The sequence below is a fragment of the Oryx dammah genome, unplaced genomic scaffold (genome assembly GCF_014754425.2).
Source record: "Oryx dammah isolate SB20612 unplaced genomic scaffold, SCBI_Odam_1.1 HiC_scaffold_15, whole genome shotgun sequence".
Taxonomy (NCBI): domain Eukaryota; kingdom Metazoa; phylum Chordata; class Mammalia; order Artiodactyla; family Bovidae; genus Oryx; species Oryx dammah.
In genome coordinates, this window is record NW_024070199.1 from 17,936,466 (window position 1) to 18,169,527 (window position 233,062).

General features: G+C 39.2%; 1 protein-coding gene across 1 annotated transcript; it reads left to right on the top strand.

The window, feature by feature from the left end:
- Positions 1-915: 915 nt before the first annotated feature.
- Positions 916-151,085, top strand: LOC120874859 (glycerophosphodiester phosphodiesterase domain-containing protein 4-like). The gene is made up of 15 exons (XM_040256547.1): positions 916-1,108; positions 5,047-5,150; positions 29,726-29,819; positions 35,631-35,690; positions 47,235-47,333; positions 47,404-47,497; positions 48,314-48,391; positions 49,618-49,763; positions 50,146-50,228; positions 70,764-70,914; positions 117,020-117,241; positions 118,152-118,306; positions 125,593-125,775; positions 139,322-139,383; positions 150,610-151,085. Exons 1-15 carry the CDS (start codon positions 926-928, stop codon positions 151,083-151,085), a joined length of 2,190 nt encoding a protein of 729 aa, XP_040112481.1. The 5' UTR covers positions 916-925.
- Positions 151,086-233,062: the final 81,977 nt, after the last annotated feature.

Below are 233,062 nucleotides of genomic sequence, written 5' to 3' on the forward strand. Positions count from 1 at the left end.
TTGCTTCTGCTTCAAACAGTTTATTAAATTCTAAAGTAATTTTAAAAATAAAAACAGTATTTTATATCCATTGATATATTTACTATTTTCAGTGTACTTTATTTCTTTATGTAGATGTGGATTCCCATCAGGTACTTTTTCCCTTCATACTCAATGCCTTTCTTTAAAATTTCTCATAGTATAAATCATTTATTGATCAATTCTTACTGTTTCAAATATCTGAAAAGGTTTTTATTTCACATTCATCTTTTATGTTTTTGCTGAGTTCTGAATTCTAGGTTAACTTGTTTCATTTTTTAAGTTCTTTACAGATGTTGCTCCTCTGTCTTCTGGCTTGTGTTGTTTTCAATGAGAAATCTTTGTTGTTGAAAGAATGTTAAGAAGACATTCTTACCTTTTTTCCTCTACATGTAGTATGTCTTCTTTGCTAGCTAGTTTTTAGGTTTTTCTCTTTATCAGTCTTTTAAAGCATCTGGATTATGAAGGGCAGGCAGCTGTGTGTCTCAGTCACTTATTAGTCAAAGACTGTGTTTTTGATGTAACTCCTTTGTGTTGCCTAAGTTTTCAGGTTATTTCAAGAGCATAATAAAGTTAAAAAAAAATTTTACTTTCCATATTATTGAATTTGATGCCTTCAGTGTCTGTTAGTTGTCTAGGGCAGAGAACATGGTCCTGTTTTTAGAGCTGGGAAAACTAAACTTTGAATGGTGCAATGACTGCAGGAAACACTCAAGTAGATAATGGGAGAGATAGGATGAAGCTCTCATCTTCTACACCAAATCCAGTGCATTATCCTAGATGGTAAAAAAATTTTAAAATCCATCTATTTTGATGGAACTTTCTATAGAATGATAGGGTAGGAAACATTTGAAGAAACTACTAGATCCTGATTGTTTTATTTGTCATTACAGCAAAAAGGTGAACCATGCCTATGAAGTCCAACAAGATTGAACCTGAGAGCCAGACAAGAAAACAAAAAAAGGATACTCCATGGATTTTACACATCTTCAACCACAAATGCTTTGTTACTACCATTATTGGCTGCTACAGCTGCCACTGGAAAATCAAACAGGAGAAAAAATTTAAACATGGACAGTGCTGCTCTTTGGTACAGAGAGATGGGAAGAAGCTGGACCACATTTTCTTAATTTGGGGAACATGGGCTGATTCCTACCCTCATACAGGTTCACTAAAGTCTTCAGGACTGGGCAGGGGCTCTAGCTCTTCTCTGAAAGGTCTGCCACAATTCTGGGGCCACAGTTAATTTTCCTGAAACACGTGCTTGTTTTATTTCACTTTTATTATTAATTTCTTTCTTGTCATTCTGTTATTCACTTATTCATCTTTTCTTTTATTAATAAGTGAACCTGGAAGAAGAAGTAAGATCTAGGTCAGTCAGATGTTCTTGGCTGTGGAGTATAAGAATAGTTGAATTTTTAAATCTCTCTTCAGTGTGAGTTTCCCAAAGGAGCTGTGCTTATGAAAAACAAAAACCAGCCGGTAGGAAATAAGGTGCTCCTTTATTATTGGTCAGGCAAGTATTTGATTTTCTCTAATGAAGGATCGCTGGTAAGGCTGAGTGGTAGCATGTGGTATATCCTCATTGAGCACCTGTTTCTTTAAACCATATTTTGGGCCTCTGTGCTGGGCACTGTGAGGTAAGAGATGAAGTGATGGGCACACTGATGTGAGAAAAGGACGGCCATATTGTGTATCTTCACTTAATTATAAACTCGGTCTAGCTGGGTCTGGGATTCTGACCAGTTGGATTACTGATTTCTATTGTCTGACATGGGGAGCCCAAGGAAAGCATTGGGAATGGGAGGCTTCCCATCAGGCATGAGTGTCCTTCAGTCCATATATCTTCCCCGCCCCCCAGATATTTGGTTTCTATACCAGTGACTGAGGACAACACAAGTTCCTCAGGCATTGTACCTACTCTCAAGGAATTCACAGTCTACTGGAGGAAAAGACAAGTATACATTTGATCTCAATATACTGAGAGAAATGGTATAATTGTGTGTGTGTATTCATATGCATGCACATGTTTGTCCATGTTATAAGGGAGGGAGCCGAAAATAACTTTGTTTAGAATGTGACATGTGATTAAGAATTGGATAGCTAAAGAATAGAGGGTGGCAAAAGAAATGGTATTGGAGGAGGAGTCAAAAGGCTTGGTCTGAGGTTTATTTTAGGTGGAGCAGAAGATACGAATGGAGAAGTGATGGGAAGTGAACGTAGAGAGGAAGTTGGTAGATGTAGTGTGGTTTTAAGAATTTGACTTCTTCCACGTGGGGAATTGAGAGTCCCTAAAGATTTTAAGCTAGTATTGTTTTCTGAGCTATGTTTTGGAATGATTATTGGATCATGTGGAAGATGCATTAGACAGTACAAAAGTAATGCAGAAAGGTGTCTTTGCCTTCAAAGAGAAAAGCAACAGTAGTAATCAAGGTTAGAGATGTTGGTGTCCTGGATTAGTGAAGTGATGGTAAAAATGGAGAACAGCAAATTGATGCAACAAATATTTATTACTTAGGAATGATGAAGTAAGTTATAAGAGAGCTATAGAGGATATTGAGTGAAAGAAAAAGGTAGGTTTCCTAGGAAAGGTGGCATTGGAGGCAGTGTGGTATAATGGAAAAGTCCCTGGACCAGTGCCTGGGAGTACGTTTTGGTGCTTGTTCCAGCTCTGCTTTAGGGCTGGTTATATGCCATCTCTGAGCCTCTCTACAGAGGGAATTAAACTATACAATTTTCAAAGTCCCTGGGCAATTCTCAAGGCCCTGTTTATACTCAGGGGAAGAAGTCTAGCATATAGCATAAGAACAAATTTCTTGTGTTCTGGGGAAAGGCTTGCTGGATTCAATTTATGACTTCATCATTGACTGTCTCCAAACTAGAGCTTAACCACTGTGGGACCTTGGCCAGTTACCTAACATTCCAGTGATTGGTTCCTCATTTAAATGATGGAGAGGGTAGCAGCAGTGACCACCAATGGAGTTTGTTGGGAGGAAAGAAGAGATAAAATGTGTAAATACTTAGAACTGGGCTTGGCATACAGTTAGCACTAAATAAATGTTAGCTGTCATTTTACTGTTCTTGGAGTCACTTATAGGAATGATGGTATAGGGGATTCTGGGTGGAGGAAATGCAGTAGTCAGAAGTCCAGAGATAGAGAAGCACAGTGGTGTGTTTAGGGAAAACAAATTTCCAGTATTGAATTTATGTGCAGGTAAGGTGATAAATGGTAAGTGGTCAGATTGGAAAGGAATATTTTAATCTAATTATGTAGCATCTTATGTCAGCCTAAAATATTTGAACTTCGTCCTGTAAACAGTGGGGAGCCTTTGGATTTTTGAGCAAGCATGACAACAGTGAGAATCAAAATAAGGAGATGTGTTTATTCAACAAGAATAAGTTTATTAAATGTGTGTAAGTGAGTAAGACCACTAAGGCCTCTGGCCTTCCTATACCTCACATTCTAGTGGGATGAGTTAGGTAATAAAGAGTAATGGAGAAAGATGGTTTCAGACAGTGATAAGAGCTTTGAGATAATACATAGGAAAATGGATTAGGTGAACGGGAACCTGGTTAGAGAAGATGCTTTGAAGCAATGTCATGTGAGCAGTCTCTTAAATATAAAGGTGGAACCAGCCATGTATACATCCGGGGGCAAAAATACCCCAGGAAGAGGAGCCAGGAACTGTGAAACTCTTGAGGTGGGAACAGATTTGGTCATATTCTAGAAACAGAAAGCCAGCGTGGCTGGAATTCAGAAATGGAGTCGATGTGTAGAGTGAGATGAGGTCAGGGATGGACAAGGCTTGATCATGTGCACCTTTGGGTCATGGCAAGGAGTTGGGATTATATTTTTGTATAGTGGGAAGATCTGGGAGTCTTGTAAGCAGGGGAGTAACTTTATCTGATACATGTTTATCAAAGTCCACACATGTTTTATGTAGAGTGAGTATAACCTGAGTCAAAACCTGTTCTCTTCAGCTTCCTACACTGCAGAAGTTGTGGTTTAGTGCCTTGATACCTATAATGTCTCTCATCAGAATCAGAGTCTGTCATACTCTCTGTTTTCTGTTTTATTTCTTAATTCTTACTTCACAGTAACCCCACATTTTGCACAAGGCAGGGATTATTAAATCCATGTTTTGCAGAATACAGGCAGTGTGAAAGACACAAAGAAACAGAATTTTTCATTCATGTGATATAGAAATGTTAGGATTATAACTCAGGTAGCAAATTAAACCTAATGTTCCCAGGAAGGGTTTGGCAACCTCTGATTTGGTTGACTTTTGATATAATTTTCAGTGCAGGGAGCTACCTTCAAGGCTCAGTTTGTACACCTCCATAAAGATATCCTCCATCTTGGCTTTGGGCTCACAGATCTGGGCAAGGCTTCTGATGCTTATCGGCTGTGTGACCTTGAGTGAATTACTTTTAATTCTCTGAGACTTAGTTCTCTCTTCTGCAACATGAGGTCACCAATACCGTATTATTGAGAAATGAAGAAAATGAAAGTAGCTTTTGAAATCCCTGGCATTGTGTTTGTGCAAGATAAACTACTCAAAAAAAAGTTTATTCCCTAACCTACTTCTCCCCTTCCTCAAATCTGGGAAAATATATGGCTAAATGACCTGATGAATAATGAATGAATGAATTACTCAGTGAATGAATCACTGAACAAACATTTGGTAGACAGGAGGTGGATGAATTCAACAGATGGTTGCAAAGAGCCAGCTGCATTTAAGGAACTGTGCTAGACACTGGCAATACAGAGATTTGTAACAAAAGTTCCTTTTCCTCAAAGAAGAAATTCGCATCAGATAAAAACATGATTGCATTTCAGTGTAATAAATGTTATAAACAGGCTTATAAACAGGCTTCCATAGGGATAAAAGAATATAGAGGTCTCTCTAGCCTGGGGAGGGTAATGCTGCACGGCAGCTATGCAGACCTCTGATGACTGTATGCAGATGTTTCTGAGATACCATGAGTAAATGGAACTTAATTATACTTTCTTCTTTCTGTTTCCAGAGAGAACGATTATTTTACCCATGTCTGGTCATTTCATTTTGCATGTCTGTGCTTTTGGTGTTCGTGTGGGTAGAATCATCAAATGAATACAATGGCTTTGACTGGTGAGTTTCACTGTTTTTTTTCTTTTTGTGTAAGGACTCTTTGGTCTAATAGCCACATGGTTCTTACTTCAGGCTGAAAAGATCTGGTAACGTAAGAGGGAGGGTGGACAAAGTTGGATTTTTTGCAGCTGGTGTATTGGAGGCCTGACTCTGGGGAGGGGTAAGGATGCTCAGCACCCTCAGCTACTGTACCTCCATTCCCTGCTCACTCTCACTCTTTGACCAAATCTGGCTCAGCAGGAAGCTTTCTCTGTGCTTCCAGTGCCCCCAGTCCTTCTATTCAGGTGACTCCCTGATACCTTGCTCCTCAGCCTTTTGTCTGGGTTACTGATGCCTACGCCAGTCCATCTTCATGATCTTTGTCCATGAACCCTGATGTCTCTGCCTCACCTCTAGCCTCTGCTTCTTCCTTCTGTCCCTACTGGGCTTCTGAAGACTCTAGAGACAGAGACAGCACCTTTTGGGCCCAGTTCCTACTCTGAACTACTCCTAGCTCTTTCAGTTTTTCTGACCTGATTGTTGAAAATCTTACCCATTATTTGATATTTGGGGGTAAAAGGGATGTGTTTGAGAATGGGGCTTTTTAAAAATGGAAGACCTTTTTATAGAAGTAATACATGATTTTTATTTTAAATGTAAAAATACAAGGTAGAAAATATAAAATTCAACTTAGTTTTACTTTTGAGTAACAGTCACTTGATATACTTCCAGTTTTTTTTCTATGCTTACTTTTACATTATTATACTCATGCCAGATATATAATTTTGCTTTTCCTTTTTGCTTAAAATAGTTACACACATTTTGACAGATTGTTAAAACTCTTAATGAATATCATTCAAAGTGGTCTAAAAATATGTTCTGACATGAAAGTACTCTAATACATTTACTTAAACCACTTTTTATTGTTCAGTTCAGTGCAGTTCAATTGCCTAGTTATGTCTAAATCTTTGTGACCTAATGGACTGCAGCACGCCATACCTCCCTGTCCATCACCAACACCCAGAGTTTACTCAAACTCATGTTCATTGAGTCGGTGATGCCATCCAACCATCTCATCCTCTGTCGTCCCCTTCTGCTCCTGCCTTCAATATTTCCCAGCATCAGGGTCTTTTCAAATGAGTCAGTTCTTCGCATCAGGTGGTCAAAGTGTTGGCGTTTCAGCTTCAGCCTCAGTCCTTCCAATGAACGCTCAGGACTGGTCTCCTTTAGGATGGACTGGTTGGATCTCCTTGCAGTCCAAGGGACTCTCAAGAGTCTTCTCCAACACCACAGTTCAAAAGCATCAATTCTTCAGCGCTCAGCTTTCTTATAGACCAACTCTCACATCCATGCATGACTACTGGAAAAACCATAGCCTTGACTAGATGGACCTTTGTTGGCAAAGTAATGTCTCTGCTTTTTAATATGTTGTCTAGGTTGGTCATAACTTTCCTTCCAAGGAGTAAGTGTCTTTTAATTTCTTGGCTGCAGTACCATCTGCAGTGATTTTGGAGCCTCCCAAAATAAAGTCTGTCACTGTTTCCACTGTTTCCCCATCTATTTCCCATGAAGTGATGGGACCAGATGCCATAATCTTATTTTTCTAAAATGTTGAGCTTTAAGCCAATATTTTCACTCTCTTCTTTCACTTTCATCAAGAAGCCCTTTAGTTCTTCTTCACTTTCTGCCATAAGGGTGGTGTCATCTGCATATCTGAGGTTATTGATATTTCTCCCATAGTCTTGATTCCAGCTTGTGCTTCTTGCAGTCCAGCGATTCTCATGATATACTCTGCATATAAGTTAAATAGGCAGGGTGACAATATACAGCCTTGACATACTCCTTTTCCTATTTGGAACCAGTCTGTTGTTCCATGTCCAGTTCTAACTGTTGGCTTCCTGACCTGCATACAGATTTCTCAAGAGGCAGGTCAGGTGGTCTTGTATTCCCATCTCTTTCAGAATTTTCCATTTTGTTGTGACCCACACAGTCAAAGGCTTTGGCATAGTCAATAAAGCAGAAATAGATGTTTTTTTCTGGAACTCTCTTGCTTTTTTGATGATCCAGCGGGTGTTAGCAATCTGATCTCTGGTTCATCTGCCTTTTCTAAAACCAGCTTGAACATCTGGAAGTTCATGGTTCACATATTGTTGAAGCCTGGCTTGGAAAATTTTGAGCATTACTTTACTAGTGTGTGAGATGACTGCAGTTGTGCAGTAGTTTGAACATTCTTTGGCATTGCCTTTCTTTGAGATTGGAATGAAAATTGACCTTTTCCAGTCCTGTGGCCACTGCTGACTTTCCAAATTTGCTGACATATTGAGTGTAGCACTTTCACAGCATCATCTTTTAGGATTTGAAATAGCTCAACTGGAATTCCGTCACCTCCACTAGCTTTGCTCATAGTGATGCTTCCTAAGGCCCACTTGACTTCACATTCCAGGATGTCTGGCTCTAGGTGAATGATCATACCATTGTGATTATCTTGGTCATGAAGACCTTTTTTGTACAGTTCTTCTGTGTATTCTTGCCACCTCTTCTTAATATCTTTTGCTTCTGTTAGGTCCATGCTGTTTCTGTCTTTATTGAGCCAGTCTATGCTCCAAAATCACTGCAGATGGTGACTGTAGCCATGAAATTAAAAGATGCTTATTCCTTGGAAGAAAAGTTATGACCAACCTAGATAGCATATTGAAAAGGAGAGACAGGAACTTCCCTGGTGGTCCAGTGGTTAACAATCTGCCTTGCAATGCAGGGGACACAGGTTCAATCCCTGGTCAGGGAACCAAGATCCCACATGCTAATGGGCAACTAAGGCCGCAGGCTGCAAAAACTGAGCCCATGCTCTGCAACTAAGACAAAATGCAGCCAAAATTAAATTTAAAAAAAATTGCAGAGACATTACTTTGCCTACAAAGGTCCGTCTGGTCAAGGCTATGGTTTTTCCAGTGGTCAGGTATGGATGTGATAGTTGGACTGTGAAGAAAGCTGAACACCAAAGAATTGGTGCTTTTGAACTGTGGTGTTGGGGAAGACTCTTGAGAGTACCTTGGGCTGCAAGGACATCCAACCAATCCATCCTTAAGGAGAGCAGTCCTGGGTTTTCATTGGAAGGACTGATGCTGAAGCTGAAACTCCAATACTTTGGCCACCTCATGAGAAGAGTTGACTCATTGGAAAAGACCCTGATGCTGGAGGGATTGGGGGCAGGAGGAGAAGGGGACGACAGAGGATAAAATGGCTGGATGGCATCACCAACTCAATGGACGTGAGTTTGGGTAAACTCCAGGAGTTGGTAACGGACAGGGAGGCCTGGCGTGCTGCGATTCATGGGGTCACAAAGAGTCGGACACGACTGAGCGACTGAACTGAACTGAACTGATGCATGAATTGTTTCCTTGGTATCTAATTTTCTTGAAGAGATCTCTGCTACTGTTACTGCTAAGTCAGTTCAGTCGTGTCTGACTGTGCAACCCTGTAGATGGCAGCCCACCCATCCCTGGGATGCTCCAGGCAAGAACACTGGAGTGGGTTGCCATTTCCTTCTTCAATTCATGAAAGTGAAAAGTGAAAGTGAAGTTGCTCAGTTGTGTCTGACTCTTCGCGACCCCATGGACTGCAGCCCACCAGGCTCCTCCACCCATGGGATTTCCCAGGCAAGAGTACTGGAGTGGGGTGCCATTGCCTTCTCCGGAAGAGATCTCTAGTCTTTCCCATTCTGTTGTTTCCCTCTATTTCTTTGCACTGATGATTGAGGAAGGCTTTCTTATCTCTACTTGCTATTCTTTGTTACTAGGCATTATGAATTTTTCCAATATGAGAGCACAGAGAAATCTTTGTGCTGTAACTGACATTCTTACAATAGATTCCCATAAGTGGTATTGAGTTATGAAGAATAACCAATAGTAAAATTGATTATGCCTCTATTTTCTCAAAAGATTCTAATAATTTCCATTCACAATAGAGATATAGGAGTTTCTGTTTTAACATGCCATTGACAGCAATAAATGTTCTAATTTTGATAATTTTTAATTTTATAGATGGAATTTGTTTTAATTTAATCATTCATTAAATTCCAGAACTGGTTAATTTATTTACTTTTCAGTTTTCTTGCTTTGTTTATTTTATGGGATCTTTACTGATTTTTCATTAGTTTACATGCAGTCTTCACTTATGGATCCATTCTAAATTATTCCACAGGACTTGAGATACAAAATTGTTTTCTTTTAAAGTAAAACTTCCCTCAATTTTTAAAAATGTTTTATTGAGATGTAATATTTTGCTAGTTTTATATGGATACAGCATAATGATTTGATATTTGTATATGTTGTAAAATGATCACAATAATAAATCTTTTTAACATCCATCACCACACGTAATTACAATTTTTTTTGTGTGATGAGAAGTTTTAATGTCTACTCTCTTAGCAATTTTCAAATGTATAATGCAATATTATCAAGTCTAGTTACCATGCTGTATGTTTCATTGTGATGACTTACTTATTTAATAACTGGAACTTTGTACCATTTGACTCCCTTCACTCATTTCATCCACCCTCACCCCTGGCAGCCACCAGTCTGCTCTATCTATGAGCTTACTTTTTTTATTTTTCAGATTCGACATAAGGGAGATCATAATGTATTTGTCTTTCTGTTTGATGTATTTCACTAATCACAGTGCCCTCAAGGGTTCATCAGGTTGTCACAAATGACAAGATTTTCTTCTCTTTTAGGGCTGAATATTCCATTATATATACATACAACATATTCTTTGTCCTTTTATCTTTCAGTGGATTCTTAGGTTGTTTCTATATCATTATTGTTCAGTCACTCAGTCGTGTCTGACTCTTTGTGACTGCATGGACTGCAGCACGCCCAGCTTCCCTGTCCATCACCAACTCCTGGAGCTGGCTCAAACTCACGTCCATCAAGTCAGTGATTCCTTCCAGCCATCTCATCTTCTGTCGTCCCCTTCTCCTGCTCTCAGTCTTTTCCAGCATAGGGGTATTTTCCAGTGAGTTGACTCTCGTATCAAGTGGCCAAAGTATGGGAGCTTCAGTTTCAGCATCAGTCTTTACAATGAATATTCAAGGTTGATTTCTTTAGGATTGAGTGGTTTGATCTCCTGGCTGTCCAGAGGACTCTCAACAGTCTTCACAGCACCACAGTTCAAAAGCATCAGTTCTTTGGCACTCAGCCTTCTTTATGGTCCAACTCTCACATCCATAGATGACTGCTGGAAAAACTATAGCTTTGACTAGACAGACCTTTGTCGTCAAAGGTGATGTCTTTGGTTTTTAATATGCTGTCTAGGTTTGTCGTAACTTTCCTTCCAAGGAGCAAGCGTCTTTTAATTTCATGGCTTCAGTCACTGTTCACAGTGATTTTGGAGCCCAAGAAAATAAAATCTGCCGCTGTTTCCACTTTTTCCCCATCTATTTGCTCTGAAATGATGGGACCAGATGCTATGATATTAGTTATTTGAATGTTGAGTTTTAAGCCAGCTTTTTCACTTTCCTCTTTCACTTTCATCAAGAGGCCTTTTAGTTCGTCTTCTCTTTCTGCCATTAGGGTGGTGTCATCTGCATATCTGAGGTTGTTGGTGTTTCTCCCGGCAGTTGTGATACCAGCTTGTGCTTCATCCAGGCCAACATTTTTCAGAATATACTCTGCATATAAGTTAAATAAGCAGCTGAAAACATGTAGCCTTGATGTACTCCTTTCCCAATTTTCAACCAGTCCATTGTTCTATGTCCAGTTCTAACTGTTGCTTCTTGACCTACATGCAGGTTTCTTAGGAGGCAGGTAAGGTGGTCTGGTATTCCCATCTCTTTAAGCATTTTCCATAGTTCGTTGTGATCCACACCGTCAAAGTTTTTAGTGTAGTCAATAAAGCAGAAGTAGATGTTTTTCTGGAGTTCTCTTGCTTTGTCTCTGATCCATCGCATGTTAGCAATTTGATCTCTGGTTCCTCTGCTTTTTCTAAATCCAGCTCCAACATCTGGAAGTTCTCGATTCGCATACTGTTGAAGCCTTGCTTGAAAGATTTTGAATGTTACCTTGCTAGCATGTGAAATGAATGCAATTATACAGTCATTTGAACATTCTTTGGCGTTGCCTTTCTTCAGGATTGAAATGAAAAATGACCTTTTCTGGTCCTGCAGCTACTGCTGAGTTTTCCAGCTTTGCTGACGTACTGACTGCAGCACTTTAATAACATCATCTTTTAGGATTTGAGATAGCTCACCTCGAATTCTGTTACCTCCCCTAGCTTTGTTGGCGGTAATGCTTCCTAAGGCCCACTTGACTTCACACTCCAGGATGTCTGGCTCATAAGTGAGTGATCACACCATCATGGTTATCTGGGTCTTTAAGACTTTGTACAGTTCCTCTGTGTATTCTTGCCACCTATTCTTAGTATCTTCTGCTTCTGTTTGGTCCTTGTCATTTCTGTCCTTTATTGTGCCCACCTTTTGTGCCCATGAAATGTTCCCTTGGTATCTCCACTTTTCTTGAAGAGGTCTCTAGTCCTTCCTATTCTATTTCTTTCCTCTATTTCTTTTCATTGTTCACACAAGAAGACTTTCTTGTCTCTCCTGTTATTTTTTGGAACTCTGCATTCAGATCGGTATATCTTTCCATTTCTCCTTGTCTTTCACTTCTCTCCTTTTCTCTTCTATTTGTAAGGCCTCCTCAGGCAAGTGTTTTGCCTTCCTGCATTTCTTTTTCTTGGGGATGATTTTGGTCACTGCCTCCTGTAGAGTGTTACAAACCTCAGTCCATAGTTCTTCAGGCACTGTCTTTCAGATCTAATTCTTTTAATCTATTGTAAATGATGCTGCAGTGAACATAGACGTGCATATATCTTTTAAAGTTAGTGTTTTTCATAAATACTGAGAAGCTGAGTTCCTGAATTACATGATAGCTCTGTTTTAATTTTTTTTGAGGAGCCTACATACTGGTTTCCATAGTGCCTGCACCAATTTACATTCCAGCCAGTGGTGCGCAGGGGTTGCCTTTTGTCCATATCCTTCCAAACACTTGTTATGTTTTGTCTTTTTCATAGTAATTGTTCTAAGAAAGATGAGGTTATATCTAATTGTTTTGATTTGCATTTTCCTGATGATTAGTTGTTGTTGAATGCCTTTTTATATACTTGTGGCCTGTATGTCTTCTTGGGAAAAATGTCTATTCCAATCCTCTCTATTTTAAAATTGGATTATTTTAATTGATATTGAACTCTTTATATGTTTTTGGATATTAACCTGTTAATCAGATATATGATTTGTAAATATTTTCTCCCATTAGCTTTGCTATGCAGACAAAGTAGTTTGATGTAGTTACCCTTGTTTGTTTTTGCTTTCATTCCTTTTGCTTTTGCTGTCAAATTAAAAAAAAAAAAAAATCACCTAGGGTGATATTAAGGAACTTACTGGTTATATTTTCTTGTAGGAGTTCTTTGGTTTGATGTTTTACGTTCAAGAATTCAATGCATATTGAGTTGATTTCCATATGTGGTGTAAGATATTGGTTTCACTGTTTTGCATGTTTGTTCAACACTGTTTATTGGGAAGACTGTCCTTTCTTCGTTGAATATCCTGTTTCTTGTCTCCTTTGTCATAAAATAATAGACCATGTATAATCATGGGTTTATTTCTTGGCTTTTTGTGGCATCCCATTGATCTGGTGTTTGTTTTTGTGCCAATACTCTACTTTTTATTTATTATAATTTCATAGTATTGTTTGAAATTAGAAAGTGTAATGTCTCCAGCTTAGTTCTCTTTTATCAGTATTTGGCTATTTGGGATCTTTTGTGATTCCATACAAATTTTAGGATTGTTTATTCTATTTCTATAAAAAGAGCTATTGGAATTTTGATAGGGATTGCATCTAGTCTATAGATTGCTTTCAGTTGTATGGAAATTTTAGTTCTTTCAGTTTATGAACATGAGGTATCTTTTTATTTCATGTCTTATAATTTTCAGTGGATAGCTCTTAAAGGTCCTTGATTAAATTTATTCTTAAGTATTTTATTTTTGTTAATGATTATATAACTGAGGTTGTTGATCTTATTTTTTGTATATTTGTTATCAGTATGTAGAAATGCAACAGATTTTTGTGTATTTGTATCCTGCAACTTTCAGTTCAGTTCAGTTCAGTCGCTCAGTCATGTCTGACTCTTTGTAACTTTAGCTATAATTAATTAGATCTTTCCAGTATTTTGATGGAGTCTTTAATATTTTCTCTATAAAAAATGTCATCTTCTCATAGAGAAGGTTTTACTTCTTTCCAATCCTGATGCCTTTTATTTCTTTCTCTTATTTTGTCTGATTGCTCTAACTAGGACTTCTAGTACTATGTTGAATAAGAGTGATGAAAGTGTACAGTCTTGTCTTACTCCTGATCCTACAGGAAAAGCTCTTAACTTTCATCATTGAGTAAGGTGTGGGCTTGTGATATGTGACTTTATTTCATTTATTTTATTGATTTCTATACCCAGTTTGTTGAGAGTTTTTTTTTTTTAATCATGGATGGAGATTGAATTTGTCAGATGCTATTTTTTCATCTGTTGAAATGATAATATGATTTTAATCTTTCATTCTATATATTAATGTGATGATGACATATATTGATTTGTGTGTAGAGAACTATTCTTGTATGACAGGGACAAATCCCACTTGATCATAGTGTATGATTCTTTTAATGTGCTGTTATATTTGACTTGTAGTAATTTGTTGTCAGTTCTTGCATCTATATTCACCAGAGATTTTGGCCTGTAGTTTCTTTTCTTGTCTTTCCTTGTCTTCTTTTCTTCCCTTCTCTGGCTTTTATATCATGGAAATGCTGCTAAAAAATGTTTTTTTTTTTTAAACAAACATTTAAAAAGAAGTTTTTAAAATTAATTTGAGAGTGTTCTCGCCTCTTCAGCTTTTGTTAAGAGTTTGAGAAGAATTGATGTTAATTCATCTTTAAATGTTTAAACTCTACCAGGGAAACAATTGGTCATGTGCTTCTCTTTTTTGGGGAGGTTTTTGATTCCTGATTCACTCTCCTTTCTCATTACTTCAAATCTTACTCTGATCAGATTTTCTAGTTCTTCATGATTCAGTCTTGGTAGATTGTCTGTTTCTAGAAATTTATCCTTTTTTCTAGATTGTGCAGTTTGTTGGCATATAGTCATTCATTTTGTTGTTCAGTTGTTCAGTCGTTCAGTTGTATCCAACTCTTTCTGACCCATGGACTGCAGCATGCCGTGCTTTCCTGTCCTTCAGTATCTCCTGGCATTTGCTCAAACTCATGTCCATTGAATCAGTGATGCCATCCAAACATATCATCCTCTGTTGCCCCCTTCTCCCCCTGCCTTCAATCTTTCCTAGTATCAGGGTCTTTTCTAATGAGTTAGCTTTTCACATCACGTGGCCAAAGTATTGGAACTTCAGCTTCAGCATTAGTCCTTCCAGTGAATATTCAGAGTTTATTTCCTTTAGGATTGACTGGTTTGATATTCTTTCTCTCCAAGGGGCTCTGAAGAGTCTTCTCCAGCACCACAGTTTGAAAGCATCAAAGTTGTTCATAGTCATCTATTATGTTCTTTTCTGTGATTTCAGTTGTAGAGACTCCTTTTAAATTTAAATTTTTATTTATTTGGATCCTCTTTTTTCCTTGGTTAGTCTTATTGATGCTTTGTCAATTATGTGTATTTTTTCAAAGAATGAAGTCTTAGTTTTGTTAGTTTTTCCTGTTGTTTTCCTATTCTTTGTTCCTATTCTGTATTTCATTTACCAAGTAAAATAGCTCTTGAATGAAGAGAAATCCTTGAGGAAGAACCTTGTTGCATAAAGTGATCTGCCCATACAGAACTGTATAGTTCACCCGCCGAGGAAGATCTGGCTATTTACCAGGGTGGTTGTGCACCAGGCCAAGAGTACTTTTGGGACAGTACTGGGTACTGACTCTGAATTGATACAGATTTTTAGAGATATAAAGCAGCACTATAATTCACCACTCAGAGTAATCAGTGGAGGTAGGTAGTCATTGGTATCCCCAAACCCACCCTGCGGTTATTTCTCTAGGTTTGAAATGCATAGTTGGAATAAAATACTCTGAAGCAGGCAGAATCCTCACAGCAATACTTCATCTTCAGATAAAAGTTATTAAACACAAGAGTGAGGTCCCATTGTTTCTAAAGCTACAGATAGAGTTATTGGGCAATATTCCATTGATCCCATAGCGAATTACCACAAATACACTAACCTAAAGCAATACCCATTTATTTCCTCATAGTTCTTTGGGTCAGATGTCAGGCGTGGTTGGTTGGGTACTCTGCTTACGATCTCATAATGAAGTCAAGTTGTTCACTAACCTAAACTTTTACCTGGGTCTCTGAGTGAGAATTCACTTCTCAGTTCAGTTCAGTCATTCAGTCGTGTCCGACTCTTTGCGACCCCATGAATCACAGCATGCCAGGCCTCCCTGTCCATCACCAATTCCCGGAGTTCACTCAGACTCACATCCATCCAGTCAGTGATGCCATCCAGCCATCTCATCCTCTGTCGCCCCCTTCTCCTCCTGCCCCCAATCACTCCCAGCATCAAAGTCTTTTCCAGTGAGTCAGCTCTTCTCATGAGGTGGCCAAAGTACTGGAGCTTCAGCTTTAGCATCATTCCTTCCAAAGAAATCCCAGGGTTGATCTTTAGAATGGACTGGTTGGATCTCCTTGCAGTCCAAGAGACTCTCAAGAGTCTTCCCCAACACCACAATTCAAAAGCATCAATTCTTTGGTGCTCAGCCTTCTTCACAGTCCAACTCTCACATCCATACATGACCACAGGAAAAACCATAGCCTTGACTAGACGGACCTTAGTCGGCAAAGTAATGTCTCTGCTTTTGAATATACTATCTAGGTTGGTCATAACTTTTCTTCCAAGGAGTAAGCATCTTTTAATTTCATGGCTGCAGTCTAGGTTCATTCAAATTGTTGGCAGAATCCAGTTCCTTCTGGATTGAAGGAATGAAGTGCTCTTTCATGAATGATGGTCAGGTGGGAGTTGTTCTCAACTTCTAGCTTGTGACATTCTCTGTTTTCCAAGTTAGCAGTGGTGTTTCTAGTCCTTCTCACTCTCAATATCTCTGACTTCTCCTTTATCATCTCTGTGACTTCCACTTCTGATCTAAGAGCTTATGTAATTACATTGGATTCAGTCTGATAATCTAGAGTAATCTCCCTAATTTTTTCATTTATTCTTTTTTTTAAACTTTTAATTTTTTGTTGGAGTATAGTTGATTCACAATGTGATATTAGTTTCAGGTATACAGCAAAGTGACTCAGTTATACATGTATCTATTCTTTTACAAATTCTTTTCCCATTGTTCCATAACATTGAGCAGAGATCCCTGTGCTATACAGTAGATCCTTGTTGGTTATCCGTTTAAAATATAACAGTGTGTACATGTTGATCCCAAACTTGCTAACAGCCCCTCCCCCCATAATCATAAGTTAATTATCTAAGTCTGTGAGTCTGTTTTTGTTTTGTAAGGTCATTTGTATCTTTTTTTTTTTAGATTCCACATATAAGGGATATCATACAATATTTCTCTTTCTCTGACTTACTTCACTCAATATGACAATCTGTAGGTCCATCCATGTTGCTCAAATGGCATTATTTTATTCTTCTTAATGGCTCATTAACATTCCATTGTATATATTAATAGGTGCCCAACTTCTTTATCTGTCCCTCTGTCGATAGACATTTCTTCTATCACTAGACACAACTTCCATGTCTTGGCTGTTGTGGACAGTGCTGCAGTGAACATTGGGGTGCATATATTCTTTCAGACTATGTTTTTCTCTGAATATATGACCAGAAGTGGACTGAGGATCATGTGGTAGCTCTATTTTTAATTTTTATACCAACCTCCATACTGTTATCCATGGTGGCCATACTACTTTACATTGCCACCAACAGTGTAGGAGGGTTCCCTTCTCTCCACACCCTCTCCAGCATTTATTGTTTGTGGATTTTGTGATGAGAGCCACTTTGACTGACTATTTTAAAGTCAGCTGATTTTAACCTTAATTACATCTGCAAAGTTCCTTTTACATTTAACATTATCACTCATATGATACTAAATGATAATGATCATGGGAGCGGAACTGCATGTGTGTCTATAGATTTTTCACTTCTTTCATTCTACCATTGAAAATAAGATGCATTCATAGTAGTTAATCATATATATCAGTACTTAAATTAGAGGTATAAACATCCCATAGAGGTGATAAAGGAACTTTGTATCCTCTTTTGGAGAGAGGATCGGTATTGTTTTCGTTGTTTGAGAGATAATCACATTGTGTAAGATAGAAAGCAAGGATGGTTAATAGAGGTGTGTATGAATACCAAGTTGACCATGAGTAGACTGTGGTAGTGTAATAATGGGGTCCACTTAAAATCAAGTCTGTATTTCTCACAATTTCATTCTCAGTATAATATTGGGTTAGGATTAGTTATAATTCATTTAGTTTGGAAACAGGAAGTGAATCATAGCTATTTCTTTATACTCTGAAGATTACTGATACACCCAGGCATTTTGATGGCTTCCGTGTAATGTCAGTATCTAGTAATTCACTTAGTTGGCATGGGGAAGCACTTGGGCCCACATTCTTCTTGCTCCTGCCAGGTCTGCTTCAGCTTCTTCATATCATAGGACAGATTAGTTAAATGTAGCTAAATGATGAAAGGCATGAACTTTTTCTGCGGGTCACCTTTTTTATCTAAGGTTGGAGAAAATGTGTTATGACTTTACTGAATTCAGTTCAGTTGCTCAGTCGTGTTCGACTCTTTGTGACCCCATGGACTGTAGCACGCCAGGTCTCCCTGCCCATCCCAACTCCCGGAGTTTACTCAGACATGTCCATTGAGTTGGTGATGCCATCCAACCATCTTATCCTCTGTCATCCCCTTCTTCTCCCACCTTCAGTCTTTCCCAGCATCAGGGTCTTTTCCGATGAGTCAGTTCTTCACATCAGGTGGACAAAGTATTGGAGTGTCAGTTTCAGCGTCAGTCCTTCCAATGAATATTCAAGACTGATTTCCTTTAGAATGGACTGGTTGGATCTCCTTGCAGTCCAGGGGAATCTCAAGAGTCTTCTCCAACACCACCATTCAAAAGCATCAATTCTTCGGTGCTCAGCTTTCTTTATGGTCCAACTCTCATACCCATACGTGGCTACTGGAAAAACCATAGCTTTGACTAGATGGACCTTTGTTGGAAAAGTAATGTCTCTGCTTTTTAATATGCTGTCTAGGTTATAGAAGAAGGCAATGGCACCCCACTCCAGTATTCTTGCCTGGAAAATCCCATGGATGGAGGAGCCTGGTAGGCTGCAGTCCATGGGGTCTCGAAGAGTCAGACACGACTGAGCAACTTCACTTTCACTTTTCACCCTTATGCATTGGAGAAGGAAATGGCAACCCACTCCAGTGTTCTTGCCTGGAGAATCCCAGGGACGGGGGAGCCTGGTGGACTGCCATCTATGGGATCATACAGTGTCAGACATGACTGAAGCGACTTAGCAGCAGCAGCAGCAGGTTGCTCATAACTTTTCTTCCAAGGAGAAAGTGTCTTTTAATTTCATGGCTGCAGTCACCATCTGCAGTGATTTTGGAGCCCCCCAGAATAAAGTCTGTCACTGTTTCCCCATCTATTTGCCATGAAGTGATGGGACCGGATGCCGTAATCTTAGTTTTCTGAGTGTTGAGTTTTAAGCCAACTTTTTCACTCTCCTCTTTCACTTTCATCAAGAGGCCCTTTAGTTCTTCTTCACTTTCTGCCATAAGGGTGGTGCCATCTGCATATCTGAGGTTATTGATATTTCTCCCGATATTTCATTCCAGCTTGTGCTTCATCCAGCCCAGCATTTCTCATGATGTACTCTGCATATAAGTTAAATAAGCAGGGTGACCATATACAGCCTTGACATACTCCTTTCTTGATTTGGAACCAGTCTGTTGTTCCATGTCCAGTTCTAACTGTTGCTTCCTGACCTGCATATAGGTTTCTCAAGAGGCAGATCAGGTGGTCTGGTTTGCCATCTCTTTCACAATTTTCCACAGTTTGTTGTGACCCACACAGTCAAAGGCTTTGGCATAGTCAATAAAGCAGAAGTAGATGTTTTTCTGGAACTCTCTTGCTTTTTCCATGATCCAGCGGATGTTGGCAATTTGATCTCTGGTTCCTCTGCCTTTTCTAAAACCAGCTTGAACATCTGGGAAGTTCACGGTTCACATATTGCTGAATCCTGGCTTGGAGAATTTTGAGCATTACTTTACTAGTGTGTGAGATGAGTGCAATTGTGCGGTAGTTTGAACATTCTTTGGCATTGCCTTTCTTTGGAATTGGAATGAAAACTGACCTTTTCCAGTCCTGTGGCCACTGTTGAGTTTTCCAAATTTGCTGGCATATTGAGTGCAGCACTTTCACAACATCATCTTTCAGGATTTGAAATAGCTCAACTGGAATTCCATCACCTCCACTAGCTTTGTTTATAGTGCTGCTTCCTAAGGCCCACTTGACTTCACATTCCATGATATCTGGCTCTAGGTGAGGGATCATACCAACATTTTAATGTGAAACATAGGGTGCTAGATGGTGAGCTGAAGCAACAAGATGGTTCAGCAACAGACTGCAAGAGAAATTAAAATAGAGAAGTTTATTATTTATAGGTACTGGAGGAAGTACACGGTGCTTTGGGCCCACACAGGGAGGTCAAGGGAGAATATAGACAGTGAGGCAGGACCTAGGCACATGCCTTTATTAGGGTCTGTGGCTAGACTGCTTTGTGATTCCTGGGCTAGGGCCATATTGGTTAAGTCATTCTGTAAGAGGAAAGTTCTTATAAGCCCTATGAGAGTCTTGTCTAAGGGACACATAAAGCATACAGGTGCTGGGAAACATGAAGACTGTTGACCACAAGGGCTGTTGGGAAAGTCATATCAAGAACTTTTATTTGCTTATGACTAAGGGCTGCTGTCTATATCATGTCTAGATCACTAGCACCTGAGAGTGCTAGTGTCAATTGGTGGTCTCTGTGGCTCATTGGACAAACAAAATGGATGCCAGGCAATATCATTGATGGCAAGCTAATACAAAGCAATACCATCAGCTAAGGTGTTAACATTAGCTAATGAGAGTTAGCTTCCAACAACAAAAAAGACAACTCTACATATGGATATCATCAGATCATCAATACCTAAATCAGATTGATTATATTCTTTGCAGCCAAAGATGGAGAAGCCCTATACAGTCAGCAAAAACAAGACCTGGAGCTGACTGTGGGTCAAATCATCAGCTCTTTACTGCAAAATTCAGTCTAAAATTGGAGAAAGTAGGGAAAACCTCTAGGCCATTGAGGCCTAAATCAAATCCCTTCACACAGTGGAGGTGATAAATAGAGTCAAAGGATTAGATCTGGTAGACAGAGTGCTTGAAAAACTATGAACAGAGGTTGATAACATTGTACAGGAGGTGGTGACCAAAATCATCCCCAAGAAAAAAAAATGCAAGAAGGCAAAGTGGTTGTATGAGGAGACCTTACAAGAGCCGAGAAAAGAAGAGATGCAAAAGGCAAAGGAAAAGGGGAGGATATACCAAACTGAATGCAGAGTTCCAAAGAATAGCAAGGAGAGATAAGAAAGCCTTCTTGTGTGAGCAATGAAAAGAAATAGAGGGAAACAATAGAGTGGGAAAGACCAGAGATCTCTTCAAGAAAAGTGAGGATACCAAGGGGACATCTCATGCAAAGATGGGCACAATAAAGGACCAAAATGACAAGAAGCAGAGATATTAAGAGTATTAAAATATTAAGAAGAGGTGGCAAGAAAACACAGAAGAACTGTGTATTTCTTAATGACCCAGATAACCACAATGGTGTGGTTACTCACCTAGAGCCAGACATCCTGTAGTGTGAAGTCAAGTGGGTCGTAGGAAGCATTACCACGAACAAAGCTAGTGGAGGTAATGGAATTCTAGCTGAGCTATTTCAAATCCTAAAAGATGATGCTGTTAAAGTGCTGCATTCAATATGCCAATAAACTTGGAAAACTCAACAGTGGCCACAGGACTGGAAAAGGTCAGTTTTCATTCTAATCTCAAAGATAATACCAAATAATGTTCAGACTGCCATACAATGGCACTCATTTCACCTGCTAGCAAAATTATGCTCAAAATCCTTCAAGCTAGGCTTCAGTAGTACATGAACTGAGAACTTCCAGATGTTCAAGTTGGATTTCGAAAAGGTAGAGGGATCAGAGATCAAATTGCCAACATCTTTTGGATGACAGAAAAAGCAAGAGAATTCCAGAAAAAGTCTACTTCTGCTTCATTGACTACACTAAAACCTTTGTGTGGATCGCAGCAAACTGTGGAAAATTCTTGAAGAGATGAAAATACCAGACCACCTTACTGGCCTCCTGAGAAACCTGTATGCAGGTCAAGAAGCAACAATTAGATCTGGTCATGGAACAATGGACTGGTTCAAAATTGGGAAAGGAGTACATCAAGGCTGTATGTTTTTACCATGCTTATTTAACATATGGAGAATACATCACATAAAATGCTGAGCTAGATGGCTCACAAGCTGGAATCAAATATAGGAGAATCAAATACTGGGAGAAATATGATTAACCTCAGATGATGGCAGATGATACCACCCTAATGGTGGAAAACAAAGATGAACTAAAAGGCCTCTTGATGAAGGTGAAAGAGGAGAGTGAAAAAGCTGGCTTAAAACTTAACATTCAAAAAACTAATATCATAGCATCTGGTCCTATCATTTCACAGGAGATAGATGGGAAAAAGTGGAAACAGTGACAGGTTTTATTTTCTTGGGCTCCAGAATCACTGCAGATGGTGACAGCAGCAACAGAATTAAAAGACCCTTACTCTTTGAAAGAAAAGCCATGACCAACCGAGACAGCATATTAAAAAGCAGAGACATCAGTTTGCCGACAGAAGTCTTTCTAGTCAAAGCTATGTTTTTTTTTTCACTAGTCGTGTATGGATGTGATATTTGGATCATAAAGAAGGCTGAGTGCCAAAGAATTGATATTCAGATTGTGGCACTGGAGAAGACTTTTGAGAGTCCCATGGACAACAAGGAGATCAAACCAATCAATCCTAAAGGAAATCATCCCTGAATATTCATTAGAAGGACTGATGCTGAAGCTGAAGCTCCAGTCTCTGGCTGCCTGATGTGAAGAGCTAACTCATTTGAGAAGACCTTGATGCTGGGAAAGACTGAGGACAGTAGGAGAAGGGGGTGACAGAGGAGAGGTTTGGATGGTATGATTGACTCAATGGACATGGGTTTGAGCAAACTCTGGGAGATAGTGAAGGGTAGGGAAGCCTAGTATGCTGCAGTTCACGGGGTTGCAAAGAATCAGCCACAACTTAGCAACTGGACGACAACATCACCTCTTGACATGGTGGTAGACAGACAAAAGTTCCATGGCTTGTGTGTGTCCTCATGTAGAACTGGTTGTGTCTTATATTTTTCTTCAGAGTTGCTGTCAGCTGACAGTTGATTCTGCTGATAAGCATTGTGGTATGTATGGTAGACATTGGGAGAGCATGCAAGAAATCTGTACCTTGTATCTCTGGGAAAGCAAGGAAAGGGTCCTAGAAAGTTTCTTTAAATATGAGTGCAGAGACTGGATTTAGATGAGAAGGTTGACTGGGCTGCCAGACAAAGACTGTATCTATTGGATGAGAAGGACTTCATCCAAAAAGATGTGTGATGATTCTGCTAGAGAGATGTAAAGCAATGTTGTAGAACAGAGGAAACTGCTTGAAAATAGTAAGTCAGAAGAACCCTGAAGTGGACAATCCATGTGGAGTGAAGTCTACTGCATAATCTTGAGCAATTGTATAATCCCAGTTTAAAGATGTGACAACCAAGAAACACTTTTTTCTTTTTCTTTTTTTCTATTCTGATTCAGAATTTATCCTGCTTTAAATGCAAGTGAAAGAAGGTGAGTTTAGCAAATTCTTAATATAATCAAGATTGTAAGGTAAAAGGAACAGAACATGTTAGAAACACACATTTATAAATTGCTGGTGCTGCTGCTGCTAAGTCGCTTCAGTCGTGTCTGACTCTGTTTGACCCCATAGACTGCAGCCCACCAGGCTCCCCTGTCCCTGGGATTCTCCAGGCAAGAACACTGGAGTGGGTTGCCATCTCCTTCTCCAATGCATAAGGGTGAAAAATGAAAGTGAAGTCGCTCAGTCATGTCTGACTCTTTGCGACTACATGGACTGCAGCCTACCAGGCTCCTCCATCCATGGGATTTTCCAGGCAGGAGTACTGGAATGGGGTGCCATTGCCTTCTCCATTATTCATTGTCAATTTCTAAAATTCTTATTATCCAACAGTCATTCTTGTCTGAATGCTTTGATATGTTTATTTTTTAAAAAATATAACTTTATTTATTTTAATTGGAGGCTAATTATTGTATTCGTTTTGCCATACATTGACATGAATCCACCACGGGTGTACAGGTGTTCCCCATCCTGAACCCCTCCTCCCACCTCCCTCCCCATACCATCCCTCTGGGTCATCCCAGTGCACCAGCCCCGAGCACCCTGTATCATGCATCAAACCTAGACTGGCGATTCATTTCACATATGATAATACACATGTTTCAATGCCATTCTCCCAAATCATCCCACCCTCGCCATCTCCCACAGAGTCCAAAAGACTGTTCTATACATCTGTGTCTCTTTTGCTGTCTCGCATACAGGGTTATTGTTACCATCCATCTAAATTCCATATATATGCATTAGTATACTGTATTGGTGTTTTTCTTTCTGGATTACTTCACTCTGTATAATAGGCTCCAGTTTCATCCACCTCATTAGAACTGATTCAAATGTATTCTTTCTGATGGCTGAGTAAAACTCCATTGTGTATATGAACCACAGCTTTCTTATCCATTCGTCTGTTGATGGACATCGAGGTTGTTTCCATGTCCTGGCTATTATAAACAGTGGTGCAATGAACATTGGCGTACACATGTCTCTTTCAATTCTGGTTTCCTCCGTGTGTATGGCCAGCAGTGGGATTGCTGGGTCGTATGGCAGTTCTATTTCCAGTTTTTTAAGGAATTTCCATTCTGTTCTCCATAGTGGCTGTACTAGTTTGCATTCCCACCAACAGTGTAAGAGGGTTCCCTTTTCTCCACACCCTGTCCAGCATTTATTGCTTGTAGACTTTTGGATAGCAGCCATTTTGACTGGCGTGCAATGGTAACCTCATTGTGGTTTTGATTTGCATTTCTCTGAGAATGAGTGATGTTGAGCATCTTTTTATGTGTTTGTTAGCCATCTGTATGTCTTCTTTGGAGAAATGTCTAATTAGGTCTTTGGCCCATTTTTTGATTGGGTCGTTTATTTTTCTGGAATTGAGCTGTAGGAGTTGCTTGTATATTTTTGAGATTAGTTGTTTGTCCGTTGCTTTGTTTGCTATTATTTTATCCCATTCTGAAGGCTGTCTTTTCATCTTGCTTATAGTTTCCTTTGTCGTGTAGAAGATTTTAATTTTAATTATGTTCCATTTGTTTATTTTTGCTTTTATTTCCAATATTCTGGGAGGTGGGTCATAGAGGATCCTGCTGTGATTATGTCGGAGAGTGTTTTGCCTGTGTTCTCCTCTAGGAGTTTTATAGTTTCTGGTCTTACGTTTGGATCTTTAATCCATTTTGAGTTTATTTTTGTGTATGGTGTTAGAAAGTGTTCTAGTTTCATTCTTTTACAAGTGGTTGACCAGTTTTCCCAGCACCACTTTGCTAAAGAGATTGTCTTTACTCCATTGTATATTGTTGCTTTCTTTGTCAAAGATAGGGTGTCCATAGGTGCATGGATTTATCTCTGTTGCCTCTGGTTTTCAGTCTTATTCTTACAGTAGCCTCAAGACTTCTCCATCTATACAGCACCAATGATAAAACATCTAGGTTAATGATGAAAAGTTTGTCCACAGTGAGGGACACCTGGTGAGGTTCACAGGGTTACATGTAGAAGAGAAGAGGGAGGAGGGAGATAAAAGTGACTAGGAAAAGAGGGGGAATCAAAAGGTGAGAGAGCAAGATAGCCAGTATTTACTTCTTTATGTGTTCTCCACAGTCTGGATCCCTCAGAGATGTTCACAGAGTTACACAGAGAAGAGAAGAAGGAGGAAGGAGACATAAGTGGCCAGGAGGATTAAAGTGGGAATCAAAAGCAGAGAGACAGATCTAACCAGTAATCAGTTCCCTAAATGTTCACCACATCCTGGAACACACAAAGAGATTCATAGAATTGGGTAGAGAAGAGAAGGGGGAGGGAGGAGATAGAGGTGACCTGGTGGAGAAAAAGGAGAGTCAAAAGGGGAAGAGAGCAGTCAAGCCAGTAATCTCGCTCCCAAGTAAAAATGGGTACTGAAGATTGGGTTCTTAAAGGTACAAAATTGATAACAAATACCAAAAAAGCAAGGATTAAAAATCTAGAGTAGAGGTTAGATTCTCAAAAATACAATATTAAAGAAAAAAACAAGTCACAAAAATTATGAAATATATATATATGAAGTTTGCTTTAAAAATAGGGTCTTTTTTTGGGCAAAGTAATAGTAGGTTATAAAAATGAAAATTAAAGGAGTAATAGAAGACTTAAAATAAAAAAAAAATTTGTTTTAAACTTAAAAAATGATAATAGTAAAAATATATCTAGGACTTTCTCTGGTGGTGGTGTGGACAGTGTGGGGTCAGTCATCTTCAGATTGTTCCTTGATCTGGCTTATACTTCTCAAGATCTGTAGGCTCCTTCCTGTGTAGTCGGTGCTAACTGCAGGGTTTTAATCTATTGCACCTGTCACTTCCAAAGTGGTTCCCTCTGTTTATTTTAGCTTCTTCTGTTTGCTGGTCTCTTCAGTGTCTAATTTCCACCCTGACACAAGGAGTTGGTGGTGGTCACTTTTTTAGGTTCACGTGTTTAGTCATGCTGTGGGGAGGGAGGAACACTGCAAACAAATATCATTGGTGTGTGTGTGGGGAGTGCTCGCAGTGTCTCGGCCACACTGGGTTTGCCCCTGCTCACAGTATGTGTGCTTTCCCTGTCTACACTGCTCAGGCTCTAGGTTGCTCTGACAGGAACTGTCTGGGGCAGGCCCTGGGTTGTGTGCACTTCCCACGTCTAAGCCGCTCAGGTTCAGGTACTCGGGTACTCCACAAAGGCTCAGACTTGGTTGGGCCTGCGTTTTGTGCCCTTCCCAGGTCCGAGCAGGTCAGGTGACCAGGTGCTTGGTGAGCACAGTCGCCCCCAGTTGGGGGCTGCATCTTCTCGCTTCCCCCGTCCTAGCCGCTCAGTTTTCTGGGTATATAACTGGTGCACCTTCTCAGGTGTGCCGTGTGTCTCTTCTGGGGAGCTGATCTCTGGCTGTGACCCTCCTGGTGGATGTCGACTGTCCAGAATCCCAAAAAGTCTTGGTTAGCTTGAAGCCTGCTTGCAATTTGGTAGATGATGCCTCTCTGGGGCTGCAGTTTCCCCCTACCGGCTCTGGCTGCCCTCACTTGCCTGTCTCCGGCAAGGGATGGGCCGTCCACAGCTGGCTAGCTGTGCTCGGTCCTTTGTTCTGTGAGCAGGCCTGGTGGTGTCTTCGGTTAGGGCTTTTCATGGGATAGCTATCGCACTGTCTGGGTTGCTATCTCAAGTTAGTTTCCTCAGATTGCCCTCGGGGCATTCAGGCCTGGTCCTTACCCTAAGCCATGCAGCCGGTGCCTCCCTGTCCAGTCCCTGCTTGCCAGTGGCAGATTTGAGCATCTGCTCTGCCTCTGCACTGGGAGTTGCCATTAGGCACATAATCTGTGGGGTTTAATTATTTATTTATTTTTCTTCCGGGTTATGTTGCCCTCTGAGGTTCCAAGGCTCGCCACAGACTCACTGGTGAGAGTGTTTCCTGGTGTTTGGAAACACTTCTTTTGAGACTCCTTTCCCAGGATGGATCTCCATCCCTACCTCTTTTGTCTCTTTCTTTATCTTTTATATTTTTTCTTACCTCCTTTCGAAGACAATGGGCTGCCTCTGGGTGCCTGATGTCCTCTGCCAGCATTCAGAAGTTGTTTTGTGGAATCTGCTCAGCATTCAAATGTTCTTTCAAGAATTTGTGGGGGAGAAGGTTGTCTCCCCGTCCTATTCCTCCACCATCTTAGGATCACCCCCTCTACTTTTTTCAATTCCACTCAACTAAACAAACACCTTTTTATTCTTCTCACTTCTGTACTACCTGACTACTACTACCTATAGTGAGTACAAATCCATAGGTCAAGAAGAAGTAGAAGATGGAAGGAGAAAAAGAAAAAAAAAACAAACATGTAAAATTCTTCCTGCATTTCATGGTGAATGGGTGGTAACTTTACTGAATTTGGTGAGAGGATTTTGAGCTGAACTAAACTATAACAATATCAATATTTACATGTGATTGAATGTACAAAAGAAGACCTTTTAGGTTCAAAGGGACTGAAAGAAAATAGATGTGGCCAGAGAAATGATTAGGAAAGATAGAGGCACCATTAAATGGTAAACTTTAACTTCTTCACTTGGAAAATGATGTCAGTATCATTACTTGGCTAAGCAGTTTGCTGAATTCTTTGACTGTATCTCAACAACTATTAAGTCCATCTTTCATTAAAAAAAAAAAGAAATATAGCTAATTTGCTTCCTTGGTAGCTCAGTGGTAAAGAATCTACCTGGTAATGCAAGGGGTGTGGATTTGATCCTTGGGTCAGGGAGATCCTCTGAGAAGGAAATGGCAACCGACTCCAGTATTCTTGTGTATTCTTGTGTAGGAAGCTCATGGACAGAGGAACCTGGTGGGCTACAGCCCAAGTGCTCACAGAGAGTTGGATACAACTTAGCAACTAAAACAACAACAAAATAGCTAATTTACAAGTGTAAGCAAAGTGATTCAACTATACACACACACACACACACACACACACGTGCATACACATATATATATTTTTCAGACCTTTTCCATTAAAGGTTATCTTGCAAGTTTTCTAAGATCTCCATTTTATTGTTTTGATAGTTAATGTGCTTGTTTTAAAACATCTATTTTAGTTATATGAATGTGAGACCTTTATTTTTCTGAAGATCTTGATTATTTTGTGCCTCTTTTCTGATCATTCTGTTAATTATGTTTTTAGTATTCAGGTTATTCTTTTAATTGACATACTGTGTGAATTTGTTGACAGTCCTTATTTGATTGCCGTCTGTGAGCTCATCTTTTACAGAGTACTCTTAGCGTCTTGGTCTGGGATAGCTCTTGCTCAGATAGCTGCTTGCTTATTACATTCTTCTTGATGTATAACTCCTCACCAAAGAGAATTTCTTTACTTATTTGTAATGTGGTTTTTGTTCACACATCTATATTTTATACAGGCATATCTTGGAGATATTGAGGGTTCATTTCCAGACCACAGCAGTAAAATGAGTATAGGAATAAAGCAAATCACACAGTCTTTTGGTTTCTCAGTGTACATAAAAGTTCTTTTTATACTATACTGTTACTATACTGTTGTCTGTAAGTGTACCATAGCATAATTTATAAAAAATTTTCATGCCTTAGTTAAAAATTATTTTATTGCTAGATAGCTAACCATAGCTATTTATGAATAACTTGCCTTCAGCGAATAGTGGTAGTAACATTAAAGATCTTTGATCACAAATCACTACAACAAATATAATAGAAATGAAAAATCTTGAAATATTGCAAGAATTGCCAAAATGTGATACAGAGATAGGAAGTAAGCAAATGCTGTTGGAAAAATGATGCCAGTGGTCTTGCTTGATGTATGGTTGCCACAAACCTTCAGTTTGTAAAAAATGCAATGTCTTCAAAGTGCAGTAAGACAAGTTATAGGTCTGTATTGTTAAAATATAATTTCTCCAGGTTTTATATGGTGAGAAGGTAATCTCTGTTATCTTAAACAGTCTAAAACAGTTTTGACATACAATACGTGGAACAAGTTTAATCCTGTTTCTCTTAGATTATCATTAACAGTTTTCTCTCATAATCTCCCTTAGGAATAGAGCATGTCAAGACAGTTTTTAAAGAGGTCAAATATCTTACACAGGATAGAGAAATTGACATGGTGGCTTACGGTTATATAAGAAAACATACATTCACATGAACCAGAAACCTTCCAAAATAGAAAATGTTAAGTTTTATTAAGGCAGTAGACTTTTTCTCTTTTAGAATTCCAGAACTTCTATATTATATTGTTTTTTAAAGAGAATATGTGTTTTGAATATATATTCTTAATAACTTAAAAAAATGATACCACTTATACAGAGCCCCATTTAAAGTACCTAGTTACCTATAGGACAAAGTTAAAAGTTCTCCACTAAATATCCCCAAAGCTCTCCAAACATCTGTTCCCAAATTGCTTCCCTTATCTCCCTCTGTTTTCTTATACCTCATCTACTTGGTCTTGTCGCCCCTATCCTTGATGTGGATGCTACTTTTTTTTTTTTTTTTTACTGTATTTTAAGGATTGAAACTTATTTTTGCAGGGTCATTTTTATAGGTACAGGACTCTGGTTCTTCTGGTCCATTGTCTTACTGAGTTTCCTGGGGATTCTGGCTGCCTACATATCACTGCTGTTGGTGAGTAATGTCTTCTGTTTCTCCCACTCCTTTCATGAGTAGCCTCACTAGGTCCTCTGTCTGTGGCATGGTTCTCAGTTGGTGCTGGGAGCCCTCAGAACCTCAGATCACACTTGGCGGAGTTGGCATTTACATTAGCCACTTGAATATTAGGCAGGAGGGATAGATGGAGGAAAAAAGGCTTGTGCTGTTAGAGGATGTGTCTTACCACTTTGACCCTTAGGAAGAGTGGTAGAACATCCTTTTTCTCTTCTCCTATTTGATAGTCTATTTCCTGGTTCACTTAGTATTATCATTTCAGATGCTCACACCTTCACATGGCAGTACCTTTACATATTGAACTACTCATTCCATAGCCTATCCCCTAAGAGTAAGTCTTTATGGGTCTTATAAGTTAGCTAGTGTGTCAAACGTGTTCTAATGCACAATTGCTAGTCCCTTAGTCCAGGTGCACTAACCTGTGGCTCAGACAGTAAAGTGTCTGCCTGTAATATGGGAGACTCGGGTTCAATCCCTGGGTCAGGATCCCGTGGAGAAGGAGATGAGAACCCACTCCGGTCCTCTTGCCTAGAGAATTCCGTAGACTGAGGAGCCTGGTAGGCTGCAGTCCATGGGGTCGTAAAGAGTTGGACTTAACTGAGTGACTTCACTTAGTCCAGGTGCAGAATACATTTTAGCAAATATCTTTAGGTAGTAGAGACCCTGCCGGTGTTTCTTGACACAGTAGGGTCATGTAGTATGAGAAATTCAGGCCAGGAAATAGAGGAATTTGAAGAAGTGGAAAGCTTGTGAGACTGATTCTTAGTTAACTGGAGTTTTTCAGAGCCCTTTTATACATGGGGCATATATATCTTTCTCTGATTTCATGATTCCTGTCTGATACAGAAGATCCTAAATCAGTTAATATTTGCCTTAATTTTTCATTCAACAAAATGTGTTGATTATTATATGAGTGATAAATACTGAGGATACAGAAATCAACAAGACATGTGCAGTTTCTGTTTGCATGTGGGGCACTTCAGAGTGACAGGTATGAGATATAAAGTTATAATAGTCCTCAAATCTTAAAAGATGAAGCTGTTAAAGTGCTGCACTCAATATGCCAGCAAATTTGGAAAACTCAACAGTGGCCATGGAACTGGAAAAGGTCAGTTTTTATTCCAATCCCAAAGAAAGGAAATGCTAAAGAATGTTCAATCTACTGCACAATTGCACTCATCTCACATGATAGCAAAGTAATGCTCAAAATTCTCCAAGCCAGGTTCAACAGTATGTGACCTGGGAACTTCCAGATGTTCAAGCTGGATTTAGTATAGATAGGGGTACCAGAGATCAAATTGCCAACATCTGTTGGATCATCAAAAAAGCAAGAGAGTTCCAGAAAAATATTTACTTCTGCCTTATTGACTGCACCAAAGCCCTTGACTGTGTGGATCATAACAGATTGTGGAAAATTCTTTTACAGATGGGAATGTCAGACCACCTTACCTGCCTCCTGAGAAATTTGTACGCAGGTCAGGAAGCAACAGTTATAACTGGATATGGAACAATAGACTGGTTCCAAATTGGGAATGGAGTACGTCATGGCTGAATATTGTTACTGCTTATTTTTTTTTAAATTTTGTCTTCTCCTGCAAGACTGTCTTTTTATTTTTAAATATAAATTTATTTATTTTAATTGGAGGCTAATTACTTTACAATATTGTATTGGTTCTGTCATACATCAACATGAATCTGCCACAGGTATACACATGTTCCCCATCCTGAACCCCCTCCCTCCCCGTACCATCCCTCTGGGTCGTCCCAGTGCACCAGCCCCAAGCATCCGTATCCTGCATCAAACCTGGACTGGTGATTCATTTCATATGTGATATTATACATGTTTCAATGCCATTCTCCCAAATCATCCCACCCTTGCCCTCTCCCACAGAGTCCAAAAGACTGTTCTCTTTTGCTGTCTCATCTGTGTCTCTTTTGCTGTCTCGCATACAGGGTTATCATTACCATCTTTTAAAATTCTATATATATGCATTAGTATACTGTATTGGTGTTTTTCTTTCTGGCTTACTTCACTTTGTATAATAGGCTCCAGTTTCATCCACTTCATTAGAACTGATTCAAATGTATTCTTTTTAATGGCTGAGTGATATTGCATTGTGTATATGAACCACAGCTTTCTTATCCATTCGTCTGCTGATGGACATCTAGGTTGCTTCCATGTTCTGGCTATTATAAACAGTGCTGTGATGAATGTTGGGGTACTTATATGCAGAGTACATCATGCGAAATGCCGAGCTGAATGAAGCACAAACTAGAATCAAGATTGCTGGGAGAACACACCTATGGACACCTTATCTTTGACAAAGGAGGCAAGAATATACAATGGATTAAAGACAATTTCTTTAGCAAGTGGTGCTGGGAAAACTGGTCAACCACTTGTAAAAGAATGAAACTAGAACACTTTCTAACACCAAACACAAAAATTAACTCAAAATGGATTAAAGATCTAAACATAAAACCAGAAACTATAAAACTCCTAGAGGAGAATATAGGCAAAACACTCTCCGACATAAATCACAGCAGGATCCTCTATGACCCACCTCCTAGAATATTGGAAATAAAAGCAAAGATAAACAAATGGGATCTAATTAAACTTAAAAGCTTCTGCACAACAAAGGAAACTATAAGCAAGGTGAAAAGACAGCCTTCGGAATGGGAGAAAATAATAGCAAATGAAGCAACTGACAAAGAACTAATCTCAAAAATACACAAGCAACTCCTACAGCTCAATTCCAGAAAAATAAATGATCTAATCAAACAATGGGCCAAAGACCTAATTAGACATTTCTCCAAAGAAGACATACAGATGGCTAACAAACACATGAAAAGATGCTCAACATCACTCATTATCAGAGAAATGCAAATCAAGACCACAGTGAGGTACCACTTCACATCACAGTTAGAATGGCTGTGATCCAACAGTCTACATACAATAAATGCTGGAGAGGGTGTGGAGAAAAGGGAACCCTCTTACACTGTTGGTGGGAATGCAAACTAGTACAGCCACTATGGAGAACAGAATGGAAATTCCTTAAAAAACTGGAAGTAGAACTGCCGTATGACCCAGCAATCCCACTGCTGGGCATACACACCGAGGAAACCAGAATTGAAAGAGACATGTATGCCAATGTTCATTGCAGCACTGTTTATAATAGCCAGGACATGGAAGCAACCTAGATGTCCATCAGCAGACGAATGGATAAGAAAGCTGTGGTTCATATACACAATGCAATATCACTCAGCCATTAAAAAGAATACATTTGAATCAGTTCTAATGAGGTGGATGAAACTGGAGCCTATTATACAGAGTGAAGTAATCTAGAAAGAAAAACACCAATACAGTATACTAACGCATATATATGGAATTTAGAAAGATGGTAATGATAACCCTGTATGCGAGACAGCAAAAGAGACACAGATATATGGAACAGTCTTTGGATTCTGTGGGAGAGGGCGAGGGTGGGATGATTTGGGAGAATGGCATTGAAACATGTATAATATCATATAAGAAACGGGAGGAGGGAGGGAGGTTCAGGATGTGGCGGATTCATGTTGATGTATGGCAGAACCAATACAATATTGTAAAGTAATTAGCCTCCAATTAAAATAAATAAATTAAAAAATTTTTTCATTAATTTTTAATGTTTCAATTAATTTGTTTTAATTTTAATGATAATTATTTTACAGTACTGTGATGGATTTGGCCATGCATCAACACGAGTTGCCACAGGTGTGCATGTGTCCCTCCTATCCTGGGACCCCCTCCCACATCCCTCTCTACCCTATCCCTCTGGGTTGTCCCAGAGCACTGGCTCTGGGTGCCCTGCTTCAAGCTTGGAACTTGCATTGGTTATCTATTTTACATATGGTAATGAATTCTGCTTTTATGATATTCATTTCTCTTGGAAGTGTAAAAAATTTGTCTTTGTCTTGAAGTGAACACAGGTGTTTACATGTACAAGTAATGCACTAAGTCTCTTGAGAACTATTTTGAGAAACACTAGCAATTCACTTATTTTCTTTTACTGTTTGAAGAACTTCTTCCTTAAAAATAAAGAAATCTTGTGTATCCTCCCCCCCAAAAAAAAAGATTTCTGGGAGAAATATCAATAACCTCAGATATGCAGATGACACCACCCTTATGGCAGAAAGTGAAGAGGAACTAAAGAGTCTCTTGATGAAAGTGAAAGAGGAGAGTGAAAAAGCTGGCTTAAAACAACATTCAGAAAACTAAGATCATGGCATCTGGTCCCATCACTCCATGGCAAATAGATGGGGAAACAGCAGAAACAGTGACAGACTCTTTTCTTGGGCTCCAAAATCACTGCAGATGGTGACTGCAGCCATGAAATTAAAAGACGCTTGCTCCTTGGAAGAAAAGTTATGACCAACCTAGACAGCATATTTAAAAACAGAGAAATTACTTGGCTGACAAAGGTCTGTTTAGTCAAAACTATGGTTTTTCCAGTAGTCGTGTATGGATGTGAGAGTTGGACTATAAAGAAAACTGAGCACTGAAGAATTAATGCTTTTGAACTGTGGTGTTGGAGAAGACTCTTGAGAGTCTCTTGGACTGCAAAGAGATGCAACCAGTCAATCCTAAAGAAAATCAGTCCTGATTTTTGGAAGGACTGATGCTGAAGCTGAAACTCCAATACTGTGGCCACCTGATGCGAAGAACTGACTCATTTGAAAAGATCCTGATGCTGGGAAAGATTGAAGGTGGGAACAGAATGGGATGGCGGAGGATGAGATGGTTGGATGGCATCACCTACTCAATGGACATGAGTTTGAGTAAACTCTGCAAGTTGGTGATGGACAGGGAGGCCGGATGTGCTGCAGTCCATGGGGTCGCAAAGAGTCGGACACGACTGAGCAACTGAACTGAACCCAGGGGATGTTGAAGAAAAAGGAATAACATCATTTTAGATAGGCTTGTAACAGACCTTGGAAGGCCTGAAAAGTGAGCTAGTGCATTAAGCATAAATCAGATTTCTGTTTAGGAAAATCATCCTGGAAGTTGTGATGTGGAGCCTCAGCCTTCTGAGCCTCAGTTTCTTTTCTTCCAAATGAGCAAGATAATATTTAATAGAATGGTATTTTATAAGGCTGAATAAAGAACAAGTGAACTATATTTGTGAAATTGTTTTGATAAAAATCTGTCTCATACATTCTCTCATTCATATCCTAAGCATCTGAGGACTCTTTTTTTTCCGTTCCTGTCTCCACACTGACTTGGTGACTGGCTAGATTTAGCTTCAAATTCTATCTAAGATTTATTGCCTAAATACCGATGTTAATGATAGTGGCTAGTAGTTATAACAGTGGCACTGGCTCCTCAAGAAAGGTTTTTTAGATGACCCTTGGAAAGGCTGGCCCCTGACCTCTGTTCTCTAAGAAGTGACTGAGTAAAACCTACCAAGAAATTGGTAGGAACTCAAGAAAGATATCAGTACACTAACTTTGCAAAATCCCAGAGAAGATGATGATAAATTCTTCCAGGGGTTGCTGGTGAAAGGTACAAGTAGGAGGTGACACGTGAACTTTCTTTGAAGCTTCAGTGGCATGGGAAGGGGGAGAGCTTTTTAGCAGAGGAACAGAATGGCAAATTCCCAGCATATGAAAACTGCTGATGCAGCAAGAAGTGAATGTAATACCAGACTGTGAAAGAATTTTGAATTCAGGAAAGTGTTTTTGGCAGCATCTTGGGGATTTCAAAATAATCTTTTTTTTCTTTTTTTCTTTTTTCAGGTACTTGGGTTTTTGTTGCTTTGGGAGGGGATTGAGTTGTACCTGCACTGGTGTCATAAGGTAGGACATCTGAATCTTCATAGGAGTCCTGAGACCAGGACTGAATGTGCCTCTTTAGCTTTGTGTCAAATACAGAGTTTCCCTTTGTTTTGTTGTTCCCCTTATAGAAAAAGACTACTTACACCGTTTTAGTTGAAATCGTTAAGTTTGTAAGAAAGGTAACTGATGTACTGAAGGAACTGAACCTCAACTTTATTTTTTCTCCCTACTATGGACTCTGTGACTCTGTTCTTCTCATTCCCATAAAATCTTAGGCAACCTCCATTATTTCCCCAGTCCTTTATAGTCACAAGAACAGTCTTGTTTCACTCATTAAAAATTTCACTTCTCTCCAACTTCTTGAAGTATTTCCCTTCCCCAATTTCACATGACCCAGGCCTGGGAACTTGCAGTGGTGGACAGAGCATGATTGTCCTTTTACCTTTCTTCCAGAGTATGGCTCAGGGGAAGGAGAGATAGGATAAAAGAACACAGTCCCATGTGGAGGGGTTGGTTCTATCAGGACCAAGTAAATGCAGTTGTTGGCTCTTAACTGCATGGATTTTTCCATGTGTACTTTCAGAGACTCTTCTGCTGACTTCCCTGGTGGCTTAGATGGTAAAGTGTCTGCCTACAATGTGGGAGACTGGGGTTCAATATCCCTGGGTTGGAAGATCTCCTGGAGAAGGAAATGGCAACCCACTCCAGTATTCTTGCCTGGAAAATCCCATGGATGGAGGAGCCTGGTAGGCTACAGTCCATGGGGTCGCAAAGAGTCAGCAAGACTGAGCGACTTCACTTTCATTTTCTGTTGAGAACCTTAATTGCAACTCTCTTGGTAAAGTGAATGCCTGTCTTCCTGTATGCCCTGATGCTTCTCTGCTGAGGTCCTTTTGACTCTCCCTTAGTTTGAAGCCCTTTAAAGTTATATTAGCAATTACAAAGGATCCATACCTCTTCTGAGGAAGCAGTCATTACTGATCCAGCATCTGAAGACATGCAGCTCATTTCCAACACTGCCTCTCTTGTCTTATACTGCCATGGGCTTGAGCATCTCCAGCACAGCCTCTTGGTATTTATAGACTTTTTTTAAGGCATGGTTTTCCTTGTATTTCCTCAAATCCAGGAGCATGTCAAATTCTCTGAGTGATCTCCTTAAATTTCCTCTTTTTCAAAAGGAAAGTATGAACTGAAAATATAAATTTAAGGATTAGAACAGATGGAAATTGAAGTTGTAAGTTCTTATAAGGAAAGAGTGTAGACTGAAAAGTACATAAACAGGCCTGTTGAGATCACCATCTATTTTGGAATTGGGACAGCTCTATCAGTTACTACCAAGTTATAACCCTATGGGTTGTACCATTCTGATGATCATTCTAGCCTTTTACAGAAACCATGCTTACCTTGCCACTGGCAGTGAGTGCTGCTACTTGGCCTCTGCCACAGTAGAATCTCATCATTGCCTTTGAACTCAGGAAGCCAGTTTGAGTGGCAACACCCCTCACCTTTATCCAGGCATAAAACGTGGCCACTATGGTGCTTTTCAGGGATGCTGACACTTTCTCACTATGTGTTTTTCAGTATCCTCTGAGACCGCCCATAGAGCCCAGTGTGGTGTGGGTTAGCTTATTATGGGTGATAGCATTCCAGAAACCTTTTCTCAATAAACCATTGAATTCTTTCTTCCATATTACACCAAGAAATCGCTGGCATCCCAATTTTATAAAGCATTGGCTACCATTTTTTTTAAATTGAAGTATAGTTGGTTTACAGTATTATATTGGTGTTAGGTATGTAACATAGTAATCAATATATTTATATTACATTCCATTTAAAATTATTATAAGCTGTTGGCTATATTCCCTGTGCTGTACATAACATCCTTATATCTTGTTAAGTTTTATATCTATAGTTAATGTCTCTTAATCCCCTTTCCCTATCTAGCTCCTCCCCTATTCCTTTCTCTGCTAGTAACCACTAGTTTGTTTTCTGTATCTGTGAGTCTGTTTCTGTTGCAGTATATTCATTCATTTATTTTGTATATTCTGCATATGCATAAAAACATACAGTATTTCTCATTCTCAGTCTGATGTACTTTACTAAGCATAGTATCTTCCAGGCCCATCCATTTTTTGCAAATGGCAAATTTCCATTCTTTTTATGTCCTAGTTGTATTCCATTGTGAGTACTACATACACATACACACACACACACATACACACACACACACTCATCACATCATTTTATCCATTCATCTGTTGATGAACAGTTAGGTTGCTTCCACATCTTGGCTATGGTAAATAAAGCTGCTATGAGCATTGGGGTTCATATTTCTTTTTGAATTGATTTTTTCATTTTCTTTAGCATAACCCCAGGAATGGAATTGGTAGAACGTATGGTATTTCTGTTTTCAATTTTTTTGAGGACCCTCCATACTGTGTTTCATAGAGGTTGTATTAATTTACATTTGTACCAGTGTGTACTAGGATTCCCTTTTTTCCACATCCTTGCCAACATTTATTATTTGTTGAGTTTTTGACAATGGCCATTCTGACAGATGTGAGGTGATGGCTCACGTGGTTTTGCTTTGCATTTTTCTGATGATTAGTGATGTTGAGCATCTTTTCATGTGCCTTTTTCACCATCTTTATGTCTTCTTTGGAAACATGTCTATTCAGGTCTTGTGCCCAATTTTAACTTGGGTTGTTTCTTTTTTTAATGTTGAGCTGTATGAGCTCTTTATATATTTTGGATGTTAACCCCTTATCAAGCATATGATTTCCACATATCTTCTCTCATTCAAAAGATAGTCTTTTCACTTTGTTGATTGTTTCCTTTGCTGTATCAGTTCAGTTCAGTTGCTCAGTCATGTCTGACTCTTTGCGACCCTATGAACTGCAGCACACCAGGCCTCCCAGTCCAATACCAACTCCCAGAGCCCACCCAAACTCATGTCCAAGGAGCTGGTTATGCCATCCAACCATCTCATCGTCTGTCATCCCCTTCTCCTCCTGCCCTCAATCTTTCCCAGCATCAGGGTTTTTTCAAATGAGTCAGCTCTCTGCAACAGGTGGCCAAAGTATTGGAGTTTTAGCTTCAACATCAGACCTTCCAATGAACACCCAGGACTGATCTCCTTTAGGATGGACTGGTTAGATCTCCTTGGAGTCTAAGGGACTCCAACACACAGTTCAGAGCATCAGTTCTTCAGCGCTCAGCTTTCTTTATACTCCAACTCTCACATCCGTACATGACTACTGGAAAAACCATAGCCTTGACTAGACGGACCTTTGTCAGCAAAGTAATGTCTCTGCTTTTTAATATGCTGTCTAGGTTGGTCGTAACTTTCCTTCCAAGGAGTAAGAGTCTTTTAATTTCATGGCTGAAATCACGATCTGTGATTTTGGAGCCCAGAAAAATAAAGACTTTCACTGTTTCCAATGTTTCCCCATCTATTTCCCATGAAGTGATGGGATCAGATGCCGTGATCTTAGTTTTCTGAATGTTGAACTTTAAGCCAACTTTTTCACTCTTCTTTCACTTTCATCAAGAGGCTCTTTAGTTCCTCTTCACTTTCTACCATAAGGGTGGTGTAATCTGCATATCTGAGGTTATTGATATTTCTCCCAACAATCTTGATTCCAGCTTGTGCTTTCTCCAGCCCAGTGTTTCTCATGATGTACTCTGCATATAAGTTAAATAAGCAGGGTGACAATATATAGCCTTCAGTTCAGTTCAGTTCAGTCTCTCAGTCGTGCCCGACTCTTTGTGACCCCATGAATCTCAGCACGCCAGGCCTCCCTGTCCATCACCAACTCCCGGAGTTCACTCAGACTCTTGTCCATCGAGTCCGTGATGCCATCCAGCCATCTCATCCTCTGTCGTCCCCTTCTCCTCCTGCCCCCAATCCCTCCCAGCATCAGAGTCTTTTCCAATGAGTCAACTCTTTGCATGAGTTGGCCAGAGTACTGGAGCTTCAGCTTTAGCATCATTCCTTCCAAAGAAATCCCAGGGTTGATCTCCTTCAGAATGGACTCGTTGGATCTCCTTTCAGTCCAAGGGAATCTCAAGAGTCTTCTCCAACACCACAGTTCAAAAGCATCAATTCTTCGGTGCTCAGCCTTCTTCACCATCCAACTCTCACATCCATACATGACCACAGGAAATCCATAGCCTTGACTAGACGGACCTTAGTCGGCAAAGTAATGTCTCTGCTTTTGAATATACTATCTAGGTTGGTCATCACTTTTCTTCCAAGGAGTAAGCGTCTTTTAATTTCATGGCTGCAGTCACCATCTGCAGTGATTTTGGAGCCCGCCAAAATAAAGTCTGACACTGTTTCCACTGTTTCCCCATCTATTTCCCATGAAGTGATGGGACCAGATGCCATGATCTTCGTTTTCTGAATGTTGAGCTTTAAGCCAACTTTTTCGCTCTCCTCTTTCACTTTCATCAAGAGGCTTTTTAGCTCCTCTTCACTTTCTGCCATAAGGGTGGTGTCATCTGCATATCTGAGGTGATTGATATTTCTCCTGGCAATCTTGATTCCAGCTTGTGTTTCTTCCAGTCCAGCGTTTCTCATGAGGTACTCTGCATATAAGTTAAATAAGCAGGGTGCCAATATACAGCCTTGATGTACTCCTTTTCCTATTTGGAACCAGTCTGTTGTTCCAGGTCCAGTTCTAACTGTTGCTTCCTGACCTGCATATAGATTTCTCAAGAGGCAGGTCAGGTGGTCTGGTATTCCCATCTCTCTCAGAATTTTCCACAGTTTATTGTGATTCACACAGTCAAAGGCTTTGGCATAGTCCATAAAGCAGAAATAGATGTTTTTCTGGAACTTTCTTGCTTTTCCAAAGATCCAGTGGATGTTGGCAATTTGATTTCTGGTTCCTCTGTCTTTTCTAAAACCAGCTTGATCATCTGGAAGTTCACGGTTCATGTACTGTTGAAGCCTGGCTTGGAGAATTTTGAGCATTACTTTACTAGCGTGTGAGATGAGTGCAATTGTGCAGTAGTTTGAGCATTCTTTGGCATTTCCTTTTTTGGGGATTGGAATGAAAACTGGCCTTTTCCAGTCCTGTGGCCACTGCTGAGTTTTCCAAATGTGCTGGCATATTGAGTGCAGCACTTTCACAGCATCATCTTTCAGGATTTGAAATAGCTCCACTGGAATTCCATCACCTCCACTAGCTGTGTTCATAGTGATGCTTTCTAAGGCCCACTTGACTTCACATTCCAGGATGTCTGGCTCTAGGTGAGTGATCACACAATGGTGTTTAACTGGGTCATGAAGGTCTTTTTTGTACAGTTCTTCTGTGTATTCTTGCCACCTCTTCTTAATATCTTCTGCTTCTGTGAGGTCCATACCATTTCTGTCCTTTATTGAGCCCATCTTTGCATGAAATGTTCCCTTGGTATCTCTAATTTTCTTGAAGAAAACAACAAGAGAAGACTCTACACATGGACATCACCAGATGGCCAACACCAAAATCAGATTGATTATATTCTTTGCAGCCAAAGATGGAGAAGCTCTATACAATCAGGAAAAACAAGACCAGGAGCTAACTGTGGCTCAGATCATGAGCCAAATTCATACTTAAATTGAAGAAAGTGGGGAAAACCACTAAACCATTCAGCTATGACCTAAATCAAATCCCTTATGATTATACAGTGGACGTGAGAAATCAATTTAAGGGCCTAGATCTGATAGAGTGCCTGATTAACTATGGACAGAGGTTTGTGACATTGTACAGGAGACAGGGATCAAGACCATCCCCAGGAAAAAGAAATGCAAAAAAGCAAAATGGCTGTCTGTGGAGGCCTTACAAATAGCTGTGAAAAGAAGAAAAGCGAAAAACAAAGGAGAAAAGGAAAGATATACCCATTTGAATGCAGAGTTCCGAAGAGTAGCGGAGAGAGCAAGGAGTAGCAAGGAGAGATAAGAAAGCTTTCCTCAGGGATCAATGCAAAGAAATTCAGGAAAAGAATAGAATGGGAAAGACTAGGGATCTCTTCAAGAAAGTTAGAGATACCAAGGGAACATTTCATGCAAAGATGGGCACGATAAAGGACAGAAATGGTATGGACCTTTGCTGTATACAAGCTTTTAATTTTAATTAGGTTATTTATTTTCGTTTTTTTTCCTTGCTTGAGGAGATGTACCCAAAATATATTCTACGACTTACATCACGGAGTGTTATTGTGTTTTCTTCTAGAAGTTTTATGATTTCCAGTCTTAAATTTAGGTCTTTGATCCATTTTGAGTTTATTCTTATATATGGTGTGAGAAAATGTTCTAACTTCTTTCTTTTACATGTACCACTCTAGTTTTCCCAGTACCACTTATTGAAGAGTCTGTCTTTTCCCCAGTGTACATTTTGCACTTGTAGGCTACTACTGAGCCAAGGTTTCAGAAAATGAAACTAGCAGTTAGAATCATTTTACAATATATAATACCTGAATTCTGGTATAGTGAATTCAGAATCTCTGGTAAGTGCACACTTATCAACATTTTGTTGTTGTTCAGTCACTGTCATGTCCAACTCTTTGCACCCCATGAACTGCAGCACACCAGGCCTCCCTGTCTTCACTATCTTCCTGAGTTTGCTCAAACTCATGTCCGTTGAGTCAGTGATCCATCCAGCCATCTCATCCTCTGTCGCTTGCTTTTCTCTTGCCCTCAAACTTTCCCAGTATCAGGGTCTTTTCCAGTGAGTTGGCTTTTCACATCAGGTGGCCAAAATATTGGAGCTTCAGCTTCAGCACCTGTCCTTCCAGTGAATATTCAGGGTTGATTTCCTTTAGGATGGATAAATAAATAAATTACACACACACACACACACACACACACAGTTAAAGTTGCTCAGTCATGTCTGACTCTTTGCAACCCCATGGACTATACAGTCCATGGAATTCTCTGGGCCAGAATACTGGAGTGGGTAGCCTTTCCCTGCTCCAGGGATTGAACCCAGTTTCCTGCATTGTAGGTGGATTCTTCACCAGCTGAGTCACAAGAGAAGCCCATACATACAAAAATTTAGCCCAGTCTTGAATTCTTTTCTCCTTGTTTAACAATCTTAGGATTTATTCATACATAGACTGTAGAGTTTGGTCAATAAATTTAATAAAGCCATCTCTTGAAGTATTCTTAGGTCTGATTCTAAGTCTGTAGACAAATAGAAAAAGGAGTACGTCAAGGCTGTATATTGGCACCCTGCTTATTTAACTTATATGCAGAGTACATCATGAGAAATGCTGGGCTGGAGGAAGCATAAGCTGGAATCAAAATCACCGGGAGAAATATCAATAACCTCAGATATGCAGATGACACCACCCTTATGGCAGAAAGTGAAGAAGAACTAAAAAGCTTCTTGATGAAAGTGAAAGAGGAGAGTAAAAAAGTTGGCTTAAAGCTCAACATTCAGAAAATGAAGATCATGGCATCCGGTCCCATCACTTCATGGCAAATAGATAGGGAAACAGTGGAAGCAGTGGCTGACTTTATTTTTCTGGGCTCCAAAATCACAAATGGTGACTGCAGCCATGGAATTAAAAGATGCTTGCTCCTTGGAAGAAAAGTTATGACCAACCTTTTTAATTTTCATATTAAAAAGCAGAGATATTACTTTGCCAACAAAGGTCCATCTAGTCAAAGCTGTGGTTTTTCCAGTAGTCATGTATGGATGTGAGAGTTGGACTATAAAGAAAGCTGAGCGCAGAAGAATTGATGCTTTTGAACTGTGGTGTTGGAGAAGACTCTTGAGAGTCCCTTGGACTGCAAGGAGATCCAACCAGTTCATCCTAAAGGAGATCAGTCCTGGGTGTTCATTGAAGAGACTGATGCTGAAGCTGAAACTCCAATACTTTGGCCACCTGATGCGGAGAGCTGACTCATTTGAAAAGACCCTGATGCTGGGAAAGATTGGGGTAGGAGGAGAAGGGGACAACAGAGGATGAGATGGTTGCATGTAATCACCACCTCAATGCACATGGGTTTGGGTGAACTCCAGGCATTGGTAATGGACAGGGAGGCCTGGCATGCTGCAGTTCATGGGGTTGCAAAGAACCAGACACGCCTGAGAACTGAACTGACCTGAGACAATGGAAAGTGATGCAGGTGAGGTATGAGAAAGAGTGGGCACCCCCATGAAAGGTGACCACCTTAGTCAGGGCTTCATCCATTGAAGGATTAGGTTTATTGGACTTGTGAGGAGAGATTGCTTCTGTTGGCAACAGGGATTCTGTGGGGCTTGGAGTTTCAGTTTTAGTGTGCAAAGAATAAACCTGGAAGGAAAGGGTTAGTACCAGGCCTGTAAACTGTTCTCCTTCCACTTAGGCATGTTAAGAGAGGAATGAATGACCACAATAAAAACTCTTTATAAACATACTGAAGGTATTTAAACATACTAAAAATAGTTATTAGTCAAAAGATAGTGAAAAATTTTTATCTATGAAAATTTCTAGCAGAATATAACCTGGTATATTTGGGTTGCTTATTGTAAATAAGCTTGAAATTTATAAATTTGTATGGTGGGAGACATGGCTGACCCGAGTTGCATAATTAATGGGATATAATATAGGATGCTCCATAACCCAAAAGGCTCCTTCATGAATCAAAGTTTCCATACATTTTGCTCAAAACACACACCTCACATTAACAAATTTCTTTTTATTGAAGTATAGTTAGTTGATTTACTTCATGGCATATAGAAGGGGAAAAAGTGGAAAGAGTGAAAGATTTTATTTTCTTGGGCTCCAAAATCACTGTAGATGGTGACTACAGCCATGAAATTAAAAGATGATTGTTCTTTGTAAAGAGAAGTTACAAGAAAGCTAGGCAGTGTATTAAAAGGCAGAGACATAACTTTGCTGACACAGGCCCTTTTAAACAAAGCTATTATTTTTCCAGTAGTCATATGAGAGTTGTGAGAGTTGGAACATAAAAAAGGCTGAGCACTGAAAAATTGGTACTTTCAAACTGTAGTGCTGGAGAAGACTTGAGAGTCCCTTGGACTGCAAGGAGATCAAACCAGTCAATCCTAAAGGAGATCACCCCTGAATATTCATTGGAAGGCCTGATGCTGAAGCTGAAGCTCTAATACTTTGGACCACCTGATGTGAAGAGCTGACTCATTGGAGAAGACCCTGATTGTGGGAAAGATTGAAGGCAAAAGGAGAAGGGAATGGCAGAGGATGAGATGGTTAGATAGCATCACCGACTCAATGAACATGAGTTTGAGCAAACTCTGGGAGATAATGAAGGACAGGGAAGCCTGGCGTGCTGAGTGCATGGTGTCACCCAGAATTGGACACAACTTAGAAACTAAACAGCTTAGTTGATTTACAGTGTTGTTTTAGGGGTATAGCCAAGTGATCATTTATAAACACACATGCATATATATTCTTTCTAAGATTCTTTTCCATTATAAATCGCTATAAGATGTTGAGTATAGTTCCCTGTGCTATGCAGTAGATCCTTGTTTTTTAATCCATTTCATATATAGTAATGTGTATCTGTTAATCCAAAACTCTTCATTTTCCCCTCCCCATTCTCCTTTCCCCTTTGGCAACCATAGTTTGTTTTCTGTGTCTGTAAATCTATTTCTGTTTTGTAAATAACTTCATTTGTATCTTTTTTTAGATTCTGCATATAAATGAAATCATATGATATTTGCCTTTCAATCTGACATACTTAGTTTGACAAGGTCTAGATTCATCCGTGTTACTGCAATTGGCAATATTTCATTTTTTATGGCTACGTAAGATTCTTGTATCTGTGTACCACATTTTCTTTGTGCATTCATCCGTTGATGGACATTCATGTTGCTTTCATGTCTTGGCTATTGTAAATAGTGCTGCAGTGAACATTGGGGTGCATGTATTGTTTCAGACCATGTTTTTCTCTAGATATATGCCCAGGAGTGGCATATATCTTTTAGTTTTTTAAGGAACCTCCAACCATTTTCCCTTGGCTGCACCAGTTTACATTCCTACCAACAGTTTAGGAGGGTTCCCTTTTATCTACACCTCTCTAGCAATTATTATTTGGAGACTTTTTTTGACAGCCATTCTGACTGGTGTGAGTTGATACCTCATTGTAGTTTTGATTTGCATTTCTCTAATAATTGGTGCTGTTGAGCATCTTTTCATTTCCCTGTTGGCTATCTATATGTTTTCTTTGGCAAAAGGTCTATTTAGGTCTTCTGCCCATTTTTGATTGGGTTGTTTGGTTTTTTGATAGTTGCAGCATTTGAAAATATTTTGTCCTCTTCTGTGGATTGTCTTTTCATTTTGTTCTTGGTTTCCTTTGCTGTGCATAAACTTTTAAGTTTAACTCGGTCTCATTTGTTTATTTTCGCTTTTATTTCCATTATTCAAGAAAATAGATTCCAAAAAATATTGCTACAAAAAACACACCTCATATTTTGAGTCCAGGATCAGCATGTATCCTAGTACAGGAGAGGAAAGACATTTTTATGAATAGCTGCATTTGATAGAATCAGATTTTTCCACAAGAAACTTTATCTTTAATTGACTATATCATTTCAATCATTAGTGAAGTTTGGTGTTGGGTGTGATCACAGAATTACAGAAGATTCATATGAATCTTATTTGACAATTAAACCCTTGTGTTGTAATGCATAAGATTTCTGCATCTGTTAATAGGAGAAATTGGACTATAATTTTTCTCTCTTGTAATGTCTTTATTGAATTGAGTATCATTGTTTTGTTGGTTTCATAAGACAAGTTACAGAGCATTCCCTCTTTTTTATTCTCTAGGAGAGCTTGTTCAAGTGGAAATATTTCTTTCTTAAATGTTTGGAAAATTAACCATTGAAGGCAGTATGACCTGGCATTATTTTGTGAGAAGGTTTAATTATGGAATCAATTGCTTTTTTATAGAGATTATGAGAGAGTGGGAACCAAGCATTCTTTACAGGCAACATAGAAGCAGAAAAACTATATTTAAAGGAAAAAAATCTAAAGTTGTATATTCTTGGTCTCAGTGTTCTTTCTCAATGAAATAATTAGTGTTCTGGCTAGCAGATATTTTTCATCTGTTCAACAAATGTTTATTGGGTATTTTATATGAATCAGACATATTCTGCAAGGCATTGAAGATATAATTATAAACAAATATTTTCCTTGACCTCTTGAAACTTACAGTCAGCTGGGGAAAACATGCACTGAGAAGGTACTTACTTATAAAATATTTTTTACTTGTTACCATATTGAGTCATATAAAAGAATAGTGAATATTTATAATAGCCATTATTGAAGCTGAGTGAGACATGCCAGGCAGTACTGATGGCCCAGCTGAGGTGGAGATGATAAATTAGGAAAGGTATCAGGCCATATACATAGCTGTATAATTTTTTTTTCTCCAGAAAGCAAAGAAGGTAAATTATTGAATTCATCTAATATTGAGCATTTGTAGGTTGGTTAGGTTAAAAGGATGAGGAAATGAGGACACAGACACTATAGGGACACATACATTTCCTAAGGATGGTTCTCATCCAAGATTAGTGCTTGGAAGTCAGGAAATTCTTTTTGTTTCCCCAGATTCTGATTCTGCTAGTGATTGTGATATGCTCGTTTTTTTTCTGGATTTTATTCACTTACTGGAAAGACAGATGGCTCACCGTTGGGCTGTCACTGCAGGTAAGCACCATTCTTAGTTGTAGCCCTGTCTGTTCAAATGTGTTCAGCCTGATTTTTGGCTTTCTCCCAGGTCTTTGCTCCCTACATACACCTGAGCAGCATAGCTATGATGGTTATTCTTTCATGGCCTTTGGCTTTCTACTTGATCCATTTGGAAGGAGAAGGTATGTTCTGTGGGTGAAACCTTGCCTGATCCTTTCAGTTTTGCCTTTAACTTCTATACCTTACTTAGTGAAACAGGCTGGATACGTAGCCACCAGTATACCTCTTTGAAATTCATTCAGCTTATTCAGTCATGCTCCGTATAGTCAGACAACCCCACATGACCTATCATAGCATTTCCCTGATCAAACCAATCTTCTTGTAAAGAGGGATTCTTCTTCTAGAAAAATAAGAATTTTCTCTCTTTTGTTACACATTGACTGTCTTGAAATGGACTGGGGTTAGGGAGAGAATAGAGGCAATTTTATTTGACCAGAATGATGGTATAAATCCCAGTTCTTTAGGTTTGTATTTAAATATTACTAGTTTCAACTCATGAACCAGGTGCAGATATCCATGGGTACATCTTAGTAACTCAGAGTAGAAGTGTGTGAGTCCCTGTCACATCTGGGAACTTCCCTAGAAGCAGAAATGTGTGCCTCTGTTCCTCTCTATTCTTTGCCCTAATATCTTGGAAACAAATAGGAATCAGAGGTGTACTTGAAACTGTTTTGAGAATGGAGTTATCTCTCAGTACCCTTACTGAGAAACCAGGAGGACCTTCTGTCTGTATCTTTTTGATTACTGGTTAAATGAGTGCTTGCATCCTACTTGTTTGTACAAAGATGCAGGCAAGAGAAAGACTAGGATTGCAGTGTTGCCCTTGTGTGTTTGTATACGTGTATATATGTAGGTGGAGGGTGAATTTTAGGAAATGTTTCTGGGGGCAAGATCTTAGAAGAAACAATAACTAACTCTTTTCTTTTCCTAAATTTTAGCTAGAATCAGAAGATACCAGATGACATGTAATGAGAGAAAAAGAAACAAGAGGTGTAATGTGCTCACAAAGTTGAGAGGTTAGAGCTGAAGATCTATGTTCAAAAGTGACATAGGTGGTAATTTTAAAACTTACAAATGGGCTAAATGTTCAGAGGTCTAAAATAGTAAGTGGGAAATGGCCAATGATAAATAGGTATTATGGTCAGGCTCTGTGTGTATGTGTCTGAGAGAGAGAGAGAGAGAGAGAGAGAGAGAGAGAGAGCACAAAATACTGAGTACCTGTGGTGTCAACTATTGTATCAATTCTATGAAGTAGATGTTGGTAGCAAGATAGCTCCATTTTTTCAGAATGAAGATAATGAAGACCCAGAGAGGTTAAGCAACATGTCTGAGTCACACAATTAGAAAGTGGTAGCATCTGGCGTTGAATTCACATTTCTGTCAACTACTATCTCTTCTGGGCTTCCCCAGTGGCTTAGTAGGTAAAGAATCTGCCTGCCATGCAGGAGACTCAGGTTCAATCCCTGGGTCAGCAAGATCCCTTGGAGTAGGAAAATAGCAACCCACTCCAGTATTCTTGCCTGAAAAATCCCATGGACAGAGAAGCCTGGAAGGCTAGTCCAAAGGGTCACAAAGAGTTGGACACAACTGAGCAACCAGACACACATCAGCACTATCCCTTCTACTCTACCTTACTGCCTGAAATAGAGGCATTTAAAGCTTATCTTTGGCCTTCCCTGGTGGCGCAGTGGTAAAGAATCCACCCGCCAATGCAGAAGATGTGAGTTTGATCCCTCAGTTGGGAAGAGACCCTGGAGAAGAAAATGGCAGTCCACTCCAGTCTTCTCATCTGGGAAACCCATGGATGGAGGAGCCCAGTGTGCTATATAGTCCATGGGTCACAAAGAGTCAGACATGATTCAGTGACTAACAAAGCTTATTTTTAAAGGGCTTCCTGGCTTTCTCAGAACCAACTAAACTCTTTCTGAGAAGATATTCCTTAACAGTCCCTCTTTTTCCTTTGCTTCCCACCTCTTGTACAATTCATTCCTTTGTAAATTTACATTTGTAACAGTAGTGACTTAATAATAATGCTTATATTTGGATATTCCTGTGTTTTCAAATCACTGAGAGAACATAAGGATGTGAAAGAAACATAGAGTAAATCAGTGAGTCTACAGAGTTAGTGAACCCATGGACTGAGTATTTATTGGTTGTTGCTTGGGGATAGTTGCTTGGGATGGTTCTCCATTCCTGTTTGCCTTTTTTCCCCCCTTACTTCCTGCTCCTTCAACTTTTTCAGCTCTACAAGTGGCTATTGGATTGCCCTTTTTTCTTATCCTTTTGTGTCTCTATTTGCTTCCATTGGGGAATTTTTCTCCCTGCGTTCAGGAGAAGAATAAATTGGCACCCAAGCCGGACTTCTTTGGACATAGAGGTGCACCCATGGTAGGTCTGAGCATGAAGAATGTGGGTGAGTATATGTGTGCATGGGTGTAGAGGGCCCATCAGATCCTCAGAACCCCTGGAGAAGTAAAGGGGTTGACCTGAGATAACAAGAATAAGTAATTAATTGTAGAGGTTGGACTTGAACTCACCTAATTCTCAGTCCATTTCTCTTTATTGTGTCCAGTGACATTGCCTCAGATGAGCAAAGTCCCCGAATCAGATTTGGTAGACAAGAATGTAGGCAGGTTCTTTGAACAAAGAGCCAAGGGAACCAAATTTTGCTTTCTAAAGTCCTTTCTTACTGGGCCCCATCACTACCCTAAAAGGGATGTCAGCAGAAAAGACTGTGAAATTAAAGGCCTGATGTCCTTTTCTTCCACAGCTGGGGCCTGAGAATACCATAATGTCCTTTGAGAAGGCTGTTGAACATGGAGCCTATGGACTGGAGAGTGATGTACATATAAGGTAGGAAAGCAGGGACCAGGGTGGGAGGAGAAAAGACCAGTGGATGACTCTAGCCTGGCCCAAGCTGTAGAGAGGGCAAGCCCTGGGAAGTTTCTCCCTTATTAACCTGGTACATCTGAAGATAACACACATACATGAATCACTTCTCCTTTACAAACCACATATCTGCACCCCTACATTCTCAATCACAGACTCATAAATCACACACTCTATATAGTCTCCACAAATAGCTCAAATTTGTGTCCCCTGCCAACATGCTTACAACTTGTCCCCATGCCCTACCTTAGCAATCTAATTAATTAATTAATTAGCATTCTCTGGGCACCTACTATATCCTTCTTTTGAGTGCTAGGGAGGGGCAGATGAGTGAGATAGAGTTCTGTCCAAGAGCTGTTCCCAGCCAGTGAAGGAGACATGGCATATTTACAAAGAACCTTATTCCTTTTATGGATCTTAACATTTTAAATAACATTTTCCAGGGCCTTTGAATAATACTTAGGCATTTTAGTTAAATGCTTTAGATGTTTTAAACTGCAATTATGCATTTAATGTGTTTTCTTTTTTAGGTACTGCAGTTTCAGTCTTTTCAGAATACTTGAGTAATTCTTACAAATCTAGCACATTAAATGTATAACTATATACATCGTTTGATATATTTCAAATCCTTTTATAAATGAGATGTGAACTTATAATCACAAATCTAGATCAGTTACTCAATTTCATATTTTAAATTGGATTTACAAAGGTAACCTTTACAAATTGCCTTAAAGATAATTTTACTTAAAATTTACTTAAAATGCCAAATACCCGAAGATTCAGGTACAAATATTAATAACATGTATGCTTTTTTTGAACATACATATATTTAATTCTTCATTTCTCTACTTTGAAATGTACTTACTCACCAAGAAGACAATTAGGTCATTGAGGTTGCTTTGCCAAGTAAATATTTTGTGTTGGCCTCATTTTTTCAATTAAAATTTTTTGAAGTAAAATACAAAACATTAAATTTACTATGCTTACTATTCTAAGATGTATGTATCAGTGGTATTTTACGTATTTTTAATGTTGCGGAAACTTCAGCCAACTATCTCTGTGACTTCTTTTCATCTTGTTAAAGCTTTAGACCCATTAAGCAATGATGCCCCATTCCCTCCTCCCCCACCCCCCAGCCCCTAGAAACTCTATTGTACTTTTCTGTCTCCATGATTTTGTCTATATTTTAGGTACCTCATATAAATGTATAATTCATATAGTATGTGATTTTTTTGTGACTGGCATGTCTGTCAGTTAGTCTTGTAGTCTTCAAGTTCATTCATATTTTATTTAAAAATTGCCATCCTAAAAGGATGAATAATATTTTACCATATATATATATATATATATATATATATATATATAAACACTTACATTTTGCTTTCATCAGTTTTGACACTTGGGTTGGTTTTACATTTTAGTTATAGTTAATAATGCTGCTTTGAACATGGGTGTATATCTATTTGAGACTGCTTTCAGTTCTTTGGGGTATATGTCCAGAAAGGGAATTGCTGGGTTACAATGATAATTCTCTTTTTAATTTTTTGAAGGACTGTCCTAGAGTTTTCCACAGTAGTTGCATCATTGTATGTCCCCACTTACAGTGTAGAAGTCTTCTAATTTCTCCACATTTTTGCCAACAGTTGTTGTTTTATGTTCTTTTGGTGGGAGCCATCTAATGGATGTGAAGTATGATATCTCATTATAATTTTGATTTGCATTTCCCTAGTGATAAGTGATGTTGACCATATTTTCCTGTATTCACTATCTATTTATAATCTTTGGAGAAATGTCTATTCAAGTCCTTTGCCCATTTTTGAATTTTTTTGTTTTTTAGTTTACTGAACTTCATTAAAAAAATTGAAATACAGTTGATTTATATTGCTGTGTTAGTTTCAGGTGTACAGCAAAGTGATTCAGATCTGTCTCTCTCTCTCTGTCCTTTTTCAGATTCTTTTCTAGGGTTGTATTTTTTTGCTGTTGTGTTTTAGAAGTTCTCTCTATATATTGGATATTAATCACTTATCAGATATTTAACTTGCAAATATTTTCCCATTCTGTAGGTTGCTTTTTTATTCTATTGGTATTGTCTTTTGATGCACAAAATGTTAAATATTCATGAAGGCCAATTAGTTTATTTACACTGTTGTTGCCTGTATCTTTATTTTCATATCCAAGAAATCATTGCCAAATCATTGCCAAATATATTTTCCCCTATATTTTCTACTAAGAGATACATTGTTTTAGTTTTTACATTTAGTTCTTTGATCCATTTTGAGTTTTTGTATATGATGTTAGGTAGTGGTCCAGTTTTATTCTTTTCATGTGAATATCCAGCACCATTTGTTGAAAAGATTGTTTTTTTTCTCTCTGTTGAATGGTCTTGCCACCCTTGCCAAAAGTCATTTGACCATATATGCAAGGGTTTATATCTGGACTGTGTTCTGTTCCTTGTCTGTTTGTCTTTATTCCAGTACCCTACTGTTTTTATTACTGTAGGTTTGTAATAAGTTTTTAATCAAGAAGTGTTAGTACTCTAGTTTTGTTTTTCTTTTTTAAGATTGTTTTGGTTTGGGATCCCTCGTGATTCCATATGAATTTTAGGATGACTTTTTCTTTCTTCAAAAAATGTCATTGGAGGCCAAGAAAATAAGAGAGTAGGATAACCATGAGCTTGTCTGCTTCCATGGGTACACCAGAACTGCAACTACTTACAGAGAAACTATCCATGAGAATGACCTGAAGACTAACAGAAAAGATTTTCTACAAATAAAGATATAAGGAAGGAACCACAGTGAGACAGTTAGGAGGGGCAGTGATTTGGTATAGTTAAGACTTTATACCCCAGGGTAGGTATAATGTGAATTTAGGTATTATCACAGAGGTTCTTCCCAAGGAGTGAGGAGTTTGAGCCTTACATTGGGATTCCCACCTCAGAGGTCTCGCACTGGGAAGATGAGCCCCCAAGAGCATTTCACTTTGGGTGAGTAGGGTTTACTTTTGGGAGAGCCAGAGGGCTGTGGGAAATAGAGACTCCATACTTAAATAGAAAACACAAATGTTCACACACTCGTGAGATTCAGGGCAGAAACAGTGATTTGAAAGAATCTTTGGTCAGACTCACTTGATGATCTTTGAGAACCGTCTGGAGAGACAGGAGGTAGTTGAAACTCATCATGGACACATAGACACTGGCAGCAGTGGTGCTAGAGAAGACTCTTGAGAGTCCCTTAGACTGGCCAGGAGATCAAACCAGTCAATCCTAAAGAAAATCAGCCCTGAATATTCATTGGAAGGACTGATACTGAAGCTGAAGCTTCAGTACTTTGGCCACCTGATGCAAAGAGCTGACTCATTGGAAAAGACCCTGATGCTGGGGAAGATTGAAGGCAGAAGGAGAAGAGAGTGACAGAGGTTGAGAGGGTTGGATGGCATCACTGATGCAATTGACATGAACTTGGGCAAACTCCAGGAGATGATGAGGTACAGGGAAGCCTGGCATGTTGCAGTCCATAGAGTCATGACAAACCGGCCATGACTTGGTGACTGAACAACAATCAGAGACTTCTGATACAACCTTAAGCATACTAACATTCACATTTGGGAGGGGGGGTCTCATAATGAGAAGCCTTTAAGAAGGAAATGGCAGCCTACTCCAGTATTCTTGCCTGGGAAATCCCATGGATAAGAGGAGACTGACAAGCTATAGTTCTGGGGTAGCAAAGAGTCAGACATGGGTTAGTGATTAAACAGCAAGTAGCAGCAGCAGAAAGAGGAGAGAGAAGGTGTGCAGAGAATATATTTGAAGACATAATAGCTGAAAACTTTCCTAACCTTGAAAAGGAAACAGACATCCAAGTCAAAGAAGGACAGAGAATACCGAACAGCTCAAACCCAAAGAAGTTCACACCAAGACAAATTGTAATTGAAATGGCAAAAGTTAAAGAGAAAATCTTAAAAGCAGCAAGGGAAAAGCAAAAAGTTATGTACAAAGGAATTCCTATAAGATTCTGAGCCAAGTTTTTGGCAGAAACTATGTGGGCCATGAAGGTCAATTATTTAAAATAATAAACAGGAAAAATCTATAACCAGGAATGCTCTACAAGCTTCTCACTCACATTTGAAGGTGAAATAAAGTTTGATCCAACCAGTCAGTCCTAAAGGAAATCAGTCCTGAATATTCATTGGGAGCTGAAACTCCAGTTCTTTGGCCACCTGATGTGAAGAACTGACTCATTAGAAAAGACCCTGATGCTGGGAAAGATTGAAGGCAGGAGGAGAAGGGGACAACAGAGGATGAGATAGTTGGATGGCATCACCGACTCAGTAGACATGAGTGTGAGTAAGCTCCTGGAGTTGGTGTTGGACAGGGAAGCCTGGTGTGCTGCAGTCCATGGGGTCACAAAGAGTTGGACACAACTGAGTGACTGAATTGAACTGAAGGCTAAAAGAATTCAGTTCCATGAAACCAGCTTTACCAGAAATGTTAAAGGGACTGCTCTAAATGGAAAAGGCCACAACTAGAAATATGAAAAATTTCCAAGGAAAAAGTTCATTGGTAAAGGCCAATACACAGTAAAGGTAGAAGATCATTCACTTATAAAGCTAGTAGGAAGGTTGCAAGGTAAAAGTAAGAAAGTCATCTATATCCACAATAAGTGGTTAAGGGATGCACAAAATAAGGTGTAAAATATGATGTCAGGCCAGACATCTTGTGGCTGTGTTGTGCTTGTGAGGCCTGTAGGGCCAGGAAGGACCTATTACTGCATGGGGAGAAGGCTGACAGTGGCTTGAGGAAGGTTCTAGCCCTTCTGCACTTATGTCTGGCAGAGCTGATTTGGGACAGTGAGGCAATCCTTCCCAGTCACTAGGATAATCAGCTGGTTGGCCATACCTTTGAGTACACACCAAGATATTGAGAAGCCAGATGAAAAGCCCAGACTGTGGTGTTGAAACAGATTAATAAGGACATTAATGATTTAGCTCATGAGCCTTCAGCAGTGTTTTTTCAGGTCCATTTCGTGCAGATACATTTCCTTGGCAAGCCGCAATTATGGCACCTAATGACAGCCCATATGAAGGTGGCATATTCTTTTTAACAATTGATTTTCCTACAGACTGCCCCTTCAAACCACTTACCATTGCATTTACAAAAGGAATTTATCATCTAAATATTAAAAGTAATGGCAGCATTTGTCTCCTAAGATCACTGTGGTCTCCCATTTTAGCTATATATATATAATATATCTAAATAATAAGCATCACATTCCATTAAATTTCATTAAAAAGCAGCAGTATACATCTTCTTTTCAAATGCAAATCAAACATTCTCCAGGACAGATTTACATGCTAGGCCATAAAACAAGCCTCAGTAAGTTTAAGAACACTGAAATTATATCAGACCTCTCTCTCAACCACAGTACTATAAGCTTATAAATCAATTAGAAGGAAAAAAAACTGGAAAACATACAAATATGTGGAGGCTGAAGAATGATACTAAACAACCAATGAGTCACTGAAGAAATCAAAGAAGAAAAAAATAATACCTGAAAGCAAAATGAAAAAAACAGTGATCCAAAATTTATGCAATGCAGCAAAAGCAGTTTTAAGACAGAAGTTTGTGGTACTACAAGCCAACCTTAGGAAACAAAAATAACATAACCTTACACCTAAAATTATTAGAAAAAGAAGATCAAACAAAACTCAAAAGTTCAGTTCAGTTCAGTCACTCAGTCGTGTCTGACTCTTTGCGACCCCATGAATCACAGCACACCAGGCCTCCCTGTCCATCACCAACTCCCGGAGTTTACTGATTCACGTCCATCGAGTCCGTGATGCCATCCAGCCATCTCATCCTCGGTCGTCCCCTTCTCCTCCTGCCCCCAATCCCTCCCAGCATCAGAGTCTTTTCCAGTGAGTCAACTCTTTGCATGAGGTGGTCAAAGTACTGGAGCTTCAGCTTTAGCATCATTCCTTCCAAAGAAATCCCAGGGTTGATCTCCTTCACAATGGACTGGTTGGATCTCCTTGCAGTCCAAGGGACTCTCAAGAGTCTTCTCCAACACCACAGTTCAAAAGCCTCAATTCTTCAGCGCTCAGCCTTCTTCACAGTCCAACTCTCACATCCATACATGACCACAGGAAAAACCATAGCCTTGACTAGACGGAACTTAGTCGGCAAAGTAACGTCTCTGCTTTTGAATATGCTATCTAGGTTGGTCATAACTTTTCTTCCAAGGAGTAAGCGTCTTTTAATTTCATGGCTGCATTCACCATCTGCAGTGATTTTGGAGCCCCCAAAAATCAAGTCTGAGACTGTTTCCACTGTTTCCCCATCTATTTCCCATGAAGTGATGGGACCGGATGCCATGATCTTCGTTTTCTGAATGTTGAGTTTTAAGCCAACTTTTTACTCTCCTCTTTCACTTTCATCAAGAGGCATTTTAGTTCCTCTTCACTTTCTGCCATAATGGTGGTGTCATCTGCATATCTGAGGTTATTGATATTTCTCCCGGCAATCTTGATTCCAGCTTGTGTTTCTTCCAGTCCAGCGTTTTTCATGATGTACTCTGCATAGAAGTTAAATAAATAGGGAGACAATATACAGCCTTGACGTACTCCTTTTCCTATTTCGAACCAGTCTGTTGTTCCAGGTCCAGTTCTAACTGTTGCTTCCTGGCCTGCATACAGATTTCTCAAGAGGCAGGTCAGGTGGTCTGGTATTCCCATCTCTCTCAGAATTTTCCACAGTTTATTGTGATTCACACAGTCAAAGGCTTTGGCATAGTCAATAAAGCAGAAATAGATGTTTTTCTGCAACTCTCTTGCTTTTTCTATGATCCAGCGGATGTTGGCAATTTGATCTCTGGTTCCTCTGTTTCCTTTTCTGAAACCAGCTTGAACATCAGGAAGTTCACGGTTCACGTATTGCTGAAGCCTGGCTTGGAGAATTTTGAGCATTACTTTACTAGCGTGTGAGATGAGTGCAATTGTGCAGTAGTTTGAGCATTCTTTGGCATTGCCTTTCTTTGGGATTGGAATGAAAACTGACCTTTTCCAGTCCTGTGGCCACTGCTGAGTTTTCCAAATGTACTGGCATATTGAGAGCAGCACTTTCACAGCATCATCTTTCAGGATTAGAAATAGCTCCACTGGAATTCCATCACCTCCACTAGCTTTGTTTGTAATGATGCTTTCTAAGGCCCACTTGATTTCACATTCCAGGATGTCTGGCTCTAGATGAGTGATCACACCATCATAATTATCCGGGTCGTGAATATCTTTTTTGTACAGTTTTCTGTGTATTCTTACCATCTCTACTTAATATCTTCTGCTTTTGTTAGGTCCATACCATTTCTGTCCTTTATTGAGCCTATCTTTGCATGAAATGTTCCCTTGGTATCTCTGATTTTCTTGAAGAGATCTCTAGTCTTTCCCATTCTGTTCTTTTCCTCTATTTCTTTGCATTGATTGCTGAAGAAGGCCTTATCTCTTCTTGCTATTCTTTGGAATTCTGCATTCATATGCTTGTATCTTTCCTTTTCTCCTTTGCTTTTCACTTCTCTTCTTTTCACAGCTATTTGCAAGCCCTCCCCAGACAGCCATTTTGCTTTTTTGCATTTCTTTTCCATGGGGGTTGTCTTCATCCCTGTTTCCTGTACAATGTCACGAACCTCTGTCCATAGTTCATCAGGCATTCTAGCTATCAGATCTAGGCCGTTAAATCTATTTCTCACTTCCACTGTATAATTATAAGGGATTTCATAAAGCTGAGACAGAAATAAGTAAAGAGACATTATAAAGCAATGGAAATGATCACTGAAAGTATGAATTGATTCTTTGAAAAAAGATGCAAGATTGTTAAACCTTTAGCCTAACTCTTCAAGAAAAAAAAAATGAGACCTAAATCGATAACGGAGAAGGCAATGACACCCCACTCCAGTACTCTTGCCTGGAAACTGCCATGGACGGAGGAGCCTGGTAGGCTGCAGTCCATGGGGTTGCTGAGAGTTGGACACAACTCAGTGACTTCAGTTTCACTTTTCACTTTCATGCATTGGAGCAGGAAATGGCAACCCACTCCAGTGTTCTTGCCTGGAGAATCCCAGGGACAGCAGAGCCTGGCGGGCTGCTGCCTATGGGGTTGCACAGAGTTGGACATGACTGAAGCGACTTAGTAGCAGCAGCAGCAAATCAATAAAATCAGAAATGAATAAGGGAAACTTAGCGACAAACAGCACAAAAATAGAATGGAGCATAAGAGATTACTATGGACCTATCAATGACTCATTAATGAATTTGGTAAAGTCTCAGGCTATGGAATTAATGCACAGAAATATATTGCATTTCTATATACTAAAAGAACTATCAGAAAGAGAAAATAATCCCATTCACAATGACATCAAAAAGAGTAGAATACCTGCAAACAAATCTTACTAAGGAGCTAAAACATCTGTACTTTGAAAACTGCAAGACACAATAAATGAAACTGCAAATGATGGAGAAGTATAGAAAGATACACCATGCTCATGGACTGGAAGAATTAATATTGTTAAAATGACCATACCAACCAGATGAAATCTACAGATTCAGTGAAATCTCCATTAAAATGTCAATGGAATTTTTCACAGATCTAGAACAAATAATTCCAAAATTTTTATGGGAACACAGAAAACCTCTGAGTACCCAAAACAGTCTTAAGATAGAAGACTTCCTTCAAAGTATACTGTAGAGCTACAGTAATCAAAGCAGGATGATGTAGGCACAAAAACACACATAAATCAGTGGAACAGAATAGAGAGCCCAGAAATGAGTCCATAGTTATATGGGCAGTTAATATATATCCATGGAGACTAAAATATGCAATGGGGAAAGGAAAGACTCTTCAAAAAATGGTGTTGGGACAACTGTACCACTTTCTCACACCATATACAAAATAAACTCAAAATGAATTAAAGTCTTATGTGTAAGATCATAAAACATAAACTTGTAGAAGAAAACATTGGTAATGTACTCTTTGACTTAAGTCTTAGAATTTTGAAGGGAAGTCTGTTTTGTTAGGCTAAGGAAACAGAAGCAAAAATAAATGAGACAACATCAAATTTAAAAAGCTCTTTCTCAGTGAAGGAAACTCAACAAATTGAAAAAGCTGTGTACTGAATGGGAGAAGATATTTGCAAATGACATATCTGACAAGTGATTAATATCTTAAAGTATATAAAGAACTCATACAAGTCAGCATCAAAGAAACAACCAATTAAAAAATGGACAAAGGACCTGAATAGACATTTTTTTAAAGGAGACATTCATGTGGCCAACAGACATATGGAAAGATGCTCTATATCACTAATCAATAGGGAAATGCAAATCAAAACCACAATGAGATATCCCCTCACACGTCAGAATGGCTATTAACAAAAAGATAACAAATTATAAATATTGGCAAGGATGTGGAGAGAAAGGAACTCTTGTGTACTGTTGATGAGAATGTAGATTGGTACAGGCACTGTGGAGAACAATATGGAAGTTCCTAAATAAATTAAACATATAAATACCATATATTCTAGCAATTCCACTTCTAGTTGTATATTTGAAGAAAATGAAAACACCAGTTTGAAAAGATATATACCCCATTGTGTTCACTGTAGTAGCATTATGTACAACAATCAAGATAAGGAAGCAACCTAAGTACCCATCAATAGGTGACTGGATAAATAAGAAATAATGTATGTAAATATGCAGTATTTCTCAGCCATAAACAGAATGAAACTAGTCATTTGTGACAACACATTTGTGCCTAGAGATATGCCAAGTGAAATAAGTCAGAGAATGACAAGTACTGTAAGATTTCATTTATATGTCAAATCTAAAACAAATGAACAAACATAACCAAATAGAAACAGAGTTAGTTATAGATGTAGAGAACAAACAGATGGTTGCCAGAAGGGATGAGGTTTGTGGAGAGGAGAGAAATGGGTGAAGGGCCTTAAGAGGTACAAGCTTTCAGTTACAAAATGAATCACAGATATGAAATGCACAGTGTGGGGAATATAATCATGTAATATCTTTGGTGACAGATGAGAACTAGGCTTAATGGTGATCATTGTTAAATATTCAGAAATATCAAATTACTGTGTAGTGCACCGAGAATTAATATAGTTGTAGTTCAGTTATTCTTCAATTATACTTCAAAAGCAAGCAAGCAAACAGAAACCAAACAAACTCATAGAAAAAGAGGTCAGATTTGTGACTCAAGACGGTGACTAGATTTGTGACTCAGAGACAGGAGTGGGTGAAATTGGTGAAATGAGATGAAGTACTGTCCTTCAGTTACAAGACAAATAAATATAGGGATAAAATATGTAACATGCTAAAGATAATTAAGGAAAATATTTTTTTATTTTCTTAATGTTGTATCTAGTGTTTCTTTAATGGCTCAGTGATAAAGAAGCCACCTGCCCATGCAGGAGACATGGGTTTGATCCTTGGGTTAGGAAGATCCCGTGGAGAAGGAAATTATCACCCACTGCAGTATTCTTGCCTTGGAAACTCTATGGACTGAGAGGAGCCTGGCGGGCTATAGTCCATGGGGTTGCAAAAGAGTTGAGCATGATTTAGTGACTGAATAACAACATCATCAATATTGTATCTGAATGAGATGATGGATGTTCACTTAACCTAGTATAATCATATTGTGATGGATGTAAGTCAAATAATTATGTTGTATGCCTTAATCTTTCACAGTGCTGTATGTAAAGTATATTTCAATAAAACTAGGGGGAGGAATCACTGAGATTTTGATAGGAATTGCATGAATCTTCTCATTGCTTTGGTTGATAGTAACATATTAACAATGTTAATATTTTCAATCCATAAACATAGGATGTGTTTACATTTATCTGTCTTCCTCCACTTCTTTCAGAAATATTTTCTCATTTTCATTGCATGAATCTTTCGCCTCCTTTGTTTAAGTTCATTCTTTTAAGTATTTTATTCTTTTTGATGCCATTTTAAATGAAATTGTTTTTGTAATTTCTGTAACTAGTGATCAGAGTGGATATTTCTTATATTTGGAGTATAGGATCTCTCTTTGACACCTTGAGTCTTACCATGCTTTGCAAGTTACTTCATGAACCTGTACACAGATTCTTCATTCTTAGTGTATAGAAATGCAGCTGATTTTTGGCTGTTTCCTTGGTATTGCTGTTTTGTAAAGTTTATTTATTCTGTTTCTTTTTGTTATGGAAATTTTAGGCTTTTCTGCATGTAAGAGTTTTTGTTGTTCAGTCATTGTCATGTCTGATTCTTTGTGACCCTGTGGACAGCAGCTCACCAGGCTTCCCTATCCTTTACTATCTCCCAGAATTTGCTCAAATTCATGTGCATTGAGTCGGTGATGGTATCTGATCGTCTCATCTCTGCTGCCCTCTTCTCTTTTTGCCTTCAGTCTTTCCCAGCATCAGGGTTTTTTCCAGTGAGTTGGCTCTTTGTATCAAAGTGGCCAAAGTATTGGAGTTTCAGCTTCAGCATTAGTCCTTCCAGTCAATATTCAGGGTTGATTTCCTTTAGAATTGACTGGTTTGATTTTCTTACAATCAAAGGGACTCTCAAGAGTCTTCTCTAGCACTGTAGTTTGAAAACATCAATTCTTTGGCAGTCAAACTTCTTTATGGTTCAACTCTCACATCTGTACTTGACTACTGGAAAAACCATAGCTTTGACTATACAGACCTTTGTCAGCAAAGTAATGTCTCTGCTTTTTAATACACTGTCTAGGTTTGTTATAGGTTTCCTTCCAGGGGCAAGCATCTTTTAATTTCTTGGCTGAAGTCACTGTCCGCAGTGATTTTGGAGGCCAAGAAAATAAAATCTGCCACTGTTTCCACTTTTCGCCTTCTACTTGCCATGAAGTGATGGGCCCAGATGCCATGATCTTGGTTTCTGAATGTTGAGTTTTAAGCCAGCTTTTTCACTCTCCTCTTTAATCTTCATCAAGAGGCTCTTTAGTTCCTCTTTGCTTTCTGCCATAAGGGTGGTATCATCTTCACATCTGAGGTTGTTGATATTTTTTGCAGCAGTCTTGATTCCAGCTTGTGATTCATCCAGCTCTGCATTTTGCATGATATGCTCTGCATATAAGTGAAACAGGGTGTCAGTATATAGCCTTGTCTTATTCTTTTCCCAATTTTGAACCAGTCAGTTGTTCTATATAAGGTTCAAACTGTTGCTTCTTGACCCACATACAAGTTTCTCAGGCCACAGGTAAGATGGTTTGGTATTCCCATCTCTTAAGAATTTTTCACAATTTGTTGTGATCCACAGAGTCAAAGGCTTTTTCAATGAAGCAGATGTTTTTCTGGAATTGCCTTGCTTTCTTTATGAAAATGTTGGCAATTTGATCTCTGGTTCCTCTGCCTTTTATAAACCCACCTTGTACATCTGGAAGTTCTTGGTTCATGTACTACTGAAGCTTAGTTTGAAGGATTTTGAGCATAACCTTACTGGCATGCAAAATGAGTGCAATTTTTCGGGTAGTCTGAACATTCTTTGACACTGCTTTTCTTTGAGTTTGGAATGAAAACTGACCTTTTCCAGTCCTGTGGCCACTGCTGAGTTTTCCAAATTTGCTGGCGTATTGAGTGCAGCACTTTCACAGCATCATCTTTTAGGATTTGAAATAGCTCAACTGTAATTCCATCACTTCCGCTAGCTTTGTTTGTAGTGATACTTTCTAAGACACACTTGACTTCACACTCCAGAATGTCTGAAACCATCATAGTTATCCCGGTCATTAAGATCTTTTTTTGTATAGTTCTTCTGTGTATTCTTGCCACCTCTTCTTAATCTCTTCTGCTTCTGTAAGGTGCTTACATTTCTTTTCTTTATTGTGCCCATCCTTGCATGAAATATTGGACTTCCCTGGTGGGTCAGACAGTAAAGCATCTGTCTACAATGCAAGAGACCTGGGTTGATCCCTGGGTTGGGAAGATTCCCTGGAGAAGGAAATGGCAACCCACTCCAGTACTCTTGCCTTGAAAATCCCATGGATGGAGGAGCTTGGTGCAGGCTACTGTCCATGGGGTCACAAAGAGTTGGGCACGACTGAGCGACTTCAGTTTCTTTGCTTGAAATGTTCCCTTGGTATCTCCAATTTTCTTGATGAAATCTCTAATCTTTCTCATTCTGTTGTGTTTCCCTACAGTTCTTCTCCTTGTTCATAAAGAAGACCTTCTTATCTCTTCTTGCTATTTTCTTGAACTCTGCATTCAGTTGGGTTTATCTTTCCCTTCCTACCTTGCTTTTCACTTCTCTTCTTTTCTCAGTTATTTGTAAAGCCTCCTCAGACAACCACTTTGCCTTCTTGCATTTTTTTTTATCTTTGGTATGGTTTTAGTCTCTGCCTCCTGTACAGTGTTTCAGACCTCTGTCCATAGTTCTTCAGGCACTCTGTCTACCAGATCTAATCCCTTGAATCTGTTCATCACCCCCACTGTATAGTCAGTCATAAGGGATTTGATTTAGGTCATACCTGAATGGCCTAGAGGTTTTCCCTTCTTTCTTCAATTTAAGCCTGAAGTTTTCAATAAGGAGCTGATAATCTGACCCACAGTCAGCTCCAGGTCATGTTTGTGCTGAGTGTATAAAACTTCTCTATCTTTGTCTGCAAAGAATATAAATAATCTGATTTTAGTATTGACCTGTAGGTGATGTCTATGTGTAGTCATCTTTTGTGTTGTTGGAAGAGGGTTTTACTATGACCAGAGTGTTCTCTTGGCAAAACTCTATTAGCCTTTGTCCTGCTTCAGTTTGTATTCCAAAGCAAAACTTGCCTGTTATTCCATGTGTCTCTTGACTTCCTATTTTTGCATTCCAATCCCTTGTGATGAAAAGGACATCTTTTTTTGATGTTAGTTTTAGAAGGTCGTGAAGGTCTTCATAGAACTGGTCAACTTTAGCTCTTTTGGCATTAGTGGTTGGGGCGTAGACTTGGATTACTGTAATATTGAATGGTTTGCCTTGGAAATGAACTGAGATCATTCTGTTGTTTTTGAGATTGCCCCCAAGTACTGCATTTTGGACTCTCTTGTTGACTGTGAGGGCTACTCCATTTCTTCTAAGGTATTCTTGCCCAGAGTGGTAAACGTCATGGTCGTCTGAATTAAATTTGCCCATTCCTGTCCATTTTAGTTCACTGATTCCTAAGATGTCAGTGTTCACTCTTGCCATCTCCTGTTTGACCACGTCCAATTTACCTTGACTCATGGACCTAACATTCCAGGTTCCTATGCTGTATTATTCTTTGCAGCATCAGACTTTATTTTCACCTCCAGACACATCCACAACTGAGTGTCCTTTCCACTTTAAACCAGGAGCTTCATTCTTTCTGGAGCTATTAGTAACTGCCTTCTGCTCTTCTCCAGTGGGGCTCATCTGCAGTGTCATATCATTTTGCCTTTTCATACTGTTAATGTTCATGGGGTTCTTGAGGCAAGAATATTGATGTGGTTTGCCATTCCCTTCTCAGTGGACTGCATTTTGTCAGAACTGTCGACAGTGATTCATTTGTCTTGGGTGGCATGGCATGGTATGGCTTATAGCTTCATTGAAGTTATGCAGGCCCCTTCACCAATGACACGACCATGATCCATGAAGGGAGCATATAAGATAATACCATATGAAAACAGAAGTAATTTTAGCTTCTTCCATTCTAACCTGGATCCATTTTACTTCTCTGTGTTGCTCAATTGCTCTGGCTAGAACTTTTAGCGTCACTTTGAGTAGAAGTGCCAAAAGCACACTTCCTTACCTTGTTCTTAATTTTAGAGGAAAAGCTTTTTGTCATCACCATGGTGATGATGTTTGCCATGGCTTTTTCATATATGTCTTTTATTACTTTGGTGTAGTTTCTTTCTATTTTTAGCTTGATGAGAATGTTTATCATTAAAGCGTGTTGAATGTTGTCAAATTCCTTTTCAGTATCACTTGAAATATTGTGTTTTTTTCTCTTTCATTCTTTTAATGTGGTTTATTACATTGATGGATTTCAATAACATTCTTGGAATTGGGGACTAAATCTCACATACAATCCTTTTTAATACAATGCTGAGTTCTATTTGCTATTTTATTGAGGTTTTTTTACATCAGTGTTCATAAGGGATATTGTATATAATTTTATTTTCTTGTAGTATGTTTGTCTGGCTTTGATGTTGGGGTATCCTTTAGAGTCTGTTCAGTCAGTTCAGTTCAGTCACTCAGTCGTGTCCGACTCTTTGCGACCCCATGAATCGCAGCATGCCAGGCCTCCCTGTCCATCACCATCTCCCGGAATTCACTCAGACTCAAGTCCATCGAGTCAGTGATGCCATCCAGCCATCTCATCCTCGGTCGTCCCCTTCTCCTCCTGCCCCCAGTCCCTCCCAGCATCAGAGTCTTTTCCAATGAGTCAGCTCTTCGCATGAGGTGGCCAAAGTACTGGAGTTTCAGCTTTAGCATCATTCCTTCCAAAGAACTCCCAGGGTTGATCTCCTTCAGAATGGACTCGTTGGGTATCCTTTCAGTCCAAGGGACTCTCAAGAGTCTTCTCCAACACCACAGTTCAAAAGCCTCAATTCTTCAGCACTCAGCCTTCTTCACAGTGCAACTCTCACATCCATACATGACCACAGGAAAAACCATAGCCTTGACTAGACGGACCTTAGTCGGCAAAGTGATGTCTCTGCTTTTGAATATGCTATCTAGGTTGGTCATCACTTTTCTTCCAAGGAGTAAGCGTCTTTTAATTTCATGGCTGCAGTCACCATCTGCAGTGATTTTGGAGCCCCCAGAAATAAAGTCTGACATTTTATTTCCCATGAAGTGATGGGACCAGATGCCATGATCTTCGTTTTCTGAATGTTGAGCTTTAAGCCAACTTTTTCACTTTCCTCTTTCACTTTCCTCAAGAGGCTTTTTAGTTCCTCTTCACTTTCTGCCATAAGGGTGGTGTCATCTGCATATCTGAGGTTATTGATATTTCTCCCGGCAATCTTGACTCCAGCTTGTGTTTCTTCCAGTCCAGCGTTTCTCATGATGTACTCTGCATATAAGTTAAATAAGCAGGGTGACAATATACAGCCTTGACGTACTCCTTTTCCTATTTGGAACCAGTCTGTTGTTCCATTCCAGTTCTAACTATTGCTTCCTGACCTGCATACAGATTTCTCAAGAGGCAGGTTAGGTGGTCTGGTATTCCCATCTCTTTCAGAATTTTCTACAATTTATTGTGATGCACACAGTCAAAGGCTTTGGCATAGTCAATAAAGCAGAAATAGATGTTTTTCTGGAACTCTCTTGCTTTTTCCATGATCCAGCTCTTACATAATCTTTTTTTATTCTCATATTCAATAAATTAGATTGTCTTATCTTTTAGTTCAGTGAATCTTCCTTTTGCCTGTTTAAATCTGCCTTTGAATCCCTGTAGTCAGTTTTTCATTTCAGTTGTTGTACTTTTTAGCTCTGTAACTTTTTGGTTTATTTTTTGGATTTAAGAAATCTGTATTAATATTTCCATTTTATTCATACATTATTTTGTTGAGTTTATCCACATCTTTCTTTAGTTCTTTTAGTGTCTTTAATATGATTGTTTTAAAGTTTTTATCTAGTATATCTACCATTAGCTTTTTTCCAGGGACAGTTCTTATTGATTTTTTTCCTTTGAATGGGCCATACTTTGTTTTTGTCAGTCTTGTGATTTTTTTTTTTTTTTTTTTGGTTAAAAACTGGGCATTTGAGATGAGTAGTATGGTAATACTGGAAATTAGATTCTCCCCCTTCCTTTAGGTTTGCTGGGTTTTGTTGTTGTTTTAATTTTTATTAGATGTCTCTGTGCCGTGGATCAGCCTGAGGTGTAAACTTGAGTATATTTTTAGGTTTTTCTGATCTTCCCTTGGCCATTATGGTCACTTTCTAATTTCTCTTTGTATGCCCTGCTGTTGCTACTGCTGTAAGTCACTTCAGTCGTGTCTGACACTGTGTGGCCCCATAGATGGCAACCCACCAGGCTCCCCCGTCCCTGGGATTCTCCAGGCAAGAACACTGGAGTGGGTTGCCATTTCCTTCTCCAAGGCATGAAAGTGAAAAGTGAAAGGGAAGTCACTCAGTCATGTCCGACTCTTCATTACCCCATGGACTGCAGCCTACCAGGCTCCTCCGTCCATGGGATTTTCAAGGCAAGAGTACTGGAGTGGGTTGCCATTGCTTTCTCCATTTGTATGTACAGATATTTTTAATATTTTAAGTTTTTAATATAGATCACTTTAATATAAAGCTACTGTTTACTGGCTGATTTACAATAGGAGAAAAGGAGAAACATAAATGAGCATTGAAAAGGGTGCTGCCCTTTAAATCTTGTGAAAGTCACTTCTATTAGAGGGCTAGGGCTTTGCAACAGTGGAAGAAGGTGCAACAACAGTCTTATCTCTGCTCTTGTGACAAGAAGTAACTAGTGACCAGAGCAGAGAAACCCTATATTTGGAATAGAGGATTTTTTTTTGCCACCTTGGCTGTGCAAATTACTCCAGGAACCTGTCCACAGTTGTTTGCCATGTGAATAGGGATGGGTAATGAGTAGCTGCTATTGTGCTAAGAGTTGGAATTGACTGAAATTAACCCCAGTTTACATCTGAGTTTTCCCATGGAAGTTGAACGCCTTTCACGTACTCCAAACTTCCAAGAGAATTACATCAGACAGTCTTCGAATGCAGTTGTTGTCTAGGTGGGGAGACAGATTCCTGATGCTTTGTACTCTGTTATTTTTCCAGCATCATCTCTTCTTCTTTTAATTTTTGATGAATTTTAAGTTGATAGTTGTTTTCTTCCTTCACCATTTAAAATACATTGTTTCATTGTTTTCCGTATCTCATATTTTTTGTTGAAAAGTCTGCTATATACTTATCTTTATTTCTATCTAAATATGTATTTTCTTTCCATGTGGCTACTTTTATAGTTTTCTTTTCCTCATCAATTTTTCACCAGTCATACACATGCACATAGTGTGCGGTATGTGCATGCCTATGTTTACTTTTCTTGGTATTCATCAGTGTTGTTGGATCTGTTGATGCCTAACTTTTATAAATTTTTGAAATTTTTACTATTACTTCCTCAGATTTTTTTCTGTTTCTCCCCTCTTTTTAGGACTGCAACTGCATATATATAATACTGCTTGATATTGTCTTACAGTTCATTTGGATAGATTCTACTGCTGCACCTCCAAATTCACTGATCTTTACATCATCTGTAATATTAAATATGCTGTTAAATTCATTTAGTGAAATTTTCATTTCAGTTATTTTTTTATCTCTAGAATTTCCATTTATTTCTTTTTCAACTCTTAGAGTTATGTCTTCATATGTTCGTGTGTTCTCCTTTGCATCTGTTACATATATCATCTTATTTTTTATCATGATTTAATATTCTTGTTTATGAATTCTGTTACCTCTGTCATTTCCAAGTTTGTCTTTACTGAGTAATTTCTCTAGTTTATGGTTACTTTTTAAAAAAATTTATTTATTTTAATTGGAGGCTAATTACTTTACAGTATTGTATTGGTTTTGCCATACATCAACATGAATCCGCCACGGGTGTACACGTGTTCCCAATCCTGAACCCCCCTCCCACCTCCCTCCTCATACCATCCCTCTGGGTCATCTCAGTGCACCAGCCCATTTTTATACTTCATTACATGTCTGGTAAATTTTGGTTATAAGCCAGACATTGTGACTTTACCATTCTGGGTGGTATATTTTTTTGTATTCCATTAAAGAATTTTGTGCTTATTCTAGCAGACAGTTAAGTTACTTGAAGATTAATTTGCTCCTTTGGAAGATTGTTTTTAAGTTCTTTTATGGAGATTCTAAAGTAATTCTAGTTCTAAATTATTCCCATCTCAAAGATGTATCCTTGTTATTACTGAGGTCATGCCACTGATAGAGCTTGAATGAGTTACATCCCTTTGTGAGCTCTGTAAATTGTCTTAGAACTTTCTTGTTATTTTCCTTTTCTTGGAAGTTATTCTTGACAAACTTCATAAGAGTTTTACTCTGTACATTTACAAATTGATATTTAGCCATACTTCAAGGGATCCTTGTACATATTTCTCCAGAATGCTTTCCTTTTGCATTCCTCCATTCCCTATGGAATTCTAGCCAATAAATTCTAGCTTTCTTGACCTCTCCTTAATCTTATCTTCTTCTCATTTCAATAAGTGGCTGGGTACTTTTTAGATGCTACCCTCCTTGCTCCATGGGCTTCCCTGGTGGTGCTAGTGGTAAAGAACCCACCTGACAATGCAGGAGATGTACGAGCTCAGGTTTGATCCCTGAGTCAGGAAGATCCCCTGGAGGAGGGCATGGCTACCCATTTTAGTATTTTTGCCTGGAGAATCCCATGGACAGAGGAGCCTGCTGTGCTATAGTTCATAGGGTTGCAGAGAGTGAGACCCAACTTGAGTCAACTTACCATGCATGCCCGCCTTGTCCCATGCCAAGTTCCAGTATTTACCTGCAAGAAGGAAGCTTGGGTAATGGTAAAGCCTATTTCATTTGTTTGCCTTTTCTCAGAAATAATTGTACTGTGCTCCCCATTGTCCACTTCCTACAAAAGTTAATTCTCTTGTTTTGTCCAGTTTTCTAGTTGTTTATGGGCAGGGGACTAGGTCTCAATCCTGTTACTCCTTAATGATCATTACAGAGTTCTCATCATGTATATTTTAATCATAAAGAGAGAAAAACATATTCTTCAAGGCAAATAGCTGATAACAGAAGTTTTCAGATACTAAACTTCTGATGATGCCACCTGATATGAGAATCTAGGACCAGAAATACTCAGGGCCATTGCCAGTTGGGAAATGAGTCAGAAAAAACATAGGAAGATTGTGTAGGTGTCTGTTTAGTATGGTCCTAGGGACTTCAGGACCTTGCCGCATTCACTTCTCACTTACCTTACTCTCAGATGACTACTCTACCTATTGTTTTCTAGATACATAAATTCCCTTGATAGGAAGGCTACTCTTTCACCATAGCTAATGGACTTAATGGAGCTTTCCTGGTAGCTCAGACGATAGTCAGCCTGCAGTGCAGGAAACCGAGGTTCGATTCCTGGGTCAGGAAGATCCCCTGGAGGAGGGCATGGCAAGTCACTCCAATATTCTTGCCTGGAGAATCCCCCTAGACAGAGGAGCCTGGCAGGATCCAGTCTGTGGGTTCACAAAGAGTCAGACATGACTGAGCAACTGAGCACAGCACAATAGGCTTATTGTACATTACAAAAGATTGCTTCCTTGGGCAGAAAAATGTTCATATCAAAGTATAAATTCCTGTACTTAATCCTCTGCTAAGATAAGGGAGGGAGTAAGGAACCTAGTTAAGACTTGTGAGCTTCATAGGCTTTCTGAGAACCCTGTTTGCCAGGGTGGCTGAATTCAGCCTATCCACCTCTTCCGCTCTTCTCCCCCTCTGCCTGCAGTTATGATCATGTGCCTTTTCTCATGCATGACTTTGACCTGAGAAGAACAACCAATATCAAGGAAGTCCTGCCAAATGCCTCTTTGACACACCCATCCTTATTTGATTGGGATTTCCTGTCGACTCTGAATGCAGGCAAATGGTTTTCACATGCTCTGGTAAGACATGTTCTCCATTTCAAGAAACCTCTTTTGAACTCCCTCTTCTGTATGAGGTCATGTGCTGCTCCTGGAGATAAAGCCTTTAGATGAGGATAGGCAAGTGTGCACACAATTTCATCTCAGTTTGGTAGCATGACTATAGTTAGAATTTGCAGGAATGTTATTCCAGTAATGTAGTCAGTCTGATTGCTGCTGGAAATTCTGAAAACAAGCTTTAAACTTATTCTTGTCTTTTACTTCCTTTTAATCTAAGAATTTCGTGAACTTGGGGCTTCCCTAGTGGCTCAGATGGTAAAGAATCTGCCTGCAATGTGGGAGACCCGAGTTTGATTCCTGGCAGTGTTTCAATAATAAGTTAGAGAATTTAGAATTATCCTGAATAGAAAGTCAGATTTACATGTGATAAGAGTCAAGCCTGCCTTCTGAAAATAGGTAAAGAAAAAGCAACTTACATTTTCCAGATTATCATGTCTACAGGGAATCCATGTGACCTAGGTTTCACCAATCAGATATACTCATTTTCTGTCTGATTTTGACAACAAACATCTGAGCAGGACAGACAGCAGGCACTCATATTGCTAGCACCTATGGCAGCAGAGCTACAATAGTTAGAAGTCAGCTGTGGTAATGGCTCTCCTATCAGGTAGTTGTATAATTAGGAAAATAAATCTTCAGGGACTTTTGATCATGTACTAGGTGGAATGGAATTTATTTACATTTGACGTTAATCCTGAAGACCGATTTGATCCTTTTTCATGTTGGAAGTGAAAAGTAAAGACTTACATAAAGAGATACTTATCTACTTGAAATTCTTTAAGATGTGTTACTGTAAGGGATAGCTGAACATTGATTTGTAATGATTGTATCAACTCAGAATACTTATTTTCATTTGAGTACGTAGCCTATAAATGCTATTTCCATGTGAGAAATAAAGGGATACATCTGATATTCCAGGTTTCTATGTATATGTAGGCTCTGCATATGTCTCATCATATTCGAATAAGTAGAAATATACAGACTAGAGAGGCTCCATTATTGGTTTAATGGTATTGGTTTAATTAGCCATGTGCTAAGTCACTTCATTTGTATCCGACTCTTTGTGACCCTCTGGACTGTAGCCCTCCAGGCTCCTCTGCCAATGGGATTTTCCAGTCAAGAATACTATGCATTGGAAAGCAGATTCAATGACTGGACCTCCATGAAAGTCCCTCAGGCAAGAATACTGGCATGGGTTGCCATTTCCTCCTCAGGGGATCTTCCCAACCCAGGGTTCAAACCCACATCTCTTAAATCTCTTGCTTCAGCAGATGGGTTCTTTACCACTAGTGCCGACTATGGAAGCCCTGATAGCCACAGGTAATGTTTTGACAAATATGTATTCCAAATGAGAAGGCTGTTAAAATATTTGTTGTGTAATGTATGGTTTGTAAAAGTCTTACTTACCATAAGCGATGGGATTGGATATGTTATTTTAGTAATGTTATCTGTATGTTTTAGGATTAATAGTTTTGTTTTATCTGGGTAGTGTGTTTGCAGTGTTTAGTTATACCTTTACTCTGGTTACTGAAGAGTATTCTGAAACCTTGACTTCAAATATGATTATCTAGGGGGATTTATTTTTAGGTTTGTTTGTAGAGTTTTCTTTGCTTGCATGCTATGTGGTCAGAAGTAGTCAAAGTGGTGTTGGCACATTATTTAAAAGGTTTGTAAGATTGGATAATTTTTCAGAGCAAAGAAATTCTTTCATTTGTGAAGGTTTTTCTGGGTACTCTTTATTGGTTGGGTATAGTTATGAATTGATGGTGGTGGTGAGTTGATTATTTGACAGTAAAGTTATTATTCTTGAGATTACTTGTGAAAATTAAATAGTTTTATCTATAGTGAGATAAAAATAGATATAGAAGTTCTGGGAATTGTCCCTGGAAGATCAGCTGATCTATTCAGGGGCTTGCTTGGTGATTCAGTGGTAAAGAGTCTTCTGCCTGCAGCGCAGGAGACTCAAGTTCAATCCCTGGGTCAGGAAGATCCCCTTGAGAAGGAAATGGCAATCCACTCCAGTATTCTCGCCTGGAAAATCCCATGGACAGAGGAGCCTGGCAGGCTATAGTCCATGGGGTCGCAAGGAGTTGGGCACAACTTAAATTTGTTGGTATAGTTATTATTCTTGGGATTGCTTGTGAAAATTAGTGTGATCTATAATGGTTGTTCTAGTAGTCATGTGTGGTTTTTCCAGTAGTCATGAATATTCATTGCAAGGACTGATGATGAAGCTGAAACTCCAATACTTTGGCCACCTGGTACAAAGAACTGACTCATTGGAAAAGACCCAGATGCTGGGAAAGATTGAAGGCAGGTGGAGAAAGGGATGACAGAGGATGAAATGATTGGATGGTATTACCGACTCAGTGGACATGAGTTTGAGCAAGTTGTGGGAGTTGGTGATGGACAGGGAAGCCTGGTGTGCGGCAGTCCATAGGGTCACAAAGAGTTGGACATGACTGAGCGACTAAACTGAACTGAATAATGAAATAAAAAGAGATACAGAAGTTCTGCAAATTGTCCCTGGAAGATCAGTTGAGTTCTTATTTTACTAGTAAAGCCAACATTTTTGTGGAGCATTTTTATATCCTTTTGTGAAAGTATAAATCTCAAAAGTTGTTCAGTCACTGAGTCATATCCAACTTTTTGTGACCTCATGGACTGCAGCACACCAGGCTTTCCTGTCCTTCACCACCTTCTAGAGGTTGCTCAAACTCATGTCCATTGAGTCAGTGATGCCATCCAACCATCTCATCCTCTGTCGCCCCCTTCTCCTGCCCTCAATCTTTCCCACCACCAGGGTCTTTTCCAGTGAGTCATCTCTTTGCATCAGGTGTCCAAAGTATTGGAGCTTCAGCTTCAGCATCAGTCCTTCCAATGAATATTAAGGGTTGATTTCCTTTAAGATTGACTGATTTGATCCCCTTGCAGTCCAAGGGACTTTCAGGAGTCTCTCCAGCACTACAGTTCAAAAGCTTCAATCTCAAAAAATCTCAAAAGTATAAAAATGCAATTCTCATGCATATAGTGAGCAGGTTATAATCTTATTTAGCACATTAATGAAATAAGCAGAACGACACTTAAAAGAAGTAAGAACTCAACATGCCTGTAGTCAGAGCAACAAAGAAATGCTGAAATCACATTGTTAAGTTGGATACAAACCTAGTATGTTACCTTGTTAGTATACTGTATGACAATGAAGACATCCTTTTGGAGTTACCTTTTTTATAAAAAATCATGTACATCTCTATTGGACAAAAATCATTTCCACTTTTATTAGTTGTCTACGAGTCACCATCTAACTTTACATAGTCTGACCCTAATAATTCAAAGAGAGGTACATTTCCTTAAGAGTCAGATGACCCTTAGGTGTGCTTGTTAAATAGTGTGTTACCATGATATTTTCCTTTGCCTTATTGCTAAATTTTGAATAATGTAAGTCTCCTCTTGGGATCATAAATAACTTCTATAGAGTGAGATTGGTCTCATTGTGATTTTGCATCATGTGGCTTCATTAACTTACATCGGTGTAGTTAGAAGTCACTTAACACACATAAGGTTCCTTGTTAGCTCTAGAGTCAGATCTAACTCTAGCAAATCTAGAGTTGGATCATATTAGACAACTGCTCAGGCCACTTAAATTAGGTTCCATCATAAAAGTTTGTAGAGAGTCTAGAATTTTATTTTTAGTAGTCTCTATTATTCCAGAGGTCTTTTTATCACTATTATTTACAAACTAAATTCATTTATGCCAGGTTTCACCTCTACAGTTACAAATGTGGACAAATTCCTCTCTCCTTTTCTTGCAAGTCAGTGGCTTTCTTACTATTTGTAATGCTGGGACAGTGTACAACAGTGGACTTGAGACAGTTTGCCTAGGAAGCCTTGTAGGCATTGGTCCAAATACCAATTTTATCTGTGTCCTTAGTGGGAACTGGGGGCTTGCCATATCATACTAAATGAAGTTTATTATCAAATATCATCCATTAGGTATGGCTTTGATTATGCAATAAATTTTTCCAGTTATATCCTAGTGAAAGGACAGATTTTTATTTAAACTCATGCAAATGACTGCATTGTCATGAGACATAAAGACTCAGTAAAAAGTGTTTGTACCTGAATTCTGAGGAATGGTGAAAAACAAGATACAAAGAGATGTTTTTCACAAGGTAAGAATTAGAGAAAAGTAAAAAAGAGAACGGGTTTTCTCATATGCCCATTAGAAAATAGAATATTAAAAAGAGTACCAGTAAAATTCCAAAATGAATAAGCATGATTAGGTTGACCTCATCAGTTCATTCAATCTGGCATAGGTAATGTCCTGCTATACCTAGGGTTATCAGTGTGCTTCCATGAAGTTATCTGCTTCTACTCTGAAATTTAATCTTTGAAATTCTGCCTCAGTCCTCTGATACAGATGGATTGGTGTCTGATTGAGATGACAGTGTCAGCTTACACTAGGAAGCATTTTCATGAGTTTGTTCTTTGTGTATCGAAAGATAAGAGTGTCTGTACAGTCCTTTTAAACAAGATTTTGAGTTTAGCCTTTCCAATTTTTGATCTGTATCTTATATAAAAAACCTTCAGACAATCATGGGAAGAAAGAAGAAACCACTTGATAACTGAATTGAATCTATTTAATTTATTATAGTAAACAACAGTGTCAGAAAGGAAAATCAAATACTATTAGTGTGACTCTTTGTGACCCCATGCACTGTGGCCTGCCAGGCTCCTCTGTCCATGGGATTCTCTAGGCAAGAATACTGGAGGGTGTTGCCATTTATTTCTCCAAGGGAATCTTCCCAACCCAGAGATCAAATCCAGATCTCCCACTCTGCAAGCAGATTCTTTACCATCTGAACCACCTAATATAATATAATACATAACTATATAGAAGATTTGGCCTGTTTCCTTTAGGAGTAAGAACATATTATGGACATTGAAAACATTAGCAGCTCTCCTGGTTCTTCCAGTCCATTCTTTAAAACTTAAAAAATTGTCAAATTCTGAAATATATTTATATTTTTATTTTACCTGCAAAATATTGACTGGGATGATAAAGTTTCCCTTTTTATATTTTACAGCTCCTGTCATATCTTAACATGTGGGTAGTTTTTATAATAGTGTTGAACCATATATGAAGCATGGATGTATCTACTTCTGGCCATGACAGTGTACAGGTGTTAGCTGTGTCATCTTGCCATAAATAGCTAGAAAACCAGAAAAAATATATGAAATATCCATTCTTAGGTGCTGGACAACAGTCAGTGTGGAGCTGTGAAAGTAGGGAATAATAGAGCATTATGATTGCCCTCATATTCTGCCTGGAGGCATGTTCTAGCTGTCATATAGAAGGAGGAACCTAAGCAAAGCATGGTGGTCTTCTGGAGCTGAGGAGAGATTGGATTTTTTTTTTTTTTGAGATAGAGGTGGTGGTAATTTTGAGGGAAGACTACCCAAAGGAGACAGCTCTCCAGAGAAAGACCTCTGGAAATCTGTCTGGGGTCTGCTTGAGTATGTTGCTGATACCTGAGAGTATGTTGCTGATACCTTCAGAGTTCCAAAGAATAGCAAGAAGAGATAAGAAAGCCTTCTTCAGCGATCAATGCAAAGAAATAGAGGAAAACAACAGAATGGGAAAGACTAGAGATCTCTTCAAGAAAATTAGAGATACCAAGGGAACATTTCATGCAAAGATGGGCTCAATAAAGGACAGAAATGGTATGGACCTAATAGAAGCAGAAGATATTAAGAAGAGGTGGCAAGAATACACAGAAGAACTGTACAGAAAAGATCTTCATGACCCAGATAATCATGATGATATGATCACTAATCTAGAGCCAGACATCTTGGAATGTGAAGTCAAGTGGGCCTTAGAAAGCATCACTGTGAACAAAGCTAGTGGAGGTGATGGAATTCCAGTGGAGCTGTTTCAAATCCTGAAAGGTGATGCTGTGAAAGTGCTGCACTCAATATGCCAACAAATTTGGACAACTCAGCAGTGGCCACAGGACTGGAAAAGGTCAGTTTTCATTCCAATCCCAAAGAAAGGCAATGCCAAAGAATGCTCAAACTACCGCACAATTGCATTCATCTCACACGCTAGTAAAGTAATGCTCAAAATTCTCCAAGCCAGGCTTCAGCAATACGTGAACTGTGAACTCCCTGATGTTCAAGCTGGTTTTAGAAAAAGCAGAGGAACCAGAGATCAAATTGCCAACATCCACTGGATCATGGAAAAAGCAAGACAGTTGCAGAAAAACATTTATTTCTGCTTTATTGACTATGCCAAAGCCTTTGACTGTGTGGATCACAATAAACTGTGGACAATTCTGAAAGAGATGGGAATACCAGACCACCTAACCTGCCTCTTGAGAAATCTGTATGCAGGTCAGGAAGCAACAGTTAGAAGTGGACATGGAACAACAGACTGGTTCCAAATAGGAAAAGGAGTACATCAAGGCTGTATATTGTCACCCTGCTTATTTAACTTATATGCAGAGTACATCATGAGAGATGCTGGACTGGAAGAAACACAAGCTGGAATCAAGATTGCCAGGAGAAATATCAATCATCTCAGATATGCAGATGAACCACCCTTATGGCAGAAAGTGAAGAGGAGCTAAAAAGCCTCTTGATGAAAGTGAAAGAGGAGAGCGAAAAAGTTGGCTTAAAGCTCAACATTCAGAAAACGAAGATCATGGCATCTGGTCCCATCACTTCATGGGAAATAGATGGGGAAACAGTGGAAACAGTGTCAGACTTTATTTTTGGGGGCTCCAAAATCACTGCAGATGGTGAATGCAGCCATGAAATTAAAAGATGCTTACTCCTTGGAAGAAAAGTGATGACCAACCTAGATAGCATATTCAAAAGCAGAGACATTACTTTGCTGACTAAGGTCCATCAGAGTTGGACTGTGAAGAAAGCTGAGCGCCGAAGAATTGAGGCTTTTGAACTGTGGTGTTGGAGAAGACTCTTGAGAGTCCCTTGGACTGCAAGGAGATCCAACCAGTCCATTCTGAAGGAGATCAACCCTGGGATTTCTTTGGAAGGAATGATGCTAAAGCTGAAGCTCCAGTACTTTGGCCACCTCATGCGAAGAGTTGACTCATTGGAAAAGACTCTGATGCTGGGAGGGATTGGGGGCAGGAGGAGAAAGGGACAACCGAGGATGAGATGGCTGAATGGCATCATGGACTCGATGGCCATGAGTCTGAGTGCACTCCGGGAGATGGTGATGAAGAGGGAGGCCTGGCATGCTGTGATTCATGGGGTCGCAAAGAGTCGGACATGACTGAGTGACTGAACTGAAGAGGCACACAAGTAGGGTGAAGCTCCCTAAGGGTGTGCAGAGTACTACTAGGGAGCTTTTAGCAGAATCATTCTAAGAACTCACATGGATCTGGAAAATATTCAAGTTCTAACTAGCCATATTAGAAGATAGGCTTTGCTGGAGACATGGGGCCTTTAGTAAAAATTCTGGAAAGGTCACACGTCAGCAATAGGGATAAAAAGCCGTAGATTAAGGCTATTAAAATTGCTTTTAGACCTGCTCTAAACAATATCCATTTGATTTGCCAGTAATCAAAATGGCTGCCAAATTTTTTTTACTGCACTTTAAAAGAGACAACAATGTCAGGCCTCTAACAGTGTAGCAGTCATAGTGTCCAACAGCCAGTAATAAAATTTCTTGGCATACAAAAAAGCAGGGAAATGTAGCTTAAAACCAGGAGCAAAACTGCTCATTAAAAGTTCACTCATGTTGATGTATGGCAAAACCAATACAATATTGTAAAGTAATTAACCTCCAATTAAAATAAATACATTTATATTAAGAAAAAGTTCAGGAAAGACAGACTGATAGGGACTTTTAGATAGAATCGGACTTTTAAAAAGTTATTAAAATCTCTAGTTCCAGCCGTGTTGCCTCAAATGGCATTGTTCCATTCTTTTTTATGGCTGAGTAATATTGCATTGTGTATATGTACCATATCTTCTTTACTCATTCCTCTGTAGATTGACATTTAGGGACTTAGAGATTGTCGTATTGAGTCAAGTAAGTTAGAGACAGAAAAGTATCATATGATATTGCCTTTATGTGAAATCTTAAAAAAAAAAGGGGGGGGGGTTACAAATGAACTTACCTACAAAACAAAAATAGAGTTACAAATGTAGAGAACAAGCTTCTAGTTACCAGGGAGTAATGGAGGAGGGATAAATTGGGAGATTGGGATTGAGATATATGCACTGCTGCTGCTGCTGCTGCTAAATTGCTTCAGTCGTGTCCGACTCTGCGCGACCCCATAGATGGCAGCCTACTAGGCTCCTCTGTCCCTGGGATTCTCAAGGCAAGAACAGTGGAGGGGGTTGCCATAACCTTCTCCAGTACACGAAAGTGAAAAGTGAAAGTGAAGTTGCTCAGTTGTGTCCGACTCTTTGCGACCCCATGGGGTGCAGCCTACCAGGCTCCTCCATCCATGGGATTTTCCAGGCAAGAGTACTAGAGTGGGTTGTCATTGCCATCTGCCTTATATGCACTACTATATATGAAGTAGATAACTAATAAGGACCTTCTGTATAGCACAGGGAACTCTATTGTGTACTCTGAAGGGCATATATGGGAAAAGATTTAAGAAAGAGTGGATATATGTATAACTGATATATATATGTATAACATACATACATATATGTAGATTTATAACTGACTCACTTTACACCTGAAACTAACACAACATTGTAAATATACTATACTCCAATAAATTTTTTGAACCAAATAGTGTTTCTATAACTAACAAACTATATTTTCAATTTAAAATTCCTAAGATTTTTCATGAAGGATATTGGTCTACAGTTTCCTTTTCTGATAATGTCATTATCTGGTTTTGGTGTTATGATAATGCTGACCTCATAAATGGGTTGAAAATGTTCTGTCTTCTTCTGTTACTTGGAGGAAGCTGTGTAGAATTGGTGTTATTTCTTCCTATTATTTGGTAGAATTCAACTACAAACACACCTGAGCCTCAAGTTTTCTTGGAAGGTTATTACTTATAAAGTCAATTTTATTCATAGATATATGTCCTTCAGGTTATCTCTTCTTCAGTGATTGTTGATAGTTTTTGTCTTTTAAGGACTTAGTCTGTAGCATTAAGTTGTTGAATTTATGGACAAAGTTGTTTATTTTTAGTTATCCTTTTAATGCTTGTGGGACCAGTGTTTATATTTCCTCTTTTATCCCTGCTTTTCATAATTTGTAATTCTTTCCCCTTTCTGTTCAGCTGGCTAGAGATAGATCAATTCCATTGACATTGTCAAAAGAACTGGAAGATTTCATTGATTACTGCTTTTGTTGTCGTTTCATAGATTTTTACTCAAATCTTTATATTTTGCTTCGTTTGCTTTTTAAAAATTTTATTTTTTTTAATTGAAGGATAATTGCTTTACAGAATTTTGTTGTTTTCTGTTAAACCTCAACACAAATCAGCCATAGGTATACATGTATCCCCTCCCTTTTTTTTAAGCTGATTAAAAAATTTTTTTTAATTTTTTTCAATTTATTTTAATTAAAGGCTAATTACTTTACAGTATTGTGGTGGTTTTTGCCATACATTCATATGAATCAGCGATGGGTGTACATGTGTTCCCCATCCTGACCCTCCCTCTCACTTCCCTCCTCATCAGTCCCTCAGGGTCATCCCAGTGCACCAGTTCTGAGCACCCTGTCTCATGCATTGAACCTGGACTGGCGATCTGTTTCACATATGATAATATACATGTTTTAATGCTAGTCTCTCAAATCATCCCACCCTCACTTTCTCCCACAGAGTCCAAAAGTCTGTTCTTTACATCTGTGTCTCTTTTGCTATCTCACATATAGGGTCATCGTTACCATCTTTCTAAATTCCATATATATGCATTAGTATACTGTATTGGTGTTTTTCATTCTGACTTACTTTGCTCTGTATAATAGGCTCCAGTTTCATCCACCTCATTAGAACTGATTCAAATGCATTCTTTTTAATAGCTGAGTAATATTCCATTGTGTATATGTACCACAGCTTTCTTATCCATTTGTCTGCTGATGGACATCTAGGTTGCATCCATGGCTTGGCTATTGTAAACAGTGCTGTGATTAACATTGGGGTACATGTGTCTCTTTCAAGCTGGGTCATATGGCAGTTCTATTTCCGGTTTTTTAAGAAATCTCCACACTGTTCTCCATAGTGGCTGTACTAGTTTGCATTCCCACTAACAGTGTAAGAGGGTTCCTTTTTCTCTGCACCCTCTCCAGCGTTTATTGTTTATAGACTTTTTGATAGCAGCCATTCTGACTACAGTGAAATGGTACCTTATTGTGGTTTTGATTTGCATTTCGAGCATCTTTTCATGTGTTTGTTAGCCATCCGTATGTCTTCTTTGGAGAAATGCCTGTTTAATTCTTTGGCCCATTTTTTGGTTGGGTTGCTTATTTTTCTGGAATTCAGCTGCAGGAGTTGTTTGTATATTTTTGAGATTAATTCTTTGTCCATTGCTTTATTTGCTATTATTTTCTCCCATTGTGAAGGCTGTCTTTTTAAGTTTAATTAGGTCCCATTTGTTCATTTTTGCTTTTACTTCCATTACCCTGGGAGGTGGATCATAGAGGATCCTGCTGTGATTTATGTCAGAGAGTGTTTTTCCTATGTTTTCCTCTAAGAGTTTGATAGTTTCTGGTCTTACATTTAGATCTTTAATCCATTTTGAGTTTATTTTTGTGTATGGTGTTAGAAAGTGTTCTAGTTTCATTCTTTAAAAGTGGTTGACCAGTTTTCCCAACGCCACTTGTCTTTTCTCCATTGTATATTGTTGCCTGCTTTTTCAAAGATAAGGTGTCCATAGGTGCATGGATTTATCTCTGGACTTTCTGTATTGTCCCATTGATCTATGTTTCTGTCTTTGTGCCAGTACCATACCTCCCTTTTGAACTTCCCACCCATCTCCCTCCCCACCCCACCCCTCTAGGTTGATAACAGAGCCCCTGTTTGAGTTTCCTTAGCCATACAGCAGATTCCCATTGCTTATCTGTAATATGGACTCTTTTGTTTGCTTTGAGTTTCATTTTTTCTTTTGTTTCTAGTTTGCTGAAGTAGAAACTTGGGTTACTGATTTTAAGTCTTTTTTCTTTCCATCATAGCATTTATTGTATTTACCTCTAAGCACTGCTTCAGTGGCATCGCACAGATTTTGTCATTCATTTATTTATTTTTGGTTGTGCTGGGTCTTCATGCTTCCCACAGGCTTTCTCTAGTTGCAGTGAGTGGGGGCTACTCTTCATTGTGGTGTAAGGACTTCTCATTGCGTGACATCTCTTATTGTGAAACATAGGCTGTAGGTGTGTGGGCTTCAGTAGCTGTGGCATATGGGCTTTAGTTGCTCCACAGTATGTGGATTCTTCCTGGACTAGGGATCGAACTCATGTGCCCCTGCATTGGTAGGCTGATTCCTATCCACTGTACCACCAAGGTAATCCTGTACAGATTTTGATATGTTACATTTTAATTTTTATTTACTTCTTAATACATAAAAATTTCCCCTTAATCCTTCTCCCTTGACCATGGGTAATTTAGAAATGTTTTTTCAAATTCCTAAACATTTGCAGATGTCCCAGAAGTTATTTTCTTGTTATTGATTTCTAGTTTAATCCTGTTCTCATCTGAGAGTTTAGTTTGTGTGATTGCTGTTCTTTCATATCTACTAGAATTCATTTTCGGAGAAGGCAGTGGCAACCCACTCCAGTACTCTTGCCTGGAAAATCCCATGGACGGAGGAGCCTGGTGGGCTGCAGTCCATGGGGTCGTTAAGAGTCAGACACGACTGATCGACTTCACTTTCACTTTTCACTTTCATGCATTGGAGAAGGAAATGGCAACCCACTCCACTATTCTTGCCTGGAGAATCCCAGGGACGGGGAGCCTGGTGGGCTGCCATCTGTGGGGTTGCACAGAGTCGGACACGACTGAAGTGACTTAGCAGCAGCAGAATTCATTTTATTGTCCAGAATATGGCCTGTGTTAATATTCCAAGAGCATATGAGATGAATTTAGGAAATTGTTTTATAAATATTAAATCAAGTTGACTAATAATGTTTAGATTGTCTCTCTTCTTGAGAATTTTCTGCCTATTTATCCATTACTGCTGCTGCTGCTGCTGCTAAGTTGCTTCAGTCATGTCCATCTCAGTGTGAAACCATAGATGGCAGCTCACAGGCTCCCCTGTCCCTGGGATTCTCCAGGCAAGAACACTGGAGTGGGTTGCCATTTCCTTCTCCAATGCATGAAAAGTCGCTCAGTTGTGTCGGACCCTCAGCCATTACTGAGATAGGAATAATGATATCTTCAACCTTACGTGTTGATTTATATGTGTGTGTGTGTGTGTGTGTGTGTATTTGGATCTGTCAGTTCTCCTTCATGTATTTTGAAGTTCTGTTGTAAAGAGCAGACATACGTAGGATTAGGATGTCTCCTTGGAGAATCTGCCTTTTTCATTTCAGACTAATGGCCTCCCAAAGAAAGCCATGCCCTGATTCCTGGAAGCAGTAAGTGTATTGTCATACATAGTAAAAAGATCTTTGCAGATGTAATTGAGGTTATGGGTTCTCCGTTGATGAGATTATCCTGAGTTATCTTGGTCAGCCCAATCTAATCATGAGTCCTTAAAAACAGAGAACATTTCCTAGTTGTAGTCAGAGAGCTGCATCAGTGGAGAAAAGGCTGGAAATACTTAAAGCATGAGAAAGACTCAATCCACTGTTACTGCTTTTGAAAAATGAAGAAACCGGGCTATGAGCTAAGAAATGCTGGTGGCCTCTAGAAGATGAGGATGGCCTTTAGTCGGTAGACAACAAGGATATAGGTGACCTCAGTCTTAAGAACCACAAGGAGCTAAATTCTGCCAACCTGAATAAGCAGCAAATGGATTTTCCCTCTCCAAGGGACTCTAGAGAGGAGAACAGCTGTGTTGACATCTCGATTTTAGTCAAATGAAACCTAGATAAGTCTTCCAACCTGTAAAATTATAAAATAATACATTTTTATTGTAACTAAATTTGTGTTGTTTCAGTAGTAATAAATTAATCATAATATTATGTCCCTCTTTATCAGTGATAATTATAACTTAAGAATATAGAAAACACTTTGATAAAATATTAGCATCTCAAATCCATGACTACAGAAAAAAGAGAATATATCATGATCAAGATTAGGTCCCTCTTGGGAGTACAAGACTCATTCAACAGTAAAAAAAATAAAAATCTAGTCAATGTCAAAAAGCCTCTTGATGAAAGTGAAAGTGGAGAGTGAAAAAGTTGGCTTAAAGCTCAACATTTAGAAAACTAAGATCATGGCACCTGGTCCCATCACTTCATGGGAAATAGATGGGGAAACAGTGGAAACAGTGTCAGACTTTATTTTTTTGGGCTCCAAAATCACTGCAGATGGTGACTGCAGCCATGAAATTAAAAGACGCTTACTCCTTGGAAGAAAAGTTATGACCAACCTAGATAGCATATTGAAAAGCAGAGACATTACTTTGCCGACTAAGGTCCATCTAGTCAAGGCTATGGTTTTTCCTGTGGTCATGTATGGATGTGAGAGTTGGACTGTGAAGAAAGCTGAATGCCAAAGAATTGATGCTTTTGAACTGTGGTGTTGGAGAAGACTCTTGAGAGTCCCTTGGACTGCAAGGAGATCTAACCAGTCCATTCTGAAGGAGATCAGCCCTGGGATTTCTTTGGAAAGAATGATGCTAAAGCTGAAACTCCAGTACTTTGGCCACCTCATGCGAAGAGTTGACTCATTGGAAAAGACTCTGATGCTGGGGGGGTTTGGGGGCAGGAGGAGAAGGGGATGACAGAGGATGAGATGACTGGATGGCATCATGGACTCGATGGATGTGAGTCTGAGTGAACTCCGGGAGTTGGTGATGGACAGGGACACCTGGCGTGCTGCGATTCATGGGGTTGCAAAGAGTCGGACACGACTGAGCGACTGAACTGAACTGAAAGAAAACTACACGATCCCTTAAATTGATGCCACAGAAGCATTTGAGAACATTCAGCAAACATTTTGTTTGTGATTAGAAACTCTTAAAAGTAAGAATAGCAGAGAACTTACCTAAACTAACAAAGGAGAACTTTTAAAAGCCTATAGCTAACATCAATCTTAATGGTGAAAAAAATGAGTTTTTCTTCTAAGATTGGGAACAAGGCAAGGGTGCCTTCCCTAATGTAAATTGGTGTATCCACCATGGAAAACTTTATTACTGCTGCTGCTGCTAAGTCACTTCAGTCATGTCCGACTCTGTGCGACCCCATAGATGGCAGCCCACCAAGCTCCCCTGTCCCTGGGATTCTCCAGGCAAGAACACTGGAGTGGGTTGCCATTTCCTTCTCCAATGCACGAAAGTAAAAAGTGAAAGTGAAGTCGCTCAGTCGTGTCAGACTCTTAGCGACCCCATGGAGCACCCTACCAGGCTCCTCTGTCCATGGGATTTTCCAGGCAAGAGTACTGGAGTGGGGTGCCATTGCCTTCTCCGAAACTTTATTGAGGTTCCTCAAAAAACTAAAAATAGAGTTGCCATATGATGCAGCATTCCCACTCCTGGGCACATATTCAGGAAAAACTGTAATTCAAAAAGATACATGCATCTGTATGTTCAAAGGGGCACTACTCACAATTGCAAGATGTGGAAACAATCTAAATGTTCGTCTTTTGGTGAATGGATAAAGAAGATGTGATTCATATATACAGTGGAATACTCCTCAGCCGGAAAAAACAATGAAATAATGGACCTAATGATTATCATACTGAGGTAAGTCAGAAAGAAAGACAGATGCCAAATGCTATGTCTTGTATGTGAAATATAAAATATGACACAAATGAATTTATGTACCAAACAGAAACAAACACATAGACATAGAGTGGTTGCCAGGAGGGATCAGGTATGGGGAAGGGTGGATTGGGAGTTTGGGATTAGCAGATGCAAACTATTATATATATAGAATGGATATACATCAAGGTCCTACTGTGTAACACAGGGACTCATGCCATATCAATATCCTGTGAAAGTGAATATAAAAAAGAATGTATATATGTATATAATTTAAACTTTGCCATGCAGCAGAAATTAACATAACATTGTAAATCAGCTATACTTCAATAAAATAATTTTTTTTTTATGTACAAGTCTCTGTATGGAGACTTGACTTTATTCTCTCTTTTTGTCTACATTTTGATTTTCTTTTTTTAAATATATATTCTTTTACTTTACAATACTGTATTGGTTTTGCCATACATCAACATGGATCCACCATGGCTGTACATAAGTTCTCACTCCTGAACCCCTCTCCCACCTCCCTCCCCATACCATCCCTCTGGGTTATCCCAGTGCACCAGCCCCAAGCATCCTGTATCCTGCATCAAACCTAGACTGGTGATTTGTTTCTTATATGATATTATACATGTTTCCGTGCCATTCTCCCAGATCATCCCACCATCTCCCTCTCCCACAGAGTCAAAAAGTCTGTTCTGTACATTTGCGTCTCTTTTGCTGTCTCGCATATAGGTTTATCGTTACCATCTTTCTAAATTCCATGTATATGTGTTAGTATACTGTATTGGTGTTTTTCTTTCTGGCTTACTTCATTCTGTATAATCGGCTCCAGTTTCATCCACCTCATTAGAACTGATTCAAATGTATTCTTTCTGATGGCTGAGTAATACTCCATTGTGTATATGTACCACAGCTTTCTTATCCATTCGTCTGCTGATGGACATCTAGGTTATTTCCATGTCCTGGCTATTATAAACAGTGCTGCGATGAACATTGGGGTACATGTGTCTCTTTCAATTCTAGTTTCCTTGATGTGTATACCCAGCAGTGGGATTGCTGGGTCATATGACAGTTGTATTTCCAGTTTTTTAAGGAATCTCCACACTGTTCTCCATAGTGGCTGTACTAGTTTGCATTCCCACCAACAGTGTAAGAGGGTTCCCTTTTCTCCACACCCTCTCCAGCATTTATTGCTTGTAGACTTTTGGATCGCAGACATTCTGACTGGTGTGAAATGGTACCTCATTGTGGTCTTGATTGCATTTCTCTGATAATGAGTGATGTTGAACATCTTTTCATGTGTTTGTTAGCTATCCATATATCTTCTTTGGAGAAATGTCTAATTAGGTCTTTGGCCCACTTTTTGATTGGGTAGTTTGTTTTTCTGGAATTGAGCTGCAGGAGTTGCTTGTATATTTTTGAGATTAGTTCTTTGTCAGTTGCTTCATTTGCTATTATTTTCTCCCATTCCGAAGGCTGTCTTTTCACCTTGCTTATAGTTTCCTTTGTTGTGCAGAAGCTTTTAATTTTAATTAGATCCCATTTGTTTATTTTAGCTCTTGTTTCCAATATTCTGGGAGGTGGGTCATAGAGGATCCTGCTGTGATTTATGTTGGAGAGTGTTTTGCCTATGTTCTCCTCTAGGAGTTTTATAGTTTCTTGTCTTACATTTAGATCTTTAATCCATTTTGAGTTTATTTTTGTGTATGGTGTTAGAAAGTGTTCTAGTTTCATTCTTTTGCAAGTGGTTGACCAGTTTCCCCAGCATCACTTGTTAAAGAGACTGTCTTTAATCCATTGTATATTCTTGCCTCCTTTGTCGAAGATAGGGTGTCCATAGGTGTGTGGATTTATCTCTGGGCTTTCTGTTTTGTTCCATTGATCTATATTTCTGTCTTTGTGCCAGTACCATACTGTCTTGATGAGTGTGGCTTTGTAGTAGAGCCTGAAGTCAGGCAGGTTGATTCTTCCAGTTCCATTCTACTTTCTCAAGATTGCTTTGGCTATTCAAGTTTTTTTGTATTTTCATACAAATTGTGAAATTATTAGTTCTAGCTCTGTGAAAAATACTGCTGGTAGCTTGATAGGGATTGCATTGAATCTGTAGATTGTTTTGGGTAGTATACTCATTTTCACTATATTGATTCTTCTGATCCATGAACATGGTATATTTCTCCATCTATTAGTGTCCTCTTTGATTTCTTTCATCAGTGTTTTTTAGTTTTCTATATATAGGTCTTTAGTTTCTTTAGGTAGATATATTTCTAAGTATTTTATTCTTTTTGTTGCAATGGTGAATGGAATTGTTCCTTAATTTCTTTTTCTACTTTCTCATTATTAGTGTATAGGAATGCAAGGGATTTCTGTGTGTTGATTTTATATCCTGCAATTTTACTATATTCATTGATTAATTCTAGTAATTTTCTGGTGGAGTCTTTAGGGTTTTTTATGTAGAGGATCATGTCATCTGCAAACAGTGTTAAAGGCTTTTTTAATCATGAAAGGCTTTTGTACTTTGTTCATTGCTTTTTGACATGATCATTTTATTTTTATTTTTATTTTGTTGATACGATGAATTATATTTATTGATTTTGCACACATTAACTTGTCCTTGCATCTTAGTGATAAATCCCTCTTGGTCATGGTATATAATTTTTTTTATGAATCCTTGAATTTGGCTTGCTATTATCTTGTGGACAGTTTTTATACCTATATTTATCAGGACTGACTTCCCTCATAGCTCAGTTGGTAAAGAATCCGCCTGTAGTGCAGTAGTCTGCCTCCAATGCAGGAGACCTGGGTTCACTTCCTAGGTTGGGAAGATCTTCTGAAGCAGGAAATGCAGTCTATTCCAATATTCTTGCCTGGAAAATCCCATGGATAGAGGACCCTGGTGGGCTACAGTACATGAGGAGTCACAAGAGTTGGAAATGATTTAATGAGTAAACTACCATATTTATCAGGACTATTGGTCAATAGTTTTCTTTTCTTGTGGTTTTGGTATAAGGCTGACTTCATAGAATGAGTTTGAAGGTGTTCTCTCTTCCTTGATATTTTGGAGAGTTAGGAGAGAATATATCTTAATTATTCTTTAAATGGTTGGTAGAATTCATCTTTAAAATCATGTGGTCTTGGAGTTTTATGCATGGAGAGATTTTTGATGACTGGCTCAACCTCTTGACTCATTATTGATTTGTTCAGATTTTCTATTTATTCCTGATTCAATCTTGATGTATTGTGTGTTTCTAGAAGTGTAATAATTTCTTTTAGGTCATGTAAATTTGTTGGCATAGAATTGTTCATAGTAGTTTTTTACAGTTCTGTGTATTTCTGTAGTATTAGTTGTAATGTCTCCTCTTTCATTTCTAATTTTAATTGTTTGAGTCATCTCTCTTTTTTCTTAGTTAGCAAAACATTTGTTAATTTTTTTTTATCTTTTCAAAGAACCAGCTTTTAGTTTCATTGATTTTTTTCTATTGTTTTCTGGTTTCTATTGTGTTTATTTCTGCTCTGATTTTTTATTATTTCCTTCCTTTTGCTAACTTTGGGCTTAATTTGTTCCTTTTTTCTTAGTTACTTGAGGTGTAAACCTAGGTAATTTATTTGAGATCTTTCTCATCTCTTACTGTATGCATTTGTTGATATAAGCTTTCCTCCTGGAAATGCTTTTTCTGCATCTTATAAAATATGGTATGTTGTTTATTTTCACTTTGTTTTGAGATAGTTGTTAATTTTCTTTGATATGGTGCTCCTTTGGAAGTGTGTTGTTTAGTTCCCAAAGATTTGTAGCTCTACTTTCTTTTTGTTGTTGATTTCTGGTATCATACCATTGTGGTCAGAAAAGAGTGCTGATATTATTTCAGCATTCTTAAATTTGCTAAGATGTTTTTTGTGGCCCATGATATGACCTGTCCTGGAGAATATTCTGTGTATACTTGAGAACAGTAACAGTATGTATTCTACTGATGTAGAATGGAGTGTTCTATATATGTTTGTTCATTTCATTTATTCTAAAGTGTTGTTCAGTTCTGTTGTTTTCTTGTTTTCTATGTGGCTGATATGTTTATTGTTCTTAGTGCAGAAAGTAAAGAGGAACTAAAAAGCCTCTGGATGAAAGTGAAAGAGGAGAGTGAAAAAGTTGGCTTAAAGCTCAACATTCAGAAAACTAAGATCATGGCATCTGGTCCCATCACTTTCTGGCAAATAGATGGGGAAACAGTGGAAACAGTGTCAGACTTGATATTTTTGGGCTCCAAAATCACTGCAGATGGTGACTGCAGCCATGAAATTAAAAGACGCTTACTCCTTGGAAGGAAAGTTATGAGCAACCTAGATAGTATATTCAAAAGCAGAGACATTAATTTGCCAACAAAGGTCCATCTAGTCAAGGCTGTGGTTTTTCTAGTGGTCATGTATGGATGTGAAAGTTGGACTGTGAAGAAAGCTGAGTGCTGAAGAATTGATGCTTTTGAACTGTGGTGTTGGAGAAGACTCTTGAGAGTCCCTTGGACTGCAAGGAGATCCAACCAGTCCATCTTAAAGGAGATCAGTCCTAGGTGTTCATTGGAAGGACTGATGCTGAAGCTGAAACTCTAATACTTTGGCCACCTCATGAAAGAGTTTACTCATTGGAAAAGACCCTGATGCTGGGAGTGATTGGAGGCAGGAGGAGAAGGGGATGACAGAGGACGAGATGGCTGGATGGTATCACTGACTCGATGGACATGAGTTTGGGTAAACTCCAGGAGTTGGCTATAGACAGGGAGGCCTGGCGTGCAGCAATTTGTGGGGTTGAGCGACTGAGCGACTGAACTGAATTATACTGAAGTACCCTAATGTTCTTAGTGTATCCTATTCTCTCTTTCTTTCCTAAGTCCTTGGGTGTTGTAAATATATATGATTGCTATATCTTCTTGATATAGTGACAGCTTTATCATATCATCATATATATTTATTTTTATCTCTTGTTATCATTTTTGGATTGAGATCAGTCTATCCTAAGTATGGCTACACCCATTTTCTTTTGGTTATCATTTTCTTCGAGTATCATCTTGTACCCCATTCACTTGGATCCTGTGTGTGTCTTTATAGCTGAAATGAGTGTCTTGAGTCAGCATATTGCTGGGTCTTGTTTTTTTAATTCATCCAGCCACTCTGTGCCTTTTGATTGATGAGTTCAATTTGTTTGCATTTAGGGTTAGTCTATTTCTGTTGTGTTATGTTAATTGGTTTGTTTTACTTTGTAGAGTCCACATGTAAGTGAAAATACACAGTATTTGTCTTTCTCTATATGATTTATCTCACTTAGCTTCAGTTCAGTTCAGTCGCTCAGTCATGTCCGACTCTTTGCGACCCCATGAATCGCAGCACGCCAGGCTCCCTGTCCATCATCATCTCTTGGGGTTCACTGAGACTCACGACCATCAGGTCCGTGATGCCATCCAGCCATCTCATCCTCGGTCGCCCCCTTCTCCTCCTGCCCCAAATCCCTACCAGCATCAGAGTCTTTTCCAGTGAGTCAACTCTTCACATGAGGTGGCCAAAGTACTGGAGCTTCAGCTTTAGCATCATTCCTTCCAAAGAACTCACAGGGTTGATCTCCTTCAGAATGGACTGGTTGGATCTCCTTGCAGTCCAAGGGACTTTCAAGAGTCTTCTCCAATACCACAGTTCAAAAGCATCAATTCTTCAGTGCTCGTCTTCTTCACAGTCCAACTTTCACATCCATACATGACCACTGGAAAAACCATAGCCTTGATTAGATGGACCTTAGTCGGCTAAGTAACGTCTCTGCTTTTGAATATGCTCTCTAGGTTGGTCATAACTTTTCTTCCAAGGTGTAAGCGTCTAATAATTTCATGGCTGCAGTCACCATCTGCAGTGATTTTGGAGCCGCCAAAATAAAGTCTGACGCTGTTTCAACTGTTTGCCCATCTATTTCCCATGAAGTGATGGGACCGGATGCCATGATTTTCTGAATGTTGAGCTTTAAGCCAACTTTTTCGATCTCCTCTTTCACTTTCATCAAGAGGCTTTTTAGCTCCTCTTCACTTTCTGCCATAAGGGTGGTGTCATCTGCATATCTGAGGTTATTGATATTTTTCCCGGCAATCTTGATTCCAGCTTGCGCTTCTTCCAGTCCAGCGTTTCTCATGATGTACTCTGCATAGAAGTTAAATAATAGGGTGACAATATACAGCCTTGACGTACTCCTTTTCCTATTTCCAACCAGTCTGTTGTTCCATGTCTGGTTCTAACTGTTGCTTCCTGACCTGCATACAGATTTCTTAAGAGGCAGGTTACATGGTCTGGTATTCCCATCTTTTTCAGAATTTTCCAAAGTTTATTGTGATGCAGACAGTCAAAGGCTTTGGCATAGTCAATAAAGCAGAAATAGATGTTTTTCTGGAACTCTCTTGCTTTTTCCATGATCCAGCGGATGTTGGCAGTTTGATTTCTAAAACCAGCTTGAACATCAGGGAGTTCATGGTTTTCATAGTTCATGTATTGCTGAAGCCTGGCTTGGAGAATTTTGAGCATTACTTTACTAGCATGTGAGATGAGTGCAATTGTGTGGTAGTTTGAGCATTCTTTAGCATTGCCTTTCTTTGGAATTGGAATGAAAACTGACCCTTTTCAGTCCTGTGGCCACTGCTGAGTTTTCCAAATTTGCTGGCATATTGAGTGCAGCACTTTCACAGGATCATCTTTCAGGATTTGAAATAGCTCAACTGGAATGCCATCACCTCCACTAGCTTTGTTCATAGTGATGCTTTCTAAGGCCCACTTGACTTCACATTCCAAGATGTCTGGCTCTAGATTAGTGATCACATCATCGTAATTATCTGGGTCGTAAAGATCTTTTTTGTACAGTTCTTCTGTGTATTCTTGCCACCTTTTCTTAATATCTTCTGCTTCTGTTAGGTCCATACCATTTCTGTCCTTTATCGCGCCCATCTTTGCATGAAATGTTCCCTTGGTATCTCTAATTTTCTTGAAGAGATCACTAGTCTTTCCCATTCTGTTGTTTTCCTCTATTTCTTTGCATTGATCGCTGAAGAAGGCTTTCTTATCTCTTCTTGCTATTCTTTGGAACTCTGCATTCAGATGCTTATATCTTTCCTTTTCTCTTTTGCTTTCCGCCTCTCTTCTTTTCACAGCTATTTGTAAGATCTCCCCAGACAGCCCTTTTGCTTTTTTGCATTTCTTTTCCATGGGGATGGTCTTGATCCTTGTCTCCTGTACAATGTCACGAACCTCATTCCATAGTTCATTAGGCACTCTATCTATCAGATCTAGGCCCTTAAATCTATCTCTGATTTCCATTGTATAATTATAAGGGATTTGATTTAGGTCATACCTGAATGGTCTAGTGTTTTTCCCCACTTTCTTCAATTTATTTCTGAATTTGGCAGTAAGGAGTTCATGATCTGAGCCACAGTCAGCTCCTGGTCTTGTTTTTGCTGACTGTATAGAGCTTCTCCATCTTTGGCTGCAAAGAATATAATCAATCTGATTTCGGTGTTGACCATCTGGTGATATCCAGGTGTAGAGTCTTCTCTTGTGTTGTTGGAAGAGGGTGTTTGCTATGACCAGTGCATTTTCTTGGCAAAACTGTATTAGTCTTTGCCCTACTTCATTCTGGATTCCAAGGCCAAATTTGCCTGTTACTCCAGGCATTTCTTGACTTCCTAGTTTTGCATTCCAGTCCCCTATAATGAAAAGGACATCTTTTTTGGGTGTTAGTTCTAAAATTCTTGTAGGTCTTCATAAAACCGTTCAACTTCAGTTTCTTCAGCGTTACTGGTTGGGGCATAGACTTGAATAACTGTGATATTGAATGGTTTGCCTTGGAGAGGAACAGAGATCATTCTGTCATTTTTGAGATTGCATCCAAGTACTGCATTTTGGATTCTTTTTTTGACCATGATGGCTACTCCATTTCTTCTGGGGGTTTCCTGCCCGCAGTAGTAGATATAATGGTCATCTGAGTTAAATTCACCCATTCCAGTCCATTTTAGTTCACTGATTCCTAGAATGTTGATGTTCACCCTTGCCATCTCTTGTTTGATACCCCTCATCCAAGGTAAGGAGCAGCGGCTGTGCTATGCTGGAGCAGTCGTGAAGAGATACCCCACGCCCAAGGTAAGAGAAACCCAAGTAAGATGGTAGGTGCTGCAAGAGGGCATCAGAGGCAGACACACTGAAACCATACTCACAGAAAACTAGTCAATCTAATCACACTAGGACCACAGCCTTGTCTAACTCAATGAAACCAAGCCATGCCAAGACGGGTGGGTCATGGTGGAGAGGTCTGACAGAATGTGGTCCACTGGAGAAGGGAATGGCAAACCACTTCAGTATTCTTGCCTTGAGAACCCCATGAACAGTATGAAAAGGCAAAATGATAGGATACCAAAAGAGGAACTCCCCAGGTCATTAGGTGCCCAATATGCTACTGGAGATCAGTGGAGAAATAACTCCAGAAAGAATGAAGGGATGGAGCCAAAGCAAAAACAATACCCAGTTGTGGATGTGACTGGTGATAGAAGCAAGATCTGATGCTATAAAGAGCAATATTGCATAGGAACCTGGAATGTCAGGTCCATGAATCAAGGCATGAATCACTTAGCATAATACCCTTCAAGTTCTTTGTTGCAAATGGCAAGATTTCCTTCTTTTTTGTGGCTGAAGAGTATACCATTGTATATATATACTACATAGAAGAGTTATACCATTGTGTGTGTGTGTGTGTTTGTGTGTGTATATATAGCATATCTTCTTTATCCATTCATATGTTGATGGATACTTAGGTTGCTTCCATATCTTGGCTATTAAAAATAATGCTGTTATGAACATTGGGTTGCATGTATCTTTTCAAAAGAGTGATTTCTTTTTCTTTCGATATATATGTGTGGGATTATTTCTTGGCTCCCTATTCTGATCCATTGATCTATATATTTGTTTCTGTCCCAGTACCATATCGTTTTGATTACTGTTGCTTTGTAGTATAGTCTGAAATCAGGGAACTTTATTCTTCCTGTTCTTTTCTTCTTTCTCAAGATTGTTTTGGCTCTTCTGTCTATTTTGTGTTTCCAAGAAAAATTTTAAATTATTTGTTCTAGATATATGAAAAATGCCATTGATAGTTTGACGAATTGCATTGAATCTATAGATGACTTATTAATATTGTTATCTTAGCAATATTTTAATGTTCCAATCCATGACCACTGTTTATCCTTCCATCTGTTTGTATTGTCTTCACTTATTTCATCAACATCTTGTACTTTTCTGAGTTCAATTCTTTATTTCCTTAGTTATTCCTAGGTGTTTTATTCTTTTTGATGCAATGATAAATAAAATTGTTTTCTTAATTCTCTTTCTGATAGTTCATTTGTATCCTGCAGCTTTACCAGATTTATTTATAAATTTATTTATAAAAATTATTTATTTATAAATTCTATAAATTATTTATAATTATTTAAATGTATTTATTTATGAGTTCTAGTAGTTTTTTGGTGGCTTTAGGATTTTGTTTGTATAGTATCTTGTCATTTGCAAACAGTTTTAGTTCTTCCTTTCTAATTTAGATTCTTTTTCTTCTCTCATTGCTATGGCTGGTACTTCCAATACCATGTTGAATAAAAGCAGTGAGAGTGGGCATCCTTGTTTTGATCTTGTTATAGAGGAAATGCTTTCAGCTTTTCACCTTTGGATACGATGTTAGCTGTGGACTTATACATGGTCTTTTTTATGTTTGCATATATTCCTTTAATATCCACTTTGTTGAGAGTCTTTTTGTCATAGATAGATGTTAAATTTTGTCACAAGCTTTTCTGCATCTGTTGAGATGATCATATCATTTCTGTTTTTCAGCTTTTCATTGTGGTGTATCATATTGTTTGGTTTGTGGATATTGAAGCATTCTTATGTCCCTGGGACAAATCCCACTTGATCATGGTGTATGGATCTTTTAATGTATTGTTGAATTCAGTTTTTAATATTTTGTTGAGAATTTTTATACCTGTAATTTTTTCTGTGTATATCCTATCTTTGGTTTTGGTATTAGGGTGATAGTGGCCTCATAGAATGAGTTCAGAAGCATTCCTTCCTCTGCAGTTTTTGGGAACATTTTGGGGAGGATAAATGTTAACTCTTTTCTAAATGTTTGATATAATTCAACCTTGAAACCCTGTGATCCTGGATTTTGTTGGGAATTTTTTTTAATACTGATTCAGTTTTAGTACTCATAATTTGTCTGTTGATATTTTCTATTTCTTCCTGGCTTTTTGTGTCCATTTGCATGCAGTGTCTTTTTCCACCTCCTTCTTTCTCTATGTTGTGTCCTTAGATCTGGAGTGAATCTCTTGTAAGTACCATATATATGGGTCTTGTTTTTTTTTTTATTCATTCAGCCACTCTTTGTTTTTTGGTTGGAGCATTTAGTCCATTTATATTTAAAGTAATTACTGCTGGGTATATACTAATTACCAGGTTCCCCTTGTGGCTCAGCAGTAAAGAATCTGCCTTCCAATGCAGGAGATAATGGATTTGATTCCTGAGTTAGCAAGATCTCCTGAAGAAGGAAATGGGAACTCCAGTATTCTAGCCTGGGAAGTCCCATGGACAGAGAAGCCTGGTGGACTACAGTCCATGGCAGTCACAAAAGAGTTGGATATAACTTAGTGACTAAATAACAATATACTAATTATTTTTATAGTTTTTTTTTGTTGTTCCTTTCATCTTCTTTTGTCCTTTTTCCTTGTGATTTAATGACTGCATTTAGTGTTATGCTTGGATTCCTTTCTCTTTTTTGTGTGTGTATCTGTTGTAGATTTATGGCTTCTGGTTACTGTGAGGTTTATAATAGCAACGGTGTGTGTGATTATTTTAAGTTTCTAATCTCTTAATTTCTAATACATTGTAATAATCTTGAATTTCAGTCTTCTTTCTGCATGGTTTTTGATGTTATATTTTATTCTTTCTGTTTTGTATCCCTTAATACTTATCGCAGGTGAACTTACTATTACTACTTTTGTTGGCCTTCTGGTTGGGGGAACTGGTTCCTGACATGGCTGACTGTGGTTTCTGAGGTGTCTCAAAACTGGTACTGGACTGCTGGTGGGTAGGGCTTGATGCCAAACTGACTTACTGAGAAATCTAAGGTATCTTGGTGCTAATGTGACTTGCTAGTGTGGCCAGGGCCTGGGCCATCATGGGCTAGTGCCAGTTCACTGGTGGGTATGGTCAGGTGTTGAGATCTCTGGCTGCAGGGTCCTGTGGGTCCTAGAGCTGGTGTGGCCTGCTGTTGTGTGGAGCTGGTTTCTTACACAACTGACTGTGAAGTTCAAGGTGTCCAGAAGCTTTTGTAAGCCCACTAGTGGGTGGAGCTGTATCCTAGGACAGCTGGATGAGGGGCCAAATGTGTCTCAGAATTGGTGTTGGCCTTCTGGTGGGTAGGGCTGTGACCTGTGGAGTCCTAGGGTGGTAACAGCCTGCTGATGTGTGCTTTAGGCCCTGCTATGGCATGTTCTGGTGCTGTACTGGTACTGGGGCTGGTGTTCACTTGCTGGTCAGTAGGCTCTGTGTCCAGGAGATCCTGTTGCTGATTCCCACCCACCAGTGGTTGAAGCTGAGTCTTAGAGCTAGTGCCAGTCCACTTGCTGGCAGAGCTGGGTTCTAGGATCTCTGGCTGCAGGGCCTGGAGGTCCTGGGGCTAGTGCCTGTCTAGTGTATGGGCTGTGTCATGGTCACCTGTTGGCTCAGGGTGTCATAAGGCAGCCTGCCTGCTGGTGAGTGGGGCTCTGTCCCCACCTTGGTAGTTGGCTTGGCCATGAGCTGGAATCAAGATTGCCAGGAGAAATATCAATAATCTCAGATATGCAGATGACACCACCCTTATGGCAGAAAGTGAAGAGGAGCTAAAGAGCCTCTTGATGAAAGTGAAAGAGGAGAGTGAAAAGGTTGGCTTAAAACTCAACATTCAGAAAACTAAGATCATAGCATCTGGTCCCATCACTTCATGGGAAATAGATGGGGAAACAGTGGAAGCAGTATCAGAGTTTATTTTTTGGGGCTCCAAAATCACTGCAGATGGTGATTGCAGCCGTGAAATTAAAAGATGCTTACTCCTCGGAAGGAAAGTTATGATCAACCTAGATAGCATATTAAAAAGCAGAGACCTTTGCCAACAAAGGTCCGTCTAGTCATGGCTATGGTTTTTCCAGTGGTCATGTATGGATGTGAGAGTTGGACTGTGAAGAAAGCTGAGCGCTGAAGAATTGATGCTTTTGAACTGTGGTGTTGGAGAAGACTCTTGAGAGTCCCTTGGACTGCAAGGAGATCCAACCAGCCCATCCTAAAGGAGATTAGTCCTGGGTGTTCATTGGAAGGACTGATGCTGAAGCTGAAACTCCAATACTTTGGCCACCTCATGTGAAGAGTGGACTCATTGGAAAAGACTCTGATGCTGGGAGGGATTGGGGGCAGGAGGAGAAGGGGACAACAGAGGATGAGATGGCTGGATGGCATCACCGACTCGATGGACATGAGTTTGAGTAAACTCCGGGAGTTGGTAATGGACAGGGAGGCCTGGCATGCTGTGATTCATGAGATTGCAAAGAGTTGGACACAACTGAGCAACTGAATGGAACTGAACTGACGTGTCTCAATACTGGTGCTGACAGACTGGTAGGTTGGGCTGGGTCCCAGTGCTAATAAACTGGAGGGAGGATTGAAAAATGGTGCTTGACAGCACCAATGTCCATGTAGTAGAATGAGCTCCTGAAGATGGCTGCTACAGTGTCTTTGTCTCCAGTATAAGCTCTAGTTACCTCTTGCCTCTCTGGGAAACTCTTTAAGATCAGCCAATGGGTCTGAACCAGGCTTCTTTCAAACTTCTGCTTCTGCCTTGGATCATGGAAGGTTTTGTGTTTGCCCTTTAAGAATGGAGTCTCTATTTTCCACCGCCCCCTGGGTCTCCCAAAAGTAAGCCTGCTGGCCTTCATTGACAAATGTTCTGGGGGCGTTAATCTTACTGGTGCAGGACCCCTTGGCTGGGGAGCCCAATTTAGGACTCATAACCATTGCTTCTTGGGAAAAACTTCTACAATTGCAGTTAACCTCTCATTTGTGGGTTGCCCAGCAGGGAAATTTGACCTCACCCCTCCTATATGTCTCATCATTTCTTCTTTATATATTACTTGTAGATTTTTTTCCCTGCTCAGTTCTGGTCTTTCTCATCAATAGTTGCTCTGTAAATAGTTGTAATTTTGGTGAACCCATGAGACGAAGTGAACTGAAGGTTTTCCTATTCTGTCATCTTGGCCAATCTCTCTGTAAAGCTTTTTCTAAAAATTAACAAACAACTTTAAAATTTTATTTTAAATTGAAGGATAATTGCTTTACAACGTTGTGTTGATTTGTGCTGTACCACAAGGCAGATCAGCCATAAGTATTTATTTATATCCCCTCCCGCTTGAGCTACCCCCCAACCATCCCACCCCTATAGGTCTTCACAGAGCTCTGAGCTGGGCTCCCTGTGTTATGTAGCAGCTTCTCACTAGTGATCTGTTTTATACATGGCAGTGTATATATATTTCAGTGTTACTCTCTAAATTCGTCCCACCCACTCCTTCCCACGCAAGCCCGTTCTCTACATCTGTGTCTGTATTCCTGCCCTACAAATAAGTTCCTCAGTACCATTGTGTATAGCTTTCTTTTTGTATAGCTTTTTCAGTTGGTGGTTTTCCATGATAGTGTGCTCAGTTTCCCCCTTTTTAAATGTTTTTATTTTGTGGTTACCATGCATTTGGGAGTGCTCAGTTGCTCAGTCATGTCTGACTCTTTGCAACCCTGTGGAGTATAAACTTCCAGTCTCCTCTGTCTATGGGATTTTTCTGGCAAGAATATTGGAATGGGTTGCTATTTCCTCCTCCAGGGGATCTTCCCCACTCAGGGATTGAACCTGTGTCTCCTGCTTCTCCTGCATTGCAGGAGGATTTTTTACTACTGAGCCACTGGGGAAGCCCTGTGGTTACCATGAGGTCACATAAAATATCTCATAAATTAAAGTCCTTTTTTACTGATAGCAATTTATCTTCATTTACTCATACAGGTCCTATCCTTTTGTTCTTCCCCTTTTATAATTTTGCTGCCGGAAATTATCTCTTTTTATGCTGTAAGTTCATTACTGAAATACAGTAGCTTTAGTTTGTATTAGTGATTTTTTTCCTTTAACGTTTATGCTATCATTAAATGTTTAAACCTTTTCTAAAATAGAGTTACATTTTCCTAATCCTGTTTATCACTTTACTCAGAGTTTTGTATACTTTTGTCTTTTCAGATAGAAGAGTTCCTTTCAACAGTTCTTGTAGGGCAGGTTTAATGGAGGTGAACTTCCTCAGCTTTTGTTTATCTAGGAAAGCCTTTATTTCTTCTACATATCTGAAGGATAACTTTGCTTGGTAGACTATGCTGGCATTTTTAGCTTTCAATATTTTCTGTGTGTCATTCTACTCCCTCTTTGCCTGTAGAGTTTCTGTTGAGAAATTTGATGATTGTCTAGTGGTTTTTGTTGTTGTTGCTTTAGGTTACTCCCCCTCCACTTCCTCACAGCAGTCCTTAAGATTTTTTTCTGTATCATTGACTTTTGATAGCTTCCTTATAATGAGTCTTAGAGAATGTCTTTTTAAATTCATGGATTTGTAAGTCTTGGTCTTTGCCCAGGATTAGAATTCCTCAGCTATTATTTCCTTTGCCCTCTTTCTTTTTCTTCTCTTTCTAGTGTATCTATTATTCTTATGTTGGCTCTCATAATGAAGTATGATAGCTCTTGCAGGGATTTTTTTTTTAACTTTCAAAATCTTTAGTTTTTTCCCCTCTTCTGCTCAAATTATTTTTTGATTCCTGTCTTAGCTCACTTACTCTCTCTTCCATCTGACCTACTCTGTTTTCAGTGAATTCCACTGCATTTGTTGAGTTCTTTGACTCTAGAATTTGTGTTTGGCTCTTTTTTAAAATTGGAAACTTCCCAAATATTAAAAAAAAAGAAACCCTCTAAATAACCCATAGGTAAAAGATAATTGTCAAGGAGAGTTAGAAAATACTTTACACTGAAAGAAGATAAAAATACAGCATATTAAAATCGGTGGCCTACAACTAAACAATGCTTAGAGGAAAAGTCTTGGATTATCTGCTTATTTTAAGAGTCTCCAATAAATAATCTAAGCTTTCTCTTTAAGAAATTAGAAAAAGAGGAACAAATTAAGCAAAAAATAGAAGAAAAGACATAATAAACAACAGAAATCAATGAAATAGAAACAGAGAAGCAGAAAGCATCAGTGAAACAAAAATGTGTTCTTTTTAGAGATCAATAGAATTGATAAATCTCTATAGTCAACTGGGATTTGGGCCTCCATGGTGGCTCAGCTGGTAAAGAATTTGCCTGAAATGCTGGAGACCTGGGTTTGATCCCTGGATTGGGAAGATCCCCTGGAGGAGGGCATGCAACCCATTTCAGTATTCTTACCTGGAGAATCTTTATGGACAGAGGAGCCTGATGGGCTACACTCCATGGGACTGCAAAGAGTTGGACACGGCTGAGCGACTAAGCACAGCACAGCATTTTCCATGAACAACTCTTGTGCTAATAAAGGTGACAATTTAGATGAAATGGAACAATTCTTTAAAGATGCAAACTACCTAAAGTCACTCAAGAAGAAGTACATAACCTAAATAGTATTATATCTGTTAAATAAACTGAATTTGTAGTAGAAATACTTCCAACAGAAAATTCCATTCGGTGATGTATTCACTGGCGAATTCTACCAAATGCACAAAGAAGAAATTAGACTATTTCTTATTCTACAGATATTTTCCACAAAATAGAAGAGGAAAGAATAATCTCTTAATACATTTTTATGATATAAGCATTTCTGTGATAACAGATCTCTAAAAAGGCATTTGAAGAAATATTTTTTAGGCTGTGCCATGGGACATGTTGGATCTTAGTTCTCTGACTAGGGCTTGAACCTGTGTCCCCTGCATCGGGAGCATGAAGTCTTAACCTCTGTACCACCAGGGAAGTTCCAGGCATTTGAAGAAATTTTGAGAATGATATCCCTTGTGGATAAAATGTAAAAGTCCTCAACAAAATATTAACAAACTGAATATAGTAATATATAAAAAGAATAATATGTTATGACCAAAAGGGTTTTATCCTGAGAATGCAAATCTGGTTCACAGTTGAACATCAGCAAATTTTACAATATTAACATATACAAAGAAGGAAATATAATCATCTTCATATATGCAGAAAAATCATTTGATAAAGTTAAACATCCAGTCTTGATAAATTCTCTCAGAAAACTGAAAATAGAAACTTTCTTAACAGCTACCATTATACTAAATGGTGAAAGACTGAATTCATTCCATAAGACCTGGAAAAGGGAAGCATGCCTCATCACTCTACTCAACATCATGTTGTTAGTCCTAGCCTGTGCAATAAGTGAGGAAAAAAGCATGCTAATTGCAAAGGAAGAAACAGAACTATTTCTATTTGCAGAGAACCTAATTGTTTATGTATAAAATACCAAGGAATCAACAAAAATACCCAAGAATTAATAGGTGAGTTTAGAGTGAACACAGAATACGGTCATTATTTAAAGAACTGCCCCCCCAACCCCCTTAATCTAACAGAGGGGATGTCCAATTTCAACTCTGATAGGCAAAGAGCTTGGAAGCTGTCACTCCTCTCCTTAAAACAACAACAAAGAATGTAAGCGAATTGAAAACCACACGTCCAGGAGCTTCAGACAACATCAAGCAAGATAAATACCAAAAAGATCTGTATCTAACCATGTTATATTTAATTGCAGAAAACCAAAGACAAAAGGATCCAAAGAGAGGGATAAACAGATAGAGGATCAAAGATAAGAATTACAGCAGACTTCTCATCAGAAACCATGCAAATAAGAAAAATAATACTATTTATAAAGTTAAAAGAAAGAAACCCACTAACCTAAAATTATATATCAAGAAAAATTATTCTTCAAAATTAAAGAACTGAAGACTTTCTCAAACAAAAACATAATTTGTCACCAAGAGAATTACCTTGCAAGAAACATCAAAAGAAGTTCTTCAGAGAGAAGGAAAATGATGTAGGTCAGAAACTTGGATCTACATGAAAAAAAGCAACAGAGAATGAATAAATGACACTAAAAAATAAAATATTTTATTTTTCTTGTTTGGCATAAACTTCTGGTAGAAAATGTAGAAGAAAATTGCAGTGATTCTGGATTAGGTAAAGAGTTCTTAGAACAAAAAAAGCATGATCCTTAAAAGAAAAAAAAAATGATAAGTTGATCCTCATCAAAATGAAAAAGTTTTGCCCTGTGAAATACATTGTTTTCTCACAGACACAAACTGGGAGGAAGTACTTTCCAATCACATATCTGACAAAGGACTTCTATCTAGAATATATTAAAAACTCAAATTCAAAAATAAGAAATTAAGCCATTTAAAAAATGGCCAAATATTTGATTAACTACTTCACCAAAGATGAATGGATGGTACGTGGATGACAAATAAGCGCATGAAAAGATGCTCAATTAATCATTAAGAAAATGTAAGTTTAAGCCACAATGAGATATTACTGTAAAACCTATAGAATGACTTTAAAAAACCTTAGAGAATATGGATCAATTGGACTCCCATGCATTGCTGGTGGGAATGCAAAATGAAACAGCCAACTCTGGAAAACCATTTGACTGTTGCTTATAATGATAATCATATATTTAACAAAGACTTCAAGGAATAGTGCCAAGATTAAAAGTAATATGGAGCACAGCAAACATATCTAATTGTTTCTGGCATCCTTCTTGCTTATAAGTACTATAATTTGTATAGCATGAAGAAATCAACCTTTGATACTTTGCTATCCAAGAGATGACACATAATTTGGGTTGCAGAAGTATTTAGTAGTTTTACAGTTGACATTTGAACAACATGGGCTTGAACTGCATAGATCTACTTTTATGCAGATTAAAAAAATGCATGCTAAGTACTACACCATCTGTGGTTTATTGAATCTTCAGATGCAGAACTGGATAAAAAGGACTGACTATAAAGTTATAGTCAGATTTTTAACTGTGTGGGGATCAGCGCCTCTAACTCCTGTGTTCAAGGAGTTCTATATTTCTGTAATTAGAATCTGGTTTTGGAAGTTGATATACAGAAATGTTAATTGCAGTGGGTTGGTCATGTAAGAATATTAAGTATTTGAGAACAATAAATGTTTGTAGGTTTACTCTCTATTAAGCCAATAATACAGTGTTCTAAAATAAAAATAGCAGAAGGTAACATAATTTTAAGGACTTGAGTTCCTTCAGAAATGAGTTTTTGTTTGTATTTAAAAACAATACCAGGCATGCCAGAGTTAACCCAAAGCACACAGTTATTTTGGGGAAAATATAGGACCTCTACTATTTGGACAGATGACCCACATGTAAATAAAGATTTAGTCCATATTTTAAGGAGAAGAGTGAATACTGAATGATCAGTTTATCATTTTAACAAAGAGAAAATTGAATTGCAATCTTGCAGTAATATTTGTTGGTAAAGGATTCGGAGGACTTTAAAACATCTTAAATGAATTTATTTCTGAACCAACTTTGTCAAAACTTTAGTGCATTTAAGTGATACCACATTCATTATTTTCACTTCAGTTCAGCTCAGTTCAGTCGCTCAGTCGTGTCCGACTCTTTGTGACCCCATGAATCACAGAACACCAGGCCTCCCTGTCCATCACCAACTCCCAGAGTTCACTCAAATTCTTTTCCATCGAGTTGGTGATGCCATCTAGCCATCTCATTCTCAGTTGTCTCCTTCTCCTCCTGCCCCTAGTCCCTCCCAGCATCAGAGTCTTTTCCAATGAGTCATCTCTTCCATGAGGTGGCCAAAGTATTGGAGTTTCAGCTTCAGCATCAGTCCTTCCAATAAACACCCAGGACTGATTTCCTTTAGGGTGGACTGGTTGGATTTCATTGCAGTCCAAGGGACTCTCAAGAGTCTTCTCCAACACCACAGTTCAAAAGCATCAATTCTTTGGCGCTCAGCTTTCTTCACAGTCCAACTCTCACATCCATACATGACTACTGGAGAAACCATAGCCTTGACTAGACGGACCTTTGTTGGCAAAGTAATGTCTCTGCTTTTGAATATGCTATCTAGGTTGGTCATAACTTTCCTTTTAAAGAGTAAGCATCTTTTATTTATTTATTTTTTCTTGCCTTATAATACAAGAAACTGGTTGAAAATATTTGCCATGTCTTTATTTTTTAAAATACAAATTTATTTATTTTAATTGGAGGTTAATTACTTTACAAATTTGTATTGGTATTGCCATACATCATAATTTCATGGCTGCAGTCACCATCTGCAGTGATTTTGGAGCCCCCAAAATAAAGTCTGACACTGTTTCCCCATCTATTTCCCATGAAGTGATGGGACCAGATGCTATGATCTTTGTTTTCTGAATATTGAACTTTAAGCCAACTTTTTCACACTCTTCTTTCACTTTCATCAAGAGGCTTTTGAGTTCCTCTTCAGTTTCTGCCATAAGGGTGGTGTCATCTGCATATCTGAAGTTATTGATATTTCTCCTGACAATCTTGATTCCAGCTTGTGCTTCATCCAGCCCAATGTTTCTCATGATGTACTCTGCATAATAAGCAGGGTGACAATATACAGCCTTGATGTACTCCTTTTCCTATTTGGAACCAGTCTATTGTTCCATGTCCAGTTCTAACTGTTGCTTCCTGACCTGCATACAGACTTCTCAAGAAGCAGGTCAGGTGGTCTGGTATTTTCCACAGTTTATTGTGATGCACACAGTCAAAGGCTTTGGCATAGTCAATAAAGCAGAAATAGATGTTTTTCTGCAACTCTCTTGCTTTTTCTATGATCCAGTGGATGTTGGCCATTTGATCTCTGGTTCCTCTGCCTTTTCTAAAACCAGCTTGAACATCTGGATGTTCACAGTTCACGTATTGCTGAAGCCTGGCTTGGAGAATTTTGAGCATTACTTTACTAGCGTGTGAGATGAGTGCAATTGTGTGGTAGTTTGAGCATTCTTTGGCATTGCCTTTCTTTGGGATTGGAATGAAAACTGACCTTTTCCAGTCCTGTGGCCACTGCTGAGTTTTCCAAATTTGCTGGCATATTGAGTGCAGCACTTTCACAGGATCATCTTTCAGGATTTGAAATAGCTCCACTGGAATTCCATCACCTCCACTAGCTTTGTTTGTATTTTCACTTATCATAAACTAAAGCAAAGACTGTAAGAGGGCAAAATTGCATTTAGAATCAACCCCCATACCTGCCAGAGACACTCAGAGGGCTCAAACAAAACCTTGTGCACACCAAGAGACCCTGCAGAGACTGAGACAGAACTGCCTTTGACTGTTTGAGTGTCTCTTGTGGAGGTACGGGTCTGCAGTGGCCTGCTGCAGGGGCAGGGGCTGTGCGTGCAGCCAACATGGGTGTGGCATAAGGCCTGTTGGAGGAGGTTGCCATTAACCCCACCATAGAGCCACCAGAACGTACACAGGACTGGGGAAACATACTCTTGGAGGGCACAAACAAAACCTTGTGCACAACAGGACCCAAGAGAAAGGAGCAGTGATCCTACAAGAGACAGACCCGGACTTGCCTGTGAGTGTCCAGGAGTCTCCAGAGGTGTTGTGGGTCCGCAGTGGCCTGCTGCAGGGTCGGGGGCAGTCACTGTGGCAGTGTGTGCACAGGAACTTTTGAAGGAGATTGCCTTAGTCTTCATTACCTCCACCATAGCTTAGTCTCAGATCATATAATAGGGAAGGAACACAGCCCTGCCCATCAACAGAAAATTTAATTAAAGATTTTCTTAGCATGGCCCCTTTTCAAACTGTTTCAACATACGTTGGATCATTGAAAAAGCAAGAGAGTTCCAGAAAAATATCTACTTTGGCTTTATTGACTATGCCAAAGTCTTTGACCATGTGGATCACCACAAACTGTGGAAAATTCTGATAGAGATGGGAATACCAGACCACCTGATATGCCTCTTGAGGATGTGGAACAACAGACTGGTTCCAAATTGAGAAAGGAGTATGTCAAGGCTGTATATTATCACCCTCCTTGTTTAACTTATATACAGAGTACATCATGCAACATGCTGGGGTGGATGAATTACAAGCTGGAATCAAGATTGCCAGGAAAAATATCAATAACCTCAGATATGCAGATAACACCATTATCGTAGAAAGCAAAGAAGAACTAAAGAGCCTCTTGATGAAAAAGAAAGAGGAGAGTGAAAAAGTTAGCTTAAAGCTCAACGAAAACTGAGATCATGGCATCTGGTCCCATCACTTCATGGGAAATAGATGGGGAAACAATGGAAAGAGAGACAAACTTTATTTTTTTGGGCTCCAAAATCACTGCAGATGGTGACTGAAGCCATGAAATTAAAAGACACTTGCTCCTTGGAAGAAAAACTATAATCAGCCTAGGCAGCATATTAAAAAGTGGAGGCATTACTTTGCCGACAATGGTCCATCTAGTCAAAGCTATGGATTTTCCAGTAGGTATGTATGGATATTAGAGTTGGAGTATAAAGAAAGCTAAGCGCCGAAGAATTGATGCTTTTGAACTGTGCTGTTGGAGAAGACTCTTGAGAGTCCCCTGGACTGCAAGGAGATCCAACCAGTCCATCCTAAAGGAAATCAGTCCTGAATATTCATTGGAAGGACTGATGCTGAAGCTGAAACTCCAATACTTTGGCTACATGATGTGAAGAACTGACTCATTTGAAAACACCCTGATGCTGGAAAAGATTGAAGGCAGGAGGAGAAGGGGATGACAGAGGATGAGATGGTTGGATGGCATTGCTGACTTGATGAACATCAGTTTGAGCAAGCTCTGGGAGTTGGTGAAGGACAGGGAAGCCTGGTGTGCTGCAGTCCATGAGGTCACAAATAGTTGTATACGAGTGAGTGACTGAACTGTACTGAAAGTAAACATAGTTCACTTTCTCTCATATTTTCTATAACTTTTTGTGCCCACCTATTTGTCTTTAGTTGTCGTTATTCTAGAACAACTGAATACTTTATATCAGCTGTATCATTAAACACAGTATTTAGTTCAGTTTTTTCTTTGCATAAAAAGATTTCTTGGTGAAGAAGGTGGTTTGTTAACATACATTCCAGAACAATCTTGCCATCTCATTCATTACTGGTAATGAATACCCTCATTCTAGCATGATACCTATAGTGAGAAATAATACACCCAAGAAAGTCTTAGTATGAGGACTGAATTTTGCCTGGAATTTGTCATGAACAGTTGGGTGTCACTTATCATTCCCTGTTAGGTGAATCATTAATCATGTCACTTATTCCTTTAAGCTTCATTTTTTCATGTTTAATACAAAGTTTTGAGGTCAAATTAAATAATGCATTTGAAGTTTTCTGCAAATTTTGTCTTATTGTTACTGTAGTCCACCTCTAAGAAGGTCAGTTTTCAGTGACTGCTGTCATGGAACTTTTATCATTTTTTTTTTCCTTAAGTGGAATGACTTTATTTTATGAAAAAGACAAGAAAATGGGTAGGTAGTGAGAGCTTCGGATATGTAGTGTTTTATTTGTCTGTCTGTCTTATCTCCCTTCCTAAACTGTGAATGTCTTGAGAGCATGATATGTGTTTTATGAGCACATGGTGTAAGTTGTTGAATGAATGATTGTCTTGTATATGGGGCTTAGTAGGCAAATATATGTGTTATACTTATTTCTTCTCTCTCAGTGTTGTTGAAAATGTACAGTTAATGGCACTAATAATTTTACCAAAACACTTTAAGTAGCATCCACTGCTGCAAAACCAAGTCCAATGCAAGTAATAGCAATTGCCTCAATGGACACCATCCACCCAATGGAGCTACAGCAGAAATGGTGCTATTAACAGTGTTGCTAGTTGGTCAAAAGTTAATATAGGGCTTTAAAATTTTTCCATTACTTCTCAGGCTAAAGAATTTAAATTGTTTTGTTGTATGCCAAGAACTTGGGCTATGTTATTTATTATTCTGTAATAAATTATATATTTATTATGTCAGCCAAAATAAAAGACAAATTTTTGATAATTACTTTGAATTATTCAGTTCCTGATAATGGGCTCACTATCCTTAGAAGGCTGTTTCCTAGGAAATATGCTATTTTTTCCAGTCTCTTTATAAGCAGATATTGTTTTCTGAGGGTTTGGGGAGTCCTGCAATTGGAAAGGATGCAACAGCCTTATAGAACATTTAACCTTGTCTTGGGTTAATGTCAAAAAGCCTGATTCCCACATATTAAAACACTACAGGAGTTATACAGGAGGCACAACTAACTTTACTGAAGTTTTATGTACTTTTTAAAAAAAGAATTGTCATGACAAACATTCATTGTTATACGGTAAGCATTTTTTAAAATCTACTGCTAGATCAAGGATATTTTACCTCATTTAGGTATTACTTACACAAATAGTCATTACTGATAAAATTGGTATGGTAGGTTGATTGGTGACACCAAAAAAGATACAGTCACACTGTACTCCCTAGAACCTGTGACTGTTATCATAAAGGCAAATGATGTCATTAAGTTAAGGATCTGGAAAGTAGGAGCTTATCTTGGATTGTCTGGGTGGACCCTCCATATAATCATGTATTGTTGTAATGAAGAGACAAGGGGAGAATAGATGTACACATAAGGGTGACCAAACAGAGAGGGGAAGTGATGTAATCACGGAGGTAAGAATTGGAGTGATATGGCTATTAGCCAAAGAAGGCCAAGGGATGCCAGCAGTCACCTGAAGCTTGCAGAGACAAGAAACAGATTTTCCCCCAGAGCCAACAGGGTGAGCATGGGCCTGCCAACACCTTGAGTTTAGATTTCTGGCTTCCAAACTGTGAGAGAATACATTTTCTAAGATTACCATGTTTGCATTAATGATGGAATTCTTGAGTTCAATACATTGGTCTGTCTTCTCTATAAGAAGCCCTTGTCTAAGGGCATTAGTCAGAGCGTTCTGTTTAGTATGATCTGCCAAAACATTTCCTCTAAGTGTAGCTCTAGTTTTAGCACAGCAGTTTATTTGGGGAGCTGCAAAACATCTAGTAATACGTGCGTTTATTATTTATTTTTGATATGACTGAAGAGATTGGGCTTCCCAGGTGGCGCTAGTGGTAAAAAACTTGCCTGCCAGTGCAGGAGACACAAGGGATGTGGGTTTGATCCCCTGCGTCAGGAAGATTCCCTGGAGGAGGGCATGGCAACCCATTCCAGTATTTTCACCTGGAAAATCCCAGGGACAGAGCAGCCTGGCTGGTTACAGTCCATAGGATCCAAAGAGTCAGACTCGACTGAAACGACAGCATGAAGAGATTAAAAATCTTTTCCCCTGTAGCACTCTATAGTTGTGAGCCACTTGAAAAGCAAAAAACAATTATTTTTAATAATCCCACATGTCCTAGAGAAAGCCGTAATTTTGGCCAGTTGAGCCAATTTGTTGTTTGGTAATGGACTTGGGCATAGACGTCCAAGTCTATGCCCCAACCAGTAACGCTGAAGAAGCTGAAGTTGAATGGTTCTATGATGACCTACCAGACCTTTTAGAACTAATACCCAAAAAAGATGTCCTTTTCATTATAGGGGACTGGAATGCAAAAGTAGGAAGTCAAGAAACACCTGGAGTAACAGGAAATTTGGCCTTGGAATGCAGAATGAAGCAGGGCAAAGACTAATAGAGTTTTGCCAAGAAAATGCACTGGTCATAGAAAACACCCTCTTCCAACAACACAAGAGAAGACTCTACACATGGACATCACCAGATGGTCAACACCAAAATCAGATTGATTATATTCTTTGCAGCCAAAGATGGAGAAGCTCTATACAGTCAGCAAAAACAAGACCAGGAGCTGACTGTGGCTCAGATCATGAACTTCTTATTGCCAAATTCAGACTTAAATTGAAGAAAGTAGGGAAAACCGCTAGACCATTCAGGTATGACCTAAATCAAATCCCTTATGATTGTACAGTGGAAGTGAGAAATAGATTTAAGGGACTAGATCTGATAGATAGAGTGCCTGATGAACTATGGATTGAGGGTCGTGACATTTTACAGGAGACAGGGATCAAGACCATCCCCATGGAAAAGAAAGGCAAAAAAGCAAAATGGCTGTCTGGGGAGGCCTTACAAATAGCTATGAAAAGAAGAGAAGCAAAAAGCAAAGGAGAAAAGGAAAGATATAAGCATCTGAATGCAGAGTTCCAAAGAATAGCAAGAAGAGATAAGAAAGCCTTCTTCAGTGATCAATGCAAAGAAATAGAGGAAAACAACAGAATGGGAAAGACTAGAGATCTCTTCAAGAAAATTAGAGATACCAAGGGAACATTTCATGCAAAGATGGGCTCGATAAAGGACAGAAATGATATGGACCTAACAGAAGCAGAAGATATTAAGAAGAGATGGTAAGAATACACAGATGAACTGTACAGAAAAGATCTTCATGACCCGGATAATCACGATGGTGTTATCACTCACCTAGAGCCAGACATCCTGGAATGTGAAGTCAAGTGGGCCTTAGAAAGCATCACTACGAACAAAGCTAGTGGAGGTGATGGAATTCCAGTGGAGCTATTTCAAATCCTGAAAGATGATCCTGTGAAAGTGCTGCACTCAATATGCCAGCAAATTTGGAAAACTCAGCAGTGGCCACAGGACTGGAAAAGGTCAGTTTTCATTCCAATCCCAAAGAAAGGCAATGCCAAAGAATGCTCAAACTACCGCACAGTTGCACTCATCTCACATGCTAGTAAAGTAATGCTCAAAATTCTCCAAGCCAGGCTTCAGCAATACGTGAACTGTGAACTCCCTGATGTTCAAGCTGGTTTTAGAAAAGGCAGAGGAACCAGAGATCAAATGGCCAACATCCATTGGATCATGGAAAAGGCAAGAGAGTTGCAGAAAAACATCTATTTCTGCTTTATTGACTATGCCAAAGCCTTTGACTGTGTGGATCACAATAAACTGTGGACAATTCTGAGAGAGATGGGAATACCAGACCACCTGACCTGCCTCTTGAGAAATCTGTATGCAGGTCAGGAAGCAACAGTTAGAAGTGGACATGGAGGAACAGACTGGTTCCAAATATGAAAAGGAGTACATCAAGGCTGTATATTGTCACCCTGCTTATTTAACGTATATGCAGAGTACATCATGAGAAACGCTGGACTGGAAGAAACACAAGCTTGAACTGAACTGAACTGAACTGAACTGAATGGACTTGGGATTCTATAAAAGAGTCTAGAAAAATTGCATAATTGACCTGGTATTACCTTTTTTCATTTGTAAGTTTCAGTTCAGTTCAGTCGCTCAGTCGTGTCCGACTCTTTTGACCCCATGAATTGCAGCACACCAGGCCTCCCTGTCCATCACCATCTCCCGGAGTTCACTGAGACTCACGTCCATCGAGTCAGTGATGCCATCCAGCCATTTCATCCTCTGTCTTCCCCTTCTCCTCCTGCCCCCAATCCCTCCCAGCATCAGAGTCTTTCCAATGAGTCAACTCTTCGCATGAGGTGGCCAAAGTACTGGAGTTTCAGCTTTAGCATCATTCCTTCCAAAGAAACCCCAGGGCTGATCTCCTTCAGGATGGACTCGTTGGATCTCCTTGCAGTCCAAGGGACTTTCAAGAGTCTTCTCCAACACCACAGTTCAAAAGCATCAATTCTTCGGTGCTCAGCTTTCTTCACAGTCCAACTCCCACATCCGTACATGACCACTGGAAAAACCATAGCCTTGACTAGACGGACCTTAGTCGGCAAAGTAATGTCTCTGCTTTTTAATATGCTATCTAGGTTGGTCATAACTTTTTAAGTTTAACCAACAGTAAATAACATTAAACCAATATTTGATATAGGGGCATCCAAAAGATATGTTCCATGTATGGACAGTTCTCAAATTATAGAAATGATGAGATTCTCCTTTGTTGATTAGGATGATGCAGTTGCTGTATTAAGAGTGAATTGTAATATTAGTGAATGGTAATATGAAAATGAGAAAGTTAGTATTTGGTAATTAATCAGCTAACTTAAAAATACTGGATATTTTAAGTTAACAAGAGGGATTACCTTGAATATGGTACCATAATTAGAAAGATGAACCTAGTGTGAGGTCTGAAGATTATTAGACTAGTTTGTTAAGACTGCATATTTTTCTTAGCCAAAGATAAAAAGACTTGAATTCAGGGAATAGACATTATTAGGCAGACTTTTTGATGTATATCAGGTTGTTAAATTAATACCCTTGGACTATGGCCTTCCATTTTACTTCAAAAACAAAGTTTTTGATGATCTGGAAGAAATATTTTGAGATTGCTAAAGGTCTTTTTGTTTCCTGTGTTTTGTGAGAATGGTTCTAAGATGCTTGTGAAAGTCAACACACCTATGTATTTCAAAAAAGCTTGCTACCTATACTCTGTTATATCCAGTTAATCCCAGAAATCATCTTAATTGTCTTTAGTATTTGACCATGGATAATTTGGTTAATTTGCAATCTCTCATTAAATTATGTCTCTCATTAGCTAATGTCATGACCTGGAATCAGGGGTTTGCAAACTATGGCCTCCTGTTCAGATGCAGTGCACTGACTATTTTTGTACAGCTTGTGAGCTCAGAATGGTTCTTGTATTTTTGAATGGTTTAAGGAGAATCAAAAGAATAATGTTTCCTGACATGTTAAAATTATATAAAACTCAAATTTTGATTTCCATAAATAAAGTTTGATTGGAACATAGCCATGCTTATTCACTTACGAATTGTTTGTAGCTGCTTTGTCTTATAATAGAGTTGAATAGTTGTGACAGAGAGTAACAAAACCAAAAATCTTTAGTGTATGGCCCTTCACAGAGTAAGTTTGCTGAATTCTGTATGATTAACTGTTATTTTGTGGAGTTAAAATTTCTCCTTAGAAACGGTGACAATAGAATTACAGAGTAAGTCTTAGAATTTCAAGTTAGGATACGAGATTACTGCATATCCTTAAGATCTTTTGTTTAAGACTTGAGAAAGTAGAGTGAGCCTTCTGAAAATGATAGAAACATAACTTTTCAGGTAAATTGTTGATTTTGCTCTGGTAAAAGCAGTAAATAGTGGCTATCTTTATTAGCTGGAACATGAAAGAAAGTAAAGATAGAACCAAAGAGAGTACATACAGGTTAAGCAGTGCTAGAAAATGAGGTATAAATCTTTGGTTAATAGCTGACAGATATTGGTGGAGGACCACCACCTCACTTTTGGTGTTTTTAAAAAACATGTAAATTAGACATATTGCTTGGACTAATACAAGGGATAGTTAATCTTTGTTATATTGGCTTCTCTGGTGGCTCAGTGGTAAACAGTCTGCCTGCCAATATAGGAATGCTGGAGGCACAGGTTCGATCCCTGGGCTGGGAAGATCCCCTGGGAGAAGGAAAAGGCAATCCATTCCAATATTCTTGCCTGGGAAAAACCATGGACAGAGGAGCCTGGAGGGCTATAGTCTGTGGAGTCACAAAAGAGTCAGACATGACTTAGCAACTGAACAACAACAGCAAAGTTGACTTAAATCTGCTCCAACTTCAGCATTAACAGGATTTTAGGAAACAATGTCAAAAGAGTCAATGTGAACTCTTACGAGTTTGACTCTAATTATTCTGCCTCTTTTCCCCTCAGGGATTCTGGTTGTTGTTGTTCAGTTGCTAAGTACCATGGATAATTATCTGATTGTTTTTTAAAATCAGTATACTAATGTCCACAGACATAATTTGATAATGTGTATAGAATTTTCTGTGACTCCTGATAGTTATTTGTCTGTGGTACATTTCTTTTGCTGGTTCTTTTTGCAAAGTAGATTCCTAACAATAAGAATATGCCATAGAGAAGAAAGGAATGTTCCTATGTCATTTATAGAAAAGGACATGGAAAAGGACCTAGGATTGATAGAAAATACCACTTCTTGGTTTTAGCAATCTGATTTTTTATGGTAGTGAGATTAATAATAAAAGTACCTATATCAACAAGAGAACTATATTGTTCATTGATACTTACATGTAGTTCTCATAATTGTCTGTTGAGTTGTATTGTTTCCCTCTAAGTGACATCATTGGGCCAAATTTATAAATTTTCAGACTTCTAAACCAGTATAATACGTTGGATCATTCGATGGCCCTTCTACTTGTAATTTTTCTAAGCATAGGCATAGAGAACCAAGGGTCTTTTATTATTGTTTTGAAAATGTTCAACTTTATATTGGAGATAATCTAAACTGGTATTGTCCTATTCCAGTTTATTTTTCTGAATAAGTCCACCCATTTTATATATTGGGTTGGCCAAAATAGTTCTATGATATGGAAAACCTGGAATTTGGCCAACCCAATATAAAAAAGAGGCTCAATTTACATCAGATATTAGATCTACCTCATAATGCTGTTTAGAGATTACTGAAATCTAGTTTTAAACTCTTCTATTGATTAATCTTTATAGTTTTGCTATTCTGTATTTTTCATCCACTTTATCATTAAAGGCTTCAGAAATAAATGTCCTTGTATAGTGCATTTATTATTATTATTATTATTTTTACCCCTTCCAGGACTTTGAAAAAATTATGCACAGCTGGGCTATTTAAATCTTTTCTTGATCTTTCCCATCCTGTTCTTTTAACAATTTTTTTTTTCCCACACAAAGTTCTAACAATTAAGTGAATCAGTTGGTCTAGATCTGATAGAATCTAATATCTTGTATTTCAAAGCAAATTCCTGTTTTTCCTGAGGATTAAGAAGACCTTTAATTATAGACCTCAACTCAGATGTAGAAGGGTTTAATTCCACACTTACAATCTGCCTTCAGGTATAGCATGGGAACAATGTTCAGTGTGATTGATTCTTTCTTGAGAAAAAGGTGAAAAAGGACAGGTTGCTTAGGAAGTAAAGGAAGGAAAATAAATAGGGTGGGAAGGACAGAGAAGATAAAGTTGTATAGAGAAAAATATTATTTTAGTCTTGGGAATATGTGAGGTGTAGCTACTGTGTCTTTCTCCTGAGAGACTGTTTAATCACTGACTTTACACACAAATGATCTAAAGTTGGCAAATGACAATAAAAGTAGCTATATTAATATAGCTAACACATGTATGTACTGAGGAATAAAATAAAATGCTGTGTACGGCAAAGAAATTATGACAGTGCCTGCCATTAGGGAGTTGCCCTCCAGTAGAACCAGTACAGAGTCAGGGAACTATTATGAACTGTGCACTTCTCTGTGTACTGGACATGCTGCTAGACCTGGTAAATATTTGATTATTTTTGATCTTCAAAATAATCCTAGAAATACACATATTACTCTTCCCTTCTCCATCTTATATCAGGGTAATGAAAACTTAGAAATTTTAAGTAGTTTTACCACTGTTACACAGCAAGAAGTACATGAAGCTAGGGTTTGAATTTGATCTAGGATATATACAAATGACTAGAAGGCAGGATGAAACATACAATTACAAAGGCATAAAAATTGGTAACTGTTGTTTAACACCATTGAAGTCTCTTTAGTTTAGGAATATTTAAGTGGGCACTTCATGAAGTTGGTAGCATTTGAACTGGGTTTTGCAGTTTGAGGGTAGGGTTTTAACAGGTGGATATGGTAAGGAAGACAAATGAGTGACAGCACTGGGCTTGAGTCCAATTCAGTCTGAAGACAAAGCCTGCTTTCTTTCCATTACACAAAACTAGAACAGTGAGAGAATGTGTGGGAAGCCAGTGTGACTGAAAAGGAATTGTAATACTTTGAGGAGAGTTATAGAAAAAAAGATTGAAAAGGAAGTTTAAGACAAGAACATGAGGAGAACTTCAGTGCAAATACAACAATATAGAATAAATCAAACAGTATAGGTTCTACAGTATAGAATAAATCATTCCAAATACCATGATTACCTATGGAGATTACATTTAATTTCTCTTCTTGGCTACTCTTTTCTCAGGACCAGTATTACAGAGGGCCTGATGGATGGGTTAAATGGTAATTGGTGTGGGGCTAAAAGCAGGAGAATTGGAAAATGCTTTTGATGGGAGCCAGTGTTTTCTCTTATGTATTTTTAGATCAAACCATTTTTTGGTATGAAACCCTTATCAGAGGCTGACAGGGAAAGAGCAGGAAATCAGAAGATTCCAAAGCTAACTGAATTATTGGACCTTGCACAGAAGGAAAAAAAGTTTGTGATCTTTGATCTTAATGGCCCTGCACCAAATCATTCTCTCAGAGCTTTGTATGTCCGCCATGTAGTAAGCATAATCCTTGACTCTCAGATTGAGCAACATCTGGTATGTCTATCTCAGTATTTATGGTAGAGGTTGGTGGGTGGGTCACATGTCCCACGACCATAGCAGTTGAATCTGACCTACCTTGTAGCTCTTCCTTGGGATCCTTAAATAATTTTGCTCCCTATATATATGAAGATGACTATTTTATACAGCTATATTCGGCAATCTAAGAATTTGTATCAGTAGGGGAAAACATTGAGTCTTTTTCTTATTCAAAGCCAAATGAAATGTCACCCCTCTGTTAAAAGGGAATATGTGTTTAATGGCTGTATAATGTGACCTGCACCACCACCAATACATCTATTAGAAAGGGCCTGGGTATGGAACACTTAAGACTTTGAGGACTTGGCTTTCATTAATAATATAGAAAGGACATCTGGTTATTATTTGAGCAGAGATTTGTTCATCATGTTTTTCAGAAGCTACTCTGCATTTGGGGAGTCATTCCAAATGTCAAATTCTCAGAATATGGAAGAATGCTATGAAAGAAACAAATATGTGGGTTTTTTTTTGCAAATAGAACTATTTCCACAGATGAGTCATAATAGCCTTCCCTGTTGGCAGGAAATGACCTCTCACAAAGATGATTTTTAGTATCAGTCAGAGGAGGTGTTTATGATTCTAACCTTTCTTCCATACTTACTTTAGCTAGTGTGGTGACACGGATGATCCTTGGTTCCATGATGTTAACTGGGAAAACTCAGCTCCAGAACAATCCTGGTGAAAGCCCCTTTATAAGAATTCATTAGACAGTGTTAGTGAGGTTGACCCTTTCACCAAGGTCTAGAATCTCTCTGCTCCTTATAGACTGTTACCTATGCTGGAATGGGGCTCCTCCCATTCTATGTAGGATCTGTTTGTGCCTAGACAGCTGATTATCCACTGAAAGATTTCCTGTTTCTCCTTACAGATTTTTTGGTTGCCAGGTTTTGAAAGGGAGTATGTCAAGAAAAAAGCTCCTGGTTTTCAGCAAGTCGGCCGGTTACTCTCTGTTGAACACCTCACAAAAGAAAATATCACTAGAATAAACGCTGACTACAAGAACTTGTTCTACAATGGGATGAGGTAAGTGTTTGACCACATTTTCCTCAGCACATATTGCCTTACTTGCAGGAAATCTCCATCCCAGCTAAGCTACGTAGGTTCCTCCTCCCATCTCAGGACTTCCATGTGTAGTTATCTTTCTGGAATCCCCTGTCTTCATCCTCTCATCCTTCCCTCACTCTGTGCCAACAAACATTTATCAAAGTTATACTCTGTTCCTGGAACATGCTCTTCAGCCCCTTCTCCTTTATGCTTCAGTCTCTCATTCAGCACACCCTTTTATGTGCTTGGTGTTTTTGTTGTTATATAAAGTGATCACTGAAAAGGAAGTCAAAAAGTTGAGTTGATTTCCTTATGCCATTACCAGATGGGTTGAAATACCTAATAAATAACTTTGTAATCCAGATAGCCAGATTTCTCATAGATATAATTTGAAACATAATTAAATCATTATTAGTAAAACCCTTAAAACAGCCAAGCACGAGAAGAAACTGAAATTCTCCATCACCACATTTATAATTACATAGTCAGAGACAGAGTTTTCAGAATTAAAAGCACCTGAGAATGGTAACTTTTTCAGATTTAATTATTGATAGTCCCTGCTTACATTAGTCCCTATGTCATCATTCAGTCATTAAGTCATGTCTGACTCTTTGCGACCCCATAGACTGCAGCATGCTAGGCTTCCCTGTCCTTCACTGTCTCCTGGTGCTTGCGCAGACTCGTGTCCATTAAGTCAGTGATGCCATCCAGCCATCTCATCCTCTGTTACCCTGTTCTACTGCCCACAGTCTTTCTTAGCATCAGTGTCTTTTCCATTGTGTCGGCTCTTTGCATCAGGTGGCCAAAGTATTGAAACTTTAACTTCAGCATCAATTCTTCCAGTGAATATTCAGGTTGATTTCCTTTAGGATAGGGGCTTCCCTCATAGCTCAGTTGGTAAAGAATCTGCCTGCAGTGCAGGAGACCCCAGTTTGATTTCTGAGTAGGGAAGATCCCCTGGAGAAGGGAAAGGCTACCCACTCCAGGGATCTGGCCTGGAGAATTCCATGGACTGTGTAGTCATGGGGTCACAAAGAGTCGGACATGACTGAGTGACTTTCACTTTCCTTTAGGATTGACTGGTTTGATCTTGTCGTTCAAGGGACTCTCAAGAGCCTTCTCCATCATCACAGTTTGAAAGCATCAGTTCTTTGGCACTCAACCTTCTTTATGGTCCAACTCTCACATTTGTATGTGACTACTGGAAAAACCATAGCTTTAACTATACAGACCTTTGTTGGCAAAATGATGTCTCCACTTTTTAATGCACTGTCTAGGTTTGTCATAGCTTCTCTTCCAAGGAGCAAGTGTCTTTTAATTTCATGACCACAGTCACCATCTGCAATGCTTTTGGAGCCCAATAAAATAAAATCAGCGTGTTTCCACTTTTTCCCCATCTATTTGTCATGAAGTGATGGGATGGGAAACCGTAACCTTAGTATTTTTTTTTTTTTTGAAGCATAGGGTTATTTATTTATTTATTTATTTGCTTGTTTTCCATTCATGGATGTAATTTTTTAAAAATTTATTTATTTATTTATTTTTATTTTACTTTACAATTCTGTATTGGTTTTGCCATACATTGACATGAATCCACCATGGGTGTACATGCGTTCCCAAACATGAACCCCCCTCCCACCTCTCTCCCCATAACATCTCTCTGGGTCATCCCCGTGCACCAGCCCCAAGCATGCTGTATCCTACATCGGACATAGACTGGCGATTTGTTTCTTACATGATAGTATACATGTTTCAATAATGTTGAGTTTTAAGCTAGCTTTTTCACTTTCCTCTTTCACCCTCATCAAGAGGCTGTTTAGTTCATCTTTATTTTCTGCCATTGGAGTGGTGTCATCTGAATATCTGAGGTTGTTGATATTTTTCTCAGCAATCTTGGTTCCTGCTTGTGCTTCATCCAGTCTGGCATTTTGCATGATAGGCTGCATTAAGTTAAATAAGCAGGGTGACAGTATACAGACTTGACATACTCCTTTCCCAATTTGAAACCAGTCCATTGTTCCATGTGTGGTTCTAACTGTTGCTTCTTGACCCACGTACAAGTTTCTCAGGAGGCAGGTTAGATGGTCTGGTATTCCCATGTCTTGAAGAATTTTCCACAGTTTTTTGTGATCCACTCAGTCAAAGGCTTTAACATAATTAATAAAGCAGAAGTAGATGTTTTTCTGGAATTCTTTTGCTTTTTCTGTGATCCAGCAGATGTTGGCAATTTGATCTCTGGTTCCTCTGCCTTTTCTAAATCCAGCTTGTATATCTGAAAGTTCTTTTCAGATGATTCTAAATGCTTCAGAGACTGAACATATATATGTGTTTTGTCCAGATATACATATGTATCTCCCTATCTCCAAAATCTCTTTGAGCTACAGAAATTCCTCTAGATTCATTTTTGTATCTCAAGTCATGAGCTAGGCTATTGGATTTACCTCTTTTCATGTTCTGGCTTTTCCAGCCTCTTGGGCTATGGGGCAGTTGATCATAAAATTATATATTTTTTTCTTTCAACATTAGAAAATTATACATGTTTTACCTCTCTTTCCTATTTAGAAGATTTTTCTTTGCCCAACTATTCCTCTGTTTTGAATGTATGTCTATTCCTTTTTACTTTTTATCAAAGAAAAAATGATTCCAAGGTGATTTCTTTCTCTGCTAATCATAATTTAGATTAATCTAGTAGTTGAAAAATAATTATAATAACTTTCACTTACTGAGCCTTTATTATGTGTCAAGTTCTATTGGTTAACCACAGGCTCTTTTTAAAATTCTGGCTTACTCATCAGCTACAAGTGTGACTTTGGACAAGTTTTAATAATCAGTTTTCTCATTTGTAAATTAAGGATAACGATAACCTGATGGAGTGGTTAAAAGATTAAGTGACATACTACATATATGCACAGAGCAAAATGATGGGCAAATATATGAACACAGTAAATGTTACCTGTTGTTTCATCATCACCATCGTTACATGCTGTGCCCTATAAATTAGCATCACTCCCTATGTTTCAAATAGGAAATCTTATCTCTAATGAGGAAAAGTTCAGGGAGGTTAGGTGTTAATATTTCCCCAAAGTCCATATAGTTGGTCAGTGGGGAACCACACTGAGGTTTAAATATAGGTTTGACAGATTCCCCAGTGTTAATTCTTTTACTGGTAATTTTTAAAAGTTATTCCTTGGCCATAGTTATATGGGAATAGGATCAGCTGACATCAGACTTTAAGAAGGATCAGTCATATCCTGAGTCCTATTAGAAAATCAAGTGGCCTAATGAAACTTAAAAGCTTTTGCACAGCAAAGGAAACCATAAAGAATACAAAACGACAACCTACAGACTGGGAAAAAATAACCACAAATGATTCCAACAGGGGTGGGTTTAATTTCCAAAATATACAATTTAAATTGGTTAATAGTCTTTTTAAGTATTTTATACTGCATTTTCCTCCTCCTTTTTCTGTGGAGTTAACACAAAGCATTAGGTTTCAAATCAAACTTATACACATCAGAGAACTTACTATTAAGTTTTATTATTAATTTCAAAGATACAGAAGGCAGTCAGGAGGCTCAAAGCAAGGAGAGGTCAGAGACATTGATTTCAACTTTGCAGGTTTCTTCCTTTATTGGACACATTCCCTATGGCCCACAGTAATAGATACAGGCTCCAAATGTGTTTTTATGGGGTTATTTCACGTTGAAGGAGAACATTTGAGTTATAAAACATCTGCATTTAATACTCCCAGAGACTTGCATAGCTTTTGTGACCTTGTCCAGGGACCCATACCTCATAAATCCACATTCTGTGTTTATTTACAAAATATATAATAAAAAGTAATCAACCAGGAACATCCATTAAAGAACATATTCTATATATAAAGATCTCTCTTTCTAGCAAATATTATTGTCCTATTTAGAAAAGATGTAGATATCATGTTGACAAGGAGATTAGACCATGACTTCTTCCTTCTTCCTTCTGGGAGCAACCTCTTCAGTCAGAGAGAAATTAAGGGCTTCTTGTGCCTCATCTGTCAGTTGTAGAAAAGGGGATGTAATATTTCCAGCTGACTGTTGATTTCTGTATTTCTCCCTTTGGCTGTGTTTGTTGTTGTTATTGTGATTATTGTGGTTGTTTGGCTTCTCATATTTTAAACTCTTTTTTTAAGGTGTATTTGCATTTAGAATTGCTAGATTTTTTTCATGGATTTATTACCATCCTTTCATTTTGAAATGTCCCTTCTCTCTGGTTATAATTCTTGCCTAAAGATTGCTTTTATTAATATTGCCACACTGGCTTTCTTATAATTAATGTTTCTGTGGCATTTCTTTTTTTATGTTCTTTGTCTTTGAACTGCTTTGTGTCTTTTAAAAAAAATTTTATTTATTTTTTTGAATGGGATTTTATTATTATTTTTTTTCATTTAATATATGATATTATACATGTTTCAATGCCATTCTCCCAAATCATCCCACCATCTCCCTCTCCCACGGAGTCCAAAAGACTGTTCTATACATCTGTGTCTCTTTTGCTGTCTCGCATACAGGGTTATCATTACCATCTTTCTAAATTCCATATACATGCGTTAGTATACTGTATTGCTGTTTTTCTTTCTGGCTTACTTCACTCTGTATAATAGGCTCCAGTTTCATCCACCTCATTAGAACTGATTCAAATGTATTCTTTTTAATGGCCGAGGAATATTCCATTGTGTATATGTACCACAGCTTTCTTATCCATTCGTCTGCTGATGGACATCGAGGTTGTTTCCATGTCCTGGGTGTTATAAACAGTGCTGTGATGAACACTGGGGTACACATGTCTCTTTCAGTTCTGGTTTCCTCAGTGTGTATGCCCAGCAGTGGGATTGCTGGGTCATAAGGCAGTTCTATTTCCAGTTTTTTAAGGAATCTCCACACTGTTCTCCATAGTGGCTGTATTACTAGTTTGCATTCCCACCAACAGTGTAAGAGAGTTCCCTTTTCTCCACACCCTCTCCAACACTTATTGCTTGTAGACTTTTGGATCGCAGCCATTCTGACTGGCGTGAAATGGCACCTCATTGTGGTTTTGATTTGCATTTCTCTGATAATGAGTGATGTTGAGCATCTTTTCATGTGTTTGTTAGCCATCCATATATCTTCTTTGGAGAAATGTCTGTATAGTTCTTTGGCCCATTTTTTATTGGGTTGTTTATTTTTCTGGAATTGAGCTGTAGGAGTTGCTTGTGTATTTTTGAGATTAGTTCTTTGTCAGTTGTTTCATTTGCTATTATTTTCTCCCATTTTGAAGGTTGTCTTTTCACCTTGCTTATAGTTTCCTTTGTTGTGCAGAAGCTTTTAATTTTAATTAGATCCCATTTGTTTATTTTTGCTTTTATTTCCAATATTCTAGAAGGTGGGTCATAGAGGATCCTGCTGTGATTTATGTCAGAGAGTGTTTTGCCTATGTTCTCCTCTAGGAGTTTTATAGTTTCTTGTCTTACATTTAGATCTTTAATCCATTTTGAGTTTATTTTTGTGTATGGTGTTAGAAATTGTTCTAGTTTCATTCTTCTACAAGTGGTTGACTAGTTTTCCCAGCACCACTTGTTAAAGAGATTGTCTTTTCTCCCTTGTATATTGTTGCCTCCTTTGTCAAAGATAGGGTGTCCATAGGTGTGTGGATTTATCTCTGGGCTTTCTATTTTGTTCTATTGATCTATATTTCTGTCTTTGTGCCAGTACCATACTGTCTTGATGACTGTGGCTTAGTAGTAGAGCCTGAAGTCAGGCAGGTTGATTCCTCCAATTCCATTCTTCTTTCTCAAGATTGCTTTGGCTATTCGAGTTTTTTTGTATTTCCCTACAAACTGAAATTATTTGTTCTAGCTCTGTGAAAAATACTGTTGGTAGCTTGATAGGGATTGCATTGAATCTATAGATTGCTTTGGGTATTATACTCATTTTCACTATATTGATTCTTCCAATCCATGATACATTTATTTTTAAATGATCTGTAGAATTTTCTTAGACACAGTCTAACATTTTGGGTAACTAATTGCAAGCACTCCTGTAAAGGCTGTATGGTTATTTTTATTTATAGTTTATACACTGAGCCTAAGAAATTGCCAAGCTATTATGTGATAGTGCTGGAATTCAACCCCAGGCTTGTGCAGAGCTGTTTTCAGTATGTTATAACATCTCAGGGTTAAAAAGGCACTTACATGATGTATTTTCTGAGAAATTTAATCTCTAATGACAACTTGACTTGATGTTCTTCTACTGTTTCTACAGATAGTACACAAATATTTACTGACATTTCATTCTGCCATTGGAAAGTACTGTGTTCCATCCCCTCTACTCATGCTTGTGAAGTTTTTTTATATTTGAAATTTAAATATTCACCAAATTAGTATTCATTTATTAATTCCTTCATTTAACTATTTCTGCAGACAGGTATTATGGTATGTAAACCATCACCACCACCACTGGATATACAGAGGGTTCCCAGGTAGCATTAGTGGTAAAGAACCCACCTGCCAATGCAGGGGACTTAAGAGATGCATTTTCTATCCCTGGGTTGAGAACATACCATGGAGGAGGGCATGACAATCCACTCCAGTATTCTTGTCTGGGGAATCCCATGGACAGTAGAGCCTAGTGGGCTATAGTCCAAAAGGTCACAGACAGACAGGACTAAAGTGACTTAGCATGCATGCACTGAATATTCAGAGTTGAGTAAGACATGGTCTTTGCTTTTAATTTGCTTACAGTTAAGTAGAGAAGATTGATAGGAAGGCACATAGAGTAGAGGACAGTAAGTGCTCTGATGGAAGTAAGTACATTTGCTGCCCAATAGTGTACTGGAGCTGGTGCATATCAGCTTCTGGGAGCAAATTTTGAATATTTATACCATGGAAATTGACAAGTTCCATTAGGAATTTGTTAGGACTTACCTTTTTTTCCCTCCCCCCCTTCTCTTTCCTACCTTCCTCCCTCCCTCTCTCCCCTCCTTTCTTCCCTCCTTCACTTTTCTTTCCTTGAGGAAGCCAATTTACTAAAATACTACTACTGGCATAGTAGCAAAGGTATTAAATTCAGTCCTTTATCTCATTGCAATATGAGCTAATTCTGCATGTCATATCATAGGTTGTCCTACTATCACCTACTTCTGGTGATGTAGGCAACATCCTTTCTCAAATGTAGTGACTGTTTCCCTCTTAGATGATGAGAGTGAGATTAACTCTGAGTCTCCTGTGGGTTCTTTTTTGTTTTCTCTAGAGAATATAGAGCAGCTAACATCAGCATCAACTTATATCTTGTCAATGAACCTTGGCTCTTCTCACTGGCCTGGTGCTCCAGGATTCCCTCCGTGACCACAGACAATATTCAGGTCCTGAATGAGATGACTCAACCTTCCTACTTCATGGTGAGCTGGTTGTCCCGATTGTCCTTCCAAGTCTGGTACAATAGGAGTCTCTGTCCCCCACCAACCCTGACATTGCCCATTATGCACTCCCCAGGGTAGCTACTTAAGACAGAGACTTATGTGAGATTGGAGATGTGCCATTCTCCCTTCTCTCACCCAGATCCTTCTGTGATTTTCAGGGGGAAATTAATATTGGTATATTAATTGCTGTTTATTGAATCCTCACAATGTGCCTTTCATGCATTATGTAGTTTTTAAACCTCTGAGTTAGCCACTGGGAGTATCCTTGTGGAGAATATGAAGCATCACATGATGCAAGATTCAGAATGAAGTCTGACTCCAGAGGTGTGTTACTGCAGCCTCACTTTCCTGAAGGCATGGCAACAATGACAGTGGCATGAGGTGTGGGGAGAAAACCCAGTGCGCTTGATTCCAAAGTAAGCACTGTGTGTCCTAAGCAAAATGCTTTTGAAAAAATAAGCAAGCCACCTAGTTTGATTTTCTCTTCTGTCCTGCTACTGCTGTGGCCAGAGAATTGAGGACCTGAAGTCTTCAGTTGTAATCCCAGCTAAATCCCTTCACTTATTACTTGTGGAGGGAACCTTACCTAACCACTTAATCACTGCAGAGCCTGTTTTTCTAATTGGTATAGACTGTGTAGACTGAGTGGGACAGTCAGCATCAGAAAACAGTTTCTCTCCACTGGCTGTTTAAATTGCTCTGAGCTAGGTCTTTCCCTTCCCTGGATGAGATCTCACTCAGATCCCATAGCTTTTTTAGTCACTCTTAGATAGGTTATTTTTTTTTTAATTGGAGGATAATTGCTTTGCAATGTTGTATTGGTTTCTTTTATACAACAGTGTGAATCAAGCCATAGATATGCATATGTCCCCTCCCTCTTGAACGTCCCTCTCACCTACAACCTCACCCCACCCCACCCCTCTAGGTCGTCACAGAGCACTGGGTTGAGCACCCAGTGTTTTACAGCAACTTCCCATCATTAGTTATCTGTTTTACAAATGGTAATATATATGTTTATTATTATTATTATTATTTTTTGAGTTAGGGCAACTTTAAGTATATATGTTTAAGTGCTACTTTCTCATTCATCCCACCCTCCCCTTCCCCGACTGTGCCCACAAATTTGTTCTCTATTTCTGCACCTCTATTCCTGCCCTGCAGATAGATTCATCAGTACCATTTTTCTAGATTCCATGTGTATGCATTAATGTATGATATTTGTTTTTTTTTTTCTTTCTGACTTACTTCACTCTGTATAATAATAATAGGCTCTAGGTTCATCTGCCTCACTACAGCTGACTCAAATGTATTCCATTTTATGGCTGAGTAATGTTCCATTGTTTTGTATGTAACATAACTTCTTCATCCATTCATTTGTTGATGGACATCTAGGTTTCTTCCATGTCCCAGCTATTACAGACAGTGCTACAGTGAACATTGGGGTACATGTGTCTTTTTGAATTATGATTTTGTCAGGTTTTGAATTTGGTATATGCCTTGTAGTGCAATTGCTGGATCATATGGTAGTTTTATCCTAGTATTTTAAGGAGTCTCCATATTGTTCTCCATAGTGGCTGTGTCAGTTTACATTCCCAACAACAGTGCAAGAAGGTTGCCTTTTCTCCACATCCTCTCCAGAATTTGTTGTAGACTTTTTTCATTGAAATTTTTGTCTTGCTTTATTACTGAAACGTACTTTAAACTATCCTGACTGATATATTTTATTTTTTTACTTAAATTTATTTTTAAATGTTGGATAGTTGCTTTACAATATTGTGTTAGTTTCTGCCATACATCAGCATGAATTAGCCATAGGTATGCATATGTCCCCTTCCCTTGGGACCTCCCTCCCACCTCTCACCCCATCCCAGCCCTCTAGATTATCACAGAGCACCGGATTTGAGCTCCCTGTGTCATACAGCAAATTCCACTGGCTGTCTATTTTACATATGGTAATGTTTCAGCTTTTTCAATTTGCCCCTTCCTCCCCTTCCCCCACTGTGCCCATAAATCTGTTCTGTATGTCTGTGTCTCCATTGCTGCTCTGCAAATAGGTTGATCAGTACCATCTTTCTACATTCCATATATCAGTTCAGTTCAGATCACTCGCTCAGTTGTGTCTGACTTTTGCGACCCCATGAATCGCAGCATGCCAGGCCTCCCTATCCATCACCATCTCCCGGAGTTCACTCAGACTCACGTCCATTGAGTCCATGATGCCATCAAGCCATCTCATCCTCTGTCATCCCCTTGTCCTACTGCCCCCAGTCCCTCCCAGCATCAGAGTCTTTTCCAATGAGTCAACTCTTCGCATGAGGTGGCCAAAGTACTAGAGTTTCAGCTTTAGCGTCATTCCTTCCAAAGAACACCCAGGACTGATCTCCTTTAGAATGGACTGGTTGGATCTACTTGCAGTCCAAGGGACTCTCAAGAGTCTTCTCCAACACCACAGTTCAAAAGCATCAATTCTTCAGTGCTCAGCTTTCTTCACCGTCCAACTCTCACATCCATACATGACCACTGGAAAAACCATAGCCTTGACTAGATGGACCTTTGTTGGCAAAGTAATGTTTCTGCTTTTGAATATGCTATCTAGGTTGGTCATAACTTTTCTTCCAAGGAGTAAGTGCCTTTTAATTTCATGGCTGCAATCACCATATGCAGTGATTTTGGAGCCCCCCAAAATAAAGTCTGACCCTGTTTCCACTGTTTCCCCATCTATTTCCCATGAAGTGATGGGACCAGATGCCATGATCTTAGTTTTCTGAATGTTGAGCTTTAAGCCAACTTTTTCACTCTCTACTTTCACTTTCATCAAGAGGCTTTTTAGTTCCTCTTCACTTTCTGCCATAAGGGTGGTGTCATCTGCATATCTGAGCTTACTGACATTTCTCCCAGCAATCTTGATTCCAGCTTGTGCTTCTTCCAGCCCAGCATTTATATATGCTTTAATACATGTTATTTGTTTTTCTCCTTCTGATTTACTTCACTCTGTATAATAGACCCTTAGTTCATTCACCACATTAGAACTGACTCAAATCCATTCCTTTTTATGGCTGAGTAATATTCCATTGTATGTATGTACCACAATTTCTTTATCCATTCATTTTATTGATGGACATCTAGGTTGCTTCCATGTGCTATCATTGTGAATAGTGCTGTGATGAACATTGGGGTACCTGTATCTTTTTCAATTGTGATTTTTCTCAGGCTATATGCCCAGTAGTGAGATTATTGGGTCATGTGGTAGTTTTATTCCTAGTTTTTTAAGGAATCTACATACTATTCTCCATAGTGCCTGTACCAATTTACATTCCTACCAACAGTGCGAGAGGGTTTTCTTTTCTTCACACCCTCTCCAACATTTATAGTTTGATGATAGCCCTTCTGACTGCTGTGAGGTGATACCCCATTGTAGTATTGATTTGGATTTCTCTAATAATGAGCATTGTTGAACATCTTTTTATGTGTTTAATAACCATCTGTATGTCTTCTTTGGAGAAATGTCTGCTTATGTCTTCTGCTCATTTTTTAGTTGGGTTGTTTGTTTCTCTGGTATTGATCTGTATAAGCTGCTTATATATTTTGGAGATTTTTGTCAGTTGATTCATTTTCTTTTAATTTCTCCCATTCTGAGGGTTTTCTTTTCATTTTATTTACAGTTTCCTTTGCTTTAAAAAAATCTTTTAAGTTTAATTAGACCCCATTTGTTTATTTTTGTTTTTATTTCCATTATTCTAGGAGGTGGTTCACAGAGTATCTTGCTCTGATTTATGTCAAGGAGTGTGCTGTGTATGTTATTCTCTAGGAGCTTTACAGTTTATGGCCTTATATTTAAATCTTTTAATCCATTTTGAGTTTATTTTTCTGTATAGTGTTAGGTAGGAGGTGCTCCAGTTTCTTTCTGTTACATGTAGCTGTCCAGTTTTCCCAGTACCACTTACTGAAGAGATTGTGTTTTCTTCATTGTATATTCTTGCCTCTTTTGTCAAAGTTAAGGTGCCTACAGGTGCATGAGTTTATCTCTGGCCTTTTTATTTTGTTCCCTTGGTCTGTATTTCTGTTTTTGTGCCAGTACCATCTTTGTCTGGATGACTGTAGGTTTGTAGTATAGACTGAAGTCAGAAAGGTTGATTTGATTCTTCCAGTTCCATTTTTCTTTCTGAAGATTATTTTCACTATTTGGGATCTTTTATGATTTTTTTTGCTCTAGTTCTGTGATGAATACATTGGTAGTTTGATACGGATTGTTTTGACTCTGTAGATTGCTTTTGTCATTTTCACAATATTAATTCTTCTAATCCAAGAGCATGGTATATCTTTTCATCTGTGCCATCTTCAAGTTCTTTCATCAGTGTCTCATAGTTTTCTGCATACAAATCTCTTGTCTCTTTAGTTAGGTTTATTCCTAGGTATTTGATAATTTTTGTTACAATGGTGAATGGTGAATGGGATTGTTTCCTTAATTTCTTTTTTTTTTTGATTTTTCATTGTTAGTGTATATTAATGCAAGGAATTTCTGTATATAAATTTTATATCCTGCCATTTTACTATGTCCATTGATTAGCTCTAGTAATTTTCTGGGGGCATCTTTAGGATTTTCTATGCATTTTCTAGTATCATATCATCTGCAAAGAAAGAGAGTTTTACTTCTTCTTTTCCAATCTGGATTCCTTTTATTTGTTTTCCTTAAAAACAAAAACGAAAACAAAAAACAACAACAGGAAAAAAAAAAGGGCAGAAAAATCCTGGGCTGTGAAGGGTGGAGCTTAGGTTTGGAAGGGTTTAAGCAGTGGCACAACAGCTGGAGTGAGATTTAGGTAGATTGATGAATGTAGGGAAAACCACTAGACCATTCAGGTATGTTGTAAATCAAATCACTTATGATTATACAGTGGAAGTGAGAAATAGATTTAAGGGACTAGATCTGATAGATAGAGTGCCTGATGAACTATGGATGGAGGTTTGTGACATTGTACAGGAGACAGGGATCAAGACCATCCCCATGGAAAAGAAATGCAAAAAAAGTAAAATGGCTGTCTGCGGAGGCCTTACAAAGAACTGTGAAAAGAGAGAAGTGAAAAGCAAAGGAGAAAAGGAAAGATATAAGCATCTGAATGCAGAGTTCCAAAGAATAGCAAGGAGAGATATGAAAGCCTTCTTCAGTGATCAATGCAAAGAAATAGAGGAAAACAACAGAATGGGAAAGACTAGAGATCTCTTCAAGAAAATTAGAGATACCAAGGGAACATTTCCTGCAAAGATGAGCACAATAAGGGACAGAAATGGTCTGGACCTAAGAGAAGCAGAAGATATTAAGAAGAGGTGGCAAGAATACACAGGAAAACTGTACAAAAAAGAGCTGCATGACTCAGATATTCACGATGGTGTGATCACTCACCTAGAGCCAGACATCCTGGAATGTGAAGTCAAGTGGGCCTTAGAAAGCATCACTATGAACAAAGCTAGTGGAGGTAATGGAATTCCAGTTGAGCTATTTCAAATCCTGAAAGATGATGCTGTGAAAGTGCTCCACTTAATATGCCAGCAAATTTGGAAAACTCAGCAGTGGCCACAGGACTGGAAAAGATCAGTTTTCATTCCAATCCCAATTGCACTCATCTCACACGCTAGTAAAGTAATGCTCAAAATTCTCCAAGCCAGGCTTCAGCAATACATGAACCATGAACTTCCAGATGTTCAAGCTGGTTTTAGAAAAGGCAGAAGAACCAGAGATCATATTGCCAACATCCACTGGATCATGGAAAAAGCAAGAGAGTTGCAGAAAAACATCTATTTCTGCTTTATTGACTATGCCAAAGCCTTTGACTGTGTGAATCACAATAAACTGGACAATTCTGAAAGAAATGGGAATACCAGACCACCTAACCTGCCTCTTGAGAAATCTGTATGCAGGTCAGGAAGCAACAGTTAGAACTGGACATGGAACAACAGACTGGTTCCAAATAGCAAAAGGAGTACGTCAAGGCTGTATATTGTCACCCTGCTTATTTAACTTATATGCAGAGTACATCATGAGAAATGCTGGGCTGGAAGAAGCACAAGCTGGAATCAAGATTGCCAGGAGAAATCTCAATAACCTCAGATATGCAGATGACACCACCCTTATGGCAGAAAGTGAAGAGGAACTAAAAAGCCTCTTGATGAAAGTGAAAGGGGAGAGCGAAAAAGTTGGCTTAAAGCTCTACATTCAGAAAACCAAGATCATGGCACCTGGTCCCATCACTTCATGGGAAATAGATGGGGAAACAGTGGAAACAGTGTCAGACTTGATTTTTGGGGGCCCCAAAATCACTGCAGATCATGATTGCAGCCATGAAATTAAAAGGCGCTTACTCCTTGGAAGAAAAGTTATGACCAACCTAGATAGCATATTGAAAAGCAGAGACATTACTTTGCCAACAAAGGTGTGTCTAGTCAAGGCTATGGTTTTTCCAATGGTTATGTATGGATGTGAGAGTTGGATGGTGAAGAGAGCTGAGCGTCAAAGAATTGATGCTTTTGAACTGTGGTGTTGGAGAAGACTCCTGAGAGTCCTTTGGACTGCAAGGAGACCCAACCAGTCCATTCTAAAGGAGATCAGTCCTGGGTGTTCATTGGAAGGAGTGATGCTAAAGCCGAAACTCCAATATTTTGGCCACCTCATGGGAAGAGTTGACTCATAGGAAAGGACTCTGATGCTGAGAGGGATTGGGAGCAGGAAGAAAAGGGGATGACAGAGGATGAGATGGCTGGATGGCATCACCGACTCCGTGGACATGAGTTTGAGTGAAGTCCGGGAGTTGGTGATGGACAGGGAGGCCTGATGTGCTGCAATTCATGGGGTCGCAGAGTCGGACACGACTGAGTGACTGAACTGAACTGAACTGAACTGACTGAACATCCTTTTTCAGGACCCTTGCCTCCAGAAAAGGTGCTGGGTAGGGGTGGGGACCATCCCCCGCTCCACCCAGCCAAGGAAGCCTATTCTGTGCCTCCAGTTCTGGGCTGTGGAGGATCAGGTTGGGTCACCAGGAGACTCCCTGGGCTGAGGAGGTAGGGGAACACTAGACACGTTCTTGTTCCTCCACATCCTGAGGGACGCTACCCCTTCAGGAATGGCTCCTTCTCCTCTTCCCTCCTTCTTGTGCCTGCCAGACCTATGTGGGCTGAGGGTACCCAGAGGGCTCCAGAGGGCACACGGCTTAACCTGGAGGAAGGAAAGGGTCCCAGAGAGAAGAGAGGGCCCTGGAGGGCAGGTGTGGGAGTCTTAGGGGGTGGAAGGCCTGGTCCAGAGGGCTGATGGGGCCCCTGGAGGGATGAGGGGGACCTCACAGGACTGCCCAGAGGGACTAGGAAACCAGGCCCTGGAGGGCAGAGGGCTGGGCATGGGGCCTCAGGAGGTTCCTAGGGCTGAGTGGGTAGGGGAACACCAGGCAGTTTCCTGCTCCTCAAACCCTGTGGAAGCTGCTTCCAGCCTGCCTGCCCTTTCCTTCTCCCCACTCTGTCTCATGCTTAAGGGACCTCCCTGGGTGGAGGGGGCCTTGAAGGGTGGAGGGTTCCCTGGAGGTGGATGATGCCCCACAGTGCAGAGGGTTTGGCTGAGAAGGTGGAGAGGGCTCCAGAGGTCGGAGGAAGCCCCTGAGGGCAAGGGACCAGGCCTGGGGCCCCAGGGATCTCTCTGGGGACAAGTATAAGGGAAACTTCAGGTACTTCTGCTGATGGCGTCTGAACCCCTAAGGATCCCTCCTTCTCCCTACCAAGCAAGCCTTCCTCTTTTAGTGCCTGAACTGTGCCCCCACCACCTAGGCCTCGTTGTCCCCCAGCAGCCCATCAGCCTTGACAGTCCCCTGGTCTAGACCTTCCCCACTCCTCCCTGTCTAGTACCTGATCACCCCTGGGGCTTCTCCTGTCCGCTTCATTGTGGGGAGTCTCCACCAGTGTCTGGTGAGTATCTTAGGTATGGAGAGACACAGACTCTGTGTCTTCCCTGCAAAAGTTTTTTAAAGTACCAATTAGTGACCCCAAAGTCTCAATTCAGGATCAAAGTGTCTAGTCCAAAATAACCCGAAGTCTTAACTACGTTGAATGTTAAAACTTTAGGCACAGAAACCTAAATATTTTAGGTTGCTTTCTCCATCCCTCCAGCCTCAGTAGCCCTTGTTTCTGACTTGGTCAGGGTCAGGAGCAGGTGCAAGGTGATCAGGACCGAGGGCAGAGTCTCATAGGGCCAGAACTGTATTGAGGCCGTATGGTGGCAGTGTAAAGCACCTTCTTCCTTGGTGCTTTGGGCAGCTTTTGGTAGGGCCACCTACCGAAAAGGCAGGTCCCTTGGTATAAGTGAAGCCTCTCCACTTGTCTGTCCCCATACTATCCTGCTTCATGTATGTACTATAAACTTCTCTAACATTTTTGTTTTTAAAAATTGATTGCAAAGTAAACATGTTTTTTATATAAAATTCAATAATTATAAAAATATGTAAATTAGAAAGCAGTATACCCCTCCATAATTCTGTCTCCCTAAATCAGTTATTTTTTGAAGTTGTCTCTTTGGCTATATTAAATAAAACTTTACAAAGTAACACTTTTCATTTTAATACTTGAATTGAAAATAAATTCATGTGATTCAAAATTCAAAGAGTGTAAAAGTTGTAAGTAAAAAGCTTCTTTCTACACCTAGCTTGCGATTTTTAAAAGAACCCAAGGTCAATTTGTTTAGGGAGGTGGGGTCAGTATCCCAGGGTCTTTCCTAAGCAGCCTGCACTCTGAGTTAGAATATGCAGGTTCAAATCTTGGCTCTACCTACCACCTGTTGTGTGAACTTGGAAGTGTTATTTAACCTGTCTGGGCTTCTTGTTTATTTGTAAATTGGGGATAAAAATACCACAAAGAAGCAATTTTTTCCAACATAATCCTCTTCGTTTATCAGTCTGTTAATTCAAATATTTTAATTGGGAAATTGTGAGATAAATGATATATTGGTCTATTAGTATTTTACTATGTTTAAAAACCCTATCTAATACTTAATGACTTAAAACTGACAAATATTTGTCATATTCTGTATGATGATTGAGTGATTTCTCTGGTCTCAGCCTGTTTGTTTAGACTGGGTGATCAAGGATGGCCTCATCCGTATTTCTTGAATCTTACCTGGGATGACTACAGTCTTTCTTCATTTGGTTACTCATCATCAAGGAAGCCAGCATTTTTTTTAAAAATTAATTTATTTTTTATTGAAGGATAGTTGCTTTACAGAATTTTGCTGTTTTCTGTCAAACCTCAACATGAGTCAGCCATAAGTATACATATATCCCAGCTTTTTTGCACAAGTTTGCCTGGTGGCATTGGGTTCTCAGCAGTGAGAAAGGCAAGCCCCAGTGCATGTGCCTTTTTAAGGATCTCCCATTGTGATGTTTGCTAATGTTTCACTGGCCAAAGATAATCACATGGTCAAGTCCAGATTCATGGTGGGGCAGGACAGAAACAAACTTAAGCTCTTATTAGAGAGGAACAGCAGAGTCACACTGCATACAGATCTACATTTGGGGAGGAATGTTGTGATCATTTTTATAAATAATCTACCACACACATACCTCATACATTTTAATTTAAAATATTCATTCAACTTTTGACATAGATTCAGGTCTTTTCTTTGAGTATGTTTCAGTTGCTTGAATTCTGTATTCTCTTGCTTGTGTATACTTCCTAATGAATCAGTTATGATTTCTAAGTTTTGTTTCCTTAGAACACAAGAACTTGAAGTCATTTGGAGAAATGACTGGAATGAGGAAGCCATACAGATTTTTAGAATCCTCCTCTACCCCATCTCTTAGTGTTTCTCTCACACCTAAGTCAATTGCAGCTCACTATTTTAATGACCTTTTCTGTCTTCAACAAGATTTTCAAAACACTGATTTAGTTTCCTTCAAATGACATACTTTTTAAACTCAGACTTTACAGATTTTAGTAACACTGAATTATACTGCATAGTTGTTAACAACTGGTACAACTGTTCTAAGCCATTTGGGTAGTAAGGATAACTGATTCTTGGTGACTGTACAGCTCACCTTATGGGCATCCTGGAGCAGGCCAAAACATCTATCAGTCAGGTTCCCAGAAGGGATTAAGAACCTCAGTTTAGTGGAAGTGGTTTAAGAACTTCTAATGTACCTGTCTAGTAGAGCTGTTGTGAGGATAAGCTGTGAAAATATCCTTAAAGTGCTTCAGACACTTCCTTAGCTCCTTTAAATTCTCATTAATGTTAGTTGTTCTCATCATTATCATGATTGCTTATGTTATTGTTATTATTATCACTGTTATTAAGTCCAAGGAAAGACCTTGGGATAAAGTGGAAATGGTATATGAAAGAATAAAAATGGTAGTCCCAGTACCATCAGGTAATACTAGAGGAGAGGCAGTGAAGGTGAAAAGGGATAATCAAACTAGGGAGTTAAGGAATTCCCTGGTGGTGCAGTGGGTAAGAATCTGCCTGCCAATGCAGGGGACACAGGTTTGATCCCTGGTCTGGGAAGATTCCACAGGCTGCACAGAACCACTAAGCCTGTGTGTGTGTTCCACAACTACTGAGCCCGTGTGCTGCAGCCACTGAAGCCCTTGAGCCTAGAACCTGTGCTCTACAACAAGAGAAGCTCCACATAGAAGCCCGAGTACCACACTCATTGCAACTAGAGAAAGCCTAAGTGCAGCAACGAAGATCCAGATCAGCCCAAACAAAAAACCAGGAAGCTGTGGAGATAAAAAAAAACTCATGCAAGATAACCTAGAATATTGAGCTCTGTGAAGTCAGTGATTCAGGCAAGGAGCCAGAGAAATGGATGTGTTAATTAAGAATTGTAATTTCAGTATGTTTATTTGAAGCAATATGACAAAAATGACAGAATGATCTCTATTTGTTTCCAAGGCAAGCCATTCAATATCACGGTAATCCAAGCCTATGCCCCAACCAGTAAGAAGAAGCTGAAGTTGAATGGTTCTATGAAGACCTACAAGACCTTTTAGAACTAACACCCCCAAAAGATGTCCTTTTCATTGTAGGGGACTGGAATGCAAAAGTAGGTAGTCAGGAAACACCTGGAGTAACAGGCAAATTTGGCCTTGGAATACAAAATAAAGCAGGGCAAAAGCTAATAGAGTTTTGCCAAGAAAATTCACTGGTCATAGCAAACACCCTCTTCCAACAACACAAGGGAAGACTCTACACATGGACATCACCAGATGGTCAACACCAAAATCAGATTGATTATATTCTTTGCAGCCAAAGATGGAGAAGCTCTATACAGTCAGCAAAAACAAGACCAGGAGCTGACTGTGGCCCAGATCATGAACTCCTTATTACCAAATTCAGAAATAAATTGAAGAAAGTGGGGAAAACCACTAGACCATTCAGGTATGACCTAAATCAAATCCCTTATGATTATACAATGGAAATGAGAAATAGATTTAAGGGCCTAGATCTGATAGAGTGCCTGATGAACTATGGACAGAGGTTTGTGATACTGTACAGGAGACAGGGATGAAGACCATCCCCATGGAAAAGAAACGCAAAAAAGCAAAATGGCTGTCTGAGGAGGCCTTACAAAGAGCTGTGAAAAGAAGAGAAGTGAAAAGCAAAGGAGAAAAGGCAACATAAGCATCTGAATGCAGAGTTCCAAAGAATAGAAGGAGAGATACGAAAGCCTTCCTCAGCGATCAATGCAAAGAAATAGAGGACAAGAACAGAATGGGAAAGACTAGAGATCTCTTCAAGAAAATTAGAGATACCAAGGGAACATTTCATGCAAAGATGGGCTCGATAAAGGACAGAAATGGTATGGACCTAACAGAAGCAGAAGATATTAAGGAGAGGTGGCAAGAATACACAGAAGAACTGTGCAAAAAAGAGCTTCATAACCCAGATAATCACGGTGGTGTGATCACTCACCTAGAGCCAGACATCCTGGAATGTGAAGTCAAGTGGGCCTTAGAAAGCATCACTACGAACAAAGCTAGTGGAGGTGATGGAATTCCAGTGGAGCTATTTCAAATCCTGGAAGATTATGCTGTGAAAGTGCTGCACTCAATATGCCAGAAAATTTGGAAAACTCAGCAGTGGCCACAGGACTGGAAAAAGTCAGTTTTCATTCCAATCCCAAAGAAAGGCAATACCAAAGAATGCTCAAACTACTGCACAATTGCACTCATCTCACACGCTAGTAAAGTAATGCTCAAAATTCTCCAAGCCAGGCTTCAGCAATACGTGAACCATGAACTTCCAGATGATCAAGCTGGTTTTAGAAAAGGCAGAGGAACCAGAGATCAAATTTCCAACATCTGCTGGATCATGGAAAAAGCAAGGGAGTTCCAGAAAAACATCTATTTCTGCTTTGTTGACTATGCCAAAGCCTTTGACTGTGTGGATCACAATAAACTGTGGACAATTCTGAAAGAGATGGGAATAACAGACCATATGACCTGTCTCTTGAGAAACCTGTATGCAGGTCAGGAAGCAATAGTTAGAATTGGACATGGAACAGCAGACTGGTTCCCAATAGAAAAAGGAGTACGTCAAGGCTGTATATTGTCACCCTGCTTGTTTAACCTATATGCAGAGTACATTATGAGAAACGCTGGGCTGGAAGAAGCAGAAGCTGGAATCAAGATTGCCGGGAGAAATATCAATGATCTCAGATATGCATACAATGCCACCTTTATGGCAGAAAGTGAAGAGGAACTAAAAAGTCTCTTGATGAAAGTGAAGGAGGAGAGTGAAAAAGTTGGCTTAAAGCTCAACATTCAGAAAACGAAGATCATGGCATCCGGTCCCATCACTTCATGGGAAATAGATGGGGAAACAGTGTCAGACTTTATTTTTTTGGGCTCCAAAATCACTGCAGATCATGATTGCAGCCATGAAATTAAAAGACGCTTACTCCTTGGAAGGAAAGTTATGACCAACCTAGATAGCATATTGAAAAGCAGAGACATTAATTTTCCAACAAAGGTGTGTCTAGTCAAGGCTATGGTTTTTCCAATGGTCATGTATGGATGTGAGAGTTGGATGGTGAAGAAAGCTGAGCACCGAATAATTGATGCTTTTGAACTGTGGTGTTAGAGAAGACTCTTGAGAGTCCCTTGGACTGCAAGGAGGTCCAACCAGTCCATCCTAAAGGTGATCAATCCTGGATGTTCATTGAAAGGCCTGATGTTGAGGCTGAAATCCAATACTTTGGCCACCTCATGGAGGAGTTGACTCATTGGAGAAGACCCTGATGCTGGGAGGGATTGGGGGCAGGAGGAGAAGGGGATGACAGAGGATAAGATGGCTAGATCGCATCACCAACTCGATGGACATAGGTTTGGGTAGACTCCGGGAGTTGGTGATGAACAGGGAGGCCTGGTGTGCTGTGATTCATGGGGTTGCAGAGTTGGACACAACTGAGTGACTGAACTGAACTGATTTGAAGCATGACAATTTAGAAGAAGGATTCTGGTTCACAGACTGTTTGCTTATTCCTGGGAAGCTTGTAAAAAATGCTGAAATTCTAACTTCTGAGTCTATAGTGAGGCCCGAGAAGCTGTATTAAGAAAGGCTGCAGCTCAGGTAGATTTGGATGCACGGCCAGGTTTGGGAAGCTGTGCCATGAACACATAGTGCACTGGAAGCCAAGGATCTTGGGCTGTAATCCTGTGTCCAGAGAAGACTTGCTCTGTGACATCTCTGCGACTCCCTCAGACCTCTGTTGACTGTCCAGGGAAATGAAGTGTGTGAAGTGTTTTAGTCCTTGTAGAGCCCTCTGTAGGTTGGCAGCAGGTATTCTCTGTGTTAGACACCAGCCTCAGCAATCAAGGTTCCTCTCCCTGCTCTGACCCTGCTCCATCCCTGACAGCCAAGCAAGGGACCTGACCTACATTCCCTTCCAGCTGTCAGTCCTTAACTGTGTTCTTTGCTTTGCAGACACCAAAGTACTATTTGTTTGTGTGGATTCTCATGGATATTCTTTCTGCAATTTTCATTGTTGCCATATTTTATTTTCATTGGTAAGCAAATATTTGTAATTTTATATGATTTTTCCCCCAAATAAAAATATAAATTGTTTTATGGAAATTTGAAGGAAAACAGTTACATTCGTCCCATAATCCCCGTGTGGCAAGTCCCCAGGGAGACAGGGTTTTCTCATCGGAACCTCTGATTTCTTTTTGTGCTGCCTTCACACCCCTTCTCCTGCCTCTACCTGAGACCATATTCTAAGAATAAGGACTCTCACAGGCTTCCCTGGTGGCTCAGATAGTAAACAATTTGCCTGCAATAGAGGAGACCTGGATTTGACCCCTGGGTCAGGAAGATCCTCTAGAGAAGGGAATAATTCCCTCCACTATTCTTGCTTGGAGAATTCCATGAACAGAGAAGCCTGGGGGGCTACAGTTCATGGTGTCACAAAGAGTCAGATGCCACTGAATGACTGACATAGCTAAAGCTTAATCAAAGCCTGTTACTGCAGATCCCCTGTGGATCAGTTGGGAGAGGACTGGGGTTGAAGGCTGTTCAGAACAAGTGCCTCCCCCTTCCCACCTTCCACAGGATGGTTCACAGGGTGCTGTGTAAAGAGCAACCTCACCCTCCAGGAAACCTGGGTTTTGGTCCTGGTTTTCCCCATAGTTGCTGGGTGACCCTGGGGAAATCACTGCCCCTTTCCAGGCCATAGTTTTTGTATTTGTCTGAGAAAATGACATTCAAGAATTCTTGAGGGGAAAATGCTACAAGATTCCAGAGTTCAGGGTGGGAGATGGAACATCTGGTAGAAGAATTTTTAGCTAGAGGAGACAGTTACATTCGTCCCATGGTCTTTAGATCTCATCATGCCCATTTTTTCCTCATTTGAGTTACCCTTTAAAAAGGAGGAAACTACAAACCCTCTGTTTAACATAGAATTTAACTGGATAATGTTCTTTTCTGGCCACTGCCTTGAATTGTTGCCTATTTTGGAGTAGATCCATGAGGCTCATGGATACTCTGCTTCCTTCCAGGTGGAAAGAGAGCAAACAAGAAAAATTACTCAAGAGCACCAGTATTCACACAGGTAAAGTTAGAGGCCTAGCCCACTCTCATTATCCCTACCCATTGCCTCCAGGATTCTGGGCCTGCCTTAATGTTTCTGACAAGAGTTGAAGGAGGTCTGAAATTGGGGAGTGGGGAACCACCAAGAAGTTGGGATAAATAGGTTGGGCACAGATTCTGGGGGCCCCTGGCATCAGGATTCATTGTGGACTTTTATCTTCTAAGTGTTGACACTCCTTGGAAGGTTTTGAAATTGATATTTTTTGTTCACTGGTTCATTTATTATCACATAGTTATTGAGTATCCACATTGTGCCAAGCACTGTGAGAGAGACTAAAGTTGTCTATGGAGGGTGGATCAAGAGACGAAAGGACTGGCCCACAGAGAGTGGTGAGGAAGTAGGCAAAGGCATAGCAATTGATACCTTTGGGCCAAATGCCTAGGTATAAGACAGTGAGGCTGCCATGCTCATCAGGGCTGTGTGCTGTAGGTGACTTTAGTTGTGATATGTATGTTGGACGGTGGAGGGAGAAAATTATGGAGGGGGCATGCTGAAAAGAACATAGGCTTTGCATAGAAGCAATCAGGAGATGGCAAATGAGTTTCAAACAAGGCAGCAATATGCTTAGACTTCTGTGTAAAAGGATAGAATAGCAGAATAACTTATTCAGCAGAACAACTCAAATGAAAGGAAATTAAATGAAATAAATGAAAAGAAATGGATTTTCATTCTGTGAAACTGAAGGTTTAAGCCATATTCACTCAGATCTCTTAAGGGAAAGGGACTGAGAGATCTCAAGTAACTCTGAGTTCTGTGGATTTTTGGATCACTCTGCTAGCTGGTAAGAAGTCTGAAGGCCATGTTCCAGTTCCCTTATGATTTTTAGTAGTTATATTAGTACACTAGGGCTGTGAAGACAAAATACCACAGGAGTAGAAGGGGACGACAGAGAATGAGATGGCTAGAAGTCATCACTGACTCGATGGGTGAGAGTCTGAGTGAACTCTGGAAGTTGGTGATGGACAGGGAGGCCTGGCGTGCTGCGATTCATGGGGTTGCAAAGAGTTGGACACGACTGAGTGGCTGAACTGAACTGAACTGAACTGAGGGGGCTTAAATAACAGAAGTTGATTCTTCTCATAGTTCTGGATGCTAGAGGTGAAAGATCAATGTATCAACACGTTTGGTTTCTTCTGAAGCCTCTTTCTTTGGTTGCAGATAGCCACTTTCTTGCTGTGTCCTCACACAGCCTTTCTTCTGTGCACACACTTTTACCCACCACTGCCCAGTGTGTCTCTGTGTGTTCAAATTTTTTCTACTCTAGTCAGATTGAATTGGGGCCCACCCCATTGGCCTCGTTTTAGCTATCTCTTCAAAGGCCCAGTTTCCATATATTTTCAGGTACTGGAGATTATGGCTTCAACATATCAATGTGGGGTACAAAACTCAGCCTGTAACAATAATCCAGTGAAGAAATGAACAGAATATGGAATAGCTGAGGAATGCATGAATGAGAGAAGTTTTCAAGGAAAACTCTAAGATCTGTTTAAATTGGGATAAAAGACATGTCTAAAATGCCTTAGAAAAGTGCAGTTAACTTGACCTCAGCTTCACACCATGTTGAAATTATGATAAGGAAATAAGGTAAATAAGAAATAAATTGAAAAATTTCCTGTTTTTTATAGTGGTTCCAATTGCCCATTTAGAGAAACCAGTTTTTTTTTTTTAAATCTACATAAATGTGTTGAAAAGCTGTTTGAGTACCTCCAAGAGACACTTCTAGGGGCTCACCCCAACTCCTAGAAGGGGTGGGGCCGAGTTCAGAATCAGAAAATGTACAAAGATGACCAAAAAGAAGCCAGAACCACAGCCCAGATTCATTTAGGTTGAGGAGAACAGAGCTTTGAACACTTAAGCATAATTCACATCTTGTACCATGACCACCTCTGAGATGGGCATATACTGCTGCACCTAATGCTGCCTCCAGACGGCTTTCATCACCTCCCTAGCTTTAGGATACATTTTTCAGCCCTTTAAAGAAGTTCATCCTTTGTCTTTTGTCTCATATAGTTTCTTATGAAAAGTCTTATAAAAACATCTTCCATTTAAAAAAATCATTGTTCATCTACTGGTAATATGTCCTTTTTCTCTGGCTGCTTTTTAAGGTTGCTTCGTTTATTATTGGGTTTCAGTAATTTTATTATAGTTTATTTTGTTGTGTTTAAGTGTGTATATGAGTGAGTGTGTGTGTGTGTGTTCATCCTGCTTAGAGTTTTCAGAGATCCTTAGATCAGAGTATAGTTTTTTTCACTCTTTGATTTTCAGAATTTTTTTGCCTCTATCTTCTTTCTTAGTTTCCTGTAAGTTAGCAAAACTGTTCATTTTTATTTTTAGCCTGTTTAATGTCTGTGCTTCATTTGGATAGATTATATTTCTGTATATATTAGGTTTTTATTGATGCAGAACAAATTACCACAAATTTGGTAGCTCAGTACAACACAAATTTATCATCTCAGAGTTTGTGTGGGTCAGGAGTTTAAGCATGTGTTTGTCTGGTCCTCTTCATAGAGTCTCACCAGGCTAACATTGAAGTGTTCACCTCGGCAGCAATCTCATCTGAGACTTAGATTCTACTTGCAAGATCACTGGTTATTGACTGATTTAGTTCCTTAAAGTTGTTGGACTAAAGTGCTCCTGTTTTCATGATTACTGTTGACTGGGTTTTGATTTGAGTTTAGAAACCGTATCCAGTCCTCATCCTTTTGTCCTCTCAAAATGTGGCAGATTTTTCTTCAATGCCAGCAGGAGAATATCTCTTTAGAGTAGGTGAATTCAGAGAAAAAAGGACAAAAGAAGGAAAAATAACATATGAAACAATTAGGAGACAGGTTGAAACATGGTCATCATTAATTCAACTACTTTGTTAATCATTAAATATCAATGAAACAAATACTCAAAAGTAGAGACTTCATGTAAGATAGGAAGAAAGCAAGACCCAACCATATGCTGTCTACAAAACAAATGTTTCAAATACAAATGTTCAAATAGATTACAGAGTGAAAGGATGGGACAGTGATATGCCGTGCAAACAATAAATATAAAAAATATTTTCTGAAAAAATAAACTTTAAAACATGGAAAATTAGTGGAAACAAAGATTTAATAATGATGAAAATGTCAGTATATCAGGGAAGACATTGTAGTTATAACTGTTTTCAGTTAGTAAAAGAGTTTCCGAACATGTTAGTCAGCAACTGAAAGAGAGATCATAGTTGGCAATTTTAATATTTTTCACTTAGTACTTAAAATACCAATTAAACACAAAAAATAAAACAAGAATAAATACAGAAGTCTGAACACTTTCAGCCACTTTGACCTAATTGGCATATAACATTTTACCCAAGAACTACAGAATCTACAGTATTTTCAAGTGTACCTGGCATGTTTCTTCAAATAGAGTACATGACAATCCTTTCAACAGCCTGGGAGAGAGAGCTGATTTACCTAATTCAGAGAAAGAAACAAAAAAGGAAAATGAGGAGGCAGAGGAATATAGTCCAATCAAATGAACAAGACAGAAACCTCAGAAAAACAACTAAATGAAACTGAGATAAGCAGTCCACCTGATGGGCTTCAGTATAATGATCATAAATACGTTCATCAAACTCAGGAAAGGATAAACATAGTGAGAACTTTAACAGTGAGATAGAAAATATAGTACCAAAGAGAAGTTATGACTAAACTGAAAAATACACTAGAGGTGCTCAACAGCAGAGTAGATGAGGTGGAAAAACGAATGAGTGAGCTAAAGATAAAATGGTGGGACTCCCTCAGACAGAGAGCAAAATGAAGAATTTTCAAAAGTGAAGATATCATATGTTGTCTTTAGGACAACATTGTGTGGAATAACTTTTGCATTATATGGGTCACAGAAGGGGAAGAAAGAAAGGAACAGAAAAATTATTTTAAGAAATAGTGACTAAAAAATTTCCTAATCTGGGGAAGCAAACAGACCTCTGGGTCCAGGAAGCCCAAAGAGCTATGAATAAGAAGAACCCAAAGAAACACACACATAAGACACATTGCAACTAAAATGGTAGAAGTTAAGAATAAAAAGAATCCTTAAAGCAACAAGAGAAAAAAAAGTAACTCTGGATAATAAAGGAGTGTCATGATATACTCAAAGTGCTGAAAGGAAAAAACTTCCCATCACAGACTCTGCATAGCTAGTTTAACATTCAGAATTAAGGAGAGATTAAGGGTTTTTAGGATAAACAAAAGCTAAAGAAGTTTATTGCCACTATACTTGTTCTGCGTGAAATATTAAAGGGATTTCTCTAAACTGAAAAGAAATGACACTAAATGATAATAAGAAAACATGCAGTAATTAAAGTCTCACTGGAAAATATACATATATAATAAAGGCAGGGGTTCAATCACTTATAAGGCAAGCATTAAGATTAAAAGACAAAAGTAGTAAAAATGATGTAAAGTTTCAGTAATTAAGAAATGTGTAAAATAAAAAGATGTAGAAAGTGTCATCAATAGATGAATTTCAGAAGACTGAAATCTTACAGAATATATTCCATGACCACAGCAAAATTAAACTAGAGACAAACATTAATATGACATCCATAAATACCTCTAGATTCCAGAAATTAGTGTATTTCTTAACACTGAGTATTAAAAAAAATAAACCATAAAGGAGGTTGATTGGAAAAGAAGTAAAACTCTCACTGTTTGCAGATGACATGATCCTCTACATAAAAAACCCTAAAGACTCCACCAGAAAATTATTAGAGCTAATCAGTGAATATAGTAAAGTTGCAGGATATAAAATCAACACACAAAACCCCTTGGATTCCTATACACTAACAATGAGAAAACAGAAAGAGAAATTAAGGAAACAGTTCCAGTCACCATTGCAACAAAAAGAATAAAATATTTAGGAATATATCTACCTAAAGAAACAAAAGACCTATATATAGAAAACTATAAAACACTGATGAAGGAAATCAAAGAGGACACAAATAGATGGAGAAATATACCATGTTCATGGATTGAAAGAATCAATATAGTGAAAATGAGTATATTACCCAAAGCAATCTATAGATTCAATGCAATCCCTATCAAGCTACCAACAGTATTTTTCACAGAACTAGAACAAATAATTTCACAATTTGTATGGGAATACAAAAAACCTTGAATAGCCAAAGCAATCTTGAGAAAGAGAATGGAACTGAAGGAATCAACCTGCCTGACTTCAGGCTCTACTACAAAGCCACAGTCATCAAGACAGTATGGTACTGGCACAAAGACAGAAAATAGATCAATGGAACAAAATAGAAAGCCCAGAGATAAATCCATGCCCCTATGGACACTTTATCTTTGACAAAGAAGGCAAGAATATACAATGGAGAAAAGACAATCTCTTTAACAAGTGGTGCTGGGACAACTAGTCAACTACTTGTAGAAGAATGAAACTAGAACACTTTCTAATAACATACAGAAAAATAAACTCAAAATGGATTAAAGATCTAAACGTAAGACCAGAAACTATAAAATTCCTAGAGGAGAAAATAGGCAAAACACCCTCTGACATAAATCACAGCAGGATCCTCTATGACCCATCTCCCAGAGTAATGGAAATAAAAGCAAAAATAAACAAATGGGACCTAATTAAACTTAAAAGGTTTTGCACAATGAAGGAAACTATAAGCATGGTGAAAAGACAGCCTTCACACAATGGGAGAAAATAATAGCAAACGAAGCAACAGACAAAGAATTAATACAAGAATTAAATCAAAAATATACAAGCAACTCCTGCAGCTCAATTCTAGAAAAATAAACGACCCAATTAAAAAATGGGCCAAAGAACTAAACAGACATTTCTCCAAAGAAGACATACAGATGGCTAACAAACACATGAAAAGATGTTCAACATCACTCATTTTCAGAGAAATGCAAATCAAAACCACAGTGAGGTACCATTTCACGCCAGTCAGAATGGCTGTGATCCAAAAGTCTCCAAGCAATAAGTGTGGGAGAGGGTATGGAGAAAAGGGAACCCTCTTACACTGTTGGTGGGAATGCAAACTAGTAATACAGCCACTATGGAGAACAGTGTGGAGATTCCTTAAAAAACTGGAAAGAACTGCCTTATGACCCAGCAATCCCACTGCTGGGCATACACACCGAGGAAACCAGAATTGAAAGAGACGTGTACCCCAGTGTTCATCACAGCACTGTTTATAATAGCCAGGACATGGAAACAACCTCGATGTCCATCAGCAGACTAATGGAAAAGAAAGCTGTGGTACATATACACAATAGAGTATTACTCAGCCATTAAAAAGAATACATTTGAATCAGTTCTAATGAGGTAGATGAAACTGGAGCCTATTATACAGAGTGAAGTAAACCAGAAAGAAAAACACCAATACAGTATACTAATGCATATATATGGAATTTAGAAAGATGGTAACAATAACCCTGTATGCGAGACAGCAAAAGAGACACAGATGTATAGAACAGTCTTTTGGACTCTGAGGGAGAAGGCGAGGGTGGGGTGATTTGAGAGAATAGCATTGAAACATGTATATTATCATATGTGAAACAGACCGCCAGTCCAAGTTCATTGCATGAGACAGGGTGCTCAGGGCTGGTGTACTTGGATGACCCAGAGGGATAGTATGGGGAGGGAGATGTGAGGGGCTTCAGGATGAGGAACACACGTACACCCGTGGCGGATTCATGTCAATGTATGGCAAAACCACCTCAATTTTTTAAAGTAGGTAGCCTCCAATTAAAATAAATAAAATTTTAAAAAAGGAGGTTGGAAAATACTTTAAAGGATAATGCATGTACAGTAGCAAAAGTTTTGTCGTATAGCTAAAGCAGGCCTTACAGGGAGATTTCTAAGTTTAAATCTTAGAAGAAAGATTAGTTGAGTATTCATTGTTTCTACCTTAAAAATCTAGAAAAAAAGTAAATATTGTCCAAGTAAAAGGAGATAATAAAGACAGCAAGAATCAAAGACATAGAAAAAACACAAACAGAGAAAATAAAAAGTTTGTTCTTGAGAAGATTAATAAAATTTATAAACTTGTAGTAAGATGAGAGAGAGATTGCCAGTATGATATATGATGGAGAAAAAGCATTTGACAAAATTCAACATCATTCATGATAAAAACTCTTACCAAAGTAGGTATAGAGGAAATATATCTCAAGATAATAAAAGCCATTTATGACAAGCCTGCAGCCAACACAATACTCAGTGGTGAAAGCTTAAAGCCTTCCTTCTAAAATCTAGAACAAGACAAGGATGTCCACTCTCAACACTTCTATTCAATATACTATTGAAAGTCCTAGCCACAGCAGTTAGATAAGAAAGAGAAAAATAAGTTTCTAAATTGGAAGAGGTAGAATGGTCATTTTACTATGATATGATACTATATATAGAAAACCCTAAAGATTCCATATAAAAACTACTAGAACTGATAAATGAATCCAACAAGGTGGCAGAATATAGGATTAACATACAGTAATCTGTTGCATTAATTTAAAACTTAACAATGAAATATGAGAAAAGGAAAGTAAAAAAACAATATCTTTTAAAATTGTATAAAAAATACTTAGGAATAAACCTGACTGAGGAGGTGAAAGGCTTATATGCTGACAACTATAAGGCACTGATAAAATTGAAAGTGATTCAAAAAATGGGAAGATATCCTAAGCTCTTGGATTGGAAAAATTAATATTGTTCAAATGGCAATACTCCCCAAAGCAGTTTACAGATTTAATGTGATTCTTATCAAATTACCCATGAAGTTTTTCACAGAACTAAAATAATTCTAAAATTTGTATGGATCAATAAAAGACTCAAAATCACCAAAGCAATCCTGAGGAAAAGGAACAAATCCTGGGAGGACATAACCCTCCCAGATGTTGTACAACACTATAAGTCTGTAGTAATCAGAACATCATGGTAATGGCATAAAAACAAACATATAGATCAATGGCACAGAATAGAGAGCTCAGAAATAAATCCATACACCTAAGAGGTAACAGTATACAATGGAGAAAAGACAGTCTTTTCAGTAAGTGGTGTTGGAAAAGCTGGACAGCCACATGCAAATCAATAAGGTTAGAACACACCCTTTTCACCATACACAAAAATAAACCCAAAATAACTTAAAGATTTAAACATTTTAAGACATAATACCATAAAAGTCTTAGAAGAGAATATAGGCAAAACATTCTCTGACATAAATCATACCAATATTTTCTTATGTTAGTCTTTCAAGGGAAAGACGTAAAAGTAAAAATAAACAAATGGGACCTAATCAAACTCATAAGTTTTTCTATAGCAAAGGAAACCATAAACAAAGTGAAAAGACAACCTACAGACTGCAAAATATGCAACTAAAAAGGGCTTAATTTTCAAAATACACAAATAGCACATACAACTCAATAACAACAACAACAAAAAACAATTCAAGTGAAAAAGGGACAGAAGACCTAAATAGACATTTTTTCCAAAGAAGACATACAGATGGCCAATAGACACATGAAAAGATGCTCAGTATCACTTAATTATTAGAGAAATGGAAATCAAAGCTACAATGAGGTATCACCTCAAACCCGTCAGATTGGCCATTATTAAAAAGTACAACTAATAGATGCCAGAGAGGGTGTCAAGAAAAGGAAACCCTCCTACATGGGTGGTAAGAAAGTAAATTGATGCACCCAGTATGAAAAACAGTATGGAGGTTCCTTAGAAAAATATAAGAGTTGCCGTGTGATTTAGTAATCCTTCCCCTGGGAATATGGACAACATTCTAAATTGAAAAGATACATGCACCCCAGTGTTTATGGCAGGACTATTTACAATAGCCAAGACATAGAAGCAACTTAAATGTCCATTGATAGGTGAATGGATGAAAATGTGATTTATAATGGAATACTACTCAGCCATGAAAAAGAAATGAAATAATATTTGCAACAAAATGGATGGACCTAGAGATGATCATACTAAGTCAGAAAGAAAAAGACAAACACCATAAGATACCACTTATATATGGAATCTAAAATGTGAAACAAATGAACTTCTATATGAAACAGAAACAGACTCAGAGACATAGAAAACAAAATTATGGTTACCGAAAGGGAAAGGAAGGGATCGGGGAAGGATAAATTAGAAATTTAGCAGATTAGCAGATACAAACTACTACAACAAGATCCTACTGTATAGCACAGGGAACTGTTATTTCCTTTGATAAACTTTAATGGAAAATAATTTGAAAAGAATACATATATATGTATATATGCATAACTGAATCACTTTGCTGTATACCAGAAACTAATACAACATTGTGAATCAACTATACTTCAATTTTAAGAAATAGTAAAGCAATAATACCAGCTCTTACCGCTTTCTTCTATTTGGCCTTGCACTGGATATCCTAGCCAGTTCAGTAAAGTAATAATAGGCATAAAGGAAGAAATAAAAGTCCTTAATTAGCATTTATTATTATATGGAAAATTCTAAGGAGTCAACTGAAAAACCCTACTAGAACTAAAAAGTGAATTAAGCAATGTCTCGAACTCTAGCACCTTGATGAATTGAAGACCATAGGAAAGTCTGGGTAGGGAGAGAAATAATGGAAAAAAATCTGAGATGATAATTGAGGGGCTGACATTTTAAAGATGACTAGAATTTTACCATGTGACTGGCAAATATTGGAGAAGTGACATTTGCGGAATCTGTGTTTTTGTCTTTTCTATCCCATAGAATCTCTGAGCACAAGCCTTCGAACAGGAAAAAGTAAGAATCAAGGACCTTCATGTATATCCATAGTTCCTGTCTCCCGAGTTACAGAAATTCCTTGGACTCACGCAGCCCTCTCCCCAGCTTTAACCAAGAATGTAAGGAAATACCCAGACTCTAGCTGTGTTTCAGTAGTCCCCATGAAGAAAGCCAGCAAATCAGAGCCAGTCTGCAAAACCATCAAGACACCAGTGCCTGGCAAGGATAACATTAGACAACTGGTCCCCACCTTGAAGGCCTCTGAATCCATCCAAGCACCCATCCAGGAGTCTGCCAGAGAGGCCATCTTCCAATCTTCATCAGCCGTGAAGGCAAATGGAACATTTTCCTCCATAGATGTCTCTCATCCTCAGAAGCAAACTGAAAGACCCCCCAATACTGAATCTTCCGAGGAATCCCTTCCTGTTTTCATCACATCCAGCCCATCCTCCTCCTCCTAAGCCTATCTGCAAAGAATTAACCACAACTTGCACCCTTCTTCCTCTTCTTCTCTGTGCCTGAGGATGGTGACAGTGGAGAGTGGTCAGGCAATGAGTGCAGAAGAGCTGTTGAGGCTCTCAGGAAAACCATTCTGGTCTAGCCTTTCTCTAAAGAGTACATATCAAGGGGACAAACAAGGGAAAAATAGTTGTAATCTTGGAGCTGGTGCTGGTGGTTCTCTGGGTATTAGGTTTTATCTCATCTGTAGTGAACAGCAGCATGTAAATAAAGGCAACTCTCAGGAACTCAGAAGGCAAATGGTGTATTCTTTGGACCTCTCTGTAATAATTCAGGCTGACAAAGACTAGAGGATAAGTGCCAAAGTGATGCCATCCTGAGAATGAGAGGTGGCATAAGCATGAGTTGGGGGCAAAGATCTCATCCCACACATGCATTCTGTCATCTGGTGTGAAGTGGGGTGCTTTATAATACCTTGTTCACTGATTCCCCAGTGAGGTGATGGGCATAATACCATACCAACACAGTGACTCTAGGTCTTGAGTCATCAGAGCCACAGCAAGTGTCTACAGCTTTATCAACCTGAAGAATCTGAAAACAGAAATGCCTGGGATATACCAAGTGAAAGAAGTGGTGCAATGAGAAAAAAATGGAGTATTTTAAAATACATTACTAGTCAAACACAGGCATAAGAACCTTGTCTTCTTGACTGACTCTAAGAGTAGGATATTGCCACTCCTTCAGATAAGATTTAATCTAGTATACATACTCTAGTCAAGATTATTACATCAAGATTATCATGTTATTATCAAGTCAAGATAAATTATTTATATGAAAGTGAAAGTGAAGTCGCTCAGTTGGGCTCTTTGTGACCCCGACCCCGTGGACTGTAGCCCACCAGGCTCCTCCATCCATGGGATTCTCCAGGCAAGGGTACTGGAGTGGGTTGCCATTTCCTTCTCCAGGGAATCTTCCCAACCCAGGGATTGAACCCAGGTCTCCTGCATTGCAGGCAGATGCTTTAACCTCTGAGCCACCAGGGAAGCCCAGTTATATAAAATTGAATAAGATAAAGTGGAAGATCTATCACCAGACGAATAATTAATTGTCAAATGAACTCATTCCAACAATAATAGTTCTTGAAATCCAGAAAAAAAAAAGTGACATGTTTGGGGATTGGAAGAAGCCTGGGAAGAATTAGAACTGGAATTTGAAGATTGGTATGATTTGGAAAAGGAGAGGAACAGAGAGTGCACATTAAGTAGACTAGACATTAGTGAAATAAAATTTTAATAATATTTTTGTTGGTTTTTAAGAAACTTGTGATAAAATATATTTACATAACAAAATTAATTACCATTTTTAAGTATATGACTCAGTGGCATTAAGCACATTCACATTGCTGTGTTGTGTAACCATGGGACTTTTTCTTTTAGCTTTCTTTTGGTTTCCATTTGCATAGAATTTCTTTTTCCATCTCTTCACTTTCAGGCTGTGAATGTCCTTAAAGTTGAAGTGAGCATCTCTTATAGGCAGCATATAGTTAGGTCTTGTTTCTTTATTTATTCAGCCACTCTGTCTTTTTAGAAAATTTAGTTACATTTAAAGCAATTTTTGATAGGTATGTGCTTTTCTCATTTATGCTAGTTCTGTTCCTTTCTTCTGTCTTTGTGGTTTGATGATTTTCTGTAGTGGCATGTTTAGATCCCTATCTCTTTATCTTTTGTGTCTAGTACAGGTTTTTGCCTTGTGATTACCATGAGGTTAAATAAAACGTATTTTTAACAGTTTATTTTAAGTTGATAATAATTTCAAATTGAACATTTTAAAGCTAAAGCTCTGTTTTTACTGTACCCCCAGTGATCTATGTTTTTATTTATTTATTTATTTATATTTTATTTTACTTTACAAGTATTGGTTTTGTCATACATTGACATGAATCTGCCACAGGTGTACATGAGTTCCCAATCCTGAACCCCTCTCCCATCTCTCTCCCTATATCATCTCTCTGGGTCATCCCAGTGCACCAGCCCCAAGCATCCTGTATCCTGTATTGAACCTAGACTGGCGATTCGTTTCTTACATGGTAGTATACATGTTTCAGTGCCATTCTCCGAAATCATCCCACCCTCTCCCTCTCCCACAGAGTCAAAAAGTCTGTTCTATACATCTGTGCCTCTTTTGCTGTCTCGCATACAGGGTTATCATTACCATCTTTCTAAATTCCATATATATGTGTTAGTATACTGTATTGGTGTTTTTCTTTGTGGCTTACTTCACTCTGTATAATCGGCTCCAGTTTCACCCACCTCATAGAACTGATTCAAATGTATTCTTTTTGATGGCTGAGTAATACTCTATTGTGTATATGTACCACAGCTTTCTTATCCATTCGTCTGCTGATGGACATCTAGGTTGCTTCCATATCCTGGCTATTATAAACAGTGCTGTGATGAACATTGGGGTACACGTGTCTCTTTCAATTCTGGTTTCCTTAGTGTGTATGCCCAGCAGTGGGATTGCTGGGTCATAATGATCTATGTTTTTGATGTCACAATTTACCTATTGTGAATCCATTAGCAAATGTTGCAGTTATTTTTTACTACTTTTGTCTGTTATCCTTCATACTAGAGATATAAGTGATTAACATATCACCATTACAACATTAGATTATTTTCAGATTTAACCATGTACTTACCTTTACTAGTGAGATTTACATTTTATATTTTATATATTTTCAATATTTAAAATGATGTAAAATATTTTACATTAAATATTTCATATATTTTCCTGTTACTAGTTCGTGCCCTTTTGCTTCAGCCTAAGGAAGTCCCTTTAACAGCTCTTGTAATGCCAGTCAGGTGGTGCTGAATTCTTTCCTCTTTCAGCTCTTGCTTGTCTGAAAACCCTTTAACTCTTTCAATAATGAAGGATTCCTCTAATGGGTAGAGTGTTCTTTGTCAGTAGTTTTTTCCCCCAGCACTTTGAATATATTGTGCCACTCCCTTTTAACCTACAAAGTTTCTGGTGAGAAATCTGCGGATTGCCTTTTGGGGATTCCCTTTTACATAACAAGTTGTTTTCTCTCGCTGATTGTAAGATTCTCTTCTTGTCTTTAATGCTTGATAATTAATTATAGTACATCTTGCTTGGTGTCTCTTTACATTCATCTTATTTGGACCTCTCTGGACTTTCTAGATCTAAATGTTTCCTTCTCTAGGTTAGGGATGTTTTCAGCTATCATTTTTTTAAAGAAGTTTTGTTTCTTTCATGCTCTCTTCTACCTCTGGAATCTCTACAATGTGCATATTGTTGCTCTTGATATGGGCCAATAAATCCATTAAACTATTTTTACTATTTTTGATTCTTTTTGTTTCTCTGGTTGGGTAAATTCTACTGTTCCATCTTCAAGTTCATTGATCATTTCTTCTGGCTCGTCAAGTCTGTTGTTGCACCTCTCTATTGAATTTTTCAGTTTAGTTATTGTATTTCTCTACTCTGTGATTTGTTTGGTGCTTTCTTATATTTTGTATTTCTTTGTTAAAATTCTCATTTTATTTATGCCTTGTTCTCCTGGTGATCATCTTTAGGACCATTATTTTGAACTCTTTATCAGATAAATCACTTATCTCCTTTTCATTAAGGTCATGTTCTTTCATTTGGAAGATATTCCTCTATTTATTCTTTTCCCTTGACTCTGTGTTGGTTTCTATGCATTAGATAAAACAGCTACCTCTCGCAGTCTTGAAGGAGTGGTATGGTGTAGGAACTGAACCTTATCCACCAACCCTGCCCTAGCTTACACATTTGTAGTTGGCAGCAATGTCTGCTTGGTTCATAGTGGCCCCAGAAGATGAGAGAGTTCCAAGTACTCTCAGTATTCCAAAGGGGAGGATCTTAGCACTTTCATACAGGCTGATTAGAAGCCAGACCCTCAGGTAACAACTTTTAAAAGTATGCAAATATACCACTTTCAGGGGAAGATGGGAGATGCATATTTCTGTCTTTTCCCTTTGCACTGAGCCCTAGAGGGACTGATTGTTGTGAACTGTTTCTTTCTTAGCTACCATCCCATTGAATCTATGAACAAAAGCCTTCCTGGCCACCAGAGCAAGGCTGTGGGATATATACTCTGGGTGGCAGCCACGAAAGGCTGGGCACTTTACGCACAAGCTCTTTTCTTGAAGAAACCTGTGATGTGGGGCAGGGCAGAGGGAAAGAGTAATGATAGCAATCACTGATCTCCCTGTTATCTGGAGAGGATTACAGGCCCCTCCCCTTCATGGATCACAGTCTTATCATGGAGAAGTGGCTTGTGTAACTCAGTGAAGCTAAGAGCCATGATGGGCAGGGCCTCCCAAGATAGATGGGTCATAGTGAAGAATTCTGACAAAACATGGTCCACTGGAGGAGGAAATGGCAATCCACTCTAGTATTCTTGCTGTGACAACCCTATGAACTGTATCAAAAGGCAAAACAATGTGACACCAGAAAATGAACCCCCCAGATCAGAAGGTGTCCAAAATGTTACTGGAATAGAGTGGAGGGCAATTACTAATAGCTCCAGAAAGAGTAAAGTGGCTGGGCCAAAGCAGAAAGGACACTCAGTTGCGGATGTAGTAAAAGTAAAGTCTTAACGCTATAAAAGACAATATTGCATAGGACTTGGAATGTCCAGTCCATCAGTTCAGTTCAGTTCAGTCACTCAGTCGTGTCCGACTCTTTGCGACCCCATGAATTGTAGCACGCCAGGCCTCCCTGTCCATCACCAACTCCCGGAGTTCACTCAGACTCATGTCCATCGAGTCCGTGATGCCATCCAACCGTCTCATCCTCTGTCATCCCCTTCTCCTCCTGCCCCCAATCCCTCCCAGCATCAAAGTCTTTTCCAGTGAGTCAACTCCTCACATGAGGTGGCCAAAGAACTGGAGTTTCAGCTTTAATATCATTCCTTCCAAAGAAATTCCAGGGTTGATCTCCTTCAGAATGGACTGGTTGGATCTCCTTGCAGTCCAAGGGACTCTCAAGAGTCTTCTCCAACACCACAGGTCAAAAGCATCAATTCTCCAGCACTCAGATTTCTTTATAGTCCAGCTCTCACATCCACACATGACTATAGGAAAAACCATAGCCTTGACTAGATGGACCTTTGTTGGCAAAGTGATGTCTCTGCTTTTTAATATGCTGTCTAGGTTGGTCATATATTTTCTTCCAAGGAGCAAGCATCTTTTCATTTCATGGCTACAGTCACCATCTGCAGTGATTTTGGAGCCCCCCAAATAGTCTGTCACTGTTTCCACTGTTTCCCTGTGTATTTGCCATGACATGTTGGGACTGGATACCATGATCTTAGTTTTCTGAATGTTGAGTTTTAAGCCAACTTTTTCACTCTCCTTTTTCACTTTCATCAAGAGGCTCTTTAGTTCTTCACCTTCTGCCATAAAGGTGGTGTTGTCTGCATATCTGAGGTTATTGATACTTCTCCGAGCAATCTTGATTCCAGCTTGTGCTTCATCCAGCCCAGTGTTTCTCATGATGTACTCTGCATATAAGTTAAATAAGCAGGGTGACAATACACAGCCTTGATATATTCCTTTCCCAATTTGGAACCAGTCTGTTTCCCCATGTCCAGTTCTAACTGTTGCCTCTTGACCTGCATTACAGATATCTCAGGAGGCAGGTCAGGTGGTCTGGTATTCCCATCTCTTGAAGAATTGTCCACAGTTTGTGGTGATCCACACAGTCAAAGGCTTTGGCATACTCAATAAAGCAGAAATAGATATTTTTCTGGAATTCTCTTGCTATTTTGATGATCCAGTGGATGTTGGCAATTTGATCTCTGGTTCCTCTGCCTTTTCTAAAACCAGCTTGAACATCTGGAAGTTCTTGGTTCACGTACTGTTGAAGCCTGGCTTGGAGAATTTTGAGCATTACTTTACTAGCATGTGAGATGAGTGCAATTGCGCAGTAGTTTGAGCATTCGTTGCCATTGCCTTTCTTTGGGATTGGAATGAAAACTGACCTTTTCCAGCCCTGTGGCCACAGCTGAGTTTTCCAGGTTTGCTGGCATATTGAGTGCAGCACTTTCATAGAATCATCTTTTAGGATTTGAAATAGCTCAACTGGAATTCCTTCACCTCCACTAGCTTTGTTTAGTGATGCTTCCTAAAGCCCACTTGACTTCCCATTCCAAGATGTCTGGCTCTAGGTGAGTGATCACACCATCATGATTATCTAGGACGAAGATCTTTTTTGTATAGTTCTGTGTATTCTTGCTACCTGTTCTTAATATCTTCTGCTTCTGTTAGGTCCATACCATTTCTGTCCTTTATTGTGCCCATCTTTGCAAGAAATGTTCCCTTGGTATTTCTAATTTCCTTGAAGAGATCTCTAGTCTTTCCCATTCTATTATTTTCCTCTATTGCTTTGCATTGATCCCTGAGGAAGGCTTTCTATCTCTCCTTGCTATTGTTTGGAACTCTGCATTCAAATGGGTATATCTTTCCTTTTCTCCTTTGCTTTTCACTTTTCTTCTTTTCATATCTCTTTGTAAGGCCTCCTTAGACAGCCATTTTGATTTTTTTGCATTTCTTTTTCTTGGGGATGGTCTAGATCCCTATCTTCTGTACAATGTCATGAACCTCGAACCTCTGCCCGTAGTTCTTCAGACACTCTGGCTACAGGACTGGAAAAGGTCAGTTTTCATTCCAGTCCCAAAGAAGGGCAGTGCCAAAGAGTGTTCACTACGGTACACTATGGTAATGCTGCTATACACAAATATCTATTCACGTCCTTGCTTTTACTTCTTTTGAGTGTATTTTTTTGAGTGTTTCATTGTGAAGATTTTCCCCTATGGTTTCTTCTAAGAGTTTTACAGTTTAGCACATACCTTGAGGTCTTTGATCCATTTTGAGTTCATTTTTGTATGTGGTATAAATTAAAGATCCAACTCTTCTTTTGCATGTGGATATCCAGCTTTTATAGAATGGTCTTAGTACTTTCGTCTAAAATAAATTGACCATGTTTCTGGATGCTCTCTCCTATTCCATTGGTGTATATGTCTGTATTTATGCCAGTATCAGAGTGTTCTGATTACTGGTGTTTTGTGGTAAGTTTCAAAATCTGGAAGTATGTAAGTCCTCCAAATTTGTTCTTCTTTTTCAAGATTGTTTGCCTTTCCAGCTTCTGTTGCAATTTGTATGAATTTTAATATTAAAAAATACCATGAGGAACTTGATAGAGATTGCATTGAATCTGTAAAGTACTTTGGGTAGTACTTCCTCTCAACAATATTAAATCTTCTAATCCATGAGCATGAGGTATATTTCCGTATTTTAAATATCTTCTTTAATTATTTTCAGCAGTATTTTTTTTGCTATTTTTCAGTGTTCAGTACTTTCACTTCTTTTGGGTTCTATTATAAGTGAATTTAAAAAAATTCCTTTTTAGATTGTTCATTATAAGTTCTCTCTAATCTGTTTTTATTACTTTCTTCATTTGTTTTATTTTCTTGAATTTGGACATTGCTATTTTCTATGCACTTACTCAATTTTTATCCTTTGTGTTTCTTTCTAGTAATCTTTTTCTTCATTTTTCATCAATCCTTTCAGTTTCCATTTCACATTTTTCTATTACTTTCCCACATCCTCTCTGAGTTTTTGCTTCATGGTACTCTTTCAAGTATGTAGTTGCTTGTTTGAAATTTTTATTTACTTCATGTTGGAATTTTACTTTGCTTCATGTCATAAATTTTAATATGCATTTTCTTGCCCAGAATTTATTAGGACTGTTATTTTCTGTTGGTCCTCAGGTATCCTTGTAAAAATAATTCAGTGTAATTTTTATTTATAATAGAATGTATTGAACTTCCTGGACCAATTAGCAAGGCAGTTCTATGTGACAGAAGAGGAGAATCTTGGACATTTTCCACTTTTCTTAGTTTGAAAGTGCCTTTTCTTATTGCTCAAATTAAAGACAGTTTCTTCAATGTTAGTGACCTTTTGGGAAACAGTTTTCCCATGATCTTTCTATTCTATCTGTTTCAGTAGCCTCCCTAATATCAGTTGCCTCCTTACTTTTCTTTAAAACTGACTGCTGCCTACATAGGGTGCCACCACCTTCTAATATAGCTCCCTCTTTTGCCATCACAAGCAGTCTTCTAAGACTTCCTTTTAGTACTCTCAACTTTGAAAACTTCATTCCTTTGGTTTTTGTTGTTTATTCCATAAGTCATGTCCAACTCTTCTGCGACCCCATGGACTGTAGCCCACCAGGCTCCTCTGATCTTGGGATTTCCCAGGCAAGAATACTGGAATGAGTTGCTGATTCCTTCTCCAGGGTATCTTCCCAGCCTCGGGACTGAACCCACATCTCCTGCATTGGTAGGCAGATTCTTTACTATTGAGCCACCTAGGAAGCCCTTCTTTTTTAAAAAAAAGAATTAATTATTTTCAATTTTTTAAAATTTCCAGCTGTTCTGCATGGGTTGTGGAATCTTAACTCCTTGACCAGGGATTGAAACTGAGCCCCAGGCAGTGAAAACATAGAGTCCTAACCACTGGACTGCCAGAGAATTCCTGAAATTTTTTTCTTTCAGTGCCAGTGCTTTCACTGCCAGTGCTTTCAGACCTGCTCTCAGTAGTTTCTGTTCAACGTGAGATCTCTCCTTCTTAGGGTGAATCTTCACTGAAATTTTCCAGATGCCACCCACACAAAAGCCTCTCTGAATTTTTCACTTTTCTTCACAACTCTCCCTGTTCTCTTCTCAACACTAGAGGCTCCAGCACCAACTTTGTTGCTTTCTGGGCTTTATTTCCACAACTTTGCTTAACTTGAGGTTTGTATTCTAACTTGTTCTTTTGTTCCGTAGGCTGTTTCTGAGTGCTTTTTCTCTCCTTGTTGCTCTCTACAGTCATTAAGAGAATGTGTGGAGAGATGCAAATTAACCAGTATTATTCTGTAGAAATCCTTACTTGGATAATGTACCTCTCTTTCTTGATTTATTAGCACTAGTTGATACCTTTTGAACTACCACTATCAAGTCCTCAAAATAAACTGAGTGGTAAATAATTAGCCAATTTAAATCTCTTCCTCCTCTTCCCCTCTTAGTTTTGTACTGGCAAGATTTGTGATATTTCCATTATACCTGTATTTATTTTAATCTTAAGACATCTTTTAGTTAAATAAATTCACTAAGACAATAATTTTACTGTAGTTTTCCCATTTATTTCTTTTTGGCTGTAGTAGTCTCTTTAATAGTCTCTTCAAGAAGATCTCATGCATTTATGGTCAATTAATCTACAACAGAGGAGGCAAGAATGTACATAATGGTGAGAAGATAGTCCATTCAGTACATGGTGCTGGGAAAACTGGGCAGTCACATGTAAACAGTGAAATTAGAACATTCCCTCACACCATGTACAAAAATAAACTCAACATATTTTACAGACCTAAATGTAGGATGTGACACCATAAAGCTCCTAGAAGAGAACCTGACATAAATCATAGTGATATTTTCTTTGATCAGTCTCCCCAGACAAAAGAAATAAAAACAAAGGAATGGGACCTAGTCAAACTTAAAAGCTTTTACACAGCAAAGGAAAACATCAGCAACAAAAAGACAACCTAAGGAATGGGAGAAAATACATGCAGATGATGTGACTGACAAGGGATTAATATCCAAAGTATACAGACAGTTCTTACAACTCAGTATAGAAAATCCAGCTAAAAAATGGGCAGAAGATCTAAGTAGACTTTTTTCCAAAAGGACATACAGAAGGCCAACAGGCACATGAAAAGATGCTCAATATCATTAATTGTTAAGAAAGATGCAAATCAAAACCACAATGAGAGATCACCTCACACTGGTCAGAGTGGCTGTCATCAAAAAGTCTACAAATAACAAATGTTGGAGAGGATGTAGAGAAAAGGGAACCCAGGTACACAGTTAGTAGCAAAGTAAATTGATGCAGCCACTGTCTAAAACAGTATGGAGGTTCCTTTAAAAAACTTAGGATAGAGATGCCATATGATCAGCAGGTCCACTCCTGGGTGTATATCTGGAAAAAATAAAACATTAGTTAAAAGAGATATATGCAACCCCAGTGTTCATAATAGCACTATTTATAATAGCCAAAGCATGGAAGCAACCCAGTGCCCATCAATAAATGGTTAAGAAGATGTGGGATGTGTGTGTGTTTATGTGTATATTACTCAGCCATAAATGAGAATGAATTATTGCCATTTCTGGCAAAGTGGATACACATAGAGGATATTATGCTTAGTGAAATGTCAGACAGAGAAGTTATATATATATATAAGTTATATATTGTATAACTTATACATGAAATCTAAAAAAAAATAGTACAAATGAATCTGTATACAAAACAGAAACAGACGCACAGACATAGAAAACAAGTTTATGGTTACCGAAGGGGAGAGGTAAAAGGGGAGGGGCAGATTAGAGGTGTGGGATTAACAGGTACAAACAAGTCCTACAAAGTATGTTCTCTGACCATATGGAATTGAAGTAGAAACTAATAAAGATATATGGAAAATCCTCAATATTTGGAAACTAACATACTTCTAAATAACCCACAGGACAAAGAAGGACAAACATTACCTGTTTGCCAGCAACAAGGATTTACTGTTTGGCACAGATGAATTATACCCCAAATCTTATAATAACACTTAATGAAATATAATCTGCAAAAATACTGAATCACTACACTGTACACCTGAAACTGATACAACATTGTAAATCAACTGTACTTCAGTAAAAAGCTATCATTTCTCCACTGAATTACCTTTGTATATTTATGAAAAATGATTTCTTTTTTTATTTTGTGGGTCTGCTTCTAGACTCTTGATTTCTGTTTTATTCATCTGTTTATATTTATGCCAGTATCATATTACCTAGATTACTGTAGCTTTATAGCAGGTCTTAAAATCAGGTAATGTTTGTCCTTTTTTGTCCTGTGGATTATTTAGAAGTATGTTAGTTTCCAAATATTGAGGATTTTCCAGGTGTCTTTATTAGCTTCTACTTTAATTCTGTATGGCCAGAGAACATACTTTGTATGACTTAATCCTGTTAAATTAATAATCACAATTTGAGGCTCAGAGTATGTTCTATCTTGGTAAGTTTTCCATGTGCATATGAAAAGAATATGTATTCTCTTATTATTGGGTAGACTGTTCTATAAATGTCGATTACATAAAGTTGGTTAATGGTGTTTTTCAAGTCTTCTATATCTTACTGATTTTGGCTCAGTTATTGAGAATGAAGTATTTAAATCTTTAAGTGTAATTGTAGTTTTGTTTATTTCTCTTTGCTGTCCTATTTGTGCCTGCTTTAAGTGTTTTGAAACTCATAGTGGCATAAATATTTAGAATTGTGTATCTTCTTGATAAGATGATCTCTTTATATGGTTATGAAATTACTTCCTTTATTCCTGGTAGTATCTTTGCTCTGAATTACTTGGTGTAATATTAACAGCAACTTCATCTTTCTTTTCAGTAGAGTTAATATGGTATATCTTTTTCTATCTTTTTGCTTTTAATCTATATGTACTTTTATATCTAAAGTGAGTATCCTGTAGACAGTATTGTGGGCTTACCTCTTTAGGTTATCATGTTTTTCATGATTTTAAACTATAATTATGAACTCTTAATTTAAATGTTTTTTTTTGTGTGTGCTTTATCCATTTAAAAAATTGTCTTGAGTATGAAGTAGGTCTGATTTCTCTAGCTATTACCAGTTTTTTTTTTTAAATAAGTAAATTAGTAAAAGAAAAAAAAAACTTAACAAACACCTAGTGTGTGACAGACATTTTTCTGGTAATGGACGTATAGTGGCAAGGAAATCAAAGTCCTTTCCCTCAAGAATCTAACAGTCTAGTGGCAAAATGTGTTCATTTTTTCTATATAAGCTGATTTGGAAGAATTATAATAACACACACACACACACACACACACATACACACATATATATAATCTTTAAGCAAATTTTAGTCCCTTCTTTCTGAGAGCTTCCTTGGTAAGCCTTACCCTCATATAATGGACTTTTTTGTGCCAGGCAGAATTGAAGGGCTTGATATAAACTTGCCCAAAATCTTAGGGGAGGAAGTTCAGAAGAATGAGCCTGAGGAGATAGGAATGATTGTAACGTTTAATAGGTAACTATGAGTTTACCACATAACAAACATAGTCTGTGGCATTGTGACATCGAGGAATCTGTGCTTATGTCTTTTCTGTCTTCTACAGACATTCAGGAAACAGCCTCTAACATGGAAAAAGGGTCATTGGAAACCTTTGGACTCTGGCCATCTTCCAGCCAGCCTAGATCAAAAGAACCCTCAGCTACCCAAACTCCTTCTGTATCACAGCAGCCCCCGAGGAGGAAGCTGTCACACCATCAGGATCCTCCTAAGAGAAACATGCTACCAGGGGTTGCCAAGAACATCAGATCACCATTGTCCCCCAAGGGGAATGTCAAACCACCCGTGTCTCCCAAGGAGAAAATCAAGCCACCAGTGTCTACCAAGGGGGACATCAAACCACCAGCGCCACTCAAGGGGGAGGTCAAACCACCAGTGCACCCCAAGGGGGTGGTTAAACCACCAGCACCCCTCAAGATGGAAGCCAGACCACTAGCGTCCCCCAAGAGAGAGGTCAAACCACCAGTGCCCCTCAAGGGGAAGGCCAAACCACCAGTGTTCTCCAAAGGGCAGGTTTAATCACCAGAGGCCCACAAGGGGGAGGTCATAGCACCAGCATTCCCCAAGAAGACCATCAAACCAAGTTCGTACCTAAGTGATCAGCAGACAGACACCTCCCCCACAACTGAAACATAATGACCCCCTTCTACAAAGAGTCTAGACACACAGAACCCACCAAAGACACCCCAACCCTGAAATTCAACCCTGAGACCCCTATTGTTGAATCCTTCTCTGAGGAATCCTTTTATATAGCACATTCCTCCTCTACTAGTGTGTCATCATTCTTGTACAGGATATTCTTGGAGGAAATTTAGCCACAGTCACTTTCTCCTTCCTCTCTGTACCTCAGGGTGACCTGATGGTAGAGAAAGGTCAAGAAAGGAGTTCAAGAGAGCTAGGGAGACTCTCACAAAAACCATTCTGGTCTAGCCTTTCTATAAAGAATGCATTTCAAGGGGATGAGCAAATGGAAAATACTTGTTTTCCTGGAGCTGGAGCTGGTTTCTCTCTGGGTGTCACAGGATTTGTCTCATCCTAACCCTTCATAATATTTCCCACTAAAGGAGTGGCTGTGGTGAACATCAGCATGTAAATAAAGGCAACCTCTCAGGAACTCAGAAGGTAACTGATACAATCTTTGGGGCCCTCTGTGGTCACTCAGGCTGACAAAGACAAGGGAGGAGTGCCAGAGTGATGCCGTCCAGAGTCAGAGAAGGAGAGGTGGCATGGATATGAGGGGGGGCAAAGATCTCACCCCACTCACACATCTTGTTGTACAGTGTGTGTGGGGTGCTTCCTCATAGCTTGTTGTTGGCTGATTCCTCAAGGGGATGATGTGCTTAATCGCATGTCCACCCAGTGACCTTTGGCCATCAAGGGAAACTAGAACTGAGAACCCAGTGTTAGAAGCAGTGAGTTGCATCCCACTGTGTGACCATCACCCACTCCCCCTCCTTCTCTGGACTTCATATTCCCATGTATATGATGATGCGCAGGGTGTTGACTCTGTTCTAGTTGGAAATCTTGGTGAGGGAGTGAGTGGTCAGGATGTCCTGTGGGAGCAGTGGGAGTCTGAAGCTTCATAGCTGGACTGTCTGGCCTCACTGTCCTCAGCTCCAGCCCAGAGATACCACCCGCATGAAAGACTCGGGCCCTCAGATGGGGAAAGGAGCCAGAGGGTAGAGTCCAGGTGTGCCACAGAGCTGCTGTGTGAGGCAGGCTGTGGTTGGGACCAGATAGCGGGACAGCCAGGGAAGCCCAGGAGGTCGTCAGGTGTGTGGGGCTGGAATTGGAATTTTAAGAGCCTCAAGAATTGGAAACTGTTGTCCCAAATAAGATGATTCAGTGAAATTGGAACAGGGATACAAGAAGACATAGCCTTGGAGAACACAGAGTCTGGGCTAGGTAGAGAAGCAGCCCAGGGAAGTGCCTGAGAGGAAGACCAAGGAAGATGTGAGGAAAACCAGGTAAGTGGGCCCATGGGGCGAAGGGGAAGTTGGAGGTCATGCCCTCTTTACCAGAAGCCCCAGTTGTGCCCTCCTGTGTCAGTGGTAGGACTCTGCCTTCTGGGCCCTTTGGTAGGAACTGCTCAGGCCCACACATCTGAGCATCAGTTACCCCAGCACAGACTGCCACCCTGACTAAAGAGAACAAAGAACATTTTGGAGGGAGGAAGTGGGTGGTAGCATCTGATGATGCTGAAAGACCAAGCACTAAAGAGTTGAATGGATTTAGGACTTTGTAACTAAAGTAAGGACTTTGTTTTACACTCAGCAGTTTTGATGAAGAGATGAGAGGTAAGAAGTAGACACAGCAAACATGGATAACCTCTCAAGACGTGTGGCCAGCAGGGTGGATGAAATGAGGATGGTGGTGGCTGGCTGACAGGGTCTCATGGAGTCTGGGTTTGGGGGCCTTTGTTACAAGTACAGACAGAAAAGCCTACCCCTGCCTGTTCTTCCCTGTCACTGCTCACAATGGTTCTGGGATCGATGAGGCTGATCACGTACTTCTTGATGGCAATTAAGAGTATATTCCCAGGTTGCGCTAGTGATAAAGAATCCGCCTGCCAATGCAGGAGACAGATGCGGGTTCGATCCCTGGGTTGAAAAGATCCCCTGGAGGAGATCAGCAACCCATTCTAGTATTCTTGTCTGGAGAATCCCATGGATGGCAGAGCCTGGTGGGCTACGGTCCATAGGATTGCAGAGTTGGACACGACTGAGCAACTTAGCATGCATGCACAGAAGTTTGGCTCTGTAGTTTACTAGTAAAAAAAGAAAAAAAATCCAGAACCCTTAGATGGGGAACTCAGAGCTGCAAATGTTCTGTATGTTTGGGGCAGGAATGAAGCTGCCCCCAACTGGGCTTAAGTTTGCTTTTCCTGCCACAACCTCATGGTTTCTGCCTCTACTGGGTCCTCAGAACTATGCCAGATCCCTTAGTGGGTCCCCAACAAACCCAGAATCAATTTCATTCCTTCTGTCCTTGTCTTTAGAAGTCTCTCACCTTTAAAAGACCTCCTTGAACCCTATACTTGCCTCCAGGTGTACTTGGCTCTCTCTCTTGCACAGCCAGGCTTCTCAAAGGGCATCTTGTCTTAGGTGTATAACAAGGCCACCCATCCTCTCCATCCTGACCTCCAGCCCCTCACGCCAGTCTCTTCTCCATTCTCCTGCCCCTTAGATCCTGTCAGAGGGCTCAGGCCCCATCATCCCTGTTCAAAATCCTCCAATGCTGGGCATTGCCTGCAGGAAGAAACCTACCAGTCTTGCCTGCTCACCAACCTGCTTCTCACCAGGCTGCTCCCTTCACACCTCATGCCCGTCCACACTCAACCACCTGTACTTCCTGCCCAGGCCTGAGCTCACATCTCTGGGTCTTTGCTCAGGCCAAGCTGTCTGCCAGGAACACTCCCCCAGGGTCTCCCTGGAAAGCTCAGGTGTTCCCTCTCCCAGGAAGCCTCAGCCTTCAAAATCTGTTTGGGCCTCGCATCAGCTATACTTTATTTTAGTATCTGACATTTCCTAATCATTAACACTTGAGCCAGCCTTTTGAGACTCAGGGGATGTCTGTGGAAGACTTAAAAAAAAGGACAAGGACACAGTGACTTCTTCATGGTTTTAAGAGGAGAGTCTGGGAGAATTGAGATGAGGGATGAGTGAAGTTTGGAAGGTGAGGAGGGTGTTCCATGTAACCTTCCAAAGGAAGAATTTTAGGATGTTTTTCTGTCCTTGTGATTGTAATCTTACAGTGGTATTTCTGAATCTCTCAGTTCAGTTCAGTTGCTCAGTCATGTCCAATTCTTTGTGACCTCATGGACTGAAGCATGCCAGGCTTCCCTGTCCATCACCAACTCCCGGAGCCTACTAAAATTCATGTCCAGCATGTCGGTGATGCCATCCAGCCATCTCATCCTCTGTCGTCCCCTTCTCCTCCTGCCTTCAATCTTTCCCTGCATCAGGGTCTTTTCCAATGAGTCAGTTCTTCACATGAGGTGGCCAAATTATCAGAGTTTCAGCTTCAGCATCAGTCCTTCCAATGAATATTCAGGACTGATTTCCTTTAGGATGGACTGGTTGGATCTCCTTGCAGGCTAAGGGACTCTCAAGAATCTTCTCCATCACCACAGTTCAAAAGCATCAATTCTTCGGTGCTCAACTTTCTTTATGGTCCAACTCTCACACCCTTACATGACTACTGGGAAAACCATAGCTTTGACTAGACTGACCTTTATTGGTAAAGTAATGTCTCTGCTTTTGAATGTGCTGTCTAGGTTGGTCATAGCTTTTCTTCCAAGGAGTAAGCGTCTTTTAAATTCATGGCTGCAGTCACCATCTGCAGTGATTTTGGAGCCCCCCAAAATAGTCTCTCACTGTTTCCACTGATTCCTCATCTATTTACCATGAAGTGGATGGGACCAGATGTCAATATCTTAGTTTTCTGAATGTTGAGTTTTAAACCAACTTTTTCACTCTCTTCTTTCACTTTCATTAAGAGGCTCTTTAGTTCTTTGCCTCCTGCCTTAAAGGTGGTGTCATCTGTGTATCTGAGGTTATTGATATTTCTCCTGGTAATCTTGATTCCAGCTTGTGCCTCATCCAGTCCAGCATTTCTCATGATGTACTCTGCATATAAGTTAAAAAGCAGAGTGACAATACACAGCCTTGACGTACTCCTTTTCCTATTTGGAACCAGTATGTTGTTCCATGTCCAGTTCTATCTGTTGCTTCCTGACCTGCATACAGATTTCTCAGAAGACAGGTCAGGTGGTCTGGTATTCCAATCTTTTTCAGAATTTTCCAGTTTGTGGTGATCCACACAGTCAAAGGCTTTGGCTCCAGTAAAGCAAAAGTAGATGTTTTTCCAGAACTCTTGCTTTTTCAATGATCCAGTGGATGTTGGCAATTTGATCTCTGGTTCCTCTGCCTTTTCTAAAACCAGCTTGAACATCTGGAAGTTCATGGTTCACATATTGCTGAAGCCTGGCTTGGAGAATTTTGAGCATTACTTTACTGGCATGTCAGATGAGTGCAATTGTGTGGTAGTTTGAGCATTCTTTGGCATTGCCTTTCTTAGGGACCTGAATGAAAACTGACCTTTTCCAGTCCTTTGGACACTGCTGAGTTTTCCAGGTTTCCTGGCATATTGAGTGCAGCACTTTCACAGCATCATCTTTCAGGATTTGAAATAGCTCAACTGGAATTCCATTACCTCCACTAGCTTTGTTCATAGTGATGATTGCTAAGGCCCACTTGACTTCTCATTCCAGGATGTCTGGCTCTAGGTGAGTGATCACACTATTGTGGTTATCTCGGTCATGAAGATCTTTTTTGTATAGTTCTTCTGTGTATTCCTGCTAACTCTTCTTAATATCTTCTGCTTCTGTTAGGTCCATACAATTTTTATCCTTTATTGTTCTCATCTTTGCATGAAATGTTCCCTTGGTATCTCTAATTTTCTTGAAGAGATCTCTAGTCTTTCCCATTCTGTTGTTTTCCTCTATTTCTTTGCATTGATCACTGAGGAAGGCTTTCTATCTCTCCTTGCTATTGTTTGGAACTCTGCATTCAGATGCTTATATCTTTCCTTTTCTCCTTTGCCTTTAGCTTCTCTTCTTTTCTCAGCTATTTTTAAGGTCTCACCAGATAACCATTTTGCTCTTTTGCATTTCTTTTTCTTGGGGAGGGTCTTGATCACTGCCTCCTGTTCAGTGTCACAAACGTCCTCCATAGTTCTTCAGGCACTCTGTCTGTCAGCTCTAATCCTTTGATTCTATTAGTCACTTCCACTGTGTAATTGTAAGGGATTTGATTTAGGTCCTACCTGCATAGTCTTCTCATTTTCCCTACTTTCTTCAATTGAAGTCTGAATTTGGCAATAAGGAGTTCATGATCTGAGCCATAGTCAGCTCTGGGTCTTGTTTTTGTGAACTGTATAGAGCTTCTTTGTTTTTGGCTGCAAAGAATATAATCAGTCTGATTTCGGTGTTGGCCATCTGGTGATGTCCATGTGGATAGTCTTCTCTTATGTTGTTGGAAGAGGGTGTTTACTATGACCAGCATGTTCTCTTGGCAAAACTCTTGTTAGCCTTTGACTTGCTTCGTTTTGTACTCCAAGGCCAAATTTACCTGTTACTCCAGGTAGCTCTTGACTTCCTACTTTTGCATGCCAGTCCACTGTGATGAAAAGGACATCTTTTTTGGGTGTTAGTTCCAGAAAGCCTTGTAGGTCATCATAGAACCATTCAACTTCAGCTTCTTCAGCATCACTGGTCAGGGCATAGACTTGGATTACTGTGATACTGAATGGTTTACCTTGGAAATGAACAGAGATCATTTGGTTGTTTATGAGTTGCTTCCAAGTACTGCATTTTGGACTCTTTGGTTGACTGTGATGGCTACTCCATTTCTTTTAAGAAATTCTTGCCCACAGTGTAGATATAATGGTCAACTGAGTTAAATTCACCCATTCCAGTCCATTTTAGTTCGCTGATTCCTAAAATGTCAATGTTCACTCTTGCCATCTCCTGTTTGACCACTTCCAATTTGCCTTGATTCGTGGACCTAACATTCCAGGTTCTTATGCAGTATTACTCTTTACAGCAGCAGACTTTACTTCCATCACCCGTCACATCCACAGCTGGGTGTTGTTTTTGCTTTGGCTCCGTCTTTTCATTCTTTCTGGCATTATTTCTCCACTTTTCTCCAGCAGCATATGGGGCACTTACTGACCTGGGAAGTTCATCTTTCAGTGTCATACCTTTTTGCCTTTTCATACTGTTCATAGGGTTCTCAAGGAAAGAATAATGAAGTGGTTTGCTATTCCCTCTCCAGTGGACCACGTTTTGTCAGAACTCTCTGCCATGACCTGTCTGTCTTGGGTGGCCCTACATGGCATGGCTCATAGTTTCATTGAGCTAGACAAGGCTGTGGTCCATGTGATCTGATTGGTTAGTTTTCTGTGACTGTAGTTTTCGTTCTCTCTGCCCTCTGAATGATAAGGATAGACCAGTTTTAAAGCTGCCTTCCGCCCCCCCCCTTTTTTATTCAAGCTGAAACAGTTGACATTGAATATTATGTTAGTTTTAGGTATGCTGCATAGTTATTTGACATTTTCATACATTATGAAATTATCACCATAAGTCTAGTAACCATCTTTCCTCATACAGTATTACTGACCATATTCCTTATACCCCTGACGTGTACACTTTATAAATGGACCTCTTATTCCCCTTTACCTATTTCCTTTACCTTTCCACCCACCTCCACTCTGGCAATGGCCAGGTTATTCTCTCTGTCTGTGAGTCCTATTTGTTTTATTTTTTTGTTTTTCAGTTTCTACAAATAAATGAGATCACATGGTATTTGTCTTTCTTTGTCTGATGTTTCATTTAGCAGTTGTTGCAAATGGCAAGATTTCATTCTTTCTTACGGCTTAAATATCCCATTGTGTATTTATACCTCATCTTTGTTATCTATTCATCTGTTAGTGAAAACTCAGCTTGTTTCCAAAACTTGGTTATTGTAAATAAGGCTGCAGTGAGCATCAGGGTGCACATATCTCTTCCAATTAGAGTTTCAGTTTTCTTCAGGTAAATAATTAGGAGTGAATTTGCTTGGTCGTGTGGTAGTTTGATTTTTAATTTTTTGAGAAAACTTGGAAATGGCAACCCACTCCAGTACTCTTGCCTGGAAAATCCCATGGATCGAGGAGCCTGGTAGGCTACAGTCCATGGGGTTGCAAAGAGTCAGACACTACTGAGCGACTTCACTTCATACCATTTTTAGTAATGGCTGTATGAATTTATATTTTTGTCAGCAGGGCATGAGAGTTCCATTTTCTCTACATCTTTGCCAACACTTGTTATTATTATTTTTTGTAATAGCCATTCTGGTAAGCGTGAGGTAATATACACATACATACATATTAATATAATCATTTTAACTTGATAAGCCCTTAAGTTTGAACACATTTCAATCACCCTGTGTATGTACTCCCACTCCCCTCCTTTAATGTTTTTGATAAATTTTACAGTTTTTCTTTTGTTTGTATACCCCTTAATTACTTGTGAATGTAGATGATTTTACTGCTTTTGTCTTTTTACCTTCCTACTAGGTTTATAAGGCGTTGATCTATCTACTCGTATTACTGGGTGCTTGCCTTTTCCAGTAAGATTTTTCCTTTCATATTTTCATGTATCTTTTTGTAGTCTTTTTTTTTTTTTTTTTTCCTCTTGAGAAGTCCCTTTAACATTTCTTATAAAGTTGGTTTAGTGCTACTGGACTCTTTTTGCTACTCCTTGTCTGTAAAACTGTTTATCTCTCATTTGTATATGAATGATAAATTTGCTAGGTAGAGTATTCTTGATTGTGGGTTTTTTCATTTCACCACTTTGAATATATTGTGCCACTGCCCCTGGCCTGCAGAGTTTCTGCTAAAAAGTCATGACTGTCTTATGGGAGTTCCCTTATACATAGCTCATTGCTTTTCTCTTGCTACTCTTAAGGTTCTCTTTTTATCTTCAATTTTGGCCAATTTTGTCTTCAATTTTGGTATAATGTATCTTTGTGTGGATCTCTTTGGGTTCATCTTGTTTGGAACTTTTTATGCTTCCTGAGCTTGGTTGTCAGTTTCCTTCCAGGTTAAGGAAGGTTTTAGCTACTATTCTTCAAATAAATTCTCTGCCACTTTCCCTCTCTCTTCTCCTTCTGGGACCCCTATAATGTGAATGTTCGTATACTTGATGTTGTCCCAGAAACCTCTAAAACTGCTCTAATTTTTTTAAATTCTTTTTTTTTTCCTTTTTAGGTTAGGTGATTTTCTCTGTTTTGCCTTCCAGTTCAGTGATCCAGTGATCCATGCCTCTGTATCATGTCATCTACTGTTGTTTCCTCTAGTGTATGTTTTACTTCAGTTATCATAGTCTTCTGATCTGTTTCTTTGTATTTTCTAAGTCTTTGTTCAACTTCTCACTCTGTTCATGCATTCTCCTGAGTTCACTGAACACCTTTATGATGATGATTTTTAACTCTTTATGGGGTGGATTCTTACCTACACTTTATTAGTTCTTTTTCTGAGGTGTTGTCTTGTTCCTTTGTTTGGACCATATCCCCTGATCCTCATTTTGCTCACTTCTCTGTGTTTTCTTCCTACATGTTCATTGTGTTGCTTACACTTCTTATCTTGGAGAAATGACCTTATGTAGCCAACACTCTGGCATCCAGCAGCATGCTCCCGTCTTTACCATAGTTAGATGCTCTAGGCTGCCCGCTTTGTGGGCCACTGTTGTGGCACAGATGACTGTTGAGGGTGTGTTGATAGATAGGACTGGCCCTCAGCCTAGTTGACTACCCTTGCCTTTCAGCAGGCCTGGTAGCTATCTGCCCACTGAAGAGTGGAGGATGCTTCCTGTATGGTTGGCTGCATGGCCTGGCTGGGGATATGAGCTATTGCTGTCCCATTGTTGTATTAGAAAGCCTCTGGTGCTAACTGGTGACATATAAGGAGGACTTGAAAATGGATCTTGCCAGTGCCATTGTTATCTCAGTAGAAAAGCTCCCCAAATGGCTGCCACCTGCAGTGCTTTCCCTTAAGAGTCCCAGTTGCCTCCTGCATCCCTGGGAGGCTCTTCAACATCAGCAAATGTGTCTGACTCAAGCCTCTTTTCAAACCGCTGCCTCTGTACTGGAACTTGGAGTGTGTGAGCTTTTGAGTGTGTCCCTCTAATTAGAGTGAAGTCACTGTTTCCTTCAGCTCTCCTGTAGAAGGTCCACTGGTTTTCAAAGCCAGACTTTCTGGAGGCTCATCTTCCTGGTTCAGGACCCTCAGGATGGGTAGCCCAATGTGAAGCTTCAACCCCTTGCTCCTTAGGGAGAACTTATACGCATTTATATTTCTCCTATTTGTGGGTTACTATCCCAGGGGAGTGGGTCCTGACTTTACTGCATCTCTGCCCTTTCTACCCATCTTGTGGTTCCTTCTCTTTATCTTTAGGTGTGGTAAGTCTTTCCTGCTAGTCTTCAGGTCATTTTCATAGATAATAGCTCTGTAAATTGTTGGGATTTTGCTGTGTTTGTGGAAGAAGGTGAGTTCAGTGTCTTCCGACTCCACTATCTTGGCCATCTCTAACCCTGAACTATTTTATTTCTAAAGGAAACCTTGTATCTTTGTTTTCTTTGATATCCACAGCAACTCATATTTTGCTTGAGGAGGCTGAGGCTTAGAGCAAAGTAAACTGATTAAGGTTTCATACTTGGAAAGTGGCAGGGATGAGTGTGAAACTGTCTTCCTTAAATATGTACTACATCACAATATACTCTGTTGTTTCCAAACCAGCTTACACATCTGACTCACTCATGATGCTTTTCTAAAACACAGGTGCCTGGCTCCCAACCAAACTTTTGGAGTCAGAATTTCCAGAGGGGTAGTTTTGGGTCTGTAAGGGGATTTGGAAGATGAGAAAGAAGAGTACTCTGTGGGCTGTGTTAGTGGTTGAGGTTTGAGCTGGCAATGGTTAGAATGTCTGTGGCCATTATCTAATGCTGACCTCTAATGTGGCTTCAGTGTGTGCCTGGAGGGGGAGGAGTAAATGATTGCAAGAAGCTGTAATTGAGGGCCTCTCATCGTTGGTGCTGAGTTGCAGAATTCCATGTGGGAAGGCCTGGTTCTTATGGTTAGGATCTGGAGCCTTTGGTTTATTCTATGAAGTCCTGTAGTATGTAGTTAAGAATTGTTTTCTGGCTACATTTTCACAACCAAGGTGGAATTCTCTAAGCTTGGGGAGAGTTTAACAAAGTTGGTTTAAAACCTGGACTAAGTCAGTGTTTATCCCTCTTGTTTGGAGCTTTTTTTACTGCCTTGGGCTCAGGTTAGCTAAAAAGAACCTATGGGACGGGCTTCTTGAAAATAAATCTTAAAAAAAAGATAAACAAGGTCAATGATCTGGGGGGATTTTGCAGTGTCAGCCTCCTTTCCCATACTACCAGAAGCTAAATAGACTTGACCAAAGAAAGGATGGGTGGGGTTTCAGTCTTCTGTTTCCATTTTTATTTCCTCCAGCCTGTTAGCTCTGGTTTCATGAAATCATATGATTTGTTTATTTTTCCTCAGTCGTGGTTTCTTTGTCTTAATGAGTGGGTTGGGAAATCTTACTCTGACACTTTCCTTCATTAATGATAACCCATGTTTGTAAAGCTCTTTACATACTTTTTAAAAAATCTTAGTTGATCCTTAATAAGAAGAATAGTAATAAGAATAATAGCAAATAGTACTAACATAATAGTAATAATCATAAAATAGTAATAACTATAAAATAGCAATAACTGTGCTACTATTTATTGAGTGCCTGTTAGTTACCACATATTATATTAGGGTCTTTGATGTTTGTGAAATATATCAGTTTTTCAAGGAGATGAATATTTTACTTTGTAGACAGCAAACTGAGCTAACTCAGTTTGAGTAACTTGCCCAGGGTCTTATAGTTAATATGACTGATCTGGGATTATAGCTCTTCTCTATTATTCCAGAGATCTCTCTACTGTACAACCCTGATACTCTTGTGCTCAGAGAGTCAAAGAGTTGCCCAATGTCACATGTTACATAGTTGCAATGAATGGAATCTGCACTTGGACTTTTGTGTTTCGACCTCTGGACTAGCTCTTTAATTCTTCTAACTCCTCAGACACCATGTACTGTTTGAAGGCTCCCATCCTAGAGATGTTCAGACTAATGCCTTCAGTGGAACGGATTCGGTTAGTTCTTTTAACTTATTTTAAAACAAATTTGCATTTAATGACATCCATTCATATTCACTTAGTCTGCAATATGAAGAAGACCCGGTGCATGTAGAAGAAGCTATGTTGGAGTTCAAACACTTAAGGTCAGTGGTTATCACCATTGACCACCCCTGACTTTGTGACCTTTGGTAAGTTTCTCTACCTTTCTTCATCTCAGTTATCTTACCTGTAGTATGGATATGTAATAATATTTATCTCATAGATTAAATATTAGGCATATCAACCAACTATATGTTCAAGATTCTCTAAGTAATAACACTTTAAAATATCCTGTTTGGGGTTTGTTCCGTTTGCAATGTTTCCACTTGTTGTTTGACAACCTCATGACCTTCGCTTGGCTTCAATTTCTTTCTTATCTGTAAAATGAATAAGTTGGACTAAATGATTTGTAAGGTCATATATAACTTGTGAACCATGATTGTTGGAGTTTCTTCCACTATACTGTTAAATCTTTATACAGAAAAATGCACCCTTCAGCAGTGTACAGCTCAGTGAACTGTCACATTGACCATACCCTGTGTGGCCACTATCTTGACCAACAAATATGATATGACCAGCCCCTCCTAAGCTCCCTGTGTTTTCCTTTTCAGACACTAGCATCTCTCTCCTTTGGAAGATAAACATCATGAATGAGTTTGCCTGTTTTTGAACTTTATATACATAGGATCTTCATTGTATATTCTTTTCTTTGCCTTCATTAAATTTAGCATCGATTGTAAGGTATTTCTGTTTTTTTTTCTCTTTTTCTATATATTGGTCAAATTTTTTCATTGCTGTATAATATTCTCTTATAGGATTATTATCTATTGTATAATTGATGGATGTAAAGTTCATTTAAGTAATAAAATCTTTTAAAAATAAAAATTAATTAAATTTTTATTGATGTATAGTTGATTTACAGTGTTATGTTAGTTTCAGGTATACTTTCATATGTGTATATATATATTCTTTTTCAGATTCTTTTCCTTTATAGGTTACTGTAAGATATTGAATATAATTCCTTGTACTGTAGAGTAAGTCCTTCTTGTTTATCTGTTTTGTATACAGTAGTATATATCTGTTAATCCTAAACTCCTAATTTATCCCTCCCACTTCCTTTTCCAATTGGTAACCATAAATTTGTTTTCTGTGTTTGTGAGTCTATTTCTGTTCTCTAAATAAGTTCCTTTGTGTCATTTTTATATATTCCACATATAAGTGATCATATGATATTTATCTTTCTCTCTCTGACTTACTTCACGTTGTATGATAGTCTCTGGGTCCAACCATGTTGCTGCAAATGGCTTTTATTATGGCTTAAAATATTCCACTATGTGTATGTGCCACATCTCTGTCCATTCATCTGTCAGTGGACATTTAGTTGCCTCCATGTCTTTGCTACTGTTAATAGTGCTACTGTCAACACTGGGTTGGATATATCTTTTAAAATTAGAGTTTTCTTTTCTGGATTTATGCTCAGGATACTCTTTTATGCTCTTAATGGTATATTTGATAGATGCATGACATGGTGTCTTTGATAGAATTTTAATATAGTCAAATTTGTTAACTATTTCCTTTCTATTAAAAATGCTTTGTATTCTGTTTTTGAAATCTTAACCTACTCTAAGGTATGAAATTTTTCTTCTATTAGAATTTTATTTTTTTTTTAATTTTACTTTATTTTACTTTACAATACTGTATTGGTTTTGCCACACATCAACATGAATCCGCCTTGTGGTTGTATACTTGATCGTATTATCCATAAGCTGTCATAGTTCTGTTTCTTCCTTTCTAATCCTTCTTTTTTCTTCTTTTACTTTCCTAATTGTATTGGCTAATACCTTCAGTATTATGATGAATAGAAGTGGTGGTAGCACATCCTTATCTTATTTCTATTCTCAGAGGGAAAACTATGAAAATATCACCATTTAGTATGGTGTTTGTTCTCGGATTTGTAGTAATTAGCTTTTATTAGATGAAGTAAATTCCCCTGTAATCTCAGTTTACTAAGAAGTTTTAATCATAGTTGGATGTCAAATTTTAGTAAATCCTTTGTGGCATTAATTGATTTACATATATTTTCTTCTTTATTTTGTAAATATGGTCAATTATATTTTTTAAAGAAAATATTGAGATGCAATTCACATACCACATAGTTCACCATCTCACAGTATAAAATTCAGTGGTTTTTAGTGTATTACAAGATTGTATGAACATCACAACTATCTAATTATAGTACATTTTCATCACCCTAAAAAGAAACCCTATAACCGTTAGTATCCGCATCTCATTTCTCCCTTATTCCAGCCCTTGCCAACCACAAATCTACTTTCTGTCTATGGATTTGCCTTTTCTGCATATTTTATATAAATTAAGTAGAATATATGGCCTTTTGTGACTGGCTTCTCTCACTTAACATAATGTTTTTAAGGTTGTTTCATGATGGGCTTCCCTGCTAGCTCAGACAATAAAGAGGCTACCTGCAGTGTGGGAGACCCAGGTTCAATCCCTGGGTCATGAAAATCCCCTGGAGAAGAAAATGGCAACCCTCTCCAGTATTCTTGCCTGGAAAATCCCTTGGACAGAGGTACCTGTCAGGCTGTCCTGTCAACCTGTCCATGGGGTCACAAAAAGTTGGACACGACCAAGTGACTTCACATGATGTATTAATAACAAGGATCTGGATTTCTTTCTTCCTTTCTTTTTCTGGACTGAATAACATTCCAGTATATGGCTGTATCACTTTTGATTTATCCATTCATCAGTTGAGGTACATTTGGGTTTCTGCTTTTTGACTCTTGAATAATGTTACTCTGAATATTTATTTACTTGTTTTTGTGTAGGCACAAGCTTTTATCAAATGCTTCTAGACTTATACTTTTAGTTACCATAAAACAAATCAAACCAAATGAAAACATTACCTTGAAGCAGCAGTAGTCCCAGGGATCCTGATACTTGTGGTTGGGGATATGGGACTAACAGGATCCTGAATTTGCTTCATTTTCTTTTTTTTTTAATCTTCCCTCCATCTCAAGCTCAGAGTATATCCTTTGTAACAGTTTATAAAATTTGGTTGGCTTGCTGGGCAGGCAGGAAGCTGAAACAAAGATTACCATCTACTTCTCTGGGTCTTTGTTTTCTGTGTCTTTCTGGAATGCCCTTCCCCATTTCTGCCTGACCAACTCTTATTTATCCTTTATGGGTTCTTTGAGGTAGTATCTTCTCCAGAAAGATGGTTTATTACTGGCCTTTATCTCTAGCCTGAGCATGGATCGTTGACTGGTTTTATAGACTGAGAATTTGAACTAAGGGAAAGAAAGGTACTTTCCTAGATTTGTAAATTGAATTAACAGCAAGGATATACTGTCTCCATCTTCCTTTGATTCCTTCTCAAGGATATATTTCTTTCTTTCTTTATGGACAAGAAGCATTTGTATTATCATCAGTTTGCTTTGATTTTCAGGGTTATAAACTAAAACAATGAGAGATAGCAATGTTACAGATGGGTGATCTGGGCAAGATATATTTCTTTTAATATATAATATACTGACCTCAGTAAGCTTAGCTGTAAAATGGGGGAAGTCCGTACCGTTTGGTTTCTGGGATATTTGTGAGGAACCAGTTAGACAGTGACTGTGACTGGACTTTGTGAAGGGCTGTACGCCTGAAAGGGAGGTGATTGTTACTTCCTAGAAGATATTTACTGAGTGCCAGATAGCTCTGCAATTGTGTGGCTCCTCTAGTTCTCTTCTGCTTTCCTTCCTCAGGTACCCTGTTTTTTGCTGTGACCCCTAGCCAGTAACTACTCAGCCTAAATTGCACAGCACTCATGATAAGTCCTGTCAGCTAGGTTTCATTTCCCTCCCACACTCTCCTCCTTTCCCACTTTAGCTAAGCTCTTCCTCTTATGATTTCTCAGGCCTGGTCTATATTAAAGTATTTCAGCCAGCAGTTGCTTTCAGTCAGGTCAGTCAGTGGGGGTTAGGGGACGTGACAAAGGATGAAGGACTTGGTCAGGTAAACTGAGTGTTACTGCCATGATGCAGCCCTCTTTCCTCAAGGAGTAAAGTAACACAATCTCTAAGATCATTTCCTAATATTTTCTGGGGTGTTCCTAATCTAAGTAATCTTGGTGTTGGGTCCTGCTCTGGATTTGGAAATATAATGATCATGATTAGAAGCCACAAGGGACTTCCCTGACAGTCCAGGGTTAGCACTTTACTCACCAATGCAGGGGTTTGGGTTTGATCCCTGGTTGGGGGAGCTAAGATCTCACATGCCTTCTGGCCAAAAAAAACCCCAAACACAAAACAGAAGCAATATTGTAACAAATCCACTAAAGACTTAAAAAAGAAAAAAAGAAGCCATGATTTTGGTCCTCAAGAAGCTTACATTTTAGGTAAGGAAGTTAAGTCTTAAAAACGTCAAAGAGTCATACAAATTGGGAAATGACTAAATGCATGGTGGTTTGGCAGACTTTGTGTCTTGGGACTTATTAGAGAGAAGAGAGGTCAGGAAATCCTTCCAGAGAAAAGTGGAGCTAGGACTAGTCTTTAAATGATGGTTGAGGGTTTGATGGGGAGAAGGAGAGGAAGAACATTCTAAGCCAGGAGAAGAAAAAGTAAGCAAAAACTTGGAGGTGGGAATCTGGGAGGTATACACAAAGGTTGTGGGGTGAAAAGTGACCCGTGGAAGCAGAGACAACTTCAGCATTGCCCTGTATATTTCCTCATGAGTTAAATGGTTTCATTTCCCTGGGGTTCTTTTCTGTACACTTACTTCATCCTCTGAGCCATTCTTTTTCATATCTTATTACCAAAGTTCCTTGTCCTTTTTTTTTATTTGATATTTTATGCCTATGACGATATATTACACAGTATACTAATAACATATAAATAAAATATTAAAATATAAGGCATATAAATACAAAACAAAAATCTATTAAGACATAAGCGCAATATAACTGTTTTTTGCCTAAAATCTTTTCAGTAACTAGATGAGAGGAAATTTAGGAAGAGAAGGCAATTCCAAAGCCCTGCAGCATGTCTCATGCATTCTGACTATGAGTAAGATAGATGCATTTATCTCATAAATGACTGCTTAATTTGGCCCTGATACACTCTTAGCTTTCCCTTTCTCACCTCAACTCAGCTCTTTCTGAAGGGAAAATGGCTATATATGTAAATAACTTAAACCCTAGCAGCTGGCATCTAAGCAAATAGTTCTCATTAAGATATTGGGGAAATTACACTGGATATATCTATTACTGCTTCAAATGTGGTAACAACCTCTTCTTCTACCTCCCACTCGCATTAATGATCCCTCTTCTTTACAGGATTAGTCCTAGAATAGTTCAACCTGACCCTTTTAAAAAATGCCTTGCCAGTATAAACATGTTCAGGCACTGTCCTTGGAACCATCCCAGGGACTTGCATATTTAGCAGGAAAATGGATAGAGTGAGCAGTAAGGCTCAGATGAAATCTACTGAAAGAAGATGGCATCTCTGGGGTTGTTAGCAAAGTCTCTGGCCAGACATCCAAGGAATATTTATTCCAGTCAAACTAAGCTGTGATATCAGAATTTTTCCCCAAAAGATAAAATCAGGAGACATAGCTATGAAAATCCCAACAGAATTAAATTCTGGGTTAGTGAAAAAAGGAGCAAAATCCATATATCTGTTCCCAGCCCTATGTCTTCCTAGTCACCCATTCAATATGTTAGCAAAGTGTTGTCTGAGCAGTGTGCAGTGTGTGTAAGGAGTAATAATGAAAGCAAAAATATGTCAGAAAGTTACTTCCAAATGGTTTGAGGCATGTGATTTTTAGTACTGTGTGTTACAGAAATGTCAAGAATGGTATATTTTAACTGTGTGCGAGATGATGTCAGTGTGCATGGAAGGTCTTTTTTCCTTTTTTGATTTTGCTGTTAGTGTTCAAAGAATAAAAATGGTTGTTTTATGGTTTAGATTACAACGTAGGAAAATCTGACTTTTCAACCATGACCTGCATGAAAGAAGCATCCTTGGAAGTCTTAAATCATACGTCTGAGTTCTTAACTAGTTTATATAGTGTTTTTTTATATTCTGAAATTTTTGTGAACTGGCATAAATCTAATGATGCATATAAGCTTGTGTATTTTTGCAAGTAGTTTGCTATTTATTTCTTGACCTGCATGTAAGTATTTAGAGTCACATTTCTTCAAAACTTATTTGAAGCTGCGTTGTGGGTTTGGGGATTTGTTTGTTTGTTTGTTTTGGTTGGGGGTTGGGGGAGAGAAGGGATTTTTTACTCTGACAACCCAAATGGAGATACCTTATGGTTTAAAGCAAATGTCCTACTAAAGGCAATTCAAATATCAGAAAAATTATTTCAAGTTAAGACAGAATAAAAAAAGATACAAAGAAAAATCCATAGAAATGAGACCTGAGTTCAAATCCCAGCTCTTACTAGCTGTATGAGCTTGAGCAAATTATTTACTGTTTTTTAGTTTTCTCATCTCTAAAATGACAGAAGTAATGATGTATCCCATAGGATTGTAAGAATTAAGGAAAATAATTGTGTTATAGAATCTTATACATGGTAAATTCTTATTTAATGTTGTTTCTCCTCCTCATTATACCAAAAAGTATGTTTTCTTGACTCAACATGAAAATTTTTTAAGGGAGCTAAGGTAATGGGCCTTGGCTCTGATGCTAGACACTTTGAATTTCAATTACTCGTAGGCTGTTCTATACTTCAGTTTCCTAATCTCCTAGTAAAAATTGACTATCAGGATTGTAGTGATTATATGCGATTATGTGTGTGAAGTTCTTGTTAAAAATGGTGGGATGCCGTGTCAGGAAGAAACATAGTAACAGAGCTTTGAGATTGCTTATCTTTGTTTTCAGAGACATTTGGAATATAGGAGCTGGAAGAACACTTAAGATCATCCATCTAGGTGGGCCAAGCAGATGGAGAAAGACCCTGAGCTCACCTTCTTTCATGCGCACACCAAAATTACATTTACAGAGCAGCCATAGATGAGAACAGTCTAAGACTCACAGAAAAGATTTCCCACAACTGAAAAGATAAAGAAGGATACAATGAGACAGGTAAGAGAGATGGAGATGAGTGTAGCCAGATACATACCGCTGGGTAGGCCACCCATAAACAGGAGAATAATTACAGTTGCAGAGATGTTCCCAAAGGAGTGAGGGGTCTCAGTACCACAGCAGGCTCCCCTAGCCCAGGAATCCTGCACCAGGAAGGTGAGCCCCCAAACTACCTGGATGTGAAAGCCAATGGAAAGCTTCTCTGGTGGTCCAGTGGTAAAGACTCGCCCTGCCAATGCAGGGGACATGGTTTCGATCCATGGTCTGGGAAGATTCCACGTGCTGCGGGGCAACTCAGCCCCTGTGCCACAACTGCCAAAGCCAGCATGCTGCAACCACTGAAGCCCATGCACCCGGAGCCCATGCTCTGCAGCAGGAGGAGCCACTGCAATGAGCCCATGCGCTGTATCTAGAGTAGTCGCCACTCGCCACAACTAGAGAAAGACCACGTGACAATACAGACCCAGCCGAAAATAAAAGCAAATAAATAAAATTAAAATGCATCCCAGCTTTTGAAAGTCAACAGAGCATTTGTATGGGAGGACTGGAGCATTGTAGTCAACAGACTGTGCTGTTAAAGGGCACGCACACAATCTCACAAGATTCATGTCCAGTGAAGAGGCAGTAATTTTAAAGGAGTCTGGTTCAGACCCACTTGCTAATACTTGGAGAGCCTCCTGGAGAAGCAGAAAGCGACTGAGACACCCCTTGGGAACATAGACTCTGGTGACAGCCATTTGGGAGAGCTCATCATACCACAAGGACACTGGTACTGGCAAGCATCATTTTGGAAACCTCTCTCTAGCCTGTTAGTGCCAGAAGTTTGCCTACAACAAGTATACCAGCACCAGTCCCATGCCCTCCCAAGATCAAAGAGAAAGCTGTGTAGTAACCTGACCTTACTCATTTGTGTGCTGGCACCAGCCCGAGGGCCCTCCTGGGCTCACAGCTAGCTGTACCAAAACCCAGCCTGGCCTACCACTGGCTGACGACTGCAGGACCTCCAGAGTCCCATAGCCAGCCACCCCAGGACCCAGCTCCACCAACCAGCATGCAGACATGGTCCCTGGGACCACATGGCCATACAGTCAGCTACAATTGGACCTGGTCTTGCCCAGCTTTAGGCTGGAACAAACCCAAGAAACTCCTGGTCTGCAAGCCAGCCAGGCTAGGACAAGGTCCTGCCTCCTAGGGACTGATTGCCACTGAAGAAATCAGGTCCTCACAGCAAACCGGGCCAGAGACCCGCCCCAGGTACGAGGGCACCCACAATAGCTAGTGTTGTCGTGAAAGTAGGACCTGAAAAACCAACAGTAGGGCACTCATAGAGCATTTAGCTCTGATGACCAGAGGGGAACTCCAGAGGACATCTCCATAAGATCAGTTCTCCAAAATTAGGAAGTATGGTGGACCTATGTAATACATAGAAAATAACAGAGAAGTAAGCCAAATGAGTAGACGGAGGAATATATTCTAAACGAAGAAACAAGATAAATCCTAGAAAAAAAACAAGTGAAGTGGAGATAAACAGTCTATCCCATAAAAGGTTCAAGGAAAAGATCATAAAGATGCATAACAAACTTGGGGAAAAGAATGTTGGAACATAGTGAAAGTTTAACAAAGGTTTAGAAAATATGAAGAAGAACCAAAAGAGACGAAGGGCACAATCACTGAAATAAAAAATAGACCAGAAGGAAGCAACAGTAGAATAGATGATACAGAGGAATGGATCAGTGAACTGGAAGACAGGAGAGCAGAAATCAAGCTGAGCAGAAAATATAAAAAAGAGTTTTAAGAAATAATATAAATAGCTTAGTCCTCTGGGAAAAAATCAAGCCTACTAACAGTTAATTAAAAGGGTCTCAGGAAAATAAAAGAGATAAAAGGGGCAAAGAACTTTTATGAATAAACGATGGCTGAAAACTTCCCTAATCTGGGGAAGGGGACAGACGTCCAGGCCCAGGAAGAAACAGAGTCCCAGATGAGATGAATCCAAAGAGAGTCACACCAAGACATATTGTAATTAAAATGGCCAAAATAAATACAGAGATTTTGAAAAAGAGCAAGAGAATATCTACTAGCTATGTACAAGGGAACTCCTAAAGACTACAAGCTGAATTTCAGTAGAAACTGTAGGCCAGAAGGGAGTGGCACTATATATTCAAAACGATGAAAAAGCCTGCAACCAAGAATCCTCTGCCTGGCAAGGCTTTCATTCCAACTTGAAGGAGAGACAGAGTTTTATGTATGAGAAAAGCTAAAAGAGTTAAGCACTACTAAACCAGCATTGTAATAAATATTAAAAGGAATTATCTAAGTGGAAGAAAGACCACAACTAGAAATATGAAAATTAAAAAGGAAAAAAATCTCATTTGCAAAGGCAAAAACATACAGTTAAGGTGATAGATCAACCCCTTATAAAGCCAATAAGAAGATTAAAAGACAAAAGTTGTCAACTCAACTATATCTATAATGAGAGGTTAAAGAACCCATAAAACCAAAGAAGTAAAAGTAAAATATGATGTAAGAAAAGTTAAAGTGGGCAGGGTAAAACTGCAGGCTTGTTAGAACGCATTCAGACTTGAAGAGATCATCGTCTTAAGATCGTCACCACACACACACACACACAATAACGCTGTTATATACAAACCTCAAAGTAACCACAATCCAAAAATCTATAACCGATACACAGAAAAAAAGAGAAAGGAATCCATGTAACACTAAACACCATCATCAAGTCACAGGGAAAGTGAGCAAAAGAAGAGAGGAATAAAAGAGTAGTGAAGCCCCCTTCCTCCCCCGCTCCAGAAATGTCAGTAAAGACATACTCATCAATAATTACTTCAAATGTAAATGGACCAAATGCTCCAGTGAAAAGACAGAGTGGCTGAATGGATTAAAAAAACAAATGCATCGAACTTAGACTGGTGATTCATTTCTTATATAGTCGAGGTTCAATGCAGGATACAGGATGCTTGGGGCTGGTGCACTGGGATGACCCAGAGGGATGGTATGGAGAGGGAGGTGGGAGGGGGGGGTTCAGGATTGGGAACACGTGTACACCCATTGTGGATTCATGTTGATGTATGGCAAAACCAATACAATATTGTAAAGTAAAAAAAAATAATAATAAAATAAAAAATTTGAATGTAAAAAAACAAATGCAGGCTAAAGTGAGGTAATGGAAAAAAGTTGTTACGTGCAAATGTAAACAAAAAGTGCAGGGGTAACAATACATATAATACAAAATTGACTTTAAAACAAAGATTGTAAGTAGAGACAAAGATGGACATTACATAATGATAAAAGAATCAATCAAATAAGATATAACAATTCTGAATATATATGCCCCTGACAGGAGCATCTAAATACATAAAGCAGATGTTGTTGGTGTTACTATTATTGTCTAGTTGCTAAGTTGTGTCTGACTTTTTGCAACCCCATGGACTGCAGCAGGCCAGGCTTCACTGTCCTTCATTTTCTCTTGGAGTTTGCTCAAACTCATGTTCATTGAGTCAGTGATGCCATCCAACCATCTCATCCTCTGTTGCTCTCTCTCCTGACTTCAGTCTTTCCCAGCATCAGGGTCTTTTCCATTGAGTTGGCTCACATCAGGTGGCCATAGTATTGGATCTTCAGCTTCAGCATCAGTCCTTCCAATGAATTTCAGGGTTGATTTTCTTTAGGATTGACTGGTTTGATCTCCTTGCTGTCCAAGAGACTCTCAAGAGTCTTCTCTAACACCACAGTTTGAAAGCATTAATTCTTTGGTGCTCAGCCTTCTTTGTTGCAAATATTAACAAATATAAAGAGAGAAATTGACAGTAACACAGTAATAGTAAAGTACTTTAACATCCCACTTACGTCAGTGGTTAGATCATTTAGTCAGAAAAGTCAATAAACACTGGCATTAAAAGACACAGTAGACCAGATGGATTTCCAGATATAAAATAAGTAAATCCTGGGGATGTAATGTACAGACTAGAAAATATAGTCAATAATATTGTAATGGTGACAGATGGTAACCAGACTCATTATTGTGTTCATTTTGTAATGTGTAAAAATATGGAATCACTTTGCTGTAAGCCTGCAACTAATATAGTTTGTAAGTCAGTTTGCTTCAATAATAATAATAAATATCTGTTCTTTCCATGGTTCAGGTGAGAGAATTAAGAACCTGGACTACATGGTGTGTTAGAGGCAAAACTGGCTTGAATTCTAGATTTTGTTTCTCTTCTTATCTTGTTGCTTTTTGTTAGGGTTGTGCTAGGTCTGTGGAGACATGAGGACTTAAGAATATCTTTTGGCCAGTGTTCTGAGCTCCCACAGAACAGGTTTTAAAACAGGATTGTATAGGTCAGGTCAGAGATGGTAAAAATGAAAACATTTATTCCTTGCCCTGGAGAGAATTTGCATATCTTAGGCAGATTCCTTAGACTCCTTGTCAGGTTGAGTTTGGGGATTGGTCATTTAGTCTATTCTTTACTCATTATCTGAACAGATGTTTTATGCCCAGCATTTGCTCGGCACACAGATTCATGGTAAGTTAGACATGGCCCCGGCACTTGGAACTCAGTCTGGTTGGGAAGATTGACCCAGAAAATAGACAGTTATTGTAATAGTGCTCTGGGAATAGAGGAGAGGGTGAAAAACTGCCAAAACTAGAGATCAGGGAGAGCTTCTCAGAAGGGATGACCATTAAGTTGAGATCTGACAAGGATAAATAAAAGGGTTTGTGTGGTTAGGTGTGATGGAAAGGGAAAGGCAGGGTTCACAGACAAAAGGAGCAGTTTGAGACAAAGTGAAGAGGTGTGAAAGGGCCCATTATTGTTTGGTGAACCATTGCTGGTTTAGTGTATTGAGTGTAGAGTGAATGAAGCGTAAGTTGTGGGACATGAAGGAGGGGATACAAGTCTGCATAGCAGAACTTCCCCTATTTATTTATTTTTAAATGGAGTATTTTTTAGAGCAGTTTTAGGTTCACAATAAAATTAAGTGGAATGCCTCCTGTCCCTACATGTGCACAATCTTCCCCACAACCAACATCCTGTACTTGGGTAGAACATTTATTATAATCGAACCTACACCAACACATCATTTTCATTTAGGTCTATATTTTACATTGGGGTTAAGGCTTGATGTCGTTCATTCTATGGGTTTGGACAAATGTGTATTGACAAGCCTCCACCATTATAGTATCATACAGAATAGTTTTAACTGCCCTAAAATTTCTCTGTGCTCCCCCAATTTATCCCTCTTTCCCCACTAACACATGAAAACCACTGATCTTTATGCTGTCTCCACAGTTTTGGCTTTCCCAGAATGTCATCTAGTTGGAATCCTAGAGTATGTAGTTTTTTCAAATTGGTTTCTTTCACCTAATAATTTTTAGTTAAGGGTTCTTATCATTTTAATAGCCTAATAGCTTCTTTCTTTTTAGTGCTGAGTAATATTTCATTTTCTGGATGTACCACAGTGTACTTATTCATGCACCTACGGAAGGACATCCTGATTCCAAGTTTTGACAGTTTAGTTGCTATAAACATCCATCTGCAAGCTTTCTATGAACATAGTTTTCAGCTCACTTGGGTAAATACCAAGGAGCATGATTGCTGGATTGTATTGTAAATGTATGTTTAATTTTCTTAGAAACTGCCAACTTGTCTTTTGTTTTGCATTCCCATCAGCAACGAAGGAAATTTCTTATTGCACCACATCCTCTTGAGCATTCGGTGTTGTCAGTTTTGGATGCTGGCGATTCTAATAGGTGTGAAGTGATATTTCACCATTGTTACAGTTTGCAGTTCCTTAATGACACGATATTGAGCATCTTTTCTGACTGTGTATCTTCTTGGTGAAGTGTCTGTTCAGATCTTTTCCCCATTTTATTAATTAGGTTTTTTGTTTTCTTCTTGCTTGATTTTAAGAGTTCTTGGTACAGTTTATATAATAATCCTGTATCAGATGCAGTCCTTCCTTAGTATTCATGGGGAATTTGTTTCAGGACTGCTGCAGGTACCATGGTCCATAGACATTAGGTCGTTATATAAAATGGCATAGTTGTGTATAACCTATACACATTTTTGCATATATTTTAACTTATTTCTAGATTACTTGTAACACCTGATACATTATAAATACTATGTAAATCGCTGCAACTGCAATGTAAATACTGTGTAAACAGTTTACAGTGAAGCATTTCAAGTTTGGATTTTCAGAACTTTCTGGAATTTTTTCCAAATATGTTTGATCCACAATTGGTTGAAGCCATTAATCAAGAGCCTGTGGATACAGAAGGCCAACTGTATATCTTTTGCAAATATTTTCTTCCTGTCTCTGGTTTCCCTTCTCATACTCTTGATTCTCAAATCTTATGTGTATATGTAAAATTTATATGAATCTTTTGGGATCTTATTAAAATTTAGATTCTGATTCAGTAGTTCAGGGTGGAGCTTGGGATTCCACATTTCTAGCAGTTTTCTGGATGCTGATGCTGAAGAGCAAGGCTATGGCTCACCCTGGCCACTGTTTGCATTGGAGGGGAGCAGAATGCAGGTGACAGGTTACTATTAGAATGACTCAGGCCACAGAAGAGCATATCTGAAATAGGGTGGTGAGGGAGAATAGTGAATAGATTTGATACTGTATAGAAGATAAAATCCTTAATAACTTGAGGACTGCCTTGAGAGAGAGGTGCAAGAACACTGTCGTGGGTGGCTGCTGTCCAGAGGAGGCAGAGCGACAGAATACAAAGGCCTTGGGGCTGGGAGTCTGAAGACCTCAGTCCTGGCCCCAGATCCACTGCTAGCTTGCTCTGTAACCTTGGGCAGGCTACTTAACTTCTTGAGACCTCTGTTTCTTCTATCAAATGAGTACCATAATCCTTGTCCTGCTGTCACACAGTTGATTTGAGGGTCTAATGCAGCAGTCCCCGTTTTTTGGCACTAGGGACCAGTTTTGAGGAATACGGTTTTTCCACAGATAGGCGAGGCCGTGGAGGGGCATGGTTCAGGCAGTGATGTAAGTGATGGGAAGCAGCAGATGAAGCTACGCTCGCCCTCCAAGGACCTCCTGTTGTGCTTCCGCCTTCCTTTCAGGCCGAAGGCCAGTACTAATTCAAGGCCCAAGGGCTGAGGACCCCTGCTGTAATGTACAATCGTACATGAAAGTGCTTTGTCAACGCTAGAGCATGACGCAAATGGAGGTGATTATTGTAGTTATTATGAAACGTGAATCTTATAAAGTGCTATGGGTATTCTTGTCATTGATCCTTTTGAGTCAGGCCCCAGTAGGGGTCCTGGAGAAGGCAATGGCACCCCACTCAGTACTCTTGCCTGGAGAATCCCATGGACGGAGGAGCCTGGTAGGCTGCAGTCCATGGGGTCGCGAAGAGTCAGACACGACTGAGCGACTTCACTTTCACTTTTCACTTTCACCCATTGGAGAAGGAAATGGCAACCCACTCCAGTGTTCTTGCCTGGAGAATCCCAGGACAGGGGAGCCTGGTGGGCTGCCATCTATGGGGTCACACAGAGTCAGACATGACTGAAGCAACTTAGCAGCAGCAGCAGGGGTCCTCCTGCCTGGTGTCCGTTTGAGCCAATGGGGTGAGATGTAGTTTGGCTCAGACCTGTCAACCTGGGAAGGCAATAGAACAAGTGTTAGCATTAGTGGATCATGTAAATGCAGCCCAGCTCTTCTGGGCACTGGGGCCTTAAGTGTGAATTTGGGGGCCTTATTTTAGCTAATGGGCTAAAGGAAAGTTTTATTCTTTGGAAAAGAACTGAGAGGTGTGAGACTGTGCTCTGGAGCCCCAGTTCTCCCTGAAAGGCCATGGGTGGGGCTGCTTTATTGAGTTCTCAGTGGGGACGGGGTGGAGTTCTCGCGGGCTTTCTGTGCTGCTGATCAGTGCCAGGCGCAGCGCCTCTGCACACGGCCTGCCGCCGCCATCTCGGATGGGATGTCTTTCCTGAGCTTCTGCGCACAGCCTGTGGAGCTTCAGTTTTGAGATCATCCATTTCTGAATAGGGATTCTGGTCTGAAGACCCCGGTAAGGGGCCTCGGCACAACTACACTTGAGCAAGTGAAGCTAAGCAGCACAAAAGAAAAAAAAAGGTTAGAGTTTATTTTATCACCAGATTCTATGTTTATTTCCTGGGAATTGTTAAAATGGGCTTTGTTGGTAACACAGTTTCTTTGGCGCTGGGACTATTCAGTCTGGTAGTGCGGCTCAGACCTGTCAACCTGGGAAGGCAATAGAACAAGTGTTAGCGTAAGCAGATCATGTAAATGCAACCCTTCTGGGCACTGGGGCCTTAAGTGTGAATTTGGGGGCCTTATTTTAGCTAATGGGCTGCAGCCTATACTTTTAATATGAACTCCAAGGAGAGGCCCAGGCAAGCCTGGCGTTCAGGCCCTGTCTGAGCCCAGCCAAGATACTGCTCTGAATTCTTTTAGAGGTGAATTTGAGGCTTCCATTCTTTAGTGCTGAGCCTTGCTGGTGTTTGATCCTGGGTATTTCTAGGTGGAAAAATGTCTAGCTTGACATGGAGCCAAGGATTTTGTGCCATGATTGTGATAGTGTGGAGAATAACTTTTCCTCCAAGGAGAAAGTGTGGTGGTTTTCCTGGAAGATTGGTGGTGGGAAGAGTCAGAGACTCAGGGCTCTTGGCCTTTCCTCACTCACCTTAAAGAAGGAATATTTTGGCCTTGCCTCACAGGCCTGCAAAGTGTTTCTGGATTGCCTAGATGTCAAGTTTGATAGTTATATGTTATACATGTTACTGATACTCGGGCAAGGTCAAACAAATCATTAAAAATAAATAATTATGTTTTCTTACCTATAAGATGGAGATATTAATATTTGTCTTGTAGCACTTCATGAGTATTTGGTGAAATAATGCATACAGAATTCTTGGTGCATGCCTGGCTATCCCCTGAAACCAGTACCGCCAGGTGATCTGTAGGGAGTTCTCTGGGAGTTTAGACCACACAACCCTGTGCTCTACCTCCTTCCTAGGATATTGAAGGAGGAGGAACCCTGGCTGGAGGAAACAGAGGGTTTCTGCAGATGTTTAGAATCTTGGTTCTGTAGGTTCCAATCTAGGAAGAAAGATCATTAGGCTGAGCTAGGAAGGTAAATATTGAAGCGTTTCAGCCGGGTTGCATTTGCAGATGCCTGCTGAGCTCTAGCTAATTGGAAGAACCTGAAACTCAGTTGGAAGACGGTTATATTAGTTTGCTAGAGCGGTTGCAACAAATTACCATAAACTAAGGGGTTTAAACAACAGAAATTTATTGTTTCATTTATGCAGGCTAGAAGTCCAAGATGAAGGTGTTTGTAGGGTTGGTTCCTTCTGAGAGCTGTGAGGAAAAATCTGTTCCATGCCTCTCCTCTCGCTTCTGGTAATTTGCTGGCAATCTTTGGTGATTCTTGGCTTGAAGACACATCACTCTGATCTCTGCCTTTATCTTAAGATGTTCTACTGTGTGCATCTGTCCCAATTTTTTTTTTTCTAATGAGTATACGAGACAACAAAGGTCCGTCTAGTCAAGGCTATGGTTTTTCTAGTAATAATGTATGGGTGTGAGAGTTGGACCGTAAAGAAAGCTGAATGCCAAAGTATTGATGCTTTTGAACTGTGTTGGAGAAGACTCTTGAAAGTCCCGTGGATTGCAAGGAGATCCAACCAGTCCATCCTAAAGGAAATCAGTCCTGAATATTCATTGGAAGGACTGGTGATGAAGCTGAAATTCCAATACTTTGGATACCTGATGTGAAGAACTGACTCATTGGAAAAGACCCTGATACTGGGAAAGATTAAAGGTGGGAGGAGAAGGGGATGACAGAGGATGAGATGGTGGATGGCATCACCAATTTGATGGACATGAATTTGAGTAAGCTCCAGAAGTTGGTGAAGGGAAGCCTGGTGTGCTGCAATCCATGGCATCGCAAGAAGTCGGACATGACTGAGCGACTGAACTGACCAGATTCGCTGGACTAGGGGCCCACTCTACTCTAGTGTGGGCCAAAACTTCACTAATTATACCTGCAAAGGCCCTATTTCTAAATAAGATCACATTCTGAGGTACTGGGAGTTAGGACATAGAAATCTGGGAAAAAACAATTCATCCCCTAACAAAGGTTACAGCTCCTTAAAATATGCACATTTTTCCTGCCAGGTCATCAGGACCTTAGTGAATATCTGCTTTATGCAAGACCCTTGTTGAGAGAGGGATGACTACAAGTATTTGGAGTTAATGATTTTTCTTTTTTTCTTTTTAATATATAGTTATTTTATTTGACTGCAACATTTCTTAGTTGCCACACACAGGATCTTTAGCTGTAGCATGTGGGATCTAGTTACCTGCCCAGGGATCAAACCCAGGCCCGCTGCATTGGGAATGTGGAGTCTTAGCCACTGGACCACCAGGGAAGGCCCTGGAATTAATGATTCTTTAAGGTTCTAGCCTAGACATTCAGCATAGCACAGTGGTTTAGAGCTTAGGCTCTGGGCCAGACTGCGTGTTTTGGAATCAATGAAAAATTAAGCCTTTAATCATGGATTGAGCATCCATGTCCCACACTGGGCTCTAAATACACTTGTGAAGTAGAGAGTCCCTGGCCTCTGTAGGAGCCTGCCAGGCCCCTCTGTCCATGGAATACTCCAGGCAGGAATCCTGGAGATTGTAACCATTCTCTACTTCAGGGAATCTTCCTGACCCAGGGGTTGGACCTGAGTCTCCCATTTGAAGGCAGATTCTTTACTGTCTGAGCCACCAGGGAAGCGCTTACAGGAGTTTAGAGCTCAATAGATAGCTAAATAAGTCTATTATTATAATAATGTCCTTGATTTATGTACTTTTCCCTGTTGCTCTTGCAAGAAAGAAAAAAGGCAAAAGAAGGAACGGCCAGAGATTTCTCTTCATTCAGATTTTGAGCACATGATCCACATTGGTTTTGATGCTGTCCCAGGTGAGTTTAGAGTAAGTCCTGGGTCACAGAAAGACCTAGGTCTTTCAGAGTTCTGGTTATATTATACACTGTTAGATTCAGTTCTTTCCAGACTTTCTGATGTCTCTCTCTTTGCCTGAGACCCTCATTACTATCTTCTTACAGTCTTTAAAAAAAACTTTTAAAGTGAATTGAGTACTTTATTTTCGGTTACCCTGGGTCTTTGATGCTGCACTCAGGCTTTCTCTAGCTATGGCGAGTGGGAACTCCTCTTTGTTGCAGTGAGCGGGCTTCTCATCACAGTGACCAGGCTCTGAGCGCTTGGTCTTCAGTAGCTGCAGCACATGGGCTCAGTAGTTGCCGCTCTCAGGCTCTAAAGCACCCGCTCCATAGTTGTGGCACATGGTCTCAGTTGCTCCTGGATGTGTGGAATCTTCCTAGACCAGGGATTGAACCCATGTTCCTTGCATTGGCAGATGGATTCTTATCCACTCTGCCACCAAGGAAGTCCTCTTCTTATATTCTTGAGAGGGACACTTTCCTCCCCTCCAGAGTTGTACTGGAGAATCCTTTGAATCGCCATTCCTTAAATAGACTTGGGTTAAGTGTTCTCTTTGTAGTGGCTCTGTGCTGGGCACTGATGATCCAGAGACAAATCAGACATGATTCATGCTCTAAGGGAAGAGCAAACATCTCAGGAAATGACTGGTATAGTGAGATGTGTGATAACAGAGGCTTGTGAGGAGCTCTGATGGAAGAGAGAGAAAGGAATGACTGAAGTCATCTTTAGCTGCTGTCAGTTATCACAGTTAGTTCCGAATTTGCTTCAGTGTCCCTGGGACTGTGCCTTGCTAACAGCCTTGCATGTCTGTCTTATCGGGAATGTCAGAGCAGTGAGCCCACTCACTTCAGACATCAAATATCACTGAGTCGGAGCAGAAGAAAAACCCACAGGCTGTTCTGGATGTATTGAAATTTTATAACTCAAAAAATTTCTAACAGAAGTAGATAACTCCCTGATGTAGAAGGTTTTTTTTTATAGGTTATAAAACAGCACCATAGGAAATAACACCATCATTATCATATTTGTTTTTAATTGATAACAGTTATTATGTGATGGGCTTCCTTGGTAGCTCAGCTTGTAAAGAATCTGCCTACAGTGCAGGAGACCTTGGTTTGATTCCTAGGTTGGGAAGATCCCCTGGAGAAGGGATAGGCTACCCATTCCATTGTTCATGGGCTTCCCTGGTAGCTCAGATGGTAAAGAATCTGCCTGCAATGCAGGAGACCTGGGTTTGATCCCTGAGTTGGGAAGGTCGCCTGGAGAGGGGCATGGCAACCCACTCCAGTACTCTTGCCTGGAGAATCCCTATGGATGGAGCAGGCTGGTGGGCTACAGTCCATGGGGTCACAAAGAATCAGACACAACCGAGTGGCTAAGCACACAGCACAGCTTTATGTGATAGTGTGTTTACTGTGTATCTTTTAGGTACGCAAGTCCAGTTTTTTGCTCAAGGAACTGATTTTTATCATTCAAATGAAAAATGAGCCAGGAATAATAAATGGTCTTTATGTGTACTCTTTATATATAAATATATATATATACAGGAGTATGTTTATATATATTATATATAAATATATATATGACTATGTTTATATGTGTGTGTATATATATATAGAGGACTATGTGGGTTTTTTTTTGCACTTTTTTTTTTTAATTTATTTTTTTATTTTACTTTACAATTCTGTATTGGTTTTGCCATACATTGACATGAATCCACCACAGGTGTACATGCGTTCCCAAACATGAACCCCCCGCCCACCCCCCTCCCCACAACATCTCTCTGGGTCATCCCCGCTTACCAGCCCCAAGCGTGCCATATCCTGCATCGGACATAGACTGGCAATTCGATTCTTACATGATATTATACATGTTTCAATGCCATTCTCCCAAATCATCTCACCCTCTCCCTCTCCCTCTGAGTCTAAAAGTCCGCTATACACATCTGTGTCTTTTTTGCTGTCCTGCATACAGGGTCATCATTGCCATCTTTCTAAATTCCATATATATGTGTTAGTATACTGTATTGGTGTTTTTCTTTCTGGCTTACTTCACTCTGTATAATTGGCTCCAGTTTCATCCATATCATCAGAACTGATTCAAGTGTATTCTTTTTAACAGCTGAGTAATACTCCATAGTGTATATGTACCACAGCTTTCTTATCCATTCATCTGCTGATGGACATCTAGGTTGTTTCCATGTCCTGGCTATTATAAACAGTGCTGCGATGAACATTGGGGTACATGTGTCTCTTTCACTTCTGGTTTCCTCAGTGTGTATGCCCAGCAGTGGGATTGCTGGGTCATAAGGCAGTTCTATTTGCAATTTTTTACGGAATCTCCACACTGTTCTCCATAGTGGCTGTACTAGTTTGCATTCCCACCAACAGTGTAGGAGGGTTCCCTTCTCTCCACACCCTCTCCAGCATTTATTGCTTGCAGATTTTTGGATCGCAGACATTCTGAAGTGTGAAGTGGTACCTCATTGTGGTTTTGATTTGCATTTCTCTAATAATGAGTGATGTTGAGCTATGTTTTTCAGAATGTTTTTAATCACAAAATTGGGATTCGGATTCAGGTCTCCTGGTTCCTGAACCAGTACCTTTACAGTTTACCACTTGCTTCTAGTAACTGTATTTGGAGAAGCTCCTTCCATAGCAGAGAGATATTTTCTTTTCTTAGGCAGTTCATAAGAAGGCCTACATTTTTGGAAACTTGCCTTTTATATGGCAGCTTAGAATTTAGGGGAAGAAGTATCCTTAGTATACACCACTTCCAGTTCTCCTTTGTTTTGCAGACATTAGAGCCCCACATGCCTTTCTAATGTGGCAAAATTAGTGCTCTCTTAACCATTGGTATTAACTCTGAGTCCAGAGATCTTTCTGCTGTTCATGCTGTCTCTTTACAAGGGCAGTATTATTGGGGAAGGTGAGAACCAGGATGATCAAGCTAATTTTGAAGGATGCTTTTCCCAGCAAGTATCTGACTTGCAGCAAAGGGCACAGATGGTGAGGATGACAGACTGCAGCTTTGCTCATGCTTCATCGTTGTGCCCTGGAGAGGGTTATGCATGTCCCTAGCATATTTCCTTCCTGACATCTGGCCTATTGGGCCTGTCTCACTTCTTTCACTAGAGGCCTGGATCATTCCAAGGAGGCACCGGGATTGAAAAATGCTGGGTAGGCAGGTTTTCTAGTCAGGATATCAGGGCTTGTGTTATATAGAGTTTGTTGTGGAGACATCAGATTAGAAGCTGGCTTTGAGAATCTCAGCAGCCAAGTCTTTGGAAGAATCTATTTTTATGTGTATGTGTGTAGATGTGTACAAATGCCATTTATGTATATGGAAGCATAGCTCTGTGGGTTTGCATATGTTTGAAGTTAAAGTCCATTTCAGTGTTTATGACTGAATATGGGTATAGATATATAGATGCAGATTGTTCTGTGTGTGTTCCTCTATGCATGCATAAATGAATAACACTGGATATGTATAGATACATACCCATAAAGATATTTCTCTGTGTATAAATTTGTGCAAACTTCTATATATGTGTGTGCATGCATGTGAGGGATTTTTAATTTTCTAGAAGTTGAAGACTAGGGCTAACTGTCCCTTCTTCTCATACTACTAATTATGATAAAACGACTTCAATTTTTATATGCTTATTCTCCAAGCCAGGCTTCAGCAATACGTGAACTGCGAACTCCCTGGTGTTCAAGCTGGTTTTAGAAAAGGCAGAGGAACCAGAGATCAAATTGCCAACATCTGATGGATCATGGAAAAAGCAAGAGAGTTCCAGGAAAACATCTATTTTTGCTTTATTGACTATGCCAAAGCCTTTGACTGTGTGGATCACAATAAACTGTGGAAAATTCTTCAAGAGATGGGAATACCAGACCACCTGACCGGCCTCTTGAGAAACCTATATGCAGGTCAGGAAGCAACAGTTAGAACTGGACATGGAACAACAGACTGGTTCCAATTAGGAAAAGGAGAATGTCAAGGCTGTATATTGTCACCCTGCTTATTTAACTTCTATTCAGAGTACATCATGAGAAACGCTGGGCTGGAAGAAGCACAAGTTCGAATCAAGATTGCTGGGAGAAATATCAGTAACCTCAGATATGTAGATGATACCACCCTTATGGCAGAAAGTGAAGAGGAACCTAAAAGCCTCTTGATGAAAGTGAAAGAGGAGAGTGAAAAAGTTGGCTTAAAGCTCAACATTCAGAAAACGAAGATCATGGCATCTGGTCCCATCACTTCATGGGAAATAGATGGGGAAACAGTGGAAACAGTGTCAGACTTTATTTTTGGGGGGTCCAAATCACAGCAGATGGTGATTGCAGCCATGAAATTAAAAGATCCTTACTCCTTGGAAGGAAAGTTATGACCGACCTAGATAGCATATTAAAAAGCAGAGATATTACTTTGCCAACAAAAGTCTGTCTAGTCAAGGGTATGGTTTTTCCTGTGGTCATGTATGGATGTGAGAGTTGGACTGTGAAGAAGGCTGAGCACCGAAGAATTGATGCTTTGAACTGTGATGTTGGAGAAGACTCTTGAGAGTCCCTTGGACTGCAAGGAGATCCGACCAGTCCATCCTAAAGGAGATCAGTCCTGGGTGTTCATTGGAAGGACTAATGCTGAAGCTGAAACTCCAATACTTTGGCCACCTCATGGAACAGTTGACTCGTTGGAAAAGACTCTGATGCTGGGAGGGATTGGGGGCAGGAGGAGAAGGGGAGAACAGAGGATGAGATGGCTGGATGGCATCATCGACTCGATGGACATGAGTTTGAGTGAACTCCGGGAGTTGGTGATGGACAGGGAGGCCTGGCGTGCTGTGATTCATGGGGTCGCAAGGAATCAGACACAACTGAGTGAACTGAACTGACACATGAATTATCTCATTTGATTCTCATGATGGCCTTGAGAGATTGGTAGGGAAGAGTATTATCCCCATTTTGTAAACTCAGATGAATTAAATAGGCTTTGGGAAAGTAAGTGACTTTCTCAGAATGACTTAACTGCTGTGTGATGAAAGTGTGTTTTCAGCTTGGACCGTTAAACACTTTGCTGTTGTATAACCCAAACTCAATCCTTTGTGCTAATTTTTGGTCATGTTTCCTATTTTTTTAGTGCTTTATATTCTGTACCAATTTGTAGCTAATGTGATAAGCAAACCCTTGTGATGGACAACCCAAAGTTTTGGGTTTTAGCCCACTTTTCCACTGATTTATGTAACCTCGTACCTGTTTCTTTTCCTCTGAACCTTAATTTATTTATTATAAAATGACAGGATTGAAAGTACTTTGCATTCTGTCATTCTAGGCTATGGAATATAATTTTGATATGTAGAAATTGTAAATCACATTTAAAAAGAGCAATGCTTACCTATTTTTAATACAGTGGCAATATATTTACTACCAGAATATCTAGGGCATAAGGTGAGGACAGGGAGGACAGTATTGCACTTTTTTTCTGTCTAGGGTGATGGTCTTTTGGACAAGAAAAAATGTAAATCAGTCCTGAACTGGTTTCTCCAAGGTACAGATGGGTGTTGAGGATTGTTTTAAGAATGTGTTAGCACAGCTTATGCGTTCACTATTTGTCATAGGATCAAAGAAGCTATACCTGGTACTTTCTTATCCAATGAGATTGGAATCTTGGACATCCTTTGGTCTTGGTTCTTGGTGAGAATTAGGTTAAATTTGGTAGACTTTTGTCCTTAATTCCTTTGGTGGTGAACTGGTGAAGTTAGTTTCTTCTTAGACCTTTAAGAATTTAAGAATAAAATCAAATACAATACTTGGTCTTTGATCTTATGTTTTTGCTATAATCTTTGTTGGATCTATGTTTCACATTTCATTAAGTTTAAGCTTTCATTCATTGTAAGATACACCACTATTTTATATGCCATTAAAGAAAAAAGTTATCAGTTCAACCATGGAAATATCTTTGATTGCAAGATACATTTCTATTTCAGAGGTGTTAATTTGAAAAAAAAAACAATATATATCCAAGAATCAATGAACTATGGTAATTATCTTATTGTGGAAGTTGGATCTGTTCTTAGGGATAAGATCCTGCCTTGATTAGACTTGAGATGATTAAAACTGTTTTCCTAAGTCTTAATCTTAATCGTCCTATGGGGAATAGACATGGATGTAGAAGTGTCCTTTCTAAAAACTAGTCATGATGTGTTATGGATGGCTCAGGATGGTACTAGCCATGGATTACTTTCTCTTAAAATGCAGGAAACCTCTTTGGCCAGCGAGGCTTGATGATGATATAGTTGATGATATTAATACAGTTCTAGCATAGTGTTTAGAAGTGTGCAAAGGTTCAACTCTTGACTCCTACCTATATATCTGTTAAGTAATTACTGGGTAAATTACTTAACTTTCCTTAACTTCAGTTTCCAAATCTATAAAAATATGATGATAGTACTCAGAGCTGTAGTGAAGATTAAAGGAGGTAATGTTTATAATGTACTTAGCATGGTGTTGAGCCTGTAGTATCAATAACCCTATGATTATTATACTCTGAGCTTGGAAACTGCTTTACTGAATAGGTTTCCTTAGCTCTCAAGAAAGGATTAACTCTAATTGTTCATTGACTAAAATCCCTTGTCTTTTCCCCTTTGGAGGTAAATTAGCTGAAGATTGTAATCCTAACATTTTGGTAAGCCTTTATTTCCTCTGTTCTGATATGGGCAGGTATGATTTTTAGGGATCAGGTCAGTGTGGCAGATGCAGAGTCTGGGCTGAAGGGCACTCACCTTGGTCACTCGTCTACCCTGGGCCTCAGAGTAAAGGACTTGGATTTAATAAACAGCAAGCATCCCTTCCACTTTTAGCTTATTAATGTTCTAAAAATTCTAACCTTAGAACCAGAAGAACTGGCTGCTAGACTCAGTTTTTCATTTGTAGATTTGAACCTTACAAATACTAATTTGCCTTTCTGAGCTTCAATTGTTTCATCAATAAAGTGAGCATAATACACTTCGATTTTCAGGGACATGTCTTCAAATAGCTGAATTTGGAAGGTAATTTTTTTCATTTGAGTTAGTTGGGTCTACAAAACCAGGATTAAGACTTAATTGTTGAAGGGAGCAGATTCTATTAATTTTAAAGTCATTCATCCTGTTCTCTGAAGTTGTAGTGAATGCCCTGTCAGTTGAAGGGATATTACAAAAATCAGTGATGAATTGGGTGGAAAGTAAAGTTAAATGACCTCAAGGACCCCTCTGTCTTTCTCAGCTTATGAATTCTGTTTTCCAGAGCAGATAAGATGAGATGTAGATATATTTGAAAGGGTCTTATGAATAGTAAGCTGTGATATATCTGAGAGAATACTGCTGTTTTTTTAAGGATAAGTTTTTATAGCCTTACAGTAAAGGGGGAAGCCTTACTTACAAGATGATTCTTCAACAGTATGTACAACACACTTTTTATTTCCATGGAATGGAATCAAATGTGGACTGAAACTACAGCGTATACAGTAGAAATCAGCAAATGCTGGAGCAAAGTAGGAAAAAGACGAATGAGGCCTAAACAAAACCCTTCACTGGGATCTACTGACCACCACCAGAACCAGGGCTGGATCACATAATGGGGACAGATTCCAGGACAGTCTGAAGGGGAGTGGGGCAAAGGTGGGGAGGGGTCCACAGTGAGGTGTGGGTTTAGTACAAGGTGAGCCGCTCTTGGTATTTACAAAATCAGTTGGCTCTATTTCTTAGAAATACTCAAGGAGAGAAAGGAAGATTTGATCATTACTTTATGAATCTGTTGTTTTGCAATACTGACATTATCAGAAATAGGAATGATTCACTCAGATTCAAATTTCAGTAGTAGGAAATCAAACCATCATCACTGGCCCTCAATGCAAAACCTCTGCCTTACCCTATCCTCCCTCCTTGGCCCACCTGCTACCCTGGAGCCTCCCTGGAGGCTGCCACTCCACTGCTGCCCGCACACTACACAAGTGTCATACTGCCTCCCTAAGGCTGGCTGAAACAAGCAGGCCACTGCAAATTTCTCCCCACTTCCTTTCATACCACAAACTTTTTCAAGAATCTGATCTTTAAGTAGGAGCAATAAATAGCCCTATGGGGGGGAAAAATCCTTAAATAAAGGAGGAATTACTCTGATTACTCTAGACTGGTCATCTTCTGAAAGTAGGGCAGTCCTCAGATTCCCAAGGTCTATCAAACAGAGGTGAGGGTGGCCTGGGAGGAGAGGCCTGGGCGGGAGAGGAGCCCACCCGGCATGTGCTGGGCAGGGCTAGAACAGCTGGTGGGTGACCAGGACACCATGTGCTCAGAGGTCTGGTCAGCTGTCTGTACGCCACAGAAAAAGCTGCCAAGTTGGGGTGTTTGATTTAAAAATTCCTGGTGGGGACAGGGAATCTCTGAAGGAAAACACTGAAAAAAAAAAAAAAAAAGGAAATGAGGAAGGAGAATAAGAGCTATTGTCTAAGGACTTCTATTAAAAAAATAGAAGGACTTCTATTAAAAAAAAAATAAAGTGTCTCTTAAATGATTCTGAGAGTTCTAAAGATGAGCTGAAAGGAGGATAAGATGACAGAGGAGACAGACAGTTTTTATTGCTGGCCTTGCCCCACGGAGCTTAGCTGGTCTCCATCTGAAGTTTCTTTCTGCCTTGGGGCTCTTTGGGCTCTGACTCTGAGCCCCCATTGAAGGCAAAAATGGTGGGCTCTCAAGAGTCTTCTCCAGCACCATAATTTGAAAACATCAGTTCTTCAGCACTCAACCTTTATGCTTCAGTTCTCATGTCCTACAACTACTGAAAAAACCATAGCTTTGACTCTACAGACCTTTGTCAGCAAAGTGATATCTCTGTTTTTAAATGTGCTCTCTAGGTTTGTCATAGCTTTCCTTCCAAGAAGTAAGTGTCTTTGAATTTTTTAAAATATAAATTTATTTATTTTATTTGGAGGTTAATTACTTTAGAGTGAAATAAGCCAGAAAGAAAAACACCAATACAGTATACTAACGCATATATATAGAATTTAGAAAGATGGTAATGATAACCCTGTATGCGAGACAGCAAAAGAGACACAGATATATAGAACAGTCTTTTGGACTCTGTGGGAGAGGGAGAGGGTGAGATGATTTGGGAGAATGGCATTGAAACATGTATAATATCATATATGAAACGAATCGCCAGTCCAGGTGTCTTTGAATTTTATGGCTACAGTGATTTTGGAGCCCAAGAAAAAAGATCTGTCACTGTTCCACTTTTCCCCTTCTGTTTGCCAGGAAGTGATGGGACCAGATGCCATGATCTTAGATTTTTAATGTTGAGTTGTAAGGCAACTTTTCCACTCTCCTCTTCCATCCTCATCAAGAGGCTCTTTAGTTTGTCTTTGCTTTCTGCCACTTGAGTGGTATCATCTGCATATCTGGGATTATTGTTTCTCCCAGCAATATTGATTTTAGTGTGTGATTGATACAGCCCCACATTTCACATGATGTACTCTGCATGTTAAGTTAAACAAGCAGGGTGACAATATACAGCTTTGTCATTCTCTATTCTCAATTTTGAACCAGTCCATTATTCCATGTCTCACACGCTAGCAAAGTAATACTGAAAATTCTCCAAGCCAGGCTTTGACAGTACGTGAATCGTGAACTTCCAGCTGGTCAAGCTGGATTTACAAAAGGCAGAGGAACCAGAGATCAAATTGCCAACATCTGATGCATCATAGAAAAAGCAAAAGAGTTCCAGAAAAACGTCCACTTCTACTTTATTGACTATGCCAAAGCCTTTGACTTTGTGGATCACAACACTTGGAAAATTCTTCAAGAGATGGGAATACCAGACCATCTGACCTGCCTCCTGAGAAATCTGTATGCAGGTCAAGAAGCAGCAGTTAGAACTGGACATGGAACAACAGACTTGTTCCAAATAGGGAAAGGAGTACGTAAAGGCTGTATATTGTCACTCTGCTTATTTAACTTCTATGTAGAGTACACCATGAGAAACGCTGGACTGGATGAAGCACAACCTGGAATCAAGATTGCCAGGAGAAATCTCAATAACCTCAGATATGCAGATGACACCACCCCTATGGCAGAAAGTGAAGAAGAACTAAAGAACTTCTTGTTGAAAGTGAAAGAGGAGTGTGAAAAACTTGGCTATGGCAGAAAGTGAAGAAGAACTTAAGAACCTCTTGTTGAAAGTGAAACAGGAGCGTGAAAAAGTTGACTTAAAACTCAACATTCATAAAGCTAAAATCGTGGCATCTGGTCCCATCACTTCATGGCAAATAGTTGGGGAAACAGTGGAAACAGTGAGAGACTTTATTTTAGGAGGCTCCAAAATCACTGCAGATGGTGACTGCAGCCATGAAATTAAAAGATGCTTGCCCCTTGGAAGAAAAGTTATGACCAACCTAGATAGCATATTAAAAAGCATAGATATTACTTTGCCAACAAAGGTCCATCTAGTCAAGGCTATGATTTTTCCAGTGGTCATGTATGGATGTGACAGTTGGACTATAAAGAAAGCTGAGTATTGAAGAATTGATCCTTTTGAACTGTGGTGTTAGACTCTTGAGAGTTCCTAGGACTGTACTGCAAGGAGATCCAACCAGTCAATCCTAAAGGAAATCAGTGCTGCATATTCATTGGAAGGACTGATGCTGAAGCTGAAACTCCAATACTTTGGCCACCTGATGTGAAGAACTGACTCACTGGAAAAGACCCTGATACTGGGGAATTTTGAAGGCAGGAGGAGAAGGGGACAACAGAAGATGACATGGTTGAATGGCGTCACTGACTCAGTGGGAATGATTTTGAGTAAGCTCCGGAGGTTGGTGATGGACAAGGAAGCCTGGCAGGCTGCAGTCCATGGGGTCACAAAGAGTCAGACACGACTGAGCGACTGAACTGAACTGAACCAACAGTGCAAGAAAATTCCCTTTTCTCCATTCCCTCTCCAGCATTTATTGTCTGTAGACATTTTTATCCATGTGATCAGTTTGCTTAGTTTTCTATGATTGTGGTTTTCATTCTCTCTGCCTCGGGTGGATGGGGATAAGAAGCTTGTGGAACCTTCCTGATGGGAGGGACTGGCTGTGGGAAAAACTGAGTCTTGCTCTCATGGGCCATGCTTAGTAAATTTTGAATCCAGTTTTATACTGATGGATGGGACTGTGTTCCCTCCCTGTAGTTTGGCCTGAGGCCAAACTATGGTTGGGGTAATGGCAACCTCCTCCAAGAGGACTTACACCAGCATGCTGTGCATCCCAGGACTGTTGCAGTCAGTGTATCTGACCCTGAGGCAGTCTACTGTTGACTCATGCCTCCTCCAGAGACTCCTGAACACGCACAGACAGGTCTGTCTCAGTCTTTTGTGGGGTCATTCCTCCTTTCTTCTGGGTCCTGGTGCACACAGGTTTTTGTTTGTTCCTCCTAAGAATCTCTGTTTCCCAGTCCTGTGGAAGTCCTGTAATCAAATCCCACTGGCCTTCAAAGTCAAATTCCCTGAGGATTCTCAGTTCCTTTGCTGGACCCTCAGGTTGGGAAATCTGTTGTGGGGCCTAGACATTTTGATGATTGCCCTTCTACTGGTGTGAGTTGATATTTCGTTGTAGTTTTGATTTTCATTTCTCTAATAATAAGTGATGTTGAGCATCTTTTCATGTGTTTATTAGCCATCTATATAATCTTTGGAGAAATGTCTGTTTAGGTCTGCTCACTTTTTGATCAGATTTTTTTTTCTGGTATTGAGCTGCATTTGGAGATTAATCCTTTGTCAATTGTTTCATTTGCTATTATTTTCTCCCATTCTGAGAGTTATTTTTTACCTTGCAGAGACATTACTTTGCTGACTAAGGTCCGTCTAGTCAAGGCTATGGTTTTTCTTGTGGTCATGTATGGGTGTGACAGTTGGACTGTGAAGAAGGCTGAGCGCCGAAGAATTGATGCTTTTGAACTGTGGTGTTGGAGAAGACTCTTGAGAGTCCCTTGGACTGCAAGGAGATCCAACCAGTCCATTCTGAAGGAGATCAGCTCTGGGATTTCTTTGGAAGGAATGATGCTAAAGCTGAAGTTCTAGTACTTTGGCTACCTCATGCGAAGAGTTGACTCATTGGAAAAGACTGATGCTGGGAGGGATTGGGGGCAGGAGGAGAAGGGGACAACCGAGGATGAGATGGCTGGATGGCATCACTGACTCAATGGATGTGAGTCTGAGTGAACTCCGGGAGATGGTGATGGACAGGGAGGCCTGGCGTGCTGCGATTCATGGGGTTGCAAAGAGTCGGACACGACTGAGCAACTGAACTGAACTAAACTGAACTGATGGTTTCCTTCACTGTGCAAATGCTTTTAAGTTTAATTAGGTTACATTTATTTATTTTTGTTTTTATTTCCATTGTTCTAGGAGGTGGGTCATAGAGGATCTTGCTGTGATTTATGTCAGTGTTGTGTTTATGTTTTCCTTCAAGAGTTTTGTAGTTTCTGGTCTTACATTTAGGTCTTTAATCCATTTGGAGTCTATTTTTGTGTATGGTGTTAGAAAGTGTTCTAATTTCATTCTTTTACACATAGCTGATCAATTTTCCCAGCACCACTTATTGAAGTGACTGTTTTTCTCTGTTGTATAATTTTGCCTCCTTTGTCAAAGATAGGTTGTCCATAGGTACATGGATTTATCTCTGGGCTTTCTATCATGTTACATCGGTCTGTATTTCTGTTCTTGTGCCAATACCATACTGTCTTGATGACTGTAGCTTTGCAGTACAGTCTGAAGTCAGGAAGGTTGATTCCTCCAGCTCCCTTCTTTCTCAAGATTGCTTTGGCTATTCAGGCTCTTTTGTGGGAAACTACTGATCTTATTTCTATACATATAAATTTACCTTTTCTAAACAATCTTAAATAAATGCATTCATACAACAGGTAATCTTTTGTGTCTAGCTTTCTTTTACTTAGCATAAAGTTTGTGAGATTCATTCCTATTATATCATGTATCAGTATTTCATTCCCTTTGGTGTCTTAGTAATATTCTATTGTATTGGTATACAATATTTTGAAAATCCATTTATCAGCTGATGGGCATTTGGGTTGTTTCCCCTTTTTGGCTATTATGTATAATGCTCATATGAACAGCCATGCTTTTGTGTGGATATATGTTTTCATTTCTGTTGGGTATATACATACAAATAGAATTGTTGGATTATATGGTGACTATAATAAACCTTTTGAGGAAGTGCCTTCCAAAATGGCTGTACTATTGTACACTCCCGCTAGCAATTATGAGAGTTCTAATTTCTTCATATCTTCTCCCACATTTGTTATTGTATGTCTTTTCTTTATATCCATCATAGTGGGTATCTCACTGTAGTTTTGATTTGCATTTCCTAATGGATAATGATGTTAAGCATTTCTTCATGTATTTATTGGTCATTTATCATTTTGGAGAAATGTCTTTCTTGTTGTTTAATTACACTGTAGTCAAAGAATCCATTTTACTTATTTTAAATGCTTTTAATTTATCAAGATGTGTTTTAGATATGACCTATCATATAGTTTGTGCTAAAGAATGATCCATATGTGGTTAAAAAGAATTGTATTCTGCAGATCTTGGGTGGAATGTTGATTAATACAGTTGTTTGCATCTTGAATATCCCTGCCAATATTCATTCTGGTTTTGCTTGTTATTGAGATAGAGTAGGGAGCTCTTCAGCTATAACTGTAGAATATTCTTTTTTTCCTATAATTCTGTCATCTTTTGCTTCATGCAAATCTACTTTCTTGTTAGGTGCATCAGTTCAGTTCAGTCGCTCAGTTGTGTCCGACTCTTTGTGACCCCATGAATCGCAGCACACCAGGCCTCCCTGTCCATCACCAACTACCGGAGTTCACTCAAACTCATGTCCATGGAGTCGGTGATGCCATCCACCTGTCTCATCCTCTGTCATCCCCTTCTCCTGCCCCCAATCCCTCCCAGCATCAGGGTCTTTTCCAATGAGTCAACTCTTCGCACGAAGTGGCCAAAGTATTGGAGTTTCAGCTTTATCATCATTCCTTCCAATGAACACCCAGGACTGATCTCCTTTAGGATGGATTGGTTGGACCTCCTGGCAGTCCAAGGGACTCTCAAGAGTCTTCACTAACACCACAGTTCAAAAGCATCAATTCTTCAGTGCTCAGCCTTCTTCACAGTCCAACTCTCACATCCATACATGACCACAGGAAAAACCATAGCCTTGACTAGATAGACCTTTGTTGGCAAAGTAATATCTCTGCTTTTCAATATGCTATCTAGGTTGGTCATAACTTTCCTTCCAAGGAGTAAGCATCTTAATTTCATGGCTGCATTCACCATCTGCAGTGATTTTGGAGCCCTCCAAAATAAAGTCTGACACTGTTTCCACTGTTTCCCCATCTATTTCCCATGAAGTGATGGGACCAGAGGCCATGATCTTCGTTTTCTGAATGTTGAGCTTTAAGCCAACTTTTTCACTCTCCTCTTTCACTTTCATCAAGAGGCTTTTTAGTTCCTCTTCACTTTCTGTCATTAAGGGTGGTGTCATCTGCATATCTGAGGTGATTGATATTTCTCCCGGCAATCTTGATTCGAACTTGTGCTTCTTCCAGCCCAGCGTTTCTCATGATGTACTCAGCATATAAGTTAAATAAGCAAGGTGACAATATACAGCCTTGACGTACTCCTTTTCCTAATTGGAACCAGTCTGTGGTTCTATGTCCACTTCTAACTGTTGCTTCCTGACCTGCATACACATTTCTCAAGAGGCAGATCAGGTGGTCTGGTATTCCCATCTCTTGAAGAATTTTCCACAGTTTATTGTGATCCACAGAGTCAAAGGCTTTGGCATAGTCAGTAAAGCAGAAATATATGTTTTTCTGGAACTCTCTTGCTTTTTCCATGATCCAGCGGATGTTGGCAATTTGATCTCTGATTCCTCTGCCTTTTCTAAAACCAGCTTGAACATCTGGAAGTTCACAGTTCACGTATTGCTGAAGCTGGCTTGGAGAATTTTGAGCATTATGCATATACATTCATAATTGTTAAATCTTGATATATTGACTCTTTTATAATTATGAAACATCCTTTTTTATCTCTGGTAATATTTCTTAAAGTTTATTTTAATTGATATGAATGTGGACACTTCCAGTCTCTTGTGATCGTTTTTTCCATGATACATCTTTTCCATTATTTTGCTTTCAACTTGCTCATATCTTTGAGTCTATAATGTGTCATTATTTATATGTTTAGCTTTACATTTGAGATTTTGCTCTTTGTTTTCTATATTGATCCTAGCTTTTTCTGTTCTTCTTTCTTTTGTTGAATAAATTAATTATTTTTCTTCTTTTATAAAAACTATTTCTTAGTGGTTGCCTTCAGGATTAAAATATACATTTTAATTTATTATACTCTATTTCAGTATAATATATTATTATAGTCTATTTCAGTATAATATATTATTATACTCTATTTTAGATCAACACAAAGTGCTTTCCAATAAAATACATAAATTTGGTTCCAGTATAGTTCCATTCCCTGTCCTCTGCTTTGTGATATTATTACCATATACTCACATGTACATATACACATGCACATGCATACGTACAGATACATCTGTGTATAAACCCAGCAATAAAGTGTTATAACTATTGTTTTATACAGTTTGTTTTTAAATGTTAATAAAATTTTTTAAAAAGTTTATTTATGAAATCTTTCATGTTAATTTACATATTTACTATTTCTTCTGCTCTTCATTTGTACTTGTGGATTTGAATTACCATTTGTGTTTTTTTTTTTTCAGCCTGACAGATTTATTTCAATATTATATGTAAATAGGTCTTGTGGTAAGCAAATTTTCCTAGTCTTTGTTTATATTGGAATGTCTTTATTTTATCTTCATATTTTAAAGATTGTTTTACTGGATATGGGTTTCTTATTGGGATTTTTAAACAATTTCAACCCTTTGAATATGTCATTTCATTGCTCTCTCACCTTCATTGTTTCAGATTGGGAGTTAGGTTTTAACTTATATTAAAACTAAGTTTAACTTAGGTTTTAACTTTAATCCTTTTACATTATACACCATTTTCCTCTTAATGCTTTTTAGTATTTTTACTTTGGCTTTGACTTTCAACATCTGTCTATGATGTGTCTATGTGTGAAACTATATATTTTACTACTTGATGTTTATTGAGATTCTTGGATATCTAGATTAATATTTTTCATCTAATTTGGGAAGTTTATGTATGTTCATACAGTCAAGTATATATGAAGAATTTGAGGCCTCTCTCTAAAGTGTGCTATGTTTGTGAGCAACATCAGGCAGAAATTTGTTTGCCCTATCCAGTATTGCAATCTTAGGCTAGTAGCAGTTGACCCTCTCCTGCTGCCACCTGTAAGAGATCACCTCCAATGATGGCACCGCTGGGCCTGGGCATTGCCCACTGCTTTAGATGAAAGTGAGCCCTCCTGGATCAAGTAGTTACAGCGTACCTTCCCTGGAAGAAACTCCTTTCTGATCGAGCTGGGGTGGGATGAATGGGAGCTACCCTGGGGTAGGACATCAGAGATTCCTACTGTTATTACCCAAACTTCAACCATTTTAAATTATATGCACTTCTTATACATGTTTCCACCTTAGAGCCATTGTACTTCTTCCATCTGCAAAGTACAGTCTTTTCCTCAGAGGGTCGAATGGCTTCTTTTATTTCATTCAGGCCAGTGATTATGTAACTTGTCATTGAAGAGACCTTTCCAAGACTACTCTGTCTAGTACTATTTCCCCACTTTGAACCAATCTCTACTCTCCTATGTTTATCTTTATCTTATTACTACCTGACATTTTGATGATTAATTTTGACTATATCATCGTCTAAAATGGAAGCCATAGGACCAGGGGCTTTATCTGTTCTGTTCTTTAAAATAACCCCAGAGCTTCACACAGAGACTGATACACAATGAATGAATGAGTGAATTAAAGTCATTGGCTTTTTAAAAAAAAGAGGTTTTTGGTTATTAGATATAATGATCCTTTAGTTGATTCTTTACATCTTTCTAGCTCCTAACCAATTACAATGTGTTTTTATACTCAAATCACTTCATTTCTTCCTCAAGGTGGCCCTGTGAGGTAGGCAGAGATATGCTGTCATTACTGTGTTTTATAGATGAGAACTCTGGCTTAGAGTGATACACCTTGCCTTGGAACATAAGGATAAGAAATAGAAGTCTGGCACAAAAACCAATATCTCTTGATTCTGGTAGTTGTTGATATTACCCCTCAAAGCCATCACCTGTGGGAAACAGAATATGTTGATGAGGAAAGTGGTGAAATCCCCTTCTCTATAGAGTTTTAGGAGACAAAAGAACCTAGTGGGTTTTTTCCCTCAGGGTTGTTTTCACTATTTGTGGTATGTTGTGTTTCCATACAAATTTTAAAAAAGTTTTTTTGTTCTAGTTCTATGAAAAATGCCATTGGTAATTTGGTAGGAATTGCACTGAGTCAGTAGATTGACTTGGGTAGTATAGTTGTCGTAGACTCTTGGGCTCCAAAATCACTGCAGATGGTGATTGAAATTAGAAGACGCTTACTCCTTGGAAGAAAAGTTATGACCAGCCTACATAGCATATTGAAAAGCAGGGACATTACTTTGCCAACAAAGGTCCATCTCCTCAAGGCTATGGTTTTTCTAGTGGTCACGTACGGATGTGAGAGTTGGACTGTGAAGAAGGCTGAGCACCGAAGAATTGATGCTTTTGAACTGTGGTGTTGGAGAAGACTCTTGAGAGTCCCTTGGACTGCAAGGAGATCCAACCAGTCCATTTTGAAGGAGATCAACCCTGGGATTTCTTTGGAGGGAATGATGCTGAAGCTGAAACCCCAGTACTTTGACCACCTCATGCGAAGAGTTGACTCATTGGAAAAGACTCTTATTCTGGGAGGGATTGGGGGCAAGAGGAGAAGGGGACGACAGAGGATGAGATGGCTGGATGGCATCACTGACTCAATGGACGTGAGTCTGAGTGAACTCCGGTAGTTGGTGATGGACAGGGAGGCCTGGCGTGCTGCAATTCATGGGGTCGCAAAGAGTCGGACACGACTGAGCGACTGAACTGAACTGAACTGAACTGAACTGAACTTGATAGTTCTTGTGTAATGCGTCTTGGAGTAGGTCTTCTTGTGTTGAGGTAACTCTCTCCTCAATCTATAACCATAAGTTATCCACAACTCACCAAAGTGCCTATGTGCAACACATCACGATGCTGGAGAATTCTCATCTGAAGACAGAGGGGGTGGAACTAAGGCACCAGTGGAGGCAGTGCCGAGTCCCAGGCCCTTGGTCTCAACAGTTTAGTCCACAGTCCCAGAAAATCCAGGAGCAGCAGCAGAGGTGGCACACATGCCTTTGTATTCCGGGCTACAGCGACTCTTATGCCAAGATAACTGGGAAGCAGTGAACACTACCCCTCCAGCCATAGAGGTACCAACAATTTTCCCCCCACCCCTACCCACAACAGTGGTTAGGGGCCTGGCAACCTGACAGCACGAACGTGGCAGAGGTGTCTGCCTGACCCAGCTCCCTGCCCACCCCCATCCCCAGGCGCAGGAGTGAAGCCTGCAGGAGCCCAGGAGCAACAGAAAAGTCCATCATCCTGGTGCCCCAGGAAGCATCACTGGTGACACTGGTAGCAGCAAGGCATCAGTGGCCATGGAAGCAAAAAAATGATAGTAATGGCAAGGGGCAAAGCTTCTGACAGACATAAAGTGGGGGACATAAAGTGTGGACTTTCAAATATAATCAGAGGTAGAGTGGCTAAGTGAAATCAGACGTGCTATAGTGCCACCTACTGGAAAATGAAAGACCTGTCATTTCTAATCTGTTGAATTGTTAGAACCAAGTCGAAAGTCATTCACTACTTCAAATGCATTAGCAGAGAAACAACTCATCAATCACCATAAGAACCACAGAAATGCTCTACCAAACAAAAAAAAATGACAATTCTTCAGAAACCAAACTTAAAAGTCATAAAATATTGCAGCCTAACTGGTGGAGAATTCAAAACAGCTGTCATGAAGAAACTCAACAGGCTAAAAGAAAACGTAGGCGTTTTAATGAGCTCAGGAATAAAATTAATGAACAGAGGAATAATTTACCAAAGAGATTGAATATCTGAAAAGAACAAAACAAAATCTAGAGCTGAAGATTCAGTAAATAAGATGAAGAATTCATTAGAACACATTGGAACAAGAGCAGAACATATGGAAGAATTGGTGAGCTCAAAGATAGAAATTTTAAAATGATACAGCTAGAAAAGGAAAGAGAAATATTTGTAAGAATGAAGAAATTTCACTAAATCTATCTCACTCTTCTAGGAAGGGCCGCATTAGGCTAATGACAACTGCAGAAGAGAGAGAGAAGGGACCAGAGAGATTACTGAAAGAAATATAGCTGATCCCAATCCTTAGGAACAACTACACAGCCCATGAAGCTAAGAGAACACCTAAGAAGTGAAGAGGAACTAAAGAGCCTCTTGATGAAGGTGGAAGAGAAGAGTGAAAAGCTGGCTTAAAACTCAACATTCAAAAAACTACGATCATGGCATCTGGTTCCATCACTTCATGGTAAATAGATGGGAAAACAATGGAAACAGCGACAGACTTTCTTTTCTTGGGCTCCAAAATCACTGCAGCCATGAAATTAAAAGATGCTTTCTCCTTGGAAAAAAGCTGTGACAAACCTAGGCAGCGTATTAAAAAGCAGAGACACCACTTTGCTGACAAATGTCTGTATAGTCAAAGCTATGGTTTCTCCAGTAATCATGTATGGATGTGAGAGGTGGGCCACAAAGAAGGCTAAGCACAGGAGGCAGTCCTAAGATGGTGGAGGAATAGGATGGGGAGACCACTCTCTCCCCCAAAATTCATTGAAAGAACATTTGAGCGCCAAGCATATTCCACAGAACAACTTCTGAATGCTGACAGAGGACATCAGGCACCCAGAAAAGCAGCCCATTGTCTTCAAAACGAGGTAGGACAAAATATAAAAGATAAAAAGAGAGACAGAAGAGGTAGGGACAGAGATCTGTCCCGGGAAGGGAGTCTTAAAAAAGAGAGAAGTTACCAAACACCAGAAAACACTCTTTCCAGTGGGTCTGTGGCGAGCCTTGGAACCTCAGAGGGCAAAATAACCAGGAGGAAAAATAAGTAGATAATTATTATTTTTTTTTTAAATTTATTTATTTATTTTTAATTTTTACTTTACAATTCTGTATTGGTTTTGGCATAGATTGACATGAATCCACCACAGGTGTACATGCGTTCCCAAACATGAACCCCCCTCCCACCCCCCTCCCCACAACATCTCTCTGGGTCATCCCCGCGCGTCAGCCCCAAGCGTGTCATATCCTGCATCAGACATAGACTGGTATTTCGATTCTTACATGTTATTATACATGTTTCAATGCCATTCTCCCAAATCATCACACCCTCTCCCTCTCCCTCTGAGTCCAAAAGTCCGCTATACACATCTGTGTCTCTTTTGCTGTCCTACATACAGGGTCATCATTGCCATCTTCCTAAATTCCATATATATGTGTTAGTATACTGTATTGGTGTTTTTCTTTCTGGCTCACTTCACTCTGTATAATCGGCTCCAGTTTCATCCATCTCATCAGAACTGATTCAAATGTATTCTTTTTAATGGCTGAGTAATACTCCATTGTGTATATGTACCACAGCTTTCTTATCCATTCATCTACTGATGGACATCTAGGTTGTTTCCATGTCCTAGCTATTATAAACAGTGCTGCGATGAACATTGGGGTACATGTGTTTCTTTCAATTCTGGTTTCCTCTGTGTGTATGCCCAACAGTGGGATTGCTGGGTCATAAGGCATTTCTATTTGCAATTTTTTACGGAATCTCCACACTGTTCTCCATAGTGGCTGTACTAGTTTGCACTCCCACCAACAGTGTAGGAGGGTTCCCTTCTCTCCACACCCTCTCCAGCATTTATTGCTTGCAGATTTTTGGATCGCAGACATTCTGACTGGTGTGAAGTGGTACCTCATTGTGGTTTTGATTTGCATTTCTCTTATAATGAGTGAAGTTGAGCATCTTTTCATGTGTTTGTTAGCCATCCGTATGTCTTCTTTGGAGAAATGTCTATTTAGTTCTTTGGCCCATTTTTTTATTGGGTCGTTTATTTTTCTGGAATTGAGCTGCAGGAGTTGCTTGTATATTTTTGAGATTAGTTGTTTGTCAGTTGCTTCATTTGCTATTATTTTCTCCCATTCGGAAGGCTGTCTTTTCACTTTGCTTATGTTTTCCTTTGTTGTGCAGAAGCTTTTAATTTTAATTAGATCCCATTTGTTTATTTTTGCTTTTATTTCCAGAATTCTGGGAGGTGGATCATAGAGGATCCTGCTGTGGTTTATGTCAGAGAGTGTTTTGCCTATGTTCTCCTCTAAGAGTTTTATAGTTTCTGGTCTTACATTTAGATCTTTAATCCATTTTGAGTTTATCTTTGTGTGCGGTGTTAGAAAGTGATCTAGCTTCATTCTTTTACAAGTGGTTGACCAGTTTTCCCAGCACCACTTGTTAAAGAGATTGTCTTTACTCCATTGTATATTCTTGCCTCCTTTGTCAAAGATAAGGTGTCCATATGTATGTGGATTTATCTCTGGGCTTTCTATTTTGTTCCATTGATCTATATGTCTGTCTTTGTGCCAATACCATACTGTCTTGATGACTGTGGCTTTGTAGTAGAGCCTGAAGTCAGGCAAATTGATTCCTCCAGTTCCATCCTTCTTTCTCAAGATTGCTTTGGCTATTCGTGGTTTTTTGTATTTCCATACAAATCTTGAAATTATTTGTTCTAGTTCTGTGAAAAATATCGCCGGTATCTTGATAGGGATTGCATTGAATTTGTAGATTGCTTTGGGTAATATACTCATTTTCACTATATTGATTCTTCCGATCCATGAGCATGGTATATTTCTCCATCTATTAGTGTCCTCTTTGATTTCTTTCATCAGTGTTTTAAAGTTTTCTGTATATAGGTCTTTAGTTTCTTTAGGTAGATATATTCCTAAGTATTTTATTCTTTTTGTTGCAATGGTGAATGGAATTGTTTCCTTAATTTCTTCTTCTACTTTCTCATTATTAGTGTATACGAATGCAAGGGATTTCTGTGTGTTGATTTTATATCCTGCAACTTTACTATATTCATTAATTAGCTCTAGTAATTTTCTGGTAGAGTCTTTAGTGTTTTCTATGTAGAGGATCATGTCATCTGCAAACAGTGAGAGTTTTACTTCTTCTTTTCCAATTTGGATTCCTTTTATTTCTTTTTCTGCTCTGATTGCTGTGGCTAAAACTTCCAGAACTATGTTGAATAGTAGTGGTGAAAGTGGGCACCCTTGTCTTGTTCCTGACTTTAGGGGAAATGCTTTCAATTTTTCACCATTGAGGATAATGTTTGCTGTGGGTTTGTCATATATAGCTTTTATTATGTTGAGGTATGTTCCTTCTATTCCTGCTTTCTGGAGAGTTTTTATCATAAATGGATGTTGAATTTTGTCAAAGGCCTTCTCTGCATCTATTGAGATAATCATATGGTTTTTATTTTTCAATTTGTTAATGTGGTGAATTACATTGATTGATTTGCGGATGTTGAAGAATCCTTGCATCCCTGGGATAAAGCCCACTTGGTCATGGTGTATGATCTTTTTAATGTGTTGTTGGATTCTGATTGCTAGAATTTTGTTGAGGATTTTTGCATCTATGTTCATCAGTGATATTGGCCTGTAGTTTTCCTTTTTTGTAGTGTCTTTGTCAGGTTTTGGTATTAGGGTGATGGTGGCCTCATAGAATGAGTTTGGAAGTTTCCCTTCCTCTGCAATTTTCTGGAAGAGTTTGAGTAGGATAGGTGTTAATTCTTCTCGAAATTTTTGGTAGAATTCAGCTGTGAAGCCGTCTGGACCTGGGCTTTTGTTTGCTGGAAGATTTCTGATTACAGTTTCAATTTCCGTGCTTGTGATGGGTCTGTTAAGATTGTCTATTTCTTCCTGGTTTAGTTTTGGAAAATTGTATTTTTCTAAGAATTTGTCCATTTCTTCCAGGTTGTCCATTTTATTGGCATATAATTGCTGATAGTAGTCTCTTATGATCCTTTGTATTTCTGAGTTGTCTGTTGTGATCTCTCCATTTTCATTTCTAATTTTATTGATTTGATTTTTCTCTCTTTGCTTCTTGATGAGTCTGGCTAATGGTCTGTCAATTTTACCCCACAGATTACGTGCCTAACAGCAACTCCCAGGGGTGCCACAGCCCAGATATTCGCATCCCCCAATAGCAAGCAGGGGAGGGACAGGGAGGAGTGGGCAGCATTGCTTAGGATAAGGACTGAATGCCCTGAGGGCAATCTGAGGGAACTAGCTTGAGACAGCAACCCAGACTGTGGGATAGCTATCCCTTGATCCCAGGAACATCTATTTCTGCTTTATTGACTATGCCAAAGCCTTTGACTGTGTGGATCACAATAAACTGTGGAAAATTCTGAGAGAGATGGGAATACCAGACCACCTGACCTGCCTCTTGAGAAACCTATATGCAGGTCAGGAAGCAACAGTTAGAACTGGACATGGAACAACAGACTGGTTCCAATTAGGAAAAGGAGTATGTCAAGGCTGTATATTGTCACCCTGCTTATTTAACTTCTATTCAGAGTACATCATGAGAAATGCTGGGCTGGGAGAAGCACAAGCTGGAATCAAGATTGCCGGGAGAAACATCAATCACCTCAGATACGCAGATGACACCACCCTTATGGCAGAAAGTGAAGAGGAACTAAAAAGCCTCTTGATGAAAGTGAAAGAGGAGAGTGAAATAGTTGGCTTCAAGCTCAACATTCAGAAAACGAAGATCATGGCATCTGGTCCCATCACTTCATGGGAAATAGATGGGGAAACAGTGGAAACAGTCTCAGACTTTATTTTGGGGGGCTCCAAAATCACTGCAGATGGTGCTTGCAGCCATGAAATTAAAAGACGCTTACTCCTTGGAGGAAAAGTTATGACCAACCTAGATAGCATATTCAAAAGCAGAGACATTACTTTGCCAACAAAGGTCCATCTAGTCAAGGCTATGGTTTTTCCAGTGGTCATGTATGGATGTGAGAGTTGGACTGTGAAGAAAGCGGAGCATCAAAGAATTGATGCTTTTGAACTGTGGTTTTGGTGAAGACTCTTGAGAGTCCCTTGGACTGCAAGGGGATCCAACCAGTCCATTCTGAAGGAGATCAGCCCTGGGATATTTTTGGAAGGAATGATGCTGAAGCTGAAACTCCAGTACTTTGGCCACCTCATGCGAAGAGTTGACTCATTGGAAAAGACTCTGATGCTGGGAGGGATTGGGGGCAGGAGGAGAAGGGGACGACCGAGGATGAGATGGGGGGATGGCATCACTGACTTGATGGACGTGAGTCTGAGTGAACTCCAGGAGATGATGATGGACAGGGAGGCCTGGTGTGCTGCGATTCATGGGGTCACAAAGATTGGACACGACTGAGCGATTTAACTGAACTGAACTGATCGCGGGAAAAACCGTAACCACTGCCAGGCACACTCATAGAACAAAGGACTGAACAGAACTAGCTGGATGCGGACCGGCACATCCCTCACTGGAGACAGGCAGGGGAGGGCAGCCAGAGCTGGAAGGGGGCAGTTATGGCCCCAGAGAGGCATCCTATACCAAACTGCAAGCAGACTTTGTTGCTAACCAAGACTTCTGGATGGTCAACATCCACTGGGAGTGTTGCAGCCAGAGACCAGCTTCCCAGAAGAGACACACCTGAGAAGGTGCACTCGTTGTACACCAGAAAACTGAGCAGCCGGGACAAAGGAGGGGATAAATCGCAGCTTTCAACTGGGGGCGACTACCCCCACCAAGGACCTGGTCACCTGAGCTGCTCGGACCTGGGACGAGTGCAAAATGCAGGCCCAACCAAGTCTGCGCCTTTGTGGAGTACCCGAGAACCTGAACCTGAGCAGCTTAGTGCATGCAAACCAGGGCCCGCATCAGACAGTTCCTGGCAGAGCAACCTAGAGCCTGAGCAGTGTAGACTGGGAAAGCACACACGCCGTGAGCAGGGGCGAACCCAGTGTAGCTGAATCACTGTGAACACACACCAGTGATATTTGTTTGCAGTGTTCCTTCTTCCCCAAAGCACAACTGAACAAGTGAGCCTAAAAAAAAGTGACCACCCCCTCTCCCACCCCCTTGTGTCAGGGCAGAAACTAGACACCAAAGTGACCAGCAAACAGAAGAAGCTAAAATAAACAGAGGGAACCACTTTGGAAGTGACAGGTGCAATAGGTTAAAACCCTGTAGTTAGCACCAACTGCATAGGAAGGTGCCTATAGACCGTGAGAAGTACAAGCTGGACCAAAGAACTATCTGAAAATGAACTGACCCCACACTGTCCGCACAGCTCCAGAGAAAGTCTTAGATATATTTTTACTATTATCATTTTTTAATTTAAAAAATTTAATTTAATTTATTTTACTTGTTATTTTTAAGTCCCCATTACTCCTTTAATTTTCATTTTTATAACCTACTATTACCTTGCAAAAAAAGGACACTATTTTAAAGCAAACATATATATATATATATATATTATAATTTCTGTGACTTTGTGTTTTTTTTTTTTGTTTGTTTTTTAATATTGTATTTTTGAGAATCTAACCTATACTCAAGATTTTTAATCTTTGCTTTTTGGTATTTGTTATCAACTTTGTACCTTTAAGAACCCAATCTTCAGTACCTATTTTTACTTGTGAGTGAGATCACTGGCCTGATTGCTGTCTCCCCCTTTTGACTCTCCTTTTTCCATCAGGTCGCCTCTATCTCCCCTCATCCCCTTTTCTTCTCTACCCAACTTGGTGAATCTCTTTGTGTGTTCCAGGCTGGACACTTAGGGAACTGATTACTGGCTGGATCTGTCTCTCTCCTTTTAATTCTGCCTTTTTATCCTCCTGGCCACCTCTGTCTCCTTCCTCCCTCTTCTCTTCTCTGTGTAACTCCGTGAACATCTCTGAGCTGTCCAGACTGTGAAACACACATAGGGAAGTGATTACTGGCTAGCTTTCTCTCTCCCCTTTTGATTCCCCTCTTCTCCTCTTGGTCACTTCTATCTCCCTCCTCCCTCTTCACTTCTCCATGTAACTCTGTGTACCTCTCTGGGTGTCCCTCACTGTGGAGAAACTTTTCATCATTAACCTAGATGTTTTATCATCGGTGCTGTATAGAAGGAGAAGTCTTGAGGCTACTGTAAGAATAAGACTGAAAACCAGAGGCAGGAGGCTTAAGTCCAAATCTTGAGAACTCCAGAGAACTCCTGAATCCAGGGAACATTAATCGATAGGAGCTCATCAAATGCCTCCATACCTTCACTGAAACCAAGCACCACCCAAGGGCCAACAAGCTCAAAAGCAAGACATACCATGCAAATTCTCCAGCAATACAGGAACATAACCCTGAGCCTCAATATACATGCTGACCAAAGTCACACCAAACCCGCTGACATCTCAAAACCTATTCCCGGACACTTCATTGCACTCCAGAAAGAAGAAATACAGCTCCACCCACCAGAACACCAACACAAGCTTCCCTAACCAGAAAACCTTGACAAGCCACCCGTCCAACCCCACCCACAGCAAGGAACCTCCACAGTAAAGAGGAACCACCAACTACCAGAATACAGAAAGGCCACCCCAAACACAGCAATATAAACAAGATGAAAAGGCAGAGAAATACTCAGCAGGTAAAGGAACAGGATAAATGCCCACCAAACCAAACAAAAGAGGAAGAGATAGGGAATCTACCTGATAAAGGATTCCGAATAATGATAGTGAAAATGATCAAAAATTTTGAAAACAAAATGGAGTTACAGATAAATAGCCTGAAGACAAGGATCAAGAAGATGCAAGAAAGGTTTAACAAGGCCCTAGAAGAAATAAAAAAGAGTCGATATATAATGAATAATGCAATAAATGAGATAAAAAAATACTCTGGAGGGAACCAACAGTAGAATAACGGAGGCAGAAGATAGGATAAGTGAGGTAGAAGATAGAATGGTAGAAATAAATGAAACAGGAAAAAAGAAAAAAAGAATTAAATGAGGACAACCTCAGAGACCTCTGGGACAATGTTAAATGCCCCAACATTCGAATCATAGGAGTCCCAGAAGAAGAAGACAAAAAGACCACGAGAAAATACTTGAGGAGATAATAGTTGAAAACTTCCTTAAAATGGGGAAGGAAATAATCACCCAAGTCCAAGAAACCCAGAGAGTCCCAAACAGGATAAACCCAAGGCAAAAGACCCCAAGACACATATTAATCAAATTAACAAAGATCAAAAACAAAGAACAAATATTAAAAGCAGCAAGGGAAAAATAACAAATAACACACAAGGGGATTTCCCATAAAGAAACAGCTGATCTTTCAATAGAAGCTCTTCAAGCCAGAACGGAATGGCAGGACATAGTTAAAGTGATGAAATAAAATAACCTACCACCCAGATTACTGTACCCAGCAAGGATCTCATTCAAATATGAAGGAGAAATCAAAAGCTTTACAGACAAGCAAAAGCTGAGAGAATTCAGCACTACCAAACCAGCTCTCCAACAAATGCTAAAGGATCTCTAGACAGGAAACACAGGAAGGGTGTATAAACTTGAACCCAAAACAATAAAGTAAATGGCAACGGGATACTTATCAATAATTACCTTAAATGTAAATGGGTTGAATGCCCCAACCAAAAGACAAAGATTAGCTGAATGGATAAAAAAACAAGACCCCTATATATGTTGTCTACAATGGACCCACCCCGAAACAAGGGACATATACAGACTGAAAGTGAAGGGCTGGAAAAAGATATTCCACGCAAACAGAAACCAAAAGAAAGCAGGAGTAGCAACACTCATATCAGATAAAATAGACTGGGTTCATGTTTGGGAACGCATGTACACCTGTGGTGGATTCATGTCAATCTATGCCAAAACCAATACAGAATTGTAAAGTAAAAATTAAAAATAAATAAATAAATTAAAAAAAAAATAAATAAATAAACAAAGGCTGTGAAAAGAGACAAAGATGGACATTACATAATGATCACAGGAACAATCCAAGAAAAATATATAACAATCATAAATACATATGCAGCCAACATAGCACCACAATATGTAAGACAAATGCTAACAAGTATGAAAGGGAAATTAACAATAACACAATAATAGTGGGAGACTTTGATACCCCACTCACACCTATGGATAGATCAACTAAACAGAAAATTAACAAGGAAATACAAACTTTAAATGATACAATAAACCAGTTAGACCTAATTGATATCTATAGGACATTTCAAGCCAAAACAATGAATTTCACCTTTTTCTCAAGTGCACATGGAACCTTCTCCAGGATAGATCACATCCTGGGCCATAAATCTAGCCTTGCTAAATTCAAAAAAATTGAAATCATTCCAAGCATCTTTTCTGACCACAAAGCAGTAAGATTAGGTCTAAATTACAGGAGAAAATCTATTAAAAATTCCAACATATGGAGGCTGAACAACACGCTGCTGAATAACCAACAAATCACAGAAGAAATAAAAAAAAAGAAATCAAAATATGCATAGAATTGAATGAAAATGAAAACAACCCCAAACCTATGGGACACTGTAAAAGCAGTACTAAGGGGAAGGGTCATAGCAATACAGGCTTACCTCAAGAAACAAGAAAAAAGTCAAATAAATAACCTAACTCTATACCTAAAGCAACTAGAAAAGGAAGAAATCAAGTACCCCAGGGTTAGTAAAAAGAAAGAAATCTTAAAAATTAGGGCAGAAATAAATGCAAAAGAAACAAAAGAGACCACAGCAAAACTAAACAAAGCCAAAAGCTAGTTCTTTGAGAGGATAAATAAAATTAACAAACCATTAGCCAGACTCATCAAGAAACAAAGGGAGAAAAATCAAATCAATAAAATTAGAAGTGAAAATGGAGAGAGCACAACAGACAACACAGAAATACAAAGGATCATAAGAGACATATATCAGCAATTATATGCCAATAAAATGGACAACTTGGAAGAAATGAACAAATTCTTAGAAGAGTACAACTTTCCAAAACTGAACAAGGAAGAAATAGAAAATCTTAACAGACCCATTACAAGCATAGAAATTAAAACTGTAATCAGAAATCTTCCAGCAAACAGAAGCCCAGGTCCAGATGGCTTCACAGCTGAATTCTACCAAAAATTTAGAGAAGAGCTAACACCTATCCTACTCAAACTCTTCCAGAAAATTGCAGAGAAAGATAAACTTCCAAACTCATTCTATGAAGCCACCATCATTCTAATACCAAAACCCGACAAAGATGTCACCAAAAAAAAGGAAACTACAGGCCAGTATCACTGATGAACATAGATGCAAAAATCCTTAACAAAATTTTAGCAAACAGAATCCAACAACACATTAAAAAGATCATACATCATGACCAAGTGGGCTTTATCCCAGGGATGTGAGTATTCTTCAATATCTGCGAATCAATCAGTGTAATACACCACATTAACAAATTGAAAAATAAAAGCCATATGATTATCTCAATAGATGCAGAGAAAGCCTTTGACAAAATTCGACATCTATTTATGATAAAAACCCTCCATAAAGCAGGAATAGAAGGAACATAGCTCAACATAATAAAAGCTATATATGACAAATCCACAGCAAACATTATCCTCAATGGTGAAAAATTGAAAGCATTTCCCCAAAAGTCAGGAATAAGACAAGGGTGCCCACTCTCACCACTACTATTGAACACAGTTTTGGAAGTTTTGGCCACAGCAATCAGAACAGAAAAAGAAATAAAAGGAATCCAGATTGGAAAAGAAGAAGTAAAACTCTCACTGTTTGCAGATGACATGATCCTCTACATAGAAACCCCTGAAGACTCGACCAGAAAATTACTAGAGCTAATCAATGAATATAGTAAAGTTGCAGGATATAAAATTAACACACAGAAATCCATTGCATTCCTATACACTAACAATGAGAAAACAGAGAAATTAAGGAAACAATTCCATTCACCATTGCAATGAGAAGAATAAAATACTTAGGAATATATCTAAAGAAAAAAAAAGACCTATATATAGAAAATTATAAAACACTGGTGAAAGAAATCAAAGAGAACACTAATAGATGGAGAAATAGTCTTCATGGATCAGAAGAATCAATATAGTGAAAATGAGTATACTACCCAAAACAATCTATAGATTCAATGCAATCCCTATCAAGCTACCAATGGTATTTTTCACAAAGTTAGAACAAATAATTTCACAATTTGTATAGAAATAGAAAAAGCCTCGAATAACCAAAGCAGTCTTGAGAAAGAAGGATGGAACTGGAGGAATCAACCTGCCTGACTTCAGGCTCTACTACAAAGCCACAGTCATCAACAGTATGGTACTGGCACAAAGAAATATAGACCAATGGAACAAAATAGAAAGCCCAGAGATAAATCCATGAACCTATGGGCACCTTATCTTTGACAAAGGAGGCAAGAAAATACAATGGAGAAAAAGACAATCTCTTTAACAAGTGGTGCTGGGAAAACTGGTCAACCACTTGTAAAAGAATGAAACTAGAACACTTTCTAACACCATACACAAAAATAAACTCAAAATAGATTAAAGATCTAAACGTAAGACCAGAAACTATTAAACTCCTAGAGGAGAACATAGGCAAAACACTCTCCAACATAAATCACAGCAGAATCCCCTATGACCCACCTCCCAGAATATTGGAAATAAAAGGAAAAATATACAAATGGGACCTAATTAAATTTAAAAGCATCTGCACAACAAAAGAGACTATAAGCAAGGTGAAAAGACAGCCTTCAGAATGGGAGAAAATAACAGCAAATGAAGGAACAGATACAGAATTAATCTCAAAAATATACAAGCAACACCTGCAGCTCAATTCCAGAAAAATGAATGACCCAATCAAAAAGTGGGCCAAAGAGCTAAATAGACATTTCTCCAAATAAGACATGCAGATGGCTAACAAACATATGAAAAGATGCTCAAGATCACTCATTATCAGAGAAATGCAAATCAAAACTACAATGAAGTTACCATTTTACACCAGTCAGAATGGCTGCGATCCAAAAGTCTACAAGCAATAAATGCTGGAGAGGGTGTGGAGAAAAGGGAACCCTCTTACACTGTTGGTGGGAATGCAAACTAGTACAGCCACTATGAAGAACAGTGTGGAGATTCCTTAAAAAACTGGAAATAGAACTGCCATATGATCCAGCAATCCCACTGCTGGGCATACACACTGAGGAAACCAGAATCGAATAAGATACGTGTACCCCAATGTTCATTGCAGCACTGTTTATAGCCAGGACATGTAAGCAACCTAGATGTCCTTCAGCAGACAAATGGATAAGAAAGCTGTGGTACATATACACAATGGAATATTATTCAACCATTAAAAAGAATACATTTGAATCAGTTCAAATGAGGTGGATGAAACTGGAGCCTATTATACAGAGTGAAGTAAGCCAGAAAGAAAAACACCAATACAGTATACTAATGCATATATATGGAATTTAGAAAGAAGGTAACGATAACTTTGTATGCGAGACAGCAAAAGAAACACAGATGTATAGAACAGTCTTTTGGACTCTGTGGGAGATGGCGAGGGTGGGATGATATGGGAGAATGGCATTGAAACATGTAAAATATCATATGTGAAACGAATCGCCAGTCCAGGTTTGATGCATGATACAGGGTGCTTGGGGCTGGTGCACTGGGATGACCCAGCAGGATGGGATGGGGAGGGAGGTGGAAGGGGGGTTCAGAATGAGGAACACTGTACACCCATGGCAGACTCAAGTCAATGTATGGCAAAACCAATACAATATTAAAAAAAAAAAAGGTTAAACATTGAAGAACTGATACTTTTGAACTCTGGTGTTGGAGAAGACTTGAGAGTCCCTTGGACTTCAAGGATATCAAATGAGTCAATCCTAAAGGAAATCAGTCCTCAATATTCATTGGAAGGACTGATGCTGAAGCTCCAATACTTTGGCCACCTGATGTGAAGAGCCAACTCATTAGAAAAGACCCTGATGCTGGGGAAGATTAAAGGCAGGAGAAGGGGACAATAGAGGACAAGATGGTTGGCTGGTATCGTCAATTCAATGGATATGAGTTTGAGCAAGCTTGGGAGAGGCCAAGGACAGGGAAACTTGGTGTACTGCAGTTCATGGATTTGCAGAGTCAGACATGACTAAGAAACTGAACAACAAATGGTTAGTATATACACCAGATTGCTGGGTGCTTTGCTTCTTGTGTGCCTGACCTGGACACTTTCATAGCCAATTCATCCCAGCAGTTCAAACCTGACCTCGAGTAAGTCTTACCCAACGTCTCCAGACAGCATGGTTGCAGAGGAGATTGACACCTTAGAATTGTCACTAAATTTGTAACCTGTAGCTCCTACCAGGTGAGGACAGCTATTCCTTTTCTCTCCCTTGGTTTACTATATTCTCACTCATCAACCCTGGCAAAGTGGATTTTAGCATCAGAAGTATCCATTTATTTTAGAGAATGGAGTAGTTTTATTGGATTTCTTGTTTTCCAACTAGCTTTTCTTAAACAAATGTAGTATAATTTATTTACAATGTTGTCTTAGTTTCTACTGTACAACCTAGTGAGTCAGCTATATGTATACATATATTCCCTCACTTACCCCCACTGCCTATACACATCTATGTCCTCACAGAGCACTGAGCTGAGCTCCCTCAGGTTCCCACTAGCTATCTATTTTATACATGGTATTGTATTTATGTCAAATCTAATTCTCAATTCATCCCACCCTCCAATTCCCTTCCCCCATGTCCACACATCCATTCTCTAAATCTGCATCTCTATTCGTGCCCTGGAACTAGGTTCATCTGTTTCATAGGTTTCTCTAGATTCTATATATATTCATTAATATATGATATTTGTTTTGCTTGTTTTGACTTAATTCACTCAATACTACAGACTGTGGGTCTGTCCACATCTCTTGAAGTGACCCAGTTTTATTTCTTTTTTTGGCTGAGTAATATTCCATTATCTTCTTTATCCATTCATCTGTCTATGGACACTTAGGTTGTTTCCATGTCCTGGCTATTGTAAAAGTGCTGCAGTGAACACTGCTGTACGTGTTTTTGTGATTTATGGTTTTCTCAGCATATATGCCCAGTAGTGGGATTGCAGAGTCATATGGTAGTTCTGTTTTTAGGTTTTTAAGGAATCCATTGTTATTGTTGTTCAGTCACTAAGTTGTGTCCTAGTTTTTGCAACCCCATGGACTGTAGCGTGCCAGGCTTCTCTGTCCTCCACTATCTCCCAGAGTTTGCTTAAATTCATGTTCATTGAGCCAGTGATGATATCTAACCATCTCATCATCTGGCATCCCCTTTGCCTTTTGCCTTCAATCTTTCCCACCATCAGGATCTTTTCCAGTGAGTCATTTCTTCATATCAGGTGGCCAAAGCCACCTGGAGCTTCAGCATCAGTTCTTCCAATGTATATTCAGGGTTGATTTCCTTTAGGATTGACTTGTTTGATGTCCTTGCTGTCCAAGGGACTCTCAAGAGTCTTCTCCAGCACCACAATTCAATGGCATCAGTTTTTCAGTGCTCAGCCTTCTTTATGGTCTGACTCTCACATCCATACATGACAACTGGAAAAACCATAGCTTTGACTAGACAGACTTTGGTTGGAAAAGTGATGTTTCTGTTTTATAATACACTGTCCAGATTTGTCATAGCTTTCCTTCCCAGGAGCAAGTGTCTTAGTTTCATGGCTGCAGTCACCATCCACAGTAATTTTGGAGCCCAAGAAAAGAAAATATGTCACTGTTTCCATTGTTTCCCCATCTATTTGCCATGAAGTGATGGGACCAGATGCAATGATCTTAGTTTTCTGAATGTTGAATTTTAAGCCAGCTTTTTCATTCTCCTCTTTCACCTTCATCAAGAGGCTTTTTAGCTCCTCTTCACTTTCTTCCTTTAGAATGGTATTATTGGATCCCTGAGGTTGTTGATATTTCTCCTAGCAATGTTGATTCCAGCAAGTGATTCATCCAGCCCAGCATTTTGTATGATGGGCTGTATCAATTTACATTCCCACCAACAGTGCAAGAGAGTTCCCTTTCCTCTACATTCTCTCTAGCATTTATTGTTTGTAGATGTTTTGATGATGGCCATGCTGACTGCTATGGAGTGATCCCTCATTGCAGTTTTGATTTGTGTTTCTCTAATAATGAGTAATCTTTGAGCATCTCTTCCAGTGTTTGTTGACCATCATTTTTTTTTTTTAATATATAGAGCTACATGAGCTGTTTTTATATTTTAGAGATTAACTTTTGTGCTACGATTTATATTCTTTAAGTTCTTAATGTGGTGAATCACATTGATTTATATGCATATATTGAAAAATCCTTGCATCCTCAGGATAAATTCCTCTGGATCGTGGTATGTGATCGTGGTATTGTTGGATTGATTTTCCAGTATTTTGTGAGGATTTTTGATTCTCTGTTTATCAGTGATATTGGCCTATAATTTTCTTGTTTTGTGCTATCTTTGGTTTTGGTGTCAAATGATGGTGACCTTGTAGTATGAGTTTGTGAATGTTCTCCTGTCTGCAATTTTTTTTTGAAGAGTTTGAGAAGGATAGGTGTTCAGTTCAGTTCAGTTCAGTTCAGTTCATTCGCTCAGTCGTGTCTGACTCTTTGCGACCCTATGAATCGTAGCACGCCAGGCCTCTCTGTCCATCACCATCTCCCGGAGTTCACTCAGACTCACGTCCATCGAGTCAGTGATGCCATCCAGCCATCTCATCCTCTGTCGTCCCCTTCTCCTCCTGCCCCCAATTCCTCCCAGCATCAGAGTCTTTTCCAATGAGTCAACTCTTTGCATGAGGTGGTCAAAGTACTGGAGCTTCAGCTTAGGTGTTACCTCTTCTCTAAATGTTTGACAGAATTCACCTGTGAAGTCATATGGTCCTGGACTTTTGTTGGAAGATTTTTAATCACAGTTTTAATTTAATTACTTGGTCAGTTCATATTGTCTATTTCTTCCTGGTTCAGTCTTAGAATGCTGTGCTTTTCTAAGAATTTGTCCATTTCTTCCAGGTTATCCATTTTATTGCCATATAGTTGCTTGTAGTGGTCTCTTACAGTCCTTTGTATTTCTATGGTGTCTGTTGTTTAAGTTCTGCTTTTTCATTTCTAATTTTATTGGTTTGAGTCCTCTCCTTGTTTTTGTTGATGAGTCTGGCTAAAGGTTTATCAATTTTGTTTATCTTTTCAAAGAACCAGCTTTTAGTTTCCTTGATCTTTGCTATTGCTTTCTTTGTTTCTGTTTTACTTATTTCTGCCCTGATCTATATGATTTCTTTCTTTCTACTAACTTTGGTGTGTTTTTTTTTTAATTCTTCTTTCTCTTTTTTAGGTGTGAGGTTAGGTTCTTTATTCAATGTTTTTCTTATTTCTTGAGGTTGACTTATATAGCTGAAAACTTTCCTCTTAGAACTTCTTGTGTTGCACCTCATAGGTTTTGGGTCATTGTGCTTTTGTTGTCATTTGTTTCTAGGTATTTTTTGATTTCCATTTTGATTTCTTCAGTGATCTGTTGGTTATTTAGTAGCATGTTGTTTAGCTTCCATGTATTTGTGGTTTTTTTTAAGTTTTTTTTTTTATTCTGTTGTTGGTTTCTAATCTCACAGTGTTGTGGTCAGAAAAGATGATTGATATGACTTCAATTTTCATAAATTTACTGAGGCTGCATTTGTGACCTAAGGTGTGATCTGTCTTGGAGAATATTCTGTGTGCTTTTGAAAAGAAAGTATTCTTCTGCTTTCAGAGGAAATGTCCTATAAATGCCACTTAAGTCTCTGGGTCTAATGTGTCATATAAGGCTTTTGTTTCCTTATTAATTTTTCTCTCTGGAGGTTCTTTCCATTGGTATAAGTGGAGTATTAAAAGTCCCCCTACTATTACTGTGTTACTGTTGACTTCCTCTTCTATAGCTATTAGCCTTTGCCTTCTACGTATTGAGGTAATCCTATGTTGAGTGCATAAATATTTGCAATTGTTCTATGTCCTTCTTGGATTGACCCTTTGATCATTATGTAGTATGCGTTCACATCTCTTATGATAAGTCTATTTTGTTTGATGTAAGTATTGCTACTCCAGTTTTCTTCTGATTTTCATTTACATGGAATATTGGAATATATTTTCATCCCCTCACTTTCAGTCTGTAAGTGTTCCTAGTTCTGAGGTGGGCCTCTTGTAGATACCATATATATGGGTCTTATTTTTGTATTTATTTAGCTAGTCTGTGTCTTTTTGGTTGGAGCACTTAATTCATTTACATTTAAGGTGATTATTGATATGTATATTTCTCTTACCATTTTCTTAATTGTTTTGGGTTTGTTTTTGTAGGTCTTTTCCTTCTCTTGTATTTCCCACCTAGAGATACTCCTTTAGCATTTGTTGTAAAGCTAGTTTGGTGTTGCTGAATTGTGTTAGATTTGCTTATCTGTAAAGTTTTTTATTTATTTGTCTAATCTGAATGAGGTCCCTGCTGGGTAGAGTAATATTTTTGTAGGTTTTCCCTTTCATCACTTTAAATATGCCCTGCCACTCCCTTCTGGCCCGCAGTTTTTCTACTGGAAAATCAGCTGATAACCTTATGGGGATTCCATTGAGTGTTATTGGTTGCTTTTCCCTTGCTGCTTTTAATATTTGTTCTTTGTATTTAATTTTTATTAGTTTAAGTAATATGTGTCTTAGTGTCTGTTTCCTTGAATTTTTCCTATATGAGCCCCTGTGCTTCCTGGCCTTGATTCACTATTTCCTTTCTCAGGGTAGGGAAGTTTTGGACTATAATCTCTTCAGATATTTTCCCAGGTTCTTTCTCCTTCTCTTCTTCTTCTGGGATCACTATAATTTGAATGTTGGTGTGTTTAGTGTTATGCCAGAGGTCTCTGAGACTGTCCTCATTTCTTCTCATCCATTTTAAAAAATTCTGCTCCTCGGCAATTATTCTTCTCCTTGCCTCTGCCTGTGTTAAGTGTGTGTTTTGGAGTGTCTGTGAGCATAGTACATCTTTAGGCAACCTGTCTACTAATGGGTGGGCCTGCATTCCTGTCTTGCTGTTTGTTTGGTGTGAATTGTTTGCTACTGGAGCCTGTAGGCATTTGGGTGAAGCTGAGTCTTGGTGTTAAGGTTGATACTTCTGGCAGAGCACTATTTAATATTATCTGGGCCCTGGAATTCTTTGGTGGTCTAGCATCCTGAACTTCACGTTCTGACCCTGGAGGCCCAAGCCTAATGCTTGACCAGTGAACCAAGAGCCCACAAGCTGTGCTCCATGGCCAGACAAAAAAGAAAAGAAAAAGGAAAAGAAAATTAACAGAAAACAAACCCCAAGAAAAACAGCAAAATCAAAAACAAACACACAGCAGCAACCTGGAGACAATACACACACACACTCAAAGAATTAAGAAAACAAACAGACACACAACATCCAAGAATTATGTTAAAAACAGTGAAACTAACAGAAACAAAAAAGCAGAAAAGAGGAAAAGAACACATGAAAGAATTCAAATGTGAGAACAGTTAATAAGGTTAAAATAATAAAAACCAAAAAATGAAAAATAAAAACAGAAAGCTCACATACAGGAAAAAACAAAGAAAAATAAGTACGTAGAAATAATAAAAAAGGAAAAAAACCCCATAAATACAAGATAAAAACCCCAGAAAACCACAAAAGTAAAAAGAGCAAAGTAAAAATGTACATTAAAAAAAAATATATATATATATATAAACAACTCCTTCCACTGAACAAAACAAAATAAACAAGGAAAGAACAACAATAAGAAGAAGAATATTTCCTTAGGGCCTCCTCTGTCAGTGTCGTTGCTCCCACAGTGAACTGCAGACAATCTCAGCCTCCAACAGGAGGCCCTCCAATACCTGTAGATAGGTCTCTGGACCTGCTGTTGGAACTGTGGTGTCAGTTCAGACTCTCATCTGGCCCAAGTACTGTGTGTAATTGCCTCCAATGTCCACTGTTGTTAAGGTTAGACTGATAACCGTTTTGGGACCACTCATTGTCTATTCAGGTATTCCACAGATGTGGGATTTACCAAGTCTGTTGTGAGGATTTAATGTGTGGCTTGAGGAGCTGGGCAAAATATTTTCATTTTTCTTCCTTAGTGACACTGCCCCTGGGGCTCAGCTTTTATTTTGGCTGCTGCCTCTTCTTGTGCTTCACCCTCAGGCATGTGTTCCCCACACAAGCAATAGGGAGCAAAGCAAGGCCTCACTGGGGAACATTTACTTCTTCAGTCCTGGGAGGGGTACAGCAGCCACAATTAGGGTGTGTGCGAATTGCCTCAGCCATTAGGAACTGACAGGCAGTTGCAATAGTCTGGGGCATGCTTACTCTCATGCGAGTCCCTCTCTGTGCCCACATGGACCAAAGAAACTGGTGGGTGGGGAAAGGGGTTGTACTGGTGGCCCTGCCTTTTGCATACCACTCAATAATGATACCTTGCTTCTGTGGGATCCTGGACTTTTTCTGCAAATTTTATTGATTGTGTTGCTCCTTACTCCTGTCCCTCCTTAGGCTGTATTTTCACAGCAGTTCCCTCCCTGGTCCATGCTCCAGAACCCATTTTTCCAGCACCCAGCCCCTCTCCATAACAGGCTGGGGTGCCCAGAGCTCACATGGCCACACAGACCATGTGAGCAATTCTTACTTTGTCCTGTCTTTCTCAGGCTGTCTCAGACCTTTGATCTCCCTTTCTATCCCAGCTGATTTTCCCATCATGATAGTTTTCTAAGTGCAGGGATCTCCCCTCACCTTCAACTTCCTGCCAGAGTTGCTGGTCCCTTTTTTGATTCCTTCTTTTTTTTCCCTTTCATCCTACCCAGTTACTAGAGGATTTTTTGGGTCCTTTTATGTGTTCAAAGTCTTTCGCTAATGTTCAGTAGGTGCTCTGAGAGAATTGTTCCATATGTACTTATATTCTTGATATACTTGTGAGGAGCAATGACCCCCACATCCTCCTATTCCACCATCTTCCAGTTCAGTGTATCTTTAAAATTTACCTTGAAATTGGTCTTTGACCCACAGGTTATTTAACAGTGTATTGTTAAATTTCCAAATATTTGTAGATTTTCATGTTATCTTTTTATTATTATTTCTAGTTTGATTCCAGCGTATCACAGAACACACTGTGTATGATTTAAATTCTTTTAAAACAGGGTCTGTTTTAAGGCCTAGAATATTGTGTGTTTTGGTGTATGTTCCATAAGTGCTTGAAATGCATGTACATACTGACGATGTTGGGTGGATTATTCTATAAATATCAGTTGGATCCTATTGGTTGATGTTCTTATTGAATTCCTCTTAAGTGTTTTTTTTATTTTCAATGTAATTGTCGTATACATTTTTGACACTTTGATAATGAAGACTTGAACTGCTGTGTATCTATTTTGCATTTCACTTCTATCAGTTTTCCATTCATATACTTTGCAATTCTGTTGTCTGTTGCACACAAATTTAGTATTGCTGTGTCTTCTTTGTGAATTGATCCTTTCATCATTATATAATGTCCTCTGTGTTTTTAGTAATTATCTTTGCTCTGAGATATAATTTATTTGGCATGAATGCAGCCTCTTCTGCTTTCATTTGATTCATGTTACCATGATATAACTTTTCCATTAAT

Excerpts from the sequence above, each read along its gene's own strand:
- LOC120874859 (XM_040256547.1), top strand. The coding sequence starts at position 926 with ATGCCTATGAAGTCCAACAAGATTGAACCTGAGAGCCAGACAAGAAAA. Across the intron at positions 47,334-47,403 it reads CCGTTGGGCTGTCACTGCAG|GTCTTTGCTCCCTACATACA; the intron begins GTAAGCACCATT and ends GCTTTCTCCCAG. Across the intron at positions 117,242-118,151 it reads CTCAGATTGAGCAACATCTG|ATTTTTTGGTTGCCAGGTTT; the intron begins GTATGTCTATCT and ends TTCTCCTTACAG.